Raw genomic sequence first — 259,425 nt, forward strand, 5'->3', positions numbered from 1 at the left:
AGCTTTGAGGTTCTGTCCTTTGTTCCCTGGCTGCTAGGGAGGAGGGGGCCCTTGGTTCCTGACTCGGAGGAGAAAGAGCCCTCTCTCCCCTACCCTGTGCCCCCCCCCCCCCGGCCTCCCCTGGGGACACACCACGAGGCTCGAGGCTCGGTGAACGTTGTGAAACCCTCTCTCCCCAAGGGGGTGGCTGTGAAGTCTTAAAGGTTTTCGGGCATTTCCAGCACAAAAGCCAAAATTGATGAGTTTCAGTGGGGTAAGCTCTGAGGCGCAAAGGAAAAACCCCTAAGGCGGGGTGTGTGAGGAGGATACTTTTCATTGTCTTGCTGCGTTTTTTTCTTCTCTTTCCCTTTTGCTGGTCTCCTTATTAAGTCAAGATGTTATACGAAGGCACCAGTTAAATACGACATGCACAGTCCTTAAAGGAGCCCGTTCCCCCCCAGTTTACAGATGAGATTCCCCTTTGGCTATATTCCTCCCTTCCCCACCCACCTTTCTGCTTCCTCCCTTCTCCCTTGATCCGGGTTCTCCCTTCTCTCACCCCAGTCTTTTGGGGGGTAGTGGAAACATAAGGACAAATTCCAGAAGGCCATACCTCGTAAGAACTCAAGAGACTGACCCTACCCGCTGCTACAGCCCATCCTTCCTTCCCACACATTTTTATTTTAGGAAACACGTACACCACACTTAACATAATGCCAACAATGGGGGATTTACATGCTTTTCCCCACAAAAGTCTATAAACATATATGTCCCACCCCAGAAGCAGATTCCATGGACTCCTTATTTTTTAAAAGCCAGTAACTGTAGCCTGACCATTCCTAACCCAGCACACTGACATCAAACCAGTGAGCTATGAATGATGACATCGAACCAACTGATTATGGCTTTTTCATATGTGGATGACCACACCGTCACTGCCATTATCCCTACCTTATACTCTAGCTTCTTGGAGTGATGACGGACAGATGCCGTGGTTAGTGATTAAAGACTGGACCCCAAATTGTCCCAAAAGCCAATTCTGAAAAAGTCTTTGAACATGACCAAAATTTTAGTAATGAGCTTTGGCTGAGACGGACACTATTATCTTTATCTGTGCTTCCCAAATTTAGTTAAACTTGTAGTAACGTCATGCTCCGGATGCCTTCCTTTAGTCAACATCGTCAACGGAGCAAGAGACAGAACCCGTAAGAGAATGGGAAAAGGCCTTGGAAACAGCACCTGGTAGAGAAGAGATATCTTAAATATTTTTAAGAGATATCTTCAATATTTTTTAAAATATTTTTTAAATATTTTTTTAAAAAATGGTTTAGTAAATAGTTCTCATCATTTGACCAGACTAAACTGTAATATGAAGAGAAACTGTTTTCTTGGAACATTTACCATTAGCCAGGTCGGGTCTGCAGGCACGCATGCCTGGGTCTAGGTGCCTCTGTTTAGGCAATGGAAGAAACGCAGCCAGGAGCAAAGTGAAAAAAAGTTCATTGGCTGTCTCAAGGAAATAAAGACCTCAGACTTTTAACATGAAAATATACCATTGCCATCAGATACTAATCACAAGGTCATTATTTTTTAAAGAGGTTCCTGAGTGAGACACACAGGCACCCAGGACACCCTTAGGCTATGAAATATACCTAGAGACTAATTCTGCCCTTGGTTGTATGTGAGTTAGTTGCCCTTGGAGTGAATAATAGCTGCTTTCCATGTTACTCCACCCTCCTGTTTAAAAAAAAAAAAAAAAAAAGTGGGGGGGCGCCTGGTGGCTCCGTGGTTTAGAGCCTCTGCCTTCGGCTCGGATCATGGTCCCAAGGGTCTGGGATCGAGCCCCGAGTCGGGCTCTCTGCTCTGCGGGGAGCCTGCTTCCTCCCTTCTCTCTCTCTGCCTGCCTCTCTGCCTACTTGTGATCTCTCTTTCTCTGTCAAATAAATAAAATCTTTAAATTAAAAAAAAAAAAAGCCACTTCAGAAGATATGGGTAAAAATGTATCAGATTAAAAACCACTCCTCAGGCAATTTGGATGACAAGTGAAGATGGGCAACATCAAGCGAGGCCCCTTCCTGTAAAATACATCCGATTCAAAGGAGTGTTTTTTTAAGTTACTCATCTTTCTAATGAACCCAACTCCATCAGCCAAATGAAACTGGTTTTTCGGCAAGGAGAGTTTTAACCTACGTGAAAGACATCAAGGACGGCTTTCACAGAAAGCACGCAAAATACTAATGACATGGTAAAATACTTTTCTTTGTCCAAGGAAAGAGTCTTTGTGGAGGAACTTCAAGCTAATACTAGAACACCCACACTGGACGAAGGGGCCCTGTCCATCCAGGTAATGTGTGATGGCAGGTCTATCCCCAGGATGCTCACTGGTGGGGACCCTGAGAGGACCTCGCTAGTATATCCCCCCATTTCCTTGTTGGAATGAATTGAACACCAGGTCATCTCCCCAAGACCTCTCCCTTAAGGAACCTTCAACAGTGTAATATGTCAGATGCTGTGCCAGAAGGTGAGGGGGTTTCTTTCAATTGTACAGATGATTGCTGACAGACGTAGGTGACACCTTAGACTCTACGTATGTTCCTGTCTTACACCAAGCCTGTGAGGGATCCGGGGTTCTAGAACTCTCTTTGGAACTATATTGTAGTCAACAGCCTGCATTCATTTATTTGTTCTTTCGTTCATTCAGTCAGTCGTTTGCTCACACATTCAGGTGTCCAACCAAGCACCACTCTCAGAAGACTTACACTGCGCCGGGCACTGCTTCCAGAAGCTGAAGAATCAGGGGTGGAGGGAACAAATAGCATCCTGCGCTCAAGGAGTTTCTTTACTGCCAGGCATGGGCATCCACAAACCAGCAAACCGATGAAGATAATCCTTTCAGACAATGATTGTGAAATTTAAAAAAAAAAAAGGGGGGGGGGGAATGTGATGATTTAGAGTGAGCTTATGTGGAAGAGAAGGACTCGACAGGGAGGGGAAGCCGCTGAGCGGAGACCCAAACGCCAACCAAGACCCAGTTGTGGCGAGTGTAGGAAGAGGAATCCTGCCTGTTTCTTAGCTGTAACACGTACCCATATTAACGTATAGACTATACAGCCTCACGGCTAGTGTCCCAGATAACTCAGCTGCTTCACAGCAGAGATCCTAAAACACAGGTATGGTGAGAGCACTTACCTTTTACCTACCGGCAAGACAACCTGGGGCATCATTTCCCAGCTGAGGGCAGATTTAATTACCAAGTGTTCTGCAAAGGCTTTCCAAATGGTATAGATACCGCCTTGCACAGCGCCGACTTTCCAGAGCGTCTCCTTCTTCCCTGAACAGAGCAATGCCCATATTCCCTGATAAATTTCATCTGCAGTGATTCATCGCTTATTTACATTTACAATTATTTCCTTCAGTTCTTCTGAACAACCAGGTGCCTACAAAATAGGCTTGCTGTAATTCATTAGGTAACTAACTTTATTGCTACCCAAGCCATTTTATGCTGGAGAAAAAAAATGCAACAATACCACTCTTCCCCTACCAACCCCCCCCACTCCACCCCACCCCACCCGGCCACCCTTCCCGACAGCACACTTGCCACGCCAGCCAGATTTAGAAATGATGACTTTAGCTTGTGGCTTACAAGAAAAGACTTCATATCACATATTAATTTTTAAAATGTTTTCTTAAGCCCCTTTTAGCCTTTTCTGGCAAACCCGGAGGCCAGGTGAAAAATGAATGATCGTAATACGGTTTTGTTTAAAGGCATGAAAGTTTCTCCTCGCCTTCTCCCCACGTCACAGCTGGACACCTCTATTATGGTTACTTAGGTGTCTGATGGTTTGTCAGAAAGCTAGCCATAACTTAGGTGGAAAACTGGACTCCATTAAAAAAACATTAAAGGCTGCGAGGGAGGCAAGTTGATGTGGCATGGCTCCCAGCAATAAGGAAGCAAGAGTGCATGCTGAAGCTTGGAAATAGAAAGTGATGTCCTCATAAAAACATGGCTCTAGGCTGGTGTGCCACTAGAAATTCTTCTGTCAGTTTAGAATATTTAGCTCTAAGGGATTTCGACTTTCAAATGTATCTTTGGATGCAAAGTAGGCTGCATGGAAGCAGATAGCATTGAAGAAGGGAAAGAAGCATTTGCTCCCAATTATGATCAGTTTATGTTACACTGAAGATGTTATTTTATGTTTTTCTGATAGAATATTTGATCAGCAAGTGTGCAAGGGAGTCAGACGAGCTACCTCGCTGACATCAAGCGAGCCGCTGGTCTGCCTAGCTAGTAAATGCTGCTGATAACTGATACAGCTAAACAATATTAAAAGCTTCAGCCCTACTGGTTATCAAGGGAAACTTCCAGCCTAATTGGAAAGCTCGAAGCTTCGGGCATCTGAAATTCTTGGTTTGGGGCTCTTCCACTGCATTCCAATGCAGTATTTCCAATCAATAATGTGATGCTATGCACTGCACCCTCACAAGCCTTACGAACTCCCCTGAGTTTTGTATTTGACTTGTTAAACTGTAAAAAGAGTTGGAGAAACAAACAGAAAAGAAATACCTTGGTCCCCAGCTGCCATAATATAAAACAATCAAATAAACAAACTCCAGTGCTCAAACAAAACTGAAAATGCGGACAGATGTACTTTCCTGCTCAAAACAGGAGCATCTTGGGTGACCTTTCCTTAACGTGATTTGTCTTTCTGGGTGGTAGACAAAGCGGTCCTCTCTCGAGGCGGACTGAATTATGTGTCCTCTCTCGATAGTGATGCAGACTCCCCCCTATCGACAACCCCCCCCAGTCCCCCTCCCCCACCCCTGCCCAAACCGGTAGATGTGAGGCTTTTTTCCACAACAGATGGTGGTGGTGTTAAGCCCCACCTAGCTACCAGGGGTGGCTTCTGGCCATAATGATAAAAATGCCCCAAGGGGGTGCAGGAGAGTCAGTTCCCCAGAGCGACCATCATCCACACATGGAACAGGTGATAGTTTTCGTGCCCAACCTCCCTGTACAGAATCAAACAGCAATATCTTTGAACTGCTGCAGTTCCCATGCTTTGGGGAATGGTGTGCTTCCAGAGAACTTACGTGAAAATTATCAGAGTAGGTTGAAACCGGGACTAGACCAGAACAAGTCCTTCCTGGGGTGGTTGAATTTTCCTTTTCCCCTCCAAGGGTCTACCAATCTGCCTTTGTTCGAGGTTTGGAAGGTAACACAAGGAACATTAGCAGGTGGCAAGAGGTAAGAAGCAGAGAAGTTGGAGTGTAGCTCAGTTTCAGCACCTGCTCCTACCCTTTGCTAGGAAGCTTCGACTTCTGGAACCAGAGGACAAAAGCCTCCTTTGTGTCTCGGTTAAAAGAGACATAGACCTCAGTTTGCACCTAAAGACACATGTTTACTCACATTTTGGTATTTCTGAAATCAGAATACATCTGATAATCAGCGTTGGCCAGCTGTCGTTAGCGAAAGTCATCACTGCTTGTACACAGCCATAAAACTTGTGAAATGGCTCCGAAGAGAACTTCAGAGGTGACAGCGAGCAAAGAGTCAGGAAATGTAACATCACCCATATTTCTGATGACACAGAGGATGAGCCTGCTCCGCAGAACATGAACATCTCTGATCCTAGTTGGAAAATCGTTCGTAAGAGCCACAGTCTGAATGGGAAGTTTTATAAATATCTTCACCAATTTACTTCATTTCTTTAAAAAAGAAAACCTGTTTTGCATTTCTAGGTTTCTTTTCACACATGTGCAAGAAGACATCTGTGAAAGAAATCAATGCCAACATAAGTTCAAGAGCCTTACCAATAAGAATATAGTAAAAATGCGAAGACAGAAAAAACCACTATGCTACAGTTGTGAGTATATTTCTTGCTTTCTTAGTTGGACCTAAAATCACGATGGACTTTACAACTGATGACATCCAAAGTGCGATGAAATACAAAATCTCTATGACCTGGAAAAGTTTACTTAACGGTTCTGAACTTCAGCTTTTTCTTCTGAAAAAGGAGAATAGTAACCACCCCTCCTTCCTGGGGAGATGGGGGACCAAGCTAGCCCCAGCAGAGTCCACAGAGCTCAATGTGGCACCTCGTCTATTTCTAGTCAATGGCAGTCAGTACCATTCTCCACCCACTTAGCTACTCCAACCAGCCCATAAAATAAAGTAAACAAAGTAAACAAACTTACTTACCTCTCCCAGCATGCTTTCCTTTGTTTCTCAAACTTGCCAACTCTGCAACAGGTAGACACAAACAAACAAACAAACACGGATAAGGCCTTGGTGACTGTGTGGTTTTTGGTGATACAATTTGTGAAATGGATGAAATGGTTATTTGGATCCAGTATTCTAATGATAGAATGATGGTGAAAACAAATCACATTTTTTTTTCAATGCCAGTCCAGGAGAATAGAAAAGAATATATCAATCTCAAAGTCAGTGGAGAGAATTGTTTTTAAAAAATTTTTTACCAGGGGTGCCTGGGTGGCTCTGTTGGCTAAGCATCTGCCTTTAGTTCAGGTCATGATCCCGGGTCCTGGGATCAAGCCCTGGGTTGGGTGGGGGAGGGTCCTGCTCAGTGGGGAGCCTGTTTCTCCCTCTCCCTCTGCTGCTTCCCCTCCCTCTCTAATAAATAAATAAAAATCGTTTTTAAAAAATTTATTTTAATTCCCTGAAACAAATACTACATTATATGTTAATTTAAAAAAATAAAAATAAAAAATTCTTTTAAATAAAAAAGGACAATCAGAGAATGAGTCAACTAAAAACCCTAACATGTTTTTAAATTAAAACCCTGAGCAACAGTTATTTTTCTCTGATTCTAAGTCTCTCTTACAGAGAGAGAAAGAGAATGAGTGATCTCCAACCTAAATTAAAATTTCTAAAACGAGCTTTTATTTACTTTTAGAAAATCCATTTGTTAGTGGTTGTTTGTCTGTGGATAAACAGAGAACTTAAGGACCTCCAGTGCTTTTTTTTCGTTCTTTCCTCTTAGTGTTTCCCTGTGTACATCTTCACCACGGGACTGTAGGTATTTTCTTCTACTTGGCGGGGTCGCGGCTGGAGGAGCCATACTACGGAAGAGAACAAGGTGGCCAATGCACGACGTAGCAAATGAGCAGCTCGACCCTTTCAGAAGGTTGGCCGGCTGTGCAGAGAGAGAGAAGGAAGTTCACACCGAGACTACAGGGGCAAGTCAGCAATGGTTGCTCCCGCCTAGATGTGGGCATCCCCCCAGCCCCGGTCCATTCTGCCGGACTCCCGACTCCTCTGCAGGCCCTGACAGAAGATCTTTGTCCCCTCTCCAGCCCTCAGAGCACTCTGCAAATCCTCCACTGGACCTCGACATCTTGAGGAAGAGCTTGAAGCCCAAGCCTCATTGCCTTCATGGTAAATGTTTCTGATTAAGAGGAAAAGAACAAAACTGTAAGTTAAAAGTAAAATGTTAAGCGAATAAATAAATAAATAAATAAAAGTGGCGGCGGTGGGGCAGGGGTGAGGCTGGCAGGGAGGAAGGAGTTTACAGAGTTTATTTAAGACGCAGACACCTATAACCAACCTCCTTTCGCCTCGGCGTTTCCTCTGGCAAGTAGGCCCCATCACAGCCTCTTCCTTCTTGGGTTACTGTTACTGTTCACAATCGAGATAGTCCATGTAGGGGCGCCTGAGTGGCTCAGTGGTTAAGTCTCTGCCCTCAGCTCAGGTCATGATCCCAGAGTCCTGGGATCGAGCCCCACATCGGGCTGTCTGCTTAGCCAGAAGCCTGCTTCCTCCTCTCTCTCTCCTGCCTCTCTGCCTGCTTGTGATCTCTCAGTCTGTCAAAAAAAAAAAAAAAAAAAAAACTTAAAAAAAAAAAGAAGATAATCCATATAAAGTAGTTGGCACCATACCTGGTCTATAGTAATTGCTCAATAATGTCAGCTAATAACTACAATTCTTTATTAGCATTCAGCTGAAAGTTGTTGACATTGATTAAGCCTTTATTATACTCCGGGCATTGGGTTAAGTGTTCTATATGGAGTCACTTATCTAATCCTCAGTGTCCTCTCAAGTAAATACTATTATTATAATCCCAATAGATGAGGAAACAGAGACATGGAGAAGTCAGGTGGTTTGCCCAAGGTCAAACGTTAAATAACAGAGTTGAGATTCAAATCTCAGCAGTCTGACTCCAAGGATTGTACATGTAACCACTGTGCTCCTTATTTCATTGATTCTTAAGATCTGCATTTTTTTAACAGGATGGCCTTAACATCAACAATAGCCATAGTTTGGCTGCATTCTTCTTTCTGATGAGACAGAAAATAATGGCACGTTTTACCGTTGATGGCATCTTGGATTCTCTCAAATAGAAGGTACTGCTTTGTTACAGAGGCGATGTGGAGAAGCTCAGGTTCCTCCTGAAATTTTCAAACAAGAGGCCCTTTCACAATCCAGAAGAGCCAAGTCAAGGACAGGAACCAGAGTACAAGACTTTGCAAGAGTCTGAAACTCTTCTGTTGTCAGCAAGGGGCCAGGGGATGGGGCCACCCTCCCGCACAGCCTGAGCGGCAGAGCCAGAGCCTGGAGAGGCAGAGGAAGGGCAAAGCTGCCTCCCGGGCAACTGTCTCCCTTCTCACCCAGAAGGTGTAGGTGTTCAGGATTCCTGAGTGTGTTCTCACAGATGCGGTTGAAAGACTGGTCAAAGTTCACAGTCACAAAGGCCCAGAAGCAAATTAAGAGCAAGAGTCCATGGATTTAAAAAAAAAAAAAAAAAAAACCTCCATGGATATCCCTTGGCAGGGTAGGTGGGGGTGGGGGAACTCTCTTTAATTAAAGACCATTTTCTACAAAGAGGCCCAAGCTACCCAGGCTTCCTTATACTCATATCTCTAAGCAACTGGCACATGGTCAAGTTTAGTAAGACACAGGAACAGAACCATTGTTAATCTATGATAGTGAAATGATAATCAGCCTAAATCTATGATCTTTCCTTTTCCAGAGATCCTGAGAGACAGACTTGGAACAGGCCACATCCTAAGACTATAACTCGGGTCTTCTATTTATATGCCTCACAGAGTCGGGGACCTCCAGGTCACTGGGGACCAGCTGTTAAGAATGAACAGCAACATCTTCCTAGGAACAACGCAAAAGGCAAGGGAAGCAAGGGCAAAAATGAACTATTGGGATTTCATCAAGATCAAAAGCTTTTGCACAGCAAAGGAAACAGTTAACAAAATCAAAAGACAACTGACAGAATGGGAGAAGATATTTGCAAACGACATATCAGATAAAGGACTAGTGTCCAGAATCTATAAAGAACTTAGCAAACTCAACACCCAAAGAACAAATAATCCAATCAAGAAATGGGCAGAGGACATGAACAGACATTTCTGCAAAGAAGACATCCAGATGGCCAACAGACACATGAAAAAGTGCTCCATATCACTGAGCATCAGGGAAATACAAATCAAAACCACAATGCGATATCACCTCACACCAGTCAGAATGGCTAAAATCAACAAGTCAGGAAATGACAGATGCTGGCGAGGATGCGGAGAAAGGGGAACCCTCCTACACTGTTGGTGGGAATGCAAGCTGGTGCAACCTCTCTGGAAAACAGCATGGAGGTTCCTCAAAATGTTGAAAATAGAACTGCCCTATGACCCAGCAATTGCACTATTGGGTATTTACCCTAAAGATACAAACGTAGTGATCCAAAGGGGCACATGCACCCGAATGTTTATAGCAGCAATGTCCACAATAGCCAAACTATGGAAAGAACCTAGATGTCCATCAACAGATGAATGGATCAAGAAGATGTGGTATATATACACAATGGAATACTATGCAGCCATCAAAAGAAATGAAATCTTGCCATTTGCGACAACATGGATGGAACTAGAGCGTATCATGCTTAGCGAAATAAGTCAAGCGGAGAAAGACAACTATCATATGATCTCCCTGATATGAGGAAGTGGTGATGCAACATGGGTGCTTAAGTGGGTACGAGAAGAATAAATGAAAGAAAATGGGATTGGGAGGGAGACAAACCATAAGTGACTCTTAATCTCACAAAACAAACTGAGGGTTGCTGGGGGGAGGGGGTTGGGAGAAGGGGGGTGGGATTATGGACACTGGGGAGGGTATGTGCTTTGGTGAGTGCTGTGAAGTGTGTAAACCTGTTGATTCACAGACCTGTACTCCTGGGGATAAAAATATATGTTTATAAAAAATAAAAAATTATATAAAAAAAAATAAATAAATGCAAAACTCAAGCATTAAAAAAAAAAAGAATGAACTACCTTACCCAAGAGCAAGCACCCTGAATCTCCCTTACCCCCTCCCCAAACCTCAACAGTCCAAGTTGTATGTGTCTCAGAGGGGGAAATAACCTACCAAAATAGAAAAGCTTTTAGGTTTCCAAGCCCACTCATCCAAACCCTTTTGTTTTATATCTTAAAGGGATATGTGTACACCTGGTCACTGAGAACAACTCGAGTTGTTGAAGACAACAATAGTAGTGAGAACCACCAAGAGTGTCTGGGGTTCTTCCTGTGGGGCATTCTGGGGTGCTAGGGGAGATGAGATAAGAGGCAGTGTCTTATGAACGACTCCCCTCAGTGCACCTTGCGTGGGCATCTACCAGGGAGGAGGAGGGGGTCCATCGAGTTGCATAAGCCAGCTGGAAGTCTGAGCGTGGGAGCTACAGTGGGCAGCTAGATCGCCACAAGAACTAGGTTTGATATTATAATTGAGGGTGGCTCCCAGGAGAAAATCTGCAGCAGTGAACTTGAGGGAAAAGGGCAACATCCAGGACTAAGGAGAAAATGGTTAATAGCAAGCTGAGGGGCAAAGAGAAGCTCAATCCTCTGAAACTGCTGGAGGCTGTGAAGACACCGTGTGGAGATGTTCAGGGTCTCGAGCCTCTGAGCACACAACCAAAGCCTGTAAAGGAGGAGGTAAATTGGAGGCCGTGAAACAGAAAAGTGCGTAGATTTATGAAAGGAGCCTTTAAACATTGCACACTTTATCAGAAATTAATGAAACAGAAGCACCCTTTCCCTCTTCTGCCCTGCTCCTTTACCACCACTAATCAAAAGGACTGACCAATAAAATAAAACCGTGTGAACATGTGAAGGCGGGGTAGGGGAGGAAGAAGGCAGACAGAGAGGGTTTGCTGAGGAGGGGAAGAGAATCCTACCTTGGAAGACAGACTCCTACAGGTGAGACTGGGGGCAAAAGTTTCCAATTACAGGGAAGGGTGAAAATGGCAGGGAAGATATGAAATATCGTATTTGTGTTTGTTCTGTACCGAAAATGAGGATCTTTCTACCCCTAGGACAATTTTCACATTCTGCTGTGTGAGGGAGGATGGGGAGCTCCACTCACATTCACCAAGCAGCCCGCACGGGGCTGTCCTGCCCCTTGATCGTAGGTACGTCCGCCCCCGACAGCCATGACCCTCAGGGGTCCCTCCCTCCAGACGGAGGCACGGACGGCGGACCCAACCCCAGCGCAAGCACAAACACCCACTGAAGAGTCTCCTTTTCTGTCAGAAGCTAACTCCAGTTCGCCTGCCTCTGATTTTTCTTTCCTGCCCTATCCAAATCACACGCTGAGAAATCTGGAAAATTCTACTTTCCCTGATCTTCCTACCACCCCAGAGCCCTTCACACTGCCTCTGAGGTTGACTCTGAACTGCTGTACCTGGTCTTAAAGGGCCCACCTTGGTGCGTCCCTGCCCGCAATCCTTCGGTTGCAAATATTCTCTCAAACCCATGCTCCCACGCACAGATGACGTCCGTTTCTTGTGTGCTCTGCCCTCTTGCTCCTTCTGCCTGCCCAAGTGCCACATTCTTTTAAGCTTCACCTCCTTTTTTTTTTTTAAATAGATTTAGCGAGCTATATTTCACATACTACATAGTTCACTCATTTAAAGCTTACAACTCATTTAAAATGGCATTTCGTACACTTGGAAGTTCATGCCACCATCACTAAACATTTCCTCACCTCAGAAAGAAACCTCAAATCTACCAGCAGTGCCTCCCTTTCCCCTTTCCCTTCTCCCCAGCTCCTCACCACACACCCCGGCAACCACGAATCCACTTTTGGTCTCCATGGATGATTTGCCTGTTCTGGGCATTCACACGAATGGGATCATATAACATGTTCTTTTGTGACTGGCTTCTTTCATTTGGCTTCCAAGGTTCACTTATGTTTTGGCCTCGATCGGTACTTCCATTTTTTTCGTGTTGCTGAATAGTATTTATCCATGCATCAGTGTTTATCTATTAGTTTATCCATTCATCAATTCATGGACATGGGGACTGTGTCCACTTTGGGGCTAATATGAATAAAGCCGCTATGACTATTAGTGGAAAAGTTTTGTGTTTGTATATGTTTCTGATTCTCTTAAAGTTGGGTCCTACGGTAACCTTAGTATTTGGAGGGACCACCACACCGCTTTCCAACATGGCTGTACCGCTGTATATTTCCACCTTCGGTTTCTCTGCACCCTCAACACTTACTAAAATTCACTTGTAACGGGAAATGGACAGCCAATTTCTTGATCTTTTCCTCTGTGCGGCGTCTATGCCTCGTGTTGTGTCACTGTTATCTTGTTGAATCTTTACAACACCCTAAAAGGCAAATGTTGTTTCTCCCTTTTCAAAATGAGATAATTAAGCATTGAGATATAGTAACAAGACTAAAATACAGGCAAGAGAGCAGAGACACATCCCCATCTGTCTGCCTCCAAACCCACTTCGAAACACCAGCCCAGGGAGCCTCCCAAGATGCCTTTCCAAGACAACCCCAGACCCTCAGATCATTTCTTCTGAAACAAGAGCTAGTGATGGTTTGCACAGCACCTGGTATTGTTTTCTGTATAAAACATTATCTTCTCAACCAGACAGTGAACACTTTGTTGGCTGGATCTGTTCTTTCTCCACGTTGTCCCAGAGAAAACAGACATTTAATAAAGGCGTAATGAACTGACAACAATTTTTTTTTAGTTTGACACATTCTGCTTTTATTTTTCTGAGAGGTGGGGGATGAGCTAAAGGTACTCTATTTCCTTTCAGCTTGTTTCCAAAATGTTCGAGTGAAGAAGGAAGGAAAGATGGATAGTGCTACACCCAAACTCACATCACTCTTACGGGAGAAATTTGGGTTACAGAGAGTGTTACTGTTTTGTTTTGTTTTGTTTTGTTTTGAGCAAGGTTTTATATTATAAAGCCTTGCCTTTTCTTTGGGAACCCAACACACACACACCCCACATACATACGTGTACATAGGTACATACACATACGTATGTACATACACATGAGCAGTTTTTTGCTTGTGTGTCATATACCTGTGGCTTTATACATGTCATCTCTTATCTATCGAACAGTAGGTATTCATTACTGTCATTTCACACAGAAGTTAACTGATGCTCACAAGTTCATCTGGCCAAAATTACCTGGCTAGGAAATGGCAGAACCAACCCTAGCCCTTAAGCCAATGTTCTTTCCTCTATATAGCATGACCTGTCTCAGGTGTCCACGAAGGAGCCATGTAGCTTGGGCGTGGGGCTCCATTAGTTTGTTCTCTTATCTTCTTCCAACTCCTAGCCCACGGCCACCAAAACCTGGCCACACGGTCTGGCTCAGGATAATCTCGTCCTGCATTCCCACGTCTACACCTTCCATCCCCGAGTATCCTGATCAAACCCACTCACACGAAAGCACGATGGCAGAGGCAGCAGGTACAGTTTGGATTCAGGGGTCTGGGACTTCCGGTTTTGAAACAAACACTCCTCTAGGACAGGATGGTATCAGATCAACTCTTAAAAGCATGCTCAGCCTCAATGGATTCCAAAGTGATACCCAACAAACTCTGTGGGAAAAAAAATAATAAATTCCGCACATATAAATGGGGTCCGTTGGATCACCTTCTCATTAGTTACATCTCCTAGACAACTATGAACAAGCATCTTCAAAAGTACCTTCAATTACATCTAGGTAGCTTGGTTAATAACCCAGTGTGACATCAGTCACTTAATCTCCCTGGGCCTCTGTTTCTTCTTTTATTTGATTGAATTATATGATCCCTAAAGCCCCCTTTAAATATGAAATTGTATGATTCTCTAATAGTGAGGAAAGGGCCTGTCCGGGAGGAAGAGGGTTGAGGACAGTGCAATTTACCTGCAATCTACAGACGCGCTTTGAGGGGACGAGAACCGTCCGAAGGGAATGCTGAAAATGATGTGAGTTCATATTGGAAGGGAGAGGATATGAGGTTTCTTTGGATTCTCGATGGAATTGATAACCTCCCGAATTTGCCAGCTACTGGCTGTGGAACTAAAAAGTGGTTATGGGGAGCTGTCCCCCACAGAGGGCTGTGTTCATACTGAGGGCAATCTCAAGGTCCTCTTTTGCCTCTTACAAATGGTACGATACAAAATACTGAGACAAAAAGGGCAGCCTGTTGAAAAGGCTGCTAAAGCTTCTAAGGGTTTTGTCCTGTAAGGTGGCAAGCAAGGTAGTCCGCTGTTTGCTTGTTTGTTTGTTTGCTTCTTCAGTGTAATGGGGCTCACCTGCATTAAAATGCTCTTAGGTGCAGCACCTGGGTGGCTCACTGGGTTAAGCATCTGCCTTGGGCTCAGTTCATGATCCCAGGTTCCTGGGATGGAGCCCCAAGTCTCCAGGCTCCCTGCTCCGTGGGGAGCCTGCCTCTCCCTCTCCCTCTCCCTCTGCTTTTCCCCCAGTTTGTGCTCACTCTCTCTCTCTCTGTGTCAAATGAATAAATAAAATCTTTTTTAAAATGCCCTCATGTGACAGTTTCGGTTGCAGATTTTCACCAAACTTGTCAGGTGAGCCTTTCCAGGGCTGGGGTCCTGGAAACCTACAGATCATTTTTACCAGCATTGAAGATGATCATTCTGCCTTTGAGAGTCACTTAGAGATTCCCATCCTGGCCATATTCCTTTGTGCATCATCTTTAGGAAAGTCGACATTTGGCCTTGTATGTGATAATCGTGTCTTGTATTTCAATGTATGTCTATAGATAAATGGTAGCTGGGATCTGAGAGCCAATTAAACGTAAAAATTTGGAAGAAGTATAAAAATAAGGGCTGTATCGGTTTCTCCTAGAGATGTTTCCAAATGAAAACAGGCTAAATACAATGTCTACCTGGGATCAAAGTCAAGAGCTGATATTTTGTTGTGAGGGACAATGTTCCATGTTCACTTGGCGTCAGATGAGAAGGCATCTCCTCAAGAAAAGGATACGCCACCACTCAATGTCAGGGCAAAGAGGAAGAACTGGATATTTGAAAACAGAAACTATAAAATGAAAGATAATAAACAGGTGAGTTTCAAACAGAATCATCTAGATACAATGGCCCTTCCTTATAAGCAAAGGGACTCTGAACTTGAAGGACTCTTAGAGGTATGAGTGTGTGTGTGTGTGTATGTGTGTGTGTGTGTGTGTATTTCGCACTCCCTTGTTTTAATTTTAATTGTTTAAATTTTAGTTTTAATAGTGGTAAAATATACACAACATAAAACTTACCATTGTAACCATTTCTAAGTGTTCAGTGGCATTAAATATATTCAGGTCCTTATGCAACCATTATCACCATCCACCTGGATAGAAACGTCTGGAGTGTTTCCATCTTCCCAAACTGAAACTCTGTATCCATTAAATGTTATAATTCCCCATTTATTCCTCCCCCTGTCCCTGGCAGCCATCATTTAATTCTCTGTCACTATAAAATTTGACAACTTTGGGTATTTCCTAGAAGTGGAATCATATAATATTTGCCCTTTTGTTCATTTGACACATCTTCAAGCTTCACCCATGGTGTAGCTTGTGTCCAACTGCCATTCCTTTTTAAGGCAGGATCATGTTCCATTTTATGTATATGCCACATTTTGTGTATCTGTTCATCCATCAATGGGCATTTGAGTGTTTCCACTTTCTGGCTCTTGTGAAGAAGACTGCCATGAGCCTTGGAGTACAAATTCCTGATGGAGTCCCTGCTCTCAGTTCTTTTGGGTAGGATCATAGATTGTAGGATAAGTTCTCCAGGGCCTTGAAAACCTACAACAAAAACCACTAATGCAAAACTAATAAAATCACCAAATCCCAAGTGTGCTTATTCCTCCCCTTACCTACCCATTAACAATCTTAGTCTTTTTCTCCCCCTTTTAGCTGTTTTTCTAACGTATTCACTCTTTCATTTATTCATTCGGTAACTAGTATTTATCGGGCACCAACTGTGTGAGGCCCTGGAGACCCACAAAAGACAGACGAAGTTCCTACCTTGTGGAAGCAGAAGGTAATCAAATAACAAAGAAATGCACAAATCAACTAGTAGTCCAAAGAAAATTCCAGTAAACTATGAGTCCTTATGACAAAGAGCACTGAGCAGGTCCTAAGAAAAAGGAAGGCTTCCCCGAGGAAGTGATATTCAAGATGAAGGATGAGCAGGAGTTCGTTCAGAGGTTAGAGGAGGGAAAGAAGATTCTTTGTATAAAACGTGCCTCCCATGCAAAGATCCTGGAGCAGCGAGCTGAAAGCTAGGAGTGGAGCCCCCAGGGTATTGGGGCAACCCAGACTGGGAAGAGGGACACTTGATGTGGGTGCAAAGGGGTGATGGGCCAGATCAGGTAGGGCCTCAAGAAATTCTGGTCTTTAGTCCAAAGGCAGGGAGAAACCGCTGAAGGGATTTACTTACTTTCTGAGCATCTCCTGCTGAGGGTCAGACCCTTTCCATCAACAAGAGAAGTCTGTGTCGTCAGGAAGTTTAGGAAGAGGAGGATCTCTGTCTCTGTACGGTGGCAGACGTCTTTCCTGAGCGGGAAGGGGAGAAACAAGCTCTTTGCATAACTCGAAGGCTGCGGGCAGAGTGGCCAACCATCTTGTCTTCAATATTAGGAGCTGGTGACTTGGAGTCTTGTTCTTTTGGAACATCTGTTATTGTCCGGATAAATACTACCATGGCTATGGATGTGGAGTTTGGAATTCTGTACCAGCCAGAACTTCTGCTAACTACCAAGGACATTTGGTATTAAGCAAGCCAGAGGTAATCAATTCTGATGCTTTAGGCTATTAGACCTCCCATGGGGTTTGGGAGACATAGTTCTTCTCTACAGAAAATGGTACAACTGCCTTGGGGGGAGGGCGTGTCCTCTTCCTGGCCCTAATGTATTACACAATGGCCTCTGCCGGAGGCTAGGTACCTGACTTCCCAGATCAGGATCCAATTCAGTTTGAGAACTTTTAGTTTCACTAAAACAAATGGAATTTGCTTTCATGGGCAGGAACAATTTCCTTTGCTTTCTTCAAAAGGAAATGTGTGTATCTATACCTATAATTCATATGATCCTGCACACAGAGACACACTACAGGCCAAGAGAAGAAAACTGGAAGCATCTTAACTACTTTAAAATATGAAAACAGACTTCTGCAAGGACTTTCTGTGATGTGACACGCGGTGCATATAACCAGGCAGGGGGTGCAAGGCTTTCATCTTGTGAAAGGTGCAAGTTTCACTGAAGCTTAAGTTGGACAAAGTAATTACAAAGAGAAATTTCCTTGGGATGATGCGGTTTTGTGTACACAACTTGCCTGGGGAAGGCAGTATCAGCACCCGCATTAGGTTTTGCTGGTCTAATTAGGAAACATACACAGTCAAGTTTCTCTGAAATTAAGAGCCAACTAATTAGGCCATGAAGTTCCCTTAGAACTCGCCTTGGTTGGGAAACACCTTTCCCTTTATTTGTCACCCACAGAGGATGAGGGAAGGACTGAGAAAGAGAAGATGTGATGTGAGATGAAACTAAAGGGACACAGATGACTCGTAACCAACAAATGGAGAACATATCAAATGCTCTTTTGTCCATTCAGCCCCCAGGCAGTCCAGCATTAGACCCTGGGAGCTGAGCCACGGTGTAGGGACTATGATCCAGCACAGGGCGGCATGGGTAGTCAACAGCACGGGAATGTGCGAAAGATATTGTCTGCTTCTTGCCTGCCTACCTGCCTCCTCTTGCTTCCAAAAATGAGGGTGGACATGGACGACACAAAGGTTCAACCACACCATCAATAGTACTCTTCCTTCACGCAAAGTCCTCCCTTTCCTGCTCACTCACAGGACGGAAAGATCTAACTGATGTTTGATCTTTATATCATGTATCATAACCCAGATGTATCATGATCTTTGTAACATGTATCATAACCCAGATACATGCTTGATATATCTGGGTTATGGGCTTGGCTAAGGCACCAGTGCACAGGGTATGTCAACAGCTCCGAGAAACTCGGTTCTGTCTAGAAAGAGATCATCAGAGAATCTCAGGGGACCTTCCAAGGGGCATGACATGAGAGCAACTCCACGAGTCAAAGTCTTCATAGGAAAAGGAAAGAGAAGGAGGAAGGAGGAAGGAGAGGAGGAAGCACTGAGCTGCCTGGGGGAGTTCATCATTCAATCTGGGAGCTTGACATCCTATGAATAAGGAAAACGGTTGATTTTATTCCTCTTGCTTTACTTACTCTATCTGTGGCATAGAACCGATTTTTCAGAAAGTGCATTCACTATTTCAGTTTGTATTTGTTTGGGATCGAAGAAGCCAAAGGTGAGTATAGACCTGACAAAATCAAGAACTAAATGACTGGTTATAATCTGTGTATAGTTTTTCCTGTTCTGTTGTTGTAATGCACAAAACTAGAGGCAAGATGAAATTTGCTATTTTAATCATGTTTAAGTATACAGTTTAGCGGCATTAAGCTCATTCATGTTGGTATATGACTATCACCACCATCCATCTCCGGATCTTTCCATTCTCCCCAATCAAAACTATGTAGCCATTAAAAGATAGCTCCCCATTTCCTCCTCTCCCCCAGGCCCACTAACTACTGGTCTCCTGTCTGTCTTTATGAATGTGACTCTTTCCAGGTACCCATGTAAGTTGGATCGGGTCATGTTTGTCCTTTTGTCCCCACTACATTTTGATATGGCCAGAGAATCTAAACATTAGTCATAGCTAAACTCTAGGTATAATCAATAAAACAAAAACAGTGTGTCAAATAATAACATCATTTTCCAGGTTCTGGGTTACATGCTTTCTCTTTTATATTTTGCATTATGATAAGTTTTAAATGATACATTTGTTGCAGTCCAAAAACTTAGCCCCTTCCACCCAAAAACATTCCTTTCAGTAGGCTTTACCGTAGGGAAGAAAATGTAGGGAAATTCTTGTCCCCCACTTTGGGGAAATGACAAATAGTGGGATCATAATAATGTTTTACCTATCAAAATTTTTCAGAAGAGAACAATAAAAGACTGAGGAGTTACTATCATTATCTTATAAGCTCTTTTACACAGCCTTTGTTTTGTTTAGGGACATGAGCAATTAGAAAAGAAATAGACACACAGGCTTTGTGTTCTCAGCAGGAGCTGCTATATGTTCGGTACAATGGATACGGGGTTTTTTTTTTTCTTTTTAAAAAATTAAGATATCCATTATCTACAAAGCAACCTTAAAGGGACAGATTGAGGATTTAATTTTAGAATTTCATGTCTGACTCTCATAGCCAGATGGTCTTTACACAATGGAAGTTCCCCACCATCATTCATAATAGTTTCTTATCACTACTATCATTAACGTTATTATTAAGAATAATGTGGAAATCATTTAAACGCCCATGTGGAATAGTCTTGTCGATTTGCTCCCCACCTCCCAGTGCCCATTTTAACTGATCGGGCTTATACTCATTAAGACTCTAGAAAGTGCTTTCTCTTTTGATAACTTTAAAGAAAGTACACAGATTCTTGATTCCTATAGCAATTTGTTAATACTGGCTCTTACTAAAACTTGGAGACAAATATGTTTGTCTCCTGTTTATTATTTTTGGGCCAGATTCTTTTTCTTTATTCTTGAATTTGCTTTTTTAAAACTAGAATGTATTCATGATTCTTTTTCTTTTAAATAAATTTTATGTTTTTAACCATAGGATGATCCCATTGAATAAGTTTTATAGGGTTTTTTTTTTTTTTCAGGGTGGAGCAGGGAAAGGTTTTTTAAAAATTGAAATATGACATCCATATCATTAGAGTTTTAAAGTTAGTAATATGCTTAAGGCAGACTTTTTATGGTTAGCAAAGCTGAGAGGTTCTGACACCCAAAGGATGTACGAAGAGATAACTTACATAAATGTATATGGTGCCCCGGAGGGGCCTTGATTATATTATGGGGTTTCTCATGAACAGCTTTGGTTCAGACAGAAGAACAGTGAAGCAAAGCTAAGTGGTTCTCTACCGAATGGGCTGTGCATGAGACGCGTTTCCCTGCAAATAGAAGTACCTTTCAACGCCAGCTAGTTCACGATGAGGCACTGAAACAAGAAAGGAAACAAAATAGCTAATGAAATGTTTTCCTTATTAAAAATGCCTCCTTAAAATAACCACGGCATCACTTTAAAATGGATAGCCTCACAGATGACAGGGAACAAGCTGAAAAGGATGAAGTCAAACGCTTGGGAAGGAAGAATACACTTAAGTTGGAGAATGTAGAAATTGAGTACAACAATATACGACTGATTGATTGGACTACTTCTTAGAGATTTGAATGAGCCCTGAAATTCATTTCTTCTAATATTCAAAACCGTATTTCCTTTTCTTAAAAAAATTTTTGCTTTTAAAGCACTTGCTTGTACTTGTTTTGTAATTCCTGAAAGAGAAAACATAAATAATTATAAAGAAAGAGATTTGTGGCAGAATTGTGGTCCAGCCCCATTTCTTATACCAACAATTATACACAATGCTTAATTAATTGTTTTATATGTGTGAGGCAGTCTTGTCAGAATCAAGGATGCTCAAAGGAACAGAGTTTTCCCTAGTAAGCAGCATCGACAGACCTAGGATTGTTCACGGCTAGATTTACCTTGAAGAAAATCTCATTTTCCCCATTATTTGACATGAAAAGGTGAGGTGTCCATGTGATTTCGAGATGAAGTAATAAAATGAGGCTAAGCTATTCTCGTCAAAAAAGATCATCCATGGAAATATCATTAAATTCGGGATCTCCTATTGCATAAATATCTTTCTTTTGTTTTCCTCTGTCTAAAATGGTAATCGAGGTATCTGGCCACCATCAAGTTTTATTTCTGAATTCATCTGTGTTGCTTCACAATGTGAGGTTATGGCCAGTATTCACGCTGCACAGCCAGAGAAGAAATTTTGTTAAAAGACCAAAAGAGAGGGACACCTGGGTGGCTCAGTGGGTTAAGCCTCTGCCTTCGACTCAGGTCATGATCTCAGGGTCCTAGGATGGAGCCCTCATCGGGCTCTCTGCTCAGCAGGGAGCCTGCTTCCCCCTCTCTCTCTGCCTGCCTCTCTGTGTACTTGTGATCTCTCTCTCTCTCTCTGTGTCAAATGAATAAATAAAATCTTAAAAAAAAAAAAAAAGACCAAAAGGGTCTAAGGGCTTTAGTATAAGGACTTGGCATCTGTTTCTGTTCAGAATTATGGGAGAGCAGAAATTGACGCTTGCCAGCAGAATCTGCTGCCATTAGAAGATCCACTTCTTCCCAATGTGAGATATTACAGACTCTTAACATTGACAGTGATATAGAAAACTATCATGTTTTCCAGAGACTAATTATAAACAGGTGGTGGTTGGGGCCAAATCTCCAGGAATCACAAACCCATTCTGTTTGAGCTTATTAATGCCTCTATTCAACTCCAGGAAAATGTGCACATTCCACAGTATTATAGGGAGTTTCAGGTTGATTGATAAAAAACAGGTGATTTCCTCCAAAACACTGACTCGAAGATAAAATAACCTAATTTGCCTTCCTGCACAGCAGCGCCTCTCATGGTAGGGATAGGTGGATGGCGCTGACGGTCTGGTGGAAATATTGTCTGGTGGCACGGAGGGAGAAGCCGTGGCTGCCTTGCGGTGGCGAGGGATGTCCACGCATGTCCAGGCTGAGTGCAGGCGCTGACACTTCTCTCTTCTTCCTAATGGAAAGTGCAGTGGGATTTTTAACTTGGATCTGGGTGTCTGGCTTCACTGGAAGGTTTTGCAATTTCACATTTCATCTCAGCTACTAATGTCCACATCTTGTGAAATTGGCACCAAGAATGTACTGCAGGGCTACCCCTGGACCAAGCCATGACGTTCTGTGCCAACTCGTGATTTGAGGGTTCAGTGACCACCATGCGACCAAATGAGCTGTCCCCACATTAACAGGAAAAGGGACTGCTGCGCCCCTTAAAGAGCATCCCGTTTTCTCTTGCTCCACGGTCAGGCACTCAACTTTTTTCCACCAAGCTCCTGGTTTCAATTCAAAATATCCAGTCATCGTTTTTATGCCTTAAAAACTGGCGGAACTCATTTTGATAGGGAGGCCCAGGAAGATGGAAACAGAGGTCTGTGTTTTCTTCCTGATTGTTTTCTTGCTGACGATTTTATTGCCATTGTCTTCCGTGTTGCTAACGGTTTTTAGGCTGCTGCTCTCACTTCAACTATTTATTGAAAAAGGAGGTTCGAAGGATTTTTAATATACTTTTGCCCCCAACTTCTTCATGATTGGCAAAAAAGCACTGTAGAGCTCACAAAATGCACACGCTCACTTGCACAGATAATAATCGGATAAAAAATACTTTTGGGTAATTTCGTGATGGCAGGGGCTGACTGAAGCAAAGTTGGTAAATTCGTGTCTTATACCAGGCAAGAGATGGACCCTGCTTTTCACGTGCCATCTCATTTAAAAAAAGAAAGAAAGAAAGAAATCTATCTTAGAATTTAAAGTCAGTTGTCCCCCATCCTTGGTTTCTTTGTTTCTTCTCTTTGTTTTCCCTGATACAAAATGAATTTTCCCTCTGAATCCTCATAGTCTCAACTTTGAGTCCCCTTCAAACTACAAGAATATAAAGATCCTCTCCACGATAACTTACTCTGTGGCCCATTTGTCACTGGGATTATGGCAAATTAAGCAATCAGCTGAATGGATGGATCACTTTAAAACGTCAGTCACTTACAGCTTCAAAAGAACGTCCTTCCTCTAAGTGATGCCATTCTGAGGTATTTAAACACCTTGCAAATGAACATTTCAGAACTCAGTTTGCTCTAGTGAATATTATCCTCTTCAGAGCAGTTATCTTGGAAACCGAAATCTCAGTTAATTCTGCTGCTTAAAATATTTTGCTACTAGTCTTTAGTTCATTTAAGTACTAATTAGAAAATTAGCCTCGCTGTGTTTTGTCATATTTTCTTTTTTTGGAATCTAAATAGTATAAGCCATCTTCATTATTCACTCATTCCCAGACTTGGTACTAATTTGGGGGAGGTGGAGGGAGCGTGGTGTTACAAAAGTTAAATGTCAAAGGCCAAGGATTTGCTGCCATTAGAGATATTTGAAAGAAGGTGTTAACAGGTTGTTAGAACAAACTGCAGAAAGGGAATGCTGAAAGTATGATTTTAAGCCATTAAATTAAACAGCCTAAAAAGCTTCAAAGGGGCACCACTCACCTTGGTTCTAGTCCTGCCTTTCCAGACCTCATCTTGGCCTTGTCACTGACTGTCACTGACTTGTGTGACCTTGGGCAAGCTTCTTCCACTTCCTCATATGTGAAATGATTTCAAGAACTAGATGTCCACAAATGATCTGTCCAGCTCTAGCATCCCAAGACAATGACAGGAGGCTCTCCAGACTTTAATAAAAGTCACTTCAGGCCACACCTTCAATGTATTAAGTCCTATCAGTCTCTTTTCTTTCCACATGCTTCTGTATTAACGTTTCATGTGCCATTTGGGGGCAAGAAGAAAGTTCTTATTCAATTGAACCTAGAGTCTTGCTGATATTGAAAACAACTCCACTGCAGGTCAGAGGATGTATCTACCTTGTGTGGAGGGCAGGAGAGAAGGAGAACATGCCAAGAAAGATGCGATTTTGTTTCCTGTTGTTTTGTGAGCCATTCACTTTTTGTTCTTGCATGTCACTGATATTCTCAAACCAGAACTTGTTATGTAAAAAACCAAAAAAACAAAACAAACAAAACCTACCAAGACCCCTGATTCTCATGATGACGTTAATAATCTCTCATGTCATTATTACACAGATCTGATGGATGATCTTTTTAAAGAGCTTGGCCCTTCCCTTCTCTGCTGGTCCTGCAGCAGTCGCTTACCTTAAAAGAAAGATGAGAGTTTAAAAAAGACTTCCTGGGAAATGCTGCCAATCGCAGGTATGCACAGGACACGTCTGGTTCTATTTAGTTTTTTTTTTCTTTTCTCCCTTCCTTTTTTTAGTAGCCTTGGCCTTACAGCCTGGTCTTTTTCATAAGAAAATGTCAGCAAAGTCTTTGAATTAATGAACTGTGAAGGGCTCAAAAAAATATACCATTTCAAAAAGTATCCTGCAAGGACAGAACACTAATGAGCGGTGACCCTAGAGTTACAACCAAATATCCCACTCTAACTACAAAGAATTAAGATTAGGACTGGCTCAGGCACCAGGTCTTTGAACAAAGACCTAGAGAGGAAGGAGAAGTGATGAGGAGTGGGGGAGGTCAGAACCAGAGTCGCAAGCTGGGGAAATGTGTTTATGTTAGAGTCTCTTTAGCTCTGTTGAGCACTTCCATCAAATAATGGAATTATACACCCCCCCCCACCATAGCCTCCCCCGCCCCCGAAAAAGGTACCAGGTGGAGGGAAGCAAAGAAAAGGGAGCAGGCAAGATATGTTCAGAATGTTGATCAAATAAAACCTAAATGATAGGTCTTTGGCTACACCTAATGTAGGTTTTGTTTTCTTTTAATTTTGCTATTAAAAAAAAAATGTGGTGTAACTCCTTCAATCTTTTTGCAATTCTGCATGGTTGAACATTTGAAATGAGTTTGTGTATCACCCCCAGGCGCTGATTCAGACCTGATTGGGGCAAAGCAGACTGCATGTGCTTATTTTTATCCACGTCATTTGGGACGTTATGTCGCCAAAGGAACCAAAAATGTGCGGCTCTGTTGCCAAATTATCACCTATCCTTTGATCAGACATCAACAAGTTGTGCGACCTTAGCGTAACAGCAATGTCAGGTCAACTTGAGAAAGTGAAGAGACAGCCCCAAACACAAATAAAAAGAAACAACCAACAATCCTTATAATTATCATCATCTGCTGCTTTTCCCTCTTTTGGCAAAGAAACACTCCATCCATTTGCAGAAATCGCCCGCGGAAACGTTACATCAAAACTAATCACAACGATTAAAATCAGCTTTTCTGTGCAAGAGGAGGGTAAAAAGCAAGTTGGAGGCTGGAATAAGATTGTTTTTCCACCCAAAAAAAAAAAACTGGAAAAAATTTCTTATATGTATATTTATCTATACGTATACGTAGAGCTTTATTTTTGAAGGAGATCAATTGTCTGCCCTGTGATCAGTTAATTTGATTTAAGTTTTATTTTGGAGATTGATTTAGACTGGAGGTAGAGGCATGAGCTAATTGTATCCTGATCCTTGCCTTGAGGGGTTTCAAAGCCCTGGAGCAACTCTTCTCTGTATTTTGTTCTGTCTACCTTAGCCAAGCTATTGCATTTCTCTCTGGTGTGGCGAGCCGAGCAGATCGCTGGGAGAGAAATCGGAAAAGGGGGGAGAGGAAAAGGAAAAGGGGACTTGGAGAGAGACTTTGTGCTTCAATGTTTCAGGTAAGATCTGACGGTTTGGGTTTGTTATTATTTGCTAAGGAGGGTATGGCTGGGACTTTGGGCGCAACTCGCTTTTACGCATGTGCCAGGCATGGGGCGAGAGCGCGGCACACTCGCACACACACAGCCCGCCGCGGCGGCTCGCGATCCGCTCTGGATCCGCTCGGGCCGGCGGCGGGGCTGCTGCTGCGGGTTCTCGGCTTTCTTCCTCGAGCAGGAGCGGGCGCGAGCGGGGCGGAGCGGGCGCGGCCGGCGGGGCCGGGGCCGGGGCGGCGGGAGCCCGCGCGCCCGGGCCCGGTTCCGGATCTGGGCGCGGAGACGCCGCGGCTCTCGGAGCCCGTGCCAGCGCCGCCCGCCCGCCGCTCGCGCGCCAGCCTCCCCGGCGGCCGCTTCGCCGCGGCTCTCCCCCGCCCTCCCCTCACCCCTCCCTCCCTGCCGAGCCGCGCGCGTTCCTTTCTTCCCGGCGCAGAGCTCCGCGCCCGCACAGCAGCCCCGCCGAGAGCCTCCCGGCGCCGCGGGCCCGACCCGCCGCCGCCACCGCCGCCGGCCGAGCGCAGCGCCCTGCGGGGTGCGCGGGGGCGGCGGCGCCCGGGGCTCCGGTCCTGCCTCCTGCCGGGGGTGGGGGCCCGCCGCCCCCTCCTCGCCCGCAGCCTCGGCGGCGCCCCCGGATGCCCCGTGAAAGACGCCATTGTGGCTGCGGAGCCGATCGGGCCCCGAGGCGGTTTGTCCTTCCCCTTTTGCCCGGGCCGGAGCGCGCCGCTCCCCTTTGTGAGCCGCGGCCGGTGCCCAGCGCAGTCCGCCGTCCGTCTCCGGCCGGGCTGATCCGGATTCGCCGCCTCCGCCCACCCGGGCGCCTTTAAAGCCCCCTCCCACCGCCCCCTCCTTTTTCCAGCCCCCCACCCCCACCCCCGGGTGCAAACGTTTCATTTATTTTTAAAAAGCTCTCATTCCTCTTCCTCCCCACCTCCTCCCAGATAAAGGGCACGGCACATGCTCCGGATTAGAAGTCTCCTTGGGAGGCGGGGACGGGGGAGGGGGCGCTCGGGTGGGGGAAGGATGTGAGCGCTGCAGGTAATGGCTGTGGTTTTGCTGCGCTCGCCTCTGCTCCGCGGTGCCTGCAGCGCCCAGTCCGAGTCCGGAGCCCGCATCCTTCCCTCCCCTTCTGGCGGCCAAGGTTCCCTTAAAGGGACAGAGTTTCCTGGCCGCCTCCGGTCTCCGCCGCTCGAACCAGCGCTTGGGGCACAGAGGTGGGCGGGAGGGATGCAGTTTGGCTCCTTCCAGACCTCTTTCCGTCCCGCACCCCCCACCCCCGCCGCCCCTCTTTATGGAAATGTGAAGTGTGCTTCCTCTCCCGCCCCCCAGAGGGACCTGGCTGGAAAATAAAAGAGTCCGAGCCTCCTGGAAAAAGCGCGGGGGGGGGGGGGAGGAGCGGGGTGCGTTCTGGTGAATTGGCGTTAAAAGTGAGGTCGAGCCCCCAAAACATCCGGGAAGAGGCCACCAGACGTGCGATGCCGGAATCCCTTACCTGGACGCGTGCTCCACCCAGCCGCCCGAGTACCGAAACTTCCTAGCTAGAGCGGGTCGGCAGTGTCTGCCTTTGTGCTTTCGAACACTTGCACTGTCGGGGAAATGATTTTCTGGGATCAGAACGTTTTCACCGTGGCCGCGCTTCGGGGGCTAGCTGGGCGGGCGCCAACTAAGTTAGCCAAGTTGCAAATGGGGCCGTCGGCTTTGTGCGTGGCGAACAGCACACAGGAACTGTCCAGTGTCCGCCTGGCACGGGCTTCCTCGCTAAGAGGGGCACCGCGGTAGGCAGCAGTAATTTGGTGTAAATGCTGCATTACCTTTTAGATCATAGAGAACTGGCGGCTGCTTTCAAGCAAATCCTTGACGTGTGTGTGTGTGTGTGTGTGTGTGTGTGTGTGTGTGTGTCTCCTTGCTGGAACTGGGAGAGACATAACAGTTTAACATACTCATTCTTTAAGAAACGTTTGCCTTCTGTTTTCAATCAACTAAGCTGGCAGCTAGAGATACAAGTTTATTTGAGAATACCCTCTGGGTACCAAGCATGCTTGGATTGTTTTAGCAAATTAAAAATGAGCAAAATGCTTTTACCTTCTCAGCAGTAGACTCCTTAAGAGACCTCCTGTTTTGTGTGTATGTGTGTTTTTTAGAGAAACATCTTCTGTGTTTATCTCAAATGTGTTTTTAATGTGGAAAAGGAGAAAATAAGGGATTTTTAAAAGGCTGAGGCTGATGCCCTAGCCTGATTCATTAAATCCGATTTTGCATCAAGGAATTTTACCTGCATATGTGGGAAATCTGTGGCAACTAATAGCTAACCTACTTGGTGAATGTGAAATAGTAGTGGATCAATTTGTCTCCTGGATAATGGGCAATGTGTCGGTGTATCCCTGGTGTTTATTTTTGTGTGGCATTTGGCTTACCTTGAGGGGCTGGTGTGCAGGAGACCGCACACTGGCGGCCACGATTTGGCTCAGGAGTCCTGCTGCTGCTCGACTGCAAAGAGTTGTTAGCGACTGTTCTGATGACAGTAGGTTTCATGTTTACTGATGAGGCTGCAAAGGTGACCGCTGAATTTTAAAACTTTGCATCACGGAGAAAACTTCATTGGTTTAGGCACTATGTTGATAAAAAAAAGAAAGTCGCTAGGCAAACATAGCATACATTTGCTGGGAAGAAATGTTGAAATGAATTAAGCGTGAATGCGAGTTGGCAAAAACTCTCCCACCACAGTGTTCAAAATGACTGCAGTGATTTTGCTGTATTAATTATGCCTGAAGCACAATATAAAGTTCTCCAACACACACTAGAGGTCTCTCTTCTAGCTGTAAGATGTTCTTGTTTGTAATTCTTTGCCAGGGCTTGCGTAGTAGGGGTGCTTGGTGATAGCTCTGTTCATCCTTATTTAAGTAATAGTGATTTACTGACCACCCACATTACTCTGATGTGAGGTATTTATTTCAGAGAATATTCAGTAATTATGGTACGACTTATACTACCTAAGTACTAGGAAAGTAAATGCATTAGGACTTCTACTAGATGATGATGAAAATGTATTATTCCATTTGTTGAATAGCATTGTGGACCTTTCGGCATACAATTATTTATCCAAAGCAATTTGTTCTTAAATGTAAAAGTAATTAGCGAAAGATGTATTGTATCCAAGAACTTTCTGAAAATTAAACTTCCATGTAGCTCTAGGTTTAGCAATAAGTTACTTGCACAAATGCTTTCTTGTCTCCACATTTCAAAATCAGAATGATTGTTTCCTCATTCTGAAATGTGATGTTTTCTGCTAAGATCTTTTCCATTTACATCACATTTGAGACATCAGAGAATATTTATTTGTGAACCATCAACTCATCAGGCCTTTTATTTAGTTGGATCTTAAACTGTATTTCTGAACCTTCTTTGGGATTGCAGTTTACAGTCTCCCAAGCGAGGAGAGCTCTTAGTCTCTCCGTCTTTAGGATGAACCATCTTGGGAATGAAAATGAAAATTTCAGATGCAAGCACGTTTGCTTATTTTAATAGCTTACTCATGCAGAAGTGAGAATTCAATTTTCTTAGGCACTCTGGCTTTTCATTCATAAGAATGTACTAGATGTAAATCATGTTAAGCGTGTTGATGAGTTTGATTTGAGATAACTGTGCAGAAAGCAACACTGAGAGATTATCCTTTAAGAATAACAAGGCAGTATTCATTCAGTTCATTCATTGATTTCAACAGCTATTGTTTTGTGCCTGCTGTATACGCAACCCTGTGCTGGATGCCCAGAGACACGATGGCGAGAAAAAGGCATTCAGAGTCCCCATTTCCCCGAGCTTATGATTCACATAGAGAGACAGATGTTAATCAAACAGTTGAACAACAATTAGAGCTTTGAAGGAAAAGGGACATAATCAGGTCTGTGTCTTAAAAGGATAATTCTGATGTCACTGTGGGCAGTGAATTGTGGCACCAGGAGTGGGCAAGGCATAGTCTTTGGGAGGCTCTAACCATCATCCAGGCAAGAGAAGACGGAGCCAAGGTTCAGGCAGTGGCAGGGGAAACAGACGGATGGAAGGATTCAAGGTGTTTGTGGAAGATAAAACTTGACAGAATGTAGTAGAAGGATTGGTTTAGCGGTGCACAAAGAGCGAGATGGCAAGCGGATGCCTCGGTTTCTGACATGGTAACTGGAAAGACGCTGGGATTGTGAAGACCGGGTAGGTTGTGTACCTTTCATGTCACTTGTGGTAGCCAGGATGAGGAGCGGTAGTGCAAAGGGGAGCCTCATTCACATCCCATGTATCTGATTTCATGAGGGAAACCTGCGTCACTCCTGACTCCGCCTGTTGGGACAGCCGCGTACGAAGCCTCTGTTGCGGCGGGCACGGATCTCCCTGCTCTGAACCTCGTTATCCAGGGTGCCTTTTCATTTCTCAAGGTGATGTCCCCTTGATCCGACGCCAGCTAAGTTGGAATTCATCATTGGAATAGGCTTATGTTTCACCTTCTGCAAGAAAATCAAGTCTGTGCCTTATAGTGCAAAGAATTAGGTTAAAAATGTCATAAGCATGTATTAAATGATTAGAAAACTCCTTTGACCATTGCTTTGTAAAAGTCCATTTACATACAAAGAAGTGCCACAAGGATCACAAATCGTTCACTGACAACCTTGAAGGACCTTAACACAGTGACGCATGTTGGGTCTGATTTTGAGTTGACTCCGCTCTGCTTTCTCCCCCTTAGATTTCAGGGCACGTGCCCCCATCCCACGTCCCTAACTTTTGGTCCTGATCCTTGGCTAGCGTTGACCCAATACAACACTTTCATAGTGAAAGGGGACACGATCTGTGGTATTTCTAATACCTTGTCCATTTTTTCCATTCGTTTTTATTTCTCTAAAGCTCCTGGCCTCACATCACACTTCCCAAGCATGTACAACAATCAGGAGGTAACGTTTCGCCCAGTATGGAATTCACCACCAAAATAAGGAATAGTTAAGCTGATGAATAGTTAAGTTTAAAGTAATCTTATATTAGATATTCCGTTTCTCTTTCAACATCAAAACTTACAAGAAAGCAAATTTCAGCAAAAGAAACCTGCCATGAATGCTTAGAATAGCTTTCTTTTCTCCTTTCTGGTGGTTTTCCTTCTGGGACATCCTAGGCTGGAGCTCCTACCTAGAAATTCAGCTTTCATTTACTTCCAGGAAACAATCTGAAAATCACTCTCAGCATAGGAGTTTGATACACAAATGCAGTTGCATGGGATGCTCTTTGCAGAAGGGATTGGGGAGTTCTCATGTGGTTGGTCCTGAGGGCAGGCTCTGCTTGGAAAGACATCTTCATTTCAACCCAAACACCTGGAGATGCATCTCTTCTATAAATATGGGAATGATAATAACTCTCCAACCTGCTTTATAGGATTGTGGAGAGACAAAATATGAGTATGTACAGCAAACGGATGTGGAAATAAGTAGCATCAGGCAAGCCTAAAGGGCACATTTCTCTGAAGGATCTGTCCAAATTCTGGCCCCTTGCTGCAAGGAGCAGAGGGCAGTCTGGACTGCTTCACTAAACCTCCAGAACAACACCGTGAGGCAACCCCACCTTCCAGGGGAAAGAACTAAGGGACAGAAAGATGATGTGACCTGTCTGAGGTCAAAGGTTAAGTCTAGCGGCGCTGCAGGGATTTTAACCCAGCAGGCTGATTACAAACCCCTACTCACCACGTGTCACTCAACTGTCCCACCTACACGTCTAGCCTTCCATCCAGTAGATGCTGTTAGAGCACTTTTCATAGGCACTGGCACAGAGTGCTTTTCTTCTCCGCCATCAGCTTCCGTTCATCCCCCCACCCTTCTTCTCTCTGCCCCACCTGCCCTGGTATCCCCCACCAGCACCTGCCCCTGCACCCCACTATTACATGTGAGAGAGAACAAATGAGTATTCTTCACGCCCACCACAATGGGGATTCGTTTCCCAACCAGTGAGAACCAACTACAATTCAGGGCTTGCTGCCGACACCAAGCCTGCTCTTCAGAAGAGCTAAGAACTGAAGAGAATGTTAACTGGATAGATTTCAAATGCTTGCTAGAGGAAGGGATAGCCCTCCCGATCAATCTTTCCAAAGCTTCTGCTGCTACATTACTGAGTGTTGTGTAGCACTTTAACTTTGCTGGAAATCTGTAGCTAATGGAACAGAAAATGTGTGTGAAATGAAAGACCCAGACTCTCTACATGGGGGGAAAAAATCTATATTGTTTTCATGTTGTCAGTCCTTCTCTCCACCCACTCACTCCCACTCCCCACAACCAAATCTTACTCCTGCTCTTTGTGACCGTATTGTTTCTTAATCTCCCTAAGCTTCAATTTTCTCAACTGTAAATGACACACGAGTAGTCACTAGAAATGGGTTAATAATATAATATATTAGATATTTATAAATGAAATAAGATCATTGTCAATGAGGTAATAAATCCTAGGGTAGTTCTGAGGATGGGATAAGATGTAAAGGAATGCATATATACCTAGTGCATACTAAGCACTCAGAATATATAAATTTAATATCATTAACTAAACAGGGACCACGTTTATTCCACTTTGCTTCCTTAGTTCCGGATATGTGCCTGGCACACAGGCTAAGTGCTCTCAATAAGTCATTGTTGGATACATGAACAGGGAATTTCAGAGTACACAAGAATAAAGCCAGATGGTGATTTCACTTCCCTGTAAGTACTTTTTGCCATTGACACAAGGGTCCAAGTTCTGTCAGGCTCCCTTGCTGTGGATAGTTATGGGCTGATTCTACCAATTAAATCAGCCATTTGGGGAGAGAATAAATTTGATCTGGGGAACTAGGCATTGCTTCAAAGATGTCATCGGTTTACCTTTCGATTATTCACATGATAATCCTGTGCACAGCTGTCATGAGATTTCCAAAATCTGCAGAGATTTAGAACTGGCGCTATGAATTGATGAAACCACTAGGTTCTAAACCGATAATGGGAATCTGTGACTTTGCTCATTACATAGCAGAGAAACATCGGAACAGGTCTGATACCCATTCCATCCAGCAGATGGCAGTGGTACACACTCACAAGCAAATTCTTGGACTAGCCTCCGGTCTTTCTCTTCACTTTCTCACCATTGCCCCACCCTCGGTGGCAAAGAAAGTCTGAGCCAACTTGAAAAACCTCCCTTGGCTCTTTCGCAGGAACAACTGAGGCTCCGCGGGGGTGCGTGGAAGAATCCACGCCTTGGAGTCACCCATTTCCCCCTGTGCCTTTGTCCCGGGAGGGGAGAAAGGCAGGCAGGGTGATCTGTTCGAAGCCACTCTTTGCCAGTTTCCCGGGGATCAGGAAAAGGTCTGTGCGCCTGTGCATTTAAGCAAAGCGGTACAAGAAAGTGCTGGCAACCTCTGGCATGTAGGATGCTAGCACATGCTGGGGGTCGAGAGCATCTGGGTTGCTGATTAGTAATCAGGAATACTAATGAAGATGACAAGCCATCTGAAGCAGGCATTGCCACCTGGGAGTGGAACCGTCACATGCAACTGGAGACCCACATCTACCTCTCTTACGGGGGTGGGGGGTGGTCGCTTGGAACTGTGAACCCACTGTTAGCTGTTGGCTTCATTATCTGTGCAAATGGGGGTACTGACAACCACCTCTGAGGACTGTTGCAAGAACTAAGTAACACCAGGACACCGCCTTCTCTGCGCCAGGCTGTTTTCCAAAGACTTCGTAATATAGTGTCAGATCAGATCTTCATTCATCACCCAAGTGGGTGGCACTTTGGTACTTTCCAATGAGGAAATCAAGGCCCAGAGTGATTAAGTAACTTGTCCAGGGTCACATACAGGTGAGAAAGTCAGGATTTGAACCATGCTTCCGACTGCCACCACTAGCTGGTAACTATGAAGCACTTTTCTTGTGCTGGAAACTTCGTTCAGGTATGTTAGTCTTCTAACCTTCTCAGCCACCTGTAAGGTGGGTGTCATTGATTCCCCCATCTTAGCAAGTGAAGAAAAAAATACTCTGTGTCCTGCTCTGTAAGAAGCACAGGAAAACAAATGAGGAGACTGTAAAGTACTATAGTGCTAGATGGTGGGCCCCGCAGTAACGGCTAAAGGGATTTGGAGCTTATCTCTCAACCAACAGTGAAAACACACCGGGGTTTTGTTCAGTGGTTTGAGAGAAGGTACCTGGGAAAAAAAAGAAAAAACAAAAAAAGTTCAATGTCTTATTTTACCCTTCAAAATTTCCATCAGGGTTCTTAGATATTTATAACTCAGAACCATTTTGAGAAATGGTGAGTGGCCCACGAAGATGAGGGTTGGTCCCATTTCTGTTTAGCACTGCTTTCCTCTCCAGAGTCATCGCTCCTTATTTTTTGGGGGGACGTAGGAAGAGCCAGGGGCTTTGCCAGATGGCCATCACCCTCCTCTGCACGTGAGGGCCAGGCTTCTAGCTCAGCGCCCGTTGCCTGTGAGTTCCAAGAAGTCACAACAGTGAAAGAAATTCACCAGCTATGTGAACTAACTCAGCCTCTTGCTGATCAGAAATGCCATTTCAACTCTGGGAACAAAAGGCAGGTTTTAGAACCTGCAGTCTAATGACTTTGGACCCGACTTCTCAGCAGTATGCCCAAATGAAGTTTGGGAGAACAGACGGCTCTAAACAAGGGCCAAAATTTCAGAAGGAAGCCTTACTCAGTGTGGACAATACTACAGTTCAAAGGTCTAAAGTATCAAGAAATGGGTCATTCTGAGGTTGCACAAATTAAACCAGCTAAGAGCTGTAGGGGGTTTTCTGTAGGAAACACAGATCCTAATTTAGACCGACCGACCTCTAGTGTAGCTCATCCCCACTTAGTAGAAGGCTCATGGGAGCCCACAACCAGTGGAGTCACAGGGACCCTGCCGGTCATGTATATTGCCAGGGCAGTGAACCATGGCTGAGTAAGTTGAAGACAGAACAGAAGTTCTGCAAACTTCTACCTTAAAGAATCAGAGACATTTCTTACCATTTTTTTCTTCCGATTAAGCCTTTGTGCTCATGCAGATTTTTGAACAATGTTATTCTTTCATTTCTGATATCTCTTTATGTCTAAATGCATTAGAAACTAAGACTATTTCCAGCTAAGGCGCTTTAAAAAGTTCAATCATTTAGCTCTGTGTAATTGTTCAAGGGGTCTTCTTTGTTTCTTTTTCCCTCTCACGGAAAATTCCGAGTCAAATGCATTTTAAGATGTAGACTCAGATTCAAATTTTACTTTGAAAACATGCACACAGATTGCTTTGAGTCACACTTTTTTTTTCATTGTATCATTGAAGCATTCATATATCCTGAGTTATTTTTGACAGCTCTTTTGCAAATTACGAATGTATGGTAAACACCTTCCCAAATTGTTCTGATAAGGAATAGAACAGATACACTTTTTAACACTTGAAAATTATACCTTCTGATAAATTTGTGTTAACCCCATAACTGTTTATTATAGTAGATAAAGTGCTCCTGAGCTGACTGATTTATAAAGTTCTTTGTGAATAACTGCTTTTATTTTATTATTATTATTATTTTAATGTATTTATTTGTCAGAGAGGGCACACAAACAGGCAGAAGCAGAGAGAGAAGCAGGCTCCCTGCTGAGCAGGGACCCCCCCACACACCCCCCACCCCCGATGCAGAACTCAATCCCAGGACACCAGGATCATGACCTGAGCCTAAGACAGCAGCTTAACCAACTGAGCCACCCAGGCATCCCGAATAACTACTTTTAAAATTGAGTTTAGATAACTAGACATATAATACAGACTCTTATGGTCAGTTTTATGTGACTTAAGAAGTGATGGTATAGCTTCCATATGATCTACCTTCTCTTCTTTCCATTGCTCTCTGCCTTTTGGCCTCATAATTACTTTCCGTTTCAATGTCTGCCATCATACAGTATGACCTCAGCATTAACATGAATGACTCAACTGACTCCTTAATGAATAGTCCCTCCCAGATTTGAGCTGCATTGGTCTTCTCTAAAGCACTGACTAGTTTGGTGGTTCGTATGTAGCAGCATGGCCTGGAGAGCTCGTTCAGAGGCCTGCCTCCACCCAACTTTCTGATCAGACTGGTCTGGGATGGGAACTAAGGGTTCGCCTTTCTAACAGGTCCCCAGGGGTTGCTGATGCTGCTGTCCCAGGGACCCTCCTTTGAGATGCTCTGCTCTCAGGAAGAGTAGGCCCTCGGGATGTTCCTGGAGAGAAATAAGGATTCATCAGTCAAGCAGATTTGGGAAACACTGTACCTTTCTTTGACACATGCTGGGCATTTTCATCACAAGGCACCTTTCCAACTCAGCAAACCCTGGCTTTCCTACTCGGTCCTACCAAACCTGCTTTTCGAGCCTTCCCTGGTTCCTCTCTGCTTACTGCTCTGAGCCTCCCTCCCGCCCGCCCTGCCTGCTTGTCATCTCTTCTCTTCAGCCTGGGCTCCGTGGAACACCATTTCTACAGTGCACTCACTAGCCCTCTCAATGTCTTTTTTGTGCAGCCCCTCTGCTACTCCCACCTTGCCAGGGCAAGCCCCTCTTTCCACACTTCTGATCCTGGGACCTGAGGGACACAGGAGAAAGGTCACAGAATTCTTCTCACTGGTGCCATTGCATAGTCATTTCATCTTTGCAGCCTGTGGAGACTTCCTTGGTTTTTACTGTGCCAGGCACTACCCTAAGCCTTAGACATAGCAACAAGCAAGGCAAAAAACAAAAAACAAAAAACAAAAAAACCCAGGGTCTCCTGGAGTTTATACCCTAGAGTGGGGGGATGAGAACTTCATCAGACACAGTTAAGTGCTGTGCAAAAAAATTAAAACAGTGTAGGCAAATGAGACCTCCAGAAGGAGATGACATTGACCCTGATGTCTGCATAGCAATCATGGTAGCCCACCTTGTCGGGAACCCTGATACTGCATGACAGCCCCTGGTTTATTTCTTATCTCATCCCTCCCCCCCCCCCCACCCTACCCCCGCCGACTGTTCTCAAATTCCAAACCCATTCCCACTTATCAGATAAACTGGCCTCATGATTTATTGAAAAGTCGTCCGCTCTCTCCACTTCCCGGACACCAAAATTCCCATCCACGGCTCCACGAGTCCTCTCTGCCTTTCTTGCTCTCACTGGCCCCTTCCCCTTAGTCTTGCCAAACACTCCATCTGTGTTTGTCCCCCCTCCACCCCACATTCATGGGTTGAGCCCTAACTAACCCCCCCGTGTGACTGAATTTGGAGTAGGGCCTTTATGGAAGTAACTAAGGGTAAATGAGGTCATAAAGATAAGCCCCGGATCCAGAAGATCCAACAAGATTCGTTTTCTCGGAAGAAGAGACACCAGAGAGCTTGCTGTCGTAAAGCCATCCATGAGCCAGGAAGAGAGCTCTACCCCAGAAGCCAAAACTATGAGAAATAAGTTTAGCTCTTTTTCAAAACCACCCCATCTATGGTATTTTCTTAGGGCAGCCCAAGCCGACTAAGACACGAACCAGAAAACCCCTCCGCCTCGTGCCCGCTGGCTTTCCTCGCCAGCACAGTCGGCTGTCCCGCGCCTCCCTGCCGCCCCCCTCCTTCATGGGTCATCCTCCTCGAGTCACCTGTTATTTCAGAGTGTGTTCTAGTGCCTTTTCGAAATGGAACAGCACTGCAAGACCTAGGATGCTCTAAAAGCCTTTATTTTTAACTTCTCTTGGGATCGGGACCCGTGCAGTCGCCCATAGTTTCATGCCATTTCACTGACCTTAAACACCAAATTCAGTATCTGCTCATCCCCACATCCAGTCACGTCATTCGGTGAAGTCACCCCCCCTCCTTTTTTTTTTTTTTTAAAGATTTTATTTATTTATCTGACAGACAGAGATCACAAGTAGAGGCAGGCAGAGAGAGAGAAGGAAGCAGACTCGGAGCAGAGAGCCCGACTCGGGACTCGATCCCAGGACCCTGGGATCATGACCTGAGCCGAAGGCAGCGGCTTTAACCCACTGAGCCACCCAGGCGCCCCCTCTCCTTTTTTTTAATTTTCTTCAACTGGATGTTTTTTCAAACAATTTAGAGAAATAGGGAGATGTTCTGTTTTGTATTCCTCTACATCCACACCATTGGTTTCTACCTCTTCCCACTTAGAATGCTGATCACCCTAAGCAGGAGTGGAAGTTTGAAAGGCAAGACTGGGAAAATCGATTCTTTTTAAGAAAACTTTCCTGCCTGGACTTTGTCTTCTCTAATTTAATTAGAATCCCATCAAGCATTGCTTATTTAGTAGCGTTGTGCCTCAGACCCATCCATACTCCACAGGCACAGCATCTCCAGGGGAAGGTCAAGTGTCACTGCTTCCCCAGATCGACTATAGCATCCAAACCCTAATCTGGCTCGGCCGAAGGAGGGGTGATAAGGGCTGGAGATGAGAGAAAATCAGGTCAACACCCTTCACTGCTGCCATGGATTTCCTCCGAAGCTTCTGTGCTGATCATAGAAAACTTCTGGGTCTACCCCATCCCACCTGCACAGGGGAAGCCAAAAATTCCTAGCCAGCACCTCAGTGATCTAAGAACAACTCCAAAATTCCACAGCATGTGGAAGAGAGGCAGGCAGAGAAGGGAGAGCTGAATGAAGCTGTGTCTACAAGGCACTTTGCACAGGGCCTGCCATGGAGTAAGTGCTCCAAAAATGATTATCCTCAATGCCATTGTCGTCGTAATCACTGCCATCGGTCATCACACACACATACACACACATGCATATACACTAGTATATGAGTGAGGATTCTTTCTGGTTCTACATGGAACCCACAAGGATTGGAAGAACTCAAGATGAAGTTGTGCAGCTCTTGGTGGAGATCTGACACCTGCCGTCAGAGCTGCCTAGAGGGCTGGGAGAGTCACCGAATTCATGCTGCAAAAAGGGCTTGGAGCAGACTTTACCTGTTGGACTTACAGTTAAGTGTCGAGGCAAGCATGGGACTCCAGAAGGAACGCACCGCAGGTTCTAGGATGAGAACCATAAACTGAGAGTGAGAGACATCTGCTTTAGAGTCCAGTGGGGAAGCGAGAAAAGATGAGGGAATAGAAGATGCATCTCAGAGCTCTGGCTGCCTGTCGAGCAATCGAGGAGCAAAATGCGAAGCCAGTAGGGAAGAAGATGCCATGGGAAGAATTCATAAAGCTGAGACTGAGCTGAAAAGGGCGAGGAGATCCTGGTGTAAGGGAAGTATATTTTTAAAATCCAAACCATACAAGTAAAATAATAAGAGTCTATGTTATGGGTTATAAGCAACCAACATATCAGACACTGTGGGGCTCCAAGGTGGGCCAACCCCTGCCCCACAAGCTTGGACTCTTGGGAGAAAACAAGATAAGCGACTGGGGGGTGGGTGGGCAGGGGGTAGTAGACAGAGGGCTGGAAGCCCAGTAGTGAGCAGGTGGGAAAGCTTGCTGGAGGAGGTGGGGGTGTAAATCAGTCTCAGAGACCCAGAAGTACAGCACGCCGGGTTAGGACAATGAAGGGAACCAGGGAAGCGGGGTGGACATGCAAAAATGAATTTGAAAAGTTTGAAAATGAGAGATTAGTCCGTGGAAACAGGAGTTTGGGGAGGAGAGCATCGCGTCTGCTGGCCTCCTCCTCCTGAACGCACCCCTTCCGGCTCTCTGACCTCTGCGTGTTGGCCACTCTCACATCCCGCCCTCTGACTCCGCCATCCTGTCCGACGTGTCCCTGAGATTCCTCTGCTGTTTCCTCTTTTAAATATTCCATCCGTTCTTCCCAGGGAAGCTCATGTTCCTAAACTTCAGTATGAGCAACGCAGCCAACACCACTGCTGTCCACCTGTGCGTGTCTGTCTGTCTGCCCTAGTGAACGTGTGCAGCTCTCAGACAGCACCCTCTCATGAGGTCCCGGAGGAACTCGTCCCTTCCCGGTCCTCCTGACCTTCCTCCCTCCTGTGACAGCTTAGCCACCTACTCAGGTACGCAGTAAAGAATCCTCAGGATTTCCCTCATCTCTTCTTTTTTTTTTTTTTTAAGATTTTATTTATTTATTTGAGAGACATATCACAAGTAGGCAGAGAGGCAGGCAGAGAGAGAGAGGGGAAAGCAGGTTCCTTGCTCAGCAGAGAGCCCGATGCGGGGCTCGATCCCAGGACCCTGGGGACCTGAGCCGAAGGCAGAGGCTTTAACCCACTGAGCCACCCAGGCACCCCCCTCATCGCTTCTTTTGCCTCAACTATCTCCTTGACACACACTCACATGCATGCACACACTCATGGACACATGTTCTCAGGTGCACACCACTGAGTCGTCGTCTGTTCTTTCCACCTCGTGCAGGCCTCCAGACTCATCACCTCCTTCCCACCCCTGCACTCGCCGCTGACCCTCGTGCATCTCCTTCCTGTGGGCACCCCCCTTGTCTTCCCCAGTACGCTTTCTGAACGACTCCCCACCCACACAGCTCCTTCATACACCCACCAAAATTCTTTTGAAAGATTTTATTTATTTATGTCAGAGAGAGCGAGAGAGCGAGCATAAGCAGCGGGAGTAGAAGGCAGGAGGAGAAGCAGGCTCTCCCGGGTGAGCAAAGAGCCCAACATGGGCTCATGACCTGAGCTGAAGGCAGATGCTTAACCGACCGAGTGACCTGGATGTCCCTCAAAATTCTTTTTAAAACCCCAGTTCAGAAAACTCCATTTTAAACAAAAACTTTACATCTCTCTAAGTATATGTGCATCTGTGTTCACCGTGTGATCGCCAAGCAGCCATGTGGCCTAAGGGTGCCGAGCCCGTTATCTTGTCCAAAGCCTAACTCTGCCACTTCCCACTTGCTGGACCCAGAGAAGCTTCGTATCACTTCCTCATCTGTAAATGCAAATAATTGTTTTGTCTACAACACAGGGCCATCATGAGGATTAAATGAGGAGAGCTCTTGTAACAATGCCTTGTACAGGGCACCTGGGTGGCTCAGTGGGTTAAGCCTCTGCCTTCAGCTCAGGTCATGATCTCAGAGTGCTGGGATCGAGCCCTGCATCGGGCTCTCTGCTTGGCAGGTGGTGTGTTCCCTTCCTCTCTCTGCCTGCTGCTCTGCCTCTTGTGATCTCTCTCTCTCTCTCATGCTGTTAAATAAATAAATAAATAACATCTTAAAGAAAGAAGCAATGCGGGGCACCTGGGTGGCTCAGTGGGTTGAAGCCTCTGCCTTCGGCTCAGGTCATGGTCCCAGGGTCCTGGGATCGAGCCCCGTGTCGGGCTCTCTGTTCCCCGGAGAGCCTGATTTCTCCTCTCTCTTTGTCTGCCTCTCTGCCTACTTGTGATCTCTGTCGAATAAATAAATAAAACCTTTAAAAATAAAAAAAAAAGAAACAATGCCTTGTACACAGTAAGCACTCACTACGTGGCACTCACACTGAGAGAGAGGGAAGGAAAGAATAAGAAGTAAATACAATAATGTTATCAATGTTTATCTCCAGGTCACAAGATTTTATTTTCTAATCTTTTTTTTTTAAGATTTTATTTATTTATTTGACAGAGAGAAAGGAAGAGAGAGAGATCACAAGTAGGCAAAGAGGCAGGCAGAGAGGAAGGGGGAAGCAGTCTCCCCCCTGAGCAGAGAGCCCGATGCAGGGCTCGATCCCAGAACCCTGATACCATGATTGGAGCCGAAGGCAGGGGCTTAACCCATTGAGCCACCCAGGCGCCCGTATTTTCTAATCTTTACTTTTCTATTTTTTCAATATTTTCTGTATTTTTCCAGTTCTCTATAATAACCATGAAATCCTTTTATGACCATTCAACTGCTCCTTTCTTTAGAAATGACCGGATATTACTCCACCACAACCCAAAGCCTTGTGCCGGCCTAGGGGGCCCAGCACCACCTGCCCCTCCCTCCCTCCCACCACCACACTTGGGCCCCAGACTTCAGCCTCCCCAGACCTCTTTGCCCTCGCACCGTGCGTCCTGCCATCATCTTCTCTTTTGTGTCCTTTCTTGCCAGAGACTCTCCTCTCCTCTGACTCGAACTCCCCCCAAAGAAACCCCTGCTCTCCCCGGGAGGCACAGTTCAGATCTCCACTTCCCTGGGGGCGTTCATTTCTCCCCCAAAAGTCTGTGGGCTGGGTGGCGGGCCTGTTGGCGTCGCCAGATATTTGTAGAATCCTCAGATGTCTGAAGACAGGTGCAAGGACGTGGAGGCAGAGGAGGCTGAGAAAAGAGAGGGAGGGGATGGTGAGGCTCTTGCACGCAAGGGCTCTAAACGCAAGCCTCGTCAAGGGGAAATTTTTGAAGGTTTTTTTTTTTTTTTTTTTTGAGTAGAAGGACAGCATGATAAAAGTCACATTTTAGGAATAGAAGTTGGCAACAGCATGCAACATGGATAGTGTGGGAGACCAGAAAGTTGGTCAAGAGGAGGTTGGCGGGAGTTAGGCAAGAAGAAATGAGGCTCGTTCCAAAGTGGACTGGCCAGTGAACACGGCCACCATGGCTGCCTCGGCTCTCGGGCCTGGTCCTCCGGCCAAGCACTTCCCCGCCCGGGCCCCCTGACCTGCTCCAGCCTCGCGGCAGGTCCTGTCACACCCACCTGACACGGGACGGAGTCACACAGCTGACTGCCGCATGGTAGAGACACGAGTCAAGCCTAGATGCGCCTGACCCCACAGCGAGGGCGGCTAACGACTGTTCCTTCAATGGCCCACAGTGCAGGGCCTTCCGAACAGAAACGCCAAGGTAGGGGGAAGAAAACGGGAGGGCGTGCTCAGCCCTGGAATATTCTCACAGGTGTGCTTTAAGGAAGTCTTGAAGTTACCGCGCAAACACTCTGGTGAGTGAGAAACACAATGTTTAAAGAGGAGAAGGGAGATGTTCAAGTGTCAAGGAAATTAAGAAGGTCTGGCATAGAGTGAAATCTGAAAGGGAACCTTCTGGATGAGAGAAAGAAGCTTCCACGGCACCGAGCTTTTGAACTTCATTACGTGCAGAGATGGTAGAGGCTGAACATGGAAAATGGGTGCCAAGGCTTCGGGACATATTAATGGAGGCTTCATTTGTAACTGATTTTTATTTTTATTTTTTATTTTATTTTATCTTTTTTAAGATAGGGATCACAAGTAGGCGAAGAGAGAGGAGGACGTAGGCTCCCTGCTGAGCAGAGAGCCCATGCAGGACTTCGATCCCAGGACCCTGGGATAATGACCTGAGCCGAAGGCAGAGGCTTAATCTACTGAGCCACCCAGACACCCTGTAACTGATTTTTAAGAACAAACTGCATATAGGTGGGAGAGATCTGTCTAAAGTTTTGAAGTGACACCGGGGAGAGCCAGCCCATGGTCTCAGTCACCCCCAGGAAGCCAGTCTCAGACAGAAAGGATACAAGTACCCACGGCATAATCTGTACCAGACGCTCTCCTGGCATCATCTCCTTCAGTCCTCACGATAGTCATCTGAGGAAGAAATTATCTCTGCTCTTCAGATGAGGAAACCGAGGCACAGAGGGCTTGGGGAACTTCTACAGGGTCACACTCCTCCTATACTAGCAAGGCTGGGATTCCAGCCCACAGAAGTAGACTCCAAAGTCAACGCACTTTCCTTTATAGACACTGTCTCCAACGTGGACTGACTGCTGAACTCACACAGAGGAGTGTGAGTTCACCACTAACACTGTGGTGTTCTGGAATCTTCTCTGATGACATGAACCAGGTTCATCCGACCGGAGCAACAAGACCATCTCTCCCTGTGGTCTTGTGGAGAGGGCACTAGCCTCTTAGCCACGGCCCAACTTCCCTCGGGTTCTCGTTCTTGAAATCGGCAGTGGGGAGGGTGACCACACTGGGTGGGCTGACCCCATAATAGAAGACTTAACACATTTTGCTTCCCTGCCCACATGCCTGTGCCGCCTCCTCCTCACAGCTAACCTCAGCACCACCCCCAGCAATCTGGATAGTACCCGTGCCATTTGAGAGAACATTCTTAGTTGTTCACAGTCCCTAGTGTTCACATAAAGCCAAAGTTAATGCTCTGGAGTGTTTCCATCATCCTGTGACAAATCTGGACTGGGTATCAGTATCAGTCCAAAGGACATAGCGTCAGGAGGAGGCAGGAGAGAAAGTGCAAAATATGGGGGCACATGCGGATTTACAAGTACCATGCAGGGAAAAAAAAAATTAAAGACCATTTAAGTCATTTGAAAAGCAAGAGCCGTGTTCAGAATGTCAGCAGTGAATGGAGCACAGATGATGGGGGGGGGGGGGGGGTGCCCTGCAGTCCAAGGTGCCCTTGGAGTTGGCCACATGGCCAAGGGAGCACAGGGGTTAGAGCCCCAGCCTCAGAACACAGCTCACTGGAGTCTGCGTCCCTGCTCCACCGTCCAGCAGCTGCGGAATCACGGGCGAGCTGATCGACCTCTGCGAACCTCTGCTTCCTCTTCTTTACAGGGAGGGGGACAATACTTGAAAAAGTGAAGAATGGCCGCCGCAGCCGCTGGCTAGGCTGTGATAGGTCCAGTCCTTGGATGGGAAGGGCCCCAGGCAAAGATCTTCTGTATAGAGATATCTGTACAGAGATATCTGTTCTGAACAGATAAACAGTTTGAGTGGAATCTTTAAAAAAAAAAAAAAAAAGTCAGCCTGAGAAACATTGTTGAAAGTGGTTGCCAGGGGCTCGGGAGGGTGGGGGTATTAGAGGAAGGGAGGTTAGCGGAAGGGGAAAACCTCCAGCTATAAGATGAGTAAGGTCTGGAGACAGAAGATAGAACACACCCTGTATTGTGTCATTGACATTTGCTAAGGGAGCAGAACTCAAATGTTCTCACCAAACAAAAAGAGATGCGTATGTCAGGCGATGGACATGTAATTAACTAGACGGGGGGGGGGGGGGGATGCGTTGACAATGTACACATCTATCAAATCATAACGTACACTTTCAATGTCTTACAGTTTTGTCAATGATACCTCAATAGAGCTGAAAAGAATGTTTAAATAAAAACAGGCATTAGACAATAAATAAAACATGAAATATAGAATAAAACCAAACAAAAACCAATCTGAGTCACTGTGGGTCAGCCAGCACCCTTCCAGCACCCCCATCTCACTCAGCTCTGCCAAAGAGACCCTGTGTCACTAGTTGGGGGGATATGTTGCTTGTCAGGACACCCTCCTGGGAGAGGTGCCCAGGCACGGGGCCGCAGATGACCACACACACCTGAGTCCTCCGGCTCCTCGGGGCCTCAGTGTGACCCCAAGGTCAGGGTAGAGACCCAGAGAGTGCTCTGAAGGGGAGAAACAGGACCCGGAGCCCACACGTGCTCCTGTCCAGGCTCAGGGCGCCCCTGCCTCATTGCAGGGCCAGCACCAGCCAGCATGGGCACTGGGGAGGGGCTTAGAAAATTCCAGACAAGTTGCTCCCGGGTGAGGGGCCCTCAGAGACATAGGGCCTGGATCAGGGGCCCAGTGTCACCCAGGTCTAGATAGCACTGACTGCGGTGTTCATCACTCACAGAATTAGAACAACAATCAGAAAAGGTCAGTCTTTAACTCCGTGGAAACAAATCAGCCACAAGGCCAGTCTGAGTATGTATGACCCAGAACAGAGAGAAGGACATTCAGCAACCATAGATGTAATTAATGTGCCCATCTCCCGACTGATCTGTGTGACTGCTGCTGTTCTATGACGGCAGCTCGATGTACTTTAATCTTTCATCCTCCTGAAGGAAAAAAAGAAAGGAAAGAAGGGAGGGGGGGAGGGAGAGAGGGAGGAAATGGATTACCAAAGTGTCCAATCATCACAATCCTCCTGTGCCTGGGTGGCAAGCTGAATAAATCCAAGCTTGTGTGACTAGAGGTGTATTCCTGGTGGTCTCCAGTGGGCATCAGCCCACCTCCCAGGGCTCCTATAAGGATTCAAATGCTTGCACCATTGCTGGGGTGGGCTGCCCTAAGTTATTTCAGAGCACTTCAGCCTTGCAGACCCATTCACCCCATGTTCTGCTACTGCTCCTTGCTACTCAAACCAAGTGCGGTCTGTGGACCAGTCATATGGGCCTCCCTTGCGAGCTTGCTCCACATGCAGACTCTGGTGATCCCCCCTCCCCCAGGTTGACCAAGTGCAAATATGGTTTTTAAAACCAGATCCCCACGCGATCCGTGTGCACATGCAAGGTAGAGGAGCACAGCTGTCGCTTAACAGGAACGTGCTAATGCCACCTGTTCAGACATGGGGGATGAAGGCTACTGCGCCTGCCAACTAGCCACCCAAAGATTAGAATGACAGAGGACTTTCCAGCAATGGGCGTAGGCCGGCCACACCCACAGCAGCCTGTCCGAGCCTGGGGGATTCACCTTGCTTATCCCTTCGTGAACCACTCCAGAAGCAAGAGTGGGTACATTTCACCAGCACTGGCTTATCCCTGTCTTCTTCGTTTCTCGCCACAACCCTGCGAAGTGGGGCAGGGAAACCATCGTCCCCACTTTACAGATGAGAAAACAGAGTCTCACGTATACATGGTGCTTGGCTTCGTTTCACAGTTGCCTAATGATGGAGACGGCTGAGGTTAGGGGGAGGCTGAGAGCAGGGGCACTACTTTTAAAGGGGTGCCCCAAAACTCAGTAAGCAAGATCAATAATGTTTTCATACAATATTTTTTTGAAATCAAAATTAATATAAAATACTCTATGAAGAACAAAATATCAGATTTTCAAGAAGAGCAGATCCAAGGGGTTTGGGGTTCAGGTGAGGCAAGTGAGATCTAGCCATGCACATGCAGGGTCAGATCCTATCTTTATTGAAATTTTTGATATTTTTGTTCAGGTGTGGGTTGTATGTGTGTGTGTGTTTTGTTTTGCTGCATTCTCTGGCTTTCCGAGTTTCTCAGCACTTCCTTGAGTTTTGAACCCAAGGCAAGTTTCTGACTTACCTCTGCTAATCTATGAGAAGGCATTTAGCAAGTAGGTGTGTGTGGCTCATGGAGTTAGACCACCTGCTTCAAATCCGTGGTTTGCCACTTCCTCGCTGAGTTCATTGGGGCAAGTCGGTTAAGCTTTACGGCTTTAATTTCTTGTCTGTAAAATAGAAAGGGCTTTTAAAGTTCCATTCTGGACAAGTAAAGAAGGACAAATATGCAGTCCAAATACATAGTTGGAAGAGCTAGTTTAACACAAGGATCAAATTGAAAATATCAACAAGGGGCACCTGGGTGGCTCAGTGGTTTAAAGCCTCTGCCTTCGGCTCAGGTCATGATCCCAGGGTCCTGGGATCCAGTCCCGCATCGGGCTCTCTGCTCAGCAGGGAGCCTGCTTCCTCCTCTCTCTCTGCCTGTCTCTCTGCCTACTTGTGATCTCTGTCTGTCAAATAAATAAATAAGATTTTTTTAAAAAGAAAAGAAAATATCAATAAGATGGGCAGCATTTTTTGGAGAGATCCTCCATAAATTTTAAGTGCACAAATGTAATCATTCCATGTATACTGTTGTTTTTTGCTCACTCTTATCTCTTTTAGCTTGCTGCCCCTTTCCCCATCTTCTCCTTCCACTCTGCTTCCTTTGTAATCCTATTGACATACCTAACATGTATGTTTCCGTGTTTGCCTCCATATCCCTATAATGAATTGCAGACCCAATATACACGTGCATATACATGTATGGACATTTGGATATGGGGGTGGGGTCATCATTTCACAAACATGGGATCACATCATTAATGCTTTTTTGCACCTCGTGTATAAACAATCCATTGACGAAATCCCTCCATAATGTTTGGTATACCTCTGTGCCTTCCTTTTTCATTGGCGGTACGATAGTCCTTGGTATGGACTACAATCGCCTATTCTGTATTCATGAGCACTTATCTGGTTTCCAGGCTTTGCCTCTCTGAACCCTGCTATGAATAGACGTCCTGATACAGATGTCCTAATAGCATAGCTTAGTTTCCCCTGTTCTCAAGTTGGCATAAATGGGAACATACAGGTCTGGACTCTATTTCATATCTGGATTATTCTGTCAGCATACTGGTTTTGAAATTAAACCATGTTGGTGGAGCGCACGGGTGGCCCAGTCATTAAGCATTTGCCTTCAGCTCAGGTCATGATCCCAGGGTCCTGGGATCGAGTGCTACATTGGGTTCCCTGCTCCCCTGCTCAGCGGGAAGCCTGCTGGTCCCTCTCCAACTCCCCCTGTTTGTGTTCTCTCTCTCACCCTCTTTCAAATAAATAAATAAAAATCTATAAGTAAGTAAGTAAGTAAATAAATAAATAAATAAACCAAGCATGTCAAACAGTTCCTTTTTTACTTCTGAGTAGTATTCCACTGTATGCATATACCGTAGTTTGCCTGTGTAGTCTTCTGAGTATATATATGTATATTTTCAATTTTAATAGACAATGTTCAGTTTCTTTCCTTAAATGCTGTAAAATTCACATATCTACCGATGGTGTATGTTTCAGTTGTGTTGATTTTGACTGGCCTGCTGATCATGAGGCAATGTCTTGTTATTACTTAATTTGTATTTCCTTATGGTAAATTCAAGCATCTTTTTGGACACTTGTTGGCATTCTGGATACATGCTTCTACAAATTGCTGTTTGAGCTCTTTGATCATTTTTCTACTGAGTTGCCAATTTAAAAAATCTATTTATATAAATTAATTCCTATATTCTTATATACTTAATTCCTATATTATATAAATACTTACATACTTGGCCCTACCGGTGTCTTTTTTCCCCCAAATCTGTTGTTCATATTTTGATTTTGTTTATATCTTTACCCGTACACATTTTTAATGCGGTCAGAGATATCTTTTCTTTTAGAGTCTCTGCGTTTTCCAATCTTCCTAAGGTTTCCCTGTCCACGGATTGTACACAAAGTCTCCTGGATATTGCTGCAATATTTTGTCTGGTTTTGTTGTTGACCATTAAGACCTGACTCTCTGGGGAATGTATTTTTGTATGTGGTGTAAAATAGGCATTTTATTTTATTTTATTTCAGATGGATAGATGGTTATACTGGAATCATTTTTTAAATAATTTATTATTTCCCCACTAAATTGAACTACCACATTTGATATACAATGTATATTAAGTTCTCCTACACAAGATTACTTCTGGATTCTTTCCTTTGCCATTGACCCACTTCTCATTCCCATACTACTATCGTATTTATTTTGTAATGGTTTTATAGTATATATACTCTGATGTATGGTAGGACAGTTCCCCTTTTGCTGTTCTTTTTTATTCTTTTCCTAGTTGTTCTTGAGCATTTATTTTCCCTGATGAAGTTTAAAATCATTTTATCCAGTCTCCACCCACCCTTACTAAAAAGACTACAATTCTAATTGTAATGGTATCATATTTGTGTATTTTGGGAGAGAGTTAATAGTGTTGTGATATTCCACATTCCCATCCAAGGATATGGTCTTATCTTTCCATTTGTGCAGACTTTGTTTGGGGACCTGTAATAAGATTAGTTATATTCATATAAATGTGCCGTTATTATTAACCGTATTCCTTGATATTTTTGCCCCCTACTTTGTAAATAGAATATTTTCCTTTTCCATTTCTATATCCTTATTATCAGAATAAATAAAAGCTAGTAATTTATGTATATTCATCTTGTAGCCTCAGATTCTTCTCATATTAATTACAATGTTTTTGAAAAGTACTAGGATCTCTTGAATTTTATATCATCAGCAAAACTGCACAGTATTTATTTCTTTTTTCAAGTGTTTTTTGTTGTTGCTGTTGCTGTTGGTACTTGTTTTCTTTTTTTATTACACTCACTAGCTCCCCCAAGACAAAGTCAAACTGCAGTGGTCACAAAAGGCTTTCCTGTCTAGATCTTGATTTTAGAAAAAAGGGTTTTATTGTAACCATGAAGACAATTAGTGGAGAGTTTTTTTGGAAATATTTTTACTCTATTTAAGTGTTTTCCTTGTAGTCATCTTTTCTTAGAGTTTAATTAGGAATGTCTCCTATATTAAATGCCTTTTAAGCATCTATTGATAAGATCATATCAATGCTCTCCCTTAATTTAACTAATGATATGTTAACCAATTTCCTGATGTGAAAATACTTTTACATTCCTGAATAAACTCTAATTGGTTTATTGATATGGTGTTTGATTGTATTCTAATTAGAATTTTTGCATCTACCTTTATAAATAAAATGCAGTTTTTCACCAAGGAGATGTTCATAAATTTCTGTGGAAGAATTATATTGTCCAACGACGACCTCAAATATTACCACCATCAATCTTAGGAGTCTTTGTTAAGTATTGAGAAAATACTCAGATCAAAGTAGCAGATACAAATTCTCCAAAATTCTAAAATTTTTGTTTGAAAGCTTGAATTTTTATCATCGGCAACAAATAGCATGGGTTGCTTGCCTTGAAGCGATAGGCATCTTTCATTCATTTTCTAGAAAATGTCTGCTAGTGACCCAAGGATTAATAACCGCAATGTGCCTGTCAATCGTTCTCTCATGTAAAAGTGGCGTTCCATGGAAAAGTGGCCAGTGCATCTCACAGCTGAGTCACACAGCTTTTCCTTGGGACAACCTTCATTCTTCAGTGTGTGGCAGAAGTGCTTTCTGCACACTCTGCAGCTAGCCTCACAGAATACTAAAGAGACGTGTACTCAAGGGTCGAGATTTCATAAAACTAATGATTTGGACTGCTTCATCAAGGGCATTCTTCAGTGAGCTGACATTTTGTAGAGCTGAGCGTGCAGCAGTGAGAGGCAGTGGCCGCTTGGACTGTTGGTGGCATTGCCTTTCTTCTCGGTCAGGCTCTGGCTCTGTCACCTATTGTTGCTTTTACACCGTCCGTGTAAATGTCAACACAGGGAAAGAAGCCGGTAACCTCTCAGCGTTCTTTTGATTACAGTTTTGACCTTGCAGAACTCCTGAAAGGGTCACAGGGACCCCCAGAGTCCTGTGGACCATACTTTAGAAACCACTGCTCTAGCCAGACTGAGCTCCATTTCTGTTTTTTGGAGACAGCCGAACTCGGTCCCACCTCAGGGACTTTCACACATGCTGGTCCCTCCAGCAGGAATGCTGATGGCACACTTTCCTCCTCATTCTTGAGCTCCCAGTTCAAATGTCTCTTTAGTTAGATTTTTTTTTTTTTTTAAAGATTTATTTATTGGACAGAGAGATCACAAGTAGGGAGAGAGGCAGGCAGAAGGTGGGGGGGGGGAAGCAGGGTCCCTGCTGAGCAGAGAGCCCGATGTGGGGCTTGATCCTAGGACCCCGAAATCATGACCTGAGCCAAAGGCAGAGGCTTAACCCACTGAGCCACCCAGGCGCCAAATGTCTCTTTCACAGAGAAGCTACTTCTTGCCTACTGCTCGGTTAGGTTTCGTTCCCGTGTTCTGTACTTGCAGTTCTGTACCGGCATAGCTCTTATGCCAGCTTTCATTTTACTCATGGGTTGATCCATCAACCTCTGCTCTCCCAAGAATGTAAGCGTCCCGATCCCGTGCCCCTTTTCGATGTCCCCCTCTCCTAGCACAGTGCCCTCAAGCAGTATCATTGAAAAATGCAAGATGGGATGATCTGGCTTTCCTGGGACTGGCTGGCTCAGGTGGTAAGCCCTGAAGGGCTGAGGCCAAGGTCACGGGTTGGACCAACCTCACTCCAGCCATCATCGGCTTTTACTTCCTGAGGCTGCCTGGCCGGTGAACTGGGATAAGGGCTGCAGGTGAATGAAGGCCAGTGGGATCCTATTCATAGGAAAAGCACTCAAAGCTTCCTCCCGAATCATTTGTCGTGGATGTGTTGTCTTCTGCGAAGCCAGGAAGACAACTCCAGCACTTCTGGATCATCGGAGACCTACTTAAACATCCTGAGACTGTAAAAGCTTTCTTATTTGTTCATTTACAGAAAATCCCCTGGTCCCCCAGCAAATACATGCGCCTTGCAGAACCTTGAAAAGTCATCAGAAACTATCCGGCAGTTATGAGCCATAGTTTAAAAACCTCTGAACTAACAAAATTATCATTCCGTCCCAGATTTAAACTGAATTGTGGTGATTATAGCGTATACTCTGCAGTTCTGCTTGAGAGGACAATTTAATTAGAAGCCTCTATCTGGAGGCTAACTCCACCCCAGAACCCCCCCCCAAATAATTCTTTAGGATGAAATTTCTAATGCTGTCTCTCAGCCTAAAGGTATGTTTTCTTGTAGAAAGTTGAGTAAGATTCCATTTAGGCTATTTTTAAAACTCAAGAAAAAGGGCAAAAGGGAGGATTTCACCACTTAAGAAATCACTCAGATACTTTTTTGCTATTTTTTCCCCCAAATGCAAGCTGCTCTCTTTAGAACTTTCAAATTGTCCTCTATAGTGCCTTTGTGCTGTTCAAAGAAATTTGGTTAAGCTGTAATGAAGTCATTGACAAAGTGTGTATTTGCTCCTATGAAGATTTGTTTCCACTCTTTTTTAAAAATTTTTTTAAAGATTTTTATTTATTTATTTGACAGAAATAGATCACAAGTAGGCAGAGAGGTGGGCAGAGAGAGAAGGGAAAGCAGACTCCCTGCTGAGCAGAGAGCCCGATGCGGGGCTCGATCCCAGGACCCTGAGATCATGACCTGAGCCCAAGGCAGAGGCTCAACCCACTGAGCCACCCAGGCGCCCCTTATTTCCACTCTTTAGAAGACACTTGCATGCAGATGCTACATGGGGAATTAGGTTCAGAATCAAATCTACGAATAAACGTGTGTGTGTGTGTGTGTGTGTGTGTGTGTGTGTACGACAGACACATAACATCTTACCAATGAAACATCATTGGTTAACCACGAGGTGTTTGCTAGAAATGACCTTAGAGATCATTTGGCCTGAGTCTTTTTTTTACAGGTAAGAAGACTGAGGCCCAGGGAGGTACAAAAATGTGTTAGCCGAGATGAAAAATAAACGAATAATCCTGAAACGTATGCCCTATTACAGAGAACATAGACTAATAAAGCAGAAGTGACATCTACAGCCATTTACCATTCTAGAGGGAAAGGAGGGCCCGTAGCCCAGGAGGGTTATAATTCTCACCACTCCTGGCAGAGCACAGGCGACGAGGTTGGTGGGAGAGCCAAGGGCGTCATCCTGGCAGCAAGCAGATCCCTGGGGGGGAGGGGGTGGTATTGCTTCGTCTTCTTTCAGTTGGGCACAGGAAAAGAATTCTGCCAGCAAGTTCTGGGGCCCAGAGAGAAGACCAAGGGCCTAACCGTTAAAGTTGATGAGCATTAAGCTTTGTGACACACCAAAAACATAAGATGTCTCAAAGGCTAGAGTCAAATTAAGGAAAGTCAATAAAATCATAAAAAATCAGAGGGTCACAGAACACAGTACGATGGAGCTATCCTCCAAGTTCTAGTTTCCAAGTGCTCTAGAATTAGAACTCAAAGGGGAAGGGGTCCTTAGTTCAGTCAGGGAAAGTTCGAGAAGGGGGTGGGGCATTAAGACAGGCCTTGAAATCTTCAAAAGATTCACAGAAAGAGGGAGAGGTAATTAAGGGAAGAGGAAGAAGCATCTGGATGTACTCCTCTACCCCAGCTGAGCCACAGCCCTCTGGCAAGCTTTGGCTATTCCCTTCAGAATCTTCTTCCTCTTTGGCTACCCATGGCTAACTCCTGTTTCTCATTAAATATTACATGTTCCTTCCTCAGAGAAGACTTTCCTGACTACTCGATCTGAAACAGCCTTCCTCTGCTGGCCTTTCTGTATCCTTTCCTTTCCTTTTCTTTAGAGAACTTGCTAGTATATCAAATTACCTTGTTTATTTACTTCTTGGTTTTTGTTTGTTTGTTTTGGGGTTTGTTGCTGTTGTTTTGGTATAGGCAGCCGCTAGCCTCCTGAGAGCAGGGCTTTGCTGGAACAGTGCCTGGTCTGTAACAGACTTCTGTGTTAGGATGCTCTCCACCCCCGGGGACGGACGGAAAGTCCTATCAAACTAGCGTAAGCGAGAAAGTGGTTACACGGGCTCATGTACCTGTAAAGTCCAGAGTCCCAAGCCATCAAGGAAAGATCTCATTTTTTTCTCGTCTCTGCACCCTGCTTTCCATGGTACCAGCTTGACGTTCCGACGGCAGAAGGAGCTCCACAGTTCCAGGCTTCACATTCATGCCCGTCTCCCCCGGGAGAGACAGCAGCTCTGTCCTAGGAGGCAGGGATCCCAAATGCAGTCTGACTGGCTGGTCTGGGTCACTCTGCTGGTTCTCCCCAAAGCAATGGTGGCAGCAGGAATGGAGACGTGCTGGGCGGGGGGGGGGGGGGGGGGGGGGGAGGACACACACACTATGTGAAGAAGTGGAAACCAAGCAGGATGTGCTAGATCCTGTCAGGAGGGAGAAATGGGGGGTGGGGGGTTGAAAGCGCCTGTACATCACCCCCAAGATGCACATGCGTAAGGATGCCTGGAACTGAGGGGAGGCTTCTTAGAGTTGGGGGGGGGGTGGGGGTTGCAGCGTCACGAGGCACTAAGACAATGTGGCGAAAATGGGGTGGTGACGTTGAAGATCTTAAAGGAGAAGAACGTAATCATCATCCCAATAGGCCACAAGAAGCCACTGAAGATTTGAAGCAGGGGCGTAGCAGCATCGAGGAGGGTTGAGGAAGATTTGGTAGGCAGCGGTCTGCAGACACGGCGAGACAAACGTGGGGGTGGGGAGGCCCATGAAGAGACTGTCCAGGCACTCAGGAAAGGCCCAGGTCGGACTTGAAATATGGAAGAATGTCAGCAACAGAAAAGATGTTCAAAGCAGAGATGAGCCAGATTTGCTGACCGATGGGATAGAGCTGAGGGAAAGGTGGCCTGTCGTCTCCCTTAGAACAAAACCAACCCTGGTAGGCCTGGAGGGTCCTGTGTGCCTCCTCCACGCCCGTCTTGCTTTCTCACTTGCTCACTACAGCCCTCCCCACCCCCCTCCCAGCATCTTCCCAGCCCTGCTCTGCGCCCCTCCCCCTCTTCCTGACTGTAGAACTCACCAGCACTTAGAGTGGTCTGTGTATTTCTTACCTCCTTATTTCTTGCCCTCCCCACCAGACTGGCCCTGAGATCCATGGCCCGCCGGGCACCCGGGGCTGGGTTTGGAGGAAGTGTCCTTTTGAATGACCTGTCAGCAGGCAAGGATTCTGGGAAGAGAGAGGGTTTATGGGGGAAAGGCAACGCCTTTGAGGTGGGTCAGGCTGGGTCTCTGGAAGACACCCAAGTGAAAATACAAAGAATTAGAGCATTAGAGATCTTAGTCCAGTGTTTTTCCAAAATGAGGCCCATGTTCTTGGCTTAAACTCTCTTACTTCTGCCTCCACTCCTTTCACTGGTCCTGATGGTTCATCTGCCTGGCCACTCACTTTCTTCTTCTTGCTTCTGTGGAGTCTAGTAGAGATTTTAGATGACTTGCTATTCATACTTTCATTGGATTGAGAAATGCTCAATCCCTTTATTTTGCAAATTAAATACATATATATATATGTATTCCAGAGATGCTAAGTGACTTACTCAAAGCTACACATCTAGAAGAGAGAAAACCTGAACTAGAATCCATGCCTTTTTTTTTTTAACTGCTGTTCATTAGCTCCTGTTCAGTACAGAAGCGTAAGTCCAGCCTTGGGAATAGATTGCCTGAAATCCTGAACTTCTTGATTCCTTTCTGGAACCGATTTTATTCCTCCACAAAGAGGCCACAGAAAGTACACAAGAACCCGCGGATGCATATTTGGTTCCTTTTTAACCTGGATAAACATGTGCTTTGGGAAGTACATGATGACACTGTCAAAGAAGGATTTAGCGTTTTCAGTGAGAAAGTGTGCTTACACACCAACTCTGCAGTAACGGTGATTATTTTAAAAGACGTTACCCAGGGCGTCTGGGGGTGGCTCAGTGGGTTAAAGCCTTTGCCTTCAACTCAGGTCATGATTCCAGGGTCGTGGGATCGAGCCCCACATCGGGCTCCCTGCTCGGCAGAAGCCTGCTTCCTCCTCTCTCTCTGCCTGCCTCTCTGCCTACTCGTGATCTCTGTCAATAAGTAAATAATAATTAAAAAGTCTTTTAAAAATAAATAGATAAATAAATAAATAAAAGACATTGCCCAACATCGCAATAGTCAACAGGTTGGTGCTCCCAGCAGCTCTGGCCTGCCCCCTTGTGCATACTTCATATTAGTGCACTCTGTCAGGAGTGGGGCGGGGGTCAAGGTCAGAGCCTTCCCTGGCTTTCACCTTTCTTCCTCTCCCTGCACATCACCCTTCCTTCTCTCCTTCCTCCCCACAGTCTAAATGACAGAATCCGCTCATGGACGGCTTGGATTTTGTGTGACCGTGAAATCCCCGCCACCCGACCCTCCTCAGTTTTTAGCCATTCATTCAACAAGTATTCAGGAAAAAATTCAGTAGAAGGTGCTGAATTCAGGAGTCAGGGCATCCCCTGTCCCTGACTTCAAAGAGTTCAAGAAGTAATTGCCACCGGCCACTGGGTGGCTTTGAGCCACAATAACCCCACCATCAGTTTCCTCATCCCCTCAAATCTTGGTGCCTACATTGTGCCAGATATTGTGCCAGGGTGTGAGCGTGAGGGAAAAACAGAACAAAAACACCTCATCAAACAAGAGTCCCTAGAAACTCCAGGCTCCCCTCAGAGAGCTGAGAGCTCAGTGTACAAAGGGACATAAGCAAACAGATCATCACAACCTTGTGGAGTTGCTTTTGAGGACCACTTTATGAGAAGGACAGTGTACACCATATTCCACAGAGAAATGGAAGCAGGATGGGTGAGATGATTTGGACTACAAGTGACAGCAACACAGCTAAAAGTGACTTCAACAAGAAGGCCACCCTTACCTCATAGGACAGGAAGTCTAGACATGTACTCTGTAGCCGGTGAACTTGGGTGGTTCATCGAGAGTGGCTGTGTGCTTCCATTCTCCACGCCACCATGTTCAGAGTTTGGTGGTGCCTTCCCTATGATCCAGACAGCGCCTTGGCCATGAGGAAGGGGCATTTCCTCCCAAGCTTCTATTTTACGAGCCCCACCCACCTACAGCCATCTCCTCTGGTCCTGCTACCCGGAATTGGGTGCCATACCCGGGATACTGCCCCAGCAACACAACACCCGGAGAGTTGGCTCCAGCCAGCCTCCCTCAGGGGCAAGAGTTTGGGAAGCCTGAACACAAGCCGTTTCTAAGAGCCACGGAAATGGGGAGATACGGCTGCTCTTAGACAACCTGCAGGATCAACCACATATCTGTGTCTCCCTTTCCATTTTCTTTTTTTTGTTTTTCTATTTTCATTTTTTGTTTTTCTCGTTTCTCTTTTCATTTTCTTCTTTTTGATTTTCTATTTCCAAATCTTCAGAAGTGAGTATATAATCTTTTTTATAATCAGAAGTAAAGAAACAAGCACTACTTTGAAAAAGTTGTTAGGAAAACACCCAACCAGGAAAAATGGGAGCAGGAACACAGGTAGTTATCTGGTAGAGCTTCTGCCCCAGATGAGCTTAGCATCTCCTTAGGACACACAAAACCATCTGTAAACAAGTATAAGGCTTCCAGTGTGTGGGTTTGGGAGAGTTTCCCACAACAACAAGCAACACCAGCGGGGTGTCCTACAATTCAGTACAATTCTCAAGCTACCTTCCTAGAGGTAGTGTCAGATCCCACAGGTTAAGAAATTGGTCCTATGAGACCGCCTCTTCCTTCAGACACCAATCGCAAGCCTGGGGTGTCACCTGTGCTTCTGCCCCTCAGCTCTAAATTGGAGGTTCCCATGACCCCCTCCTCAGGTCCAGTCAGTTTGCTAGAGCAGCTCCCAGAGCTCAGAGGAACATTTTACGTGACAGATCGCCAGTTTATTGTAAAAGGATACAACTTACGAATAGTCAGACAGAAGAGATACACAGGGCAAGGTATGTGGGAAGGGGGGGCAGAGTTCCTATACCTTGGGATGTGCCATTGTCCCCAACACCTGCATGCCTTCCCTACTTGGAAGCTCTCCAAACCACGTCCTTTGGGGGTTTTCTGGGGGCTTCAAAATGTGGGTCCGAATAATTAAATCATTGACCCCTGGTGATAGATTCAACTTCCGCCCCTTATATTGGGGGAGGGTAAGGAGCTGAAAGTTCCAACTCTCTAAATAGGTGGTTGGTTCTCCTGGCAACCAGCCCCCATCCTTAGAGTCCCGAGGCCATCTCATTAACATAACAGAAGACAACACCTTCGTTGTTCTCCTCAGAGGAAAGTCCAGGATTTCTAGCTGGGTGCCTGAAACTGGGGCAGGGTTGGTGCAAAGACCAAACACTTACTTCTTGTAAGTCACAATACCACAACAACGAAGGCATAGATACACAACATAGCTAGACTAAGGTTTTTTTCCCTACTACTGCAAATTAGATACCGGGACAGTATCAATTATGCTAATTATGCCAATTAGACGTAATTTTGTGAGAATTTAAGGAGAACAGAGGACAAATGGAGTTTCCATCTATAGGCAAGAAGAAATAGGCACTGACTTTCCAAGGAGGACTCTAAAATGCTCATCTTCCTTTTTTTTTTTTTTTAAAGAATGTTTTATTTATTTTTTTGATAGAGACACAGCGAGAGAGGGAACAGAAGCAGGGGAAGTTGGAGGGGGAGAAGCAGGCTTCCCGCTGAGCAGGGAGCCCGATGCTCATGACCCCAGCAGGGGGTGAGGGGCAGATGCTTAATGACTGAGCCACCCAGGCGCCCCTCATCTTCCTAAAGAAACACCAGGAAGGAAGGCATCTGAGCAAAACCCCAGTTCTTCCACGTGTGACTTCCCAAATGTCAATAGACGACAACTCCTTCCGTTCTAAATCCTAACAACCTGAATTGGGAAACAGCTGAAAGGGGACACTAATTGGATTTGCAGCCCAGCAAGTCCTCTACCGGACTGTAAATAAAATGGGCTACCGGGTCAATCTTGAAACACTTTCTTGCCTTCAGGTCCTTCCGCATTCGTGTTTATCTCTGTCACAGGATCTGAGTGTCTGAGACAAAGAGGAAGATCAAGGCGTTGTCTATTCTGATAACCTGTTTCCTTGAGTCCTTGACCTGTGGTTTTCTAAAGATGGACTTAGAGGTGTGGGGTGGCCTGTGGGCTCTGGTCCCCTCCATGCATTAAACTTCTCTGGAGGTACAGATTTCCTCCAGTATCTGGAAGTTGGCTTTTAGCCACCTCACTTGTACTAACAGAGAAAGGACCTACATTAGTAACTGAGTTCCCTAATAGAAGGAAACCCAAATAGGATGTTTGCTTCTACGAAATGGTCTAGTTTAGGTCATTTCGGCTCCATGGCGGTTTCCTAGGAACGCTCTACTTTCAGGTAGTGGGAGGAACCTATATATCTTCTTTTGGCCCCATGGGAATCTCTTAAATTTGTATAACACTTGATGATTTCCAAGGGCATTCCCACCTCCTCTACACAACCCCTTGCAAGACAGCTGCCCGACTTATTGTACAACTGAGAGAAAGTAAGATTTAGAAAAATAAAATGACTTGGTCAAGATTACACAACTTTAAGTGGCAGAATCTATTTTTTTTTTCTTGACCTTGGCCTTCTTACTCATTCAAGTTCCTCATGAACATAGTCTTGATGCTCAGGCAGAGGAAGAGCCAGTCAACAAAGTAGCATTCGGTATTTCTTTCCTTTTTTTTTTTTTTTTTTTTTTTAAGATTTTATTTATTTACCCAACAGACAGAGATCACAAGTAGGCAGAGAGGCAGGTACAGAGAGAGAGAGAGGGAAGCAGGCTCCCTGTTGAGCGGAAAGCCTAAAGCGGGGCTCGATCCCAGGACCCTGGGATCATGACCTGAGCCGAAAGCAGAGGCTTTAGCCCACTGAGCCACCCAGGCACCCCTCGGTATTTCTACTGTGTTGAGAAAGGTTAGATTTCAGAAGTTCACAGGGACTTCCTATCTTTCTTCCTGTTCTTTTTTTTTTTTTTTTCTTTTCCCATTTCTCCCTCCCTCCTACCTACCTGTGTCTCATTGCTTAAAAAGTGCCTCGCTGCGGTGTTTGGAATAAAAACAAACACATTAAACCAAGTTCTCTCTTCCACCCACACCCTCTATTGCCTTACCCATTTTAGGTTCAATTATAACCAACATATGGGAGACACGGACACCGCATTCCAAATGCCAAAACCACTTTCTACCACATAGGAGACTGTGGCATAGTTTGAAAAATTAAATGCATTAAAATTATATTGTTGGCCACTTAAAATACCTCTCGTCATCTATAAGACATCATCCCCTCCGGTTTCCTCACGGCTTTTAGCTCAATAAATTTCCAGTGGAACAGAAGACTTATTTGCTGAACCTGGTTTTTTCCCATATAGCATTTTATAAGCTAAGTTGTTGGTAACCCCGCTTACTGAGAGCCTCTGCTCCCCAAAGAGAGCATGGGAGAGAAGTGTGCTGAGAAGCTTGAGCTGGGATACGCATCTTTGTTTGGCCGGTTGGCAGAATACATTCCTCTTGGCTGACATCATTAGTGTCGTGGATTAGTCCAATGCCTGTTTCTTGACCCTGAATATAACAGTACTCAAGACATAACCTATTTTTCCAGCAGTGTTTTGGAATGGGCTCAACCTAGAGACATGACCTTGAACGTTTATCTTGGAATGGCCAGTTTGTTTAAGACGCATGGCCCACCACTCAAAGGTGTTAGGTGAGCAGAGAAAGACAAACTGAGCCAATCTTATCCTCTTTCTCATCCTCACTCCGCCAGATCTAGGTCAGACAGAGGCCACTTAGCAGTCTAATAATAACACGGACAAGTTTTGCTCGTTCCTCACATTGATGAAACACAAAGAATAGAATTTCTATATAAACTCTATTGGACTGGGTTGAGTATCCCATTCCCTGTGAAATCGCCTCCCCACCAGGCAATCTCTGTGCCATGACCGGGAGAATGGGTAACAGAACGTGGGGAGTTCAAGGTTGCACTGGAAGTAATGGGTTACATATAGTGTAATGTAATGGATGGGACTGAAGAAATAGTACAAAGTAAAAAAAAAAAAAAAAGGCATATGAAACAGCTGTCTACATCTGGCAAGAACACATACAACAAAGAAGAAGGGGGCTTGTGGAGGATGGGGTGTGAGGAGCGGCATGTGGGTAAAAGTAATCAATCTATTTTTTAAGGATTTAGAGATTAAAAAAGATTTAAAGATAAAGAGAGCAAATGCGAGTGTGGAGAGGAGCAGAGGGAGAAGGAGAGAGAGAATCTCGAGCAAACTACCTGCTCAGTGCGGAGCCCGACTAGGAGCTCCGTCTACCGACCCTGAGATCATGACCTGAGCTGAAACCAAGACTCAGCCCCTCAACCACCTGAACCACTCAGGCATTCCCTCAATCAATCTATTAATCCCTCAGTCGAGAGAGGACCACGCTCAGATCCGGGATGAAGAGCCGTGAACTGAGGACCATAGCACCAGCAGTCCAACTAGGAAAAGAAGGGGAAGAAAAGAAAAAAAAGAATTAAGGAAATATTGTTTTCCAAGAGAATTAAAAGCACTGAGGATCTCAATTCCCACTTTAATGAGCTAGTTCTGTAATATTTTCCCTAGAGTCCAGGTCATATCTTTGGGATTTTCTTTTGTTTCCATCCAACAAAAACACCTCCATTTTGAAATAAGTAAATGTCCTTGTTCCAACCACAGTGGGGTAGGCTACTGTGTAACTAACTTTTTAGGTGACCAGTACTTTATGGGGACAGGTATGCAACTGGAGGACACATTCTCCAGACATCTCCTGTTCCAGCTTTAAAACCAAAGTCAATTTTGCATTCTACTCACATTAGATCCTTGTTTGAACATTAAAATGCTCCAGACTTATGTCTTCAATTATTTTACTCTTCTCTCTCCTCTTCCACCAACAGCCATCTTCCCAAAAGTCCCGAGTAAAACTGCCAGACTAGCAAAGTGTCCACATCATTGCTGTGCTTTCTAGTAGCCCTGATGTAACCCACTTTGACCACATTGCTGAGAGGGGTTGGAAGGAGTTCTGACCTAACTCAGTTCTGACCTCTTGACCCAGCCATTCCATAGGGCCGGGGCTCCGTTTTCTCACCTATAAAGTGGTGGGATTGGTTTACCTGGATGGTGTGGGTTAGGAAATTGTTTACAAAGCTTTAATAGTCCCTAAGATTCCCAGAAGTCCCTGGTATTTCCTGCCCAGGTGGGGAGAATATAATAATTTATGTCCCACTTCTCTGTTCTGTCCTTCTTAAATTGATCCCACAGAATTTATTTGTCACATGGGATCAGATCCAGAGGTTTCCTTGTAGAAAATGCTGGAGCATAAATGAAGATCCCATATAAGGTAAGTTTATCATTAAGACAAAAAAAAAAATTAAATGAATCAGTGAGCAAATTGTCAGTGAAAGTTCTTAATTACCTTACAGTGGTGCCATACTTTAAATGGTGTAGAACTGCTAAGAGAAAAGGTGTCGGTACCTATATTTAGGGCAACAAGATAAGTGTAGTCACCACATTAATGAGTTCAATGGTGTGCTAATAGACATCCCGGTTTCCCTGGGTGGGAGCTGGACTAGCTAAAGATGGTTGTAAAATACTACCTCACATAACTCCTTTAAGATCATTCTAAAAGCTCTACTGGCTTTCCAGGATCAGACCCCAAAACCTACATTCTCACCTCTTCTCCTACATCCTCACAAACCCAGCCATACAGGTCTCCTCTTAGGTCCAAAACAGGCTTGCCCCACCGAGGGCTCCAAGCAGGGCTCACTCTGAGCCTTCTGACTCAATTCCCCAGTCTTTCCCTCTGTACCCATCAAACTTCTGTGGTAAGGGTCATCTCAAAGTCCACACTGGCTCTCTGCACCCCTTCTTCCTTTAGGCGCTCAAAATACATGGTTTCATCCATTCGTTTGCTTTGTACCATAGCCCTGGATTCTTGTGCCTGTACCCCCTCCAGAAGAAGAGCTCCTTGAAAGGAGGGATTGGGGTGATTTATATCATAGTCCCTCTGGTGCTTTTGCACCAAGTAGAAAATCAGTAAATATTTGTTCATTCATTCAATAAATATTAATTGAATGTATACCATATGCTGGATACCAGTCTGGGTGCTGAGAATATAGAAAAAATATATATAGTAGTAATACATATTACGGCATATTTACTCTAGCCAGGGGATAGACAATAAATAAATTCATATGTGTTGAATAAGTACGTATCAAAGCATGTATAGGTATGTGTTTTTTGACTGTCAGATGGCAAGTGGTAAATGACATGAATAAAGCAGGGTAAGTGAAAAGAATGTCATATGGAGTGAGAGCAGGGGGCTGCAGTGCTCTTTTAGATAGGGTCTCAGGGAAAGTCTGTCTCTGAAGGTGACCTTTGAGCATAGGCTTGAATGAAGTGACAGAGTGAGCCTCGTAGATAGATATCTGAGAGAATAACAGGCCAGCAGGAACTGTGTGTGCAAAGGCCCTGAGGTGGGGATGTGCTAAATCATTGTTGAATGAAAGCATAAAATTATGTTATTAATACATTTAATCAGCAGTCTGGTCCTATGAAAATGCCTCTTTTTTTTTGAGAGACAAAAAGAAAGCAGAAGGCGCGGGGGCGGGTGGGGGGAGGCGGTGGTGGCAGAGGGAATAAGAGAATCTTAAGCTGTCTTCATGCCCAGCAGAGAGCCCACACGCAGCTTGATCTCATGACCCTGAGATCATGACCTGAGCTGAAAACAAGAGCCGGACGCTTAACCAACTGAGCCACCCAGGCACCATCGAAAGTGCTTTTTTATTGTTGTTGTTGTTCAGAGCAGGACAAAAATTCCTGCTTGCCTTGTAAATGATGCAGTAAAGCCAAACATCTATAGCTATACAACTCAAAGAGCTTATACCCCAAAACTCCTAGACCTGAGTTCCTGCTGTATCCTTTACAGTGGACACTTCCCATTAGCAGTACAAGAAAAAACTGGGTGAATTTCAATCTCCAGAATGAAACCAAAAAATGTGATTCTGTTATTCCTTTCATGCCCCTCTCAGGGAAAGCCCAGGTCCCACATAGTGTTAAATTCCTCTCTGAGAAGTGCTGAGAGACAAGCAGAAATGACAGGGAGGAAATCTAGATGAGCAGTGACAGGCTGTTCATTTTATTTCACAGTCTGAGTGGTTCGGGCCGAAGAGTTTCTTCCGCAGCTTGGTGCTATAACGTCTGTGGCTGTTAATTTCAAAAGGAAGTAGTAGAGTGTCACTTCTTGGAAAACCAGATAGGAACAAAAATATTTTAGTTTCAGGCTATTTTTCACACACTAAAAATATCAAGTTGAATAAGAAATTTCACATCCATTGATTTTTCATCATGAGTCAATCCTCAGTGTGCTGAGTCCGAGGAACCAAAAATACGCTGGTTTGCTGGTACGTGTCCCCTCTGATTGTGTGCAGGGCACTGGCCCAGGTTTTGTGGTTAGCCCAAAGACATATTAGACATGGCCTCTGATCTCAAGGTTTATATTCCCATTGGCAGGCCAACACAAGACCATAAAATATTAAACCGTGATAGTGGACACCGCACAATTAAAAATCAAATGGATGAGGACTTTTCCTTCCAGCCAAGAGGGAGGAACAGGGGCCGGATTCTCCCTTCCACCTGAAACAACCACAAAAATCAATGACCCTGGTTTTTAAGACGCTGGTTCTCGGACAACAAAGAACAACGATCCCAGAGCGATGAGAGACAAACTCCCAGTGAGCCCTGTGATTGTCCCAGCCCACTGCCTGGAGAGAATCTCTAGACTATACCACCATGCCAGTGACCTTGAAGACAACAACAGAACCTACCCAAAATGAAACACACAGAAAAAGGAAAATTGATTCAGAAGATGCAGAGAGCATCATGAGATGTATGTGACAACTTCCAGCAGCCTAATCTACCTGTAATTAAGGTATCCAAAGAAGAGACAGAGCCAGAGGATACAAAAATATTTGGAGAAATAATGCCCCAAAACTTTCCAAACTCGATGAATACCATGAATTCATAGATCCAATTAGATCAATGAGCCCCAAACAGAAGAAACGTGAGCAAAACTATATCAAGATATATCCTAACCAAGTTGCTCAGAATCAGTTATAAAATCCTAAAAGCAGAGGAAAAAAAAAGAAATGTTATTTACAGAAGAACAAAGATAAAGATGACATAGAGTTCTTGTCAGAGGGTCCAGAAATCGACCCAAATATGTATGTACACTGATAGCTGACAAAAATACAAAGGCAATTCAGTAGGAAAAAGTCTTTTCAACAAACAGGGCTACAAAATTGTATATTCTTATGGAAGGGGAAAAAAAGAACTTTGACCATACCTCACACTGTATACAAAAAGTAACTTGAAATGGTCTATCCACCTCAACTGGAAACCCAAAACTATAAAACTTCTAGAAGACAACAGGAGAAAATCATAGTGACCTTGGATCAGGCATAGATTTCTTCAGTACAACACCAAAGCAACAGTTCATATAAGAACAAACTGATAAACTGAACTTGAAAAAAAAAAAAACCATAAAGTTCCAATCTTCAAAATAATATTTGATATTTCTAAAACTACCCATAGACTGTAAGATCATATTTGTGAAGCATATATCTACTAAAGGACCTATAGTCAGTATAAAGAGCTCTCAAAACTCAATATTAGGGGGGAAAAAAAAACCCATAAAGTGGGAGAAGATCTGAACAAATACTTCACCAAAAAAGATACTTAGATGACAAATAAGCACATGAAAAGATACTCGATGTCATTCATCATTAGGGAAATGCAAATTAAAACCATAATCAGATACTACTACACACCTATTATAATGATTAAAATTTAAAAGATTGATCACACCAAGTGCTGGTAAGAATGTGGAGGAACTGAAACTCATACAATGTTGGTAGAAATGTAAAATGGTACAGCCACTTTGGAAAATGGTTTGGCAATTTCTTTTTTAATTTAATTTAATTTATTTATTTGACAGAGATTACAAGTAGACAGAGAGGCAGGCAGGGAGAGAGAGGGAAGGAAGCAGGCTCCCTGCTGAGCAGAGCCTGATGCAGGGCTCGATCCCAGGACTCTGAGATCAAGACCTGAGCTGAAGGCAGAGGCTTTACCCCACTGAGCCACCCAGGTGCCCCTGGTTTGGCAATTTCTTAGAAAGAATGTTAAGCATACTTACCAGTGATCTAGCCATTCCATCCCTAGAGAACTACCAAAGAGAAAATAAAGCATACATCCATACAAAGACTTCCACATGAATGTTGATAGCAGCTTTATTGATTAAAACCCCAAACTGAAATTATCCAATGGCCATCAATACGTGAATGGATGAACAAATTTTGGTATTTCTATATAATGGAATACTACTGAGAAATAAATAAATAAATAAACAACTGATACAACAAATTGATCAATTTCAAAATAATTAAGCTGAGTGAAAGAAGCCAGACCCAAAAAGGTACATACTGTATGAGTCCATGTATATAAATTTCTAGAAAATACAAATCAATGTACAGGACAGAAAACAGTTCTGTGATTGCCTGGGGTAGGGGTTGGGAGATGAGTATGAAGAGATCACAGAGATTGGGAGGAAACTTTCTGAGGTGATGGATATACCTTCATGATCTTGAGTGTGGTGATGGTTTCACAAGCATATACATATGGAAAAACTTATTGAATTGTATACTCTAAATATGTACCATTATTGTATATAATCATACCTGAATAAAGATTTAAAGAAAAAAATCAAGTGAATGATCCAAATGATGGCTTTTAGAAAGGGTCAGAAGGGGAGAGAATGCCGAGGACCAGAGTGAGCCGAAGACCAGAGTGAATGGGGAAGGTCTTCTTTGAAGACGAATGCTTACAGTGTAGGTGAGATCTGTATGGTCAGGAAGAGTGAAGGAGTTCCAGATGGGGAGCACAGCACAAGCAAAGATGGCGGAATGGAATTAAAGAGTATTTTTCGTTGTCTCTTTAAGGGACTCCAATGAGGATGTAATATATATGTCCACATAGAAGATGAAGCCTGGCTCTACAGTTTGTGGTGATTTATACCCCATATAAATATGATTGTTCTTTTTTCTGTTTCGGTTATCTATTGCTGTGTAACAGCCCACCCCAAAACTTAACACATCTGTTGGTTATTGATTGTTCATGATTCTGTGTGTTGAGTGGGTGATTTCTTCTACCCTGTGTTCTGAGCTTTGGGAAGGCTGGAGGGTCCTTTAGGCTGCAACATCCAAGATGGTTCCTTCACCTGGCGGGGAGTTCAGCTAGGGCTGGCTACTGCAGCACCTTCATATGGCTTAGGCTTAGCAGAGCAAGGCAGCTGAGTTCCAAGGGAGCGTCTCAAAAACAGGAGAGTCAAGAAGGGCAGGGAGAAACAGCAAGGCTTTTTATGATCTAGTTTCAGAAGTCCTGTAGTTCTTTTGGTCAAAGCTAGTCTCAGGCCCAGGCCAGACTCAAGGAGAAGGTAAATAGATCCCACCTGTCATGGGAAGATTGCTAAGGCACTCCTCACCATCTTAGATCTACTAGGCTGTCCCTTTCCTGACACAATTTGCATTTATATTTACTTATACATAGGGTTACAAAGTCAATATGGAAAGGTACCCCATATGTCTTACATTATACCTCACTCTCTTGGCTTCCCCTCCAAAATTTTTAAATGAAGCTTTTTTTTTTTTAAATTTAGGCAACACACAGCATAGTCTTCATTTAAGGAGTAGAATTTAGGGACTCATCACTTACATGTAACACCCAGAGCTCAGTCCAACCATTGCCCCCCTTAATGGCCATCACCCTAAATGAAACACTTTTGAGTGAGTTGTTCAATGCTCAGTGGATAAATACCATGTGAGTGTAGTGCAAATATCCCCATTTTGCAGATCACAGACCAAAATCAGCAAGTTGACATACTTTATATATTTTAGGTAGGAAATATAGCTCACTTTTGGCAATTTCATTTTAGAAGTTTATCATTGGAGACTTTAGAATTAAAAGAACTATCCCAAATTAAATATAGTTGGCTTTATGTTTGTAGAAGGCACATGGTGAAAGCATCTTCTAGAATTTGAAGGCTGGAGAGGGGGTGGGGAGATGGGGAAACTGGGGGATGGACATTAAGGAGGGCACGTGATATAATGAACACCAGGTATTATATAAGACTGCTGAATCACTGACCTCTACCTCTGAAACCAATAACACACTATATGTTAATTAATTGAGTTTAAATAAAAATTGAGAAAAAGAAAAAAGAATTTGAAAGCTCTAGTTTCAGCCATTGAAAGAACAGAAAATCCCATTGATTATTAGATTGACAGACACATTGGAGTTGATCGAAACAACCCCAGAAGCAAAGCTTCCATACCATTCTGAGAAACAGTCTTAATTGGGGTTGGGGAAATCAGTTAATACTTTTAAAAGTAAATTGTACCCAGAATTTTAAAGAGCAAAGTATTTTACAGAAGACATCCCCGTTCCTTCAACCGTTAGCAAGATATCACTTGTAGGGACGGTGGTTCATCATCCGATAGTATGGCCCCATTAACCTCCTGAGGGCTGAACTTGGTGCTGAAGCAAGAAGGCTTTTGCCTCAACACAGCTGGCTTCATTTGCGCAGCATGGCAGTGTACTGTACCGTAGAGGCGAGAGCTGAATTCATTTTAAAATCTCAGCCCATTAGAGAGAATTAGGCCATGATGTGTTAGTGTGAGACACTTGAGATGTTTACTCTTTTCATTAAATTTTTTCTTCTTAAATATTTAATGCTTAGGGATTTTTACTTAAATGTCTCATACAAAAACTCAATGGCTGAAGGGGCAGGACTTCTTCATCACATTATATGAAGTCTTGGTACTACTTTAAAAATTTATCTTGTGAATCCAGAGAGGTCTTGTGGTCAGGGCACAAGAATTATAACCCCAATTTTGACATCATCTTCTGCAGCCTTGAGCAAGTCACTCATCTCTTGTCTGTATTTCAATATCTATAAAACAAGCATCATAATTTACTGAGCCCCACCAGAATACAGCAAAATATAACTAATTAGTATTTACAATCCGGGTTGATGAAAGGCATTAAATGTTATTGTTGTTGTATTGCTATGTAAATGATTGTTAACTTTGACATCAGAAGCAATTGGTTTGTGACAGCAAAGCTTTCTGATGAAATCCGATCTCACAAGAGGGACACAACACACTTGCTAATAGAATTTCTTCTCCAAAATAATTAAATATACTGTGAAGTAGAAGGCCAATGAAGTATTACTGTGCACAATAAGATGTAGGACATGATTAATTACATATATTCTGATGTTTGGGGACTGACACATAAAATACAATAAAGGGTAATGAAGGGGCAGTGGGCCAGGGGGCAGCACAGAGGATTGGGAACTGCACCCAAAACCCTTCCGGAGTGTAGGTAGACTGCTTTCATTGCCCAGGCTCCTTCCAGGAATGCCATGGCGATTAGAAGTGTCATTGGTGCCTCTCTCCAGAACCATTCTGTGACAGCTTTATCATTTTGCACTAAGGAGTGGCAGTGAGCTGTGCCCAACTGGTCTATGACAAATGCAGCTCCAAGTGAATGGGGCATTTTTGAAAGAAGGATTTCGTGACCTAACCATAGGTCACAAAATCCTACCTAGTTGCCACTAAGTCCATGATTAGAATGATTTACCCAGCAACTCTACTCTCATTTAGAAGTGGAAAACTAGTGAGGTGAATAAGGTGAGAAATCAAACAGACAGGATGTCTCTTAATCGCTTTAAAGAAAGCTGATGGTAAGACATTAAAAGCAAATGGGTAGATTTTTTGACTGTGTACAAGGGTAGTGATGAATGGGATTAAAAATTAAATTGAACAGGGGCACGTGGGTGGCTCAGTGGGTTAAAGCCTCTGCCTTCGACTCAGGTCATGATCCTAGGGTCCTGGAATCGAGCCCTGCATTGGGCTCTCTGCTCAGCGGGGAGCTTGCTTCCCTCTCTCTCTGCCTGCCTCTCTGCCTACTTGTGATCTCCGTCTGTCAAATAAATAAATAAAATATTTTTTAAAAAATTAAATTGAACAATCGGGCAACTTTTGAGAAATTGAAAATTTCAAAGTGTACTCGCAACTAACATGACTGTCCACTATGGGAAATTACCAGTCAAGGAAAATACGGCACTTCCTAGCCTTAAAAGAAAAGAGGCATAAACACAATGGCCCGTATGTGCGAAATGACTGAAATCTGGGGGGAGCACTACAGAAGGGAGGACCTAGGCATAAGTGAACGTATATTTACAATTTGGAAGAGACAGAAAAGAGGAAGGATGATATATTGTAAACAAGCCAGGGTTCCTTTATTCATTCCTACAACAGATTTTGCTGGTGTACTTCATATAATGCATTATCCCTGCTTCAACAAGCTTGGCCTTAGGGACAAATGGAGGTGGGAGGAAAAAAACCCATGGTGCCTGCTATAACAGAGGCATGAAGCTCATTAAAGAAAGTGGCTAGGTCTGCCCAGATAAGGACAAGAAGCTTTCTCAGTTAATATTATATTTGATCTGGGTCTTGAAAGATAAATTTAGAAAGTCACTATATTAAAAAAAAAAAAAAAAAGGCATTTCAAGGAAAAGGAATAGCACACATAAAAGCACTGTATCTTTGAGCTATTACCACAATGAACATTGCGAACAAGCCTCCCCAAAACATAGTGACTAAAAACAGAACCATTTATTATGTTTTCCTGAGTCTACAAATCAGTGAAATCATTCTGCTGATATGCGTGTGGCTTGGCTGATCTTGGCTGGGCTGGCTCACAGTTCTGAGGTCAGCTGACACGTGAGCTGAGGGCTGGATGGCACAGTTGGCCTTGGCTGGGATGACTCAGCACCGCTCAGCTTGGTCTCTCATTATACACCAGGCTATGTCAGACTTGTTCTAATGGCAGAGACAAAGATCCAAGAGGCAGCTGTAGCACACAAGGCAGCTTTGCAGGCCGAGGCTCAAAACTCTCACATACGTATTTCAGATACATCCCACTGGCCCGCACAAGTCACAAGGCTGCCCAGAGTCAAGGACTAGAGGAATAGATTTCATCTCTTGATGGGAAGAACTACAAAGGCACATTGTAGACAAAGAGGGGTAAAACCTTGTTGTCATCAGTGAGAACAGTTATAATAAGATGTAAAAGAATGTAGTACATTCAGGAAAAAACCAGGATTTAGGTAGGTATGGCTTGAACAGACAGCTCCAGGAGAGCATGAGATGAACAGAAGATAAAGCTGTTATGCTGGAGTTGGATCATAAAGGGACTTCATTAAGAAATAACCCACATTTAGAAATTTGGATTTTTTTAAAGTCAATTAGAAAGCTATTATGCAATCAATGTAGTTAATTGTAGTATTTTAGGAAAAAACATATGTACAATAACCTGGAGGAGAGAAAGGAGGTAAAAAAAAAACCAGTTAAGAAGCTAGTATGGTAGTTTAGTTGAGAATTGACTAGACTTTGTACAAGAGAAGGAGGAATGGAGAAGGAAAAGGAGTGTCAAATTTGGAAACCTATTAGAACAGAATTGACAGATTGAATGCGTGGAAGTAACTACTTATTATCACTCCTCATTTCCCATGATAATAAACCCCCTTAATTTTTGTAAGCATATGTTGACTTTAAGAGTAAAGACCATACTCCCCAGCTTCCCTTGCAGCTAAAGAAGACCACATGAGTACCTCCTGGCCAGGAGATGGAACCAGGTACATCCTGTTGCAGTCTCCCAGAACCTTTGCTAAAAGCCAGCTGAGGCATGCCCTTGGCCTACCAATTGCCTGGAATGCACATATCCATTTTAGGGCCTGGAGGATAAGCACTGTACCCTGGGGATGGCAGAAGAGTCAGCTGAAAGGAACTTGGGCTCCTGAAGAGTTCATAGAATGAAGCCACCATATCCACTCTGGTAGCCTGACAACATCCTGTTTTTTTAAATGAAGGAGAAATAAACCATGATCACATTTAGGCCTCTGTTAATTAAGGGTCTGTGTTACTCACAACTGAACCTAATCTGAACTGATACAAATGTGGAAAGGAGAATTTAAGATTTGTTTGGATCATGAAGCCAGGAGGAAGAGCAAGTCTCCTAGGAAAATTCAGGAGCTGATACATTTGTAATGCCTAGGGGAAATAACAGATAAAGATTTTTACTTCTGGGGGAGGAATTGTAGGATGAGAGCTGCAGGGAGAATACCGAAAGACTTATACTAAAACATTTTGGTGTCTTTCAAATGTATTTTGTACCATTCACTTACTTTACCTAAGCATAAAAAATACCAATATTTCACAAACACTTCACAGAAATAAAAGAGGAGAGAATCCTTCTAACTCATTCAATGAGGCCAGTATTATTCTGATACCAAAACAAGGCAAAGGCATCATAAGAAAAGACTATACCAATATTTCTAATAAATGTAAATGCAAAAATCCTCAACAAAATGCTAACAAGCCAAATTCAGTAACATATAAAAGTATGATTAAGTGGGATTTATTCCAATGAAATATGCTGGATTTAACATAAGAAAATCAATTCTGTAATATACCATATTAATAGAATAAAAGACAAAATTTGCATGACCACCTCAATCAGCACATAAAAATGATTTCACAAAATTCAACACTGTTCCATGATGACAACACTAAAAAAGAACTTCTTCAACCTGATAAAAAGCATCCATGAAACACCCACAGTTAACATCATATTTTATGGTGAAACACTGGATGCTTTCTCACTAAACTCATTAACAAAACAGGAAGTGTGTGTCCTCACCACTTTGATTTAATATTATACTGGAAGTTTTAGCAAGGGCAATTAGACAAGAAAAAAAAATAATAAATGCATCCAGACTGGAAAGAAGGATCTGTTCTCAGATGACTTGATTTTTTACATAGAAAATACCAAGTAACCCACTAAAAATTTTAAAAATAAATAAGTTCTGCAAAATTGCAAGACAATTACAAAAATCAATTGCATGCACTAACAATGAATGATCTGAAAATGAAATTAAGAAAATTTCCATTTACAATAGCCTCAGAAAGAATAAAATACTTAGAGGGCACCCGGCTACCTCAGTCAGTAGAGCAACTCTTGATCACGAGTTTGAGCCCCATGTTGGGGGTAGAGTTTATTAAAAAAAAAAAAAAAAGAAGAAGAAGAAGAAGAAGAAGAAGAAAAGAATAAAATATTTAGGAATAAACTCAACAAAGGAAGTGTAAGACTTGTAATTGAAACACTTCTGCACAAGAAAATAGGAGATTTTTTTTCCCATTGTAATAACACCTCATGTTTATAGACTGAAAAACATAATTCTGTTAAGACTGAGATTTTTCCCCCAGTTGATCTGCAGACACAGTGCAATCTCCACCAAAATCACAGCTGTGTGTGTTGCAGAAATTCACAAGTTCATCCTGAAATTCATGTGAAACTGCAAAGAACTCAGAATAGCGAAAACAATCTTGGGGGGGTGGGGAGAGGAATAAAGTTGGAAGACACACTTCTCCATTTCAAAACTTAATTCAAGTCTCCAGTAATCAAGACAGTGTGGTACTGGCATAAGGATAAGGTAAAGATTAATGGAATAGAATTGAGGGTTCATAAATAAACCTTTACGTTTATGGTTAGCTGAATTTCAGTGAGTCAAGACAATTCAACAGGAAAAGAATAGTCTTCTCCACAAATGATCCTGGGACAACTAGATACCCACATGCGAAGAATGTGACAAAATTAAATAAAAGGGGCACTTGGGTGCCTCAGTAGGCTAAGCAGTTAAATGTCTGCCTTTAGCTCAGGTCATGATCACAGAGTCCTGGGATCAAGCCTCACATTGGCTCCCTGCTCAGCAGGGAGCCTGCTTCTCCCCCTCTGTCGTTCCTGTCTTCTCTCTATCTCTCTAAAATAAATAAATAAATAAATAAATCTTTAAAAAAAATAAATAAAGGTATCCTACCCCATACCATATACAAAATTATACACATACCATGTACAAAAGAACCATAAATACAAGTTAACCCTGACACCAAAATGTAAAAACTAAAACAGTTAAACTCTAAGAAGAAAATATAAAAGTAAATCTTTGTGTTCTTGAATTTGTCAGTGGTTTTTTGATATGACACCAAAAGCACAAGAAACGAAAGAAAAGACAGATACATCGGGCTTGATCAAAATGAAAAGCATTTTTGCTTCAAAGGACATCATCAAGAAAGTGAAAAAACAACACACAAAATAGGAAAAAATGTTTATAAATCATGAACTGATAAGGGACTTATATTCGGAATATATAAAGAACTCTTAAAACTCAATGATAAAAAGACAAACCAATCAAAAAATGGGCAAAGAATTTTAATAGACATTCTTCAAAGAACATATATAAGTGGCCAATAAGCATGTGGAAAGATGTGCAACACCATCGGTCATTAGGGAAATGCAAGTGAGAAATACAAAGAGATATGATTTCACACCTAAAAAAACCCCGCAGACAATAGCAAGTGTTGACGAGGATGTGAAGAAATTGGAAGCCTCAGACACTGTTGGTAGGAATTTTAAATAATGTAGCTGCTTTGGAAAGAGTTTAACAGTTCCTCAAAACGTTAAACATAGAATTAATGTACAGCTTTGTAATTCCACTCCTGGGTGTTTACCCCCCCCAAATTGAAAACAAATACACAAAGACTTGTACACAAATGATCATACCAATATCATTCGTATTGCCTAAACACAGTGGAAACAATGCAAACGCCCATCAGCTAGTGCATAGATCAACAAAATGTGGTATATCCATGCAATGGAATATTACTCCACCATAAGAATAAGTGAAATTCTGATACTTGCTGTAATATGGATGAACCTTGTAAACATTGCGTTAAATGAAAGAAGCCAGACACAAAAGGCCATATATCGGGTGATTTCATTATGTATATTTTCAGGATAGGCAAATCCACAGAGACAGAAAGAAGATTCTTGGGTGCCTGGAGCTGGGGGGTGGAATAGAGAATGGGGAGTGACTACTAATGGTGTCTTTGAATCAACCTTTTGTCCAGTGAGTCCTAGTTTCTTGCATCTGAGGAGTATTTAGAAGCCAAGATTTCAGTGCTTGGTGTGCTCACTGCTACTGGGGTGGTGTCACTCCCAGACCTTCTCAGTAGAAAAAGAATAGGGACCTTACACATTATATATATATGTTTGCATCTGTATTTATTTTAGTATCTAACTATATTGAAAAATTTGAGGTCATACCAATACCTACATTCCAGTCCCCCATTAGAGGGTACTTCTCTCCCTTTCCATATTCATAAACTCCCTTTTTTGACCCTGAGAATCAGCTCCTATTGTCCTCAGTATATTTATTTATTTGATCCATCCCCTGCATGTAATCAATGTCCTGTCACCACTACTGCCTATCCCTGAATGGATGCCCTTCTCTTGGTTTCTAGCACCCCAAGGCAGTCCACCCTTGCTTCCACTCTGGCAGCCTACACTGGTCACTGTTTTGCAGGGCTGCTCTCCTGCCCTCACCCCAGGCTCTGACTTTATCTCGGGCTTCCTCTCTCTAGGAGTGCCCTCCTCAACCTTGCTTAGGTTCCAACAGCCAGCACCAGTCTGCCTCCCTCGCTCAGCCAGCGTTCTACTTCCTCTGACAGGCGACTATCCCAGGCATTTGTCCTCTCTAACCCTGGGGCTCCGGTGCCATGCTCCGGGCCACCATTGCTGTCCCCAGGTGAGCTCAGATGCCCACTGTACTCTGCCCTAATGGCTTTACAACCACATTTTTCAGGAAGGAGAATCACTGAGAAAGAGGAAAGCAAAGAGCCATTTGTGATTTTAAGAGGTATTTCGTCAGCATTCCCACCAATATCTCTGTTCTCTGTGAACTAGTTCATGAGTTTCCTCCTGAGAGTAAAGATGATGGAGATGGAGCTGGAGGCTGGAAGCAAGAAGAATGTTTATAGTAACTATCATGGGGTACCTGGGTGGCTCGGTTAAGTGTCAGACTCTTGGTTTGGGCTCAGGTCACGATCTCACGGTCCTAAGATAGAGCCCTGTGCCAGGTGTCAGGGGTCAGGCTTGGTGCTCAGCAGAATCTGCTTGAGATTCTCTCTCTCCCTCTGCCTCTCCCTCTGCTCATGCTCTCTAAATAAATAAATAAATAGATAAATAAAATAAAATCTTAAAAAAAAATTATGGGGGAAACAGGAATAGTAAAAACAATAGTGATGGTCACTTGTCATTCATTAAATCATTATTGTGTGCTGGGCACTTTGATTTAATTTAATCCTCACAACAACCTTGTGAATTAGATATTAATTATTACCTCCATTTTGCACAAGAAGAACCTGATGTTTAGGAGAGTAAAACAACTCTGTGAAGGTCACTCAACTCTTACGGGCAAAGTAGAATCCAAATTTAGATCTGATTTCAAAGCACAAGCTGTTTAATTGACAGACCATGAGCCCTCCCAAGATCGGGAGGACACACTGGCAGGATTGAAGTACTGCCCCCATACCACTTGCACGGCCATCCATCCACATCACATTGTGCTTTTTGTTTCCATTTCTCTATCATACAAGTAGCACTATCATACCACACTGTTTCTAACATTAAAAGCCTAGGATGTTAAAAATAAATTTCAAGATTTTTAAAAATTTTAAAATTTTTTTTCAGGAGTTTTTAAAATAGATTTGATTTCTTTATTTGAGAGAGAGAGAGAATGAAAGAGAGAGAGAGCAGAAGGAGGAACAGAGGGAGAGCGAGAAGCAGGCTTCCTGCTGAGCACAGAGTCCAACATGGGGCTGGACACAGGGTTCCATCCCAGGACCCTGAGATCATGACCTGAGCTGAAATCAAGAGTCAGACGCTTAACCAACTAAGCCACCCAGGCACCCCTAAGCTTTAGGATTTTTTTTTTTTTTAAAGATTTATTTATTTGACAGAGAGAAATCACAAGTAGACAGAGAGAGAGAGAGAGGGAAGCAGGCTCCCTGCTGAGCAGAGAGCCCGATGCGGGACTCGATCCCAGGACCCTGAGATCATGACCTGAGCTGAAGGCAGCGGCTTAATCCACTGAGCCACCCAGGCGCCCAGCTTTAGGATTTTTAAGGGAACTCAGTAAGAATCACTTCTCTTCCCCTGACTTCTAAACATTGGGTAAGAAGTAAGAGTCAGCATATGGATGCTAAAATTTTCTCTTTACTACTAAAGAAGCTTCTATTGGGGAATGCGGTGTGCATCCACAGGTAAATGAGCTTCCTGAAGTTGATTTAGGCAAACTTACCCACCCTGTCACTGGCAGCACTTGACCCCAGCCTTCCCAGCCTGAGGGGAAGGAAGCTACCCCATGGAAACTGTGGTGTAAACAAGCACGGGGAGCACAGATGCCTGATTCACAGAACAGGAGCTGTCAGTGCCCACTTTCTGCTCAGAATCCACCAAGCTGATAAATGGCCACTTGTTATGCTAATAGATTTTCATGGCCAGGGATTAGGTATGTCCATTATATAAATATAAAATGTTCCATAAATATAAATATTTAAATAGTCCACAGTTTGGGGTTGGTTTTGTTTTCTTTTTGTTTTTTGTTTTTGTTTTTGTTTTTGTTTTTTATATTTTGTCTCCTCCTCTCCTTCCCCTTCTCCCGCCACCTCTTTCCCCCTCCCTTCCTCGCTCGCCTTTAATACATATGTGGGAAACTTCAAAAATAAAAATGCCCAGAGCCTCCTGGCCAAGCTGAAGGCCTTCAGCAGTTTGGGAGACAGGGTGAGCCACAGAACTGTCCTGCTGGTCCAGGGTTGAGTGGGAACCAGGACTGTGGGTGGGACATCAGAAATGGACAGCTGCTGTAGGGGTGAATCAATGCATGACCTGGAAGCCCAGAGGGCATGAGACACTGGGAGGTTCGCAAGACCAGACTTTGCTATGAGACCTAAGAAGGAAGTTCGTGGGAGTGGGAACCAGGAAGAGCCAACGGAAGGGGAGACACTAGCTTTGCTGAGTATCAGCTAAGTGGGGTGTTTTGTGCTCTCAGTCCCAGGTGTGTACCCCACATCGAAATCCTGAAACATAGGTGATGTTATTCCTCTTTCACAGATAAGGCAGATGAGGCTCAGAAATACAGTCGTTAGCCTGAGATTATTCAACTAGCCAAGTGGCAGAGCCCCTGTTCAAACCCTCAAGTTCCAAAACCTGTGTTTTATTTGCCCATGAGATCAGCTCCTGCCAGGGACATGAGAACACTGGAAAATGGGAAGTTGCAGAGAAAAGCGAATTGTGTGGAAGCCTGCTACGCTGGAACAGTTTCCAGTCAAGGGTGTAGCCATGGGGTTGGCATGCTGAAACGGTGTGCAGGTGAAGATCTTTGGAGCAGAGAGGGTCAAGAGACTATGACACTCGTGTTGAATGAACCATCAGTGTAGACAATGAGTTTATCCGAAAGGCTTGTCTGAGTGGAGGCAGAGTATGCAAGTTAGGTCTGAGTCGAGGCAGAGTAAGCAGGTTAGGTAGAAACCCTGAGTGGAGGTTGGGGACAAAAAGTACTGCAAATGCACAATCCCAAGATAACTGCAGAATTCTGTTTTTATCCTTTTCATGTTTCTCTTTTTTTGGTGGTGGTGGGGTGGGTGGCGACTGCCTACAGGGGGTAAAGTTCTTGTTTGAATGTCTAAAGAGAGGAACCCATCTGAAATCTTAACTGTGTCTAAGCATGCCTGTCTGTGGCTGCTCCTGGGGACCACGGCGGGGGTGGAGGGGGGGTGTCTGAGGCAATCAGAGACGGGCAATGTATCAAGAAGTGCCTTCACGAGAAGGCAAAAAAGGGGGTGAGTAATAGTCACTGTTCTTTAAGAGCTCATGGTGGTGTGAGAGCAAGTGCCTGCTGGTCTTGGTCCGTGGGGACCAGATTTGGGGAACCTGGGAGAGCATCCAGACTCCCTCTTAATGGCTATGCAAGTTTCCTCAAGTTACTACTGACAAGTCACTGTGTTTATCTTTGCAAAGGATATGGTACAGTTTAATAGGAGCACAGAGCATCTTCCTATACTTCAGGGCAGAAGAATAAAATAGTTTCGAAGGATTATTTCAATTCTTTTTCCAGCAAAGGCAAAAAAAAAAGTTTCTAAGTTTTTGTAATATAAGGGATTTTTTAAAAGATGGGTTTTAAGAATGGAGACAATTCTACTTTTCATAGATGGAAACTGAGAGCTTAATCCTTTGTTGGTAGAGTAACAAGGTAACCAGTAGTTATGGTTACTATATGTTAGTGGGTGATTTTAGGCTCCAATATTAAAGTAATTCATTATCCAGAGATTTTTATTTCATTGCTTTCCATAGGGTTTAAGAGTTACTGGAGAATGTGTACAGCTAGCTGATGACCAGGCATGGAGATTAGGAAGGTGTTTTGTTAGTATCCCTCCTTCTGTGTAACTCCTGATCGGTTTCCTACTTGTTACAGTTTCTGCAGGTGGAGCAAAGGGGACATTCCGTATCTTGGACAGAGTTTCGGGTGCTTCTGAGTTCTGTAGTCAGGTGGACCTGGGATTCAATCCTAGTCCAGGGTCTCCTTTTTACTAGCTGGGTGACTTTGGCCAATAAACCTTCTCTTTCATCTTCTGTTACCTTCTCTGAAAGAGGCTAAAATAACCCTTCAAAGATGGGTAAAAGAGGCTGAAAATAATTTAGTTTCTCCAAATATTTTCATATATATTCTCTATGAACCACTGATCTTTATATTACCTTCAGTGTGGCTCATCAATGATTAGTCCCCCTGCTCTGTCAAATAAACAGCACTGATTTGGACATTACCATCGGGACTGTTGGGCATGGGAATTTTAAAAAATCATTATTTACATAGCTTTCGTTTAAAATTAGTTATTTACATAGCTAAATTAGCTAATAGCTTAAAATTAGCTATTTACATAGCTTTCGTTTAAAATCAGTTCCCATAAAAGGGACAAAATGGTACCTAGCCAAAATCGACTATACACATGATAAAATGCTATACTTGTGTGTAACAGATCCAGATTTCTGGAATCAGGAATACCAAAAATGCGTATAGGCAATTTCTACCCATTATGGACTACAAACCATAACCTGAATAAATGAATATCTGCGACTGCATCATGAGACCTTTTAACATCTGCTCTGCAAATAGTTGTCCATTCTTCAGCAGGTACAGTAGTGCCAGGCAAGCAGAAAAGAAGGGCTGATTGAGTTTATAGTTTGTAAGTGAAGCCTTGTTAAAACAAAACAACTAGTACATTTGAAGGTATTGCTTGATTGGCTACTTTTCTAAGCAGAGTAATATAAGTCACTATGTCATTTAGGATGCTTGGGCTAAAATAATGAGACTGAAAAATAGTCTAATATATTTCTAATAAATAAGAAAAATATGCTGTCACTTAAGAAGTACAGAGAGTGGGTTGTTCCAGGGCTTGCTAATGCAGCAGGTCAACAGCAAAAGCTTTGCTTCCCTTCATTTCTGCCTTCTCAGACTGGTGTCCCTCATGCTCACAAGATGGCTGCCACAGATCCAGGTATCACTTGTAGAAAGATGACATGAAGGGGCTGTTTTCTTCCCAGGCAAATCTTTATCAGCAGGAGCACATAACGATTTCCCAGTGAACTTCTTATCTCTCACTGGGTGGAATGGCCTTGTGTGCCCATCTCTAACCTAGCTAGGGGATGGAATCATTCTGTTGAGCTTAAACCAATCAAGATTGATGTTCTAGGGCTGGGGAGGAACTCGACCTCTTTTCATATACATGGCCACCAGATATTTGAACAAAATTGGGACTCTGTTAGCAAGCAAGAAAGAGACTGGCCAGTAGGTGGGCCATTAGTAATAACTGGCTGCTGGCCCAGGGTCCAAGATTCAAACTCCCCATCTCCAGGTCCCATCTCCTCTGTTGCCGTCTTGTCCTTCCCCAGCTCTAATCCCACAGCGACAGGTCTAGTCTGAGCTTTTAATTCTGCTGTAGCCATGCACCCCTTCCCAGGCTGCCCGTCCCCATCTCCCCACACATGAGCCCAGGATGGGAACTTCGGTCCACACACTGTTCTGCTGATTGTTGACTGCTACAGTGAGTGGTTTCTTTTCCACTTTTCCCGGAAGTCTGGGGATAAGAGGCCACGTCTCAGGGTTGACTGAGAGAGCCAGAAGAGGAATAAGTAATCCAGGCCACATAGATGCCTTCCCCTACTTCAACCAGACTGTTCGATACTTTGTGTTTTAGAATCTCATGTTAGATTCTCCTGAAAAAAGGAGTTCCACTCCTTGTAGAAAATCCAAAAACCAATGCGCTGGATGGATGATCTCTCCAGCAGGCTATCAGGAACCTTACAGAACCTCTCTACAGTCCAGTTAAGAAAATGCAACAGCCCCCAGACCCCTGTTTTCAGCTCTTTGAGGATGGGTTTTATAAACCTCTGCTACCTTGCTTCTAACGTCAGCTGCCCCCTGGGGACATCCCTCAGTGCAGCACCCAGCTGGTCTGCAGCTGTCCCCCAGGACCAAGGTCTCAGCCACTCTTTATTACTTATCCCACACTTATTGATGAGCTTCATCTATGTTCAAAAGTTTTCCACAAGGTACAAATTCTTTTGAGTTCATCTCCATGCCAGAAGTTCTCAAAATGTGGTCAAGGGATTCCAGGTGTTCCTCAAAAAAAAAAAAAAAAAAAATCCAGGGGGCCTGTGAGTCAAACTATGTTCACAATCATACTAGACACCATTTGCCTCTTGCTCTTATTCTCCCACACTTGTTGAGAGTGGGGTTCCAGAGACCACCTGACACGGGATATGGCAACAGACCGAATACAGAAGCAGAGCTGAGAACCCAGCTGTCTTTTATGAAGCCAGATATGAAAGAGTTTTGCAAAAATGTAACATAATACCGCATTTCTCACAAAATTTGTGTTTTGAAAAATATAGCTATTATCCAAAAAATACTGTATATGATAACATGTAATCATTTCGTTGTTTCCTAAAATGAGTTTATAATAAATGTTTAAATGTTTTCTCCATTTACATTTCTTAGATGATCAACATTGAAGATATAACTCACATAGACAAAAGTTTTGGGGGGTCTTCAATGACTTTTGAGAACATAAAGGTATCCTGATCCCAAAAAAGTTTAAGAACTACTGTTCTACGCTATGCTGTGTTATTTCCCAGCACAGTGCACTCTATTCCACAGTGGAATCTGCAAAGTTCCACACAAGAGGTCCACGGTGGCTGCTGACCATTGAGTTGGGCTGCAAAAACCTCCACAGCTTCTGTAAACTCTTTTGGGTCAAAACTGTGCTAGTTTTCTTAACTTACTTAATGTTTTTTTAACATTTTTATTGGATTATAACATTTTTTAAGTTTTAACCACAGTTAAACAAATTTGGGAGATTTAAAAATTATCAGGAATCCCATGTCCAACAAGTTTTTATTGCTCTCGTTTTGCCAATTTTGTCTTAAAAAAAAAAACAACAGCAATAATCAGATACCTCCCCTAGCATCTTTCAATCAAATGTGACACTTCGAGTCATAGTTGTAAAATATGTCATTAGTTCTCGGACTCGAATAATTAAACTGAATGAAATCCCACTGTTGTCTTCTTGCCATGATCCCTGGGCTTTTCCTAGTTAGAGAATTCTTTGTGGGTTTGCATACCATGTACCAGGCTCCATGAAAGTTAGAGCAGAAAAGAAAAGAGAGGTCATCGAGTTGAAACTCCTCGTTAGGCAATGAACAGTGGCCCTCGCCTGTTGACCCACTCGTTGAAGGTCACTCAATAAATAGCAGAGCACAACTTCTGGCCCTGGTGTGTACTGCAGGGCCCTGGTCAAACATTCCATTCTTTGTACAGGTAAAGAGTTCCATTTGGACGGTAAACTTGCCCTTTAAAAAGTTGTCAGGATGAATAGCGATCTTACCCTCACTGAAAATGTGTTTGCTAAAAAGTACCACTTCCCATAAGCAGGCCAGCAAGAGCACAGGGTGAATCTTCCAGCTGGGGGCAGGGCAGGTCCCAGCTGCACAGGCTTCCGCCCAGTTCTCCCCAAAGGCCATCCTCCAGTCTAGTATGGGGGACAGAGTCAGACCAGGGGAAGGAGGGAGTCACCAAAAATCCGAAGAGAAGACACTTGGAAGGAGAGGTCCTGGTCCTCTGAAGCTGCCTGCGTCTTCCACAGCCCCTTCCCTCCACCCCCACACCCTAGCGGGGCCCCTGATGTTCCTCCAAGGAAGTCACCTTTCTCTGCCTCCAGGCTCGCTCCTCCCTGCGGCTGCCCATGCCTGCAACCCCTTCACCCGTGCTCCTCCTTTGGCCCATCTGGCTAAGCCCTGCCACTTCTTCAGCATTCGATGCATATTTTGTCTACCCTGGGAACCCTCTCTCCCCCAGGCTTCCCCAGTATGCCCCGCCCATTGCACTCCCAAACCCCTGGTGAATTAAGGGCCTGGCACTTCTCACCTGCATTCTTACCTTCTCTGTTCTGACACTAAAGCTCCTTGAAGCCGGGAGCTGTGCCCTATTTCTCATGGTGTCCCCTCGGCCCAGCACCATGCCCAGCCTGTGGTCATCTCTTTGGGAATAATTGCTGAATGGCCAAGTGCCTGAGTCATGAACGCTCTAACCCCGTGCGATATGATAGAATAGAACGCAAGCCGCCTACACAGGTGTTTATCTTCTAGCGGACCCATGGGGGGGAAATTGTTTAAGAGTAAAAAAACTGATGAAACTAATGTTAATAATACATTTTGTGTAACCCAGTATACCCAAAATATTATTTTTCAGCATGTACTCAATATAAAACATTATTAATGAGATGTTTCACTTTTTTTTGTATGGCTTCAATCCTCAAAATTCAATGTGTGTTTTAGACACAGAATACATCTCAGGCTGTGCTAGCTGCGTTTCAAAGCTAGTGCTACTGTTCTGGGCAACATACACAGATCCACTCTAGGAACTTTCTGCCCGAGGGGTTTGTCCAAGCCACCCATGGTGCACCAGAGGCTCTCGCCAATCCCAGTGCTGCTGAGAATCTTGTCTTCCAGGCCAGGAATGACGTCGAGTTTGATGAAACATTTCTGGGTTGGCACCAAACCTGAGGGGCATCGGCAAATATAGAGAGGCCCCTGTGTGGGCAGTTGTCCCTTGACCTTTGGGCTGATGTTAACTGAGGATTTAAAACCACAAGCCAAACTCAAAATTGGGGTAAGCCTGGCATTCATTTGGAGGAAAAACTGGACACTGTCCTATGCAGCGAGAAACTAGATGCCATTACTGAGCTCTCTTACGCTTCCTCCAGAGTCCTGAGGAGCTGATCTTGCATTTTAATAGACTGAGAAGTCTTTTCTTAAAAAACTTTTTTTTTTTTAAACAACTTCTTTTAAACTGAAGTATAGGGGATATACAATATTATATTAGTTGTAGGTGTAGAGCATACTGATCTGACAATTTTCTATATTCTATGCTCACAACAAGGTGGGTAGGTACCATCTGTCACCAAACGAAGCTATTACAATGTTATTTACAATGTTATTGACTATATTCCCGGTGCTATACTTTTCGTCCCCACGACTTATTTATTTTATAACTGCACAAAGTTATAAAACTGCACCACCTAACCCCCTTCACCTATTTCACTCATTCCCCGTCCCCTCTTCCCTCTGGCAATCGTTGGCTAGCTCTTTATGAGTCTGTTTTGGTTTTTTAAGTTTATTTTATTTTGTTTTTTAAGATTTCACATGTAAGTGAAATCGTATGGTATTTGTCTTTCTCTGACTTATTTCATTTAGCATACATAATATGCTCTAGGTCCATCTTGTTATCACAAATGACAAATTTTCATTCTTTTTTTACAGCTAAGTAATAATCCAGTGTGTGTGTGTGTGTGTGTGTGTGTGTGTGTGTGACATCTTCTTTATTCATTCATCTGTCAATAGACACAGGTTGTTTCCGTAACTTGGCTTTTGTAAATAATGCTACAATGAATATAGGGGTGCATATGTATTTTTGTTTTCTTTGCATAAATACCCAGTAGTGGATCATCTGAGATTTCTCTTTTAAATTTTTTGAGGAGCCTCCATACTGTTTTCCATCATAAGTTGGCTGCAACCAACTTACGTTCCCACCAACTGTGCCGAAGTGTTCCCCTTTCTCCAAATCCTCACCGATATTTGTTATTTCTTGTTGAAGTAGCTTTCTTAAACAGAAAAGATATTTTTAATTTCCTAAAACAACTGTTAAGAAAATATCATGTAATCAGAATGATAGTGACCTTGCTGTATCTTTGTTGTGCTAAAGATATATACGATGACTGGATCAAGAGGAAAGAGTGTTAGGGCGCCTGGTGGCTCAGTCGGTTAAGCATCTGCTTTCAGCTCTGGTCGTGATCCTGGGATCCTGGGATCCTGTGGCAGGATCACTGCTCAGCGGGGAGCCTGCTTCTCCCTCTTCTTCTGCCCCTCCATGCTCGCTTGCTCTCTCTCAAATAAATAAATAAATAAACAGAATCTTTTTTTTAAAAAAAGTAACCATAGGGAAGGGCCATTGGCATTCCTTTTCTGGGAACTGCCTTTTGATATCCTTTGCCCTCTTTTCTATTTCATTGCTGTTGTTAGTCTTGATTTATCTGAGCTTATTAAGGAATAGGCTCTTGATTTTTTTTTTTTTTTTGAGGTTTATCATTAGCCTGTTGACTTTGCTCATGGTGATTTTCAGCATGCCAAAAAAAATGTTTTTTTTATTTTTTAAGTTTCTGTGTAGCTAGATTTATAAATCTTTTCGTTTATCGTTCCCTAGACGTTGTGTGATAGTCATTCACTTATTTATTCGACAAATATTTACTAAGAGTGTATCATGGGTCGCAAAGTTCTAGGTGTAACAGTGAAGAACACAGACCAAGGGCTGCACTAATGGAACTTACATCCTTGGGGAATATTTGGAGCAGCTCAATCTATCACACTCACATTGCTTTTGTTTGTTTTACTTAACACATTGCAAACATCTTCCTGTCGCAATTACAGAGATTTATCTAAATCTTTTTTATGCCTGTAGTATTCTTTTCTCAGCACATATCATCAATGTTGTAGGGCGCCTGGGTGGCTCAGTTGGTCAAGCAGCCCACTCTTGATTTGGGCTCAGGTCATGATCTCAGGGTCCATAGATGGAGCCCTGCGGCAGACTCACGCTTGGAGGGGAGTTTGCTTATGGACTCACTTTCTCCCTCTCCCTCTGTCCCTCTCCAATCTCTCTCTCAAATGGATAGATAAATAAATATCTACCAAATAGATAGATCAATAGGTAAACATTTTTAAAGTACTTTTTTTTAAAAAACAGTAACAATAAAAAGTAAATGTTGTAGCCAGTTCCTTGCAGGAATCTTAAGTATTCTAGGCTTCATGAACCGTACTGTTGTAACACAAAAGCAGCCATCAATAATACCTAAAAAAGTGAGCCGAGCTGTCTTCCAGCAAAACTTTATTTATGGACACTAAAATTTGAATCTCACATTATTGGCACGTGTCACACAAAATATTGTATTTACTTTTCTTTTTTTAACCAGTCACTTAAAAATGTTTTTTAAAAAGGAAAAGAGGGGCGCCTGGGTGGCTCAACGGGTTAAAGCCTCTGCTTTTGGCTCAGGTCATGATCCCAGGGTCCTGGAATCAAGCCCCACATCAGGCTCTCCGCTCGGCAGGGAGCCTGCTTCGTCCTCTCTCTCTGCCTGCCTCTCTGCCGACTTGTGATCTCTGTCAAATAAATAAATAAAATCTTTTAAAAAAAATGGAAAAGAAAAGAAAAAGAAAAAGTAACAGAACAAACACACAGCCTTCTAAAACAGACACTGGGCTGGATTAAAACAGAAACTGGGCTGGATTGGGCCTGTGGACCACAGTTTACTGACCTCTGCTCTAAACCATTGTGTTGCATGGCCTCCCAAATGTCCTCTGAGCTATGAATTTCAATGGCCTCTTTTAGATTCAGATTATGAAACAACGGAGAATTTCACTGCCAAGCGGTAATAACAATAGTCACAGTAATAACAATAATAATAAATCACACCCTCAATTGCAGTAAAGAAAGGCCTGATCCCAGTCTCTGCTTGTCCAGCATTGGGCTTGACGGTGTGTCCTTACCACAGCAGAGCTCTGGTTGAATGACTAAGGTGCCAAGTTTATGCCGGAATTACACAACACTGGTCCCTGGTCCCTGAGCCCTTTCACTCATCCGTCTGTCCACCAGTGCTGTTTCCTTTCTCCGCAATCCACTCAGGACACCTGACGTTACATTATATATTCACATGTTTCTTGTCCGTCCCCCCCGCCAGAATGGGGGTAGGAACGTTGTCTGCCCTACTCATTGTTTACTCCCAGAGCCTAGAACGGGCTTGGCATAGGGTGGGTGTTCAATACCCCTATGTATCAATGATGAACTAGTCCAGAAATGGCCAAACCAGAGCCAGAGAACAATAGGTAGGCACCTAAGTGCTTTGCTTTTGACTCTTAAACTAAAAGAAACAATTTCTCTGCTTGCGTGCCCAAAGCAAAGTTTTTTACTTTGACCCAAAGTCAAAAACAAAGCACTTAGGTGCCTACTTATTGTTCTCAGGGTCTGGTTTGGCTATTTCTGGATGTTTCTACATACTAATGAAGAATGAGAATATGATATTTTCATGGTGGGAAATAACTTCCGGTTTTTGCATGTAATTTATGGAAAACCAACTTTTTTCCCCAAAGATATTTCTATGTAATATTTATATTTTAAATAGGACACAACTAAAATTTAAGAAGAAAATTAAGCCTCCTCAAGGAAGCAGCGCAGAAAACCCTAAGTCAACTTTATCTGTATCAGGTGGGAACTCCAGATGGTGGTTACTGAAACTGCTAGTTTTGTTTTCTCTATAGTCATCTGCAAAATAGTCGGCTAATTTAATTAGTTCCTAAGGTCACACACAAGATAAAACAATACCATTCTCCAGATACGTTGTGATTGCCCAGTGTGTAAGACCGCAGTTTTAGACACTACCTGGGGGGTACATACGGGTTCGGGGCACCCACAAGAGGAATGTCTGACAAAGTGTTCCCTTGCAGAGGCATTCCAGTCAAGTAGAGATTGTAGGAATCTAGGAAAAAAGGTTTTTTGTTCTTACCGTCACCCTGTCACATGGAGTGTCATTTATACCCATTGTGAAACTGGGCGGGGAGGGGGGGAAACAGTGGAGGAAATTATTAATCACTCAAGTAATTTCCAGGTCTAACACATTTTCTAAACTTAAACAGCACCCTAGCACCTCCAGGCCTTTCAAAGGCTGTTCTGTGATGGCAAGAAAAAGCCCCTCGTTGTAAAAAATAAACTTCCGTTCTACTACAGGTATTGAAAAGACCCATTAAGTGTGTTTCGAGCACCTGCCGTGCTCACTGCTGGGTCCTGAAGATACAGTGCAGTAGGACACATAAGGAATTGGTCTTCTAGTACATCTACCACGTTTTACATCTTTGTCTTCCATATGTATTCAGTATCCGGTGGAGTAAAAAAAACAGGTAAGAACAGATCCTGCGGGAGCTATATGGGACATATAAAATAAGCCTGGCTTTGTTGAAAAGCACTCTTATTTCCTATGCAGTTGGCATGTGGTAATTATATTTGCTTTCTAATTCCTAATGAGCACTTCTTAAGTAATTGGCACCCTGTTCGTGCTCCCTACTAGTAAGAATTACGCTGGATAACCTCCACGGAAGTGGTGTGTGTGTGTGTGTGTAATTTGATGCACAGGGAGGGGAAGGCATCCACTGTAATTGAAATCAGTTTCCCTGTTGCATTTAATATTGGTATCCTAAGAAGGGGAAAAGAAGCCACGTATAATTGTGATTAAAAGGGAGTTTCTCAGGCATTTCAAGGGCTCCTTCCTACAATGACCTAGGGACGAACTGGGTAAAGTCATGCTATTCCCATGGCATGGAGCCCAGAAGTCTGCAATGGAGAAACAGCCGCGGAGGTCAGTTCACTTAAATTCACCGAACCTAATCAAATGCCAACTATATGACATGCACTTGGCAAGGCACGAATTTTTAAAAGAAGAAAAAAAAATGCAGCCTCAGAAACTCTTGGTGATTTTTTTCAAAGAGTTTACTATTTACTTGGGAAGGTAGGACACAAGAACAAATGGTGACAGCCGTCGATGAATACAAGCAATTTCAGTTTTTTGATTATGGGAGAGCAAAAATAAATCACTATTTGTAGAAGAACTTTGCTATTACTGCATATGAGGAAGCACGCAGAGGTGGTGAATAGGAAAAATCGCAGTGAGTTACAGTGAAGGCATGGAAATAACAATCTTGATTGACATGTTCCCAAATCCTTAAATTCCTTCAAACACAATCCAAATCACAGTCACAATTGTACTTCTGGGCTCTCGGAATTAAGAAATGCTAATACATTTGTTGGAAAGAAATAACCAGCTTCAAAAGAAGCAGGAGAGCCCCAGCCCCAATTCAAGATGACAGGCTAAGTGTGTATCTCTACTACCGCCCCAAATCCCACTGAGATAATAAAAAAGATATCCTAAAAAGAATTGGTTTATAACAACGATAATAACAAGATAGGTGTTATTGACCAACAAGACATCTCATCTGATTTCTGGACACCAAACGCAGAAGCTTTGCAGGGGAGAAGTGGAAACTGCAAAGACCCAGCTGTCAATATCATAAACCCAGAGAGTGACAGTGTAACTGAGACAAGGTTGGGGTGTGGGGGAAGGGAAGATGCTAGAGGATCTGCAAAGTGCACAGCAGGCCGAGGTTTTCCAAGAGCGAGACAGAGTTGTAAGGACTTGATACAAGGTTATCAGTGCAACCACTAGAACAACTAAACATAAAGACAGAAAATCAGGAGCTGAGGGGAAGTGAGAAAAAGTGCTGAAGTCTTCATCTTTCTTATCAAGTTGACAGATAGAATCTCATGTTAAGAAATTAAGAAGTAATTTGGAATTGTTGGGATAACCACCCAAAGTAGTAAAACTAGGTGTGATTATAGCTGTTTACCTCTGAGATACGGACTGCCCAAGAGGAGCATCGCACATTTTTATAACGAGTAAATAAGAAGAGGAATGCTGGAACAAATAAACATTCTGGACTTATAAACAAGAATGAGATACTTAATATATTAGGTGGGGGGAAAAAACAAGACCAGAACAATAAAATATAAGCCTGTCGTGTTTCTCAAAACATTTTTGTTGATGTATTAAGTATATGTTTATAAATGCAAAGAAAAGACTTTAACAGCGGTTCCGTCTGGAGGAGTGGAGCAGGATTGATGAGAAAGAATTCAAGAAGATTCATGTTTTTCCTCTTTCTGTACTTCTGAATTATTTGAAATGGCCACCAGCAGCCTCTATGACTCTCAAAAGCTTAAAAACAATTTATGAAAACCAATAAATTACAGAAATCAAGAGGATGGGGAAAATACAGTAAAATCCTAAAATTGTTCTACACACATAGGTATCCATTTAACAAACATATTCCTGAATTCCTATTATGGCGTGGCATGGTATTAATCATAGGGCAATAAACACTAACCTCTGCCTTCAAAGAATTCACAGACAAATGGCTCAATGGCCAATGAACACACAGTTCTACTACATGGCCATCAGTGCTCTGATAGATGTGGGCTTGGAGTGCTGGAGAAGGGTAACAAAAAGACTCCTACCCCAAATGAGGCTTGTGGGGGCAGTGTTGGTAAGGCTTCCAGGAAGCAGTGGTGTGCAAGGGAAGGACAGCTAGATGGGTGTATGTGTCTGCAAGCATTCGTAGGTGTGAGTATTTGTAGGAAGCGAAAGCAAGCAAGCCGCAGTAATAACAAAACGACACCGAACCTTGCTGTAGCTGATGAGAGCCTCCAACCTTGGCGCTGTTTCAGGAGCTCCAATAAGGGAAAAATAGGTGTATTAATGAGGCTTTGCGGAGGGTACAGGAAGTAAAGGAAGGCAACGCTCTCCCACTCCCGAGATCCCAGCTGTCTGAGAATTTGGGGACGCACAGGAAGGTGGGAAGGGCATAGCCTAAAAGAGATGCTAATAGGTTAATAATGGGTGCACATCTCAGCTTTGAAGATCCTGAAGCCCTTTTGCAAATAAAGACTCTCCTTACAGAGGGTGAGCCTGGGGCTAAGACAGCCACTTCCCAAGCCCCACAGACAGGGACATGCAGAAACAAAGCAGAGACACCATTCCTGGCTTTGCCCCTTTGTCCTGATGGGCGGGGGTGGGGTAGGGTTTGGGGGAGGGGAGCTCCACCCCTACCGAGGCTAAGCCAACGCTGGAGAGGAAATTTAAAAAGGGTTCTGTTCCCCGGGGTTTGGGGATTCCGGGTTCACAAGCTTTGTTCCTGGGCCTGTGCACACATACACACACACACACACACACACACACACACAGAGGCACGCACGCCCACCGTGTGCTTCGTGAGCCACCGCATGTGGTTTCTGAGGACGGCAGGTTTTGGCCCCGTGCTCCTTGTTTTCGAGTCTGCACACGTCTCCCAGTTGCCACCAACACTTCACTGGTAGGTTAGTTGTGCCCGGCAGTACTTTTGGTTGGTTTTTATGGTCTTTAAAGCCACCATGAAAGTCAATGGAGCCGGCCTTCCCACTTCTGAAATTAGGGTGACCCTGTTGCTTGGATTTCGGGTTTCAGGCCTGTTGCTGTTTGCAACAGGAGGCCTCAGCGTTTAAGACAAGATAAAGGCGATAAGACAATGGCAGAGGAAATTGTGGGTTTATGTCTCCAGGTGGGCTAATTTCCAAATTACACTAGAGAAAATTGCTTAGGATAATTTCACAGGTTTCCTCCGTGGTTCACCGAGCAGGATTGTTGCACCTGCAAAATTTAATTACACGTTTATTTTCTTTTCTTTTCTTTCTTTTTTTTTTTTTTTCCACAGCAAAGTTATCATTATAATTGGGGGTTGCTTGCCTTAGCCAAACTTGTTTCTTGCAGGGCCCAGGAGAAACAGTTTTATCCTGGGAATGAATAAATGATGACGTGAGGCTATCTGACATAATTACCGGGCAGATTTAAGGTTATTTCATTTTATCTGCAATGAAATCACTGGAAGAATAAGCTACATGGAGAGTTTTGATCTTCACGATGACTGACTCACATGTGTCTCCATGGATTGTGAGATGATCACAGAGTTGAAGGTGAAATACTCAACATTAAAATTCGTGTATCTGGAGGGATTGAAGCTGGGGGGGGGCACTTGATTAATTTGGTATGGGTAGTTACTAGAAATATCTTACACGGACACATTCAGTTCATTTGGACAGATATTTGAGGGCCTGCTGTGCTTGCTCAAGACTACATGAGATGTGTGTGAGAAATGGAAAACTGAAAAGGCCTGCCTTCAAAGCTCTTGCTTTCTTGAGAATTACAAATTTTTTTAGTGAAAAGAGCACAGTAAAAGTACCTATAAACTTGGACCCATTTGGAACGGGAGTTAATCTTCCTTAATGATTGCAAGCAACTCAGGACACTGTTCTCGCCTCAAGGGCTGTGGTGTGGAGTCCATGGCAGTACCCACCAAGCATCAATTTTTAGAACCAACCTTGGACATAAGCTACTTTGTCATCTTTTCTAAAAGTAGAGAGGAAAATGCGTTCAAGATTCTTGGTAATTTGATTTTCAGCTAATTGGGCAACACTCTTAAGAGCCCTTTTTTGACTTACTAATTATGATCGATAAAAGACCATCGAACCATGAGCTCCAGAAAGAAGGGAACCATAGTGAAGTGACCCGCGTGACACAGGGCCATGAAAAAGGGGCTGGATCTGCGGCACCTCAAGTGTGGGCAGCCTTCATCAGTGGATCTCAAGAAGGGAACTTCTGGTGCTCAAAAGGACTGTATGGGGGTTCTATTGGTATTTGGTGGGCAGGGCCCAGGGATGGGAGGTGACCTGTAGAGCTAGGAACAGTTTCCAGTAGCAAACACCTGACCTGGGTTCTTCATGATGTTCCAGTACAACCCAATATATAGGTGAAAAACTTGCTCCTGTTTATCTAAGGATCCAGCTTACTTTACATAGAAGCTCACTGTATCTTTTGCACAATTTTAAATATGCTGAATTTTCCCACCGTGCACCTACCATAGACATTAAGAGAAAACTGTGCCTCGTTTTGTGCAGAACTTCCCAAGCAAGAGTCATTTGCCATTTGCCATAGACGTCCTCCCCAGGAGCACTGCTCTGGAAACACACATATCAGGCCACATACGATTCGCTCCCATTCATGATGATTCCACAGATAGGTGGCTTCTAACCAATTCCTTAGGTCTTCTAGTGTAATTGTGCCCAGGCATTAACGATTTGTTTAAAAATAAATGACTTTCCCTTTATTTCTCATATCACCTGTAAGCCAATACAGTGATTTTTTAAAAATTGTGGCAGGATACATGTAATATTTACCATCTTAACCAATTTTAAGTGTACAGTTTAGTATTTTTTTTTTTTTTAAGATTTTGCTTATTTATTTGATGAGAGAGAGAGCACAAGCAGGGGGAGCAGCAGAAGGAGAAGGAGAAGCAGGCTCCTCGCCAAGCAGGGAGCCTGATGCGGGACTCAAACCCAGGGTCCTGGGCTCATGACCTGGGCCAAGGGCAGATGCTTAACCCAGTAAGCCACTCAGGCGCCCCTGTACCATTGTCTATCCATAGAAATCTTTTCATCTTGCACAACTGAAACTCTGTCCCCATTAAATAGTAACTCTCCACTCCCTCTTCCCCTAGCCTTTGACAACCACTGTTCTTTCTATCTGGTTATGACTAGTTTTTTGTTTTGTTTTGTTTTTTAAGATTTTATTTATTTATTTGACAGAGATCACAAGTAGGCAGAGAAGCAGACAGAGAGAGAGAGGAAGCAGGCTGATGCGGGGCTCGATCCCAGGACCCTGGGATCATGACCTGAGCTGAAGGCAGAGGCTTTAACCCACGGAGCCACCCAGGCACCCCTGATTATGACTAGTTTAGTACTCACAATGTAATGATTCTTGAGAATCTTTGTGTGGATAGGCTGTATTATCTGTAAATTGCATTGCAGGACAGCAAGGAGGTATTTCCTACTTTTACAAAAAAGGACTGAGTCTAACAGGACTACTGGTATCTACGAATTGCCTAAGACTACGTTTGCATGGTCTGTATCTTAGAAAATCAGCCTTTAATTTAGTAACGTATTTAAGATAAATAAACTCATATCCTTCAAACCTAAGCTGTTCTGAGGAGAGCCTTTGTGGACTTGAGTTTCTCTGGTATTATTTCGACTCCTCCACAAGTCTGACCTGATCTGAGGAACATGACAGCCATCTTGAAATTGAATTGACTCTAGTCAACAGAAATGGAAGCTCCTCGCCTAGACTGGGATACACCTTATCCACTGTGACAGGGCTCGCCACCACGCTTGACAATTCCTGAATAAATAAGCGCTGGCCAGTTGATTGAAAGACATTTTAAAGAGAAGAAAACTGGAGTGTTTGGCAGCCCTACCCCAAGGGGCTCGTCGGGATCCTCCCGTGTGTCCCACTTTGCAGTTCCTGCTTCTGGAAGCAGCCAAGCACTTCACCTGGTGTCATGACCCCGCATACTGACCGGTTTTAATAGGAGCACGGTACTGTCACAGTTATCCTGAGTTGACATCCATTAGCCCTTCTCATAACTCTAGCCCCAGTAAAATGCCATCCAAAGCCAATAAAAAAAGAACTTTCTATAATCTGATGCATGTACTTGTTTGTGACTGTGACTTCACTTTCCTTGAATTACCTGAGGTAATTTTTTCACACCAAGAGAGATCTCATTTGTCCTTCGTTAATGGTGCTACCACTAGCAGGAGGTTTCAGCATTTTTAAACGGATACAGAATTAAGTACCATCTACCATTTGGCATTCAGAGTCAGCTCTCAGTGAGTTAATTTGTTCTTCTTGGCTGCCACACCAAACACTTCCTGCCCTCATTTAAAAAGGCGTTATGAAACAGTATATAGGAGGTACATTTTAGCAAACTTTACATATGCTACCCTGTGATTATTTTTAAGGAAGGTCTGTTTGAAACGGGTCTCACCAGGACTGCCAGTTAATATGCACAATCACCATACATGATTCCAGAATACCTATGTATAGTTAATCGTCCAGATGTGGGTGTTTTTTAAAAAACTACGATAGGAAGTATTCTTGATTATTGCTTCTTTTTCTGGTTAAGGTTATGGCAGTTTCCCCACCGTTTGAAGGCCTGGAACTCTGTCATTCTTGTAATTATTAATTCATTCATTCATTTGTGCAACATGTATTAGATTCACTGGCCAGATGTACACAAGGAACAATACTGGTTCCTGTTACGCAAAGATGAATGACACTCAGTCCCTGCCCTCTAACTAGTGAAAGAATTGTGTATATATGTTTTTCATATTCAGTGATTTACTTAGAAATTGACTCTTGAGCCCTTATATTCTGTAAAAGAAAGCTGAGGAATTTTAGATGCGATGGCTATTTACCAGTAGAAGTATTTTATGGTTAGTAGCAATGGAAGTGAAGAATTTCATAATTTCATCTGGCAGAAATATCCTTAGAACCATGGACGTGCCTGGAGCACACTCAGGGAGGAGCGATGGTGTTACACCTGGAATGGAACTAGCGTGTTCACAGGGAGATGGAGTTCTACTCAGGAAGTGGTTGAGATGTTCTCCCAGAGTAGTGGAGCTATCTTCAGACTACACTGGGGCAGCCTCAGAACGGAGTCACACAATCCCCTGATGAGAAGCCTTTATCTGAATTTCCTCATTTCCGTCAACTGAAGCACCATTTTCCCCTCTCCCTGAGGTACAATCACTGGACGCAGAATTCTTCCATGTTAGAGAAAGAAAGCAACTCCAGCATTTTCAGGAGAAGGAACTAAAGTCCAGAAAGGCTTGGTGATTGGCCTCAAGTCAGAGGTCCCATAATAAATTAGGAGAAACACTCAAGCTGGAGTCCAGTTCCCTGATGAGGATGTCCTCACTGGATTCCTTCCAATTAATTGTCCATTCTGGAAACTGTTCCTTGCAAAGTTTGTCAGATTTTACCCTTCCTCTTTTCTGGTTCTTCTAAGCATCCATTTCCTCCAAATTCCTCTACACATTCTTGAAAAACTAATATACTCTGATCACAGCTTTTTCAGTGTCACTCCCCAGTTGGAGATCAGACACTTCCCAAAGGGTAACACAATGGCCCGCTTCCTCCATGGAGCCCTCCCATGTTGTTCCAAAGTGCATTTAGCTTGCTTCATTTGGAACTTAGTTGTTTTACTACCTAGCATGTGAGGACAGCCTGAGTATATAGCCTTGCTATATAGGATTAGTATTGTGGGACAATGATTTTACCAATATGTCTTCTCTCAATATTGTAGCCAAGGATCTTTGGTTGCCAAGAAGTTAAGTTCTTCCTGCACATGGGTTGTGTGTCCTCATCCTGGGCCCCTGGCTACCCCGTACCTTTGGCTTGCACTTGATTTTGGCCTTGGCGCCAAATCTACATGATCTTTTCGTTAATTCAGTGCTGATACCTAATTAATTCTGTTCCTCGGACAATACATTATTTTTAATTATCTGGAAGTGTATAACTTTATGAGCTATGTGTCTCTCTGCCTAAAACTTAGTTCCAGTCGGTGATTTGAGGTCTGAGCCAGGAGAAGGTTAAGATCAAGTTAGAGAAAGTATTTCATAACTAGAGGTGAGATGGGAATTATCTGTTCTCTGTGAATAATCTGTGCCCCTACTTCCCCCTCAACAATTAATGTAACAGTTTGGTTGTCATTGCCATGAGAATCAAGGCAAGGTGCCTCCCCCCTTCCCTGATTTGAGTCCCAAATGCCTTGCAAGAAAAATCTGACAGCCTGAATAGAAGAGAAGAGTGTTGTCGGGGGCGGGAGAAAGGCGAGAGAGGTAGGAAGTGTTTCTTTTCCGTGACATTTGAGCTGTGAGTTGTCAGGAAAGGAGAGATCTGAGTGGGTTTTTATCAGTTACAGAGTGAAGCTCTGCTCAGAGCGCCAAGCTTATTTCTCAGAGCCCCCTTGGGGTTCTACAACTTTCAGGTGGTAGCTCAGTGTAGCGAAGGAATACAGGCTTTGGGGATCTAAGTACTGGGTTCAGTTCTTGACCCCGCATCTTAAGACCCAGGTGAGATAATTTGGGAGCAAATTGTTTAAATGCTCGCTGTCTCAATTTTCTTATCTGCCAAGTGGGGAATAATCATAGCACTTCTTGGCCGTGAAGTTTAGATGAGATGAGACAGACAAACCTGCTTTGTAAGCTTTAACTTATCATCCAAAGCGCATAGCATGAAAGATGCCTCAACTCAGTCCTTGCCTGTGCAATGCAGATGGGGTTAATGGGCTGATTGTCTTTCTAAAGTGGGTTAAAGCCTCTGCTTTGCTTCAGGTCCTGATCCCAGGGTGCATGGATCAAGCCCTCTGCTCAGTTGGGGAGCCTGCTTCCCCCACCCCCTCTCTCTCCGCCTGCCTCTCTGCCTACTTGTGCTCTCTGTCTGTCAAATAAATAAATAAAATCTAAAAAAAAAATTAAAATTAAATGTTAAATAGTTAATTCTCTTCCTTCCCCCAACCCAAACCAAATTTTTTACCTCAACAGAAAAAGGGGTGGGGCAGCAGGAGAAGAAGGACGGACATTTCATTTTCCCAAAGAAGATACATTTGGAATGCAACTTTGCTTTTTTCAACAGTACCAACATGAAGGTCAGCTTAGCTCCAGAAGGTGTCAGGGCTCTGTGCTGAAGTTTCCAGGATCCACCTCCATTCTATATTGTTCAGTCTCAAAGTGTATCAACGGCAGCAAATTAGTTACAAATTAACAGACAGCAAACAGTGTTGGCCTTGATTAAGCTCTCAATGGATCATGCTAATTACTCTATTTTTTTTTTTACTTCTTTTATTCTATGGTGTAACGGTTTTAGATGCAACGATTATATAAATGACTGCCTTTACACCTTACCTACCTCCTTGTTTTTGTTTCATGTTGAAGAAACGAAATCATTAAAAATGCATGAGCTGCTCCATTTATATTGAACTCCTCCGCTCACTCAATCCCCCTTGATAATTCCACTTACATTACTTTTGCTGTATTTGGGGTTTCACTTAGCATCACCTTGTGGACTCTGTTAATCATGTCTTATTTTAAATCGAGAGGAAGCAGGGAATGAATTTTCAAGTGGTCACAGAAGAAAATAATCTAAAAAAGTCCTAACTTAAAATCCTACAGATGTTTAAGAAAGTAAGGCTTTGATTATCTTGGCTTTGATTTCATAAACAGTATTTTTCTGAAAATACATCATTTCTTTGTTGGTTTTCTTCTAATGGGATCACATTCAGAGACAACGGCTTTTTTGACATGGATTAGAGGAAATCACAGTCATCATCTTCAAAGTGTGTATTCCATTCCATTCTGCTATGGTGGGAGTTTTAAAAGGAAAAGTACTGGACCAAGTGTCCAGAACAACAGCAGTTCCCTCTCATTCCCACATCAGCCCTAAGATGCGTCTTCCTCTGGAGCCGTAACAGTTTACTCTCAAGAAAGCATGTTGGGGTTGCAAATAAATTCCAGGATGCTTTCATATAATTTCTATGCAAATAATTTTCCTATATTCACATCTTAGAATTAGTAACACATTTCTGGAAACATTGACAAAGGCCTGGAGATTTCTTATCCTAACATAGAGATGAGCAGAAGCCATCCAGTGCCCTGTCCTGGGAGATGTACCAAAGATAGAGATGTCAATGTTGTGCGGATATATCTTCTTAAAAAAGTAATTTGTGTTGGGGCGCCTGGGGTGGCTCAGTGGGTTGGGTCTCTGCCTTCAGTTCAGATCATGGTCTCAGGGTCCTGGGATCGAGCCCCGCATCGGCTTCTCTGTTCTGCAGGGAGCCTGCTTCCTTTTCTCTCTCTCTCTCTCTCTCTCTCTGTCTGTCTCTCTGCCTACTTGTGATCTCTCTCTCTCTGTCAAATATATAAATAAAATCTTAAAAAAAAAAAAAGTAATTTGTGGAATAATAGGCAACTAGTATCACAGGAAGCCCGATGAGTATTTGAGCTCCCCTGGGAGAGAGAGGGCTGCAGGGGACTCTCAGAGTCCTTTCCCTTCTTCCCTAGCTCCCAGAGAGCTTTCTGCAGCAGGGAAGGAAATCTTCCCTTGTTCTCTTGTCTCAGGAAGCAGCCTTTTGTGGCACCATCCTCGAAGTTGAGGCCCGAAGTAGCCTGAGGACATAAGGGCAGAGATTCCTGGGTGCAAAGAAACAGATGGCTTCATGACTGCCCTTCCCTCTCCCCTTCAAAATCTGGCCTCCGAAACAGAGCTTGGGGATTCTTGTCTGAGGTTCTCCAAGCCACCAGGGGAAATGCCAGTTGTGTGGGCTGTGACTTTGGGATGAGACCACAGAGCCTGCAGAGTCAAGCTGAACCGCCAAGTGCCGGCCTCGTGAATTCAGCACGCAGGCTGCTCCAGCAGAATGTTCACGCAGACGGTCCCTGAACAAGCTCGCTCCCCAAACTGCAAATTCAGACTTCCCAAACAGATTCATCAAGTTGGAAATCTCTATATATACCCGCCCTCCCCCTCTGTAGGCAGCAGCAATTTCAGAGCTGTCTTCTCAGTGAATTGTTAAGCACCTCGGAGCCTGGCGGTGCCCCACGCCGGGAGTGGCAAGCTCTTGTTGGTTTGTTTTAGGAGAGCCAGAAGGAGCTCGGTGGAACTGGTCTGGTGCCTCTGCAGTGCAGGTGTGGACCTGGTGGGGTAGGAAGCGCAGCCAGGGAAAACATAGGGCAAGAGGAACCCCGGTGGACTCAGCTCTCCTTCTGGAATCCGGCTTCCTGCTGCCCTGCTCAGACCACAGACACACCGCTCAGATCTTGGGACAGACGCCGAAGCCTGGAAAACCGGATCCTTGAGAAGAAGAGTGGTTAAAATTGCCAAAAAGCCTGCGTTGACTTTATTGAAGAAGACACAGTATTTAATTATAGCTATTTGATCCCATTTCAGAATGGCAAGCCATCAGATTCCGTTCCATTCAACCGGTGGTGGTTGGTCCCTACTATGACCTTGGGTTTGTGTTCGGCATGAGGTATAGGGTGAAGGAACAGATGGATGGTATCCCATAGGCTTCAGACTCAACGAAGCTAAAAAGCTACTTTCAGTGAGAAATCTAAGGAATGCCTATGAAAGAACCATATTTTTCCTAAATAAAACTGAAGAGATCATAAATTCAGAGAGAAAATTATTCAGTAAAAAAATACTCTTTGAATGGCAGATTCCCACAATAATAACAAAAACAGTGATGATATGTATACTTAGTACAGATTTATTTTTGCCTTTCATCTAATGATTTCAAAGAGTTTAGCAAGCACTGCTGAGTTAATGCTTAGTACCAAACCTGACTCTTCCATCTCCTTTTGGGGAAAAAAGAAATTGGCACTAACACTTCAACATCCCACAGGGAAGAAGTTCTGGAAGCGAAGTACGCTCACCCCCACAGAAGCATCAAGCAGCAAATTAGAGACAGTTTAATTTATTCAAAAAAGTGAATTGGGACTCACAAGAATCGAAACGATGCCCACAAAATGAAAGTCCTCGGATAAAGACATGTGCATTTATTTCTTGCAGGTGGGCAGGGAAAACTCTCGAATGCACCTTCTGGTGTTCTTGTTGGGCTTTCTCTCTCAGAGACCTAAGGCGCAGAGTCCATTCTGGGAAGGCTCCCTGCGTTTTCTTTTTTCTTTTTCTTTTTTTTTTTTTTTTAGATTTTTAATTATTTACTTATTTGACAGACAGAGATCACAAGTAGGCAGAGAAGCAGGCAGAGAGAGAGGAGGAAGCAGGCTCCCTGCTGAGCAGAGAGCCCGATGCCGATGCAGGGCTCAATCCCAGGACCCTGGGATCATGACCCCAGCCGAAGGCAGAGGCTTTAACCCACTGAGCCACCCAGGCGCCCCTCCCTTCGTTTTCAAAGAGAGAATGGCTTCCTCCCATTTGGAAAACAGAAAGGAAGATAAGGAGTTCATTTTCACCACCTCATATATAAAGACAACCTGATTCAAATGATGATCTCCAAGCCCTTTGATGTGTCCCCTAAGAGCCATAATCAAATGAAGGGAAAGGTTATGAATGAAAGAATTCAATTGTTTGCAAAAATAAAGTGAGGCTGTGCCAGAGATGGAGCTGATCTGGAATAGACCGGATCCCTAATTACACAGAAATCTGATACTTAATACTCTTGCCCGGCCGTCTTCATCTTCAAAGGACCTTACCGGTATTAATGAATTCTTCGCCTCCTTTCCTCTCATTGACTCCCAGAATAGCTACTCTTTAAAGAAAAGTTGGTCTGGCTTTTTTGAAGACTGAGCCCCCATTATCATATCAATCTTTAATATAGCCATGAGTATCTTTTTCCTTTGAATGTTTCCTCTGGCTTGTTTTAAATAGATACTGTATGTTCTACAACCCTGCAAACTGATCTTTAGGAACATATGCACACATACAGGTACATCAGAGCCTCTCAGTGGAGATACTATTATAATAAAAGAATACAGAAATGGGGCACCTGCGTGGCTTAGTGCGCTAAAGCCTCTGCCTTCGGCTCAGGTCATGGTCCCAGGGTCCTGGAATCGAGCCCCGCATCGGGCTCTCTGCTCAGCACGGAGCCTGCTTCCTCCTCTCTCTCTGCCTGCCTCTCTGTCTACTTGTGATTTCTCTCTCTGTCAAATAAATAAATAAAACCTTAAAAAAAAAAAAAAAGAATACAGAAGTATTAGCATAGGACAAAGAGCGGGGATGGCTTCATGAAAGCCTCGAAGACACGTGAGCTGAGTCCTACCAGTTAAGCGGGAATGGATCAAATGCATAGAGGGAAAGACACCTGAGGCAGTGGGAAACTGCACAGACAAAGGCCCGGGGCGTGAATGGTCACTGATGGTCCAGACATAAGGCACGATGCAGTGAACTAGAATCCACGCTGGGGGTAAGGGTCAAGTTCATCGGAATGAGGCTGGAAAAGTGGCTGGCTCATGATTGCACAGGTAGGAAGGGGCACAGCCTTGATTTAAAGCGGGATGTCTGGCTCTGAGCCCATGCTCAGTCTAACTTAGCACCACTGCCTCTCCCTATACAAAGAATAAGATGGATACAAGGACGTTGCTGACTAATGGATGATACAGACAAGTAAATTTGAAGTTGTAGCACATGCAACAGACATCTGCTGAGTATCTTCTGTGTACCAGTAACTATACTGGGCAAAGTGAGTACTAATACTAGTATTAATACTAATACTAATAATCATGATCATTTCCTGTCTTTTAATGAAGTCCAAGGAGTCTGGTTAAGGAGAGACCAGCAATTATAATACATGCAACTGCTAAAACAGGGGTCTGCCCAGAATGGCAGGAAGCATAGGGAAGAGTGGCCAGAGACCATCAGTTCTAGAAGGTGCCTCAGAGGACTTGAGTTGAGACCAAAAGTCTCACCATCCAATGGTGGGTGTGACACGTATTGCACAGGATCATGACGACTGCTAGCATTTATTAAGCACCTACAGTGTGCCAGGCACTGTTCTAAGCTTTTCCTCTGTATTAACTCATTTAATCCTCACAGCAGCCGCCAATGCTATCAACAAAGACACAAACATAAAGAGGCAAAGAATTTTGCCTAAAATAAAGAACACGTAAGTGGCAGTACCAGAATCTGAATCCAGGTTTCCTGCCACCACTACGATAGACTCTCTTATTGCAGAGAAAGAGCCCCGTGAGTCCGCTGAAGGCGGGGAAGGCTTCCAAACGGAGGTAACATGTGGAATCATTCCAAAAAGTTCAACCATTTAAGCAAGGGGATGAAGAGAATGTCAGGCTGAGGGTGTACGAGCCAAGGTATACAGGAGGAGAGAAAAGCATTTTTAAGGAAGAGCGATTACTTTGTTAGCTAGAAAATAAGGTGGGTGGGTGGGGGGGATGGGCACCACTAAAGGAGTCGGCAGGGAGCATGTTTTCGTCTGTGTTTGTTGTTTCCAAGAAAGAGGAGCCTGCACCTAATAGGCCAAGTTAAGGGACCTGAAGGCATCACATGGACCTCCAAGGACAGGAAACTAATCACAGCCAGGACACCTGTGGAGGCTGTTCCTTCATCCGTGGGTGGCACTGCCTCAGCCTTGGCTTCTCCTCTGTTCCCTGAGTCACAGAACAGCAGGGTTGGTGTGGATTGGGACTGGAGAGCCCTGGCTGAATGGGACAGTTGGGACCTGAACCTGAGGGAACAGCCATGGTGACTCCTGGGCTCCTCGGTTGAGTACCCTGCAGAGATGGGAAATAAGGGAGGATGAGCAGGTTTGGAGGGAATTATGGACTGAACTGTGTACCCCCAAAATTCATATGTGAAGCCCTAACTCCCAAGGTAGCTGTGTTTGAAGATGGGGACTTGAAGGAGGTAATCAGTTGAGCTGAAAAGGGTGGGGTCCTGATCCTGTAGGACTGGTGTCCTTACAAGAAGAGAGAGAGAGACACCAGAGATCTGTATCTGTCTCTCTCCGCACATGCACAGAGAAGGAGCTGTGTGAGGACTCAGGGAAAAGGCAGCTCTCGACGAGCCAGGAGGAGAAGTCTCACCAGAACCCTGACAGCACCATGGTCTTGGACTTCCAGCTTCCAGAATTGAGAGAAAACACATTTCTGTTGTTTCATCCACCCAGTTTGTGATACTTTGCTACTACAGCCCAAGATGACTAACACAGAGGGAAAGACAATTAATCCACATTTGGATGAAAGACAATAGATGGATTCAAAGGCATCGTGAGGGGCGCCTGGGTCACTCAGTCCAACATTCAGCTCTTGATCTCAGCTCAGGTCTTGATCTCATGGTTGTGAGTTCAACGCTGGGCTTGAAAGTAAGTTGAACTTACTTAAAAGTAAGTAAAGTAAGCTAAATAAATAAATAAATAAATGCAAGCAATTCGTGAGAATTGGCAGGGCTTTTTGGGCTTTAGGAGAAATGGAGCATGAGAGAGAGCATGACAGAGGAGGAAGAAGAAGGGATGTTGTCCAAGTTTCAGTTTTGGATAGAGGGTGAATTTTGGTGACTGTCACTAAGTCTGAGATTTGGGAGATGGACCCAGGCTAAGAGTGAAGGCACAGTTAGGATTTTCTGGTTATAAGCAAGGGGTTAAGTGTAGGGATAGAGGGGGACTATAATGGAAGTGGAACCTCACTAGAAACCAAGGTCAGGATTCTAGGAGAGTAGGACCCCCTGGGGGCCAGACTGGAAGGGAAGTCTGGATACAGGGCAGCTCCCTGCCCCTCACTCCCAGGACTCTCAGCCCGAACAAGCCCTCAGAGCAGGTCTGGGCTGACTCAGTGGCTCTGCTGCCTTTTCTTCTCACTCTTGTCCTGTTTCCTATAAAGAGAGAGAGACTGTTTGGCTCAAGAGTTTTAATCCAGGGTTCTAGTTAGCCTAGAGATTGCTTGTCCCAAGGACCTATCCTTGATCCAACCCATCAGGGCTGGTGGTCATATGATAGAATACTTGGCTTAGCAAATCTGTCCCTTCATGAGCAAGGCAGCATCCCTTAGAAAGATCTGGGGTGTGCCAGGCAGTGTGATGGAAACATCTAGAATGGAGGGTGGGGAGGGTAGGATCATTGTTGTGGTTTTAGACTTGCTAGACTCATTTGTAAAATGTGCACATATGATTTTAGTTCCATTTTTTCAACAAATGAACTCATACTTTGCATTTTTTGCCAAAAGTCTACTGATTACAATATTTTGAATTACGTCATACTTTAACAGTTAACCAGTGATATTGAGTTCATGGAAATATACCCGAGTAGAAAGAGTGTTTTTCCTCTGGGCACCGGAAGTAGTACTTCCAGTCTGATGGATTGTTAAGAAAGTGTAGGTGCTTCAGAGTGACCCTCATTAGCTATGTGATGTTGGTTATTTAAGTCCTCTGGGTACCTACTCATCTGGAAAATAGGAACAGCCTTCACATATATTCACAAGAACAACCCGAGAGAGTGCTAACCCAAAAAACCAGACCCGCAGCAAGCATTTACCAAATGTTAAAGAAGAAATATGGCACATATATATTTTTCCAGAGTTCTGTACTTTCTGAATCTTCTCCAATGAAGACTCACTGCTTTTATAATCTGAAAAGAAGGACAGACCCAGCTTTGCCCAATTGTTTTTAAAGAGAATGAGCCATAAAGAGAGAAAAGACGGTAAAACAGATGCAATCATGGACAGAGGAGTCTGCTTTTATTTGGAATAATGACAACATGTGGCCCTTGGGGTATCCTAATCAAAGCAGAGACAGTAAGAAGAGTAAACATGAAGAATTACAAGTTCTGTACTGGTATCAGCTGTGTCCGGGCCTTACAAACTTAGATTCCCAAAATAGAGCAGTCATAAGGTTTCCTGTTTTCCCACCCCTCTCCAAGGCTGTTCTCTTCCATCAGGTGCAAAGCCTGGATCTCCAGCAACAAATTAAAGAAATAGAACACCGCCCCCCATCCCAGGGCCTCTTTAAAAATTCAGATAAACCCATATGCCCCTATCACTTAAATTAAGCTTTCCTAAGAAAAAGTAAGTCAATTAGTTCAAAATGTGGGTTAGTGCTTCTGGGTATTTAAAAGGGGATTTTTTTTTTCTTTTTTAGTTCATTTAGAAACATAGCCACGGGGCAGGTATATACCCACTCCTCCACACGTCCTGTGAATTGCCAGGATATGTCTAGATACCAATTTCTGGTATCTAGAGCTTCAAAATCCAGTCCTTAAACTTCTCAAAGTTGTGAAGGTATTGAAATGTGAGCTTTAGATTTTATTTTGCTTTATCCTATCTTATATCCTTTACCGTCACCATCATTATCCATATTCATCCAAGGGCGCTTGACATTGCTATAGAACATTGAGAAGACGTGATTTTTACCCTAATTGAACTTTTTCCTTCCTTCATTCAACAAATAATTACTCTCTAAACTTTGTAAACAAAAGCAGCCTCCAGGACATTAGGAAATGTTGTTCTAGAGCAAACTGTGTGACAGCTTCCGCAAAATTCATTTGTCCAAGTGGGCTACATGCAAGAAAGCAGACTTCATCAAAATACAAAGAAAATGAGGTATTTCTGAAGAAGACAATTTCCAGAAGCAATTTCTGGGTCATAGAACATGAACATTTTTATGGCTTTTGAGACATTGCCTCATTGCTTTCTTAAAAGGCCATCTTTCTTGATATTAACAATTTAAAGATATGAGAATAACATTTTCATACCAACATTTCGGTATAAAGTGGGTTTTTACATTGTTGTTGTTGGTTTTGCTTTGCGTTTACTGAATAGGCTACTATTTTGTATGGTAGCAAGTAGTTTCAGGAATATTTTATGTTCCAAGACAACTGTAAATAGCTCCTCCACTATTTAATGTATATGTTTTTGTGACATAATACTAACACCTATCTTTACTTCTTTTTCTACCTTCACTAGTATTGCAAGGCGTAGAAATACATTTTATTAACAGGAGGACTAACATCCACTTCAGTCGCACTTATCCTTTAAAGAGATGTGAGTAGAAGAGAAGAAACAATATCACTGATTTTATGTGTAACTTTGACAGTCTTTACATTTGACTTTTTATTAACCAAGTGGTTTCATTATCCCATTATTATAACAAAGGGCACACTTTTAAGCTCCACAAAAAAATATAATTTACTTATGGAAAACTACATTCCCCTCATACATTGCTTGTTTTACAAACAGCCCAGGGACTGGAAGGTGATTATTAGGTAGAAAGATCAAGAATTGTAGTTACCAGGTGGCAATTAGAAACTAAAAATTCTACTCATGTCACTCACTATGTTAAGTTCACGCTGACCTGTTTTGTGACAAAGCACCAATGATAAAAATAGGTAGTACCCTCCTTGTTCCCAGGAGATTTAGGCAGAGCAGCTCAGGATTTCAAAAGAAAACACCTCATTCTAGTTGGTTGGGTTTCTGGGCATTCCTTTGGCCTCAAACATTCTTGACTGTCATTTCTTCTAAGACACAGATGAGTCCTTCTTTCTAACAGCCCAGGAAAATAGTACTAGTGTTTTAGGTACTGAATGACAAAGACAACAGTTTCCTAGGGCATCTCTGCTCAGCTTACAATCCAAGCTTAGGACTCAGCTTAGTACTATGTTGGCTTGGCAAAAATTGATTCCCAAATCAAATGACACACAGAAGTATTTTAACGGTAGGTGATTGCTCCCTTGAAGACTCCTTTTCTTTCATTCTTTGGTTCCCAGAAAGCTGTATGTAGTCAGGTGGCTAAGGGGTGGCCTATGAAGCCAAACTTCCCTGCCCTACCAAGGTCTGGGAGACCTTGGGCCATTGGGTTAATCTTTGTGAACCCTCCTGGCCTTGCTTTTCTTTTTTATAAGCAAGCCGGGAAAATAGAGCCTTCAAAAATAAAGATAAACCCATATGAGAGAAAAGAATGTTTGAATGTTTACTAATGTTCCAGACGCTGTATTATATAGTGCTTTACTCTTATTAACTCATTCAATTCTTGAAGTAATCCTATGAGGTAGGAGCTATTAACTACAGATAATAAAATAATGAGAGAACCAACACATTAAAAAAAGGCAACTAGATGGGGCACCTGGCTGGCACAGTGGGTAGAGGACATGACTTTTGGTCTCAGGGTTGTAAGTTTGAGCCCCCTGTTACATGCCGCGATTATGTCAACAGATAAGATCTTAAAAAATAATTAAAAAATTAAAAAGGCAACTGGTAAAGCCAAATTAGGATTCAAACCCATGCAGTCCTTTTTCAATGATGACATTTTAACCAATCTGCTACACATCCTTTTATTGAGGCTAGCTCTCTCCCCACATACAAATATTTTGTGTTTACTGAGTGCCTACTATGTGCCAACCACTCTGCTAAAATATGCTAAGGAATTTGTTGAAAATGAACCAGAAATGCAGTAATATATAAGACACAGTTTCCGCTCTTCTGGAGTTATTTTTCTTTGCTTCCACTTTACATGGGTTCTGTTTTTCATCGGAGTTCCAAACATACTACTCAAGATGATCTTCAAGTGAATTCAATAGACTTTCATAGTGAAACTTGGAAACAAATATATATCAGAATAATTTTAAATTTGAAATACGATTTAACCTCCATTGTACATTATGACTCTTAGTCATAATGTAAAAAGAAATAATGTAAAATTATTTCTAAATTTCTAAAAAACATTTCATAATGTAAAAAAGAAAGCATGACTTGAACGTGATGAGCCAAATGCTTTTTCTGGTCTCTGGCCCCAAGAGCCCACAAGATTTCTTGAATTTATCAATTTAAATCCTCCCCAAACGATCTCTTTTAATACACTGATGTGTCCATTTCTCTGTCCCTCAATCTACTTCTGCTGTCACTTCCTAGAGAATGTTCTACCAGAGAGACGATTATGGTAGGGAAATAGCAAACCAAAGCAGTCTTTTCAGTTATTTTAAGTTGCAAACAATAACTTCTTGCAGTTGCTTTTTGTCCTGATTTTTAAATGTAGAAATCCAGACCCATGATATTTTACGATTTTTTTTTTTTTACCAAGAAGTTTCTTGCTAAATATAGATCTAACTAAACACAGATCTGTTCATTCATTCATTTAATGTAAATGACTGGAGTGCTCATCATGATCCAGGCTCTAAGCTATACTACAAAGGTATATTGATGTAGCAGAGGAAATGGGCAGATAAAAAGCAACTACACCAATGATCTAACAGATGTTGCTCTGTAGATTGGAAGCAAAGAGGGAAAAGAGCTGAATATGTATCTGTGTGGTATAACCTCTCATAACATGTGAATATGAAACTGGAGTAGAAGGGTTATAAAATGAGGGGGAGATATTTGGAGTTTTTCCTCCCAAAATAACCATATCTCTACTTTCAAGTAATCTAAGAAATGGAGCAGCACAAATACACTGATGGTACTTTTTAATCATTAGGAAAGAGCTAAAAAAATGGGAACATCTTGCTGAAGATACAAACATCTCCGGACAGCTTTTATAATAATGAGTTGTGACAGTGAAATAATTATTATAAATGTTTCCTACAGGACTGCAATCAGTTTATGTAAAGAAGCTATTCATTCTGCACTAGAAATAAAGAAATCATCCTTAAAAAAGAGTCATCAGTCATAAGTGGTGGGGGAATTCAGCGGACTTCATGATAGGGCAGAGTCAAAGTGGATGATCCCAGCGGGGCTGATAGAAGACAACCACTACAGCCTCCTTACCAAATAATAAGAAGAAAGCCTTTATGATGCTCTCAGTTTGGTACCAAGTGTATGGTACCACAGGATGTTTTTAAGGAATCATTTCCTAAAGCTGGGATTTAACTCCTTTATGAATTCAACTGTAATTTTGCATCACCCGGTTTTAAAAATTAAGCAACTTATTTATTTGTCTTTGGTTGTGTCAGGAAGGGCTTTTCTGGGTGTTCTTCCTGATAGCTACTGTAGGTTCTAACCTGAAGAGGTCTTTTCCCATATCTGATGAAGAATCATTAATGGGCAAAGACTTTTGGTAGCTGTTCAGGAGCTGCTGCCACGAAGGGGATTCATAGCTGCCAGAAAATCAGTCCAAGGCGTACTTTCCAAGGTGCGTTTTTCCTGATGCCTGTGAGGGTCCTGCCCATTGTTTGCCAACTGTCCAGGCAGCATCTGAAGCTGTTGTTTTGCTACATCCGTTAAAAATTTATTTGCACTTGGGGTTTTTTGGTTCTGCCATTGCCCATCACCCCCCTCTCCCCTTTGGCTTTTGCCGGTAGAGACCTGCCCTGGGGGGTATTTTGTCCTGGGAGCACAAAACTATTTTCTTTTCTGGAAATAAGTTGACGTCAACTGGGAGCTGTTTTTGGTTGCTTTGTTTCCCGGAGCGTCCAACCCAGCACACCGCCTCCGGCAAATTGCAAGCAATTCAAAGCAGCTCGCCCAGCAGGGAGGGAAGCTGGGCTGGGGGCGGGACGGGGGCTCGCCCGTTTAAGCTGGGAGACCTGGGGAGCCGCTCCGCTCCGGGGCTGGAGCGTGGGCAGGTGTCTCCCGGCCCCTCCGGGAGCGCAGCCCCTCGGTGCACTGCGCTGCCCGTGAGGCCCGCGGGAGAGCAGCCCCTGATAGGTAACTTTCTGGGTGCCCACCTGAGGGTTCAACATTGCTGCAATTCCCTTCCTGGATACCGGGGCGTCCAGAAAACCTGGGAGCATCCTGGGACAAAGGGCCAGCCCTCCGGAAGTAGCCCAGTGCGACTGGTGTGGTGTGCGCGGGTTCGCGTGTGTAACTAACTTAGCTATTGCCCTGAGCTCCGGGAAACAAACGCCTTCCTACATATTACTGGGGGCACAGTGCATTTTGGACAAAGCCTGCAGCACCTCGGGGATGTTTCCGGAAGAGTGCAACCTACCTAATTTCTCACCTCCCCGGACTGTCCTCTGTGGACTGCAGGGCGGATGAAAGCGTGTGTCGTGTGTGTACGGTGTGTGTGTATGTGTGTGCGTGCGCGCCCGAGGAGCGGGAGGAGGCCCAGAAGGCACCGACTTGCTGCAACTTGTTCACACCTGGCGCCGTTTCCCCAACGCTCTACCGCGTCCAGGGCCGAGGAAACACGCGTAGGGCGAGCACTGATTGTTGAAGACACCGTCAACTCCCACTTAGGCACCCACACGGCCCAGAGCCCTAGTCTACCCGCCCCTTACTTTTTATTTTTTTTCTTTTGTTTTAAAATTACAAATTGACGGATGGGTTTCTATTGATGCATAAAACCATAAACTGCCCTGAAAGCAAGACGGGGGATCCGGAAGGGAGCGGGGGACAGGCAATTGACAAGACTTCTACAACCGAAGTGCCTAGAATTAGGACTCGGGGGCAAATCCGAGGACCCCCTGGAGAAGCTGGCGAGGCTGTTTTCACTGCAGGGTCGGCACGTCCCGGGGTCGCGCGGCTAGGACTTGGCTAAGTTGGTTCCCCCCAGCCCCTGGGATTCGAAGCTGGCGGGAGCGCCAAGGGACATTCGGGCTGCCCGAGGAGGAGAAAATTAGGATGCAGCGCGAGCTCCGGAGGTGGCCAGTGCTGTGCCGCCAAAGAAAACAGACGAGGTCTCGGGCGGCTCTGGGGGCGCTGCCCCTGGGTCGGGAGAGCGCGGGAGGTGGCGACGCGAGGACGCGCCCAGAGTCTGGGCGCGCCGGGGGCGGGCGTTGGGCTGGAAGTGGGACAGTGTCTCCTATGGGAAAGCGGGACCCGGCGAGCTCTTTGGCCGCCTTTCCAGTTTCGGAGGTATCCGCCCCCGTGCGCCGGAGGCACCGCAGCCCCGAGGGCGAAAGAATGGCGGTTGGCAAACTTGGAACGAGTGCGCCCGGGATCCGAATTGCCGGAATTGTGGCGGTGGCGGGGGCGGCCGAGACCCAAGTTCACTTTTTCCGCCCGCTCGCCCGCCGACGGGCCTTAGGAACGGGCATTGCTCTAGCTCCAACCAGGTGGAGCGCCTCGCCAGAGGGAGTTGTGTCAGTGTGCTCCGAGGCACGGAGGGCGGCGGCCAGCGCGAGTGGGGAGGGGTCCCTCGGGTCCGGAGCGTCTCTCCCGGTGTCTCCCCTCCCACCCGCCCCTCCCAAGTCTGTTTTTCTTGCTCCTTCCCCAGGCTGGCGGGATCGGCGCGGACTTGCCCTAGACCTACGGGGAGCGCCCCAGGTCTTTAATGACAGCTTAAGAGGCTGTTGGAAAAGTCGAAAGGGATGAGGCTGACGTGGGGCGTGTTTCGCTCCTTTGCAAGAGTCGGAAAGGGAGCTGGGAGCCGTGCGGCTGGCCCCAGGCCCCCGCGCCTCGCCGCCAGCAAGTAGGTGGGGGAGCAGCCGCCGCCAGCCCCATCCCGCTCCCAAGCCTCGCCCGCTGCGCCCTGGCCGCGGGCGCAGAGAGGGTGCGGGGCCTCGTCGTGCCTCCTCCACCCTGCTCATTAACCTGCCTGCTCCGCTCCGCTCCGGGCGGCCCCAGACACGGGCTTCTCCGAGCAGCACCCGCGGCCGGCCCGGCGCTGCCGCCTCCCGGAACCCCCGGCTCCGGGGGGCAATGAGGGGGCGGTGGAAGGGGCACTGCTCCTCGGGCATTACTTAGAGAAGCGAGACCGCCCCGCCCTCCCGCCTGCCCTCCCTCTCTCCCGCCCGGGCCCGCGCGCCACTCCGCCAGAGGGTAAGTTGGGAGTGTTTCACCCCCACCGACAGCTCTCCCTCCTCTTTCTCCCCCCGCCTTCAAAGTTTTCTTAGGAGTGAGGAGAGGGGTTGGGGAGGAATAGGGTCCAGCCAGCCCCCGTCCTTACCCTCTCCCTGTCTAACTTACCCCCGCCTCCCTTCCCCTCCATCCCCTGCGCGCCGCTGCCCCTCCGGAGCTGCGCTCCAAACTGACAATTGGAGCGCGGCTCCTTTAAGAGCCCGGCTTTGCCTCCCGGTAGCTGAAGGTCATTAAACACAAAAGCTCTCAGCGCTGCGGTCCAATATAGCGCATGCGCCCTGCCCGAGGACTGGCAGAGAGACGGCAATATGGCGAGAATGCCTGGCAGCGGGGACTGTAACACCAGCGCGGGCGGCAGCGCCAGCGCCGCCGCCGCCGCCGCCGAGAACAATGGGGAGCGGGGCGAGGGCGAGCGCGGTTCGGGGGGCCGCGGCCGCCGCCACGGCCGCCCGCACTACTGCAGCGCGGGCGAGGAGGAGGAGGAAGAGGAGGAGGACGACGAGATCCAGGAGGTGCAGATAACGGGGGACGAGGAGGAGGAGGAGGAGGACGGAGGTGGGGGGCTGGAGGAGGAAGAGGAGGAGGAGGAGATGGGGCTGGACTGGGATGAGCCCCTGGAGCCCGAGGACTCGGCCGGGGAGGAGCTGGAACCCGAGCCGGTCCATATGATCAATATGGACCAGAGCGCCGCGCTGGAGCCCGAGGCGCCGCCGCGATTGCTGGCGCCCCGGGCCCGCGGCGGGCCGCCCGGGGACAGCGCCGAGCTGGACCCCGACGTGCTGCAGCGCCCCGAGCGGGCCCGGCTGAGCGAGAACACCCGGCTGGCCACCCGCTACGCCGTGCGCATCTTCCGGGAGTACCTGAGCGAGAAGGCGCAGAGCCCGGACTTCGAGACCATGGACAAGGGGGCGCTGTGCCGCGTGCTGCGCTCTTTCTACGCCGAGGCCCGCTCCAAGAGCGGCCAGCTCTACAGCAAGTCGTCGCTCATCAGCATCCGCAGCTCCCTCAACCGCTACCTCAACGAGCCCCCGTACTGCCGCACGCTCGACCTCACCAAGGACCCCGAGCTGCGCAGCGCCAACCTGACGCTGGCCGCGGTCATCCGCAAGCTCGAGGAGCAGGGCGCCGGGCCGGTGGTGCAGAAGCAAGCCATCACGCGTGCCGACCTGCGCAAGCTCTACACCTCCAGCGTCTTCAGCACCAACACGCCCTTCGGGCTGCTCAACAAGGTCTGGTTCGAGACGTGCATGTACTTCTGCACGCGCGGCCGCGAGAACCAGCGCGAGCTGGAGGAGGACTCCTTTGGGCTGGCTATGGACGAGGACGGCCGCAAGTTCGTCTACTTTAAGTCCCTCGGGCCCTACCACAAGTCGCGCTCGTCGTCGTGGAGCAAGAAGCGTGCAGAGAGCAGCGACGAGGAGAACTTGCCCCGCATGTACGAGACGGGCACCGAGTTCTGCCCCTACGCCAGCTTCGTGAAGTACCTGTCGAAGCGCAACCCACTCTGCAAGGCGTTCTTCCAGCGGCCCCGGGACCACTGCAGCGAGGGCGATGTGACCTGGTACGAGAACAAAGCCATCGGCAAGAACTTGCTGGGCACCAGGATGCAGATGCTCTCGAAGGCGGCCAAGCTCTCCAAGACCTACACCAACCACTGCATCGGCGCGGTCTCCATCGCCACGCTTAACAGCATCGCTGGCATCGGCACCAAACTGGGCTCGCCCGCCCCGCAGGGCTGCTACGCGGAGGCTCTGAACGGGGCGGCTCGGCACCACTCCCACCACCCCCCCACCCATCCCTCCCACCACCACCGCCCCCAGCCGCCCTCGCTGGGGAACACCTATATCCTCCCCAAAGACAGCCAGGTCGGGCCCGACGTGAAATCCGAGGCTGCGCCCAAGCGCGCTCTGTACGAGTCGGTGTTCGGGTCGGGGGATATCTGCGGCCCCTCTTCCCCCAAAAGACTTTGTATCCGCCCCTCGGAGCCTGTGGATGCGGTGGTGGTGGTTTCCGTGAAACACGACCCCCTGCCTCTTCTTCCAGAAGCCAATGGGCACAGAAGCACCAATTCTCCCACAGTAGTTTCACCTGCTCTTGTTTCCCCCACCCAGGTAACCAAACCAAACTCTATGCATGAAATGTTTCTGCGGTACCATTTGGGACTAACTTTTGCTAATGCAGGTCTGGGTTGGGGGCGGGGAGGACTTTTAAAAAGTACTAAATATACTGAATCAGATTGGAGCTCACTCTTAGAAGCTTAACTCTTGGAGCTTTTCAGGAAAGTTTACATCTAATCTTAAAATATGTGAGAAGGCACGCTCCCTAAATCCCTGCTGCGCAGTAAGGCTAAAACTTCAAAGTTTGCAGAACAAAAGGGTTGGAGGCAGCCGGCCTCTCCGTTGAACGCTGGAGTTCTCTAAGGCAGGGTGGAGGAATACCATGCATATAAAGGAAGCAGTTACTTAAAATATATTTGAATAAAGCAACCATTAAAATACTCTTTTGCATATTACCCATAATTTAGGAAGATTTGAAAAAAAAGAAAAAACGGTTCCGTACTGAAAAAGAAAACATGCCAAGCCCACTTCCTGTATGTGGGTGGGGAGTGGAGAGATTGGCAGTCCAGTGCCAGTTTATGCTGTAACAGGTAGCTGAATGTAAAGTGATGTTTGGGGTGTAGTTTCCAGAAACTGAAGTCACTTGTTAATAGAACAGGTATCTGCACTACCAGCCAGACTCTGTGCTCTATGGTGCCCAGTACCGCGGTTACCAAACCTTGCTGCCCGTGTCTTGCCGCATGAGGCTCACCATCTAGAGGGCAGATAAGACTCAAGAATGGAGATATTTAATTAAGACCCAACAGCACAGTAGTGTGGCAAGAACACCCACAGTGACAAGCTGTACGTAGCCCAGAAGCTGAGCCACCTTGGGCAAATCAGTTCACTTCTCTGGGCTTCAGAGTCCTCATCAAGGATTAGGGAACAGTTTTAATATTCAAATTATTTAATTCTAAGCAGTACCAAATTTTAGGTGGAGATTGAGGGCTTCCCTGGATGCTTCTGGTCTTATTATTTAGAGGAATAGGTTCATATTCTTAAAATTCTGTTCCTCTTTTGGAGACTTCTCTAGGAGCCAGAAACCAGAGGTCTGTGGGGACTGTGCTCTATTCTGTAGGCAGGCGTAGCCCCTGGAGGTTTTACAACTTTGACCTCCCTGCCATCAAGCAGAAGTAGGAATTTCCCCCGAAAGTCTGGAGGTTGTAGTGCAGGCCTTCAAGGAACAGATGTCAGGTACCTCTGTGCTTTTTCCGAAGTGGAAATTCCAGTTCTGGACAGACTGACCCGTTCAGAGGTTTACCAGCTAATCAGCAAGCCCCAAGGCCAGCAGAGAAAGGGGCTGTGAATGGTAATATAAACACCAAAGTTCTCTAAAATACACAAGACCTGCAGGCTATGTGTCTTTCTCTACTTCCAGTGTGCGTGGTACATTTCCGATAGATCAGGAGGTGGCTTTCTGCAGTTGTGAGGGCCTCAAGAGGAGAGTTCTTCCTTGGAGAATTTGGATTTGCTTTTTCTTTGAAAGCAAAAATAAATGTTCACATTCTTCTGATCAAGTAAGACCCTTAAAACTTCCTGGTTTAGAGTAGCACCTGATGATTAAGAGTTAAACGCCTGAGAAAGTTTATTAAAGTCTGTGTCTGGTTGGAATAACAATGAAACAGTTTGTCTGCTGGCATCTGTCTGGTATATAGTGTCCTATAGATTCATGACTTAAGATTCACAGAAGATGGAGGAGGGAGTTGCTCAGTGGGTTTTGTTTTGGTCTGAGGAATGCACTTGCCCTGTCATAGTTTTGTTTCCACTGAGTGAGATAAATCAGTTCTCTAAACCTGACTACGGATTCTTTTCTTTTTCTGAGTTAGAGTCAGATAAATATAGATTAAACTTAAATATAGATTTGAGTGTCCATATGTTGGCTAGATTGTTATTATGCAAACATTTTTGCATAAGTTTCGTGTAGTTAAAACACTACGAAAAGTTGTTCTTTTTGCACATATTTAAGTCAGCTTTTTATTTATGTTTAAGTTTTTTTACTCAGCTTTAAGAAGTTTTAAGGAAACTCTTTAATTAACCCCTGCAGAGCTCGCTTTCTAAAGTCTGGGTATTCTAAGAATGAAACAAATGTTTAGTTTATGTAGAAAGCCGATATTAAACCTTTTCCTCTTGTATTTATTAAAATCACAGAACCATTTGAGGTCCAGGGCATTTCCTGGGTATTGTGGACCAGCTGGGGTTACTGGCCCAAGGCACTGCCTCAGGAGGCCAACTCCTCTTGCCGGTCAGTAGTCTTCAGGAAATGCTGTGTGTAGCTTGAGCTTCAGTCATTATTACTTAATTATAAACATAGGCCACCTAACCTTAGTATCAGCTAAGCCCCTCAAGTGGCATTGCACGGAATTCCACTGTTGGCCCTATTTTTCTCGACTTCTTGACAATACCCACACCCTGATGCTCTGATCTCTTCTCATAGTGCAAGTTTCTCAAAAAATGAAGAGCCGATTCCTTTAAGTGCATTTACTCTTTACGTTTTGAGACTTGACTTTTTGAGAGGGTTACTAGGTGTGTCATTTGTGCGACTGGTTGAAAAATGAATGCATTCAAGGGTTAATGATTATGGAATTTGTGATTTTTATTCCTGTGAATTTCCTGGCTTTTGTTGGTTTTGGGGAGAGGGTGGCAGGGAGGAGTTGTGATAGTTGTGATGGTTGCTTCAAGGAGTTCACTCTTTAATTCTCTGGAATGGCTGTTAAAAGGGAAGGGCAATTCTTGTCTCCCCTCCTCCTGCATAGCTGTTGTGACCTAAGATGATCCAGTTACGGTGTGGCTTCCTAGCAATCTTGGGAGATCACATGGTACATTTAAAAAGGTTTAGCACAGCCCATCCTACATTTTTCAGAGCTGTTCTCCTTGCACGAAAATACAGCATTTTTCCTGCCTCAGAGAACAATACTTCAGCTTAGATACCCTGGCACAGAGATTTCTAACTTTAGTCTTTAGCATCTACATGAAAAGAATATAGTAAGAATTTAAATTCTCTAAATATCATAGCTTTGTTGCTAAAGCTTTTATAGACCGTGCCTCTCTCCAGCACCAAACAAAAATGTGAAAATCAGCTCCCTAAAATAGACTTAGACACATTCGTAAGCTCGTGCCAAAGGTGTCTTCAGTTCTTATTTGACTTTAACCCAGATTATTTCCAGAAATACTTCTAAGGAATTCTGCAGGTAGGGAATAAGTAGTGGGGAGATTCTGGGGTTGGTGGAACACATGGTCTGTGTCTGTTTCATTGGCTTCACTAGGGTCCAGAGTCGGTCTGTACAGTTTCCCAAATGAAAATTGGAGCACCCTCTGTGTGGGGCACATGCGGTCTTTAGTGACATTGCCTTTGAGGAGTTGGATGTTGATTGTGCTGGGGAAGCAGTTTTCCTTCAGGTGCTTAGTGTGGGAAGGAATAATCTGTCTCTCTGCTTAATAGGAAAAAACCTCGAACAAACAGACATGCATTTTATGTATTACTGAAATAGTCACCAAAGTCTTGTTTTTAATTTGGGAGGGCTACTCTCTTTTCTTAAAGAGGGAATCAGACTTATATAAACGTGAAGGGAGTATAGTGGGTTTAACAGCCAAAGCAATTGTAACAGAACTTTCTTATGATGGTTATCTGGAGCTGTTAGGATTAGCTACCTTATTTTAAAAAGGCATTTTCCTGATTTTTACTGTTAGTTTATGGCTATTTTCCTTTTCCTGCTACAGGAGTATTTGCTCTCCCATTCAAATTGGTGGAGAAACTAAGTGTCAGTTACATAACTATGTAACTTTTTTCACTCATGCAGGAAACAGTTATTGAGCATCTCCTACTGTGGCTTTTGTACCAGGAATCTCTATAAATTAATCCATTTTCCACTTGGCAAGTAGTAGCATTGGCAGGATTTTGGCCTCATTAACTATTAAAACCAGATCAGAATAAAGAAAGTTAAAAGGTGAAGCACTTACTGTTTTGCAGCAGTCATTTTGGGAAAGAAATCTATATTTTTAACTCCTATATTATTACTGCAGTCATGATGTAAGTGAATTATTCTAAATTGCTATGAACCCGTATGTATGTCAGCTCACTGTTAAAGCTGGTCCAGGAAACAGAGAAAGAAGTATTTGCTGCGGAATGAGAAAGTGGCTCGCATTCATTGAACACTTAAATCTTGGTGTCCCCCTGATTTTAAAACCTGGCTCCCCCAAACAAATGCTACCTGGAAAACAGTCCTCTTGTCACTGCACATGAGAGCCCATCTGCAGGTAGGACTGCTCCTTGCACATGGGACTGTGGAAGCAGGTTCGGCCTTGGTCTAGGCCAGTTAAATCCCCACTTCAGTTATTTAATAAAAAGTTCAGTTTCAAAGTTCACCTTTGGTATCCTAGATGCCATTTGCAAAGCAAAATTGTTGTAGAAATTGCGGTGCAGTTGCCCGTGTTGATAATCTTGGAAACAAACATGTAACGTGAATCTGTCATTTGCTAGACCTTTATTTCTAGGACCTGTTCTTACTTCTCTTGATTGACCCTTCACTGCATAATACCAGTTAGTCACGAGCCTTTTTAAAGACTTCTTTGGACAATTTAGAAAGAGGAGAAGGTAGGGGAAATTGGTTGGTCCAAAGGGGGCTGTTGATTGACCTTGAGGAACCAAAATGAAAGAAAACGTAGCTTTCAGATTTGAAACCTTGCAGGGGCATCTTTTTTTTTTACTGAGTTCTAGTGGTGGTGTAAGGACACCGAATTCAAGTCAACCGTTGTTGGTTGAGCTTCTGTCCGCTTGCTAAGTGCTTGTCTAAAAGGGGCAGGATTTGGCTTTTGTCCTCAGTGGGGGATCGCAGAGGATGAACAAGTTAGTGGGGTTCAAGCTGGAGGGATTGTCCACTTGATATGCACACATCACCATGGAAACAGATGAACTTTTAAAGTTTTAGGTTCTGTAAGATTTGAGGCCAGTTGGGTTTTCAGATTTGTAAAAGGGTCTCTTTGTCTTCTGTTCTCCGAGGATGGGCTCAGAAAGGTGTCAAGTCTTTACAACGGACAATGAGTTTCTGCATAGTCTGGAAATAAATGAGTGTTTAAGCCGGTCGAGATACCTCACCATTGCCAGGGCTGTGTTTCCAAATGTGCGTGGCTTTAAACTAGACAGCCGACCACAGTATATCCTCTCTACTACAGGAGACCAAGCCTCGTTAGACGTGGTTCAGGTGTTCAGTAATTCTCCCCACCCTCCTCTTCAGCTTTCTTTACAGCCAGACTTCGTTTCAGCTTATACACTTCAACAACGAACAGAGCCTGTTCTTTCTTCCTGAAAAAGATACATTTATATATGACCGTCAACTTTTATTCATCACTCATTTTTTAAATTCACATCCTATCCTAAACTTGGCCCATGCAGGGGATTTTTCAGAAACAAAAAAGCAGGCGATCTCATATGGGACTGTGAACAGTCAGGAGTGTCTGACCTTTTGATCACAGTGGTTTGGTCACAGAGGTTTGCCCTGGGGCTGCTTTGGGGACCCCCGTGGGAGCTTCTTCTGGAAACCCACTGCATTCTGAGAGCTGTGATTCCTATTGAGTGCCTGCGAATACTTGAGCCCCTGCTGGCTGTCCAGGCAGGAGTTTGGGTGTGTTGACTGTGCAGGGTGCAGGGAAGTCACAAGCCGCTCCTCATACTGGAAGAGAAGTGTGAGGATGACAACAGGGCTCCTGTGTTGATTGAGTCCGTGTATGCAACCCAGGAAAGCTGACGGACTCAGAGCAGCCTTGAAGGGAGAGGATTGGGAGGCTGCCAGAGCAGCTGCCAGAGCAGCTCCGTTTTTTCACACGTCACCAGCCCATTCTGTGCCTCCCACCCTTCCAGGTAGGCATTTGAAAATCACCTTTCTCATGCAAACCTTTCTAGCCGCATGCACACCTCGAACAGCTGCTTGCCCCTGATCACCTGGCAGTGAGCCCTCGAAGATGGGCATGTTGATCCCGTCCTGGAGGAAGGAGGTAAAAATGTGCTACCCGAAAGGGCTGACAGATTTAAGAGAACGTTAGGTTGTGGGCTTCTAGGAAAAAAGGGGAGAAATTCAGAGAGGAATGCTGAAGGATGGCAGAGATAAATGGTGCTTCCTTTGTGAGTAATGATGGTCACCAAATTAGAATGTCAGGACTAGTTTGGAGGTTTTTAATCTTCATTTTCTAGTTTTACTCTGCATCTCCACTGCTGGTTTTCCCGGTTCAGTCAGGTGTCTCACCATTCAGCCCCTACCCTTCCTCTCAACCCTAGAAAAAGAGAACTGTTGTTTATAGCAACTGTCCCATGTGGGTGCTTTCCGCCACATACTAGGGACCAAGCTAGTTCGAGACACTATATATGTAGATATATTTTTTGGTATTTGTCATTTCTCTACCACCGCCCCCCCCCCACTTGAGACAACATGGTCATGGATAATAACATTCATACAGATAGAGATGCACACATATGTGTTATATAAACTTGATGCATGAGAAAATCCTCCATTTTGTTATTGTGGTCTGCGAAGGCAAGTGTCTTGAGCTTACAGATAATTGAGGAGACTTGAACTTGCTATATTGGTTTTTGGTTTTTCTTTTTTCTTTTTTGTCTCTTTGGTTTTTTTGCCCAGTAGTTTGAAGGAATATAGCTTAAACATGAGAGCTGTTTCAGCATTCCCAGCTTCCCAGCTGTTCAAGGTGAGCCATTGGCCCCCGGTCCAGGAAGGAGGGAAAGAGAAGTGTGCTCTGGCCACAGAGTTCTCACCCTGTTGGGCTGCAGTCTTCGGGGATGAACAAGACCCCTCCTTGCAGAGCTGTGATGTCCGCTGTCACAGCCTCTGACCGATTCTGTAGTTAGGAAGCGAAATGTAATCATTAATAATGACCAAGACATTCCAGGGTGGTTTTTTGTTTTTTCTGTGGTCTTCTGACTGGCTGCCTCTACATCCCTGTCAGAAATGCAGATATCTCCATGCCGCGCCCCTGAATCAGCTCCTGAGCACAAGGTCTAACAGCTAATCAGTAGCTGTCCCTAGATTCAGATCCAGACCTGGCTGATTCTGAGCATCTGCTTTTAAATCATAGTCTTTTTTTTCCCCAAAATTCTTACCAAGCGTTCAGATAGAAAAATCCAATAAAGAGAAGGTGATATAACATTGGATTCATATTACTACCCGAGGTGCTTTCCTGGAGCAACCTAAGAAGAGAGAACTTGTTTCTGTCAAGCAAAAATAAGTAAATAAATAAATAGCAGGGAACCCAAAAGAGTATTTGCCATGAGTCTGTGCTTCTGTGTTCCTGTGTGTGGTCCCCCAGCCCAGGGTGGATCCGGGGACCCAGCAACCTTTTGAGAAGCTCTGTCACACAGCAGGTAAGAAGATGCTGGTGCCAGCCCCCCCCCCCCCATGCCCGTGGTTCAGTTTCCTCCTAGGTCACTGGGGAAGGCAGTCACACCCACCTGGCAGGGTCACCTGGGTGCATGAACTACTATTTGAGAAGCCCTGAAAGCCTGAGCACTCTGGGAACATTTTCTGTCATTTTATTATCTTAGAACAGAATGTCTTAACATTTGAAAAACTACTGATGTTGGTGTTAAATCCAGTCTCCGTCTTCAGTTTTCTCTTGTAAATGGCTTGTAGGGAAGCTGTGCGGGCCTCTGCTGTTTCTTCTTCAGGGGTCTGCCCAGACTTGGGCCCGTAGCAATTCCTCTTGTCTCCTAGCAGCTAGGAAGTCTCCAGGCGTCCCTTCTGCTCTGGCTCTCCAGGACCTGCCTGTCTCTCCCTTACCTCAGAAAGCTTTTGGGATGCCTGGCTGGTTCAGTTGGAAGAGAATATGACTCTTGATCTTAGGGTCATGCGTTCGAGCCCCATATGGGGTATAGAGATTACTTAGATAAATACGACTGTAAAAAAGAAAAAAGAAAAAGCAAGCCATCTCATCCCCATGGATGCTTCACCCCAAAGCTTGTTTTTTTTTTCTCTCCCATGCTTTTCCTTAAGATTTGCGCATGCTGTGGCCCCAGGCAGGGTTGATCTCTATACCTTGTAGGTTTATTCTGCAAACTGCTCCCCTTTCTCTTTCGAAAACCTTGGAAGTTTTCAAGTGCTAAAGGGGTAGGGAGAGTTCCTGATGGCCATATGCCCTGACTCCATCAGATTTGCAAAAGTTGGCTTAGAAGGAGATCAACAACTTATATAATATATGGAATTTTATTTGGAATGGTTTGGGATTCTGGGAGTGATCATAACACTGGAGTTTTGACAGCATTAAGAAGGTCATCATGGTAATAACTTTCAGTATTCTAGAAGTAGGGCCTATGGTTGGCTAGATCCTGTGTTGTGGTATTTGTATTTCCTTAATGCATAATTGGACGATAATTTTCTAAAACTCAACTTCTGTCTTGGGGGTATATAAATCAATAGACATTCCACTTAAAGTTGAGGTATAATAATAAATATATTTTTTTATTTTTATTTATTTATTTTTTAAGACTTCATCTATTTATTTGACAGAGATCACAAGTAGGCAGAGAAGCAGGCAAGAGTGGTGGTGCCGGTGGGGGGGGGGGCAGGAAGCAGGCTCCCTGCTGAGCAGAGAGCCCATGTGAAACTCCATCCCAGGACCCCGGGATCATGGCCTGAGCCAAAGACAGGGGCTTTAACCCATTGAGCCACCCAGGCGCCCCAAATACATATTTTTAAAAGATTTTATTTATTTATTTATTTGACAGAGACAGAGAGAGCAAGAGAGGGAACACAAGCAGAGGGGGCAGGGGTGGAAGTGAGAGAGGGAGAAGCAGGCCTCCCGCTGAGCAGGGAGCCTGATGCATGGCTGGATCCCAGAACCCTGGGATCCTGACCGAAGCCGAAGGCAGAGGCCTAACGACGTAGCCACCCAGTTGCCCCTCATAATACATGTTTTGAACAGCCTGCAGAATCAGGGTAATTTTGGTGGTGTTCTGATGCAGTATTGCTGACCAGTTAATGACCTCTTGTGATTTAAGTTTGACAAAGTGCTCTTCTAAAATAGAGATGACTGACACGGCGACGCCGGGATTCATTACCCCGAATCTAGTCTGCCCTTCAGTTATTCACAGCTGTCAGCCGCATGGTCCTTTTAAAAGGATAACTTTGTGCGCTTTTAGAATTGTATTAATTCTGTTCGTTTATAAATATAATTATGTATCTGTTAATTTTATTAAGCCAGCTCATTTGGAGTGTTGGCTTCTATTTTATGATAATTCTTTCTGACAAAACTATATCTAAATTGATTTTAGATATTTTTCTTCCTTTGTGAACAAATACCTCCTTTTTTTAACTCCAGAAAAAAAAAAAAAAAAGAAAAGACTTGTAGGATGTTTATTTTTCACTGGATTGAGGTAGCAGTTTAAAATCATGTTGCTGTAAAGACACATGTGTCTCTTGTTATAAAAGTATAACAAGAATATTAGAAAGCTGATGGAGGTAGCTTCATTTTCTTTGCCCTAAAACTCTGTGTTCGTCCATGTGCTGATTTTTTTTTTTTGTAATTAACAATAGGCTATTCATAATGCTGGTGATTTTGCTGTTCTCTGGATCATTTCATAAGAGGAAGGAGGAGTGATGAGGTTCTAAGTGTGTCTCTTGAATTGCTTTTATTTTAACTTACAGAGATGGTCGTGGGGATCATAGATTCCTATCCCTGAATTTAACTACCATCTCGAGTGATATGTTTTAGAACCACCTCTTGGGAGATGAGTGATGGTCTAAGAGGAGAAAAGTCAAGGTGAAGAATGCTATACAGGAAAACTCTCAGAATAGGGTTTATTCATAAAACGCATTTATTGAGCACCTGCTGTGTACAAGATGGGAATTTGGAGGTAAGGAATAACTTAGAAATAGTAAAGAGAAGACACTGGAGAAAACAGAATGGCAATACCTAGGTAAAGTCAAAAGAAGGAGAAGGTGGGAGAGAAAGCAGAGGGTCCTGCCTCACTTAATGACTATTCACCAGTAAACCTTGGAGAGTAAATGGTATGTATTACTGTCTAAGAAATGGGACTGAAGCTGGCCTAACGAAACTGAAAGACTAAACACTGAAATCTTAAAAGTGTATAAGGAGAATGTGGAAACTTGGAAAAAATAAAATCTTGCCTTTGTCAAAATTTAAGCCTTTTCTTTGCTATCACATTGAGAACATGGCTATTTCCAGTGTCCTAGCACAAAGTGAGGTGCCGCGTTTCACTGCCTGTCAGCCCCTCCAAATGTTCACCCAGTTGTCAAAGCATGTATTTAAGGTGGAATATCTGTGTAGTAACCCCAAAACTCCGCAGTGCTCTGTCACCGTTTACATTTTAATTACCATTTCTGCAACCACGAAAAGCCCTGCTCCTTTGGTGCCCAGCTTTATTTCCTTCCCATCTTGGGACCGTGGGACCATACTGTGAATCCTTGGTTATACTCAGGTACTTGTAAATAGTGCTTTGTGGATTGTGAAAAGGGCTCTCTTGTGTGTGACTTCATCATAAGGAAGCCAGATAGGGCACTTTCTAGTGTCGGGTACTGGGTTAGCTAGACAGTGGGGATACAGATCAAGTCCTTGTCCTTGGAGGACTCACTCACTGTCTCCTGGAGGAGGCAGACAAGGAACATGAAAATAAACCCTGCCGTGGGATGTGTCCTGTGACAGTCTCTACACACAAGCGAAAGAGGGGCAGGGTGGATAGGAACTGTCATCATACCCATGCTGTAGGTGAGGAAAAGGGACCCTCCAAAAGGTGAACTTCACCTCACTAGGAACGATCAAAGTTAAAAAGTTCCAGTTCCAACCCCAGGTCCAGGCCTCTTATACACTGGTACTTTTCTGGCTGTGATTTATAACTAAAGTTAAAAAAGTAGTGCAGTTACGGGGCGCCTGGGTGGCTCAGTGGGTTAAGCCTCTGCCTTTAGCTCAGGTCATGATCCCAGGGTCCTGGGACCGAGCCCCGCATCCTGCTTTCTGCTCAGCAGGGGGCCTGCTTCCTCCTCTCTGTCTGCCTCTCTGCCTACTTGTAATCTTTGTGAACTAAATAAATAAAACTTAAAAAAAAAAAAAAGTAGTGCAGTTACATAGCACTAAAGGAAAGAAAAAGGACACTGAACCACAAGTGTCCACATGGATGTGTGTGTTTTTTTTTTAAGACTATTATAATTTGAGAGAGAGAGCATGGGCAGGGGAAGGAGAGAAAGAAGGGGGCGAGGCTCAATCCTGGGACCATGACCTGAGCCCCAAAACCAGACACTTAACCCACGGAGCCACCCAGGCATTCCTGGATGTGGTTTTTTTTTTTTTGTTTTGTTTTTTTTTTTAAGATTTCATTCATTCATTTGACAGAGAGAGATACAGTGAGAGAGGAAATAAAAGCAGGGGAGCAGGGGGAGCTGGAGAGGGAGAAGCAGGTGCGGAGCGAGGAGCCTGATGTGGGGCTCACCTGAGTGGAAGGCAAATGCTTAACGACTCACCCAGGCACCCCACCATGGGTTTTTTAAAAACTAAAATGATCTCAATGTGATTCCTGTGCTTTTGGAGGTGCAGGAAAACAAAAGGGAACGATCTGGCTTAGGGTGAAATAGAACGGCCCAGTCTTTCAGATGCCAGCATGCAGTCAAGACAACAGGGGCTGAAAGCTGCAGTTGGATTGATTTAGGGACCTTCCGTGGGGGCCTCCGCTGTGGTTGAGGGCTGGCGGCTCCCCAAGGGGTCCCGCGCTGGGGCAGGTCGCAGGGATGGGGGCGGGGGGGTCTCCACCCATCTCTGCCGGCCTCTCGCTGTTGGCTGCCGCAGAGGCTGAAGACGTGCTCTCCAAGGCCTCCACGCTTTCCCACTTCACTCAGAGCACTTAATTAAAAGAAAAAGTGAGCCCCGTTCTGATGCAGAGTTATGACTAGTAAAAAGAACCAATAAAAATGACTATAAAGTGCCTGACAAATAGAAACTGTTTAATAATACCAAGGCGCTTTATGGGGCCAGGGTTTACCTCTTGGCGCGGGATGACAGACCTTCCCGCAGAGGGGCCTTTCCCTTGCTGCTGCTCTTGGCAAGGCGGTTCCTGCTCCGCCAGAACCAGCCCGCAAGAAAGACTCTGTTGGCCTCGGGTCACCTGACTTTCTTCCTGAAAGGCCATTGGAGGGAAGGGACAGCCACTGACAAGTGGCCCTTTTGTGGGTGACAGCAGATAACAGGAGGGATAAAGGACAGTTGGGTGACCCAAGAGCAAAAGGGAAAAACAAGGAAGAGATGCAGGAAAGAAAGGGAGGAAAGCCTTACAGAAAGTTTGGAGCAAAACAACACTCTCCACCAGTTCCAATTAGACCTATTGAAGGATAGACCAAGTTAGGGTTAGGAGAATTATTACGGTGAATGGCCTCGGGCAGCTTACTTAGTTTCTCATCTGTTAGAGGAGGATGATGGGAAAGCCCAGAGGACAGGCGCAGTAACAGTAACTTTGTTAAATATTCTGTTGGTTAGAGATTCTTGACAAGCTAGAGGAAAAGTAGAGGAATGGTTATCATTTACAGCTGATCCTCAGTAAGCTCTTTCATTTTTTAAGATTTTTTTTTTTTTTTTAAGTAGGCGCCACACTCCGCATGGAGCCCAGCACGGGACTTGAACTCAAAATCGAAGACTGAGACCTGAGCTGAAATCAAGAGCAGGACATTTAACTGAGTCACCCAGTGCCCCAAGATTTTATTTTTTTACATAACCTCCATACCCATTTGGGGGCTCAAACTTATAACCCCAAGATCAAGAGCCCCTGCTCTACCAACTAAGCCTTGCAAATATACTTTATATCATATGTTTAAAGGATTAATTTTGGACTAACTTTATTTTTTTTTAAGATATTATTTATTTATTTGACAGAAATCACAAGCAGGCAGAGAGGCAGGCAGAGAGAGAGAGAGAGATAGGAGGAAGCAGGCTCCCCACTGAGCAGAAAGCCCAACGTGGGGCTTGATCCCAGGACACCAAGATCATGACCCGAGCTGAAGGCAGAGGCTCTAACCCACTGAGCCACCCAGGCGCCCCAATTTTGGACTAACTTTTAAGTAGGTTTTAAACAACAGAGTTGAAATGATTTATAAATACTGTCAGTATAAGTAAGTCTTCAGTGTTCAGTGAAATTATCCATCTCATTGAAAAATACATCATTTGATTTTTCCTGATCATAAGCATTGAATTTCTAGAAACTGATCTCTTTTTATTTATAGTTTTCATCAGAGCATACTGATACCAGTAAAGCATATTGTAAATTTGTTTGAATAAACAAATATCTTAATCCTACAGAATATATAAGTAGGATCGTCTAAACCGCTATCATTAAAAGCAGTACATATGACAAGATGCTAAACTGCAGCATCTTTTTTCTTTTACTAATTTAAAAAAACATTCTCATGGCTGCTTTACAACCCCAAAGGATCTCATCCAGATGCAATAAAGAATATGAAACTTTCTGGCAATGTATTGCATAGAACAGTGGCACTCTGTGTTAAAGTGCTAATTTGAGAGAGATTATGTCACTCTCTTAACTCTCTTTTCCTGCCTGACAAATAAAATACTTGCTTAGCTGTCATAAATCATGAAATAATTCACATTTTACTCTTAATTTAGCTTATACCAACTTGTTTAGCAATGAAGTCAGTAAACATTGTCTACATCATGAACTATGTATTAATCATAAGTGTTGGGCACATTGTTTGGTGGTAGGGCCACACCGCTCATTCCTGCAGAATTCATCCCCATGGGCATTCGAATTGCTAACATACATGAACAACATGTTCCTGGAAATACTGAGTGCACATTATTCTATCTAATCCCCATGACAGTCTTTGAGTCTAGAGAGATGAATAGCCTGCTCCAAGAAGGACAGGCAGTACGTGGCAAACTCAGGACTGGATTCCGGGTCTCTTACTTGATAGATTTATTGAGCACCTAGTATGTGCTAGTCAGTGACAACAAGTAAAAAGCAAGACAGAAGGTCTCATTTTTCATGGACTTGACTTTCCAGTAGGCGTGACATTAAAACTAATGAAACTATTTTTTAACAGATTAAATTGACTGGGTGGCCACACCCTCCTTCTGATGTGCACTGTCTCCCGCACCCCTCCTCCATCACTTGGGTCCCCCTTCCTACAGAAGCAGGCCACACACACTGGCCACTTGTGCATCCTAATCGCAGGCGGGCTCTGCACGAACCCAGGGCAGACGGAGCTAGCTGTTGCTGGCTGCGTCCACTCTTCCAGATAAAGAGGCTCACTCTTGGGTGAGCCACAGTGGACGTCAAGTTTCCCTGACAAGATAGTAGGGAAGGACAGTAAAGGATAGCACGGGGGTTAGTGTGATTTTTTTTTTTTTTTTAGACTTTATTTATTTATTTGACAGACAGAGATCACAAGTAGGCAGAGAGGCAGGCAGAGAGAGAGCAGGGGAAGCAGGCGCCCTGCCGAGCAGAGAGCCCAACAAGGGACTCAATCCCAGGACTCCGGGATCATGACCTGAGCCGAAGGAAGAGGTGTTAACCCACTGAGCCACCCAGGCGCCCCTAGTATGGCTTTCTTAAAAACTCAAGTGCGTAACATCTCTGACCATCTCAATTTGTTAGGTGGGATGAGGAAATGGAGGCTCAGGGAGCTTGAACAGCAAAATCTGGTCTAGAGTTAGGAATTAGTCCTGATTTACAGGCTCAGAATCTCTTTCTGGGGCGACAAAGCCCCCCTCTCCTCACCTGCTAGCTTACCCGTAACCTTTACGATATGATTGCTTCAGCCTTGACTCAGTTAGTACTTGTGCTGGGCACGGTTCTCTCCTGCTGCCCCCGTGAGCCGCTGAGGGACTGAGGTCTGTCTGCTCTGGGGTGCCCACTCACCCCTGGACTGCCTCTCTGAATGGGTCTGTCGGTAATTCTGCTTTTCTCCCCATCCCGTGAAAGGAAGCAGCTAAGGTGTTAACTGTTGGACTCGAAAGAAAGTATTAGCACAGGTGGGCCCTTGTTTGGGAAACCTTTAGTCCATGTTTGTGATGCTGAGGAGTCCTGGGATTAGCACCCGAGAATGAGAGAGGGGCTGGCACAGTGGCTGGTTAAACTCAGCCGAGTCCTAAGCTCACCTAAACCAATTTCCGAGAAGCCCTTCTCAGTAAGACGGCTATGACAGGAATACCTGGTCAGGCGACCTTTCCGGCTTCCTTCTCCGTAATCCCTTCCTGTGATCCTGTCCTGGCAAGAAGGTCTGCACACCAAATTTTTACAAATCAAATGTTTATAAATTAGATCACATGAAATACGCTGAACAAAATTCTGTTTTAGAGCCTTCACTGCTCCTGGACGTAAATTCCAGTGTCACGTGGGTCTGTTGAGCCACACGCTGGCATGCTGATAGCCTGCTGCCATTTCTCTTCTTCGGGGCATTCGTGTGTTTTAAGGATGTGTATACCTATATTTTTTTAAATCAACCTAATGTGCTGTATAAAGTCATATGTCTGACTTAATTTATGTCAACCTGGGGTTGAAATTTTCTAACTGATTTAGGGTCATTTTATTTCTTACTTGCCATGGGCAGAGTACCCCTTCAGAAAGTAATTAATGGCTGAATATTTTTAAGAGCGAGCATTAATATTTTCATGATTTTTATTTGTTTTATTCTTTAAATAACATCCATGCCTGGGACATCGCCTCTTTTGCTCGCTCCTTTATTCCCCATGCCTGGTACAGTGGCTGGCACATTCGAGGTGCTCAAAAATAGTCATAGACATGAATAAAACTATTTTATGTTAACATTTTAAGGTTAATTGATAATCTTTGCTCTATTAGCTTTGAGCAGAGAGGATTTTGCTGTTTCACCTTCATTTGAAGGAATGGAAACTAATTCTTTGGCTGTGAAGATAGGAAACAAAAAGTTCCTCCAGTCACATTAAAAACAAAACAAAGACCCAACTTTCCTTAAACTTTTTTTTTTAATTTTTTAATTTTTTAATAAACATATATTTTTATCCCCAGGAGTACAGGTCTGTGAATCGCCAGGTTTACACACTTCACAGCACTCACCATAGCACACACCCTCCCCAATGTCCATAACCCCACCCCCCTTTCTCCCAAACCCCCTTCCCCCAGCAAACCTCAGTTTGTTTTGTGAGATTAAGAGTCACTTATGGTTTGTCTCCCTCCCAATCCCATCTTGTTTCATTGATTCTTCTCCTACCCACTTAAGCCCCCATGTTGCATCACCACTTCCTCATATCAGGGAGATCATATGATAGTTGTCTTTCTCTGCTTGACTTATTTCACTAAGCATGATACGCTCTAGTTCCATCCATGTTGTCACAAATGGCAAGACTTCATTTCTTTTGATGGCTGCATAGTATTCCATTGTGTCTGCACATCTTCTTTATTCATTCATCTGTTGATGGACATCTAGGTTCTTTCCATAGTTTGGCTATTGTGGACATTGCTGCTATAAACATTCGGGTGCACGTGCCCCTTCAGATCACTACGTTTGTATCTTTAGGGTAAATACCCAGTAGTGCAATTGCTGGGTCATAGGGCAGTTCTATTTTCAACATTTTGAGGAACCTCCATGCTGTTTTCCAGAGTGGTTGCACCAGCTTGCATTTCCTTTCCTTAAACTTTTGTTGCACACCTATGTGTGTCTCCCTGCTCTGAGCATCAGATGGTTAAGACTGTGCGCTGGAGATTAAGTCAAGTTCTGTTGCCTGTGTTCCACATTTTATTTGCTCTCTTCTGTTGATCCCTCCTCCTTCTCCTTCCTCTCTTCCTCCTCCTCTTCCTCCTCTGATTGTTATTATTTTATTTATTTTTTAGAGAGAGCACACAAGCAGGGGGAGTGGCAGGCAGAGGGAGAAGCGGGTTCCTCACTGAGGAGAGAGCCCCATGTGGGGCTCCATCCCAGAACCCTGGGATCATGACCTGTGGTGAAGGCAGACGCTTAACTGACTGAGCCACCCAGGCGTCCCTCTTATCTTAATTTCTTAGCACACGTGGGAAGCACATACACCCAAATGAATCACCACCTGGTGATAACGGGTGATGGGAGCAGTGCTGGCCTCATAGATGTGTGAGTCTGGTTGGCAAGGTTGTGCACTCTGGGGAGGAGGGAGGGACAGGAGTAAGATGAACTTGGCCAGCGTCACCAGACCTGGACTTCAGTCTCTTCCTCTGTGTTGTAGGTGGGGACCGGTGTTCACCTCTCCACCGCAGGCCCAGTCACACTGTCTTCTCTTTCCTTTTTTCCTTTCCCCAGCTCCCTCATTTCCCTTTCTGTCTCTCCCAGTCTCAACCACCAACCTCATAACAGCTAAGAAAAACCCTTTTACGAAGGCACACATTTAATGTCACAGAACCATGCGGTCTATAGTATTTGCTCACATGATAGAGTTGAGAATATAAAAATGAGAATTTCCCAGGGAACTCCAACTTTAGGGGTCAGAGTTACAATTTGGATTCAGGGAGAAGAGTCCACTCACTTTGTGTCTGGCTGGCTGGCTTGCTGCCTTGGGTTTTGTGGTGGTTTAGTCTCCTTTTGCTTTCCCAGTGTTAATTCTATTAATATTAAGAGATGTCAGACATACACTGTGTTAGGAAATCTCAATGACTGTTGTCGCTAACCCCATTTTACTTTTATGAGATATGTTCATGGATTCCAGATGCCTTTCATTGTCCACAGCTACAGAAAATAAAATCAGTCCTCTCAAGGTTCTTTAATATCATTTGGGAATTTATGTCTGTTCTGGTTTTAGGCACAACCTCCTTGGGTTATAGTTGCTTTTAAATATAAAGGATGGTCTAAGAGGATCAAGTACAGTTCATAAAAGGATACAAACCTATTTTTCCTTTTCCTTGGTACTTTTTTTCCCACATGTCTGTTACTCTTGGGTTTTTTTTTTGGGGCTTTACTCTTTGTTTTCACTTCAAGGGGAAGCAGAGAGAACAGAGAAGGGAAGAAGGATTTTGATCTAAGAGACATGGTAGACAGAGGGAAGTGAATGCACAAAGGCCTAAGGCAGGAAAGAGCATGGAACATTCTAGAATATCCCAGGACTGAAAGGAAATCTGAGCTTTGAGCATAGAGAGTGATGGGGGGATGATGAGAGAGAAAGCTACATCATTCTCAGCAAGGACTTTATCCTGTCTAGGCCATGTTAAAGGTTTCAGACCTCATCCTATGGCCTGGGAAGTTATGGAAGGGTTTTAAGCAAAAAAGAACAGGGTCCAGCTTACTTTTTAAAAAACAAAAACAAAAACAAAAAAACCACAAGTTCTCTTCAATTAAGATGTGGACCATGAATTGCAGAGAAAGCAGAACAAGGGTGGACAGAAGTGATGGTACCTAAGGGCTGTAAGATGGTTGTCGAGGGGGAGAAGAGAAGCAGTGGATGGTTTTGAGATATCTGAAACGTAAAATGCACAGGGCATGGAGACTAATCCTGGGTTGCTGGGGGTTCGCAGAAGTAGTTCAAGGCAAACAGTGGTGCTGCGTATCAGAACAGGGTCTGCTGGGGGGAGAGCCCTGGGGAATAGGGGAAGTTCTGCTTCGGAGATGTTGAAGTTGAAAGGCTCATGGGACAGCCAAGTGGAAATGTTGGATAAGCAGGTCTGGCAAAAGTCTGGGCTAGAGTGTAAAGCTTGGGAGTTCATCAGCTTATTGATGATACTTGAAGCCCCTCAGGGTGGATTATTTTCCTTAGAAAGAAATGGTAGTGAGAGAAGAGGGCCCCAAGACACTTAAATATTCCCAGGCAGAGCAGAGAAGGGGTAGCCGGCATGGAGCCACAAGGAATTTGTGGGGTAAGGTGTATCAGGAGCCAAGGGACTGGTGGTTTTGTTAATACAGCTGGGATTTCAAGTAGGGTGGAACCTCAGTCTTTGTCTCTGGCTTGCCTACAGGGGGGCCGTTAGTGGTCTTTGCAGAGTAGTTTTGTAAACCGTGAGCAGAAGACATGCTGGAGTGATCTGAGGGTGCCCTGAGAGGCAGGGACGGCTGCTGCTTCCAGGTTTGACCGCAGGAGAGGGAGGGAGCAGGAGAGTCCGCGCTGGAGATGAGGGAGAGGATTTTGTAGGTTTTTAAGATAGAAGAGCCCCAGACGTGTTTATATGTTGCTGGAAAGGAAAGTCCATCGAGAGCAAGAGGGATGGTGGGTTAGCGGGATCCAGAGGATGGGTGGAGTGACTGGCTTTGGGTTGTTTTGTTAATATTTTCATGTACTTTTCTCAAATTCCGGACCGACTAGGGTTAGACTACTAGGACGCTGTAGCCTCACCTCCCTCCCACAGTGCTCAGAACCCCCTTGCCTGCCAGCCTCCCAGGGTGCCTCCCCGGGAAGGCTGAGTTCCTGGTCAGTGAAGGATTCCAGCCCCCCATTTGAAGGACAGGCCTCCATCACAGGGTCCTCCCCATTTAGGAGGAGAACATGCAAATCCTTTATCCTTCCTATTTGAATGGAGTAATTGACAAAGCAGAGGATGGAGTTCAAGATAGAGCCCCAGTGTATTGAAAGAAAAACTTGATTAAATAGGAGCACTGTAGGGGTGCCTGGGTGGCTCAGTCCGTTATGCATCTGTCTTCAGCTGGGTCATGATCCCAGGGTCCTGGGACCAAGCCCCATGTTGGGCTCCCTGCTCGGCAGGGAGTCTGCTTCCTCCCCTCCCTCTGCCACACCCCCTTCTTGTGCTCTCTGTCTCTTAGATAAATAAATTTTAAAAATCTTAAAAAAAAAAAAAAAAAAAGGAACATTGTATGAAAATAGCTCTCAGACCAGGGAGGCAATGGACGAGTTACATTGTGTATAGCCAGCTTGCTGGGTCTTGAGTGTCCTGGAATTCTGCTAGCTCTTGCTGGTACCACTTTACCGGATTGTAAGTATATTGCAGGTATGCAGAGAGAGACAGTTTTTAGACTCCAGTCTGAATGAAGCGTGAATGAAGTAGATGCTTCTATTTGCTGGCTTTTTCTGGGGGAAAATATTATTGTTCTTTTCAGCAAGTACACATTTTTAAACTTATTATTTTTCTAAATAACCTTTATTTTTTAAGAGCAGTTTTGGCTTCCCCGCCGAATTAAGTGGAAAATCCAGAAAGTGGCCACTACAGTCTGTCCCCAAGTAGTGTACCCTTCCCCCCCCCCGCTGTCAGCCTTCTGTGGCCCAGTGATACATTGTTATAGTTGATGACCCCCCATCTGACACCTCCTTAGCACCCAATTCCCTCCCTATGTTACCTTTGTGTTCCTGCTTGGGGCTGCACGTTCTGTGGGTTTGGAGGAGTGATTGCAATATCACGCAGAGTAGTTTCACTGCCCTGAAAATCCTCTGTGTCCCACCTGTTCATCTTTCCCTCTGCTCTGTTTCTGTACTTGGTTGCTTGCAGTAATTCTCTAACATGGAAACATACAAATTTAGTTTTCAGATGTCTCCTTTCTGACGATCTTGATAGAACCCTAATCATAGCTTTGTTTTGGTTTGAGTACTTTTGTACATAACAGAAGAATTCAGCCATTGACCTGGAATCATAACTTTAAAGTAATAAGGCATCTCTAATTCCAGCTTTTTTCTTCTCTAAGTATTCCTACCCGCCGCGCTCCCTTGGTAGTTAACATTTCAACGGAAGCTTTTTTTCCTTTCCTTTGGGGGAGGGATGGAGGAGAAGGCAGACCTGCCCTTGACTGTTGCCTCCCAAATCCCGAAGGGCAGTCAGCTGAGCTGGTGTGCTTTGTAGGGTTGCGGAGTAGATTTCTGTTCCTAAAAAGCCTAGAAGGAGAAGCTGTGGTTCTTCAAGTTACTAACCACAGTGTTCTCATCAGGGACTTTAAAAGAAAGAGGGGGAAAGGTAGTTTGCGGATTAAGGGGTTAAATCATTAGCATTCTGGGCTCTGCTGTTTACTCACTGCTACTTTATGCAGAAAATATGTTGCTTTGAAGCCTGGGGAAACTGCGGTTGTAAATTCTGCTGTGTGAAAGTCGTTGGGAAAGACCCCCAAATGTGCGGGGTGGTTTGGACTGAAAAGACTAGTTCTTCAGGGAAGGGCAGCTCTCCACCTCGGCTTTACCGACGCACAGTGTTCCCCATTACCAAGCCTTTACCAGCGTCTCCTCCTTTCCTGTGTCCTTCTGGGTGCCTCGGTGGAGACAGGAGTAAAGCAGGCATCCCTTTTCAGATTCTGCCCTGCACCATTGTCCTGACTTTTTCCCCCTCTTTTCACCAGTATTCATATTTACCTAGTATTTTTCTGTTGACTGTTTTACACTCATCCCAGGTGATAGCAGGCATGAACTCACAGGTTTGATGTGCTAGCTATATTTTCCAATACTTAATAAAACACACTTCTGAATATTTAGGAGCTCTCTAGGGGAATCTTCTGGAAATTCAGAAAAAATTGAAAGGCGCAAAACCAAATATGCTCTTCCAGGGTTATTTGTCATAACCACCATTTCTACTCCTCTTCCACGCAATGTCTTGATCTTCTTTTTGAGAGAGAACGTTGTTAAAAATGAGTACTTCACGCCCAGGTGGGTTCCTGGGTGCTCCTCCTGAATGGGCAGGGGCTGGATGCCTAAGCAGGTGGTCCCAGGACATTTGCATTAGAAGCCATAGGTCACAGCTGAGAAGCTCCTTGGTTACCACCTCCCAGTCCCACCCCAGAGCCACTCCTGAATTCAGGGTGTTCCTAAACTGCAGAGTGCAGTCTGTTCTCTGCTGGAACCACTGGTGCTGGCTGGATGGATATTGTAGGATGAAAATATGATTTATCCATATTTTAGGATGAAATGGTTGAATCTTGTAATAGGCAAATCCATGGCAAATTCAAACAGAAAGTAAGTTGTTGCGCACAATTGACTTGCCCCAAAGTAAGTGAGAGGAAACACAAGTCCTCCAGTAATATGTGTCTAAAAACATAGGGTGGGGCGCCTGGGTGGCTCAGTCAGTTAAGGTTCTAGTTCTTGATTTTGGCCCAGGGCATGATCTCAGAGGCGCGGGATCAAGCCTCGTGTTGGGCTCTGTGCTCAGTGGAGAATCTGCTTGAGATTCTCTCTCTCCCTCTGCCCCTCCCCTTGCTCTCACTGATGCTCTCTCTCTAAAATAAATAAATCTCTTAAAAGATAAAAAAATATATATATAAAAACTTAAGGTTCCCAATGAGGTAAGTTTAGGGTACAGTCTCATCAACTTGGAAGCCCAAATTAAGAAACCTGTTTATTGGTGTTTCTCAAATTCATTTGCTCATTAACTTGCCATCTTCTCCCACCTGATAATGTCTCTCACTACCATTTCTCACAATACTTTAGGAAACACAAGACTCCAACACGACTAGGAAAAAAAATGTAATTTTTGAGGCGTTTTAAAAGAAATACATATCCGTAAGTTGACTTGTTCTCTTTTTAGCTCTAATACAGAGACTGCGAAAGTTAGCCACATGGCCATCAGCCACTAATGCTATTTTCAGATTCATGGAGCTGCGTGCATGGCCCTGGGAGATGCTTGAAATCTACTTTAGGTTAGCTCTTGGCAACTTAGCGGCGTTGTGACGTGGCCAAATTAGTTAACCTCTATAAACCTCAGTTTCTCTCTCTGAAGATGATGTTATATTAATTCTTTACAGTCATGGCAGAGGTTAAATGAGTTGACTCACGTAAAGCACTTGGCACAGTGTCTGGCATGTAGTAAGTGTTCGGAAAATACAGTCTGTGGTTCGTCCACGAGCTTGACGCAGGTTTGCTGTTCAGCAGGGTTTGGTGGACTCTGTCTTAGGGATAGATGTCCTCAGGTATGGATTAATGAGAAAGTTGAGAAAATTAGAGTGGGCTAAAGTGTCTGATCCTAATGTCACTGAAGAAAAAAAGATGGCGGGGGGGGGGGGCGCCTGGGTGGCTCAGTGGGTTAAGCCTCTGCCTTCAGCTCAGGTCATGATCCGAGGGTCCTGGGATCGAGCCCCACATTGGGCTGTCTGCTCAGTAGGGAGCCTGCTTCCCCCTCTCTCTGCCTGCTCTGCCTACTTGTGATCTCTGTCAAATAAAAATAAAATCTTTAAAAAGAAAAAAAAGTGGAACCTTATTGGATTAGGTTCCTAGGGCTGCCCATAACAAAGTACCACAGACTATGTGGCATGAATGACAGAAATAATATTGGGTCACAACCCCAGAGGCCAGAAGTCCAAGATCAAGGTTTCTGCTGATTTGGCTCCCTCTGAGAGCTGTGCAGGGTATCTGTTCCGTGCCTGTCCTTGTTGCTGCTAGTCTACTGGCCATCTCTGGCATTCCTTGGCTTGTGGTGTGTCACCCTGATCTCTGCCCCTTGGTGCTCACAGCACATTCTCCCTGTTTGCACATTTCTCCTTTTTATAAGGACACCAGTCATATCGGGTTAAGGCCCACCTACCCTGCTCCATTATAACCTCATCATGGCAAATTACGTATGCAATGATCCTTTCTCCAAATAAGGTCACATTCTGAGGTACCAGAGGTTAGGACGTCAGCAAATGAGTTTTGTGGGGACACAGTTCAACCCACAATAATGATACAGAAAAAGTCAGTCCCAGGGAGAACATGCAAGAGAAAAGAGATTTGTAAACATCCAGTTGTAAAATTTTTTCTTGCTTTTTTCTCCTTGGAACTATCTTTTTTTAAAAAATCACTTTTATTGAGATTATGTACATACAACAAAATGAATCAATTTTATGTGTACAATTCAGTGAATTTTGACAAGTCTATATACCTGTGTATCCACCCCCTCAGTCAAGATACAGATTATCTCCTGGGGGCTTGGGTGGTACCACCAGTTAAGAGATGGACTGTTAGTTTCAGCTCCAGTCATGATCTCAGGGTCATGACATCCAGTCCCACTTCAGGGTCCTGGGCTCCTGGGCTTCCGGATTCCCGGGCTCCCGCACTCAGCAGGGAATCTGCTTGAATTTCTCTGGCTCTTTCCCTTTGCTCTTCCCCCATCCCTGCCATGTGCTCCCTCTGTAAATAAACATATATTAAAAAAAGATACAGGGGCGCCTGGGTGGCTTGGTGGGTTAAAGCCTCTGCCTTCGGCTCAGGTTATGATCCCAGGGTCCTGAGATCGAGCCCTGCATCGGGCTCTCTGCTCAGCGGGGAGCCTGCTGCCTCCTCTCTCTCTCTGCCTGCCTCTCTGCCTACTTGTGATCTCTGTCTGTCAAATTAATAAATAAAATCTTAAAAAAAAAAAAAGATACAGATTATTTCCATCATTTTGGAAAGTTTCCTCCTGTCTTCCCCCCATTCACCACCCTTGTCTTCACCTCCAGCCCACTGGCTGGTACTGGCCTGCTTCCTATACCTGTAGATCAGTCATAATGTGCCTTTGCTAGCATTTCATAGAAATGACATTATACATAGTACATGTGGTCTTCTGTGCTTGCCTTTTTGCTTGTGTCTGCTTTTAAAGTGAACCATTAATCCATAGGAATCTAGTATAGAAGTGTTTAATATTACAGAATTAAGAATATTATCCATATAATTATAATAACTAATATTATACAGCCTTTAAAATTCTGTAGCTAGATGGAACACAATCATGATGGATTAAAAAATTATTTCCTTACTATGCCCATGGCCCTATTTATTAAGTAACCTGTATTAGAGGAAGTTCTTTCAGGTGGTTTTTTTGTTTTGTTTTGTTTTTTGTTTGTTTGTTTTTTGTTTTTAAGTCATTGATTATCGCTACCAGGAAAATGGGTTTAGTTGAGGGAAGGTGAGCTTTTGCCAAGATCAGAGCTTCAGGATATTGGCGTGTGCCTGTAACAGTATTTTTGGTGCAGTGTTTTGCAGGTCATTGTAAAGATTAAATGAGATGGTGCATTTCAAGGGTTGAATATGACTGGGGCCCAGCACACCAGAAGGGCCCCCAAAATGTTACCTGTCACTGCTGTTACTAGTGGACTCAGAGGCTAGAGCCCCAGGGTGATGATCCAGGTCCGAGCTTGTTACCCTTCAGCGTCCTGGGTGGCCCCACCCTCCTCTAGGCGGGGAATGGGCCTGTCCCCTTCCTTCACCCCCTCCACAGCACACTGCGGTGAAAGTGCTAAGCTTTCCTCTGAAAAGAAAAAGGTCCCCCGTGACCGGATGTGGGCACTCTCCCGAAAAAGTTCATCCTCCTCATTTTAAGGTGGAAGAAGGTTTTTAGCAACATGGGGCAGCCGGCCTATGCAGGAACACTCTAGTGCAGCGGCCCACACTTCCAGCCTTTGGGAAATTAAAACAGGGGCGATGCCAGCCGGACACTGAGATGTTGAAATGTTGTGCTAGTTCAAAGTGGGGACTGTTGTCATCCATCTCAGTATTTAGTGCCAGCCAGGGTGGAGTCGATGTTTATAGGCATCAGTGGAAAGTTAATCATCTTACAGTTTCTTGTTCGAGACGTACTAAACACTTTAGAGCTAAAATAGGGAAGTGGCTGACACCATCTTTCCGGGAGTGACTTTTTAGTTTTCAGTTGTTTGGGTTCTAATTTGTCATATTTTTCTCATCCCTTATCCTTCGTATCATTTTTAAAATATGTGTGAATTAAGGTCAATGAGCATCTGTGTCGACTCCCACCCCAAACGGAATCTCCGAGTTATCTTCATATAGATCTTGAAGAGGTAGTAATTTTAGCCTAAGTGGCAATTAAAAAAGCGAGATTATACTTAATAACCTCCACAGGGGTACCTGAGGTCTTCTGTTTGGGAATCTTCACAAATGCTGTTCGTCATCAATAATTTAGGTGGGATATCGTCTGACTTCCGTTTAGTTTTTACAAGGTGACAGAGGACTCCAGGTGTCTCTCGGGAGATGGCAGGGAGAAAATAGCTGGGCACATACATCCACTGAAGCCATGCTTTCCAGATGTTTCTCAGCTGTGAGCCCCTCATCCCGAGCCTCAGTTTCCTTTTGGGGGAAACAACCACAGTCCAGTTCTTTTTCAGCTCTGGGTTCAGTTTGTTATTGAAATATTAATATGCAGGGTCTGTCTTAGAGCTGCTAACTCAAATATGATCCTGTGTTACGAGATTAACATTAATTTAGTTAAGTGTATTGTCAGATTTGACATGGAGGACATAGTCATGCTAATTAGAACAGGTACAGTGAATAGGCTGCTGCTGGAGCTGTCTCATTAAGACTGAATTGAATTGATTTTGATGCCTTTTTACAGATTTTTAAATTAAGAGGAATAAATGACAGCAGTTGGCTCCGAATCTATAGACTTTTGCCTAGAACCACTGTAGTCCCTTTCCACGATTATTTTTTACACTTCAAGTATGCTAGTTTCTTGCCACCTACTATCTCCTTTATTATCATCCACCTAAATTACATTAGTGCAACTGAATATAGCTTAATACAGTTTTGGAGTCAATGCTTAATTTGTTTAGCATTTTAATTTCCATATACCAACTGTATAAACAGGATATCAAGTACATTATTAGCAGATAAAATAATTCCAATGATAAGATTTATTTTGAGTCTTTGTGTATATAAATGGTTGAGTAAATATTAATATCTAAGTCATCTCCTCTAACTAGGACTAGTCAGGCCAGGACGCTAAGGGTAGTTTTTGTTGACTTCAGTTGATTTACCTTCTAGTGTAGGCTTTCCAGGAGAAAGCCAGCAGATTTCAAATGTAAAGTTTCAGAATTCTTCCAATTTTAGTATATGTGCTGCCGAAACGAGCACTAAAGTTTCAGAATCCTTTCTACTTGTTTCCTCAAAAAACACTTTTCCAAGTAATACTGGACTGCGCTAGAAATTAGGAATTAGTAATATGTTAATTACTCACGTACCAGAGTCTCATCTGGCTTATTTGTCGTGCATCAGAGCTACAGGAAGGAGTCTCCAAGGGCACTTACACTTAGATGGGGGAATCTTTATGCAGTCGCTCTCCAAGGCCATGGTCAGAGTCAGGAGCTTCTGAAGACGGGGGAAAAGGAGTACTCCTGAGATTCAATATCATTGTCAGGAAAATTTTTATTCATCAAGTGTCTTCATCAAGATAGACGTTGTACTTGAAGAGATTTGAGAAGTAAAAGGAATAACTGCTTATTCTTGATGCTTGGTTATACCAGAAGTTCCTTGATGCACATTACGTATATCACGTGATGTGTATTATCTTTGCTGAGTTTCCGACTCTGGGTATTTGTGCGGCACTGCCCACTGCCTCGTGTAAAGTCAGCTGCGATTTCACAGTGAGTTCAGAACCAGTGGGAAATAGCAAATAAGAAGGCTTAGAGGAGCAGTGTATTTTGTAAGTATCCCTTAAACATGATCGATTTAAAAAGAACTGTTGTCACTTGTAACATCTTTAAAACTATTTTAAAAACAATAGCTTACATATTATTTTTGGTTGTATTCCAGGAACTAGGCAAGTACGTGTCATTAACATTCTACTTTTTATGTGAATTGTGGATTTTTCACAGTAACGATGATGTTAATACCATCTGAAAGATGGAGAAACTGAGGCACTGAGGCCTGAATCACACAGTAGGCATGTGGCATATCCGGGACTGAAGCCCAGCCCTTAGGCATGGAGCTCATGACTCTGTTCTGCCTCCATATCCCATTGGTAAAATGTTAGTGATGTTTTTCTATGTAGAATTTAGAAGGAGTAGCTGTCAGTTCCTTTTTTTTTTTTTTTTTTTTTTAGGAGTTTATTTATTTATTTGACAGAGAGAGAGAGATCACAAGTAGGCAGAGAGGCAGGCAGAGAGAGAAGGGGAAGCAGGCTCCCCACCAAGCAGAGAGCCCAATGCAGGGCTCGATCCCAGGATCCTGAGATCATGACCTGAGCCGAAGGCAGAGGCTTAACCCACTGAGCCACCCAGGCGCCACTAGCTGTCAGTTCTTGAGATTATACCATAAAATAGTTTGCTTCACTTAAAAACGCTATTGCTTCTATTACAGAATAAATGTCCACCTAGGTTATGCTTAACGCCTCTGTAGTCTCGGTGTCGAAAAGACGTGTGGTTGCTATGCTCTGTTACTTCAAGCATTCCACCTCCTCCAACGCCAAGTTCATTTTCTGTTTCCCTTTCTTCTCCTGTTCTCTCTTTGAAAGTGGTTTCCAACACTTGACACGGTTATAGGAGAACAGAGAAAAAAGTCTGTGTGAACAAAGGAGAAAGATGGGGGGGGCCTGTGGTGTCCCCACCTTTTTTTGCATTTTCTCCTTGGAATTCAGTATTCTGTTCTTCAGCAGATGTTTATGTAGTGCCTGCTGAATGCCCCGCTCTGTGCTCGAGACCGACATAAAGTACATACAAGCCAGTTCTTGTCCCCTCAGCCTGCAATCTGGTGGATTCCCAAGGGGGATTCCGAGCACATTTCATTTGCGGAAAGTGCTTGATGGGACTTGCTGGGCTTTGGCTCTGGGGTCCTGGTCTGCCCCACCCCACCTGCCCCGGTGTGTCCCTCAGAGCTGATCCAGAGTCAGCCAGCCCCAGTGGCCGGCCACCTTCTTACCATTTTGCAAACCTTGACAAACAACCGCCAACCCCGAGCTGCCTCTGTTCTTCACTGGGTGGGGGGTGGGGTGGGAGTGGGTGGGTGGGGTGTGTGTGTGAGGGGGTTCCTGTATGGTGTGACAGCATCAGGCTTCTGTATTGGGAAGTAATGTGCATTTATTTGCACAAAATTCCTGTCACCTCATTAGTGCTCCATGTTGCCTTAATGAAAATGTGTGCCTACTGAAGCCATGAGATTGTGGGTTTTGTTTATTTTTTCTGGGAGGGGTGGGAGGGGTAGGTCACAAATCAGAAAGTGTTTGAGGGCCACGGCCCCAAAGGAAAAACCATTGAGGTCGTTTATTGGAAGATCAGAGCACTCAATTACAACTTGCTGTCATCATCAGGACTGTTGATTCCTTTTCTACTATGTGCAAAAAAAAAGTATTCCATTTGGTACTGTGAGGAGTTGATTGGAAAAATAACCGAGTAGTGCTTACCCCATTTCATTTTGACGAGATCCGTAGGCTTTCAGCTGACAGCTGTGATCCTCCAGAGGGTGTATGGGCCAGAACTATTTATCTGTGAGCCCATATATCCGTGCACTTTCTCTCCAGGTGAAGGATCTATATGGTTCTCTAAAACTTGGGCTTCAGCCCCACAATCTTTGCAAGGAAGCAATACAGAGAGGGATGCTGCGGGGGTGTTCTAGAGAAGAGCAAAGCAAATGGCAAAGCCTGGAGAACCTTTAAACTCCTCTTCCCAAACAAACAAACAAAAACAACCCTCTTCCCAAACCTCCCTCACAGCTATCTACATAGAGGGACCCGTTAAGATCCTAGTTGGAATAAACAAGAGAATAAACAAGAGGGGCAAGCATCAGAGACTGATCTCCCGAGTGGATGAGTGGGATTGGGAAATTAGGGAAAACCAGTCCTGTCCAGTCTGATCCCCCGAGGACACAGGCTTTTCCCTTCTTGCCCATGTCCCTCCTGCATCCCTGTGTCCTTTCTCACTTTCTGCCCCTTTTTCTGTTCCTTCCTACTCGCCTGTATCTTCTCAGTCTGTCCTCTGTCCCTGCCCGGCTTCTCTACCCTTGACTGCTTTTCTTGCTAGATGAACCTCCCATTTACCCACCTTGCTCTGCCACCTCTATGGTTGTCCGGGCATTCCGTACTGTGTCTTGTGGTTAAATAAGCATCTAATAAAATTAAGCGGGGGCTCTTAAGAATACCAAAGGCATTCTGCTACGTGGTTTCCTTCCCACTGGCGGATATGCTCGGTGGAGTGCCGTCTGCTGCCACAGGCAAATGAAGGGCCTGTTTTCAGAGTCTGATCCAAGTCCTGGTGGGTCAGACACTACCAGATTGCCCCAGACGGGGAGACAGCACATTCGAGTCGAGAGAACACAGGCTGAGCTCCCAGAACATTTTGCTTCTAACTTTAAATCAGCTGCTTTTTTTTTTTTTTTTAAACCTTGGGCAGTTCATCTACATATTCCTGCCTCAGTTTTCCTTCTTTGCAGAAGACAGTATTGGCCTTACCCTCCTCTGTCGCTGGACCTCTTGGAAGGCTGTGAGTTTTGATTGTCCCTAAGGCCTTCGGAATTCTGGGATCTAGTAGGTAATTTCTGTGTATACATAGGGCAGCATGTAAATTCCAGGTATGATTTTTTTTTTTCTAATGCATTTCTATTTTTGTACCAAACTTTTCTTGCCAGTCAGGTTGATCTTTTAAAAAGTTGGGTGGTTGTTGTTGTTACTTTTTTTTTTTTTTTTTTTTTTTTACTCTTGTTGGTATTTATTTTAAGATACTTCTCCAAGAACACAGATGTCTCCTTTACGGCGTGAAAATTGTAAAGAATAGCTCATTGCAGTAAAGTAGCGAGGAGGATGACTGTTTGGCTGCTGTCTTTACTGCTCATTCGCCTCCTTGCTCATCTGTGTTTTCAATGCTATCTTCTCTCCCATCTGCTCCTGAGCAGGAAGTTTCATCAGCCGAGGTACCCTCAGAAATAACCCGAGACGGGAGTGCGCTGGGCTCATTCCAGGCCTGGTGTCAGCTGTGGGAGCTTTTGCCACCACCCCCCTCCCCCGGCTTGGCTGCCAGCAGACCCAGCATCAGCCAGGTCCCCAAGGAGCAGAACCAGAGTACCCCCACTGAGTCACCCCGGCTCCCACTAGCCGCTCAGAGTCATGTGATAAGCACCCGGACGACCGAGGCACCCTCAGGAGAGTCTGTGCATCTTTTCACTGCGGAGATTGCACCCAGCCCCAGATCTCACCCGGAAGCAGCCTTTTGGGCAAAGGGCTAGGTCTCTGGCACGCCTGTCGGCGCCACACCCCACCTGTTGGTTCCGGCGTGGGAAGACCAAGACTGCTTCCCTCCATCGCCCCCTACTCGTTTTTTTTAATCACCCGATACGTCTTTTTTGAAAAGTTGACACTGATACTGCCTCTAAGAGGCTGTTACTTTATTAAAAAGCATCCATTTTATATCACTAACACAAGTTTTTTTCTATTCTGGAGGGGGATCTCAAGCTGCTTTGTGACAGCTCTCGTAATTTAGAACAATGCAAGATATAAATAAATAAACAGCATTCCCATTACATGGTGTCGAGTGAACAATGTCTGAAGTAGGCATTCTGTTCATTAAGCACCCTGTTTTATTATTTCCTCCTGTCGGTGAGGCAAATAAAAAACTGTAGTGATTAAAATTTAATCTTCCGGGGCCACCTGGGTGGCTCAGTCGGTTAAGTGTCTGGCTTCAGCTCAGGTCATGATCTCAGGGTCCTGGGATTGAGTCCCACATCAGGCTCTCTACTGGGCCTTCTCTCTCTCTGCCTACTTGTGAGTTCTATCTGTCAAATAAATAAATAAAATCTTTTAAAATAAATAAATTTTAAAAAATAAGCTTTCATCTTCCTCGTCAGTTAGAGAAAATGCTGTGACTGTGAAGGAACCTCTCTATGCTGGCTTCTTTTTTTTTTGTTTTCTTTTGCATTCATGCCTTTGGAATCCCTTTCATTTGACGGCCAGTTCTTGATTTCAGAAAAGATTGGAATTCCAATTCCGACCTCCTAAAATGCCAGTAGCTTCCATTAGAGATTTGAATCTCTGTAGTTGATATATATTTTTTTAAGTTACAGAATAGTCAAAAAATCAAGACTGGAAAAAGCATTATAGACCACCTGGTCCAACGGTGTACATTGTCAGTGGGAAGACTGAGGCGACATGATGCGGCTTGCCAGCGCCTCAAAACTCGGCAGTGACGGGCTCCGGCTGTAGCTTAAGCCACACCTTTGTCCCCTCTTCTGAAGAACGCTGGGTTTAGAAACCGCAGTCAGTGTCAGTACTGCCAGACATCCTACAGGAGTTCCCGCTTTTAAAAAATAATTGGGTCAAAAGTTGCTCTGATCCTTGTCACGTGGCACGGCTAAGCATTTGTATGTGTTATTTAACAGTAATGTATTCTGGATTCATATCAAGAGAAGTGCAGTCCTTGCTGTCCCAAAGTACCACTTGCCCCTAAAAGGGTTTGCTTAAGAGTGTCAGTAAGTAGTTCTTAGAGGATTTATTGTTTTTTAAAATATTTATTTATTTATTTGAAAGATAGAGCGAGAGGGGCGCCTGGGGGGTTCAGTCAGTTAAGTGTCTGCCTTCTGCTCAGGTCATGATTCCAGGGTCCTGGAATCAAGCCCCGTGTCAGGCTCCCTGCTCAGCCTGCTTCTCCCTCTTCCTGCGCCACTCCCCCTGCTTGTGCTTTTTTTTTTTTTTTTTAGATTTTATTTATTTATTTATGTATTTGACACAGAAAGAGAGAGGGAGGGAGAGCAACAAAGAGCAGGCACAAGCAGGGGGAATGGCAAGGGAAGAAGCAGACTCCCCACCGAGCAGGGAGCCTGATGCAGGGCTCCATCCCAGGACCCTGGGATCATGACCTGAGCTGAAGGCAGAGGCTTAACCCACTGAGCCACCCAGGCACCTTGCTTGTGCTCTCTTGCTCACTCATTCTTGCTCTACCTCAAATAAAGACATAAAATCTTGAAAAATAATAAAATAAAATAAAATAAATATTGAAAGATAGAGTGAAGATGGAGAGTGAACACAAGCAGGAGGAGTAGCAGAGGCAGAGGGAGAAGCAGACTCTCTACTGAACATGGAGCCTCACATGGGGTTTGATCCCAGGACCCCAAGATCATGACCTGAGCCGAAGGGAGATGCTCAGCTGACCGAGCCACTGGGGTGCCCCTGTTTTTTAAAGATAATCCATTTATTGGAGAGAGAGAGAGAGAGCAAGCGAGCGAGTGCAGGCGAATGAGGGGAGGGGCAAAGGTGGAGAATCTAAAGAGACTTCACACTGCACGTAGAGCCAGCCGTACAGGGGGCTTGATCTCACAACCCATGAGATCATGACCTGAGCCAAAACCCAGAGTTGGATGTTTAACTTACTGAGCTACCCAGGCGCCCCACTTCCGCCCACTGCTCGCCCCCCTCCGCAATTCTGAGAGCATTTAAAGCATGATTTGATTTAAAATTTTTTATTCACCTGCAGATCTCTTGTCTTCAGGAACTCCCTGTGCATGTGGCTAGTTCCCAAGGAAGACTGTCAACTCCCTGGGAAATTCAGTCCCACCTTGTCCTAGCCACACTCCAAACAGAACAGCCCCCCAACATTTTCTGTATGAATGAGCGTTTGAGCAAATGAACCTTTTGAAACATCTGCTTTGTACGTTAGAGAGTTAGAGTAGGCCAGTATATTTGAAAGCTGTGTATAATTTTTTATTTTTTAGCACACGGAGCTCAAGCAAATAGCCATCTAAGAATCTTAAGAGGAGGTTCTCAGGGATGCAGTTAAGGTTCGAAGGAACACATTTAGCTTTTGACACTGCCAGACAGGGAATTTTTATGACCATATCCAAGAAGTCAGTAAGTGAAGTTTACTGTCTGTTTAGAGGCAGAGGTGTCCCGTAGTCAAGATCTAGGACTAGCAGTTAGAGGAGTAAAATGCCGGTTCCCTGTGGTGGAGAAATACAGCGTCTGTGGGGGTGGGGGAAGGAGTCCACACGCCGGGCCAGCTGGCTCCTGCCTTCTGCATGACCACTGACGGTCCTCCTAACCCTCCAGCCAGTTGTGTTCATTTCAGAACAGACCAAGTGGAAGGACGTGGATGGAGCAGGGTAAATCTGTCCCTTCGCTCGGGAACGCCAGACTGTGGAGAGCCTAGTAACAGAGAGTGGGAACCTTATCCTGCTATGCAGTGGCTAGTGTGTAAAATACCGCCGTAAATTCATTACTAGATAATTATAGGCTAAACCACTTGACCCCACAGTCAACTTCCTTCTTTGTGAAATGGTGATAATACTTAACATTGTGCAGAGGTTTCTGATTTCGGACTAGAGGGCCGTCCATGAGCATTAGATACAGTGTCATTGCCAACCCCTGCTGCTGTCTGTGTTCTCCTTCCAAGAGAGCGCGTGCAGGACACCAATCTGGAAACGGGGAGGTGTGCCTGGACAGCTTTTATCGTCTTGCCTTTGCTGTGTTTTAGATCTGGGAATGGAGGGGACCGGGGAAGGGGAAAGATGACCCGATAGTCCCCGAGAGTGTGGAAACCATACGCTCTTGTCCCGTTCTTTCAGGATCCAACTAAATAGACTTCTGTGTCAGCTAAATATGAGCTTACCATGACCTGAGGCCCATTTAATTTTCTGTTCCGCACATTTCCTCCCTGGCAAGAAAATAAAGGGAAGGGAAGCATTATCCCAAACTTCAGTTCCATTTCTGTATTTCTTCATTCAGTCGTTTTTCAAAAATGTCAAAAGAATAAGAATCCTGATTATGAAGGTAAAATATAGCAGTATGCCAAGAGCATGTACTAATTTATTTAATTTGAATTTTTTTTCTTTTTAAAAATAGCTTTTTAAAAAATGCCAGGAGTAATAAATGTTCAATGCCACAAAGCACAAGAGAATAAAAACAAAAATAAAATTTGCCTGTCACATCAGCTAGTCCTGACCCCTACTAATATTTTGATGTGTTTAATTCCAGAGTTTTTTATTGAATATACAAATATCTTTGAAAAAAAAACCTTTCCCTGTAGAACTGTTCCATAACCTGCTTTTCACTTTAATGCTGTATTTTATTTTTTTTTAATTAGTAACATCCATAGTTGAGCTGTACTGTGTCTTCTAAAATAACGCTGATGTCTTAAGTATATTTAAAAATATCTCAGAGATCCTCTCTGCCTGCCTTCTCTGCCTACTTGTGATCTCTCTCTCTCTCTGTGTCAAATAAATAAGTAAAAAAAAATTTTTTTTTTAAAAGGGGAGGGCACCTGGGTGGCTCAGTGGGTTAAGTCTCTGCCTTCAGCTCAGGTCATGATCTCAGGGTCTTGGGATCAAGCCCCATATAGGACTCTTTGCTCAGAGGGGAGCCTGCTTCCCTCTCTGCCTGCCTCTCTGCCTTCTTGTGATCTCTCTCTCTCAAATAAATAAATAAAATGTTTCTTTTTTTTTAAAATCCAAGATATCTAATTTAAAAAGTAGTCCAACTCTTTTTGCACAGCAAAATTCTATCAAAATGGTTTCTTTTTTCGAGTTACTTTCCTTTCGCGGGGAAAAGGAAGTAGGGACATTTTGGCAAATAGTTGTTCTTTTCGTGGTCCCAGTTTGGTAATCTAATAAGGGAGCTTCTCAGATACCTATTCCATTTGAAAAACAACAACAACAACAACAAAAAGGCACGTTGAGGGTACACACTGCATCTTGAGGGTACACACTGCATCTTGGGCCGACAGGATGCACTGAAATAGAGAAACATTAGTAGCCCCTCCTCTTGGCCAACAGCAAGGAGAGTAACATTTTGCTATTTCAGATTAAGAAGCAACTGCAGATTAGTTTAACACAGTTGCTAGTCATTTTGAAACAACTTGGAAGCCTCCTATGTTTGCTTTCTAAGTTTTGTTTGTTTGTTTTTTCTTTTCTTAGATTTTATTTAAATCACAAGTAGGCAGAGAGAGAAAGGGGGAAGCAGGCTCCCCACTGAGCAGAGAGTCCCATGCGGGGCTCAATCCCAGGACCCTGAGACCATGACCTGAGTTGAAGGCAGAGGCTTAACCCACTGAGCCACCCAGGGACCCCTGTTTTTGTTTTTGTTTTTAATCTGTGAAATTAAGATTTTAATCTGAAAAGGAAAATCCATACAGTTCAAGTGCCATTTCATTTCATGGACATGTCGTAATGATTTCATTCTCTACTTCCTTTCACACACCTGGCCAAAGCACATAGCTGGCATTTCTGTTTTGTCCTTCTCTATTTTCCTTCTTTCTTGTCGGCACCTCACCAGGTAATCCTTCTATCAATGCAAAATGCTGTCTTTTTCACCCACAGATCTTACCTCTTCAGCTATTTTTAAAGTTCTCCATAGTTCTCAGTAGGTCCGTAGCTGTCTTCTCTGTCCATTGGCTTACTGCTCTGTGAGATTTCATTTTTCATGTGCAGAAGGAAAGAAATGTCCTTCATCCTTCTCTGTACCAAGCACTGGATTGTACACCTTCACAAACAAGTCTCATGTGCTGCAGGCTTGATCTCTCTGTAGGGTGGGAAGATTCAACCCTGTCTTAGAGATGAGGAAACTGGCGTCTGATAGGTTTGGAAACTTCTCCAAGATCACACAAAGGGTAAGGCTGAGTTCGAAGCAGGTTCAGATTCCAAAACCAGGGCTCTTTCTCCTGTACCCATAGGATGTCCTGTGGAGGAAACTTTTCCAGCTATACAAAGTTTTGAAAGTTGTCTTACCTTAAGAACATGTTTTCCTTTACTACTTTTGGGCAGAAATCTTTCTTCAGCATATTATACAGACTTTCCACTCTAAGCTAGTTTTGGCATTTGATTTGGGGGTGATACAATTTTGGGTGACTTTTATAAGTACATATTGTCCCATGGGCTAGAAAACCAGTGACCACACACACGTGTTTTAAATGCATGGATTAAGGGGCGCCTGGGTGGCTCAGTGGGTTAAAGCCTCTGCCTTCAGCTCAGGTCATGGTCCCAGGGTTCTGGGATTGAGCCCCGCTTCAGGCTCTCTGCTTAGCAGGGAGCCTTCTTCCCCCACTCTCTGCCTGCCTCTTTGCCTACTTGTGATCTCTGTCTGTCAGATAAATAAAATCTTTAAATACATGGATTAAGACTTAAGTAGGTACTATGAGTGTGAAGGGGGCTCCTTCGATAAAGTCAATGGAAGATTTGATGTCAAATTTGGATGTCCTGAAGGCTTTGGTGCCTAATTCTCAGGTGTCTTCAGAGACTGACAGAAACTGTCCCCTACATAAGGTATATGTACAATACTCATTGATTTTAAAGCACTGCAGGGCCTTTTTAATTTTATTTATTTACTTAAACTCAGGTGAAATTGTAAGACTTTTTTCTCTCTCTTCAGTGTCACTCTGCTATTTAGTTAAAGTCTGTAGAAACCACGAGCTTGATACGTGCTCGGAGCCCAGTTAAGTATTACCTGAATGAATGAAGAAACAATGAGCTCTCTCACAAAAAATATGTTGACATTACGGTTAGGAAGGAGTCTTTTTATACAATTAAGTAACTGTGGTCAGTATAGTGATGTTTTCCCACAGGAACCCTTACTGTGAGTCCAATGGGACTGTGTCAGTTCTAAAGTAACATTCCCAAGGCAACCATAGATTTCCATCCAAGGAACTAGCAGGGTCCATGCCTAAGATACTGTGATCACAGTTCACATACCCTAAACAGTTGGCCAACTGTCAGAAAATAGAATTAATGGGAACACTCCAGTCTCCGGGAATTCCATACAGTATAGATGCTCCTTGAGTCTGTGTGTGTATGTGATACAAATACATATATTTTTAAACCCAGGTCGAAATTTGTGGAAAAGCTATGATTTATCTTATATTCCTTCATCCCTCTGTTAAATGCTATGAATTACAACATCAAATAATAAAAGTAAGTATTTTACTATTGACATGCTTTTCTAGAAACATCCCCTAAGAAACCTGTTTCTTTCCCCAGTGAAAGAGGCAATGTAGTCCAACCTGGTAGTGAAACGTGACCTAAGACAGGAGCATACATTTTTAACAAATAAAGTCATTCAAACTTCCAGTTTAAACTTCAGCTCATTTGTTCTAGGCAGTGCCCCTGGGGCTCCTGTTTGAACAGTGCTCAGCTAAGTTAGATTTAGAAGGCAAATTTTTCATTAGCTTCTTTTGAAAGATGCCTGAAGTCAAATCCCTTGAAGGACTCTCCTACCGAAAAATCATTGCTGCTCTGCTGGGTAGGTGAGGTGGATGATTAAGCTGAGGAATCCTCACACTGAAAGCAGCTAGGAAATGGAAGTTTTAAAAGTAAACTGATCAACGTACCTGGAAAATCCGTATGGGATAGAAATAGGGGAAAGAGGAATTTGAAAGAAAATTTCAGATGGCTCTTCCATGTCTGAGTACTGGAGTTAGACTGATGTATCCTGTGAGAGGAAATAATGAACATGTTTTTAGCTTTTAAAAAAAAGGCGATATTGGGCACTGGGTGGCTCAGTTGGTTAAGCGACTGCCTTCGGCTCAGGTCATGATTTCAGAGTCCCGGTATCAAGTCCCACATTGGGCTCCCTGTTCAGCAGGAAGTCTGCTTCCCCCTCTGACCCTCTTCCCTCTCTTTCTCTCTCACTCTCTCTGAAATAAAAAAAATTAAATTAAAAAGGCAGTATTTCACAGAAATTTACACGAGCATTTGAACAGTAAGTTGTTTTGATTGAAGTTTTTCCAGGATTATTTTTGGTTTATTCTCTTTCTGAATGAAACTGAGAATAAAGTGAATAAATCTTAAGTGCCCACATGTGTACAACTATGGGACCTCCCAGATACAGATTTAGAACTTGTCTAGTAGTCCCAAAGGCTCCTTCTTACCCCTCTCAGTCAGTAAGCCTCCCCCCGCCCCGCCGGCACACCCAGGTGGCCAGTGTTCTGAGCTGTATCTTCACAGATTCATTTTGTGGTCTGTAGCTTCCTGTGAGTGGAATCATACAGAGCGTGCCCTGGTGCCTTTTCTCCATGCACTCTCTGTGAGAGCCATAAATGTTGCGTTTTCCTCACTGCATGGCTGTTAATTTCATTTATTTTCATAAAATCAGTCAAAAGAGAGAAATAGTGCTGTGAGGTCCTAAGCTGTACTATATTCCCTTCTGCAGTAACTGCCTTTCCATGTAAACATGCGGGGGGGGGGGGGGGTGCCACGCTGGCTAAGTCTGTGGGACATGCGACTCCATCTTGGGGTTGTAAGTTTGAGCCCCACGTTGGGTGTGGAGATTACTTAAAAATATAATCTTTAAAGACTTACTTTCTTAAGTAAATAAACATACTTGATAAGTTCAAGTCTGTTGTGATTTGGGCTTCCACATATTAAGAAAAATTCAAGCAAGATTTACTGTGCTGTCTGGTGGGATGTGGCTATGTGGCTATATCCATTACAATTTAAATTAATACAATTTAAAATTCAGTTCTTCAGTTCTGTTAGCCACACTCAAATGCTCAAAATAGTCACATGTCACTAGTGGCCACCTTACTGAATGGAGGAGATCTAGAATGTTTCCATTGTGGTAGAAAGCCCTGTTGGATGGCGCTGTTGAGAAAGCTGGCTGTTAGCGGTCTTCCTCTGCCCTTTTCCCCTTTGCAGACATAAGGATGTTGTAGTGACTTTAATTTTTCTCACTTGAGTTAACATTTAATTCTGTGGTTCTCAGACCATCATCTTATAAGCTTCTGTTTCCTAGATTGTCCCTCCAGGCCTTGGGGGGAAAAATAAATGGGAGAATTGTTAAACCTGCTGCACTTTTAATTTCTAGAAGGTTCCATGCCCCAACATTGGGGCCTTGGCATTATCACTTGAAAACCTCCTCCTAGCATCCCACTGTGGGTTGATTTCTCATCTATCAGATCTTAGCTTAGACTGGCTTTGGCTTCAGGAGACCTTCCCCAACTGTCCTCCCAGCCCCCAAGCCTGGGTTACATGTCTCCTCAATTCAGCTTGCATACTGACCTGTCCGTGCCCCACCCCCCACCCCCCTTCTGGTAGCAGCTGCTTGGTTCTTGGCTTCTGTCCACACTGAACAAGCCCGGTGAGGTCAGGCACCATCCTGTCACGTTCAGTGTTGCATATCTGTCTCTGGTACAGTGCCTGGCTCTTGGGAGAGGGTAGCAAATACTGTGGAAGGAGAGAACAATGTGCTGCACACCGAAGGGCCTGAAACCATGTAGCTTCATGGTAGGGTTCCTCTCTCCCAGGTAGAGAGAAGGGTCTATTCCATATGGGAGTTGCTCTGAGACAGCTTTCTGTCCGGGCCTCTTAGAGAATACGCATCAGTACGCACATTTGCGCCCTTCCTGGTTGAAGTGTTTGGTTTGCCTTTCATCGGAAATCACAGTAAAAAGACATCCAGACTGAGAGGATGCTGGGTGAGCAATCAGAGAGAAAGGCAGATGGGGAAGTGGAGCTGCAAAATGGTCATAATACGGTAGAAAATTCTGCATCTGTCAGTGGGCAGCTGTTCTTGGCATCACCGGCCACGTCCCTCCAAGCCAGATGATCTCACGGGGAGGCAGCCGTGTAAGGAAAGGAAGGGTATCCTGTCAGGATAGGTGACAGAAAACTCTAGCTTGAAATATGAGGAACTTGGTTTTCCCACGTAACGAGACATCTCGAGAGAGGCTCAGGGTTGGTCGAGTGGGTGTGTCAACAACGTCCCCGAGAACCTGGGTTTTTTCCAGCTCAGCTTGGGCTCTGGCTTCCTCCCGAGACTGCTAGGAAGGTGGCACCCCTTCTGGAAGCTCGGGGTCGAAAGAAAGAAGAGAAAGCCATAGGCGAGGAAGGGGGTTGTCAGAATGTGTACGATGACGCCTCGGAGTAGAGGCTGGGTATCTGCTGTAAAGGCTGAGACGGCGTGCCCCAGATATCCTTCCTCCATTCCAGCCTATGGATTTTCCAAGTTCTTTCCGTCTCCCTTAGACTGAAAAGTGCCTTAGAAGCCATCTAACTCAGGGGGCACACACAGACCAGGGAAGGCTCCCAGAGTGAGAAAGAGGACGAAGGGGAGGACGAAGCGGCAGACAGTCCTGCCAGAGTCTGGCCTGAGCCCCCTTCCTGGTCCTTCAGGGTTCATTCCCCTCCCCAATCCCCCGCTGCCCCGCCGCTGAAGAAAACACTGGCTTAATTTTAAATTTAGCAATATCCATACATTCATGATTTACAATGTAAATGCTATATATTCTGGGAAATCTGGGATCCTTCAACCGATCAGTTATGCTTTCATTTTTTTTCTCCTTCTATATAGACCTGGCAGTATTGGAGCTGTGCTGAATGAGGTCACAGTCTAACTACAGTATTAACCCTGCAAATCTGTTCGTTTTCGCCTGAGCACCCTCAGGCGGGATACAGAATGTGTCCAATTGAAAAACTATTACAGACACTGCAGTGCCGTGATGGGATGAATTGTAACGGGGCAGGGGACACGGAGTGGGGGAGGGGGGGCTGTCTGTAGCCAGGTAGGGAGAAGCTCTTAGAAGTAGAGGCTTTGGGATTGCATTTTTAAAGGAAGAATGTTGCTCTTTGTCATTTGAATTCTAAAGTGCTAACTTTTAGTATTTTCAAACCCGAACTGTTTGATATTTTCTACCAACCGTGTTTTTGTTTCTTGTTTTTTTCCCCCATCCAGTGCCTCTTCACATTCTCTCCTCGGTGTGCTACAAATATCCGTTTATGCGTTTTTTAATATCCCTTTGCATTATTAAAAATACGTAGGAACGTATAAAGAATAGTATAGTCAACACCCACAAATCGACCACCCCATTTAAGAAATAAAACGTAAACTCTTGTCCTGTGACTGTTTCTGGACCCTGTTTAATCCAGCGTGGAGCAGAGCACAACACAGATGGTCAGAGTTGTGTGTGAAGGCCCCGTCCCGCCCCATTCACGGTAGCTCAGGGTTTCAGGAAGCTCGTGCATTCAGTCTTGCCTGGACATGTGGTTAATGCTAAGTAGTCTAACAGTTGTGCCCCAGGTAACTCCTAGAGCTGTTTCAGGTCATAAAATCTCTGATGTTTTGCAAATTTATATTTTATCGTGCTGGGTTTTATGCACAAAAACTAGATGACTTCCCTTTTATAATCTCCATCAAAGGCCTTTTTCAAAACCCCATTAGCATGCCTTCTCACTGACTTCGTCATGCATTGTTTGCATGTTCGAAAACAGTTTTGGGCCAAATGATAAATCTGAGAGTATTGTTGTGGCAGTCGTCTTGCAGAACTCGGACGTAAATGCTAGTTTAGCTTACTCCTCAATTGCGGGCTGGAAATATTTGACCCCTTCCTGGAGTGCCAGGGACCGGACTTGACTTGTCTGTGGTTTGGTCTCTTATTTAAAAGCAATTGACCATGTTTGGATAGTATTTGAAACATTTATATTGTATCCATGGAAAGGATGTGATATTTTATTTCCTCGAGAGGATGCTTCCTTCAGCATGCTCTTGCGCCTACCCCGGGATGTCCTCTGTGTGCTCTTCTCCTTACCCCGCACCCCTGCCCGTGGGACGGCTCCATCCGCACCTGCCCCGGGAGCTTGATCTCTTCAAGAAATCGGGCGTAGAGAAGAGCAACTTGCTCGTGACTCCCAAGCACGTATTTAACCACTGAAGGGTACAGTCTTTCCAGAATGTCCCCAGACCCACAGTGTTACACAGAGAGAGAAGCAGAGAACAAATGGGTAGCGTGTGTGGGGTTTTTTTTTGTTTTTTTTTTTTAATCTCTTGACGGATGAACTCGTGGTGCCTGTGCACAAGGTTGCTTTCAGAATGTGTGCTGATGGCCAAGCCAGTCCCAGCCTCCTCTTCCTGGTTGGAAAAATAGAAATCAAGGAAAATGTTTTGCAGAACACAAGTGCTGAAAGGTCTGTATTTATCTCAACTGCCTAGCAGTAAGTTTCCAGAGAGAAAGATAAAGCATCTGTATTTTATTTAGGCGTGGGTTGTTTCCAGCGTTGATTGTCTTTTCATTTGGAGTGAGTCGTAGCTCTCCACGTGCCATTTACCAGTTGTTAAATGCGAGAGTTCATTAGTGAGATAAGCCATCATAGAGCTCAGGATGATTGGAAATGAACATTAGTTCCCCTCCTTGACTCTGAGCGTGGGAAGTTGTCCTTTTCTTCGTTACAGATTTTGTTTTCCTGATACTCATTACAAAAAGAACGAGAGCCCGCTGGTTTGGGGAGATGTTACTGCGGAATGAGTGTCGGCGCTAGTCGCTGGCTTGTTCTTGATGATGCATGTGTTTCCTTTCTCTCCACTGAAAAGATGAAAACGTGTCTAAACTTGCTTATCTCTCTGTAGGACAGTCGACCCAATATGTCAAGACCTCTGATCACTAGATCTCCTGCATCTCCACTGAACAACCAAGGCATTCCTACTCCAGCGCAACTCACAAAATCCAATGCGCCCGTCCACATTGATGTGGGCGGTCACATGTACACCAGCAGCCTGGCCACTCTCACCAAATACCCTGAATCAAGGTAATCTGGAAAAAAAAAAAAAAAAAAAAGGAAAAGTCACACTTGGAAGTGATTGTGTTTGATGATATGTTTTTCCTTTGACCCCCCACAGCAGCAGCATGACCTCCCCGGGTGGGGGCGGGTCCGAACGTGAGCGCCCAGCTCCTGTGGCTGCTCTGGGATGTGGCGGGCAGTCTCGGCCCGGTGGGGGCCTGACCCACAGCTTAGTGGCATCTGCGTAGACCTGTCACAGGGGAATGGAGTTTTGGGATATTTCGTCCTGCTGCGATTTTTGCGTTTCTCCATGTAGCGCAAAAAGAAGGATGATTTCTACCTACCACAGACTTTTCTTCTGTCCTCTTCTTCTAAAACACACATTCTTATCAGTTCTTAGAATTTTCTAGGAGATCACGTGGCCCACCAACTTGTGAGCTAGAGGAAAAGAAAAAAAAAGAGAGAGAGAGATACTCTTATCAGTGAGTGTGGCAGTATATTTAGAACAGTATGCAAAAGTCCAGGAAGCCAAGATAGTTTTGCCTTAAAAAAAAAAAAAGAGCAGTGGGATTTCTGAGCATGCAAGGCAGATAAGTAAATATAGAAAGTGTCTGAAGAGGGGAGAGTGTTTTACAAATAGGCATTATACACTTGATGCTTATGAGACACACTGTCCCCTGTCCCCTCCACCCACGTCTAGAGGAGCTCCAAGGAAACAGTTTGCTTTGTTATTGTTGCTGGGACACCCCGCCTGGCTCTGCCTGGATTTGGGGGCTATGCCCAGATCCTCTAAGGGAGCTGATCTTCCCCAGCTGTGCTGGTGGGTAGAGGAGGAGGCAAGAGCCTGTGTGGGCTCAAGTCAGGAAAAAGGGAGTTTTTCTGCATGGTGTTGATCATCTGAACTGGAAACATGCTGTTTGGGCTTTGGGAAGGAACCAGTTGCTTTTTCAAGAACTTCTGACAGTGACAGATAGCGGATAGCAGCACTACCAGGCAGGACTGACGTAGAAATCGCTGGCATCTTCATCTTCACTGCGTGAAGACCCATTTTTTTGTTTGTGTTTTTTATTTTTTATTTTTTTTTTAAAGATTTTATTTATTTATTTGACAGAGAGAAATTACAAGTAAGCAGAGAGGCAGGCAGAGAGAGGAGGAAGCAGGCTCCCTGCCGAGCAGAGAGCCCGATGCGGGACTCGATCCCAGGACCCTGAGATCATGACCTGAGCCGAAGGCAGCGGCTCAACCCACTGAGCCACCCAGGCGCCCTGTTTGTGTTTTTTAAATTCTCACCCTGCTGCTTATTATTTTATGAAAGAAGGGGAAAGTTGAGAAGAAAAAGGAAATATTTTCTCTCTCGATTTCCAGATTCAATTTCCGCAAAGTGAAATGATTTTTTAAAACACAAATGACTGTTAATTCAATTATCAAAAAAACTATGTCTTTTTAAATGAAATGGTCCCGTCAGTCTGTTATTCCCGTTACTGAGTCCCCACTTTCCCTAAGTGCATCGTAATAGGTGCTCCAAAGTCATGCTACGTGATGGCTGTATTTCCCAAGAATATTATAAGTAAGTAACGTTTCTTTTAAAAAATACTTATTTCCATTTTCTCTAAGCTAATACCAACATCAACAAAAGAAAATCACTGTGCCTCTTTCAAATGAGCACTGAGTTCTGGGGGGCAAGCCACAAAACTTACAGGAGTCCAAAACCAAATCTTTAGCTGTAGCAAAATTCACTGATCTGATCTGATGGCCTTTGGCTTCAGTCCAATTTTTAAATGCTACTCCAGGAGGGAAGTCAGTAATGACCCCTTGTGCATTTGACGTTAACTAGGAGGTTTTCTTTGAATGCTCATTGCACCTAGGGGGGGTCCTCTTACAGATTGAAGCCCCTCGCTGCAGCCGCCCATCCCTCCCCCCCCGCCATGGGGGTTTGGGCTTCTCTGAAGCTCCCGTCTCACTTAGCCTGTTGCAGTGGTAGGACTTAGCAATTCGTTGGAGGCTCTGTTTATTCAGTTCCTCTCTCAAATAGTTTGCCACTTTTCAAGGCCTCAAACAGTGTCTCATTGGGAGAGTCTCCCTCTGGCCACCTGTGCATGGGCATTTCTAAGAGTCTACTTTTGGTTCCTCATTCTCCACACCCTGAGGCATGCATCGCATTACGTGGTCTCTGGACTCTGGATATCTGCACTGTCTCGAATGGCAGCCACTTGCCCTGTGCAGCCTTTGAGCACTGGAAACATAGCAGGTCCAAATCAAAATGTCCTTGATTATAAAGAATTAGGACCCCACCTCCCGAAAATAAAGTATCTCAATGTTTTTTTTTTATTATTGATTTCATGTTGGAACAAGAATAGACTGAATTAAATAAAATGTGTCATTAAAATTAATTTCACCTTTTTCCTTTTACTCTTTTAATGTGGCTCCCAGAAAACCCCAAATTACACGTATCTTGCTTTTTTTTTTTTTTTTTTTTTTCTATTGGGCAGCACTGATCTAGGCACAGATTTTTTAAAAAATCTCATCCAACCTACTTGTCCTCCAACCTGATACTTCCGGGCATTATAACTTAAATTTCTCTTTCACCAACTTAATTAGAGAAGATGAAATGGCTTATCTGCCTTTCCCCATCTTTCCCTACACTTCCTTGGCACCACCGGGCCACAGTATCATGGGAGTGACATCAGAAATAATTCATGGTTTTTCAGTCCCACGTTTGAATGCTGACTCTGCCATTTAGTGGTTGTTTGGCCAAGGACAAGTCCAGTTTCTAAGCCCTGTCTTCTCTCTTGTAAAATAGACACAGATATGTCTTCTCGCAAGGTTATTGAGAGGATTAAATGTGATTACGAAAAGCACGCCATGGCCCTGTGCCCAACACATACTATTGCCTTTATGCTTAATCTTCTGCCAAACCCAGCAATTGTTTCTTTTCGGACTGCCTTCCAAATACCAAATATATCCCATTCCTTCATTTCCTAGACCGTGAAAACAGACTCACTTTTGGATTCTTGCCTGAATTACTTGTAGGCTCGAGGGACTCCTAGCTGGCACCTTCTGGTCCTTAATCTTGATGCCCCTACCCTACCTGTCCCAGAACTGCTCAGCTGTTCCAAGATCATCTTTATTGTCAGGGAGATATTTTTAAGCCTGTGTCAGACTCTGAAACAAGCCTTACAAAGTGACTTCTCTTTCTTTTGCTTTCCCCTAAAGCAGATGACAGTGGTTTAGATGTTGAATTGACCATTCTGCTCCCTCTTGGATTGTGTGTGTGTGTGTGTGTGTGTGTGAGTGGTGGGTTTGTGTGTGGGGGTGGGGGTAGGGTGTGTGTGGGAGGGTGTGTTTTGTAAGTCACCCGATGTTCATTTCAAGGCGACAGTCAGTTCAGTGGGACCCATACATAAATGTTCATAGTCAAAGATACAGGGAAGAAAGTTTCATGCTTTTCTTATATATGTCAGCGGCTCCTTCCAACTTCTGAGAAAATCTCTTTGGGGAAAAATCCTGGGAGATTAGGTTGCCCATGACCATGGAATTACAAATAGCTCTAGCTGCAGTTCACTTTGAACGCTTCCCACCCTGTGGGACCATTCCCTGCCCCCTCCCCTCCTCAGTGTACTGGATTCTTCTCTCACTTGCCTTTCCCTTGGTGTAGCCCAGAGGGGAGGAGGGCTTTTTCCTTGGTGTCGTTTCTAGGATTTCAAGGGGAAACTTGTAGTGTAAAAGTCCTAATTTGTTTGTAGTTAGGGATCATAAAAGATGTCATGTTTTTCTACAGTTTCAAAGGTCCTGCAAAGAGCCTTTATTCCACTTTGAAATATTTCAGGTGACTTTTTATTCTGTCTCTATGTATCGCCTTCTTGGCTAAAGACTACCCTTAGAACCCCAGAGAGTGGTACAGTGGACCACACAGCGGAACATGAGAAGCACCTGGGAAGCATTAAAAGGCCATGCACAGTCCTGCCCCAGACCAATAAAAGAGGATTCTCTTCGATTTGCCCAAGAGATCCTGATTTTCACCATCTGGCTTTGAACAACACTGAGACATATGGTCCCTCCCAGTGAATATAGGCTTCTTCCTCAATGAATGGTTCGTGCTGTATCATAATGGCTATCCTGCCAAGAGAAAATACCTTTTGATCTTTATTTCCCTGATGACCAAGATCACCTGGTTCCATTGTGTGTGGGGTACCCTCGTGTTTTTATTGGGGGGGGGGGCAGGTTTTGTAAGCCCTGAGTAGGGATTCAAGAAGCATGCTGACTTCTGCATCTTACAGCAGGGTTCACCACTCACATTATTCATGTCCACCATCAAGTGCTTTCTAGCTGAAGGGACTACAGGTTTCAGAGTAACTGCTGTAGCACGTACAGCAGTGATGTGCTCCGTGTTACTGATGTTTTGTGTAAGATGCAGAACTGCTCTTAGTGGGTATTTCTGAGGCCGCAGTTGATTGACACCACCTTGGGGATCAAGGAGATTCCTGACTGGTCCCCGATTCCAGTTGCCATTCGGAATTGGAATCACCCAGAAAAACAGCCAGTTCAGGTCTGCAGTAATTCTCCATTAAATAAGTAAAACAAAACAAAAGTCAGAAAAATATATCACCACTATGAAAAGATTTGTAATGGCTTTACCAAGAAGATAGGACATTTTTTATGTGACGGTTTGCCAACTTGATTGATAAGTTGTAAGGATCTAGACATGAGAGGTGGGCCTTACTAGGACTCTTGCCCGGGGCCCTGCACATTTAAACAACAGACCTGGTTATATCTGATTTAAAAATCTTAGGCCCCCATTATTAACATCATTGGTAACAACAAAATCTAGATAGCTAAGTCATTTGTCATAAGGAATTAAGATTGGTACCAGTGGCATGGCCTCTTTAAAGTCTCCCACTGTTGCCCCTGAAATATCTCTCTAGACACCTGTGTGTGTGTGTGTGTGTGTGTGTGTGTGTGATGTAAAAGCAGCATCCTGTTCAGGGCATCTGGGAGGCTCAGTCGGTTAAGCGTCCGGCTCAGTGTCAACTCAGGTTTTGGATCTCAGGGTCATGAGTTCAAGCCCTGAACTGGGCTCCACGCTGGGCGCAGAGCCTATTTGAGACAAAACCAAAACATTCTGTGCTTTAAAAGAAGACACGTGTCTGAATCCAAAGTTAGGTCCGTTTCATCCTTTACCACCATCTCGAACAAAGCCAGCACTACTAGCGGCTGTACTGATGGTTATTCACACATGGGATTTTTAAAACGGGCAAGTGGGCTGTTAGGGTAATGAGTGAAGCCTCTAGGGCGGTCATAAGGCAGGGCTCTTGACCGAAAGAGCTGGTCAGCCAGTGACCTAGAGGTGAAAGAGAAGGTCTTGTATTACAGTCCCCTGAGCCATCTGATCTGACTGCTTGACAGAGCTTTTGTGTATTTTAAACACAGTACATGAGTTAACTCCCACATAAGTGGATTATGTTGGATTGATCACCCCTAAACAGCGGCGAGTCAGGAAGCACGCTGGCGTACGTAGGTAATTGCAAAACTCAAGACGCTGGGCTTTCAGCTTTGCAGTCAACACCCATGGCCACCCAAGGGCTGTGTGTATTTGGAGCTTTAGGACAGAGATGCCAAACGTGTGTGCCTTTGTCAGCAGAGATCCAACTCTTGGCGTGACTTCACTCTCTGCTGCGTGAGCCTTTAAGGCATGGTACGTGGGGAGCTGCCCTGGGAGGGAAGTTGGATGAGCTTACACTCAAGGGATTGGTGCACATGCTCGCAGGGTGACTGCGCGCACTTGTCTGGAGTTCCCTGTCATTGTGCGAGGCCAGACCGGGAGGTGTTCTGTAATCCTGGGTAGGGCTGGGGATTCTGTGCCGTGATTCTGTGACTTCACGGTTCCAGTTTCATATGACAGGCCCTAGACACGGGTCCAGTCCTGTTGGCACACAAGCCTGCATTTTAGGATTCCAGCAAAAATGTCCCAAAACATTAATGCATCCTTCTTGCCACACAGTTCACTGAGTTGTCTTGCAGAATTATTGCAGGGGGCTTTTGATTATAACCTACTCTTTAGATCGGCATGAGTTATAATGCAGCATCTGTGGGGGCAATTGGTATCCGGACTCTTGGTTTCAGCTCAGGTTGTGAGCTGGTGAGATTGAGCCCTTATGGGGCTTCGCACTCCATGTGTAATCTGGTTAAAACTGTCTCTTCCTCTCCCTCTGTCCCTCCCCGCTGTGCTGCTTTCTCTCTCGCTCTCTCTCAAATAAATAAATCTTACAATGCGATGTCTATCTCTCTCTATATATATATATTTAATCACAGAACAGATTATTGGGGAAGTAGAAGTCATCCTGAGATGTGAACTCTCAGATGGAAGGAAGGCACATACCCTTGCTGCTTTGAAAACGCCCATGGAAATGCATAAAATGAGGACAAGCTAACCTAATGGTGAACAGTCCTGATTGCTAAGATGGGTTGATCTTTTAAAAAAGAAAATTAGTTTATGGGGGGGAGGGGAGTTGAAAAGGAGGTAAAGCACCTGGCAAATGAAAAATGGAAAGTTTCTCCAGGGTAATCGGGGCAATTTTCCTCTTCTCTGTCTCTTCTTGTCATCTTACAATATTGCTTTTCCAAAATTGCTCCTCAGTTATATAGGCAAAGAATAAATGAAACCAGCTTCAAAAAGGTTTTTTTTTTTTTTAAATGATGAAACTGGACTTTTCTCTTCTGTACTGAAAAGCCAGAAACTTACACTATGCTACTGGTGGATTCAGCAAACTTCCCTTTGCCCCTTGGGAAAAAGCAGACCTCACTTTTAGAGTAATTTAACTCATCAAGTCTTGTCTTAGAGAGGACTTCAGAGAAAAATGTACCCATGCTAGAGCCTGTAGTTTTCCCTGTCCTGTTCTTCCATCCACTGGATTTCTTCTGTGCTCCCCAACGGCCAGGGCGGATACTGGCCAACCAAAGTCCTTGCTCTTCTGTGGTTGACGTGGGGAGCAGGGAGGACAGACGATGAGTAAACAGTCAGTTAATGGTATTTGAGTTAGGACCAAGTGAAGTAGTAAGAATAACACGGAGAATAAATACGCCCACTTTGGGATAGAGTTTGCTCTTGTATTAAGCCAAAAGATCATTTTATTCCTACCTATTTGCTCATCTAAACTTTCCAAGACAAAATCTGGTCGACGTGCTAGTGCAGATTTAGAAGCAGACTTTTGCCACTTGGGTGTAACACCTCAGGTCACCTTGCTGGGGGTACGGACCCCAATACTGTTCCTGATCCGTTTTCTTGTAATTTTTGTATTCGTTGGTCACGGAAGTGATCCTTGGTTTTGATCAAAAGAGTTAAAAAATAAATAAATGTGGGCAGAAGCCCCTTGGTGGCAGATAACGAAGCAGGCTGATCCCGTGGCCAGCTCCCGACTCAAGCTGGGACCAGGGTGAAGGCCACGTGCCGGCCTGGGCCTCCCGATGGCCGAGCCGTGCGGGCGGAGAGGAGCACTGGATGTCCAGCGTGAAGCAGGTCAGGGCTGGACTGCAGGTTGTTTTCTCGATCTTTCTAAACTTCTCCCTTGCCAGGAGCTCTGCCTCATTTTCAGTAGAAACGCTGTCCCAGGAGAGCTCTTTCTTCCTCAGTCTCTGTCCTGTATTTTTCGTGCTTAGCGTTGTGCCTGCTGCCGAGTAGACTTTTAGAAGTTGGCTTGGTACGTGAATTAGTTCTTGGGTAAAATACTGTGCATGGGGGCCAGGCATAACAGTGGAAGGCAAGTAATGAGTAATGGTGTTCCAAGGCTAGGCTGGGCTCATTACGTGTATTTCTTACCTAACGTGCCGCTGATATTAGAGGTGGGGACTGTCATTTACCCTCGCGCACAGCTAAAAACACCACCACTCTACGGGGTAGGAGTCCCACTTCCACTCCACTCCAGGCCCTCTGTGGTTTCGTCTTCTCTAGCTGTGCTTCTCAACCCTGGGGTCAGGTGAGAATCTGTAGGAGCCCAAAGCAGGCCACCAACCTGGACCTCCCCACCTGCTGGTTTCATTGGTCTAGAGCAGGGCACAGAGTATTCTCATGTTTCTCATGGCCAGCTACTTAGTCCTCCTTACCACCTTCTGGAACTATGTTCTAAAGGTGGTCGTGAGCCAAGAAGGCTGTTTATCCACAATAAGTTCAAGGCACTTGTTTCTTAAGGTGGCCTTCACCTAGTTCTTTAGGTGCTAGGCTAATGTTGAGGACCTAATGGTAGGCCTCATCTGATTGGAGCGGCAAAGAAGTACCTGCTTTTTTCTTCGAGGCAGAGCCCAGAAGGGGATTTCCTAGTCTAGTTACCTGAAGGGAAGGAGTCAAGACAAGGGAATCAATCAACCAGGCAACAACCCAGATACCAGTGAACCAGATGAACGGAGGGGGACACCTGTCTTCCCTGAACGTTTTCCTCCACCAGAGACAAAAGATCCCTGGGCCACACCCACCGTTGGCATGACCAGCAGGTCAGGATCCAAGGCGAGTCTGTGGTCTCCATTAGAATCAGGTCATCCACCTGACGCTCAGAGTTTGGGCAAAGGTCTGCAGAGGAGGGTGTAGGAGAGAAACGTGTCAACATCCCCAGCAGGATGGGTGCACGGTGGCTTGACAAGAGACAGGTCATTAAAGTGAGACTTTTCTGTCTGATTCTGGCTTGATTCCTGTCACTTGGGACAATAGTACTGACAGGACTCCTTTTGATGTATCATAATGAAGAATGTCATTGAGCAATGCGAAGGTCATTTTTACTCTGTGTTTTTTATTGTATTTTCATGTTGCCCCTTATCATACAAGAAAGTACTTTATAATAATAAACTCTATGTTCTGTTTACTTGTTTAAAAAGTTAATTTATAGGTAATTCATAGAAGATTCTGGTAATCTTTCACAAAGTTAATAATGTAAAAAATACACTCCCCTTTATTGTGTCTTTTTTTTTTTTTTAAAGATCCACTTTCTTTTTTTTTTTTTTTTTTAAGATTTTATTTATTTATTTGACAGAGAGAAATCACAAGTAGATGGAGAGGCAGGCAGAGAGAGAGAGAGAGGGAAGCAGGCTCCCTGCTGAGCAGAGAGCCCGATGCGGGGCTTGATCCCAGGACCCTGGGATCATGACCTGAGCCGAAGGCAGCGGCTTAACCCACTGAGCCACCCAGGCGCCCCCCTTTATTGTGTCTTAAGGACAATTCCATTAAAAGGACTTAGAATTGACAGTGTTATTTCACACAACCCAGCTCGTGGATCTCATGTGACTTTGGCTCCTCAAATCGTGTAGTTTCTTCAAAACAAAACCAACTGTAGCTTCTGTCAGCCGCATAACCGATTCTGGCGAAGTGCTTCCTATGAGACCTACTTTATCGCAAACGAGGACCAAAACTGAAACATTTTAGGCAAATTTCCAAAAGACTGAACTGCACTTTTGGTCATGGAGAGAGTTGTGTGGGCAGCAGTATTACACCCCACAGTGGTGTTCTCCTCTCTGCCATGTAATTGTGGCTATAGCCTCTTCCCAGGCCTCCATGATCCACTCTAAAAAGAGACGTGAAATCTCTTTGTATCAGAAGGGAAGACACTGTGAGGTGTCCATGCTGTGTGTGTTTGTGGCTGCAGTAAAACAATGCAAATTATTCTCAAGTTGGGGGAATCTTCTGTATTAAGCCATTGCAGAAAATAAATGTTCCCGTCCACCTTAAATTCCAAACAGAACCATTTATCGTTCAGAAAACCCAAACACATGGCATTGTAATTGGCATTTGAATTTTGAGAATTTAAAAAATAATAGTACAGCCAAAAAAGGGGGCACCTGGGTGGCTTAGTCATTCAACGTCTGCTTTTGGCTCTCTGCTCGGTGGGAAGCCTGCTTCTCCCTCTCCCACTCCTCTTGCTTGTGTTCCCTCTCTCGCTGTGGCTCTGTCAAATAAATAAATAAAATCTTTTTTTATAAAAATAAATACCTCCCCCAAAATAAATAAATAATAGTAAACCTCAGAAAGTCACACTGAGGGATCCCTGATGGACCCACTGCGCACACAGATGCCCTCTCTGAAAGCTGAGGTATGATCATAGAAAAATCCAGTTCACTATATCTGCCAGACCATTTGCTCTATTATCATTATGGAAGTAACCCATTAAAATGCCATTTCTTTTCAATAAAAATGCAGGATTTATGTCTTCAACTAGATTGATTTTTCATATTCTTCCTCTGAAAGATTATTCTCAGGATGCCTAGAGATAGAAAGTAGAACAGTTGGGGGCACCTGGGTGGCTCAGTCGGTTAAGTGTCTGACTTCGGCTAAGGTCATGATCTTGGGGTCCTGGGATCAAGCCCTGTGTTGGGCTCTGTGCTCAGTGGGGAGTCTGCTTGTCTCTAATAAATCAGATCTTTAAAAAAAAAAAAAAGCAACAGTTGGTTCCTAAAAACAGTTGGTCCTGGAGAAAGAAGGAACGAAGTGGGAGACGTAGAGGGGTTGAGAAAGGAGTTGTACTTTACAACTGTATACATGTATTCATGTTCCAAAGACAGGCATCCAGAAGCTCCAATCTGGTGGCGATCCCATTTGCAAAAGAATTTTTTTTTTTTTTTTAGTTTTATTTATTTGACAGAGAGAGGGAACACAAGCAAGGGGAGTGGGAGAGGGAGAAGCAGGCTTCCTGCGGTGTGGGGAGCCTGATGTGGGGCTCGATCCCAGTACCCTGGAATCATGACCTGAGCTGAAGGCAGACACTTAAAGGCTGAGCCACCCAGGCGCCCCGCAGAAGAAATTGTTAAAGGGGAAAAAAAAAAATCGGTGTCTCCGTCCCCCAGTGATATCAGTTATTTGCTGGGCCGTCTGAATCTAATCAAGATCCCGTGTCGGTGGAAATGACACTGTCACTGGGTAATGGCTTCCTGCTGCTACATAAATGCCATGTGTCAGTTTGCTTAGTAATGACATTGCCGCTTATCTTTTTCGGTGGTAACGATTATTTCTACTTCTGTGCTGTTTTTCTTACTGTGTTCCCATATTCAGAAGATAAATTACGACTGTGCATTCCAGTAAGCACCGCTTTCAGACAGCGGCGAACCTTGCCAAGCCAAGGGCTTCGTCACTGGGAGGTGGATCTGAGCGCGCCCAGACTTGCTTTCGTGCTCTGAGCCCGATGTGTTCCAGAACTCCTGCCCAGCTTCATTAGACTTGTCAAGGCTGCTGCCATCCCTCCGAAAATTGATTTTTTTAAAGAAACAGTTTAGGAGGCCCTGAGGGCTTGAGAGCTTACCTAAAAAATGAAAACTCCTCCAGTCTCAAAGCAGTGAGAACAGTCAATAGCAAAGCAGAGAAGAAGGATCTTTTGAGTGTATCCCGCTGATCTGTAATCTGAGGGACCCTAAGGAAGGTTCTTTATCAGCATGTCACCCTTTTGACAAGACATTGCAGAAGGAACAAGATGGCACTGAGGGTGGGATTCGAGAACATTGTAGCACACATTACAACAGACTGGAATAAAGGTTGGAACAACCAAGTGAACCTAGAGAGCCGTGTTGAATATGGATGAAGCTCTGGTCTTCACCATAGCTATGTGTCTGGGCTGGTTACAAACACCAGACAGTGACAGTACAGTTTATATTCCAAGTGCACCTTCTGTGGGGCTCTTAAAGAACCCATTTGTAATCCTTTATGTAGATTTCAGAACTTCACAAAAGCACTTCTAGTCAAATGAGCTCTGGCTTCAGGGTGCTTTGCCCAAAGGACTTTGAAATGGAGCAGCAAGTAAGAGAAGCAGTGGCGTCCAGTGATGACTGTAACTTGTCACCTTCTGTCTAATGATCATCTGAAAAGGAAGAGAAAAAAGAAAAAATTCCTGTTGTTAGCCAGAACATTCACTTCTTTAAAGTTTTGCAGGTTAGGGCTTGGTTCTGAGTTTTGTTGGAAGGGGCAGGGAGAAATTCAGACAGCTAACACCTACTGCTAAGGTGTGTATGGACCGGCTTGGTGCCCAGGGGTAAATTCTTGCACTGTGATAAACCCCAGAAGGGCGGAGATGGTTACACAAGACGCACACCTACAACGGCGCATTGTTGGGCGCATTGTTGACCGTGGCATAGCCAAAGGCAGGATGCTGTCAGCTCTGTGTTCCCTGTTTCCCAACCACACACACCCAAGAATGCTGTCTTTGAATCGGGAGCTGATAGAAACTTAGTATTTTTCATATGTCATTTTGACGGTGATTAATTTAAGTACTCTTGTGACATAATTTCAGAATCTTAATTTTCTCAGAATAAAAGGTCTACCAGACACATTGTCCATCATGATTTGAGGAAGCAGTTGGAATTAAAAAAAAAAATGGCAGTACGTCTTACGTGTTATTTACAATGTTGATCTACTTTTAAAGCTGTGTAAATGGGACTCTTGCCCAATTTGCAACTTGCTTTCCTTCTGTAGAGGGGTAGCTTGCGGTCCTGGGGCTAGATCTCCTCCCTTTGGCTTTGTCTGTGAAAGCCTAGTTTCTGAACATGCTTTCAAACTTCTAGTCACTCCGAAGTGAGGCAGGGATGGAGAAATTCAGTAACTTTCATTCATCCAACCACCTCCTTACTCTTGAGCACTTGAACTGTTCTCTGTTGCTCCTGTAAGACTTTTGAATGATATCAGCACTGGGGTGTGTGTGTGTGTGTGTGTGTAGAAGCGGGGTGGGGATGTTACAAAGGACACTAGGTAGATTCACTCACTTTCTTCTGTACATCTTCTGTTCAGTTTTGAAAAAGCCATTTACCCCATTTTTAGGTAAACTGTATTTTTTTCTCATTCTTTCTGTTTCTGTTAAGCACCATGTTAAGTCTCTGGTTTTTCACTTATGGGTACTCAGCAAAATATTGAAGTACTTCATTGTACACTGCTGTTTTGCTGGCCCCCAAGACAAGCAGGCAAAAATTGTCAGGTTCAAAATAGAAACAGCTGGCTTCACCATAGTCCTCTCCTAGTGGCATATAATGAATACAATGCTTTTATTTGATGTGACTACGATGATATGTTTTGAGCCAGCTCCCAGAGTCTGGGACAGTAAAACAGAGGAGATGAGGACATGTTCCTTTCCACAGGCTGTTGTTGCTAACAATCTCAAAGTGCCCCGGAGAGAGTGGCCGTCAGCCCCCCCAACCCTTCACCCAGACCACAATCCCAGGGGGCGGGGCTGAGTCCATTCTGTTCCTTAGGAGCCTGGTAACCAGACAGACGAATCAGGACTTGTGTCCACGTAGGAGAGCCCTCGGTCAGTCGTGAAGTCTGCTAATATTCAGAAGCCCAGGAGCACAGTCACTCAAAAAAGGGATTAAAATCAGTTGGGTGGGGCAGCTGGGTGGCTCAGTGGGTTTAAAGCCTCTGCCTTCGGCTCAGGTCATGATCCCAGGGTCCTGGGATCGAGCCCTGCATCGGGCTCTGCTCTGCTGAGAGCCTGCTTCCTCCTCTCTCTCTGCCTGCCTCTCTGCCTACTTGTGATCTCTGTCAAATAAATAAATAAAATCTAATAATAATAATAATAATAATAATAAAATAAATCAGTGGGAACACATTGGGAAGAGTTCGCTTGTGTAACAAGAAACTAGAAACAGGAATGGCACTGCAAGGTGCATGAAGGCTGGTGGGAGGGGCCAGAGCAGGAAGGGGAAGGGGGGCAGAATGTTCTGGGACAGACAGCCACTGAGGGCTGGGGACAGCATGGAACATGTGGGCTGGCCCTCACTTCACAGGGAAAAGAGCCTGCAGAGCTCGGCACCCCTTGGCGAGTTATCTGATGGCTCTGGCCTCTGTTTCTCCATCAGTTGAAGCAAAATACTACTTTATGGAGTTGTGAGGTATGACTCCAATAATCTATAAAGTTGTTGTTTTAAAGATTTTATTTATTTACTTATTTGACAGAGAGAGAGATCACAAGCAGGCAGAAAGGCAGTCAGAGAGAGAGGGTGAAGCGGGCTCCCTGGTGAGCAGAGAGCCCGATGCGGGGCTTGATCCTAGGGCCCTGAGATCATGACCTGAGCAGAAGGCAGAGGCTTAACCCACTGAGCCACCCAAGCGCCCCAATTTTTAACATTGTGTCTAACAGGCTCAAAAAATGTTAGCTATTATAACTTTTTTCTCTGAAGAGTAATTATTATTGTAGAATATTATTGTCAGAAATCCCTCCCAATATAGAACAGACTGTTGGGAGGAGGGCGGGGTGGGCGATGGGACAGGCTCGTGTGCACCTGTGCACGCGTGCATGCCTGCCCAAATAAAAAGCAACAGCGAACCTAAACAGGAACTGCTTGAGCCCAAAATACCCAAGTGGGCTCCCAGGGGAGGATACCATGATCTGATCCTGGACTGATCTTAGAAAAATAGCTCTAGAAATCATTTTTAAAGCAGCTCAAACCAGAGAATAGGACCACGTGACTGTGAAGGTTTTCTTTCAATTCCAGATGCATAAAAGGATTTCATATACAGTCAGAATTCTGTCTTGGCATAGCCCACCATCGCCGAAGGAAGAAAATCTGTCAGCATCTCCTGAGCCCGTGCCAGGCAGGCTCAGTGCTCTGCCAAGGAGCAGAGTGAGCGCTGGGCGGTCAGGGAGCGGCTCAGAGCTAGGGTCCACAGTCCAGCTGCCGGAGAGTCAGTTCTGGCCTCAGGGCTGAGAAGATGGCCACGGCAACCCCACAAAACGGAGCTGATAGTGTCCCCCTCACAGGCGTGTTGTGAGCACTCGGTGCTATGACCTGCACAGAGTGAACTCTCAGGAAATGTAGTTCTTCCTGGACATCCATTTATTCGCCTAAGAATTCTTCGGGTTAAGTAGGATCCCGTTTCTCAGATGAGGAAATCAAAATTCATTGATTTGGTCTGAAAGATGATAGAGTCAGGAATCAAACGCAGGTCTATGAGTTTTCGGGCTGAATGTGCTGGGGGCTCCTAAGATACTCCAGAAAGCACCACGCTCAAGCTCTTGGGAATAACAGTGCCCTTACATGCTCCCCGAGCTCCGCACTTTGAGAGAGCTGCTCTGCGCTTGCTGTGTTCCCACTGTCATGTTCCTTCTTGCCTGAAATCCCTTTTCTGAGCCCCTGTGCCCATCTCCTTATACTTCATGATCCCTACAACCCTGCACAGACATTGCCTCCTGCAGGAAGCCTTCCCTGCCTGCCCTGTGCTAGCTAGGTCCCCCTCTGTCCGTCCTTGAGTCCCAATGGGACTTCATTATGCTCATTTGAAAAGGCCTGGCAGAGCACCAGGAACACGATCGGCACTCAGTAAATGCAGAAAGAAAAAGCCTGCTTAACATAAATTCTGGTGGTTTAAAAAAAAAATCATATTAATTGTAATAATACATTTTTCAAAGTTAACAGTTAATGTAACTCTCTCAAGTTTAGAAAAAAAATGGTTCTAATCAGAGTCCTAGCTGGGGGCACTCATGAGATTCCTAGGGGATTAGCAGGCCCCTGAGTGGCCCCGAACTCCCCCCTCAGCCGTCAGTAGTCCCAGCAGTGATCGGTTCTCCAAAATTCCGAGTTCCAGAGTTGTTTTACTCTCATATAATTCTTCTCATATTTTAGACTTGCCTTTCCTTTTCCCCCGGTTTCTTCAGTTCTATGTATCATTTAAGAAAATGATGCTGCCTCAGGGAACAGTACTGGAAACATTACTTCCCCATAAGTAGACACAATTTGTTTTGTTTGTTCTTACCAAGAAGGTATTTCCCCCCCTTCTCTTAAATTACTTCTGTCCATTTCTATAACAAGCTTTGAATTAATTTGTATCTGTGTTCATGAAATACAGAGGGAATTTCGCACGTGTGAGAACTATAAAGAACTCTTCCTAGAATTGTTCTGTTACAACAACTTGAAGCATATTAAACACTGTTTATGATAGTTCAGGCTTCTAAAACAGTAAGTGGACTGGTGATTTCTTTCTTTTTAAACATTATAATCATACCCAGCTTCACCCCCCCCTTTTTTTTTTAAAGAAAAACATTTTTATTATGGAGAGACTATAATATTGAACTTCCAAGGATCTAAATTTCAGCTATCAATTTAGCATGTCTCCTTCCACCGTCTGCCTCCTTTCCCATCACAGCAGCAAAGGGGAAGAGGCGCCCCACTGGTTGCAGGACTGCCTCCTCTCTCCGTGTCTGCTGTCCTGAGTCTGGTTTTCCTGTAGTGACAGCTGTCCACACCCCTCTCATGTGCAGACACACCCCCACACCCTCAAGATTCTGCGGGCACAAACACACGCACCTTCACCCAGCTCTGTATCCCATTTGCTGTCCTTCTCACGTCTCAAATACTAGGACAGAAACTTGGTTGGGAATGGAACTTGGACCAGTAGACATCAGTTACTAACATAACAGACCAACTTGGAATAGTAGACATAAAGTATGAAGGTCCAAGTGCTTCTGAAAACAAAATTATTCAAAGAAAAACACTCTTCAGATGGGATTCTTTAAAAGTAATGTCCTAATGGGGGGACTAATGGCAGATTGTTTTTCTGTTCTGCTGCTTCTGTGTCCTCTACTCTACACTTTTCCAATTTTCAACATTGAGTGGGTCTTACTTTTATAATTTAAAAATATCTCCCAGATGCTAAAAGGGGTAATTTGTCAGTTGCCTCTGAATCTCTTCCCCAGCAAAATAAATCTGGACCAGAAACTAAATGAGATCTTTTCTTTGAGTCCAAGCCATATTTTCCATGGCTTGGAAGCCCAGGAGTGGAGAAAAGGCGTTTCTTGGCAAAGGGAAGCTAAGTGGGTGACAGCCCAACCACCTCCCTCCTGCCCTTTTCTCGCCAGCTTTACCCCTTGGTCTGTCTGTGGCACTTGGTTCTCAGCCCTGGGCCACTGCAGATTTCTCCTACTGCCTCCCTCACTGTATGATCACCATGTGCATTCTGGCTCTGGAGAACAGAAAGGATTAACCCGCTTGCCTCTGGTAAAACAGGGCCCAGTGTCCTATTACGTGCCATGGTGCTTGATGTCACGTGGGTGTTCACCAGGCGGCAGGAGGAGGATGGGGTGTGTGGAGGCTTGGAAGTGTTGGAAACCTCTCCTTAGCTGTAAAGTGACAAATCCCACAGGGGTGTGTCAGAATTAAATTAGGGTCATAGCACATAAGGGAACACAAGAGCAGCAAGGTAAATGGAGTTGGAACCTCATGTGTCATTCCTCTCCCCAGAAATTTTCATGGTCCTAAGAATGCTCACTTTTCCATCCTATTTTATGCCCCTTCACCTTGTACCAACAGTTTGGAAGTAACCTCTGAAGTCTCCGAGTGTTTTGATTGGGTTCCATTAAGTTTAGGGGACCTACTCAGTATACCTGCAATCAGCCCCTGAGTCTCAACTTTTTGTTTCACAGCTATTAAATAGATAGTTTGTCTATAAAGTTGATAATCATCAAATTTTCATGGGATAACATTCAACATTAGCAAACTCCAGTGAACTATGAAAATTATGTATTCCTCAAGGAAAGTTGTTAAGTTGTCGTTTTCTTTGTTGGAAATTGCTCATGAAAAGGCATTGTAAATTAATGGTCAAGGACAGAGGCTTTTGAATCAGACCCAGGTTGTAACTTGAGCCAAGCGACAACCATTCTGGGCTTCAGATTCCTCATCTGTGAAATGAGAATAATATGGCCACCTCATAGGATCATTGTAAAACCAAATGAGATCAAGCCCATAAAACAGCCAGTTCACTCTTTGGCACATAATACAATTCAATAAATAGTAACTAGCATTAGAGCAGTTGGCCTCCATGGGCTTGAACGTGACCTCTGCCCATTACCCCAGGGACAGTATGGTGGGTTCAGGGCCAGCTCTGTGTCTAGCCAGCTGTGCATCCTTGAGCATTACATGTTTGGGACTCCATTTCTCCATTTGTAAAATGGTACGTTGACCTAGGTCATTCTGGAGATCTTTGACTTCTACAAGTTTGGTTGGCAGTTTCAGAAGAGGTGCTCTGACAGTTCAAAGCGACTGAATGACTGAAAACCTCTCAAGTCCATGATGTTGACTCCGTCTTCTTTAGTCTATGCTCATCCTCCTTCGCACTGGTACTCAGCTCAGCTGTTCATCAGACTTACTCGGGGAGATGCCTGGGCCCCAACCCTAAGCGGTAATTACATCAGACTATCTGGCGGTATTTTTAAAAAGCCCCTTGGTGATTCCATGTGCCACCAGGTTTAAGAACCATTGCTGTATGCAGATAACACAGTCAAAAGCAAGGCAGAGGAGAAAGGATGTGGATAAGCCACAAACTGCATCTTCAAGATGTGATTTCAGATTGGTGTTTTCATTCAGTCTCACTTCTAAATTGCTCTTTTCCTTAACATGACTGGAGAGCATAGCCTGACATCAGCCCCCATCAGCCTCAAAACCAAATCCAAACTTCTTGACGTGGCTTATGCAGCCTTTCATGATCTAACTCTATTGCTCAAGCCTCATTTTTCAGGTGGCCTGACTGTGCCCCAGAGGTGAGTAATCACATGCCAGGTTTCTTCTAGCTTCAAGACTTTCTATCTTTCCTGTCCCTCTCCTTTCTTACCTGACCTTACCTGCCACCCTGGCACCTGCCAACTTCTGCTTGTCCTTCAGGTCTCCACTGAACTTTCTCCTTCTCCCATGCCTCCCCAAGTTCAGTTGGGTGCACCCCCTACGTACTCCCATAACCCACTCTACATACCCAGTGACACACTGCACTTGATCTGTGTTCCCAACCCCACAGACTGGAAAATTCCACGAAAGCAAGGAATGTGTGGTTTATTCACCACTGCATTCCCTGTATTTCACATGATCAAGCTCAGTGAATATGGGTAGAATAAATAATTGAATGACTGCACAATAAAGCGAAATTCTTAAAGAACTGAGTCACAGTAAATTAAAGAAGCCAGATCCTATGAATGAATGCACAAGAAAAAATAAATTCTTGATGACAGAGTCACACTAAGGTATATCAGGCCCTATCCCTATCCTCTTTTTCATTTAAAACCATTCTTTAATATCAGAGAGAGGGGGAGCCATAGTGGGGAACCAGACTTAACTTTCCACAAGAAGGAGCTTAATTTCCTTGGAGACTTGATCCTGCATTATTTGTTCCATAAACAATAATCAATAGTGTTAATATTAAAAAGCCAGAGAAATATATTTCAGTATCTTTTAATGCACATTTTTAGTGAAACGTTATAATCTTATTAGTTAATGAAATATTTAGAGATAAAATGACAGGATGTTTGGGGTTTACTATAAAAATTCAACTGGGAGAGAGGGAGCAATAGAACTATCTGTGAAACAAGCTTGGCCAAGAGTTGACAGCTTTTGAAGCTAGATGGACAACTGGGGGTTTATTATATCATTTTCTCTGCCTTGGTCTAACTTTGAAATTGTCCAAAACGTTAAAAAATCAATGTAAAAAATTACAACCGTGGAAGGACGTTTTTCTCAGCATTGCTGTTTGGTTCAGTGAGTGTCAAAAACAAAACAACACACCAAAAACCAAGGCGGCCATACATCATCCGGAGCCAGCTTGGTCTTGGTCAGTTGGAAAACAGGAATGTTCTCCAAGGTTAGTAAACTGTAATCAGTTCCACATCGTTTTCAGGCACCGGAGTTTACAAATCACTGCGGTGTGATTTGTAACTCCATTCATATGTCCCGGAGAAATACGGCCCATGCCGATGTTCCCCCCCTTGTTTGCTTAGCCGAACAATACTTTGCCACGGCGCATTCAGGACAGACCCCAGGACGCCATTTTACGATCCCTGGCACCGCCCTGTCCTTCCGCATTGTTTTCACAGCTCGGAACGTGCTTCCTTTTAAAAAGTAGAAAAAATCAGCAGCTTACCATTGCCCTTCACTACTCCTGACATTTGGTGTCTCAAATATGGGGCTGCCGCCTCCTCGGAGAGGCCCTCCTCCGACGGGAATGTGCCTTGGCGAGGCCCGCGGGCTCTCCTTGCCCAAGCCTTGCCCTTCTCTCCACAGCGTTTTCCCTCTCAGCTCCGACCCAGACCACTCGGCTTGGGCCCGGATGGGGGGGAAGTGCTGCCATCTTGGGGGTCTCTCCCTTCCTGGTCCTCCAGGCACAGCCTCCCGGGCCCGGTGTGAGCTGGAGATGAAGGTTCCGGGAGCGAGGAAGGTTCCGGGTCCACAGCCCTGTGCCTGGTTGTGCACCTCGCTGGGGCTCCTCACCAGTGGGGTGCTCACCAGCCCTCTCTCCTTAGCTTCCGTCCTCTTTCAGCCTGAGCGATTCTGACTGGAGACCCAGCTTTCCCCCAGTGCCTCACCCAGGGACGGAAGCCACCTCCCAGGCCCTCGCTGGGCCTTCCCTCAGACTTCCCTCCAGCTCTTCCCTTGGGCCTCCCATTTCGGCCATGTGGGCTGCGAAGGTGCTTCTCATTGCAAGGAGGCCTGGTTTCCCAAATCTGCCAGAGGTGGGGTTTACTGGGGGCTTTTTCACCCCAAAACCTTTTATTTTATTTTATTTTATTTTATTTTATTTTATTTTATTTTATTTTATTTAAGATTTTATTTATCTGACAGAGCTCACAAGTAGGCAAAGAGGCAGGCAGAGGGGAGAGGGGGACGCAGGCTCCCTGCTGAGCAGAGAGCCTGATGCGGGACTCAATCCCAGAACACTGGGACCATGACCTACCTGGGCTGAGGGCATAGGCCTTAACCCACTGAGCCACCCAGGCGCCCCCCTAAAAGCCTTTAAATGGCACGTCTCTCCTACCTCACTGAGGTCTTTCACAAGACACCAAGGCCCAGATAGTTCTAGTGCCTGCTGTCTTCTGGGACGTGCTTCCACGGAAATCATTGCTCGCGAGTGGGGGACACCTTCTCTTGTTGCCCTGTTTGTGAGCTCGTCATGAGCCCCTTTGCTTTTTCTCATCAACCCTGAGGAAAAAGGCAGTTTTATAAGAGAAACCTTTTTTTTTTTTTTTAAAGATTTTACTCACTTCTTTGTGAGAGAGAGAGATCATGAGCCAGGCTGGGCGGGGGGGGCGGTGTTGAAGCGGGCTTGCCGCTGAGCAGGGAGCCCAAAGTGGGGCTCCATCCCAGGAAGCAGGGGTCATGACCTGAGCCACCCAGGCATCCAGAAAGACATCATTTTATAAGAGAGACGGAGATACAGAGAAGTCCATTGCCCCAGACCACAGCTAGGACAGGGCCCAGCCAAACTCCCCTCACCACTCAGTCGCTCCCTTACTTGTTGACTGTAGAGATTCACCAGTCACTCATGCTGTACTAGAGCGCATCCAGGGCTAGATTTTGAAATTGAGCTTCCAAGAAAATAAGCATAGGACTTACTTGAGAATAAAATACTTGATTTTCATCTCGTGACTAAAGTGACTTGCAGTCACCGGTACTCATATATAACAGGCCACAGAAGTCATCGATACACACGCTTGGATTTCATGGCAAAGCTCTTGCTAAACAAACAGAAGACAGAAAGTAAAAACTCTAGATCAGAAGCTTTCCTTTGATAGTGGCAATTCTTTTCATTCCATTCATTGTAGGGAGGCCCCTTTAAGATCAAACAGACTGTGCACAAATCCTCCAATGCTACTTAACTAGTTGGGCAAGTTACTCATCCTTTTGAGCCTGTTTCTTCATCTTTAAAAAGGAGGATAATAGATCCTTTACATCCGTGAAGTGCTGAGGATAGGGCATGTTGTCTGGACAGCACTTAGTAAGTAGAACTCCCTTTTCTTCCCCTGTCCACCGTAAGTTTATCATGTTAACAATGAAGAGTAAAATGTCTCAGTAATAAGCAAACAAGTCTCGTTCTTTCCCATCCTACACCAAACTGTGCTGGAAACACTATAAATAAGTGACTGAGTGTGTTTTAGTTTCACTGCTTCTTTCTGTAGCCTGTTTGATTGATGTGTTAATGGGAAATGAATGACAAGGTTGCTTGCGGTGAAGGAGTCCTAGGGTGGTTGGGAGCCACACCCTGGATAAAACTGGAAGGAAGGAATTGTGAATCACCCTCCATTCATGGAAAGTTGGATGAAAACATCAGTTGAGAAAAATACTGAGTTTTAGAAAGATGACCTGACTGTCATGATCTCGGGGACCTGGGATCAAGCCCTGCATCTGGCTCTCTGCTCAGCAGGGAGCTTGCTTCCCCCTCTCTCTCTGCCTACTTGTGATCTTTCTCTCTCTCTCTCTCTGTAAAAAAAAGAAATATGACCTGACTATAATTAGTTGCTCTCTTCTTTGCACTTACTACCTTTAGGTAGGACATGAGTTTTCTAATTATCCTTGAAAAATTTTTATTGAAACAAATTCCCAAGCTTTTCTTTTGGGGGAAGGAGGGAAAACAGCTTCTCTGTTTGTCGGTTGGTTTGTAGTATTTTAGAAGGGGTAAAAGTATCGATTTATCCTTACCTCTGTCACATTTCAACATGTGATTTCAAAATTGTCTTCAAAGCAATAAAATGATGTTCCAAATGAGAGATAGACTGTGTGAGTTCCAAAAAAGCTTTTCATGAAAAAATAGAGCCATTTGCCCACCTACACTGTTAGTGAAAAGTGCAATGCACCTTTTGGTCAAGGAAGTGATTTTTAGTGTGTCATTTCTATTTTCTGATCTACAGTATTTGTTGTCAGCCGGCTGTCTACTTGTTTATGGTACAATGTGAGTACTTGTATTAACTGGATATATACTGAAATATGTAGGTTCAGCTCTTCTTAAAGGGATAAATAATAATGAATGAATGCAGAATGCTTTAACTGTAGTACATTGTTCAACTGTTAACTCTATAAATGGTAAAAACATAACGTGGATTCCTGTTTTTAAAAATGACCCGTAGCCACTCGTGTTCCAGTACTAGAACATATTTTGGGGGTGGTCAAGTATTTATTTTTTTATAATGATGCCTGGCTGTGACAGATGGTTTTTGCTGAGACCTAAGAAACTAGACTGTATATTGTTAATGGAAAAACATATTCTCTTAGACGAGTGATATTTTCAATGATTCCTTTCTATAATTAAATATAGATGTTAGCATATAGGCATTGATTTATTTTTGGAAAGTTTGTGATTCATGGGTGGGGAAAGCTCAGAAAACAGATTTCTTAAAAACTAAATTGCTTTCTCTGTAGAATCTGTTAAAAAGACACTTTGGAGCAATAACATTTTTTTTTTTTTTTAAAGTAGCGGAGAAGTTGGTTTTAAGTAACCCAGGGGAAAGGGTTGTCCATCACAGTGACAGCATTTAGCCATAATCACCATGTCAGGGACATTTTCTTTACAGGTTCCAGACAGTGAATGAAAGGATTTGCTTGAAAAGGCCTGAGACTATTTTGAATTGTCTGGTCCTGAAATATTTATCAAGCAAGTATCAGTACTTCTCCAAGAAGCGTAACTATGTACCAGGTGGTGTTTCCTGACCGCCATCTTTGAAACTGCTGCCTTTGACTGTGACACAGAGCCGTAGCGCTTAGTTTTAGCAGCCAGTCGTTTCTAATTGTTTTCACTGTTCCCTCTTTTCTATCACAGAATCGGAAGACTTTTTGATGGTACAGAGCCCATTGTTTTGGACAGTCTCAAACAGCATTATTTCATTGACAGAGATGGACAGATGTTCAGATATATCTTGAATTTTCTACGAACATCAAAACTCCTCATTCCTGATGATTTCAAGGTGAGGGATTCACGTTAAATTACCAATAGCATTAAATATGTGATTTGTTTTGATGCGCTCCCCCCAAGACATTTCAAGCTCTACATTTTTAATGTATTACCAACTCCCACGGCATCAGAGGTCGCTGACATGGTTGCACTGTCTTCCTGAAATAGAGGATATGGTCCTTAATGTTTTATGTGACCAGATGAGGACTGATTTTATTTTAAGACTGAATTATAATTTATCTGAGCACAGTGAAAATAAGTTGATGAAATCCAAAGCTTAGTCCTGCTAAGTCTTAGTAAGGTGGGAAATACAAGGAGACCTCCTTAGCTTAATAGACTTATTCTCCCAGCTATTTAAAGCAAGTATTCCACTTGACAGTAAAATTTTAGATTGTTCCCTTTGAAGTTAGTAACAAAGGTTAGACAAGAGGAACAAATAGAAAGTGTTAATATTAGAAGGAAATATACACAAATGTAATTTTTGCAGCTGTTAATATTCTTTAAGTAGATCCTAAAGAACCAACTAAATACTGTTAGAACTAATGAAGAACTCATTAAGGCATCTATGTTCAGGATCAATATATCACAATCAATAGCTTTCCTACAGAATAGCAAGAGCCAATCATAAGATGTAATAGAAAGATATATCACTCATAGTAACAACAAAGTTTATAATATCTAGGAACAAACCTAACAAGAAATGGGCAAAGTCTGGTTAAGAAAAGTGCAGATCTCTACCTAAAATATAAAAGAGAAGTTGTATACTTAAGGGAAATTCTGTGTTCTGGGATGGGAAGCCTCCATATTTTTAAGATGTCACCTGTCTCCAGATGATAAATTCAGAACACACCCATTTAAGTCGCAGGTTTTTTTAAAATGAAATTTGATCCATTTATAAAGTGTATGTAGAAGAAACAGAGCTTAAGAATAGCTAAATAAATAATTATGGATGATAATATTGGTGGTCATGGCAGGCTGTGGCAGATGTATCCTACCAGACATCAGAACATACTAGAGAGCTAGAGTAATTAAAAAATGTCAGGGTCTGGAGACAGATGTGTGTATAAAGAAATTTGGCATATTGAAAAGGTGGTAATTCAATCAGTGGGAAAACAAAGGAATAATGAGTAATTGGCACTGAGATAGTTAGCACAGAGATATTTGGAAAAAGTGTAAAGCCAAAGCCATATCTCATGTCAAATTCACAGATACTTCAGAAATAAACATAAAAATTAAAACTGTAAAAAATACCAGAAAAAAATAAAGGAACTTCTGAAAGCATAATTTTGAAGCAGAGAGGGCCTACCCAAGGAAGACTTAATACCCAAAACATAGTCTTTAAAAAAAAAAGTAGAATTAAAGACACCACATATAAAAAAATAAAAAATAATACATAAATAAACCACATACAAATAAAAGACATGTGTTAGACTACAAGAAATATTTACTATAAAAGATTAATATCATTAATAAGAGAGGTTCCTAAAATTTATAAGAAAACTATAGACAATCCAACGGAGAACATTTTTAGATAGAAACAAATCTCCCAAAGAAAAAAAATAGAAATTGCCTACAAACATTGGAAAAGATAATTTAATCTCTGTAGACTCAAAGAAACAAAAATTGAGATACCCCTTTTTATTTATTGGATTGGCAAAAATGTAAAAAATTATTAATATACAGTGTTGGGGATATACATTGTGGTTGGGAATAAAAATTTTTGGAGGGCAGTTCAACAGTTCTTAAGTTTTCAACCATACATACTCTTTGATCGAGCAGTTTGGAGTCTGTTAGTTTATTTTCTAGAAATAGTTGCATAAATATGCAAAGATACATGTATGTGTGATGTTTATTTTGGTCATATTATTTGTAATAGCAAAAACTTGATACAACGAAAAAAAATGTTCAGCAATGGCACATACTCACCAACAGCTCTGTTATCTGATGTGGGGTGGGGGGTGGGGGAATCGCCAAGATTTTTGTCATTCAGTGAAACTACTAAGTTTCAAAAGATGCATAGCCCAATTCGTGTTTATGTAAAAATATGTGTGCGTAAATACACAAAAAAGATCCAGAAGATTAGATCCCAAATAGTAGGGCCTCGGGAGGGCCTCCGTCCATCCTCTCCTTCAGGATTTTGAGCCGTGGGGCACCTGCCAAGTATACATTTGGTGAGGAAATGGGAGAGAAAGAGTCAGAACTGCAGCTAGCCTGCGGGGGCACTTCCGGCAGCCGTGAAATCAGCCTGAGGCAGCATGTGACCCCACAGCTCCCCCACCAGGGCCGGCTCCCCCCACCAGGGCCGGCTCCCCCCACCAGGGGCCTCCCAGAGTGCGCCTGTGCGGGTGCTGAGTGCCATTCCGGCTTTAAAGACAGACGAAGTTGGTTTGTGCAACACGGCTCCTTATGAAAGCAAGCTACTTTATCAGTGCTGATCTCTTCCAATTCCGGAAGGAAAACATATTGGGAGTCTGTTTCTCAGATGGCACCATCCTGGAGGGTTTTCAGGGGTAATTTTGAATGTGTCTTTTTTTTTTTTTTCCCCCTTTCTGTGCCGACTTTTGAACCTCTTTCCTGCCTTCCCTTCATGCCACCTCACTCACTGGCGAGCATCTCACGCAGAGGCCAAAGGGAGGTTTCCCACCTGCAGCCCCCAGTGGAAGCCTGGGGACACACCTGCGCAGACACAAGCAGAGAGAGCTGGCCGGGGGTAGGTGCGGGCCTCACAGCAGATGCAGGTGGAGCAGAGAGCTGGGAAGAAACTCAGCACTGCTTCTAGAAAGCAGGCTCTGGCCCCACATGGAGACAGAAAGTGGGGCTGAGTTCTGCACTGGACACAGGGCGTGAGGGGAGGGAGGAGAGGAGGGGGCCTGCTGTACGGGGGCTCGGACTCAGCAGTGGCCCCCGCCAGTAATGAGACCTGGCGCCTCGAATGTCAGGTGTTCGCCAATCAGGTCTAGGCTTCTGGCGTCGGAGAGCAAGGAAGCAAGTAGAAAAGGAAGGGCTGAAAGTGTCATATGGCAACAGTCGGGGGGCCAGTGTGTTCTTTATCACTTCTGTGTTCCTAGAAGGAATGCAGTGGACTTGGGGGAAGGGGTGAAGGAAGGACATTTCACTTTTAGTTTTGTGTGAGGGTGATTGCATTTCCAAATGGCCACTCAGAATCTCTATGTGGAGAGTTCATTGGCTCCTCAAGCTGCCCTGTCATAAGCTGGCTGTGTCCGACCCCCCCCTCCCGCTACCACTGTGAGACCTGCTCCCTTTCTTTGTGTCCCGTCTCTGTAAAACATGTCAGAATCCACCTGCCTGCTCTAGGCAGGGACCTGGAAGTCATTCTGCACTTTGTCCCCGTCTTCACCCCCCCAAACACAGTCCATCAGTGAGCCAGTCTGTACTACTTTCCAGAAACTTCTCGAGTCAGTTCCTTCTTCTCATCCCTCCTCCCTATCCAAAGCTCAGCTCTCTGGATGACTTGGTGTAGCGTCCTCACCGATTGCCCTCTCCCACCGTTCCCCCTCGCGTCTTCTCTCCATGTTGAGACCGGGAGACATTTCCTCATCAGACTTTTTATTTCAAGACCATTGTAGACTCTCATGTAGTATAAGAAGAAATAGTAGATCTTATGTTATGCAGTTCCCACCAGTAGTAACAGCTTGCAAAATGATGTACAATGGCACAACTAGGATGTTGACCTTGATACAGTCAAAGCACAGAACATTTCCGTCATGGCAGGGATCCCTCCCGTTACCCTTTTATAGCCACACCCTTCTCCCTCTCCCCCTCCTCTGCCATCTTCCACCCCATCCCTCACCAAGGGACACTTTCTGAAAAAAGTAGAGTTATCATGACTTGCTCCTGCTTGTAACTCTACAGAGGCGTCCCATTCATTTTTCATGGAGCAAAGCGGCATATCCTTGCCAGAACCCACAAGACCCAGAATACTCCAGCCCGTGTTCTCTACCCGCACCCCCTGCACCCAGCTCTTACCTACACATATGCCCTACAGGAATTTCCTTAGTTCCACAAGGATGCCATGTTCTTGCCCCCTTCAAAGAGACCATTCTGTCTGCCGAATGCCCTTTTCCTGGCCGCCTTTATGTTATCCGGGCTCATTGTATTCATCACTAAGCCATCCCTGCCTGGTCCAGCTTAGGTTTGCCTGTACCCTGCGATTCTCCCCGTGCTCACACATGTGCATTTGTGATTATTTGTCTTCACTGTCTGGCTCTGTGTACCCAACTATAAGTTATACACGCTTTTGGCTACAGGAGTTCGAATAGCCAATCAGCAGTGCCTTAAACTAATGGAGATTTGTTTTTTTCTCACATAAGAAATCAGAGGTCCATGGTTTTGACAGTGGTGTCTTCTCAGTGGCGTCATAGGGACGACGACTCTGTCTTTTTGTTTTACCATCTTCAGTGTTGATATTTTGGCCTCACACTTGTCACCTCAAGGTCATAAGGTGCCTGCCGCAGCTCCAGGCATCACATCCTCACTCCAGGCAGGAAAATGGGCCAAAAGCCTTTTTAACTCACAAAATTTCTGTCCTTGTCAGAAGATTCCCCAGTAGACTTTCCCTTTATCGGTCAGTGGCTAGAGTTGAGCCTCCCTAACAGGCAGAGGAGGCTGAGAAAGGGGTGTTTTTCTTTTGTAGCTTTTGTAGTCAGAGAAATGAGCAAAGGCTAGGGGCTGGGAATAGACTGTCCCACTAGCTCAGCCCTGGCACATAGGAAGCACGTGAAGGTTTATGACATGAGTGAATGAATGCACGGATGGATACATAAACAAATGACATGAGACCCACATTCAAACCAAATTTGGTTCCTACCCCATACCTGCTCATATAATTTCTTACATCCAAACTCTGGAGATCTTATATATATACCCGGACTCTCTTCCTTGTAAGGGTCTCCCAGGCATGGACTTTTTATGTTTTCTAAAGGACATTGTGCGCTGGGCACATAATAATTACTTAGTATTAATTAACTTAAATACAGCAGGAGTCACAGGAGACCAGAAGCAACACACTAATTTATAGGACTAATTTATTGGACGAAAGGGCAGATTAAAAAAAAGTGTGTATAATACCATCATCCTAAGCAACTTACATGGGTAAAATATTAATTTATAATTCCATGATTAAGAAAGATGCAGACTCCAGGAAATACAGAGCAGCGAATGGGGAATTATAGTTAGAACATGATGACAGCCATTTGTCAGGAGTCGCAGTGTGTCCCAGAAATGGAGCTAGGTATTGTGAACCCCTTCAGGGTGTTATTTTGTTCTTGGAGAGCATTGAAGTTAGATGTAGAGAGACAGACTTCCTCATGGGAGTTAGGCTGCGGCGGATCCCTGACCACAGTCCCTTGAGGGTTCACCCAGTGGGCCAGGATGGGCAAGGTGACGGCTCTGCACCTTTCGAGCTCCCTGAGGATTCCAGAGCCCTGCTGTCCATCAATTCTAAGTGCAAAACATAGCCATTAATTGCCCAAGGATTTAGCTGTAGCACACGCTTGGGGAAAAAGACAAAAAGCATGTCAAATGGAACTCACGTCTCCCAGGACCCTGAAATGTTTCCCATGGAAGCTCCAGGTGATAGGCTATAAATTACGGGACATTCTGGAACCTGGAGGAGCAGCAGCAGGAGAGTGGAAGCTGAGGCGGCCATTCAGCTCCTTGGCTGATGGTGAAATTGAAGCAGCTTGTGCCGACCACAAACGCAGACGTACGCACAAATGAGCTCTCAGTCTGCCTGTCCCTGACCAGCACAACAGGTGCTTTCTTCCTCACGGGAGTCCATTTCCTGACCTGGGAGAAGGGACGTGGCATGAGGAGAGAATCTGTCTTAACTAGGTTTGGTAGGGAAAGCATTCCTTGATTTCTGGCTCCCCTCTCCAGCTCTTGAATGGTGGATTGGAGTGAATGTGTACAACGCTGACATCACGGAGTCCTACCTCCCTGCTAAAATGCCACTGTGCACATATGCTGTATGCACTAGATCCCCACTTACCAATTTAGGTCATCGTTGAAGTGACAGCTGCTCGTGCCCTGCTTCCGCTGGAAGGCACTGGAATCTCTTCTCGAGTAAGTGATTGTAGAACTTCCCTGCTCTGTTTTATTATGAAGGTGACTGTCCTTGGTTTCCCTCCTCCCACTGATAAGGACTTGTTCATCGTTGCTTCATTTTCTGCTTACCTACATGTGTTGTCTAGGCAGACACACACATTTGTAATTCCCAGTACACCAGGAGTCCAGAATTTTGGTTCCCTTTTCGATGGGGAATCACAAAAAATTACCTCTTTCTAGCCTTGTGTTCTGAACATCCTTGTTAAGTGTCCCCCACATTGCTAGCATCTTTTATGGTCACAGCTGGATGTCCACAGATAAGATAAAGAAAAATTTGCTTATAGACAGTCCACAACTTACCTATCCCTGGCTTAAGTTTAAAAAAAAAAAAATGAATCTGTTCTTTCTAATAAGCTGTTCGTATTATAGAAAAGGATATGCACATTGTAGAAAATTAGAAGAACGTCTAAGCCCCATATTCCCATCTCTCGGAGATTGCCAGTATTAAAATCTTAGTGCATGCATGGCCTTCTGCTCTTTTCCTGTCCTTACTTCTGACAGTAATCTCTATCTTCCTCTTTCAATGAAATCAGACTTTCTCTAATACTGGAACCATATTCAGATTTCCCAGCTTGACCCCAGACTGTCTTTGTGGGCAGTTTCTCCAAGATGTGTCTGATGTGAGACTGCATATCGAATCCAGTTATGTTCCTTCCTTTTATTACCTAGCATAGTCTGTCACTTTTTATATGATGCTGACTCGCTGAAGAAACCGGGTCAGGTACCCCACAGAGAGCCCCTCTTCTGGATTTGTCTGGCTGCCTTGTCATAGGTAGTTTGGTTCGTTACTGTAACTTCTGATTCCCTATAAACTGCAAATTATATCTGAAGGCCTGACAGGTTTAGGGTAAACATTTTGGTGAGAATACATCTCTGATGATATTGTGGACCTCATATTACATGGCATTAGTAACCATATGTGTTTGAAGGCTAGCACATTTGTTAACGATCTCAGTCAAGCTCTGAGTTTCTCCTCTCGCGCTATTAGCGTTTTGAGGCAGATGGTTCTCCGTGGCGGGGCTGTCCTGTGTTACAGGATGTTGAGCAGGATCCATGGCTTCCACCCACCACATGCCAGCAGCACATACCCAGCTAGGACAACCCAGAACATCTCCAGACTTGGCTAAATGTCCTCTAGGGTCAAAATCAGCCCCAGCTGAGAACCAGGAAGAAAGAGAGGAAGGACGTTTTGATGGGAAGCTTATCACATAGAATTAGCGGGAGCATTCTCTCTCAGGGCGACTCTGAGGCCCTCAGACTTGGGAGGTCATCAAGTCCTTCTAGAGGGCCATCCATGGCTCTGCCCCAACAGGGCGGGGGGTTTCTTTCCCCATCCTTGGTTCTGCAGAGACCATCTGACTGGCTCTAGGGGCTCCAGTGCTTAGGCATTGGCCAGTCTGCTATGGCAAGCACACGTGGCTACTAGGCGCTCACTCTTGAGGGTCAGACTTTCTTGGAGAAGGCAGAGTAGTCAGCTGGGTAGACCTCCAAGAATTCTCTTCTCCAGTATCTAAGAGAGTGCCCCCTTAGGATGGCTGCCCCAGCCCATTGTCTCAGCTGCCGTCCCCTAGTACTTGCATCCCTGGGGCAGAGACTATGACTTGTAGGACCCCTGCCCAGGGCCACTTCTCTTCCTCTCCCGAGCACACTCCCTCAGAGGCAAGACCAGCTGCAGCACCCAAAGAGGAGGGTTGGGAGGCAGGCAGAACAGCCAGCTGGCAGCCCCGGCACCATCTCAGATGGCATCTCTAGCCCCTGCTCTCACTCCACCCTACACACCAGGTCTCACCCCTGCAGTTAGTATCCCGGTGAATTGCCAAGCCGGGGTGTGGCTTGAGAATGCAGATGGATCTGCTCTCAGCTCCACCACAAACACTCCATCATTATCCCCTGTGTCTACCCTGCCTTTCTCTAGGAGATTGACAGGTGCTAGGGGAGGGAGACAGTGGTCAGGTGGAGAGGGGACGCCTTGCCACTGCTTCTGTTTCCTTTACTAGCTGAAATCCATTCAGGCTGAACGTCAGGCTGGATATCCTGCCCGCCCCCCCACTCCTGGAAAATCAAGAGTAGTCAGGAGAAGCTGGAAGTTGGCCCTGCTGGATGGGAAGGAGGCCTCCTGGCCAGAAGTCTCATATTGGTAGCAGGGGGAAAAGGATCAAGTGGGCCAGGCTTCCAGGGCTTTGAAAAAAGGAAAGGGGGTTGCAGGGGGTGGGAGGGATAAACAGGTAGAGCACAGAGAGGGTTAGGGTAGTGCAACTACTCTGTATGGTGCCATTCGTGGTGGGTACATGTCATTATATGTGCGTCCAAACCCATAGACTGAACAGTGGCAAAAGTGAGTCCTAGTATGAACTGTGGACTTCAGGTGACCATGTAGGCTCATTGGTTGTAACAAATGCACCACTCTGGTGGGAGATGGGTGTATGGGAAATCTCTGTACTTGCCCTTCAGTTTTATTTATGTATGTGTGTATGTATTTACAGATTTTATTTTAAAGAGGGAGAGAGCAGGGGGAGGGCTAGAGGCACCAGGAAAAGAGAAGCAGACTCCGTGCTGAACATGGAACCCCAAGCAGGGCTCGATCTCACAACCCTGAGATCAGGACCTGAGCAGAAACCAAGGAGTCAGACGCTTAACAGACTGAGCCAATGAGGTGCCTATTGCCCCTCAGTTTTAACTGTGAACCTAAAACTGCTGTAAAAATATTAAGTCCTTTTAAAGAAAAATGGAAGAAAGAAGGGAAGAAAAGAGAGAGAGAGAGGGAAGGAAGGAAGGAAAGAAGGAAGATTGCAGAGCCAGGGAAATTAAGAATTTTAGACACCCCAAATCTGAAATACTGGAAAAATTTATGGTGGCCCACCTTCCACCAAAAAACAAAAACAAACAAACAAACAAACAAAATAACAACCAAAAAAATTAAAACTAAAGGAAGTTAAGTCCCACAGAGATTTTTTTTTTCCCTATGATTACTACCTGGATTCTATTTTTGAAATGTAAAATATAAAATCCTTCATTTCTCTCATTTTCTTGGTGCCCCTGCTTTGCAGGCGCCCTGATATGTACACTTCTGCCCTCTGGGGAGCCAAGCACTGCCTGGGAGGCTCGGGATGGACTGGACATGTTCCCCAGAGGAAGACCCTTTTCGTACCTCCAGCATCTAGCATGGCATCTGGCACACGAACAGATTTTAAAATGAACAAGTGGCTGAGTTGCCTTTTGAGTAAAAGGATGTGCCAACTACTGTGTGTAAAACTTCCAAGGCCATCAGGAGTTAAATAAATCTCTGTTGGGTGGAACCAGTAAATGTGTGTGGGCAAGCTGAGTAATGACCCCCAAGGGGGTCCCGGTCCTAATCCCTGGAATGGATGACCTTAAGTGGCCAAAGGGACTTTGCAGCTGTGATTAAGAGTCTTGAAATGGGGAGATTATCCTGGATAATCCAGGTGGGCCCAGTGGAATCACAAAGGTCCTTACAAGGGAGAGAGGGAGGGAGGAGGGTCAGAGTCAGAGAAGAGGTGATGAAGGAAGAAATGTGATTGTTGGCCAGGAGCCAAGGAATGCAGGCAGCCCCTGGATGCTAGAAAGGGCCTGAAAGCCTTTGTTCCCTAGAGCCTTCTGAAGGAAGGCCGTCCTGCCTACCGGGAGCTCGACTGACTAGCCCTAAGCCCCATCTCAGACTTCGGACCCCCTGGACTGTGCAAGAGTGAATCTGTGTTGTCTTAAACCACCAAATTTGTGGTCATTTCTTACAGCAGCAGTTGGAAACGAATGCACGGTGTATATCCCTTTCCTCCCTCTAGGGAGAATGTTTTCTGAATTCCAAATATTTAATCAAGAAATCAGCTTTCAAAACTTGGTCTGTTTGCATTTTGGAGTCCACCCGTATTTACCTTCTTGTTCCATGTACCTCTCTCCAGGGTCTTGGCAAAGCTCAATTTGTTTGTCTGTAAAATGGGATCTTGATCTTTCTTCCTTTCTTTTCTTTTCTTTTCTTTTTTTTTTTTTTAAAGATTTTACTTATTTATTTGACTGAGATCACAAGTAGACAGGGAGGCAGGCAGAGAGAGGAGGAAGCAGGCTCCCTGCAGAGCAGAGAGCCAGATGCGGGGCTCCATCCCAGGACCCTGGGATCATGACCTGAGCCGAAGGGAGAGGCTTTAACCCACTGAGCCCCCCAGGTGCTCCGGGATCTTGATCTTTCTGTGCCTCAAAAAACCACTGTAAACCTCAAAAAGATTTATTTTAAAAACATGTATTCTAGGATTTTAAAGTTATTTAAACATGATAATAGGTTTTCCTTTATCTGGGTATGAGGCTAAGCAAGAAATTTGAATGACGCTTCCTAAATGAAAGAAGATAAAATTGGCACACAAGCAGGGCAGAGGAATGACGGCAACTAGTACATCCTGGAGTTGCTTTGTTGAAAGCAGATATGGTTGCTTTGGATTCATTTCCCTCAAAAGAAAATCTGGGCTCAGGGGCGCTTGAGTGGCTCAGCTGGTTGAGCGTCCGACTCTCGGTCTTGGCCCAGGTCATGATCTCAGGGTCATGAGATGGAGCCTTCCATGGGGCTCTGTACTCAACTTAGAGTCCACTTGAAATTCTCTCTCCCTTTCCCTCCCCGCTCTGCCCTCCTCCCCCTGCTCATACTCTCTCTCTAAGATAAATAAAATCTTAAAAAAAAAAAAAAAAAGAAAGAAAGAAAGAAAGAAAGAAAGAAAGAAAAGAAAAGAAAGGAAATCTGGGGCCAAACTTGCTACTGCTCTATAAAATCCTGCTCAATCCCATCTCGTACCTTGAGGATGAAAGACCGAGTTGTCTAGAGGTTGTAAAAGCCAAAGAAGGGAATGGAGGGTGTTGCCAGATAGGGACCAAGGTGTAAGGAAAAAAGATTTCACAAGATTCAGAGAGCAGAAGGAAATGAGCATGAGGTCAGAGAGTCCAAAGGGAAGCTTGATAAAACAATAAAATATATGGGACATAGACAATACAACTAACTGATCCTGACTGAGGAAGGAAAGGAAAGCCGCAGTGGACACCGAGCCTGCTCTGCAGGGAGTTCGCCCATGAGCTGAGGCTGGAAGCGTGCGTTAGGAAGCAAAGAAAGACGCATCAAAAGGAGCCTGCCAAGAAAACAAATGGCCAGTGTGAGCTTAACTATGCAGAAAATGGTAACGACAAGAATGGCCTTTTTAGTTCTTGAGCTGGGAGGCAAGTGAACGTTGTGGGGCTGATGGTCAGAGCCTGCGTGCTCGGCTGCTTTCTAGTACCTGCTGGCCCAGCGCAGATGGCCTCTGCCCCAGAGACCCGAGGGAACAATGTGGTAAAGGGAGCGATGGAACCACATGGTCAAGTAGAGGTGGTCAGGCACACCTAGTGGCCTGAGATGGCTCAAGGCCAGGCCCATGAGTTAGCATCCCAGGGTACAGGGTGACCTTCAGGGGACCTCTTTAAGCTACACTTTAAAAACTACTGGCAGAATCCTTGAGAAGTCACTGAGTGGGACCAAAAGTCTACTAAGGGCCAGTGTTCCCCTCATTTTCCAGGAGCAGAGAACGATGAACATGGGCCACATGGTGTAGGGAGCACTCTGTCAGTCCACGGCCAGACCTCAGAGTGGATGGCCCACGTGGCTTCTGAATTCAAAGGGAAAAAGAAAGGGGAGAGGAATCAGAGTGAGCATAGAGGATTTGTCACCCCAGGTCCTGCCAGCCTTATTACCTTCAGATTATGGTGGACAGACCGGTGGATCAGGACACTGTCTGGATATAGACTCAGTGTATCAGGCCTGATAGCACCTTCACTATGATTTATTCCTCTCATTTTATAGATAAGGAGAATCTCTGGGTGGTTTGGAGACTAGGGCCCATCCCACATGTCCAGCCTTCCCCTGGGAGGTCCATCTGAACACATAGTATTTCAACCAGACACCCAGCAAATGCCACAACGGGGGGCTGGCTGATCTCAGAATTATAGGTTTTATAACAGTTTGAATAACCAGAGTCCAGAGTCTTAATTTATTACCCAAGCATCAGCCTGAACCAAGGCCTGCAAGTAGCTCACTCCTGTCATTGCTTTTAAGAAATGATTCACATACAGAAACAGAACACTCGGTTCAGAATGACCGAAATAGGAGAGCGCCTGGGTGGCTCAGTGGGTTAAGCCGCCGCCTTCAGCTCAGGTCATGATCTCAGGGTCCTGGGATCGAGCCCCGCATCGGGCTCTCCGCTCAGCAGGGAGCCTGCTTCCTCCTCTCTCTCTGCCTGCCTCTCTGCCTGCTTGTCATCTCTCTCTGTCAAATAAATAAATAAAATCTTAAAAAAAAAAAAAAAAAAAAAGAATGACCAAAATAACGAGAGCGGGAGCAGAACTTTGGATGAAAGAATGGACATTTCTCAGTATGTTGGAACAAATTCCAGAACCTACAGTAGGCAGTCTGAAGAGGGGTAACTAATGGAGGATTTAAAATTTTTCACAAATGGGGGCGCCTGGGTGGCTCAGTGGGTTAAGCCGCTGCCTTCGGCTCAGGTCATGATCTCAGGGTCCTGGGATCGAGTCCCGCATCGGGCTCTCTGCTCAGCAGGGAGCCTGCTTCCCCCCATCTCTCTCTCTGCCTGCCTCTATGCCTACTTGTGATCTCTCTCTGTCAAATAAATAAATAAAATCTTTAAAAAAAATTTTTTTTTCACAAATGTTGCAAGAGGACCTCGCTCAGTAGCAGCTCTTCTAGAAAGTTCTGGAGACTTCACTGTAAGCAAAACATAAACCAGTAGGGTAATAGACACCAAAAAGATTAATACAACCTTATGCCATGTGGTTTGCAGAATGATGGCCCCCCAAAGACATCCACATCGTAATTCCAGGAAGCCAGGAATATGTCATCTTCCATGGCAGAAGGGACTTTACAAATGTGATTAAGTGAAGGGTCTTGAGATGGGGAAATGATTGTGGATAATGCAGATGGACCCAGCGTGCTCACCAAGGGTGCTTCTGAGTGAAAGGGGGAAGCAGGTGGGTCAGAGTTGGAGAAGATGTGACAAGAGTAGAGGCAGGAGTGATGCGGGACTCCAGGCCAAGGAGTGCAGGCTGTCTGTGCACCTGAAAAAGGCAAGGATGTGGATTCCCCTCTAGAGATACCACCTTAATGACCCATTGTAGGCTTCCAGCTCCCAGGACTGTAGGAGAATAAATGTGTGTGGTTTTAAGCCACTCGGTGTGTGGTAATTGTTGCAGCAGCCATAGGAAATGAATGCAGGCTGCTTTAAGACTGGTTAGAATGTCCAGCCAAAATAATAATAACAACAACAAGAATAAAGAATTCCCAGCCAAGCAAAGGTTTTACAGTGGACTCATTAGATCACATCTGAAATGTCAGGTTCAGTTCCAGTTTGGGTTTTCAGAAGTATGTTGATAAAGTCAGGCACATTCCAGATGTCGGAGGACCTCTAAGTCATAACAAATAAGAAAGAGCTGAAAAGATTGGGTATTTTCAGCCTGAATGATATTAAGACATAACTGTTGTCTTCAAATGAGTGAAGGGTTCACATGTCAAAGAAAATTTAGGATCACTGTAACCCCTGATGAATTTGAATTAAGTTGGAATTACAGGGGAATTCAGGTCATTCTAACCAAGAAATTTCCAGAAGTGTAGTAAGAGCGGCCAACAAAGTAAATGCTATGCCCTGTTAGATAGTAAGCTTCCCATCACTGGAAGCATTTAATCAGAGGCTAATGGCCACTATTCAGCAGTGTTTGAAAGAATTCCTCCATAAGGTCAAGGTTGGTCAATAAGACTGCTCTAAGCAATCTCAGATTGTAGACTTGATGACATACTTTCACTGGAGTCCAGGTTCTTCCTTGTGCTGTAATTTTTAATTCTCATAGGAAAATAAAAAGCAGTAACAAATTCTCACTTCTGTTGCTTGTGTAATCGTCAGTGCTGTTTTTAAGTCTCCTTGAGAGCTGTCATCTTGATAAGTAAAGATCGAGGTCACTGTCTCACAGTCAGTATACTTCCTAGTTGGCAAGCCCCCCCCCCCGCCCCGCCCCAGGGTCCCAGATACCCTGGAGGAACCGGCAGTCTGTCCACTCCTGCCCTCAAGCTGGTGGGGGCGGGCGCTCAGTTCTGTCCTATGTTAAGAGTGGCCACACCTCAGCTTAGGTCTCACCCCTCAAAGTACCTCCCATGGGTCCAGAGGCAAAGCAGGTGCCAGAGTGTGAAAGGAAGATGATTTCCAGCAGAGAACCAAGACTCCCCTAAGAATGGGGTTGCCAGGAGAAGGCAGAATACAGGAGCGGTCCATTCTGCTGAGAAGAGTTTGGGACAGACAGCATCCTCCTCGACCCAAATGTCTCTCAACACAGAAAGTGGAAGGTCCAGCTGGAGATCCACTGGCATTTTTCTCACCTCCCCACATTTTTCTCTGGACACCCCAAAAAACTGCTGGCTGCTGCTTTTCCTGCTTAATTTGCAAGAAAAAGAGCAAAGTGCCACATAAAACCCGCTCTCCTGTGGTCAAGCTCCCAGGCCCCGGGCTCTCAGTGTCGGCTCGGCTGCATGCTCCACGCACCGCCTGCCAGCTCCGGCGCGGGGAAGGACTGCAGACACAGGACCCAGGTCTATGCCTGGACAGGTGTCCACTTGCCTCACACCCACTAATGATTGTGGTCATAGCTACGTGTAGACATCATACTGAGCCGCCTGATAACATCATTCCTCTGTCGCTGCCTCCCCCTCAGCCTCCCTCGTCCTTCCATTCAGTGACTTGTGCGTTTTCATACCTGCTTGCCAGATTGCTGGTTTAATTCTGTAGATTTGTTTTTAAGGTAAGAGAAAAAGAAACCGTGCTCAGAGAGTGGTGGTTAATTGCTGTGCTTTCAGAAAGGGACCGGTTTCCTTTCTGGCCCCTCCGTCCTGCAGGGATCACGGGCTGGTTGGCCTCCCTCACTGTAGGATGGCAGCGCGGATAGCTGGCCAGGTGCGTCAGCCTCTCCCAGATCGTCGGAGATGGGGACCCAGGCTTAGGTAGCAGCAGCGGGCCCATCCATCAGGCGCCCACTCGCCAACATCTGCAGCTCCGCCCGGAGCTGGCGCCGCCCCCTGCCTCCCATCCGGAGTTCTGAACTGTGGACGAAAGGGACAGGGGCGTAGGCTCCCAGTGGATAGTGCGCCTGCGCTTCCCGCACCCGCTCCCGCACCTGCAGCCTGTGCCTGCTTCATCAGGCAGGCTTAGAATGGGTTCTCACCGCACCAATTTTAAATACCCAGAGGCTCTCTTCTGCTGAAAGAGAAAAGTTGTGGGTTCAGCCTTTCTCATCTTGTTTGCACAATGGGAATAATAATGGTTGCAAAATCACAGGGCAGTTGTGGAGGTTACAGGACTTAATTTATGGGGCGCATTTAGAAGAGGGCCTGCCTGGTGCTTCATACCCTTACGCCGAATGAATGCATGCACAAATGAGTGGCGAGGAAAGAACCTACACGCAGTTTTGATGACTGGAAAAACAGAGGTGGAAGAAAATCACCCCTTATCTGTGGACATTCTCAGTGCTTCCTGTTTGTATTTTGCACTGTGAAATAACCCCCTCCCCCTTTTTTTTCCCCAGGACTATACTTTGTTATATGAAGAAGCAAAATATTTTCAGCTTCAGCCCATGTTGTTGGAGATGGAAAGGTGGAAGCAGGACAGAGAAAGTGGTCGCTTTTCAAGGCCCTGTGAGTGCTTAGTGGTGCGTGTCGCCCCAGACCTTGGAGAAAGGATCACGCTCAGCGGTGACAAATCTTTGATAGAAGAAGTATTTCCAGAGATTGGCGACGTGATGTGTAACTCCGTAAACGCAGGCTGGAATCACGACTCAACGCATGTCATTAGGTTTCCATTGAATGGCTACTGTCACCTCAACTCGGTCCAGGTATAGTCTTGTCATAACACTGTGTGGCATCCAATGTCCCTCTTAATGCTGTCACTTAACCTTGCCTTCACCCAGTGCCTTCCCTCCAGGGAGCTGGGAAACTCTCAGGTGGCATCACTTCTGTTGGGTAGGTAAGCATAGGCACCCCCTACCCACTCATTCAATCATTCTGTGGGTATTTGTCGAACATCTACTATGTGCCTGGTGCTAGTATGAGTGCTGAAGATCTAGAAGAGGAAGAAAGAGACAATAGCTCTGTTTTCCCAGAATTTACATTCTGAGAAGGACAGGGAGGGGCGGCAAACCGTAACCAACAGAAATGTTGAGACCCTTAAAAACAAAAGTGTAATGAGAAGAAAAAGAAGTGTTTGTTAGCTGATGAGAAGAGAACCGCTGGGATGAGATAATCCCAAGCAGAGGGAATGGCAAGTTGTGACGACCCTGAGGTAGGAGTCTGCTTGGCATGTTGAGCCGTATCAGGAGAGCCCATGGGGCTTGAAGGAAGTGTCAGGGATAGGAAGTGCTGAGACAGGAGGCTAGCAGGTGGCTAGGGACAGATCACCGATGATTATCTCTTAGGTGGTGGTAAGCATTCTGGGATTTTTTTGTTGTCGTTGTTTCGGTTTCTTTTGGTTTGGGATCATTTGCTTGTGTGAGTAAAATGGAAAGCCATTTGAAGATTTTAACAAAGGTGTGGCATGATGTAGCTCAGATTTGAAAACGAATACTCCAGCAGCAGATGGAAAATGGTGGAAGCAAGGGAACCAGTTAGCAATGTTGGAGAAGTGTCCGGTTCTGAATATCTTGAGTGTCATAGAGCTAACAAGGTTCTCTGACAATGGCTTTGGGGTCTAAGAAGCCAAGGATAGCTAAGATTTTTGACAGGGGAACTGGATGAATGGAATAGCTGTTTTCTGAGGCAGAGAAGTCTATGGGAGAATGAGACTTGGGGTTGGAATTCGGGAGTTTGGTTCACATGTGGTGTGGGGTGCCCTGTCCCTTAGACGCTGGTAAGTGTGTTCTTCATTTTAACTAATGTGTAGCAGCTCTGGGCCAAGGGTGGTACATGCCTTGTCTTCTTAGAACAACCCTAACAGGTAAGCACTGTGAATCGCCCATCTTGCTGAGGAGAAGGTGGAGGCATACTTATACCTCAGCTCCAGGTCTCTATAACTGAAAATGACTTGAGGTCAGCAGAGTAAGGGCTTAGGGTTCCCCCCTTGCTCTTTCTTTTTTTTTTATTATTATTTTTTATTTTTTATAAACATGTATTTTTATCCTCAGGGGTACAGGTCTGTGAATCACCAGGTTTACACACTTCACAGCACTCACCAAAGCACATACCCTCCCCAATGTCCATAATCCCACCCCCTTCTCCCAACCTCCCTCCCTCCAGCAACCCTCAGTTTGTTTTGTGAGATTAAGAGTCACTTATGGTTTGTCTCCCTCCCAATTCCATCTTGTTTCATTGATTCTTCTTCTACCCACTTAAGCCCTCATGTTGCATCACCACTTCCTCATATCAGGGAGATCATATGATAGTTGTCTTTCTCCGCTTGACTTATTTCACTAAGCATGATACGCTCTAGTTCCATCCATGTTGTCGCAAATGGCAAGATTTCATTTCTTTTGATGGCTGCATAGTATTCCATTGTGTGTATATATATATATATATATACCACATCTTCTTGATCCATTCATCTGTTGATGGACATCTAGGTTCTTTCCATAGTTTGGCTATTGTGGACATTGCTGCTATAAACATTCGGGTGCATGTGCCCCTTTGGATCACTACGTTTGTATCTTTAGGGTAAATACCCAGTAGTGCTATTGCTGGGTCATAGGGCAGTTCTATTTTCAACATTTTGAGGAACCTCCATGCTGTTTTCCAGAGTGGTTGCACCAGCTTGCATTCCCACCAACAGTGTAGGAGGGTTCCCCTTTCTCCGCATCCTCGCCAGCATCTGTCATTTCCTGACTTGTTGATTTTAGCCATTCTGACTGGTGTGAGGTGATATCTCATTGTGGTTTTGATTTGTATTTCCCTGATGCTCAGTGATATGGAGCACTTTTTCATGTGTCTGTTGGCCATCTGGATGTCTTCTTTGCAGAAATGTCTGTTCATGTCCTCTGCCCATTTCTTGATTGGATTATTTGTTCTTTGGGTGTTGAGTTTGCTAAGTTCTTTATAGATTTTGGACACTAGTCCTTTATCTGATATGACGTTTGCAAATATCTTCTCCCATTCTGTCAGTTGTCTTTTGATTTTATTAACTGTTTCCTTTGCTGTGCAAAAGCTTTTGATCTTGATGAAATCCCAATAGTTCATTTTTGCCCTTGCTTCCCTTGCCTTTGGCGTTGTTCCTAGGAAGATGTTGCTGCGGCTGAGGTCGAAGAGGTTGCTGCCTGTGTTCTCCTCAAGGATTTTGATGGATTCCTTTCGCACATTGAGGTCCTTCATCCATTTTGAGTCTATTTTCGTGTGTGGTGTAAGGAAATGGTCCAATTCCATTTTTCTGCATGCGGCTGTCCAATTTTCCCAGCACCATTTATTGAAGAGGCTGTCTTTTTTTCCATTGGACATTCTTTCCTGCTTTGTTGAAGATGAGTTAACCATAGAGTTGAGGGTCTATTTCTGGGCTCTCGATTCTGTTCCATTGATCTATGTGTCTGTTTTTGTGCCAGTACCATGCTGTCTTGATGATGACAGCTTTGTAATAGAGCTTGAAGTCCGGAATTGTGATGCAACCAACTTTGGCTTTCTTTTTCAATATCCGTTTGGCTATTCGAGGTCTTTTCTGGTTCCATATAAATTTTAGAATTATTTGTTCCATTTCTTTGAAAAAGATGGATGGTACTTTGATAGGGATTGCATTAAATGTGTAGATTGCTTTAGGTAGCATAGACATTTTCACAATATTTATTCTTCCAATCCAGGAGCATGGAACATTTTTCCATTTCTTTGTGTCTTCCTCAATTTCTTTCATGAGTACTTTATAGTTTTCTGAGTATAGATTCTGTGCCTCTTTGGTTAGGTTTATTCCTAGGTATCTTATGGTTTGGGGTGCAATTGTAAATGGGATTGACTCCTTAATTTCTCTTTCTTCTGTCTTGTTGGTGTAGAGAAATGCAACTGATTTCTGTGCATTGATTTTATATCCTGACACTTTACTGAATTCCTGTACAAGTTCTAGCAGTTTTGGAGTGGAGTCTTTTGGGTTTTCCACATATAGTATCATATCATCTGCGAAGAGTGATAATTTGACTTCTTCTTTGCCGATTTGGATGCCTTTAATTTCCTTTTGTTGTCTGATTGCTGAGGCTAGGACCTCTAGTACTATGTTGAATAGCAGTGGTGATAATGGACATCCCTGCCGTGTTCCTGACCTTAGCGGAAAAGCTTTCAGTTTTTCTCCATTGAAAATGATATTTGCGGTGGGTTTCTCATAGATGGCTTTGATGATATTGAGGTATGTGCCCTCTATCCCTACACTTTGAAGAGTTTTGATCAGGAAGGGATGCTGTACTTTGTCAAATGCTTTTTCAGCATCTATTGAGAGTATCATATGGTTCTTGTTCTTTCTTTTATTGATGTGTTGTATCACATTGACTGATTTGCGGATGTTGAACCAACCTTGCAGCCCTGGAATAAATCCCACTTGGTCGTGGTGAATAATCCTTTTAATGTACTGTTGAATCCTATTGGCTAGTATTTTGGTGAGAATTTTCGCATCTGTGTTCATCAAGGATATTGGTCTATAGCTCTCTTTTTTGATGGGATCCTTGTCTGGTTTTGGGATCAAGGTGATGCTGGTCTCATAAAATGAGTTTGGAAGTTTTCCTTCCATTTCTATTTTTTGGAAAAGTTTCAGGAGAATAGGAATTAGTTCTTCTTTAAATGTTCGGTAGAATTCCCCCGGGAAGCCGTCTGGCCCTGGGCTTTTGTTTGTTTGGAGATTTTTAATGACTGTTTCAATCTCCTTACTGGTTATGGGTCTGTTCAGGCTTTCTATTTCTTCCTGGTTCAGTTGTGGTAGTTTATATGTTTCTAGGAAAGCATCCATTTCTTCCAGATTGTCAAATTTGTTGGCATAGAGTTGCTCATAGTATGTTCTTATAATAGTTTGTATTTCTTTGGTGTTAGTTGTGATCTCTCCTCTTTCATTCATAATTTTATTTATTTGGGTCCCTTCTCTTTTCTTTTTGATAAGTCGGGCCAGGGGTTTATCAATTTTATTAATTCTTTCAAAGAACCAGCTCCTAGTTTCGTTGATTTGCTCTATTGTTTTTTTGGTTTCTATTTCATTGATTTCTGCTCTGATCTTTATGATTTCTCTTCTCCTGCTGGGCTTAGGGTTTCTTTCTTGTTCTTTCTCCAGCTCCTTTAGGTGTAGGGTTAGGTTGTGTACCTGAGACCTTTCTTGTTTCTTTTTTTTTTTTTTTTTTTTTTTTTTTTAAAGATTTTATTTATTTTATTTGACAGACAGAGATTACAAATAGGCAGAGAGGCAGGCAGAGAGAGAGAGGAGGAAGCAGGCTCCCTGCCGAGCAGAGAGCCCGATGCGGGACTCGATCCCAGGACCCTGAGATCATGACCTGAGCCGAAGGCAGCGGCTTAACCCACTGAGCCACCCAGGCGCCCACCTTTCTTGTTTCTTGAGAAAGGCTTGTACCACTATATATTTTCCTCTCAGGACTGCCTTTGTTGTGTCCCACAGATTTTGAACCGTTGTATTTTCATTATCATTTGTTTCCATGATTTTTTTCAATTCTTCTTTAATTTCCCGGTTGACCCATTCATTCTTTAGAAGGATGCTGTTTAGTCTCCATGTATTTGGGTTCTTTCCAAACTTCCTTTTGTGGTTGAGTTCTAGCTTTAGAGCATTGTGGTCTGAAAATATGCAGGGAATGATCCCAATCTTTTGATACCGGTTGAGTCCTGCTTTAGGACCGAGGATGTGATCTATTCTGGAGAATGTTCCCCCCTTGCTCTTTCTAATTGGAATGGACCCATGACTTTGTTCAGGATTGACCCAACAAAACCTATCCACAGCTCAAAGACAAGAAGCACCCACTCTTCCATTCGTCTTGAAGATTGTTCCACAACTATTTGTATTTTTAAAATTTGTGAACAGTGTCTGAGAACAGAAGAGCAGGAGACACTGGCAGAAGCAATGTCCCAGGAGCACCTGCCAGAGACTCGTGCTATCAGGCAGCATGGCGGCCGCTGGGTTGGATGGGGCCAGAGGTGCACCCCAAACCACTTCGTGTTCCTCAGTGGGGTCTCTGCTATTTATCACAGCCTCCAAAACTCTGAAAGCCTTTCACCTCCTACACACACAAGCTGCCCCAGCTTCCCTCCAGAGGGAGGCTGGAAATCAGAGCTCTGATGGCATTGCTTCCCTAGGGTTCCATCCCTCAGATGAAAGCCCAGCCCCACCGCTTAGGCCAGGGAATAAATGCATATGCCTGACAAGTATCCCAGTCTAATCAGATGAGGACATTTTCATCTGGATTAGCATTGTTGGTGACACAGCCATGACATGACCATAACACAATTGATGACTCTAGCTTCCTGCTCCACCGACCAAGAAAATAGGCACTGTGCTCTAGGCATCCAGAAGTTTTAGGCTAAGATGCACAAGACCTGACACTCCAACCCACCCCTGGAGTGATTTAATATTGTCAAGTGATCACTAATTTTAAGGGATTTTGCTCTTAACAAATTGATGCTTAATAAAAAGAAATGGCCAGGGAGCATAGGTTGTTTGGATGACATTGAAATGAGCTTTGACCACATCCAGCATAACACTGGGCCTATGGAATGATGATCGTATCAGTTGGGGAGACAGACGCCTTCAGGATTTCCGTATTTAACAGTTTAACAACCTAACAGTACTGCAGAACAAATAGTATGAGTTACATGTGCCCTTGTTCATGGCTTCTTCTACCTTTGTAATTCCTCTCCCAGTCAAGACAAAGAGTCCTTTCCAGTGCAGTGGTTTGGTGGAGCTTTGCCGACAGGGTACGTCCCTGCCTCTGCCCAGGACATCTTGGAGTGGGCTCTTGGGTCTTTACCTTTTTATTGACTTGCCACCAAAGCACTTCTTGATTTTGAACTTAGGAATTGTTTTCTTCGTCCTGTCCCTTTGCGGACTGGTATGAGTCTGCGTGGTGAATATAGCTACAGAAATGGAGCTGTCCTTAGGGTAGAATTTTCATTTTGTTCTCTTAAGGAATTTTTTTTTTAATTTGCCAACATGCAAAGTTTGAGTTTTTAGAAAGCATACTGTTTTGTTTTCCAATCTCTAGTTAGCCATTTGGCAAACTTACAAATTATATTCCACATAGAAGAAGGGGACCAAAAAATAATTTAAGAGAAATAGGAAGGGTTCACCTTACATTGAGTAAATTTTGAAAGTTATTTAATAACATTTCACTTCATTCCCCATGTAAAGTTTTGAGCCAGACTTTTATTTTAAAGCTGTGATGGAGTTGTCTTCCCTTTAGAGTGGTGGAGAAGGAATTTAATCATAACCAGAAGCCCAGGGAACATTTGCACATCCAGTGTCTATTGGATTTCTAGGGAAACAATGCTCTGTATTAATTTTCTGTGTTTTCGCCTGAGAATGTAGGAGTTGTTTCTGCATTTAAGGCCGTCAGACATGTAGGTGACCAACCCAGGGATCTTTCTAGTGTTCAGTATTTGATTTCAAAATTGAAGAGATTATTAAAAGTGATTATTATCTGAGAAGTGATTACATGAGAAGTTTAGAATATATTTATTTTGGATATGTCTTCTAATATGCAACTGTTCTAATATGCAACTCTTCTAAAATGGCAACAACTAAAATGCAAAATCTTCTAATATGCAACTCTTCTAAAATGCAACAGCTGTTGCATTGCCTCCCTGAATGCACACAGGGCAGTAAATCTATTTCAGATGCCATAAACTTGAAAACCTGTAGATAAACCTTAGCTGTCTTCAGTAGTCCATTTGTTCTGCTATTGAAATGATACCCGTCTTCTAAGCTGAAATATATTAAGTTCATACTGGCAGCCTTCAACAGTGACAGAGCCGAGGGTGAATGAGTTGAGAGTGAATCACTGGCTGAGTAAATTCAGATAAAGTCAGCATCTGGCCATATCATCTATCATCTCCTGGACAATATTTTAGTGATAAATGATATTTGAAATGCGAACTCTCTCTTTCTGCAGAGAAGGTAGTGTTGCATGTTCCAAGAAATGTGGCATCTGAGGCCAGACAGACCTGAGTTGGAAACCCAGTCCCATCACTTACATGCTGGGAGCCTCAGTTTTCCCATGTATGAAATGGGCTGACCAACCGTGCTGCCAGGTGGTTGTAAACATTAAATGAACTGGCCCGTGTGCAGCAGGCACAGAAGGGTACATCTGAGGTCTTAGAAATGATGCTCCCTCCCTCCTGCCCTTCCGTCCAGGGTCTTCCACTGAAAGCAGCAACTTGAGAGACCTGGGGGTTGGGTAAGAGTGACCTGGGCTGCACAGGGGCTCAGACTTAGGACACTTCTTTGGGCTGTGTGTGTGGCCAGAGTGCTCATCTCCCTGCTAACCGGATGCTTGTCTTGGCCCCGTGCAGGTCCTCGAGAGGTTGCAGCAGAGAGGATTTGAAATCGTGGGCTCCTGTGGAGGAGGAGTGGACTCGTCTCAGTTCAGCGAGTACGTACTGCGACGGGAGCTGAGGCGGACACCCCGCGTACCCTCTGTCATCCGGATAAAGCAGGAGCCTCTGGACTAAATGGACAGATTTCTTATGCAAAGAGGAAAAAAAGAAAAACGTACACAACAAACAAACAAACAAACAAAAGGGACATTTATGTGCAGTTGGGACAGCAAACCAAGTCCTGGACCTAAAATTGAATAAAAAGACACATTTATATCCAATAGAGACCACACCTGTATTCATATGGGAACAATTGGAATAGTGATATCCTCAAGGTGTAAAAAAATATATAAATATATATATATGTCAAAAGGTAGGAAATGCAAAAAAAGGAAAAAAAAAAGTTTTAAAAGATGGTAGCTACAGTTGGTGCTATGATGGCCGTGAGGTGTCCTGGGCCTCCCGAGGCCCCCCGACCAATAGAGAAGCCATGAGCAGTGAGGACGCATCTCCTTACGGTTTCCATTGCCAACAGCCATCCGTTGTTTCCTTTTCCTCTGTCTTTCTTTTTCCTTTTTTTTTTTTTAAAAAAAAAAGAAACAAAAAAAACCAAAACACCTTGAATCAAGTTTATTTGCATATGGAGGTTTCATGTCCTCTCTTTTAGGCGGCACCAGGCAGGACTTCAGAAAAACTCTCGTGAGCACACTGCAACCGAAAGACATTAGACATGAAATTTTAAATGTAGTTTGTACAGAAGTCACACTTTTTTGTCCGCCTTCACAGATGTGAACATTACTTTGTTTTTAAACTGATCAGTTTTGCAAAGGGGCCAGAATTATTACTTGTTAGAGTTGCTCCAGTTTGAGTCTGCTGCTTTCCTACAATTTTTCAAATTTTATAATGTATTAAATACAATAAACTCTGTTTAAAAAATAAGGTCTGTGTGAAACACCCGTGTGGGGATGAGGCTGTATTAAAATGAGATTTTTTTTTTCTTTTTCTAAATCTTCTGTGTTAAACATCAGAAAGAGGCCCTCAAAGCTGACGCCAGTGTTGAAGTCAAACCCGCTGAAGGACAAGGATGTGATCACGGTTCCGTGCCTGTTTGCTACTTTGTGCTGGTTAGCAAGATAATCTTCCTCCTCGTGAACGTTTTGTTTATAAATTGTAGTTATCTCTGGCTGCCCAGCAAACCACGCCAAAACTTAGCTTCTTCAGACGCCATTTTATTCTCTCTCGTGATTCTGTGGCATCTTCTGAGTGGCCTGGACTTTGCAGGCCTGCTTCTGTGGTGAGGTTGGGCTGTGATGTCCTACATGGCTTTCCCATGGGCTGCCAGTCCATGCTGGCTTCAAGCCTCTCTGTGTGGCTCAGGCCTGTCCCGGCTCCGGAGCTGTGTTGTAAGGGAGAGTGTCCCTGTCACAAGGGTTACAAGAGGTAGGAAGTGGAAGCCACCATGCTCTGAAGGGCCAGGCAGGGAACTGGTAGCAGGCTTCTGGGGCAGTCTGTTGGCTCAGTAGATACAGAGCCAGCTCAGACTCAAAGGGAGGGGAAATAAAATCTCCCTCCTGCTGGGGAGAGTGACAGAATTTGTAGCCAACTTGAATCTACCATGACACCTGTCCAAAAAACCCAAAAAGTAGGGCATTATGACTTTGGAAGAAGTAGAGACAATCTAAGAGCCAGAATGGTCGCTTTCTAACTAGCCCCAGAGGTAAGAAACTTGAAGTCTCAGTACCACGTTGGAATTAAGCCCTCAGCTTTTCTGAGGTATTAGTGATTCCAGGGGTTCCTCTCTGAACCCTGCCATCACTTCCCTTCCCTACTTCCTCTTCCTCATTCCAGACACTCACAATAAACCCGACATGATGGTAAGATTGACAGGTAAACTACAATGTGTTTCTGCTGCAGAGACATTCCTGTAGTGATAGGTGATTTCCATCCCGAGCTTACTTTCTTTTTTTAAATTAAAAAGTCTATGCCTGAGGACACTAGTAATGAAAATATCTCTGGCTTCTGAAACTAAAAGTAAGCTGTTAATGGCTCCTATCACCCCCTGAAACACAGAGGCCCAAACACAGAACGACTCTAATGATTGCCAGCCAGTCTTACCCATGGTGGTTTGATTTCCCCGTAGTTGAGCCTAATACAGCATAGTCTCAGAGGAGACAGCCAGATCTGCTCCCACCGGCTTCCTGCTCATCCCTGCTGGACTGAGAGGACAATGAAATTGTGCTCCGACTTTCCTAGTAATCCGTTCTCACGAGGCAAAAGTTTCTAGAAGTTTGAGGTAAAGAAAGCCTGCTTGGGGGCTTACAGGTAGTTGTCATCCTAACATTTACTCAGCAGTCTCTGGGCAGTTGGTATTGCCCCCTGCAACACACACACACACTACATTATCAGCATCCACTCTTTTTTTCAAGTTTCTATGCCTGTTTATACAGGGTTTATATAACTACAACCCATTGCCCGTTCTTTGTATAAAACCTCCAATCCGATCAAATGCAGCAAACTTATCGCATGTAATTTTCACACTGTGAGATCTTCTAGCATAGATTCCCAGAACCTTCAGGAAAGAGCTGGTCATCCAAAATACAAATTTTTTTAAAGACTTTATTTATTTGGCACAGAGAGAGAGAGATCACAAGTAGGCAGAGAGACAGGGGGAAGCAGGCTCCCCGCAGCGGTCTGAGCAGAGAGCCCAATGCTGGGCTCGATCCCAGGACCCTGAGATTAAGACCTGAGCAGAAGGCAGAGGCTTAGCCAACCGAGCCACCCAGGCGCTCCAGGTCATTCAAAATATAATTGAGTCACAATGGTATTTTGCCCTGTTTTTATAATCCAATATGCAGTGCATATTCAAACTTCACTTGTCAGCCCACTAAGAGCCTATGATCAAGGCCTATGTACTTTGTTTATTACTGTCTCTGGATTTGTCTGGTCTCTCACTGGTAGCATCAGGTTAATTTTTTTTTTTCTTTGAAAGAATACTCTATAGGTTATGTTATGTCCTTACAAGGATCCATTTGGCCCATAAAGACAGTAATTTTTTAAAATTTCTAGTTCTTGTTTTTATTTTTATTTCTGGCTTTTATAAATATTAATGCATGTGGGTTATGGTTTTTCTTTTGTAGTGATAATTTTGATCATTCATTGAAGTGACATTCACCAAATTTCTCCAATGTGAAAGTAGCTTTCTCCCTTTCGGATTAATAAGTAATCAATGGAATGGAATTGTGAGACTGTAAATACTCTGTTCAACACCCATTGGCCATCTTTTCCCAAATCAATCGTTATCTTCGTGGTTACAAAAGTGAACTTTAGGGGCGCCTGGGTGGCTCAGTGGGTCCTGGGATCGAGCCCCGCATTGGGCTCTCTGTTCAGCAGGGAGCCTGCTTCCCCTTCTCTCTCTGCCTGCCTCTCTGCCTATTTGTGATCTCTGTCTGTCAAATAAATAAAATCTTTAGGGGAAAAAAAAAAGTGAACTTTAAAAAAAAAAGTGAACTTTACAGGCAGGTCAGCAAAGGCCTGCCCCGTCGCCTGGCCGCCACAGTGGCTACCATGCGCAGCGTGGACTACTGACAGCCCCCCAACCCCCCAGCCTGGTTGAGAAGAGGCCCGAGACTGGGGTTCCGGGGTCACAACAGCGCTCCAGAATGGATTTGTTCAAAACTTCTGCCTGGGATTGGGCACGATTCATTTCAAAAAGACTTGTTTCCTGATCCGCTGGCATTTTAAATAACATTTTAATATTTGTTGACCAAAATAATTTCTTTAGTCAAGCACACGGACTCTATTCTCAGACCTGCTCTTTTCTAAGAAGTGTTCTAGAAAAATGGAATGAACTGAGCTACTTCCAAACTGGCTCTTAAATATTAGGTGAGTTTCTACAGAGTAAGAATCACAGCCATGCCTTCAGTGTGCGCTTGATGCCAGGCCCTGCGCAAAGCACTTTTTCTGCATTTAACCCATTGAATCCTTAGGACCACACTAAAGGCTATAGCATCCCCATTTCTCATTAAAGAAATTAATATTCTCAAACATCAAGTAAATGGTACGAAAAGGTCAATGTCCAGTTAAGATTTATAAGGAGGGCCGAAACCAATTGAGAGAAGATAAGCTTTTGTGTTGTGGTAGGATGAGGAAGAAAGTAGATGGGTGACTCAAGCATTAAGCATCTGCCTTCAGCTCAGGTCATGATCTCAGGGTCCTGGGATGGAGTCCCACATCGGGCTCCCTGCTTGATGGGAAGCCTCCTTCTCCCTCTCCCACTCTCCCTGTTTGTGTTCCCTCTCTTGCTGTATCTCTGTCAAATAAATAAATAAAATCTTTGGGAAAATAAAAAAAGCTCAGCTGCCTACTAAGGCCAGGTGAGTCACATAAATTAGGAGACAGGCAGGAGCATGTGTGCCCCATTCAAAAGGGGCAGCCCCTACCTCAGTGCGAACAGGCTTCTCCAACAGGAGAACAGGGTCCTGAATACTGAAATGTCTCATTTTTCCTAGAAAACCTTGAAATCTAGATTTTTGTGTCTCTAGATGTGTGAATGTTAGAACTGACTCATTTTCTTCAAGTGCACAGATAAGACATCTGCGGAGTTTGTAGCTCTGAGAATTACGAAATAATAAAACAGTTTTAGACATTCTAGAAAAATTTCATCTGGGTAAGACCATGTGATAGCACCAGAACCGTGTTGTTTGAAGATGTAACATTCATATGAAGATTTAAGGCAAACCTGTAGTCATACTATCATTTGATCACAAAGATTGAAATCCTAGCATACAACTGACAGTAGCAATAATAAGCTTTCATTAAATGCTTACTCTGTGCTAGGGCTTTAGGAATGCCCTTCCCTTCAATCCTCATAGAAACCCTATGAAGTTGGCATTATTATCCCAATTTTGCAGTTGAGAATATTGGTATGTCAAAAAATTTTGCCAAAGTTCCCTACACACACACACCCACGTTTAATGCCTTGGGCTCAACTCTTTCTGGTTTTCTAACTTATGCAAAAAATATTTTGCTCTGCCCTTGGCAAGTTCAGTGTGCTTCATTATAAAGCCACGAGACAAAAATGTTGCTGCGGTGATTTACTGGTTATCGATTAGGAATTACTAAACCCTAGATAAACCCTATACAGTAGGAATTAACTAAACAGAAGACACACTGTCTCTGACTTTGTAACCACCAAGCTGCTCTTCTCAGTAAAAGTTTACATTGGCTATATCAGGGTTCCCCAAACTTGCCCATTTTTTAATAAAGATTTTATTTATTTATTTATTTACTTGAGGCAGAGAAAGAGCATGAGCAGGGGAGGGGCAAAGGGAGAGGGAGAAGCAGGACCCCCCAACACATACACCGCTGAGCAGGGACCCTGGGATCATGACCTGAGCCTGAGGCAGAGGTTTCATGGACTGAGCCACCCAGGTGCCCCCAAACTTGCCCATTCTTAAGGCATTTGTTCAAGTCATAGGTTCCAGGCTACTCCCTCCCGCCTCACCCCAGGTCCCCACAGATGTCCTGAATCTCAATCTCTAAAAGCCTGGGAGTTTGTATTTTAACAGGTGACGCCTTGGTCAGGCAAGTCCGGAAACTACTTGGCAATGTCACTCGCTGGGCTCCCTCTATCCAAGCTAAGATTAGTAGACGAGAATCCTCCAGGGGTGCTTTTGTGATGTGCCTTTTCATTACTTCGCTGATGTTTATTAAACAATAGTTGGCTTCTATTCTTTGGAAAGCCAGGTTGAAGACTTCAAATGGAGGGGGAGGGAACGGAGAAATACCAGCTGAAATTTAACCCGAGGGCCCTCATCCTTTCCTAATTAGTTAGAGAACTGCCTGATCCTATGGAAATCGTCCACCAGCGACAGATTCTTCCACCGCCTCTTAAAAAGCTATCAGAGGCTTGAATGAACAGATAAGTTACAACACGGGAAATCATTAGAGTAGCGTCTACCACCTGTAATAATAGCCTTCTACAGGTGTGCAAGAATGTACTTTTCCCCATACATTTTCTTTTTTTCCCATAAATTTTAATGAGTTTATTCGAAATTGAAATGATGATCTTAGCCTTTAATTTGAAAAGTATGTAAATCTACAATCCCAACCATTTACCACAAAACTCCTTTGCACATTCTTTGACCTATGTTAGATTCAGAGGGCTCGATCCCACTGTAGTTCACATGACTCCAAGTTCATCCTCTCTTTCTCCTGCCCTCTCCCACCCCTGGTTTCTCTTTCTCCTTCACTCTGAGCATGAAACCCAGTATTTCATCACTCCTCTCAATCCATCTATCAGATTGTGCTTGTCAGAATAAGGAACAGATAGTACAGGTATTAAATTATCCTGTTAACCAACGGGACTGAAAAAAGCCAGAGAAACACTGCTTGTGCATTCCATTCAAACCCTGAAACTTCACTCAAAAAGCCTGTTCTGGAAGTTTAAAGAACAAATACTTGTCAAAAACACTTCACATTAGATGGAAAAGAGGGAAGACCAGTAAGGACAGTTAAGTAAATCCAGCCTGAAGAGGCCTTAAAGGATCATGTAAAGGTCTGCAATTTGAGTGATCTATTTGATGCATCTGGTTTGTTTATTAATAGTAATGGGCAACTGGATTGGCAAGAGGAAATGGTGTGTTGCTGGTGGCCCTAAAATTTAAATATTTCATCCATTATTGCTTTTTATTTGAAATGACATTGTATTATTTAAAATACTGTCCTAAAGCCATTCTCAAATATGTGGTCTCTTAATACATAGGAATACCAGAAAATCTGAAATTCTGTTAAGTAGATTGCGTATTCATGAAAATAATTCAGTTGTAGGTCTTACTTTAAGCAGAGTAGATGTATTTCTACAATAGAACATTGACCTATATATGATATTTTCCCTGTTATTTCAAAATCTGACTTAGTTCCCATTGCCCCAGAAGGTAGTACTATATCCACACCCCCAAACCCTTCCAATGGCTTTCTGCCTCTGTGTTAACCATGCTCCACCCCCTACCCACACCCACACCCACCTCTTGGAACTTTACTTCCCAGCAAAGTTAGTCATGTGATGGACTAAAATGATTTTGGCACACTCACTAAGAGCATTTGTGTTAATATGAAAAATACGTAAAGGCAGTGACTTACCAAAAATCCAAACCACCAACAGAATAGTAGGATGGCATCTAGATGGTATTTTTCATGGGGCCCGTGGACCAGCCCCATGACCATGGAGGCCACCAGATCACTCATTTCTCAAATTCTCACCCCAAAGCGTAAACATTTTTTCTTACGTGTCACTGTTCTCGGTGTATGCTGTATCTCCCTGTGTGATCTCGCCCACTGATGGCTTTCCCATCGCCTTCATGGCCATCTTCTCCCAGAGCCGCAAGCAGGGTAGCCAGCTCTGAGGACACAGGAACAAGTAAGACATGATCCTTCCATCTGACTTGAAGTTAAGCAAGTAAGTAAGATGTAATCTTAATTTTAAGTAATCTTACTGAAATGATTTATTTTAGTCTATTCGGTCATAAGCAAGGATAGATGCATAGTCTGCAAAATATTTCCATTGGACCATACAGAATTATTTTTTTGACCTCTAGCCCTTTCTTTCTTTAAATTTCCTATCTCAGTCCAGTCCAAACAAGGAATCCACTTCCCACCTCTATACCCCACTTGGGCTGGTTACCAAATTCGACATAAAGTATATTTTAAATGTTTCTCAACCCAGCCTCTTCCTCTCCATCCCTACTACCACTTCTCAGTGTCATATTAAGAACTCTTCCCTCCTATGTGGACTCTTTCCATAAGATCTTAATTGGGTTTTCTGCTGGGAATTGGAAGTGTTGTTCCTGCAATGCACCTCCCTCCCCCGCCCAGGTGCAGCCTACTCACGCGCCTGTTAAAAGCCTTCCCATGATTTCTCATTGCTTTCAGAATCATCTCACCGCCCAAGTGTGGCATCCAAGGCTCTCCCTGATCTAACTCTGCCTACCTCTCCACCTCATTTGTGACCGTCTCCAGCTTCCTGCATAATGCTCTCAACTCCCCTATGTGTCGTGTTGTCTTAAGTCTCCCTGCTTTGGAATATATTTGTCCTCCTATTTTCATAATGACCTGCCACTCATCCTTTAAGACACCCTTTATCTATCACTGCTTTCCCATATATCCCTTAGCTGGATGAAACTTCTCTGTGGTCCTAAAGCACCCTGTTTGTACCTTTGTTATTGCACTTACCATGGGATATTGAAAAATCAATTTTATAGGGCACCTGGGTGACTCAGTCATTTAAGTGGCTGTCTCTAGATTTCAGCTCAGGTCATGATCTCGGGGTCCTGCAATTGAGCCCCACTTTGGGCTCCATGCTCGGCTGGCAGTCTGTTTGAGAATTCTTTCTCTCTCTCTCTCTTCCTCTGCCTCTCCCCCTGCTCTTACTCTATCCCTAAAGTAAACAAGTAAATCTTAAGAAAAAGAAAAATCTATTTACATGTCTACCGCAAATGGGCAAACTTAAGATCTTTGGTGGGGGGAATTCTGACTTATTTATATTTATGTCACCCCCAGAAGGTGATTAAAAAATGCTTGCTGATGACAGATTAAAGTAAACAAATGAAATCTATTATTCCTAGAACAAGGCAGAGTATGGGTTTTATGTTACTAACTCCATCATTTGGAGAGCTTATTAGTACTCATAAACACTAGATTAAATGAAAATGTATGTGAAGTAACTGACATATGATAGAAAATTGATTATTAGTAATATTAAATGAAATTAAATATTAAATATTAGTAATATTAAATCCCTCAAGCAGTAGAGGTTATTAAATGTTTATTTGCTCCATTAAAAGTCCTGGTGGACTTCCACATTTGACCGATATGGAATGATGGATTTACTTTCCCACCTGAAACAACTGAAAAACTAAAAAAATATATATGAAACAATGGCTTTCAAGAGATTGGACATCAGGCAAGAGAGAACAGTTATCCGTAAAGTTGCCCTGGCTAGCTACCTTGAGGAAGTTTCCAGACATGGTGCAGGGAAGAATCATCCAGGCAGAAGCCAGGGCTTCCTTTAGTTAGAGAGACAGAGCTAACAGACAGTCTGTGGAAGCAAAGGCAGCGAGGGGAGGGTAATGGAGAAGAGAGTTGCATATGCAAGGAGAAGAGCGATGAGTTGAAGAGGGTCTCCTAGAGTCTTCATCTCAGTACTGATCAGTGCATGTGTCTGAGGAATTTCCATGGCTAGGCAAAGAACTATGGAGAAAGACAGAAAAACTGTTGCTCAGACAGAGTCAGTAACAACTCTTGCTCCCATCAGCCAGAATGGAAAACGTTATAATTAAAGGAGCATTGGCTAGAACACTGAGAAAGCCTCAGTGGTCGGGAAATATTAGCCCTAGACTAAACATAGCTCTGATCTCACCTAACAAAGCTTAAAAGCAAATCCCGAAGGGATCAAACTATTTCCGAGTAACTCAACCTCAAGCTAAAATAAAGTTCAAGAATATTTATAGAAATACAAATATAACCATCACCCAACAAGGTAAAATTCACCATATCTGACATCTAATATAAAATTACCAGGCATGCAAAGAAGCAGGAAAATACGACCCACAGTAAGAAGAAAAATAAACCAATCTAAACCAACCTAGAAATTATAGAGGCTACAGAATTAGTGGACAAAGACATGAAAACAGTTATTTATTTATTTTTTTAAAGTTATCAGTCTTTGCCCCATACATTCAAGGAGCTAAAGACGGAACATGTTATCTTGCAACATGAAAAATATGAAAAATAACAACATAAAGTTTCTAGAAATGAAAATTGTAATGTCTGAAAAATATTCCTGTCAGGATTGACAGCAGGTTACACATTAGAGAAGAAAAAATTAGTGAACTTGAAGATATAGCAATAGAAACTACCCAAAATGAAACACAGATTTCTTTAAAAGGCTGAAACAACGTGAAGAGAGCATCACTGAGCTAGGGGACAACTACATGTAATTGACGTCTCTCTCAAGGAGGGGGTGTGTGTGTTGCTGGGGGAGAGAGGGGGACCACAAAATATCTGAATAAATAATGGTTGAATATTTTCCAAACTTGAAGATGACCATCAACCCACACATCCAGGGAGCTCAATGAACTCTGAGCAGAAGAAACTTGAAGAAAAACATACCAAAGCACATCACAATCAAAGTGCTTAAAAACTGTGATAGAGAAAACACATTTCAAAAGTAGCCTTGGGGAGAAAGAGCCGATATAAACGGAGGAAGAAAGATAAAGATGCTAGAAAATGTCTTGTCAGAAACAGTACAAGCCAGAAGGCACTGAAGCAACAACTTTAAAATACTGAGAGACAAAAGCTCAACTTGCATTTCTATACCCAATAAAAATATCTTTCAAAAACAATGGCAAAACAAAGCCTTTTCCCAACATACAAGGCTGAAAGATTCCATCACCCACAGATCTCTCTGAAAATGTTGAAGAAAGTCCTTCAGGTAGACAGAAAGTAATACCAGAGGGAAATGTGAGTCTGTACAAAGAATGAAGAGCCCTGGAAATGACAACTACACCAGTAAACATAAAAGGCTTTATTCCTTATTAGTTAAATATTTTAAAAGGATAATTAATTGTTTAAAGCCACCAATAACACTACATTGCGGGCTTATAGTATATGTAAAGTAAAATGTATGACAACAATAGCACAAGGAAGGGAGACCAAGGCATAAGGTTCTCAAACTCTACATCAAGTGATACGATGTCACTCGAAGGCAGGCTGTGTGATATGTTAAGATGATACTCTATCCACTCAAGCAGCCACTAAAATAATGTGATGGAGTTACAGCTGAAAAGCCATCAGGGATAAAATGAAATCATAAAAAACCTCATTTGATCCAAATGAAGGCAGAAAAAGAAGAAAAGTAAACAAAGTAGATGAAATAAGTAAAAAATAGCACTGAACTAGAAATAAACCAAGCCATATCAATAATCACATTTAATGTAAATGGCTTAACACCTCAATTAAGAGACAAATGTCAGATCAGAGAAATATGCAACACTTTATAACATATACTGCCTACAAAAAACCTACTTTTGGGACACCTGGGTAGCTCAGTCAGTAAAGCATCTGTCTTTGGCTCAAGTCATGATCCCAGGGTCCAGGGATCAAGTCCCTTATTGGGCTCTTTGCTCAGCAGGGAGCCTGCTTCTCCTTCCTACTGCTCCCCCTGCTTGTGCTCTCTCTCGCTCTCTCTCAGACAAATAAAATCTTTAAAAAAATTAAGGGCAGCCCCTTCAGGTCCTCTCCCTCCTTGGGAGCTTTGAACTATCACTTCGCTATCACTCAATAAACCTTGCTTTGTTGCCCGCAAAACAAGGCAAAACAAAACAAAACAAAAAACCCCACTTTCTATTAGAAAAATAGGTCAAAAGTAAAAGAATGGAAAAAGATACACTATAGTAATACCTATCCAGCTAATACACCGATAGATAGAGTTGCTATATTAATATTGGGCAAAGTAGATTTGGAGGCAAAGAATACACCCATGATAAAAAGTTGATTTCATCATTATAAAGGGGGTCAAGAAGACATACTCCTAGGCTTTTTTTTTTTTTTTTTGGCGCATAATAACAGAGCAATAGAATAGTATAGAATAGAATCAAGTGGACTAGAATGGAGGAACTATGAACTGATAGAATGGCAAGAAGAGAGAGGCAAATGGCAATTATTGTCAGAGATTTCAACACGGCTCTCTCAAGAATTGATAGAGAAAGTGGATAGAAAATCGGTAAAGGCGTAGATCACTCGAACAACTTAATAACATGAAATGGAAATGAGTTAGGTCACACAAAGGATGTTCTCTAATCATAATGGAATTAAATTAGAAATCAACAACAGAAAGATCTCTAGAAAATCCCCAAATATTTGAAAACTAAATATACATATCTAAAATCACAAGAACCTAAGAAGAAATCAAAAGGGCAATTCAAAAGTATTTTGAACTGAATTAATATGAAAATACAACATATCAAAATGTGTGGCATTCTGCTAAAACAGTACTCAGGAGGTAACCAGGACACTAAACATCTACATGAGAAAAGAAGGAAGTTTTCGAGTCAACTACCCCAACTTCCACCTTAAAAAACTAGAAAAAAGAAGAGCAAATGAAATCTAAAGGAAGCAGAAGAACAAAAATAATAAAGATCAGGATGGAAGACAATAAAACAGAAACAGAAAACACAATAGAGAAAAACAATGAAATCAAAAGTGGCTCTTTGAGAAAATCAATAATACTGATGAAGCTAGCCCGACTGATCGGGGGAGAAAAAGCAAGAAGACACAAATAGTTAATATTAGGGATGAGCCAAAGAGTAAATCAATGAAGGAGCCCAAATTCTAAGTCAGATCTGGTCAACTATTGTGCCCATGCCCCATGGATTCCTTGGGGTTCCGAGACACATACCAGATTGACAAACACGTTGGGCCTGCCTTGTGTAAGATTTTCTTGGGTCCATCAAAGTGTCTCCAATAAGTTTAATAACTTTCCAAATGACACATTTGCAATGCAGACACTTCCCAGCAACACTTTTATGTAAAAAATACATTTTGTTAGCATCTAAATGTATTTGTAATGAATTATTTGAAATATATTTGTAATGAATTATTTGAAACACTTCCTTCCTTTGGCAAATTATCTGATTTTCAACATTATTAATTTTAAAAATAAAATTCTTAATTCTGTACTTTCTTCAAATTAAGCGTATTTGCCAGAAAAGCAAAAGTAATTAAGGCTTATATTTCAGAGATGCTTTATGCGTGGCAACGTGCTAGAATCCTGGCTATATTCAAGTTTTAGGTGGGGCTGCCTCCTCTTCTTATAAACATCAGGAAGTAAGTATAGAGTTAACCAGAGCCACAGACTAGGGGTGGAGAAAAGAAACTTAAACAGCCAGATCTTTCCCTCTGCCCCTCCAGTCTGAATGCGGCTGATAAATGAGTTCATCTACCACACAAAACAGCCTTTGTTTTATTCTGTAGCTTACTGGCTTTACCCGGCTGAGAAAAGACAAGAGGTAACTGGTTTGCCTCAACTTGCCTGCTTACCACCCACTGGAGCTTTTCATTTTTAGGCTCACAGGACAGTAGGAACATTCCCTGAAATTTGCCTTTATTTCAGGCTTAACGACTTTGGGCTCAAATTGCATTTGAAAATACTCAAACCTTCAGAAAAGTTGCAGCAATAGTATGAATACCGTCTGTGAGACACTTCACAGAGCTCCATCAGTTGTTAACATTTTTGCCACATTTGCTCTCACACTTCTCTCTGTGCTGTTTTTGCTGAGCCATCTGAAAACAAAGTGTGACCATCACTGCAGTTCACCCCTAAGGGCTTCGGCATGAAATCCCCGAAGAAAAACAACGTGCTCCTACAGGACTCTCCAGAAATTTAACACTGATTCGATAATCTCCCTCCTCCTCCCTCTCTTCCTCCCTCCCCCTCTCTCCCTCTCTCTCTCTCTCTCTCTCACACACACACAGTCAATATTCAAAATTTGCCCAACGGTCCCAATACGTTTTAGAACTGTTTAGTTTTGTTTGCTGATTCTGGTATGATTCAAGATTCGTATTTAATTGTCAGGTTGCCCACCGCTTTTTAACCCACACTGAATGTGTCTGTCTGATTGCCACTCCCACCAACTAGGAAGTCTCAGATAAATGAAAAGCTTGATTTTTTGCAATTAATTCAGAAGCCATAACCCTTGAGTAAAGCCCTGAGTACTAGACACATGGTTCCAAAAGGCAGAAGCACCTATTTCCTGCAATCACCCTTTTGCACAGATGACGTCACTCATTTTAAAATGGTGGAGGGCACACAAGTCAGGTAGAGCACGGTCTCAGCCCTTACACTGAGCGCTCCCCTCACGATCCACGCTGGTGTTCGCCTGATGGCTGATGGGGGGGCCCCAGAATGCTGATCGCTTGCAACCTCTCATCGGCGGTGACAAACACAGTCACTACGCCACAGAGTCTGACACCCTTCACGGGGCAACCTCGCTGTCACAGACACTCAGAACTGGGGTTGTAAAGGCAGGCTTTCCCCCTCCTCCGGCAGAGTTCACCTCTGCGGCATCCCTGCTGTGATCTTCTGGCTTCTGCTTCAACACTCTGGCCACCAGAAGCTTAAAGAGTCTACCACGCTGAAAGCCAGAAAACATCAGGGGGCCAGCCTTAGCTTTGGCATTTGGAAACCTTGGGTTGGTCACTTAAACATTCTTTCTTTAGCCGTACAGTGTCTCCAGCTATAATGAGACCACGTCATCCTCTGCTGAAGGCTGTGTGGGGAACCCATAAGAAAGAATGGGGAATGGCAAAGCCCTGTACAGACGGAGCCCATTACTACCATTACGGGGAGCTCACTGCCTTCAGCGGCGAGAGGACTTCGTTACCCTCTGACTTCCCCCTTGGTCCACTGGCCTCCAAGGAAGGTCCACCTTCCTCCTTGGAATCAAGGAGGATGCCCTTGGAGGGCATCAGCCCTCCACACTTTCTTCACCAGATTAAACAGCCCCATTCTCTTCAACCACAATGCCCTGATCTTGGTATTATACCCAGCTTAGTGCAGCCCAAGAAGCAGATACCACCCTGAGTTTGACCTCCATCAAAGCCAAGTATCCTGTCTCTCTTGAGTAACTATCATTTTTAATCACATGAAGAACTTGCCCTCAGTCCTGGCAAAATGACAGAGACTTGATTTTTCCTTCATTCCTGCATCTTTGGTGCTTTGGGACTCCTGCATCTGCCCTCCGGAGGCTATTTCACTCTCCTGGCTTCAAGTCACCAGAGAGTTCTGTAAGCATGGCCCGTCCCTCTTCCCCCAGATCACTGATGTAATTGTCCCACCGAAGCTCACCTTCAAAGTTCTCTCTCTCCAGGATGACCCTGGTCCATTGATCAGTGTTCTGTGGGTGCAGGTGTTCTCAACAGCCATGACAACATAGAACTGTGCTGTCATGAAACACGGTTCATTCATTATTTCATTCATTCATTTAGCTATTGAGCTCCTACTGTGCACCAGCACTGCTTTATGCACCAGCCACTCAAAGCCAAAGAAGATGACGGTGGTGCCCTTACAGCTTTCCCAAGATCACCATGATTATTGTGTCTATTAAGTCTATCAAAAGGAAAATGGCATCTTTTAAGGGGTTCAGAGGAGTCTGCTTCCTTGGAAAACTTATAAACCCTAGTCCCAGAATTTGGCAAGAAATTTCGGTATGAGCTTAGACACCCCCTCCTATCTAAACACAGTTCCCTGCCCCTCTTTGTGAACTGGCCACCATACACAACCCCTCTGCCATTGTTGTAAGAAGAGCAGCTCTTGGGTACCTGGGTAGCTCAGTGGGTTAAGCCTCTGCCTTCGGCTTAGGTCATAATCTCAGGGTCCTGGGATGGAGCCCCACATCGGGCTCTCTGCTCAGCAGGGAGTCAGCTTCCCCTTTCTCTCTACCTGCCTCTCTGCGTACTTGTGATCTCTCTCTCTCTCTCTCTCTCTGTCAAATACATAAATAAAATCTTAAAAAAAAAAAAAAAAAAAAAGAGCAGCTCTCTTTACCCAGGCCCCCTCCCCACCACCCATCAGTCCAGAATCCTTTGCCTGGGAATATATCACGGGGTTGCAGAGACTCTGTCTCAGGCTGTCTGGCTCTTCAGAACAAGAATCACATCAACCTAGACTCCAGTTCACAGCCACGGAAAAATTCAGAGGCAAATGTACAGTGGAAGTATCTGATTCTATTCTGGTTCAGTGCTGAGGCCTGGCAGTTCCCTGTCCTGGCTTCTAGAACACAGCTCTGTGTCCTTACAATAAGCTCTACTTTATTTAAGCTGTTTACATTGGCTTATGTTATTTCCAACTTTGTTTTTAAATTTTTTTTTAAGATTTAAAATATATATATATATTTTTTTAAGATTAAAAAAAAAAATTTTTTTTAAGATTTTTAAGTAATCTCTATACCCAACACAGGGCTCGAACTCACAACCCCAAGATCAAGATGTACATACTCTACTGACTGAGCCAGTCAGGAGCCCTGCTGGTTGCAATTTTAAAATCATAATACAGAATAAAGAAAAGATGCCCTTAATAGTCTGTTTTGGGAGCCTTTTTGATAACGGCAACGCTTACTTTCAGTTTTTGTCCATTCTCCACTCTCTCTAGGAAATGTACCAGTCTTTTCCTTATCTGGGATTGTAGTTCATCAAGGGACTTCAGTTCCTGCCAGCTCACACTCTGCACTCATTTTGAAGCCTAGTTCCTTCCTTATTGGGTCTGTTTTCCTCCTTGCAATTTAAAGTCTATTCTCGGAGATCAGGAAGGCAGAAATAAAATAGCGACAAAGTAGCTCTACCTTCTCTCGGCCGCAGTCGGCACCAGGTTCTCTCTCCTTTCTGCCTTGAGCAACGCTGTGGCATGATGGATACCCACCCATGTGGCTTCAGAACCTGCTCACTGGCTGTGTGACCTTGGGAAAATTAGGCAACCTCTCTGTCTCAGAGTTCTTATCTAAGAACTAGGGGCAATGGCAGTGGCTTATGTATAGGACTTTTTTTAGAATTTGAATACATGAATAAACAGAGGACTATAACAAGGCTCAATACATGTTCACCAGTCTTTTTTTTTTTTTAATAAAGATTTTTATTTATTTATTTGAGAGAGAGAAATCACAAGTACACTGAGAGGCAGGCAGAGAGAGAGAGAGGGAAGCAGGCTCCCTGCTGAGCAGAGAGCCCGATGTGGGACTCGATCCCAGGACCCTGAGATCATGACCTGAGCCGAAGGCAGCGGCTTAACCCACTGAGCCACCCAGGCGCCCCTTTTTTTCTCTTATTGTAACTAAAACTCAAAGAGCTTTCTTTTGTATGTACATTCAAAGTCCCTACATATAAGCTTCACGTTTACTCCTGCTTTTCATGGATCTTATTTTTCCTTAGGATTTTCTTGTTTTCTTGTGAAAAGAAAATCAAGGCTGACTACTAATTGAAGGGGCCCAGTCTACCAATAGGAAAAATTCACTCCCAGAACGTGCCCGTGCACCCTCCCAACCAGTGCTCGGCCCTACATTTGTCTCTGTGGGGGGCTCTTCTTTGCCAGATGTCACCCTCACCAGCCTCAGACCCAGCCACTGCGCCTTCCCTGGTCTCTGAGGCTTCCCCCGGCTGCACAAGTTAGGCAAGAAGGCAGTGCCCCAGGCGCACCTGGGTGGCTCACTATGTGCCCTCAGCTCAGGTCCTGATCTCAGGGTCCTGCCAGTGGGGAGCCTGCTTCTCCCTCTCCGTCTGCCCATCCCCCCTGCTTATGTGCGCTCTCTCTCTCAAGTAAATAAATAAAATCTTGAAAGAAAGAAAGAGAAAAAGGAAGAAAGAGAGAAAGAAAAACAAGGCAGTGCTCTACTGCTTTAAGAAATGGATGTTGTGGGGCACCTGGGTGGCTCAGTGGTTCAAGCCTCTGCCTTCGGCTCAGGTCATGATCCCGGGGTCCTGGGATCAAGCCTCACATCGGGCTCTCTGCTCAGCAGGGAGCCTGCCTCCTCCTCCTCTCTCTCTGCCTGCCTCTCTGCCTACTTGTGATCTGTCTGTCAAATAAATAAATATCTTTAAAAAAAAATGGATGTTGTGTGTAAACCTGGCGATTCACAGACCTGTACCCCAGGGATAAAAATACATTATATGTTTATAAGAAATAAAAATAATAATAAAATTTAAAAAATTAAAAAAGAAATAAAATAAAATGAATATTGAAAGTTTAAAAAAGTATATATTCTGGAATAGTAGTTACATAAGATGCTCTTGAAATAAGAAGTCAATAAGTCTGAAAAAAAAAAAAAAGAAAAGAAATGGATGTTACCTCCCAGGAAGCAGGAAACCCACCCCAGTGGGGCTCTACAGCTCAGAAATTCTTTCCAATGAAAGAGAGGAGTCTCTTATACCCAAATCTGTCAGACGTCAGAGTTGAGAAGGCTCCGGTGGGAGGCTCCGAGTTCTCTTTCCTGTTGTCCCCTCTTCTGATACAAAAGGAATCAGTGCAATAAATGTACCCAAGCTGACTCCGAGTCCTACCTGAGGCAACATCTACAAAAGCACACTCAGTTTCTGTCAGCAGCTAGCGTTGCCGATGGCACCATCTGACAAGCGGCGCTTGAATTAAGAAAAGGAAGGAAGAAGAGAGGCTCGTCCATTTACTCATGGGCCAAGCAGCGGGTGGGGCTGGAGTGCCAGGCGTGCTGGCCACCAACGATGCGGCCAGGAGGAAATGGCTTCTTGCCTGGGAGGGAGCTCCCAACAAGACGAGGCAGGCAGGCTTGTCCTAGGTGAGCAGGGTCAAGCAACACCCTGACGGGGCTGTGCTGACAGCCCTGGGAACGTGGAGGAAGGAACAAGAAATTCATCTCATCTTAGGGAAGCCAGAGAAGGCCTCTCAGGGCTGGGGGGAGTGGGGAAGAATCTGGTAGGGTGACTCCACCAGGAAGACAAAGGAAGGGGATGAGAAGCAGGGAGGGTTCTGCATAGGGACAGCAGCACCGGCAAAGCCAGAGGCCACATAGCACAGAGGCAGCTAAGGGAACTCTTTCTCTTGCAGAAATCGAGGCCCCTAAACTCATTCGGAATCCTCGAGGTGGGGCCTCCAAGTTGACCCTGAGGCCAGGCAGGCCCAGTGCGGGGAACCAGCCATAGCTGACAAGCCGTTATATTTTTAAGCAGAAGGGTGATGTAACTAGATTTGTTTTTACGAATTTTTGCGGCAGGATGGAGAAGGAAGCAGAGCAGACAGAGACTGAAGAGATAAATCAGGAGATTATTCCAGCTGTCTCACAGAGCTCTTATGATAAATGAAAGCAATTGGGAGGGAGAAGTGGGGGTGAATTCATGAGATATTTCCAAGGTAGAAACAACAGAACTTGATGAGCCGTTGGATGTGGGTGGCGAAGGAGAGAAAAGAACCAAGAATGATTCTAAACTTCCTACCTCAAGCTCCCAGATGGTTGGGGAGCCCTTAAGAGAATGAGGGGATGGGGGCCGGGAGGGAGCTTGCCTCAGTGGGGCGCAAGAAGAGGACTCTCAACAGAGTTTGGTTTTGAGCCTGTGGTAGGGGAGGCTGCTGTGGGCAACCAGATGTCCAGAGACGGGGGTCAGTCAGAGTGGACAGTGGCGGGGATGCTGAGTTTACACATGTGGCTTTGGGAATGATGACTGACAGGAAATTGCCCTGAAGCTCAGGGAGTGTATTGGAGGGGAGGGATGTGCACATGGAAAGGCAACCAACTCTCAGGTGTGAGTGGAGACCCAGAATGTACAGCCCTGGGGGAGGAGCAAAATGGGGTGGGAAACGGGGGGAGGGAGTGTTTCAGAGAGAGCATGAGACTGACGGATGCCTGAGACAATAGGTCAGACCGGGACAGGACCGAAACCTGTTCATCAGGTATGGCAATTACAAGGCCATCGCTGACCCAGGGGAAGCCACTGTGAAGAGCTCAGGTCCAGAGCCAGACCACAGCAGGCTCAGAAGGGAATCAGAGACGAGGAAGTAAAGACAGTGATTGTAGATGGTCCTTTTAAGTACTTGTGGAGGACAAGAGAGCCAGCCAGCAGCTAGAAAGAAACAGCAGAGGGAAATACACAATTCCTCTTCAAAAAAAAACTTTTTACTCTATCAAAGTGGCATGCCTTAACTTGAATTATTGGATAGAGTTATTGTCTTCTATATCCTATAAACCAAGAATAATGCGAAATATTTTCTACTCCAGCAATTCCTAATAATGTAATTTGTGAAGGGTACAGGCTCAGCAAGTTAGGGTGATAGTATTTTTTCAGTTTGAATATTTGAAAACCATATCTATGTCATGTCATCTAATATTCTTGTAGTAAAAAAAAAAAATTAATACCAGGGTTACAAGTGAGCTTACATGATGTTTGTACGGAGGGATGCAAGTGACAAAAATGGGGTTCAAAATCCGTACTCCTCACATAACGCTGGCATCACAGATATGTTGCCAAGGGTGGGGGGGGGACCGATTTATCCTCATGACAGCTCAATAATAATACAAATAATAGCAAACATTTATGCAGTGTTTACCCTATTCCAGGAGATATCCAAAGTACTTCTAGAGATGAACCTAAACATTGCAATTTGGCTATATATTTATATGAATATATCAAATATTTTCTTCTTGTTTTTTTACTGTTTTGGTAATAGAAATTGAAAGAAGAAATATTAATACCACATGCAGAGAAACCCAAAAAAGAAATCTGAAATATGTAGTAAATGCTTTTTTCTTCCCTTTTTTGTTCATTTTGGATACTGGTACTAAACTTCCAAGTACGATGATTTAAAAAAAAAATTGTTATGTCCTTCTTTATTTCTAGAACGAAGGAAGGATACATTTTTGCTTTCTTACATGACTGTCTTTGAAAACGCTCAGTGTGAAGTTCTTCAAATATAAAATTTTTACCCTTGAAAGGAAAAAAAATACCCAAAACAATTTTATGAAAAATATACTATTATCCATCTTACAGATAAGTAAACTAACTCAGAGCATCTAAGTAACCCAATCCAGGTCACCTAGCTGGTAAGTGGGGAGGTAAATTCTTTTAAATGATTTTGCCATATCTAGAAATTAAAGGGAAATGGTCAAATATAAAATAACTTAAAAACACAAAAAGACCAAAACCAGAAATGATCCAAATATCCTCCAACAAGAGAGAATTGGTAAACAAATTGTGGTTTATTCAAACAAGAAAATATTACTCAGTGATTAAAAAGAATGAACTACTGGGAGCCTGGGGGGCTCAGATGGTGAAGCATCTGCCTTCGTCTCCGGTCATGTGGCCAATGTCCTGGGCTGGAGTCCTACATGGGGCTCCCTGCTCAGCTGGGAGCCTGCTTCTCCCTCTTCCTGCTGCTACCCCTGCTTGGTGCTCTCTCATTCTCTCTCTCTGTCTGTCTAATAAATAAAATCTTTAAAAGATAAAAAGAATAAACCACTGACCCTTCCACGCATGAATGAATCTCAAGAAAGTTATGTGCAATGAAGTATCAAGGAACCAAAAGAATAATTGCTACATAGTTCCCGTGTAGAGGACGTTCCAGAGCTGGTGGAACTGGAGCCAGGGTTACCTCTAAGGCAGAGGTGAGGGAGTGGAGGCCAGTGCCTGGAAAGGGGATCAAGGGAATTTTGGGGTGGGTATGAGAATGTTTTCTATGAGGGTGACTGTCCCAAGAGTAGTCCTATCTAAATACTTAAGAAAACAGTGAAGGATCCAGAGATGATTGCTGGAGCAAGGCTGAGGAGCGGGCTGAGCTCCAGACAAGCCTCTGAGGTGTGAGGAGGATGAGTCAGCCCCGCCATCTGGGTGGGCAGGGAGGGCGTGGAGGGAGTCGGCACCAGAAAGCTTGTGTGTCCCTTGGTGGGACCAGAGAGCCCTGGGGAAGGTTCGGAGGGTTCTCTTCCCAAGGGCAGAGGTTCTTGGGGTTGAGGACATGAGGGCTGGAGGAGAAGCCCCCCTTTATAGATAAGGACTCAGTGTTGGCGACTTCTTCGTGGTGACACAGCTAATTAGCCCAGAGCTGGGATGAGCACTTAGTTCTTCGACATCAACAGGATAAGTCAATGGGCGGAGTGTCAGGCCCACGTCCCCTCCCACAGCTAATGAGGGCTTTTGCCCTTGCTTGCACACGGTGAGGAACGACTTCCAGCTGGCTGCTGGGTTTTGTTTTTTTGTTTTGTTTTCTAATGACCTTCATTAATCACCTACCACTGGCCAGGTGCTGTTAGGTGCTGAAAATTCAAAAATAAAAAGTCACTTCCCCTGTCCTCAGAGAGCTAAAGGCGGGTGAGGGGAGACGCATGTGAGCAGACAACACACGTGTGTGAAGAGCATCACAGAACGGGGGTGGGGGGCGGGCAGGTGGACCCCACAAGCAATTCTGCTGCGATGGGGAGCTGAGAAGGCATCCTGGAGAGATGGGGCAGACTGAAGGGAGGGAACCAAGGAAAGGAGTCTGAGGCTAAAACAACTTTATGACGAGCACAGAGATGGACACGTCAAGACGCAGGAAGCCTCTGTCCCTCGGGCGGAGACCCGAGGTCCTACAGGCGTGAAGCTGGCCATCTCCAGCCACGCGCACCAGCCGGACGGACCCGTCCGATCCATCAACACTGAGCATCCGAGAAGAAACGGACTCAGACACACCCCTGAGAAGAAACGCAACAAAGGTCAGCACGGGCTCATGTGACACATGCCAACTTCCACACCAGAGTTAGGATCGAGTTTTGGCGAGAGGAATCAGGATGGTTTTAAGCACATTTTAAGCAACAGGATGGTGATAAAACAGCCCCCGAAACTGGTGGCACAGGCAGGAGTCCTGGGTAACTCTCGCATCCGAGAAGGGCGCGCACTCATGGATGCAGGCTGCGGCTCCCCTGGTGATGGATGGCAGGACAAAGGCAGCACTCATGAAAAATTAATGGAAATGGTTACTTCTGTAAGAAAAATGATCTGTTCTCTCCCACTTTTGTATTGATTTTTGGCCAGCCCTGTAATTGGAAATGTATAATTTTATCCGAAGGCAAAGGCAGACGGAGGGGCAGAGTGTGGCGTCTAGTCAGATGTGGGCAGGCTTCCAGCCGCATCGCCGAGCGTTACCCTGGGACCTGGAGCCTCTACCCTGATCACTTCTCTCCGCACCTGAAACCTGTTCCTCCCAAGCTCCGAAACCTGGGTCACAGGAGGGTTACTGCTAACGAGGCCATCCTGATATCTGTCTGTCCACCAGCCCTTTGGGGTGACTCTTAGAGCATTTGGTTACAATAAATACAACTTCAACTCCACAATGCAGGAAGTCTCACCTCTCGCCCAGCTCTTTAGGAATTCTGCGGAAAGGTGTTTCTTCTTCTAGCCAGTAATAGTCACCGGTCATCACGTGTCACTCAACTTCAGCCTTACCACCCCCCCCCCCCCCCAGTCTCTGCTCGTCTCACCTGCCGGGTCTTCTACACTAGGCCACCGGCTTGGACATAGCCCACCCCCACCTCTTCCCCCCCCGCCACAAGCCCATCCCTCCAAAGATGCTAACCGAAATGGGGGCTAGGTTAGGTTCGTTCAGTTCAGGAAAGCAGACTTTCCTGGAGGTTGGAGGCTGGGAACTTCATTTGCCTCACTTACCACTGAGCCCCATACGCCAGACAACCCCCTGAGTTAGTATAGGACCTTAAAAATGACTTGGAGTAGTCAGATTCATAAAGGTAGAATGGAGAATGGCAATAACTAGGTCTAGGGCCTGGGGAATAGGAATTATTCCTTAATGGGGACAGAGTTTCAGTGGGGGGTGACAAAAAAGCTCTAGAGATGAACAGTGGTGATGGTCTACAACAAGGTGAGTGTTCTTAATACCACTGAAGTGTGCCCTTAAAGATGGTTAAGATGGTACGTTCTATGTTAGGTATATTTTACCATAATAAAAAAATTAAATGAGGTAATGATATTATTGGGGGGGGGGCTATAGTAACTGAACATCTGACCTCAGAGTTCCTAAGTTTCCCAGCTCATGGGGTGGCTGGCCCAGAGTTCCCCAAAGTGAATTCTCTAAATCTATTCCTAACACAATCCAGTTGGGGAAGGAAAGTAATATTAGTATTTCTCTGTATATATTTTATTTCATTCTTTAATTTTTTTTTTAAATTTGGGAATAGATTTAAATATCATACATACATACAATATAATATGGAATAGTACTGAAAGCCAGGTCTATAAGTTATAAATAGACTTCTACCGAAGGCATATTATCAAAAATTTTGTCCTCCCGGGCTGCATGGTCGACAAACTTTGAAGACACAGACTTATTTTGTATTCTCTGGTTCACCCCGCTAAGTGAGTTCCAAGACGGAAGCAGTCTTTGTGTTTGGTTCACGCACGTATCACGCACCCCTGGAGAGTGCCTGGCACATGGTAAGTTCTCATTGTATAGTCCCTGGATGAGGCTCAGGGCAGCGGGCGGGGGCGAGGGGGGAGTGGGGGGCGTGGCTGCATTTACCAGCGTGGCCCCAAATGCCCGCTGCCCTGTGTCCTTCCCTTCCTCCCTTTTGGTCACTCCCTCCTCCCATTGTCTCATCTGTCAAATGGGGACTTCAGATCCGACACTCCCAAGGCGCTCAGCCTTCTATGACACCACGTTCCCTGCCCAAGTGCCAAATGCCGCGTAGACGTCATCCTAAGAGACCACGCAACTCTGTGTCCGGGATGGAGGCCCTTCAGCTCCACTGGCCCAGCTTCAGGGCGACTTTGGAGATGTGGCCTCACTTTTTTCTCAGTCGCAGACAAACCTCCGACCCCTCCTCTAGGACACCAAAAGCCACAAGTCAGTGGGGGCCCTTCCACCATTCAAAGTAGGCATCAAGAAAGGTGGCCCTTTGAGGGATGGATAGAATAGCAAATCTACATCGAGTTTCCAATAAGGTCTCATTCCTACAGAGTATGTGTCTAGTGGGAAATCTGTGTTTTGGGGACTTAGCCCATTGCTGGCTTTGCCACCAGACAGTCCTGGATGCTAGTCCCTCGTCCCTCCACATATTTCTTAAGTGACTTTGGGCAAGTGGCTTAATCATCCTGTGTCTCAAGTTTCTGTTCTGATAATCCAGGAAATTAACACCCCTCTCTTGTGGAGCTGTTGGGAGAATAAAAAGACAAGTATAATGTAGGACCACAGTAAAATATGGTCACCATGACTGCCATTCTGTCCAGTGTCCCATTAGGTAAAGAAAGAGACTAGGTTAGAATTCCAGAATTTCCAATGGCTGCCAGAGCTATGGCGGCAAGGGGCCCTAGGTAGTTCAGGCTCCAAGATGCCTCCTTTTTCTAGCTCTGCTTTTCTCCAATTTAAGGATTTTATTTCATCGGAAAAAAGGAGCCTGCAGATTTTTTAAAAGTTCTTTTAAAAAAAATACCACACTAGAGCACCAGACAATTTTTTTTTCACCAATTTTTAATCTTATGACTCTAACTGAAAGATAGTAAGACCACGAACTCCAATGAGTAGGGCAGGGGATTTCTCCTGACAGCAAAAGTAGGATAGCTTGACCCAGAATTCCAGACCCCAGACTCCCCAGTGTCCTTCACCAGGCTGTGTAAGGGCTAGTTCTCTGTTAGAGAAACCTCTAGGACAAGTTGCACATCTCCTAGACGGGCCACTAGATGCCTCCTCCATGACATAACTCCGCCTATGACTTCCCATATCTTTTTTTTTTTTTTTTTTTTAAGATTTGATATATTTATTTAAGAGGGAGAGCGAGAGGGAGAAAGCATGAGCAGGGTGAGGGGCAGAGGGAGAAGCAGGCTCCCCGCTGAGCAAGGAGCCCAATGCAGGGCTCAATCCCAGGATCGTGGGATCATGACCTGAGCCGAAGGCAGACACTTAACCTGAGCCACCAGGCTTCCCTCAACCGCTCATTTCCTAATTTCTCGCATTTAAGGTAAGGAGGAGGGGAGAGAGAATTTGTTATTAGGAAATACTTCTGATGGGGCACCTGGGTGGCTCAGTCAGTTAAGGGTCTAAATTCGGCTCAGGTCATGATTTCGGGGTCCTGGGATTGAGCCCCGAGATGGGCTCCCTCTGCGTCTCCCACCCCCACTAGTGCTTTCTCTCTTGCTCTCTCTTGAATAAATAAAATATTTTTTTTCTTAAAGATATTATTTATTTACTTGACAGAGAGAGAGAAAGCGAGAGACGGAACACAAGCAGTGGGAGTGGGAGAAGCAGGCTTCCCGCTGAGCAGAGAGCCTGATGCGGGGCTCGATCCCAGGACTCCAGGATCATGACCTGAACCAAAGGCAGAGGCTTAACCACTGAGCCACCCAGGCCCCCCCCCCTTTTTTTCTTTTTTTAAAAGGAATACTTCTGAACACACACAGACTGCCATCTCTCACAGCTTTTCAGTGTCATTTCAGAGGTGGGCAGGGATTTAAAACACAGCAACCCTGGCGGTGATCTTCAAGTGCAACGGATAATACTATGTGTGCTCACACTGTCCTTGGAGGCCATGGGCAACTTTTCCATTGCTCTCCGTCACCGCTGCCAGTCTGAGCTCTGAACCTGGCGGAGATAGCCTGGTCTGGAAGTGTGGAGCAGAGCCAGCTCCTTCACTGCTTGGCTTAAAAACCCTGGGCAAGTAACTTGCGTTCGGAAGCGTTGCTTTCCACATCTGCAGAACGAAGGTAACTAATGCTCTGCTTGCCCGCCTCACAGGACTTTGTCCATGAAAGAACCATTTAGAGGCAAGAGCCATTTAGAACCAGACAGAAGGGAGGCCCCGAGGTTACCAGGGATCCTCTAAGACTGTCCCTGGCTGAAAAGGTCCAGCTTGTCAGGGAGGGGCCCCATTCGCTCCCGGATTTCCGGGCATGAGGTCACCTGGAGAAAGCGAGGTCACGGGGCCTGCAGGTTACTACAGGATCTGTCCTCAGGTCGGATCCCAGCAGCTTGCCCAACTCTGGGCAGGGGAGGATGAAAGTGTGCTGGCTGCGATTCCATCCAGATACCACTGGCTCCTCCGTGATTAAACAGATAGCGGCTCCTACTCCCACAGTCTCTTGAAGGCAGAGCTGGCCTTTAGCTCAGTGGGGCTCAAGGCAAGAAGGGGTGGAGCCCCTCCCCCTCCCGCCACTCCCACCTGGCCCCTGTGGAAAGTGGGGATGAGGTATCCGCAGACGTAGCCCCTTGCTTTGGAGACATCTAGGGTGGGGAAAGCCAGAGAGAGCCAAGGGAAAGGGGACAATGATGCGGACCCGGGAACATGGGTGACTAAGCCAACTTGGTAAGCAAATGATTTAGGAGGCGAAATAAGGCAAATGCGAGTTCAGTGCAAAGCAACATTTGGAGGCTGACCCTGTCGTCCTAAACTGGGACACAGGAAATCTGGCTCTGCGGCTGACTTGGGGTGGCCTGGGGCAAATCACATCTTATCTCAGGTTTCTAAAAAACGATTCTATTAATGGGGTTAGACTAGAGTCTCCAGGCTCAGCTGGGTGCATTTAACCCCGATTTACTCGGGGGTGAAAAGCCACACGTCACACTCATCTTCCCAGGAAGCCAGTTTCACTGGAAGACTGGGAGGGACAATTTTTTTTTTTTTTAATAGCTTCATGAGAGAAAAGTCACATCCTATACAATCCACCGATTTAAAGCATACAATTCAATGTTTTTTTCGGTATATTTGCAGATTGTACAACAATCACACAATCACTTTGAGATCTTCCCATCACCCCCAAAACAAACCCTGTGCACCTGAGGCATCACTCTCCCGGCCCCCAGCCCTCCCGGCCCTGGGAGACTGCTAATCTTTTGTCTGTCTCTATGGATCTGCCTGTTCTGGGCATTTCATATAAAGGGAGTCATGTAGTATGTGGTCTTGCGAGGATAATTTTTATATTAAAACAAACAGCTATGTTATGAGAAGCATGAAAGAAACACATTAATTTTTAAATCACAAAGGATATTTCCAAGACATTTCCTGCGTGTCTGGTGGCTCCATGCTGAGCCCAAGTCTCTCTCAGGGACAGTGATTCATGCTGCCCTGCCCCTACAGCCACTTTGTGACAAGTCTGGGGGGTCCTGCACTTAATGATCAGTTGTCCCCACCACAGCTCCAACCTGTAGAAGATGTCAAGGCTCAGCGTGATAAAGCTACAGAGAGACTTCCCGGGAGAAACTGGTAGTGACCGTCTGTCACCATTTTTTCCCTTCATCTCCACCACAGGCTTACATTCAGAATGACTGAAATAAAAATCACAAGATTACATCAATATTTCAGCTTCCCTTTGTTTTTTTAAAGATTTATTTATTTATTAGATGGCGTGTGTGTGTCTGTGGGGGGGAGAGGCAGAGGGTGAGAGAGAGAGAGAGAGAGAGAGAATCTTAAGCAAACTCCGTGCCGAGTGTGGAGCCCACGTGGGGCTTCGTCTCACGATCCTGAGATCCCGACCTGAGCCGAAATCAAGAATCGGACGCTGAACCGAGTGTGCCACCCAGATGCCCTGATATTTCAGCTTTCTCTATAAAAGAATAATAGGTTGGGAGGCCCACCCTACCCACTCATACCATTCCCCTAGCTTTTGGGAGGAGCTTCTTGATCTGTTTTATTCCTCACCGCCCCTCCAGTGCTCAGCACAGTGACATGGAGTGTCATAGGGGCTCAATAAATATTTGCTGGAAGAAAGAAATGAAAGAAAGTCTGAAGGGAAAAAAAAAAAGAAGGGATGGAAGGAAAGAAGAATAAAGGAGGGAGGGAGGGTAGGAGGGAAGCAAGGAGAGAGGCAAAGTGGGCCTCGGTTCGTCTAATCCTGAGCTAGTAAAATCATGTGTGGAAGGTAGGCCGTAAGAAGCATTCACTATTAGCCCAAGTAGGCTTGTTGGTCTTCCAGATTTTACACTGTGAAGGAACTGACTCTGCCCCTTCAGTTTCCTCCAATAGGAAGAGAAAAAGTAACCATGGATAAAGAAAAAAAAAAATTGGAAGATGAGACCCAAGGGACTCAGGGGTATCCTGCAGAGAAGGACTCTGCTAGGTGACTGGGGAGAAGAGTCCAGACGCAGAAAGCTCGGACACACCCAATTCAGGATTGTGTAACAGAAAAATTTTCTTTCCAATGTAAAGTCTTCCCCTGACTGGAGTGACAAACATCCCCAGGACCCTACCTTACAAATGTGTGTAGAAAAGCAGCTCAGGGCAATTTCGACACAATGAACCAGCCCCTTGCCAGAAACAGTGGCAAAGGAACATTCAAGCCTGCGACCCAAGGGCCACCAAGGCAGAAGCAAGGGTGCAGCCAACTTGTTTTGTGGATTTGGCGCTGTCCTGGCTCCCTAGAACCAAATGCTCTGAAGACAACAAATGAGTGAAATGAATTTTTAAGCCACTTGAAATCTATTAATTTGACATGAGGATTACTGTTCTTATCTCCAAACTAAGGCAAAGGAATAGAAAAACAAAGCCCACTTTTTCCCTTCTGTGGCACTCAGCTTTTGCTAGGTTTGGCTGCATAACCATTGTCCCTCCAAATCTGAGTCTTTTTTTTTTTTTAAGGTGTTTTCTTTCTTTTTTTTAATTTTAATTTTTTTTATTTTTTATAATCATATAATATATTTTTATCCCCGGGGGTACAGGTCTGTGAATCGCCAGGTTTACACACTTCACAGCACTCACCAAAGCACATACCCTCCCCAATGTCCATAACCCCACCCCCCTTCTCCCAAATTCCCTCCCCCCAGCAACCCTCAGTTTGTTTTGTGAGATTAAGAGTCACTTATGGTTTGTCTCCCTCCCAACCCCATCTTGTTCAAATCTGAGTCTTTTTTATAAAAAAGATTTTATTTATTTGTCAGAGAGAGAGAGAGCGCACAAGCAGGGGGAGCAGCAGGCAGAGGGAGAAGCAGGCTCCTCTCTGAGCAGGGAGCCAAATGTGGGACTGGATTCCAGGACCCTGGGATCATGACCTGAGCCAAAGGCAGACCCTTCACCAAGTAGGGAACCCCCAGGCGTCCCCTAAATCTGAATCTTACAACCACAACAATAAAGGGTTTATTACTTGGTCATGTTTCACATCTTCTGTGGATCAAGTGTAGCTTTCCTTTCATTCTAGAACCAAAGGTGGAGGTATAGCCTGTCTCTGGGGCAAGCTGGTCTTGTTGCAGGGAAGGAAAAGCAAGAGAGCCGGGAGAGGCGCGCCCCAGGCCAGAAGCGGCATAGATCGCTTGGATGTGCACTCATTGGCCAGTGTTAAGTTATGGCCCAAGCCAGTGTCAGTGAGGGAGAGAAAAGCAATCCTCTCACAGAAAACGTAGCAAATAGTTGCAAAGTATGGGCTACCACATTTTTCCAAATATTGCCAGAAAGACAAGGCTATACTTCTTGAAGGCAAGAATTGAGACCTTTTTTCCTGCATGCCCATTGCCTAGCAAGAATCTGGTGATACTGGACGGTGTGCCTACATTTACCAGTTAAAAATAAGGGCAATGACATTGCTTGGACTAGAAGTCAGATGTCCCGATGTCAGCCCTCTATGTTCTGATCACTACACGATGGTGAAATGTAGTCACCTAAAGGGTTATGACCTCACGCGTATCAGTAATTTTGCCTTTCAGAAATTCTTAGGGCCCCAAATCAAGAACAAAATCAACTGCTGACTAAGGGATTTGAAGACCAAGAGGGATAAGTGGATTGGAGGGAGTGGGTGGGCCTTAAACTAAGAAGCACAGAATTCTGAGCTTATGAAGGCCTTTTGCATTCGGTGTCTCATTTGGCCTTCCCAGAAACCCAGCAGGAAAGTCAGGGCACAGATTAATTAGGCTTATTTTTGTTTTTGTTTGTTTTAGGCTGTTTTTGATGAAGAAACAGCACTTACATAGAATGCCATGGTTTAGAACACAGGTTCTAGAATCACCTGGCCTGACCTAAGTCATGGCTCTGTCCTTATGTGACCTTGGGAACACTGCCTGACTTTAGTTATGCTAATGAACATAGGCAACCACACAGTGCTGTGGAGCGGGGTGGGGGCAGGCTGGAGCTCCCAGGGAAAAGGGTCAGCTGGTCCCCAAGGAGGGGAGCTGCATTCTCTCAGCACAGTGGACCGGTAGAGGACACTCTCCCTTTCTACCGGGCATGAAGGCAGTTTGGGAGGGTAAGGGACAAGTCATGCTGGGGTACGAGGAAGTCTGAGTGCGAACAGGGGCTGTTCAAGGAGGTGCTAGGAAGGCCAGTGCCCAGCATCTGGAGACCGTGGGCAAGATAAGACCGAGCACAACCCCTTCCACCTCAGTGCCAGAGACCCTGTTGCCAGCAACTGGAGGGTGAGCCATTGAACCATTCATCCAGTCTCTCTGCATCCTCTCTCCCTCTTGGTTTTCTCATCTGTAAAATGGGCACAATAACACCTCCCAGAGAGGACTGTGGTCTTTTGCCCAGAGCCTGCGCATTCTGCCAGTGCATCAAAAGGGCACTGCCCTGCCCACATCGGGCAGCCCTGGAGCTGGCACCTGGATGTAGATTGTCTGCACGCTCAGCTCTGTGCACCTGACCTTGGGGGAGCTTCCTAACTTACCCTGTAAGCACGTGTCCCCAAGGCTCCTGCTGCCCAAGGACAGCAGAGTTAATGGAGAACCGTCACTGTTCCTCACACGCTTTTCACTCCACAGATCCAGGAGTTAAAAGGAATGTTCCTTAAACAACAACAACAACAAATGTATGAACGAGGCTTTCATAATGGGCATTTACTCCAGCAACGATTCCTGGGGGCCGCCGAGGTCCCCAGGAGCCCAGAGGGCACTGAGCCACGGAAGGAGAGCTGGCAGTGCGTGCCCTGCTCCACACCTCACCGGGAGGGTGTTTACCCTGAGGAAGTGGTGGCCAGCCCCGGCCTCGGCGCAGAGTCAGCTCGGGGCGCTTGACAGGAAAGACAGGCCTGGCAGCCCGAAAGCCAGGATCACAGGCCAGGTTTTCTTAGGGCTGCGCTGGGACCGTGGGGGGCTGCAGCACACTTGTCCCACCTACCCTTACCAAACTCATAGAAGGGCCTGGCTCACAGGCCTGCTGCTCATAGAACCCAAAGGCAGAAGTTTCGAGGTGGCCAGCAACCCAGGGAATGAAACACGTGCAGGCCCGAAGCACCTTCGGCCTCTGTGGGCCCCTTCCTCATAAAAAAAAAAAATTCAAAAATTAAATTTTATGACTGCACTGGTGCGAAGAAAAATATAGTCCAGACCGGATTTATGGGTTACACATTATGTATTTATTATCATTACTATTATTATTATTATTTCTTCTGATTTTAAAAGAAACGAGGACATTTTTGTGGGTCCCAGGTTCTGAGTGTGCTACCCTGGGGGGAGCTGACCCTGAAAGGGGACAAGAGAATTGCCTGGTCTCCCCGGGCTGCAGCCCGATGCTGTCCTCCTGACACTGCGCCAACCACCCCGCGGGTTAAGTGAGTTGCATAAAAGAACCCTCCGTGTAAAAGACTACGTGTGCTAAAATAAGAAACTAGAGACAGGCTCCTTTTAACAAAAACAGAAACTGCACTGTATGAATAATACCCAAAGAAATGAAAGAAGAAAGTAGGTTTAAATGAAGTGTTTTAAATCTATTGGTAGCCTTATTACACACACACACACACACACACACACACACACACACACCTCTAATGGGTAAGCCCCCAGTGTTTGACATAGGTTTTCAGCTAGCAAATGAGTTTGGTTTGAAAAGGGGATATTTGGGCAGATAGAAAGAGCTTCCCTCTTGTCTGGAGAGCTGGCCCCTCTGTGATGTCTCCTAAGAGTGCCCCCCACAGAACGAAGCTTCCTTAGTCTGTCCTGTCCATGCTGGTGGACTCCCTGTGTGTACCAGGCCCAGTGTCTGACCCTGGGCTGGGGACAGACAGCCAGGCCCAGCAGCAGCTCTGGCCTGGAGGGGCTTCCCGAGTGGCGGGGGGCAGACAGGAGCATGTTGGTGCAGCGCCATCCGTGAGCTGTGAGGTTGCCCAAGGATGTGAGTGCTGAAGCCCGGCCAGCAGCAGGGAGGAAGCTGCCAGGAAGGGGGAGGAGGAGGAGGAGGAGGAGGAGGAGAGCAGCTCCCGGGCCAGGGGTGGCAGCGGCAAAGCCAGAGGCCAGAATCCGCAGCACAGGGAGCACGGGAGCGGGAGCGCTGCTGCGCAGGGGAGAGTCCCGGAGCCCTGCTGCTTCAGATGGGGAGGAGAGGAGGGAGGGGCTGCCTGCCGGGGCTGGGCCCAGAGGGTTCTAACATTCTGCAGGGATGGGGAACCAGTGAGGCAGGACTGGCTGCATAGTTCACGGGGCCCAGTGCAAAAGGAAAACATGGGCCCCGCTCCTGTTCAAAGAGGCCTCAGAATTTCAAGACAGGGGCAAGAGGACCTTAAACCATGGTCTGGTCTTGGAGAGGGAAGGTGGGGGAGTGGCTGTGTGACCGCCCAGGCCACACACCTGGGAACCAGGCCCTGGGTGTGGTTTGGGGGGGAGGAATCCAGCCCCAGGAGATTTCCAGTCTCTGCCAGGAAAGGCTTTCTACTTGTTTTCTCTTTGTATGGTTGCTATTTCACTTTTCCTTTCAAATACAGGATTTAAAAACATATTATTTTAACCCTTTATGGGATATTGATGGTGTTTTAAAATATTATATACCATGACATATATAAATTATTCTAATCATAGAAACTTATTTCAGAGACAACTTTTCCAGAATATCTCTTCTCCAACAGTAAGGCCCACTGTGGAGGCCCAAGAAAATTATTGCGTGCTCCCCCACCCCCACCCCACGGCTGCCGTGCCCCTAAGTCCCTGCTAGGGTCAGGAGCCAATGCAGCCTTATTAACTGTAGTGACAACCGAGGTTTAACTTCAGGCCACAGCGGAATTTTGAAACCCGCCCTCTACATATTTTACAGATAAGCCAGCCAGATTCATCCTGAAACTCCCTAAGAATTTCTCTCCCTACATCCCTAGGAGAAGGCAGATTGGAGAGAAAGACAGGAAGTGCATTTTAAAGAGCAGGTGAAGCCTCCTCTTGGATGTACTCACACCTCGCCTTCCCGCTGAGCCGTGGGCCTGCCTAGCTCTGTGGGGTCCCACGGATCGGCAGAATTCCATCAGGATTCAAGGTCAGACTCCATAGCCATGGGAGGGCCAAGGCCATGACAGTCTCCCCTTCCCCACCCAGAGAACCCTGCAGAGAGAAGGCTTTGCTTGCTGCCCCACCACAAGACCTGAGCCCAGGCCTCTCCAGGTGGGCAATGTGTGAGGCAGCATTTAGAAGATGTGATTTCTTTCTTTTTTTTTTTTTTTAAGATTTTTAAAGATTTTATTTATTTATTTGAGAGAGAGTGAGAGCATGAGAAGGGAGAGGGACAGAAGGAGAAGCAGACTCCCCGCCAAACTGGGAGCCCAATGCAGGACTCAGATCCTGGGTCTGCAGGATCCTGACCCAAGCTGAAGGCAGTCGCTTAGTCAGCTGAGCCACCCAGATGCCCCTAGATGCAACTTCTTAAGCTCTTATTTCTCTGGGGCTTAAATTCCTTCCTGGAATGTGAGGAAGTGTCCACAGGAGACTCCAAACTATCCTGAAGCAAAAACGTGTGGAGGGGTGAGCCTGGGCTGCCCACCCAGCCTCACAGAGGGTCACTTAGCCCCACTACACCTCACTTCCCTCATCTATAAAATGGGTGTAATTAATCAAAGTCTGTTGCCACGAATCACGGCAATGCCATAAGCATGAAATGGGAAGACGGACCTTGGACCTGAAACAGTTTTGAAATCTATGTCTGGCACACAGTGAGAGTCTAATAAATGTTGTCTAGGGGTTATGATTTCTGTCCAGTTCCCTAAGGCAAATATCCTCAATCTGGAAGGGTCATAGCAGTCAGGTGGTTAGAAATACTGGGTGGTAGGCTGATTTTTCATAAAATTACTATCTTTACCTAACTACCCCCCCCAACCCTCACCACCACGTCTCTGGAATGCCCGCCCAGTAGCACCCGTTTTTCCTTGCAGACCCACTCTCCTGGGTTGTATCTGTGGGCTTCGGCCTCTAGTAATGGCCGTGGACGTGACTCTTGGTCACTCTGAGTTTATCTACCATCCCTCGCTACTCCAAGGCCGCTGCACACCAGCAAATGGCTTTAGTTCCGTAACAATGCAAACTGCTCTCCAAAAACACTGCTTCAAGTTTTCACATCCCCAAATCATACTTGTATATGTTTAAACTAGCAACAGAATACCTATTAGCACAGAAAAGAGGATTTCCCCCCTTTCTACTGGAGAGAGGAACGGATGGGGAAGAAAATTATTTAAAATTACTTAAATTATTATTTAAGGAACTCCTGGTCTTGGGCAGGCTGGAAAGTGAGACTCCGTTCACCCTTCTACAGTGTGTTCTGACCAGCGGGCTAGTGAGTCACTGCCAAAAAATAAAGAAAACAGTGGAGATTTCTGGAGGTATGAGTTTCTGTAATACCTAAAGCTTCATTCTTACAGGGCACGACTCGGGCCCTGGGAACAACCCAAGACCTATAACCCTGGCTCTGAGGGCCATCAGCTAAAAAACAGAGTCTTAATTATTACTGATAATGTTCACTGTGGCTCTCCAGGAGAGGAAAATAACATGCAGCATTTCTCAAACAGAATTCACCACAAAACACTTTTATTTGAGGAGTTCTGAATGAGTAGTTCCCTCAAGCCATTGATTTAGAGAAATGAGGCAAAAGGAGAAGACACATCATCCGGGCCCAAGGAGAGGGCAAGCAAGTCAAAGCCATGCTCCTGCCATATTGAAGAAACAAGAGGCACAACCCAAACTACAAGCAAAGGATGGGTTGTCATGGACTGAGGTGCGTTCCCCTTACTTTTGCTTTTCCCCCTCCCTTCTTTTGTTCTTCCACCACAGTATCATCAGAGAAGCTCCCATGGAGGAAGCTCCAGGCATTAGATGCCTGACCCCAGCCCACAACCAGGACTGAGGCAGAAGTAAGGTTCTGCATCTTGTTTTGGTATTTTCTATGACTGTACTTTCCATCATCAAATGGCATTTTCAAAGCAGTCATTCTCATTGTTTTAAAGATGAAATGTATGGTTTGAAAGTAATGGCCACCAACCTCATAAAATGGCCACCAGCCTCATAAAATGAGCTTTAATATTACCACAGACATTCTCACAATTGGCCAAATCCCCAAGACCTCTATGAAGAGTGAAGTGCCCTAGGCAGAAAAGGATTGAATTTACATCATAAAAATACAACATTATAAAAATACATATTGACCTTTCTCATTTTCCAGCAACAGCCATGCTGGGCAAGGCTTCTTTGGACATGAACTTCTCTCACCTCACCGTGTCTACTTCCCAGCATCCACATGCATTGGCCTCCACGCTAACCCCACGTGGCCTAGTCTCCCATTCCTGGCCTCAACCTCTGATGTCAACCTGGACCTGCCCCAGCCCTGTCAGAGCCAGTGTCTTCTTAGATTCTGAAGAACCAGGTGAATCCAGAATTTGTTTCCAGACATTAGGAATATGAACTCATTGATTAATATAGAACAATTAAAAGCCTATATTTACCTTGACCTGTGAGATGTGTGAAAAATCTCTTTATAAACTGCATTCTGCCTCATAGACTATGACCTTGGAAAAAGTACTTAATTGCTCTGAAATTGTTTATTTCTCTGTTAAAAAATAAAAAATAGGATGCCTGGGTGGCTCAGTTGGTTAAATTTTTTTTTTTTTTAAGATTTATTTATTTATTTATTTGACAGAGAGAAATCACAAGTAGATGGAGAGGCAGGCAGCGAGAGAGAGAGAGGGAAGCAGGCTCCCTGCTGAGCAGAGAGCCCGATGCGGGACTCGATCCCAGGACCCTGAGATCATGACCTGAGCCGAAGGCAGCGGCTTAACCCACTGAGCCACCCAGGCGCCCCAACAGTTGGTTAAATTTTTAAAATAGGACGCCTCAGTGGCTCAGCTGAAGCCACTGCCTTCGGCTCAGGTCATGATCCTGGAGTCCCAGGATCGAGTCCCATATCGGGCTCCCAGCTCTGTGGAGAGTCTGCTTCTTCCTCTGACCTTCTCCCCTCTCATGCTCTCTCTCTCTCAAATAAATAAATAAATAAAATCTTTAAAAAAATTTTTTTAAATATGGAAATGTAACTTAATTGTATCATCTCACTCAATGCTCACAAAAATCCTGTGCAATGAGTGATATTACCCTCACAGAAATTGAGGAACTGACACTCCCCAGCCAGTAGAGAGTCGACTTAGGATTCCAATCCTGAGTTTGTCTGATTCTAAAACCTGTACTAGTCTTTTTGGAACACCTGGCTGGCTCAGTCAGTGGAGAACGTAACTCTTGATCTCAGGGTTGCAAGTTCGAGCCCCATGTAGGCTGTAAGGATTACTTAAAAATAAAATCTTAAAAAAAAAGAAAACCAAAACAAATGCATACTATTCTTTTTCTATAGACCTCCACCATAACGTGGGGGAGGAGGGTAGTTTTTGGAATACTAGGCAAGGAGGTGCACAGTGGCTGAGGAAGGAGAGAGACTGACATTAGCAGGGAGCTGCACAACCATCCAGAGGATCAGGTCCTCATCCAGAGAAAAGGCAACCAGAAGGGAAAGAGATACTGTGAAGGCTAAACCCACTTGATAGGAGGTGAGAGACAGAGGAATAAGAAAGTAGGAGGGACCAAACTAAACAGATTTTAGAACCTACACGACCCAAGAGGTGTTGGAAGAGGTGAATGCAAAATAATTTAGGAAAGAGAGCCATTTTGAGCATCAGGACACTTACGTGAAAATGTCTGGGAGGAATACAGGGACATGGGATTTTAGATTGGAAAGAGATGAACAACAGAGAATCAAGATGTGACAAGCAGCCACGTTAACAAGACCTGAAGTCATAAACGCAGTGGGCTTACCCCATACAAAGAGGAAAGCTGTGACATGAGAACAGGCTTGAATGGGGGGCTGGGCAGGAAAGACAGTCAAAGGGCAGGGGGAATAGGCATCGCAGGGTAACCTGGGGCAGAGAAGACTTTCCCAGCAGGAATGTTCGAATTCATGTACAAAAAGCAGAGGAGAGGTCTTGTTAATAGAAGGAAAGCTTTCATTTTTAAGAGTGGAATCTCAACAAATTGTAAGTGTGGAGGTCACACTACAGATGGCTAAAGAAAGACTCAGGGCAAAGAGAGAAGACAGAAGTCATATACCATATGTTTAAGATATTTAGAAGAAAAAAGATAAAAAAGGGAACAGCAGGACCAAGTAAAGATATTTTTCTTTCCCTTCCATGTCAAATACTCGAGTGTGTCTGACCATAGAGGGGGAAGATCTAGTGAAGATGAAGATTGAGTATGGAAAAGAGATCACTGAAAAAGTGATTTCAACAGAAGATAAGAAGGGATTCAGTTGTTACCTCAACAGCATTTACAATGAGCCACTATATGCAAAAGAGCGTGCTCAGCACAGTAAGAAATAGGAGGAGAAAACAAAAACCAGTGCCTTCTCTAAGTAGCTTACAACTTAGCGGGAGAATTGAATTTTGTGAATAGTAATGTTGCACAGCAGTGTAAGCCCTGTGTTCATGTTAACAATAAAGTGCAATTGGAGAGGAATTTTGTGGTTAAGGGGAAAGGGACATCTAAATAAATATTGCAGGGCACCTGGGTAGCTCAGTCGATTAAGCATCTGCCTTTGGCTCAGGTCATGATCCCAGTGTCCTGCGATGGAGCCCCACATCAGTCTGTCTGCTCAGCAGGGAGTCTGCTTCTCCCTCTACACTTCCCCCCTGCTTTTGATCTGTCTGTGTCTCTGTCTCTCTTAAAAAAAGTTATCACAGAAGAGAAGTACTAAACTCAGTCTTGGAAGATTGATTGGCAAAAGACGCAGTGGAAGAGTGTGGAAAAGGAGGAATTCCAGCTGCAAGGGTAGAGTCGGGCTTGAAAGGAAGAGGCAGTTCTGTAAGTGGTACTTAAGGGAAGAATAAATAGGATAAAGAGGTACTGTACAGCAGAGGAGGATGGGAGATATATATATATATATATATATGGCATATATATTATATATAGATAGATACATATATCATATATTTTAAATTTTATTTAATAGTGTTATAATTTATTATAATACATATAACAAATATTTTTTAAAATCATACACACACACACGGACACATATACATAAAAAGCATTGCTGAGTTTGACCAGAAAAATGGCAAGAGATTGAAAACTAAGTGAAAGTAAAAAACCAGAGATAAGCAGACTTCCAAAGCCAGCTTACACCTTGATAACATTCACTGAAATAGTGAATTTGGATTTTTATTTTCAAAAATAAATTTTTTTAATAAAAAAATTTATTTTTTTAATAAAATAAAATAAAAAAATAAAAATTTTTTATTTTTATTTTATAATCTTGTTGGGTGAAGGAAACAGGACCCAGTAAAGGTGGGGAGTCTAATAAAAGAGTCCCTTATATAAAGCTAGAACCCTAGATAGGGGTTATATCTTCCAAGTAAGAGTGAACTGAGAAATAGACCTGCCTATTCCCTCCTCTGAGGATGCAGAGGGAAGTGATGCAAAGAATTTTCTTCCTTGAGCCTTGAACTGACGAGGAAGGAAAACCTTCAAATTGATTATCTAGTTCAAAAATGCCCAGAACTGAGGGTGCTCCCAGATGCCTGAAAGAGGCAAATATAAATCTTAAGAGAAACTCAACAACAAAGCCTCAAATAATTTCCAAAAATATAAGATCACTGTAAAGAAATCATAAAGGAAATCACAAGGAAACAATGCATGAGTAAGTAAAAGCAGGAGGAAAAACACAGACAGAAGAATTAGACTCATAGAGTTGTCAGATACAAAATATGAAACAAATGCATAATATATTTTAAAAGATAAAATAAGGAATTTTAAATATGAGTAAGAGAACATACATGAAGAACCAAATAAAATGTCATGAAGTTAAATGATAAAATCGAAACTCAGTAGTTGAATTTAATAGCAGATTAGAGATACAGTTGAAGAGAGAATTAGTGAACTAGAAGATAGAAACTTAAAAAAAATATATATATATATTTATTTATTTGAGAGAGAGAAGGAATATCTGAAGCAGACTCCATGCTGAGTGCAGAGCCCAACTCGGGGCTTGATCCTGTGACTAGGACATGAGCCAAAACCAAGATTCAGACACTCAAATGACTGAGCGACCTTAGGCACCCCTATAAGATAGTTCTGAAGAAATTAGATATAATGTATCACAGAGGGTCAAAGAAATAGGAAATATGAAGGAATGTTTAAATGATATGAAAGAGAGCATGAGAAAGTTTAATATATTTCTAGTTGGCATTCCAGAAAAAGAAGAAAAAAATGTTTTATTTGAAGAGATGAAAAATTCCCAGAACTAATATAAGACACCAATTCATAGATTCAGGAAGCCAAAATAATCCCAACCAGTATAAATAAAAGTTGAAATCATCAACATCATAATCATCATTATTGTCATCACCACCCAGATGCATCACAATGAAACTGTTTTAACACCCCCCCCCAAAAAAAAGTGGTGGAATGATCTTAAAAGCAGCAAAAGAGAAAAGACAAATTTCCTAAAAGAACAGTATTTAGACTAGTTGGACTCTTAGCTGACAGTAACCCAGGAAACTGGACTGATACCTTTAACATCCTGAAAGAAAATAATCATCTAGTTAATAATGCATATCCACTGAAAAATGTTTCCAGGTTGAGAGCAAACTAAGACATTTTCACATAAGGAAAAACCAAGTGACTTTCCTTCAAAAGACACACATACACACACACACACACACACACATCTAAAGATTATACTTTAGGCTGAAGGAATGTGATTTCATATGGAAGATCTAAGACACAACAAGGAATGGTGAGCAAAAAGAATGATAAGTATGTGAGTAAATCTAAACAAATGTTGATGGCACGAGATATTGATAATGCCTTATAGGGTTAAAAATTAGAACCAAAACAAAAGACAACAGTAGCCCATAATCTGAGATTAGAGGAGGGGTTTGTTGGTAGGAATTAAAGTGTGCCAAAGGTCATATGTTGTTGTTCAAAAAGAGGGGAAAAAATACTGATTAACTTCAGACTTGGTAAGTTAGAATTTATAGAATAATAAGAAAAATGGCAAAAAAGTGCATAATTTCCAAGCTAGTTAAGGACAAATGAGTTAAGAAAAATAGTGTTTATTCTAAAAGAAGAAAGAAATGGGTGCACCTTACTGGATACAATGCAAACAAATTAACAGTAAAAATGAATTTTTTGCATGTGAGATAATTGGGAAAATTTGAACACTAACTGGATATTTAATGATATGAAACATTTACTTTTTTTTAAAGATGTAATCATGGTAATTTTGATTTGTTTTGTAAAAGACCTTTTAAAATTATAGATACACACTGAAGAATTTGTGAGTGAAGTTAGATGATGCCTTGGTTTTTGCTTAAAAACAATCCAGTGTTGGATTGTGATAGGTAAATTGTGGTAGAGAGCAGATAAATTGTGGTAAAGAGCAGATACATTTTTTTGATCTTTGGTGAAACTGAGAGATGATTTCTTTACTTTCATGTGTTTAAAATTTTCTGCGATGGAAAATTAAAATAAGAAAATAAATGTTAAAAAATAAAAGACAAGAACGGAAAGAAAAAGAAACAGAGAAGCTAAGATAAATAGAAAACTTTTAATAAAATGACAAATATATCAGTAATTACCATCAATATAAATTGAGAATGTTTCCGTTTAAAAAGTCCATTCAAGTATGCCTGGGTGGCTCAGTCAGTTAAGCATCTGCCTTCTGCTCAGGGCATGATCCCAGGGTTCAGGGATGGAGCCCCAAGCCTGGCTCCTGGCTCAGCAGGAGCCTGCTTCTCCCTCTCCCTCTGCCTCTCTTCCCTGCTTATGCTCCCTCTCTCTTTGTCTGTCTCAAGTGAATAAATAAAAAATCTTAAAAAATTAATAGTCCATCTATATGCTACTTATAGATAACGAGTTTAAAACATAGGAACTTAAAATGTTGAATATAAAAAGAACTGAAAATGATATTTCAGGCAGATGCTAGTTAAAGAAGCTGATGTCCCCGCCAAAGACAAGGGAAGCAAGGGCAAAAATGAACTATTGGGACTTCATTAAGATCAAAAGCTTTTGCACAGCAAAGGAAACAGTTGACAAAACCAAAAGACAACTGACAGAATGGGAGAAGATATTTGCAAACGACATATCAGATAAAGGGCTAATATCCAAAATCTAGAAAGAACTTATCAAACTCAACATCCAAAGAACAAATAATCCAATCAAGAAATGGACAGAGGACATGAACAGACATTTCTGCAAAAAAAACATCCAGATGGCCAACAGACACATGAAAAAGTGCTCCACATCCCTCGGCATCAGGGAAATACAAATCAAAACCACAATGAGATACCACCTCACACCAGTCAGAATGGCTAAAATTAACAAGTCAGGAAATGACAGATGCAGGTGAGGATGCGGAGAAAGGGGAACCCTCCTACACTGTTGGTGGGAATGCAAGCTGGTGCAGCCACTCTGGAAGACACCATGGAGGTTCCTCAAGAAGTTGAAAATAGAGCTACCCTATGACCCACAACTGCACTACTGGGTATTTAACCTGAAGATACAAATGTAGTGATCCAAAGAGGCACGTGCACCCAAATGTTTATAGCAGCAATGTCCACAATAGCAAAACTATGGAAAAAACCTAGATGTCCATCAACAGATGAATGTATAAAGAAGATGTGGTATATATACACAATGGAATACTATGCAGCCATCAAAAGAAATGAAATCTTGCCATTTGCAATGACATGGATGGAACTAGAGGGTGTTATGCTGAGCGAAATAAGTCAATCAGAGAAAGACAATTTTCATATGATCTCCCTGAAATGAGGAATTTGAGAGGCAAAGTGGGGGGTTTGGGGGACAGGGAAGGAAAAAATCAAACAAGATGGGATTGGGAGGGAGACAAACTATAAGAGACTCTTAATCTCATAAAACAAAAAGAGGGTGGTTGGGTTATGGACACTGGGGAGGGTATGTGCTATAGTGAGTGCTGTGAAGTGTGTAAGCCTGACAATTCACAGACCTGTACCCCTGGGGCTAAAATACATTATATGTTAATTTAAAAAAAGAAAATAAAAGAAGCTGATGTCCCTAAATTAATAGCAGACAGAACAGACTGTAAGGCAAGAAGTACTACTAGAAATAAATAAAACTACTATACAATAATTAGAGTTTGAGTTCATTGGGAAAATACATTAGTTTTAATATGTGTAATAATAATTTAGCCTCTAAATATATAAAGCAAAAATATACACAATTACAAAGGTAAATAAATAAATACTTTCTTATATACTTACGGTATTCTACCTGTCCCAGTAAATGAAGTATCAAGAAGGCCAAAATACAAAAAAGTATGAATATAGATTTAACAGCATAAGACTGATCTAATAAATCTTTATAGAAAACTGTACCCATCAACTACAGAATATAAATTGTTTTTAGCAACAACACACTGAGCCAAAAAAATTTAAAAAGACCCAACAGATTTTAAAGTATCAGTATGAGACATATTATATTGTCTGGCTACACTACAGTTAAATAAGAAATCGGTAACAAAAGGATAATTTCCCAAAGACTGAAAATTTTAAAATATGCTAATAACCATAAGGGTCAAGAAACGAAAGCATGTAACTTATACTAGAAATAATGAGCTTAGCATACAACACAAGATCGAAAAAAATAGAATGAATGCAAAGAAAGAGGAGAAATTAATGAAATAGGGGACAAAAATAAAATAGAACCAATATAGCTAAAAGTTACTTCTTTGGCAAAATCAATGAAATTGATAAATTTCTGGAAAGATCGATTAAGAAAAAGAGAAGACACCAATAACAAAATCAGAAATGAAAAAAGAGACATAATTACAGATGCTATTGACACTACAAAGATGTAAGAGCATATTATAAGCAAACTTTTGCCAATAAGTTTGAAAGTGTAGATGAAATGTAGATAAATATAATTTTCCATTACTGGCTCAAGAAAAAAATGGAAAATTCGAATAGTCTTTACCATTCAACTGAAACAATAGTTTAAAATCATTCTACCGTGGATATACGAGACTCGGTGATTTTACCAGCAAGTTCTACCAACATTCAAGAAATAAAACTAGACTTAAATTATTTTAAAACAGAGAAAAACAGGTAAGATGCAGTAAGTTATTTAATGAGGCTAGCATATCTTTGGTATCAAAACCAGGACAGAAAGGAAAGTCTCAATCTCGCTTAGGAAATATAGATATAAAGATCATAAACTACTGGTTAACAGATGGCAGATGAAAACTGACTGCACATTCTTTGCTACTCCTCCTACAGACAGGTAGAGTCTAATCGCTTCCCCCCGAATCCAGGTTGGCTCTAGAAGAGTGTTTCTTAGAATAGAATAGAATGTGGTATGTGGTAGAGGTGTCACAGCATGACTTCCCAGGGTAATGAGAAGAAGCTTGTCGTTTCCTCCATAAACTCTGAGAGCACTCTAGGAGTCCTGTCTGCTAAGTGAGAAGGAAGACTGCCCTGGGCCGGGGAGATGGGATGGAGGTGACAAGAAGGCACTGCAGTGGACAATCGCAGGAGAATCCACTTTTTCACCCATCTGTACCAAGGTGACCGACATATGCATGAGTCTGTCTTAGACCAGCAAGACCAACCCACAAGCCAACTTAATTCCACCAGATGACTTCAAGGAGTCCCTTGAGAAAGGCAAGTCCCTTCAGGAGCAGGAAAAGCCCTGAGCGGAGTGCTCTCCAGATTCCTGATTTGAAAAATTATAGGTAAATAAAATAGATGTTGTTTTAATCAAGTTGTGAGTGTAGTTGGTTGTGCAATAAGAGAGAAGGGGCACCTGGATGGCACAGTAGGTTACGTGTCTGACTCTTGGCTTTGGTTCAGGTCATGATCACAGGGTGGTGAGATCAAACCCCACAGTGGGCTTCGTGCTGAGTGCAGAGTCTACTTGAGACTCTCTCTACCTCTGTACCCCCCAAGCGCACCCAGGTACTCTCTCTCTCTCCCTCCCTCTTAAATGAATGAATGAATGAATGAATGAATGAATAATTTTGAAAAGAGAGATAACAAGGACACTAATAAACTCGAGCATTGTTTAAAATCATTACAAACTACTTGGTTATAAACATTAGAAAATCAATTCATGCAATTTACTCCATTAAGAGATGTAATAGAGAAAAGTCATATTATCCTCTCAATTAAAGCAAAAAACAGTACCTGTTAAAATACTACCTCCATTCATGATTTAAAACCAAAACAAACCAGGGGTGCCTGAGTGGCTCAGTCAGTTGGTCTCACTCTGACTCAGGTCATGATCTCAGGGTCCTGGAATTGAGCTCTGTTCAGCTCCCCACTTAGCGAGGAGGCTGCTTGTCTCTCTGTCCCTCCCTTCACTCATGCTCTCTCTGTCTCTCTCTAAAATAACTTTAAAAATCTTTTGAAAATAAATACATAGGGGCAACTGGATGGACAGGTGGTTAAGCATCTGACTCTTGGTTTAGGCTCAGGCAGTGACCTGAGGGTCATGAGATCGAGTCCCACATGAGGCTCCCAACTCAGCACAGAGTCTGCTTAGGTTTCTCTCTCCCTAAGAGAGAGTTAGTTACTTGCCTCCCCACTGCTCAGTTACTCGCCCTCTCTCTAAAATAAATAAAATAAAAAATTTTTAAATGAGTAAATAAATCAAACAAACAAAACAACTCATAACAACCTAAGGATGTAAAGGATTTTCTTCGACACCATTCTACAGACATCTTCATTAATGGTGAAACATCGTATGTATTCCCTTTAATATCAGGTATAAGGTGAATGCATCCACTCTCACTATTTCAATCCATTTTGAAGATTCATACCAATAATGGGGGTGGGGGGAGAGTAAAGAAAAAGTGCAAAGATTGCAAAGGAAAAAAATCAAGCTGTTGTTATTTGCAGATGATACAATTGTTTCAAACCCAATCCTAAAAAACCTACAGAAAGTAATATTAGTACTGATGGGATTCTAGTAGGGTGGTAATATAAAATAAAGCTCAGTTGTATTTTCATCTGTCAAAAACAAATGCTAGAAAATTCATTTCAAAAATATTAAATGGGGCTCCTGGGTGGTTCAGTTAAACCTCTGCCTTCGGCTTAGGTCATGATCTCAGGGTCCTGGGATCGAGTCCCGCATCAGGTCTCTGCTCAACGGGGAGACTGCCTCCTCCTCTCTCTCTCTCTCTCTCTCTCTCTGCCTGTCTCTCTGCCTACTTGTGACCTCTCTCTGTCAAATAAATAAATAAATAAATTCTTTAAAAAAAAAATACAATTAAATGGGGCACCTGGGTGGCTCAGTGGATTAAAGCCTCTACCTTCAGCTCGGGTCATGATCCCAGGGCCCTGGGATCAGGCCCCCAATAGGGCTCTCTGCTCAGCAGGGAGCCTGCTCCACACCCCCTCTTGTCTCTCTGCCTATTTGTGATCTCTGTGTCAAATAAAATAAAAAAATCTTTAAAAAAACAATTAAGATATAATTTAAAGTAGTGTCAAAAATTTTTGATCAGCAAAGATACTGATTTCTCCTAAATTCATCTACAGATTCCATTCAATTCCAATAAAAATACTGACAGAGTTTTTGTGGAACTTAACGAACTGGTTCTAAAATTTATATGGAAGTACAAAGGGACAAGAACAGCTTAATTGCCAAGACACTCCTTTTTTTTTAAGGTCTTATTTATTTATATTAGAGAGAGAGCATAAGCAGGAGAGCAGCAGGCAGAGAGGAGAAGCAGACTGAGCAGAGAACCCTACTCAGGACTTGATCCCATGACCCCGGAATCATGACCTAATCCAAAGGCAGACGCCTAACCGACTGAGCCACCGAGGCACCCCAATGGCCAAGATACACTTGCAGAAGACCAGTGAGGAGGGGTGCAGAACTTGCATTAAAAATGATCTATCTTGGGGTGCCTGGGCGGCTCAGTGGGTTAAAGTCTCTGCCTTCAGTTCAGATCATGATCTCAGTGTCCTGGGATCAAGCCCCAAATCGGGCTCTCTGCTCAGCAGGGAGCCTGCTTTCTCCTCTCTCTCTGCCTGCCTTTTGGCTTACTTGTGATCTCTGCCTGTCAAATAAATAAATAAAATTATCTATCTTACTTAAGTCATTGTAAATGAAACAGTGCAGTACTAGAGCAGGCAAAGAGACCTCAAGAACTGAGAGCCTCAAAGAAACTAATACATATCTGAAATTGGGAAAAAACAAATTATTCAATAAATTGGTAGAACAATTCTTTATCCATATGGAGGAAAAATTAAAATTGGACCGTAAACTCACACCATTAAAAAAAAAATCAATTTCATGGGCACCTGGGTGGCTCAGTGGGTTAAGCATCTGCCTTCAGCTCAGGTCATGATCCCAGGGTCCTGAGATGGAGGCCCACATTGGGCTCTCTACTCAGCAGGGAGCCTGCTTCCCCCCACCCCCCCGCCAGTCCCCCTTGCTCATGCTCTCTCTCTGTGTCTCAAATAAAGAAATAATGTCTTTAAAAAAAAAAAATCATTTTCAGGTGAGCTAAACAGCTGAATGCAAAGACAAAATGATAAAACTTTCAGAAGACAAAATAGATGACTATCTTTATGAACTTGTATGTAGTAGAGAAGAAGGATTCTGAAATCACACATGCCAGCAGGGTGGGGAGAGCAGAGGGAGAGAGGGAATCTAAGATTTCCCCACTGAGCACAGGCCCAACTCAGGGCTCCATCTCCAGACCCTGAGATCATGACTTGAGCCAAAACCAAGAGTTCGCCGCTTAACCAGCCAAGCCACCCAGGCTCCCCACAATTATACAATTTCTAAAGGGAAAGATTTAAGAATTGCATTCTAAAAATTAACAACTTCTGTTCATCGAAACACACCATAGAGTGAAATAATAAGCCAAAAATGGGAGTATATATTTACAACATACATAGTTGCTTAAAGATTGGTCTCTAAAATATATAAGGAACACCTATCAACCCATTAAGAAAAAATGGGCAGAATATTTGCAGATGTGTGGCACAAAGGCTAATTTGCATTTTAAAAGGTACCCATCTTCATTAGCCAACAGTAGAATTCAAATCAAAACCACAGTAAGCAATCACTTCCTGCCCACCAGATTGGCAGACATTAAAAACAGTATCAAGTGTTGGTAAGGAAACAAATAGTACTCTTTACTACGTACACTCCAGGGCAGACTGGGGACTGACCAAGCCACTTTAGAAAACTGAAGATGTACATAGCCTGGATCTCAGCAGGTTCACTTCTAGAGAAAGTCTTGACTAAGGAGACATGTCTAGGATGTATGTAGCAGAGCAGAAAAGTCTGGAAAACCAGCGGCTGGACGTTGGCAGGAAGAAGTGAGTCGCAGAAGAACATCATGTAAGGTCCTGAAACATACAAACGGCATCCTCCCGTTAGAAATACCAGGATACGTGAAAATATTCAGAAAAGCAAGGGAATGATGAACACACAACCCAGGATGATTAATCACGTCTGAGAGGAGAGAGGGCGTGGGACACGAAGGGTACCCAGGGGCCCCCAGAGGTAAGAGCGATAAGCTTGTGTTTAAAGTAGGTGCTGAATCATTAGTCTTTTTAGTCTACTCCGTCTTGTTAAACAGTCAGTGTGAGTTACCCAGGATAGCAATACCCAGGACAGCTAAGCCCAAGCCTTAAGTCCCACGGGACTTGGGAAAAACATGTCGTAATGTTCTTTGGTCACCCCTCAGGAATAAGCAAATGTTTTTGTTTTTATTTTTATTTGTAAAACAGGTTTTCCAGCTGAGCTAGAGGCAGGGTCCCCTCTGACCCTGGTGGACTGAGGATTGTGAATGTGTGAAGTTGTGTGTGTGTGTGTGTGCATGCACGTGCGCCAGGGGAGGCAAGAAAAGGGAACGGGGTGTGGTGGGAGGGTTTAGGGCCCCGAAGACAAGGAAGTCTCCACGTGGGAGAGGCTAATGGGAACGCTCATCATAGCACCCAAAGAAAATGAGGATTCACACTGAAAACACCGGTTCATAAATACTGCGTCTACTCTCACCGCCTGATGGAACCAGTTTGATTCTGGCCAATAGCCAACAGTGGTAAAACCAGGGCCCGATTTCACAGCGCCCTTGAGGATGTGCCTAGTAAATGGGCACCTGGGAAGGAATTATGTCAGCTCCTACCAACTTCTCATCCTTGTATGGTTCTCCCATCCACCAAAAGGGCCTCCGTCCTGTTTGGCCTGTCTTTCAGGGGACAGGGTGGAATAGGTCGACCTCGCCTAATACCGCGATTGCTCTGCCTTAGTTTTTCCTGGAGCAGAACTTGGCACTGACCTCCGGCATGGCAGAAAGACAAGCCCATCCCTCCCAGGCCATTCATTCTTTGCCTCGGCTTGGGGCCGGAAGGTAGGTGATGCATGAAGCTAACTGGGAAGGGGCCCCGTGGAGCTGGTCTGGCTTCTCCAGACTCAGGGTTTGAATCAAAGGTTGGGGGGGGGGGGTGTTGCAGGGGAGGGCCGGGAGTCTCCGTGGCTCCAGTTGGACTGTCTTCAGATCTCCAGCTGTTGGGTCTTTTTGGTTTTTATTACATTAGCCTTAAAAAAAAGTTTTTAATCAGCAAGAATCAGTGAAGCAGGCTTTATGGTGCAATAATTCTGCATGTTTTGTTATAAATATCCCCAGGCAAAGTTAAGGTTATTTCATACCACTATCAAAGTAACACGCCTGCTTCGGTTGCAACAAGGAATCTTGCGAGGCCTCGCAAGCAGGAAGCATACCATCTGCATTTTAAGAGACTTTTGTTTTAATAAAATGGGCACATATTTACCCATAAAAGAGATTGACCAGCTTGGCAAATTCAGAACCCAGGAGAAGTCAAGATACAGAGACAAGCCACATTATTTGCTGAATTAAAAAAAAAAAAAAATCACCCATCCACCCACTTCCCAATAACAGCACTCAGTTGTGGGTTTTGGCGATACTGATGTTTACAATAAACTCTCGGAGCTCAAAGGCTCCAGGTCCAGCACCAGAGGCCTCGGCTCTATAGAAGACGGCCAGATCTGTTTTTTTATTAAGAACTAAGACTTTCCCCCTTCCACTCCCTTGAAAAAAAACATCAGATGAAAGTTCGAAATTGTTAAATCCAGGATGAAAAGACACTCCCCTGGTTCTGTTTCATAGATTGCATTCGCTCTTGTTTATTTAGACCCTGAAGAGTTTTGGCCCGGGGGCGCTGGGAACTTGCAGAGGGGCCACGGCGGAGGCAGCGAACCCCCCGCGTTCTGCTCTTTCCTGTGCAGGCTCACCGACTGGCCTCTCAAGACACATTTCCAAACTCCAGACTCCCTGCCAGGGAAGATTTCACAATCCTCTCTCACCAAACTTCCCTAAAGCTGCTAGTCTTTTTTTTTTTTTTTTTTTTTAATTTCAATTTCAGTTAGTTACCATACAGTGCTCTGTTAGTTTAGGAGGACACTATAGTGATTGGACACTTTCATAGGACCCCGGGTGCTGGTCACAAGTACTCTCCCTGATCCCCGTCACCTATCTAATGCATCCCTCTACCCACCTCCCTTCTGGTAACCAGTAGTTTGTTCTCTATCGTTCAGAGTCTGTTTCTTGGTTTGGCTCTCTCTCTCTCTCTCTTTTTTTCCCCCGTGTTTGTTTTCTTAAATTCCAGATATGAGTGAAGTCATATAGTGTTTGTCCTTCTCTGACTTATTTCCTTTAGCATTAATACTCTCTAGCTCCATCCATGTTATTGCAATGGCAAGATTTCATTCTTTTTATGACTCAGTAATATTCCGTTGCATATATACCACTCTTTTTTATCCACTCATCAATCGATGGGCACTTGGGCTGTTATCCATAATTCGGCTATTGTGGATAATGTTGCTGTAAACATCAGGGTGCATGTGTGCCTTTTGAATTAGTGTATTTATATTATTTGGGTAAATACCTAGTAATACAATTGCTGGACTCTAGGGTAGTTTTATTTTTACCTTGTTGAGGAACTTCCATACAGTTTCCCAGAGTGGCTGCACCAGCTTGCATTCCCAACAGTATAAGAGGCTTCCCCTTTCTCCACATCCTCGCCAACACCTGTTCTTTCTTGCGTTGTTGATTTTAACCATTCTGACAGGTATGAGGTGATAGCTCATTATGGTTTTGATTTTCATTTCCTTCATGATGAGTAATGTTGAGCATCTTTTCATATGTCGGTTGGCCATCTGGATGTCCTCTTTGGAAAAATGTCTATGCATGTCTTCTGCCCATTTTTAAATTGGATTATTCATTTTTTGGGTGTTGAGTTTTATAAATTCTTTATGTATTTTGAATACTAACCTTTTATCAGATATGTCATTTGCAATATCTTCTCCCTTTTGTTAAGTTGCCTTTTTGTTTTGTGGGATTGTTTCCTTCATGCTGCAAAGCTTTTTACTTTGATGTAGTCCCAATAGTTTATTATTATTATTTTAAGATTTTATTTATTGGACAGAGAGTGAGAGAGGGAACACAAGCAGGGGGAGTGGAAGAGAGAGTGGGAGAGGGAGAAGCAGGCTTCCCACTGAGCAGGGAGCCAGATGCAGGACTCGATCCCAGGACCCTGGGAATCATGATCTGAGCTGAAGGCAGACGTTTAATGACTAAGCCACCCAGGCGCCCCTTATTATTTTTTAAAAGTAGGCTTCATATCCAGGCTGGGGTTTGAACTCAGGGTCCTGAGATCAAGAGTTTCAGGTGGTACCGACTAAGCCAGCCAGGCGCTCCCCATAGTTAATTTTTGCTTTTGTTTCCCTTGCCTCAGGAGACATATCTAGAAAGAAATCGCTATGGCCGATGTCAGAGAAGTTACTGTTTGTGTTCTCCTCTGGGATTTGTATGGTTTTATGTATCACATTTAGGTCCTTAATCCATTTTGAATTTGTTTTTGTGTGTGGTGTAAGAAAGTGGTCCACTTTCATTCTTCTGCATGTGGCTGTCCAGTTTTCCCAACACCATTTGTTGAAGAGCCTGTCTGTTTCCTATTGATATTCTTTCCTGTTTCATCAAGAATAATTGACCATATAGCTAATGGTTCATTTCTGGATTCTCTATTCTGTTCCAATGATCTATGTGTCTGTTTCGGTGCCAGTACCATACTGTCTTGATGACTATAGCTTTGTCATAGAGCTTGAAGTCCAGAATTGTGATGCCTCCAGCTTTGCTTTTCTTTTTCAAGGTTCTTTGGCTATTCGGGGTCTTTTGTGGTTCCATCCAAATTTTAGGATTGTTGGCTCTAGGTCTGTGAAAAATGCTGGTGGTATTTTGATAGGGATTGCATTAAATGTGAAGATTGCTTTAGATAGCATAGACATTTTAATAATATTTATTCTTCTAATCCAGGAGGAGCATGGACTGTCCTTCCATTTCTTTGTCTCATCTTCAATTCCTTTCATGAGCCTTCTATGATTTTCAGCATACAGGTCTTTCACCTATGGTTGGGTTTACTCCTAGGAGTCTTAGGTACCATTATAAATGGATTGATTCCTGAAGTTCTCTTTTCTGTCACTTCTTATTGGTGTACAGAAATGCAACAGATTTCTGTACATTGATTTGATATTCTGTGACTTTACTGAATTCGTTTATCAGTTCTAGCAGTTGTTTGGTGGTCTTATGACATAATATGTCATCTGCAAATAATGGAAGTTTTACTTTTTCCTTGCTGCTTTGGATACCTTTTATTTCTTCTTGTCTGATTGCTAAGCCTAGGACTTCCAGGACTATGTTGAAGAAGACTGATGAGAGTGGACATCCCTGTCTTTTTCTTGACCAGAGAGGAAAAGTTCTCTGTTTTTCCCCATTGAGGATGTTAGCTGTGGGTTTTTCACATGTGACCTTTATTATGTAGAAGTATGTTCCCTCTCAACCTACTTGGCTGGGCATTTTTGTCATGAATGGATATTATACTTTGTCAAATTAAATCTGCAATTCTTGAAGCAGAGGTTGTCCTGGATTGGAAGGCAGTATCTACAGGGTGTCAGAATTAGTAGGAAAGCTGTGTGTTCGCTTACCTTTTCGTTGGCTAAGCAACTCATCCGCCCCAGCCAGGGCCCTGGCCATTTGCATACTGAGTCATGCAATGATCCCACAAGGCAGGCATCCCTCCCCTGGCACAGAGGACTCGCAGAGGCGGGAGAGGAGAGGAAGGTGCACAGGAGGGCAGGCTCCTCGGTCACGTGGGGGGCAGAGCTGCCCGCTGTGCCCTCCTCACTCTTTCCTGCCATCCCCCTTTCTGCTGTCCTCCCATGGCTTCCCTCCGCCATCCAGGTGGGTGAGTCGTGAGAAACATGGGCAGCCTGAAATGCCCCAGGAACCCGGCCTTGGAGGCCACCAGTGTGACAAGAGCTGTAGTATGGAGACAGCAGAGGGAGGTCCTTGATGTCAAAGCACGCATTCGGATTTTGCGTTGGAAGCCTTGGCCCTGACTATAGGGCCACGGTGACCCTCCCTCTGCCCCGAGCTATACCCTCTCCTTCAAGTTCTTCCTGGGGGTGCATCTCAGGGGCACTGTTGGCCTCCTGTCCCACACTGAGGTGCAAAATAAATGTCTTGATCGTCCTGAAATCCAGCCCCACATTTCTGGGCTGTGCAGTGACGAGGCTTCTGACAATGTGGTTTGTGAGCTGGGGGCGGTGGGGAGCCTCTACCCAAATCTCAAGTAATATCCCCTGGCCCTGTTGTAACTTGGGGCTTCCCTTTGAGCCTGGGTGGTGAGAGCCACAAGGGGCTCAACCAGGCACAACCCCTTGGGGCTGACCTATGGTGTTAGCTTGGAAGGGCTTTCTTCTCTTGAACCCCTTCCCATAATGGACAGGCTAGGCTACTAGTCAGTAAACTAGTTCCCCTGGCCAAATGACTAGGAAGCCCATTGGTTAACAGGCCTCTGGATGGTGTTGCAGTGGACGAGGTGGGGCTCCAGTCAGGGGTAGAAGGGTCTCTCTTTGTGGGTCCCAGGGCTTCACTCCCAGAACAATAGGATGTTGGGAAAGGCAATGGCCAAGCTTCTCCCTTCAGCTTTCTGGTTGATGTGGTGAGACAGCATCCAGTCCAGTGGCAGAGAAATGGTTGGGATCCCACTGGAGCCCAAGGCTGGAAGGAGAGGGGGCTATGGCAGGAGGTACAGGTGATCTCCAGGTCAGAGCTGCATGGGGGAAAGAATGGCTTTGGTGAGGCTCCCGGACCCATGCACGGGTGCCTAGGAAGCCACAGGAGTCTGAATTATAGAACATGTTTGAAAAGGCTTTGCCAAGTTCATGGTTCACATGGCACAAGCAAAGCTTCTGGCTCCGGCTCCTTCAAAGGGCTCTGCACTTGGAGGATCCACCTAAGTAAGCCCTCTGGGAAGAGCCCGGGACCATGCCTGGGACTGAGAGGCAGCCTGTGCTGCCACCAACAGTCAGAACAACCACCAGGCCCTGCCCAGCCGGTTTGGCTCCTGCTGACTTCCAGAATTTCCATTCCAGAGGAGCTTAAAAACGATGATAAAAGCCCTAATTACGGCTTCTGTGGGCACTTCCTCCCTCAGGCTCAAGCTACCTGGCACGCAGCTGAGAAGCTTCCCAGGTGCCAAGTGCCTGGGGAGGGGACCCCTGCTGGCACTGACCACCGCCCCCACTCCCAGTAGGGTCCACAAACACCCCCTCCATCCACCTTCAGACCTCTAACCTAATGTGGACTTTACCTGAAGCAAGGTTGCAGCGAATGGGGAACTTCTCCTGTTAGCACAACGCAAGTCAAGTGGGGCCTCAGGGGACCCGCCCCAACCTGGAGCTGTGGCCTTAGTCTTAACCCACCCCCACCAGTCCCGGGGCTCAACAGGGGTCCCCTTCACATGCCGGCTCAGGCAGCAGGACAGTGACCCACCCACTGGCTGTTCTCTCAGGGATGGTGCCTGGCAGGCAGGTAGGGCCATCGTGAGATGTCCTGTCATTAATCCTGCCACGCAGGAAAGACCAACGCCAACGAATGGAGGTGGGCTGGTGTGTGTGACCTGCAGGCCAAAGCGGAGACTGTCAAAGCGGAGGACCTCTAGCACCTACGTTCAAGTGGCTCTTACCTCTCATGTGCCGTGTGCGTACCATCAGCATACTGTAATTACAGGGCTTTGAGTCTGGATACAGGCCCTACGCCACCACCAGTGGAATCTGACAAGAGAGTCTGGCAAACTCCCGGACTCCTTGAACGTGGCTTATGAACACTGTCATTCTGTCCTTTGCACTTGATATGCTCCGGCCTTAGTGACTAAAGTATTCCCCAAGTAAGACACATCACA

The 259,425-nt window shown here is 44.3% G+C and overlaps 1 protein-coding gene and 1 long non-coding RNA gene across 4 annotated transcripts; one reads left to right on the forward strand and one right to left on the reverse strand.

Moving 5' to 3' along the window:
• Positions 1-13,006: 13,006 nt before the first annotated feature.
• Positions 13,007-27,259, reverse strand: LOC131811230 (uncharacterized). Its single transcript, XR_009345853.1, has 3 exons — positions 27,185-27,259; positions 16,692-16,807; positions 13,007-13,846 (listed from the first exon to the last, which is right to left on the reverse strand). It is a non-coding gene; the product is annotated as an uncharacterized LOC131811230 (long non-coding RNA).
• On the forward strand, positions 25,512-205,368 carry KCTD1 (potassium channel tetramerization domain containing 1). 3 transcript variants are annotated; one of them, XM_059139512.1, is made up of 5 exons: positions 25,512-25,659; positions 156,951-157,129; positions 180,618-180,762; positions 196,482-196,787; positions 204,406-205,368. In XM_059139512.1, exons 1-5 carry the CDS (start codon positions 25,651-25,653, stop codon positions 204,562-204,564), a joined length of 798 nt encoding a protein of 265 aa, XP_058995495.1. In that variant the 5' UTR covers positions 25,512-25,650; the 3' UTR covers positions 204,565-205,368. The 3 variants fall into 3 exon arrangements, with proteins under 3 accessions (XP_058995495.1, XP_058995496.1, XP_058995494.1); XM_059139513.1 differs by lacking the exon at positions 25,512-25,659 and adding an exon at positions 111,531-111,962; XM_059139511.1 differs by lacking the exon at positions 25,512-25,659 and adding an exon at positions 111,969-114,112.
• Positions 205,369-259,425: the final 54,057 nt, after the last annotated feature.

The sequence above is a fragment of the Mustela lutreola genome, chromosome 11 (genome assembly GCF_030435805.1).
Source record: "Mustela lutreola isolate mMusLut2 chromosome 11, mMusLut2.pri, whole genome shotgun sequence".
Lineage (NCBI taxonomy): Eukaryota > Metazoa > Chordata > Mammalia > Carnivora > Mustelidae > Mustela > Mustela lutreola.

Excerpts from the sequence above, each read along its gene's own strand:
- KCTD1 (XM_059139511.1), top strand. The coding sequence starts at position 112,310 with ATGGCGAGAATGCCTGGCAGCGGGGACTGTAACACCAGCGCGGGCGGC. Across the intron at positions 157,130-180,617 it reads ACCAAATACCCTGAATCAAG|AATCGGAAGACTTTTTGATG; the intron begins GTAATCTGGAAA and ends TTTCTATCACAG. Across the intron at positions 180,763-196,481 it reads TCATTCCTGATGATTTCAAG|GACTATACTTTGTTATATGA; the intron begins GTGAGGGATTCA and ends TTTTTTCCCCAG.